The sequence below is a fragment of the Leopardus geoffroyi genome, chromosome E3, assembly GCF_018350155.1.
Source record: "Leopardus geoffroyi isolate Oge1 chromosome E3, O.geoffroyi_Oge1_pat1.0, whole genome shotgun sequence".
NCBI lineage: Eukaryota > Metazoa > Chordata > Mammalia > Carnivora > Felidae > Leopardus > Leopardus geoffroyi.
The window spans coordinates 33,146,063-33,402,270 of record NC_059340.1 but is presented as its reverse complement, the minus strand read 5'-3'; the positions used below and the strand labels follow the sequence as shown (position 1 = coordinate 33,402,270).

The 256,208-nt window shown below is 46.1% G+C and overlaps 2 protein-coding genes and 3 long non-coding RNA genes across 7 annotated transcripts; 4 read left to right on the top strand and 1 right to left on the bottom strand.

Annotated features, from left to right (window-relative positions):
- The first annotated feature begins 73,723 nt into the window (after positions 1–73,723).
- Positions 73,724–94,785, top strand: LOC123588878. The gene is made up of 3 exons (XR_006708053.1): positions 73,724–73,735; positions 74,953–74,961; positions 94,705–94,785. It is a non-coding gene; the product is annotated as an uncharacterized LOC123588878 (long non-coding RNA).
- An 18,360-nt stretch (positions 94,786–113,145) lies between these two features.
- Positions 113,146–173,947, top strand: ATF7IP2 (activating transcription factor 7 interacting protein 2). Of its 3 annotated transcripts, none has more exons than XM_045460349.1 (12): positions 113,146–113,238; positions 126,426–126,491; positions 127,359–128,206; positions 129,712–129,836; positions 134,314–134,448; positions 135,048–135,146; positions 137,257–137,411; positions 153,288–153,361; positions 154,491–154,552; positions 155,234–155,303; positions 172,230–172,315; positions 172,927–173,947. In XM_045460349.1, exons 3-12 carry the CDS (start codon positions 127,369–127,371, stop codon positions 173,338–173,340), a joined length of 2,058 nt encoding a protein of 685 aa, XP_045316305.1. In that variant the 5' UTR covers positions 113,146–113,238; positions 126,426–126,491; positions 127,359–127,368; the 3' UTR covers positions 173,341–173,947. The 3 variants fall into 3 exon arrangements, with proteins under 3 accessions (XP_045316305.1, XP_045316307.1, XP_045316308.1); XM_045460351.1 differs by lacking the exon at positions 113,146–113,238 and adding an exon at positions 113,297–113,580; XM_045460352.1 differs by lacking the exons at positions 113,146–113,238; positions 126,426–126,491; positions 127,359–128,206; ... (2 more) ...; positions 135,048–135,146; positions 153,288–153,361 and having other exon boundaries at positions 137,306–137,411.
- A 172-nt stretch (positions 173,948–174,119) lies between these two features.
- LOC123588936 lies at positions 174,120–175,073 on the top strand. The gene is made up of 2 exons (XR_006708076.1): positions 174,120–174,557; positions 174,795–175,073. It is a non-coding gene; the product is annotated as an uncharacterized LOC123588936 (long non-coding RNA).
- Positions 175,074–183,582: 8,509 nt separating this feature from the next.
- On the top strand, positions 183,583–186,298 carry LOC123589161. Its single transcript, XR_006708197.1, has 2 exons — positions 183,583–183,692; positions 185,564–186,298. It is a non-coding gene; the product is annotated as an uncharacterized LOC123589161 (long non-coding RNA).
- An 8,339-nt stretch (positions 186,299–194,637) lies between these two features.
- EMP2 (epithelial membrane protein 2) lies at positions 194,638–228,106 on the bottom strand. Its single transcript, XM_045462429.1, has 5 exons — positions 227,804–228,106; positions 204,007–204,145; positions 201,581–201,671; positions 199,329–199,475; positions 194,638–197,624 (listed from the first exon to the last, which is right to left on the bottom strand). Exons 2-5 carry the CDS (start codon positions 204,082–204,084, stop codon positions 197,437–197,439), a joined length of 504 nt encoding a protein of 167 aa, XP_045318385.1. The 5' UTR covers positions 204,085–204,145; positions 227,804–228,106; the 3' UTR covers positions 194,638–197,436.
- Between the last annotated feature and the right edge of the window lie 28,102 nt (positions 228,107–256,208).

Here is a 256,208-nt window from a genome sequence, read left to right as displayed (position 1 = left end):
CAACTACAGGTCTCTGACAGAGGAGAAGGATTTGCAGCGGACGCTCTCATGTCAAATGTTTTTAATAACGGCGATACTAATTGCTACCATTTTTAAAGCAGCCGCTCTGTCCCGGCTCCATGCTTTACATACACAGTTCCGCTTAACTCTGCTGCCAGTGTTAGTGTCCCCAGTTTTAGGGATGAGTAAAGTGAGGCTCAGACAGGTTAAGTTACTGGTCCAAGGTCACACCAAATAAAATCACAGAATCATGATTCAAAGCCAGGCCTCCTTGGCTTCTGAACTCTTCCTTCTAAAGCTGCCTCTCAAACAGTCCATTCACCTGTGTTTCTCAACGATAGATGGATGGATGGATGGATGGATGGATGGATGGATGGATGGAGATTGATAAGATAGAGATAGGTAAGTGGTAGGTAGATAGGCAGGCTAAGATGAATGGATCCATAGATAAATGATAGATGAGATAGATGGATAGACAGACAGATGGGTGATAAGGGAAAGAGAAAACTGGAAATACCTGTGATGAATGTAAGATACCTCTACCACCCACTTTTCTAGATGAGGCAGCTAAAGTGCCTAGAGGTTGAATAAAACTTGCTCTAAGTCACAGAGTCAGCTGAAATCAGAACTCATCTGTCTAGAATTCAATGACTATGTGTTGAGGGTCTCAACGTGTCAGGCACTAATGACAAGCCCGGCTCCCATGGAGCTTAAAGTGTGCTGAGTGGGCAGACTGAAACGAGTAATAACAGCAAAGGTGGGTCTGTGCTGCAATAGGGAGAACGTCTCTGGTCGTCCCGGGCGGGGGGCGGGCATCCTTGATGGGGAAGGATTTAGCCTGATGGTCTCTGGAAGGGCAAGTGTTGGGGAAGGAGAGAGGGGCTGGAGACAGGGGTCAGCTGAAGCATCCGCTGGTAGGACCAGGGGCAGTAGAGAAGACTTAGGTTAGCAGCCGGACCACATAGGACCGTAGGGACCATGCTTATGCCTTGGAACATTAGTCTGAAAGCACTGAAGCCTTACTGCAGTCTGCCAGCTGGAGGCTAACATGACCAGTTTGCATTCAAGAAAGATCCCCTGGGCTTCTGGGTGGCTGCACAGACAAGTTAGGAGGCCACTGGAGTCATCCAGGGGAGGCACGAAACTGGCTTAGAAAGGTTGGCAGCCATGGGGACAGAAGGAAGTGGGAAAGTTGGAAAACGTCTAGAGGAAGAAATGACAAGATTTGGTTAGATGTGGAATCAACGGTGACCAGATGGCCCAGACATCTGAGGAACTCCCTGCTTGGAATACAATGTTCTATTATTTGACCTTATTGACCTGATTTTTGGTTCAAAATCTATAGTCCCCTTAAACAGTTATTGGTAGGTATCCCAACCCCTAGATTGGTATTTATTCCTATTCTATTGCCAGCTTTTGTATGAGGGGACATCCTCTCTAGAGAGAGATCTTCTGAACACGTGTAAAAGCAATTCACCATGGGTGTGGCCCCACCATGATGACAGAATAATGTCCTTGGCCCAAGATGTTCACATCTTAGTGCCCAGAACCTGTAAATACGATACCTTAAATGGCAAAGGGATTTAGCAAAAGTAGTTAAGTAACAATCATGAGATGGTGAGATTATCCTGGATTATACAGGTGGACCCAGCGTAAAGCAAGGGTCCTTATAAGAGGAAGGCGGGAAGAAAATAGAGATGATGAAGGAAGCAGAGGTTGGAGTGATGGACTGTGAAGGTTGAGGAGGGGCCAGGAGCTGGGGAAACGCATGCAGGAAGGCTCCAGAAGCCAGGAAAGACCAGAAGACAGACTCTCCCTGGAGCCTCCAGAAAGAATACAGCCCAGCTGACCCCTTGACTTTAGCCTCCATAAGCCTCACTTTGGACTTCTGACCAGAACTGTCATGTCATAAATTAGTGTTGTTTTAAGCCGCTAAATCTGTGCTACTTTGCCACAGCGGCCATAGAAAAATAGTACAATGGGCTTCTTGGTTTAAAATAAAACTGCATTTCACAAAATAGCAAATACAAAGATATTTCGGGTCTGTATTACATTCATGCAAGGAGAGATGGAAAGGAGCAGCAGTGTGGGAGGAGATTCAGAAAGAAACACAGAGACACCATCACAAACAGAAACGAGAACAGAGTACAATAGATACCTACCGTTACGGGGACTGAACTGTGTTTCCCCAGAAGAAACATATTGAAGCCCTAACCCCCCAGTACCTGCTGACTGTGACCTTATTAGGAAACAGGGTCACTGAAAACACAATTAGTTACTGTTCAGTCTGATTGGAGTAGGATGGGCCCCTAAACCCATAGGACTGGTGTCCGCAGAAGAAGAGGGAAATTGGGCCACGGGCACACAGTGGGAGAAGGCCACGTGACGACAAAGGCAGAGACTGGAGGGATACAGCTGCGAACCAAGGAAGGCGAAAGATCGCCAGCCACCACCAGACGCTGGGAAGTCGGGAAAGGATCGCTACAGGTTTCAGAGGGAGCTCTGCAGACGCCTTCATCTCAAGACTTCCAGCCTCCAGAAACACACATGAGAGAACACACCTCTGTTGTCATCCTTTGGAAGGGTAGCCCTAGCGAACTAAAAACGCCTGCTTTCATGAAGCCCCATCTACGGGGTTCTAGGAAGGCTGTTACTAAGCACGTCGCATAGCTGCGGCTACAGGATGTATTTTTCAGGCCCCTCCAAAACTGAGGCTTATATAGTTTCGTGTTTCTGAAACTTCTTACCCCAAGTATTCATGTTTAATAGAGATTGTCTCCTTTTCTCTGTTTTTTCCTTTCCTTTTACCACCAGGGGCCACTCTTCAACTCGTGGTGCATCTCATAATCAAGAGCATTGTAGAATCAAGAAAATAAGAGGATACCCAGTAGACCTTAAGCAACATGAACGCGAGGGTACCTCTGCACCCCAGTACTTACAGCAAACACTGGCAGGTGGTGATCCTGTTTGATAAATAACTGTGTGTTGAAAGAGAGGCAAGAAGGGAGGTCAGGGAGAAGGGGGAGAGACAGAGTCTGGATGGTTTCCAAGGGACTGGAAGGAATTCAGATAAGGCCTGGCTGAGACCACAAGTAGAAATATCCCCCACCTGCATGTAATACTGGTTTCTTCCCTAAGTGCCACTAAGCTCTGTGACTCTGTAATTCTAAAAGAACAATTAATTTCCTATGGGGAACACCACGTGGTCCCATAAACTCCCTGAAGGGCTGGAGAAATCCTCAAAGCCATACCAGTGTGTGAAGAACTGTACCTGGAAGTTAGGGGAAATGACAAACCCCCCGGGGTTGGGGTTGGGGTTGGGGAGATGGCAGCTGGAAGAGTCTCAGAGGTGCATAAATCCTGGGGGATGTTCCCAGGGGACATGGCAGTACGTGCACAGGAATAGGGAGCTCAGCCCCCCAGATACAGGCTTGGCTCTGTCCCCAGCCCAGCGGAAGATGACAAAGATGACACCGGTTGGGACCCTCAAGGTCTTCAAGGGTTTGCAACTACAGCTGGGGCCATGCTGGTAACTTCACAGGGAAAGTAGGTCAAGTGTGAGACTGGTAGTCAGGGGTGACAATGGGAGCGTTAATGGCCCACAGCAGGGGTTCTCAACCTGGGACAACTGTGCCTCCCAGAGGGCACTTGGGAATGTATGGAAACATCTTTTGGTTGCAACAGCTTGGGAAGGAGGTGTTACCAGCATCCAGTGGGTCGAGGCGAGAAGTGCTGTTAATACCCTAGGATGCACAGAACAGCCCCTCTAGATGACAAAGAATTATCTGGCCCAAGATGTCAAATACTGCCAGCCTGGATAACCCTGGCCTCAGTCTACCAGCATTCAGATTTGTTTTGTTAAAAAAAAAACAAAAAAAAGGAGGTGTAGGGGATAGGCAGAAAGATAAAATAGGTGGGTGGGTGGGTGGGTGGAGAAAGAAAAAAAGAGAAGGAAAGAAAGAAAGAAAGAAAGAAAGAAAGAAAGAAAGAAAGAAAGAAAGAAAAAGAAAGACACAGATAACTTCAGTGCCGTTAGTCAACAGTTTGTAACTGGGACAGAGAGAACATCTCACATTCTACTTTGAGGACAAGCACATCCCAAGCAGGGTTACAAGACCTTGCCCAGGGAAGGTGTGCCCACTTACCAGGCTAACTCACAGCAAGTAACTGCTGGGGAGCAAGGGCACCTGGTTAAGTCATCACAGCCGCCCTCACTCTGTGGGCTCACCTCCATCTGCCTTGGTTGCATGTGGAAAGGACTCAGGGTCACAGAACCACCCAGAACGGTCCGCAGCTAGGCAGTGAGTTGGGAAGGAAACACACTCCCTAACGACTCCCCCAGCATGAGTCAGGTCCCCCTTTTAATGTGCCCCCACTCTTCTTAGGGTGCATTACACTCTTGCCTGGGTGTAATGCAGTAATATCCAGTATTATCATTTAAGGATTATTTCCAGCCACACCTTAAGCTCCATGATACTGGCACCTTCTGTGTCCTGCTCACTGCAGCATCCCCAGCAATGAGCAGCATGCTCATTAACTATTTGTTGAGTGAATACGTGACCACAGGTGATGACGACTGCATCCTGGGAACCAGATCCCAATGAACATAGCTCCGACAAAGGAGATGCCCAGAGGAGGGCTGTAATCAAGGCTGCCTACCGGTATCTGGGTCACCACATCGCCACCCACGGGGGTCACCTTTTCTTCTCTCTGCTAAGCTTCATCATCTGGTGCCTCAAAGCCAAGGGGCTCACTTGGAGTCACTTCTGTCCCCAGCCAAATCCAACCTAGGGAGGAGCATGGAAAACAGCGCTTGAGAACCCAAGTCGGAACGCTTGGGGCCACGTGAAAATCAGGGTCTGAAAAAATATAAGCGTAACTAAGACATGTGTGGACATGTTTGGCATCTTTATTTTCTTCCTAAGTACCAATTACTCATCCCGAACCCAAATGGCGGCAAGTTTCCTTCCCAGGAGGACAGATTGCAGACGCCAGAGGAGAGGGGTGGGTAGAGGAGGGTTGAGGAGGGCACAGGATGGGAAGACTGGACGCCGCCTTCGCCACAGACGGGGCGAGGGAGAGCGGCAGGAGTGGCTACCTTCCAGGACAGCTGCAGCCCCCCGCAAGGTTATCTGCGGCACAGGCTTGAAAGCGACGGGGCAATAAAAGTGAGTCATCGTCACCCAGCGAGAGCCAACTCAGCCGCCCGGGGCTCCGTGAAGCGTGTCCCCAGAGGCAAAGTTTCTCAAACGCCAGAAGGAGTTTTGCCTGAATAAAGGGCATAAAAATGTCCGTGCCCCTAAAGACCGGCTGCTGTGGATAGCCGGCGTGGCTGACTCCACCAGGGCGATCAGCTGACAAGCACCACCTGAAATGAGCCTCGTGCTGGAGACAGACAGTGTCATACCCTTTGGAGACATCTGTCCTCGGGCTCCTAACTTAGCTCCCTGGCTGCCTAGCTGTATGACCTTGGACAGGGACACCTCCTCTCTGATATTCACGTTCCGCACCCCTAAATGATCGCTAAAGTGCCCTTCGTACTCTGAAATTCATGCAACAGTTATGAATAGCTCTGTGTATTGTTCTTCCCAGGGTTGATGTGTGCACTTGAACCAGAAGTGTCTGCTCGCTCCAGTAGCCTATCGGTGAAAGTGACAGGTCCCAGAATCCAATGGTCCAGGTTCAAATCCTGGCCTCATTAGCGGGTACCTCCGTGACTTCAGGAAGATCACTCAACTCCTCTGAGTCTCCGTTTCTTCATGCTAAGGATAATATAACCAATGGAAGGGCAGGGAGTCTTCTCCCAAATCCCCATCTTTTGACTGGATTCCCCACGGTGCAACATCTTTGGGCTGAAATTTCTGGGCCCTAATGTTTGGGGCAGAAGCCAGAGCATCATGATAACCATGCCATTCGCTCCACAGATAACAGCTTGCAAGGCCCTTGGCCAACATGCTTTCTCTCTCTCATTACTCGGTGTTATTTTTCTTTGTATACCTATTACCACCCAGAATCATCTCCTTGTTTATTTACTCATTTGCTACCCATCTTCCTCCCGGGGATTTAAGCACCGTGAGATCATGGACTTTAGTGTAGTTCATGACTATGTTCCCAGCAACTAACATATCCCCTGGCACATAGCAGGTACTCGATCAACACCGACCATCGCATGAATGAAAAAATGAATGAATTGCCATTCACGGGCTGCTTCTCACATCAACCTTCACAAAGTCACTTTTCTCCATATTCCCACTTCGCAGATGAAGAAATGGAGCCCTGTGGGGTGGGAAGGACCCAACGTCACCAGGCAGGGACTGATACCCAGGTCTCCCTGACTCCAAATCCCACGCGTCAGCCCCTCCCAGCAAGGTGTTTACCCTTTAACAAGAATGTTTTGAGGAAGGCAACAGCACCAAAGAGGTTAGGGGTGCGAGCTTTGAGCCTGCCAGTCCCAGGTTCCCTCTTAGCGCTATAATAGATTCACTTGGTCAAGGGACTTAACCTGGGCCTCAGTCTCCCCATGTCCAACATGAGGATAATACTGGGAATGTGTTCTTTAGGCTGGGATTATCAGGAAGATTAAGCAAACTGTGCACCATGCGCATAGCAGGCCCTCAGTAAGTGTTAGCTCTTATGCGGTACTACTTCTAGAAGCTTGTGGAAAACCCCACCGGGCTCTTCTACTCCCCCCAAAGGCACGTGTGGCCCTGCGACAGCCCACACCAGTCTGCTGTCCACATCTGGCCGTGCACTCATGCCAGCCCCCCGGCCCCCAGCCTCCCCTGCACCCACCTGCATGCGTGTGGCACGCGTGGGCACCTGCGTTCCCGTCAGGCCCGCACCCGTGGGAGGAGAGCCCCACTGCCAAGGCTGACTCGGGAGAGCAAGCCTCACTGCCCCTCACTCCTTCATCCATTGCAATGTGGCCTCCTCCCCGGGCCGCCCCGGACCTGCCTGAGCCGGGGCCATAATGCCTCCCACTCGCCACATCCACCATCTTTTCCAGGGTCCTGCGTGTCTCCTGGGAACACTTAATTCCGATGACCACCACCTCACCACCACCTTATTCTCACCGCCTCCTCTCCCAACTTCTCTGACCCTGCACGCGCCGAATGTGCTGTCCCTTCCTGTCCAGATTCACTCACTCCCACACTCTTCCCTCTACTGAGGTTCCGCCCCGAGCTGCCAGGGCAAGGTGAAGAACAGGGCAGACCCTCGAACAGTATGCTTCCAGGGCAGGAGACGGCATCGACACCACCTGGGATCGAATCCCAGCTCTGCCAACCTGCTAGCTGTGTGTCTTTGGGCCGCGTGCTTGCTACCCTCCCTCGGGCTCAGTTACCCGCCCTGTAAAATGGGATCAATTGTGGGGGTTGCATGCATGCCTATAAAGGCTTTAGCATGGTGGGTTTCCATCGTCGCCCCACCTTAATCCATTTTCTACACAACAGCCAGGATGATGCTGAAACATAAATGAGGTTTTAGCAAGTGCTCACCTAAAATTCCTCCAAAGGCTTCCTGCTGCTGTAAGCATAAAATCCAGAGTCCTCGCTGGTGGCTTCCCCAGCCCCGGCAATCTTCGAACCTCATGGTGGGCCTCTCATCTTGGTTCAGAAAATTACAGCCACATGAGCTCATGCCTTCATCGTGATGAATGCAGTGCTGTTCCCTCTGCTGGGAATGCTGAGCTCTGCCTTCCCCACCCCTCCTTACCATCTCAGATCTCAGCTTCAATGCCACCTTCTTGGGGGCCCTTCTCTGACCACGAGGAAGCAGATACTGTCCGCCCTTGGGAGAGGACCCTGACTTCTCTACCTCTGGCAGGGACAGCAGGACCGACGCTGGAAGCCAGGGTGTCGCTGTTAGGTCGCTCAGCCCCGCCACGCTGCAGGTAAGAGGTGGCCCAGACGGGTCCAAGCCAGCACATCCACACCATCCTCTCCCCCACATTCTGTGCCCACAGCCTTCAGGCCAGCTCAAGCCCATGCACAAAAGCCCTGAAAGTCCACAAAGCCACGTTCCAATGCTTTGCCTTAGCCTGGCACTCAAAGCCCCCAGTGATAAATCCTCAAACCACCACTTCCGGGCTTTTCGAGTAACATCGATAGTGATAGAAAAGGTTTACAGAGCTCTACATTGGGGGCTGCACGCCTCCCTGAAACACGGATGGCACCTGCCCCCCACACGACAGCTACTCGATATAGATTCCATGAGGAAATTTTTACAATGTGCCAGGCATGTTATTTACACTGTATTTAATCTGCAAGATAAGCCTACAGGGTGAGGACAGTGAGGTTCAGAGATATGATCGCTTCCCTCCAGGAACCAAGCTGGGGCGGAAATCCAGGGCTGACCAAGCGGAGCGCTGGGCACTGAACCACTATGCTCCCAGCCGCAGCGCCCCCGCCCCCTGGCTACAGCTGAACCAGGCTACATTCCCTATCTCACACTATACCCCACATCCCCATGCCTTCCAACCTTTGCTCAAACGAAGCCTTTGCTTAGAATGTCCTCTCTGTTCCTGCATATACAGACTCTGTATGGCCTCTCTTGGAAACATCACGTCCATCAAGAATTCTTTCAGATCTGTCCCCAGCCGCTGTATCTTCCATCAAATCCCCAGGGGACTTCTTTCCAATGCTTGCTCGTGGAGTCACACGGTCATTCAACAAACATCACCTGAGCGCCTACTCTGGGCCAGGCCCATGCCAGGTGCTCGGCAGAAAGAGGTGGATGTCACAGTCCCCTGCATTCAAAGGCCTCACAGTCAAGTCGAGAAATCTGTCCATCCATTGATCCAACTACCCACCTATGCCTTCATTCAGCAAATACTGACTGAGCTCCTACTGTATGCCAGGCATTGCTCCAGGGGGTGGGTGAACAGCGGTGACAAAAGCGGTCACCGTGTCTGCCCTCAAGGAGCTTACATTTTGGTGGGAGAAACAGACGATAAATAATAACCCCCGTGTACAGAGGAACTCTTCTAAACACCCCACACCCCACGCTGACTTAATCCTTACAACCGCCTTATGCTATAGGTAGAGTTGGTGCAATTCAGTAACTTGACCAAATCATGTCGCTTGTGAAGGCCAAGTGGACTGAGATCCTAACCCAGGACCAAACAATCTAAGCTCTTAACCACCCGATACTCTTTCCCTGGTAATTACCCAAACAAACAAGGAACACGTCAAATGATAGAAGTGCTCTGCACAGAAACAACATAAAGTAATGGGAAGGAGACAGGCAAGGCTACGACGGGTAGCTTTATTTTTCCTTCTTCCTCTTCCCCTTCTTCTTCTTCTTCTTCTTTTATTTTTTAAACAAACCCTCCAGGACATTCTGTAGTCGGGCTTACAAGCCACAGGTCAAGGAACAGACAGATAGATGGACAGGGAGACTTACAAGTCAGAAAGTTGTAATTATGATTCCCAGGACTATGTCCAAGCAGCTAAAAGCGCAAAAGCCTTGCGATCCTCTCTCTCGGAAAACCCAAGAAGGCATCAAGGAGGAGGGGACTTTCGAGCCACATCTTACAGGGGGAGGAGTTTGCAAAGCAAAAGAGGAAGAAGGAGAGCCCCAGACAGACAGAGCAGCCTGCACCAAAGGTCGTGGGCTGTGGCAGTGCAGGATTGCAATAGGGAGCTGGGACTGCTTAGGAGCAAGGGCTGGGTGCAGGGGTATGCAGTGGCAAGGGAGGGGGCTGAGGCTGGAGCTGGGGCAGTGAGGGCCGGACGGGGGAAGAACTGTGGGGTCTCAGTAGGCTGGAATTTCTCCTGAGGTCGCCCGGAGGCACCATGGGTCAAGCTGGGGACCGGTTGGAGTAGCTTCCCTCCTCTGGGAAATGGCCCTGAGGGGGGCTGGTAGTGAGGTGTCTGTAGCAGGAGAGAGTTTATAAAGAAAGAAAAAGGCCTGACTGTGGGCTGTAAAGGCGATTTACAGCTCCCACAGAATGTCTTCTGGCTTGCATTACAATTAGTGTGCTCCCAACAAACAAGAGGCCGGGGGCCAGAGGGCTTTCCAGGGGAACTCTACCAAACATTTAAGGAAGACTTAACACCTATTTTTCTGAAGCTGGTCCAAAAAATAGAAATGGAAGGAAAACTTCCAAACTCCTTCTACGAGGCCAGCATCTACCTTGATTCCAAAACTTGACAAAGACCCCACTAAAAAGGAGAACGACAGACCGATTTGCCTGATGAACATGGATGTAAAAATTATCAACAAGATACAAGCCAACTGTACCCAACAATGCATTAAAAGAATTATTCATCATGATCAAGCAGGATTTATTCCTGGGATGCAGCGCTGGTTCAATATCTGCAAATTCATCAATGTGATACATCACATCAACAAAAGACAGGACAAGAAACACATGATCCTCTCAATAGATGCAAGAGAAAGCAAGAGTATTTTTGGCAAAATATAGCATCATTTCTTTTTTTTTTCCTGTGCTTGTTTTTTTTTTTTTTTTTTTTTTTTTTTTTTAAATCTCATATATCGTCAAGTTAGCTAACATACAGCATATACAGTGTGCTCTTGGCTTCTGGAGTAGATTCCCATGATTCATCACTTACATACAACACCCAGGGCTCATCCCAAGAGTGCCCTCCTCAATGCCCATCACCCATTTCCCCTCCCTCCTCCACCCATGAACCCTCACTTTGTTCTCTGTATTTAAGAGTTTCTTACATTTTGCCTCCCTCTCTGTTTGGAACTACTTTTCCCTCTCCCCTTCCCCCATCGTCTTCTGTTAAGTTTCTTAAACTCTATATATGAGTGAAAACATATAATATCTTTCTCTGACTTATTTCACTTAGCATAATACCCTCCAGTTCCATCCACGTTGTGACAAATGGCAAGATTTCATTCTTTCTCATTGCCAAGTAGTATTGCATTGTAGACATATACCACATCTTTTTTATCCATTCATCACTTGATGGACATTTGGGCTCTTTCCATAATTTGGATATTGTGGATAGTGCTGCTATAAACATTGGAGTACATGTGCCTCTACCAATCAGCACTGCTGTATCCTTTGGATAAATTCCTAATAGTGCAATTGCTTGGTCATAGGGTAGTTCTATTTTTAATGTTTTGAGGAACCTCCACACTGTTTTCCAGAGTGGCTGCACCAGTTTGCATTCCCACCAGCAGCGTAAGAGGGCTTCTCTTTCACTGCATCATCAACATCTGTTGTTGCCTGAGTTGTTAATTTTAGCCACTCTGACCAGTGTAAGGTGGTATCTCATTGTGATTTTGATTTGTATTTCTCTGATGATGAGTGGTGTTGAGCATCTTTTCATGAGTCTGTTGGCCATCTGGATGTGTTCTTTGGAAAAGTGTCTATTCATGTCTTCTGCCCATTTCTTCACTGGATTATTTGTTTTTTGGATGTTGAGTTTGGTAAATTCTTTATAGAATTTGAATACTAACCTTTATTTGATATGTCATTTGCAAATATCTTCTACCATTCCACCAGTGCCTTTCAGTTTTGATGATTGCTTCCTTCACTGTGCAGCAGCTTTTGATTGTGATGAGGTCCCAATAGTTCATTTTTGCTTTTGTTTCCCTTGCCTTCGGACACATATCAAATAAGAAGTTGCTGTACCTGAGGTCAAAGAGGTTGTTGCCTGTTTTCTCCTCTAGAGTTTTGATGGTTTCCTGACTCACATTTAGGTCTTCCATCCATTTTGAGTTTATTTTTGTGTTTGGTGTAAAAAAGTGGGGTAGGTTCATTATTTTGCATGTTGCTGTCCACTTTTCCCAGCACCATTTGCTAAAGAGATTGTCTTTTTTCCATTGTATACTCTTTCTTGCTTTTTCAAAGATGAGTTGGCCATACATTTGTGGGTCCAATTCTGGGTTCTCTATTCTATTCCATTGGTCTATGTGTCTGTTTTTGTGCCAATACCATACTGTCTTGATGATCACAGCTTTGTAGTAGAGGCTAAAATCTGGGATTGTGATGCCTCCTGCTTTGGTTTCCTTTTTCAACATTACTTTGGCTATTTAGGCTCTTTTGTGGCTCCATACAAATTTTAGGATTGTTTGTTCTAGCTCTGTGAAGAATGCCGGTGCAATTTTTATTGGGACTGCATTGAATGTGTAGATTGCTTTGGGTGGTATCGACTTTTTAACAATATTTGTTCTTCCAATCTATGAGCATGGAATGTTCTTCCATTTCTTTGTGTCTTCTTCAATTTCTTTCATAAGCTTTCTATAGTTTTCAGCATACAGATCTTTTACCTCTTTGGTTAGGTTTATTCCTAGGTATTTTATGGTTCTTGGTATAATTGTAAACAAGACTGATTCCTTGATTTCTCTTTCTGTTGCTTCATTATAGGTGTATAGAAACGTAACTGATTTCTGTACATTGATTTTTATATCCTGCAACTTTGCTGAATTCATAGATCAGTTCTAGTAGTTTTTTGGTGGAGTCTTTTGTAGAGGATCTTGTCATCTGCAAAAAGTGAAAGTTTGACTTCTTTTTTGCCAATTTGGATGCCTTTCGTTTCCTTTTGTTGGCTGATTGCTGATGCTAAGACTTCCAATACTATGTTAAACAACATTGATGAGAGTGGACACCCCTGTCGTGTTCCTGATCTCAGGGGGAAAGCTCTCAGTTTTTTCCCATTGAGGATGATATTAGCGGTGTGCCTTTCATGTATGGCTTTTATGATGTTAAGCTATGTTCCTTCTATGCCCACTTTCTTGAGGGTTTTTATTAAGAAACGATGCTGTATTTTGTCAAATGCTTTTTCTGCATCGATTGACAGGATCATATGGTTCTCCCCCTTTCTTGTATTGATGTGATGTATCACATTGACTGATTTCTGAATATTGAACCATCCCTGCAGCCCAGGAATGAATCCCACTTGATCATGGTGAAGAATTCTTTTAATATACTGTTGAATTTGATTTGCTAGTTATCTTGTTGAGAATTTTTACATCCAGGTTCATCATGGATATTGGCCTGAAATTCTTTTTAGTGGGGTCTCTGTCTGGTTTGGGAATTAAGGTAATTACAGCATTAATAAAACCCCTCAAGAAAGTAGGGATAGAAGAATCATACCTCAAGATCATAAAAGCCATATACAAAAGACCCACTGCTAACACCATCCTCAATGGAGAGAAACTGAAAGCTTTCCCACTGAGGTCAGGAACACAACAAGGATGTCCACTCTCACCACTGTTATTAAACACAGTATTGGAAGTTTTAGCCTCAGCAATCAGACAACAAAAGGAAATAAAAGGCAGTCAAATAGGCAAGGAGGAAGTCAAACTTACTCTTCACAAATGACATGATACTATGTGGAAAACCCAAAAGACTCCACCAAAAAACTGCTAGAACTGATCCACAAATTCAGCAAAGTCGTAGCATATAAAATCTATGTACAGAAATTGGTTGCATTTCTATACACCAATAATGAAGCAATAGAAAGAGAAATCAAGGAATCGATCCCATTTACAATTGTACCAAAAACCATAAAATACCTAGGAATAAACCTAACCAAAGAGGTGAAAACTTTATACACTGGAAACTATAGAAAGCTTATGAAAGAAATTGAAGAAAACACAAAAAAATGGAAAAACATTCCATGCTCATAGATTGGAAGAACAAATATTGTTATAATATCAATACTACCCAAAGCAACCTACATATTTAATGCAATCCCTACCAAAATAACACCAGCATTCTTCACAGAGCTAGAACAAACAATCCTAAAATTTGTTTGGAACCAGAAAAGACCCCAAATAGCCAAAGCAATCTTGAAAAAGAAAACCAAAGCAGGAGGTATCACAATCCTGGACTTCAAGCTATACTACAAAGCTGTAATCATCAAGACAGTATGGTACTGGCACAAAAACAGACACTCAGATCAATGGAACAGAATAGAGAACCCAGAAATGGACCCACAATCGTATGGCCAACTAATCTTTGACAAAGCAGGAAAGAATATCCAATGGAATAAAGAACAGTCTCTTCAGCAAGTGGTGCTGGGAAAACTGGACAGCGACATGCAGAAGAATGAACCTGGACCACTTTCTTACACCAGACACAAAAATAAACTCAAAATGGATGAAAGACCTAAATGTAAGACAGGAAGCCATCAAGATCCTTGAGGAGAAAGCAGGCAAAAACCTCTTTCTTTTTTTTAATGTTCATTTATTTTTGAGGGAGAGAAACAGAGTGTGAAGAGGGAAGAGGCGGACGGAGAGGGAGACACAGAATCTATAACCAGGCTCCAGGCTCTGAGCACAGAGCCCGATGCAGGGCTCGAACTCTGAATGGTGAGATCATGACATGAGCCGAAGGCGAATGCTTAACGAACTGAGCCACCCAGGCCACCTAGGCAACAACCTCTTTGACCTCGGCTGCAGCAACTTCTTAACTTGATTATGTCTCTGGAGGCAAGGGAAACAAAAGCAAAAATTAACTATTGGAACCTCATCACAATAAAAAGCTTCTGCACAGCAAAAGAAACAATCAGCCAAACTAAAAGGCAACCAACAGAATGGGAGAAGATATTTGGAAGTGACATATCAGATAAAGGGTTAGTATCCAAAATCTATAAAGAATTTATCAAACTCAACACCCAAAAAACAAATAATCCAGTGAAGACATGGGCAGAAGACATGAATAGACACTTTTCCAAAGAAGACATCCACATGCCCAACAGACACATGAAAAGATGCTCAACATCTTTTGGGAAATAGAAATCAAAACCACAATGAGATACCACCTCACACCTGTCAGAATGGCTAACATTAACAACTCAGGCAACAACAGATGTTGGTGAGGATGCGGAGAAAGAGGAAGCTCTTGCAGTGCTGGTGGGAATGCAAACTGGTGCAGCCGCTCTGGAAAACAGTGTGGAGGTTCCTCAAAAAATTAAAAATACAACTACCCTATGACCCAGCAATTACACTACTAGGAATTCATCCCAGGGATACAAGTGTGCTGTTTCAAAGGGACACATGCATCCCAATGTTTATAGCAGCACTATCAACAATAGCCAAAGTATGGAAAGAGCCCAAATGTCCATCGATGGATAAATGGATAAAGAAGATATGGTATATGTATACAATGGACAATTACTCGGCAATCAAAAAGAATGAAATCTTGAAATTTGCAACAATGTGGCTGGAACTAGAGTGTATTATGTTTAGCAAAATAAGTCAGTTAAGGAAAGACAAATATGTGGAATTTAAGATACAAAACAGATGAACATAAGAGAAGGAGAGCAAAAATAATATAAAAAAAGAGATGGAGACAAACCACAAGAGACTCTTAAATACAGAGAACACACTGAGGGTTGCGGGGCGGGCGGGGTTGGGGGGGGGGGTTGGGCTAAATGGGCAAGGGGCATTAAGGAGGGCACTTTTGGGATGAGCACTGGGTGTTGTATGTAAGTGATGAATCACTAAATTCTGTTCCTGAAATCATTGTTACACTATGTTAACTAACTTGGAAGTAAATTTAAAAAAGAGAGAAAGAGAGAATTAGTGTGTGCACCTATCACATCTCCCCACTAAATTGAGAGACTCAGGTGAACTAAAACCTGTGTAATGTGTTGGCTAACGCAGGGTTTCTCAGCCTCCTCACTAATGACATTTGAGGCTGCTAATTCTTTGTTGTGAGGACCGTCCTGTGCATTGTAGGATGTTCAGCAGCATCTGTGCCATACCCACTGGGCGCTGAGAGTAATCCTATCTCAACGAGTGACAAGCAAAAATGTCTCCACACATTGCCACCTGTCCCCCTGGGGACAAAATCACCCTCAGTTGAGAACCTCTGGGTTCAAGTAAAGGGCTGTGGGGCTCTACCCAATCCTGGCTCTGCCAGTGCCCGGCTGGGTGCCTTCAGCAGACTGATATCCCCATTTTACAGATGAGGAAACTGAAAGTCACTTCTCTGTGCTCTGTTCTCATCTATCAAGTAGGGACAATAAAGTCTTTATAGTCATTATAAGAATTACATACAGCAATTCATGTGACCTGTACAGGTGGTGAAGAGCAGCTACCTTGGGCATTATATTTTAAGGGAACAAGCACTTAGCCTAAGGCTGGACATACGTGAAATACTTAACAAATGTTAGCTACTGTCACTTCCATTATTATTTTCTTACTTACAACTGCTGTACCCCCCCACCCCCCGTCCCCTGGCACCTGGATGGGTCTCTTGCACATACTAGCCAAAAGAAGGTCAGTGGATTGGAATGAGAAGGGAGGCACCTATTTTCTAAGACATGACCTTGACCCTACTGGCACTGTCTCGTCATCCTTGAGCGCACTAAAATTTGGGGGTGGTTGTGGTACCCACGATGAAGGCACCACACCCCCAACCCAAGAATCTCCTAAAGGCACATTCCAAGGAACACTCAACTTGAGAGGTATTTCTCCTAGAAAGAGTTTCCAGGCCAGAAAATATAAGACCCCCCCCCCCACTCCTTTTTGAGCCAATGAGGCATGTTAGGTGAACAGAAGCCCTCAGAGGCCTAGATTCTAAGCTCTGGAAAAGCAGGGGCCAAGCCTAGCTCACCACAGTATCCCTGCTCCTTGAACGATGCTGAACAAAAGGGGCACTCAATGAGCATATGATCAATGAATACATGAATATTTACATGAGGGCACGTGTTCATTAAAGAAGCCAGTTTGGCTGCATCTAACGCAGTGCTCCCAAACTCTCTGGATCACCTCCCATGGACATTCCCTACAACTAGAGCCCCCCCACCCCACCCAGACACGCTGGAAAATGTGGCCCCGCCCCCCCGGGATGACAAAGCAAAGGTGACTGACTAGGAAGGCAGGAGTGCCCACAGTACACGTTTCTGGCTTCTATGGTTCGCAGGAAGTTCATCTGCACCCAAAATTAATTGAAAACATTTTCTTTTAGCCCCAAAAAGAGCCCACAGCGATTGAAAAGAAAACACACTCCTCGGGACTCTTGACCAAAGGGTTCCATGTTCTAAGAGAAGTGTGGCACTCCGTGTGCTGTGTTGTGTACAGTGACATGGCAAAGCAGGTGTCATCCACAGAGGGGACATCAACCTCACTCCTCACATCCACAGAAGCATCTGTCACAGCACAGGCCCTGGCCCCTACACCCCAAGAAACGAAGTTTTTCCCAAGGCCTGTTTCTACTCAATGGCAATGCTGTCCAACGGCACTTAGGGCAAAGATCAAGACACCCGCCTCTTGCAAACTCAGTTCCAGGTCCAGAGTTTTCAGGTAAATGTGTTTGGACAAATGCCCACCTTGTTTGCAGCTAAAATGTCCACCAAGATAAACAGTAAGCAAAACTAACCACTGCGGGAAGCGTGCACAACAGACATCCATCACTGGATGTCAGATTCTGTTCCAGAAGCTTCTCAAAGGCAAGCTCAGCGGACCCTCCCAGCACCCCTCTAAGGGTTGGGCGCTGGCATCATTTCCATTTGACAGAGGAGCCCATTGTAGCTCTGAGGGTAAAGTGACGGGGCCCAGGATGCATAGCCAATAAGGCGGGAGCTGGCATTTGCACCATGGTCAACGCCACACTATGCAGCCTCAGGAACTTGCACTAATCGCGGATGCTATTTTTTATTTTTAAGAAAAGTTTTAACACGCACTTCAGTGACCCATTTGTACCACGAATGCCTGGGTTAATTATCTGCTAGGAGTATGAAACGCATGGGGAGACAGAGTCCCTGTCTATCCCCAATATATACTAGATAGCTTCACTCCCCTTTGACCCAGACGACATACAAGTCAAGGTGTAGTTACCGTTTGGCGATAATAGGGAGTTACCAAATCTATCCCTTGCCTTCTTTCATGTTCCGTGTATGTTCCAAATAGGTTGAAAACAAACAGAAAACTTCTGGGATGCCAGCCCAACTTGCATAATTTTAACGAATCAATGCCCAAAGACATTCAAAACAGTAATATCCCCACCTCACACACTGCCCTTCCCCCAATCCACCCCAAAATCACTTGATCCCTTTGTAAACAGAGGCATAGTAACATTGCCTGTTGTACCTCATTTAAACCCTGGCTTAATCTAAAAAGCAGAGCACAGTCCCCATTCTATAGATGAAGAGACCAAGGGTCAGAGTGGTTGAATGTCTTGCCCAAAGTCACAACAGCTAGTAAAGGATAGTAAGGATAGTAAAGGTTCTAAACCAGGTCTCTGTTCCAAAAACTCTAGGTCCTGCTGACTTACGTAGTTTCAGGTAAATTCACCCAAAAAGCCCAGGAAAAAAGGTTGTTTGTTTGTTTGTTTGTTTTAGTCAAATGTCCTCACAAGGGCTTGAGGTACTGTAAATGTTATTGAACTTGAGGTTCTGTTGGCTGAGAACTGTGACCAATTATATAGCTCTTTCTCTGTTCTGAGCTATATCAGGCTTGGTGATGAGACCGGCAGATCAGCAAAGTGAACTTACTAGTAACTCTGAGGTGTAAGGCCAGGAATCTTATGGGGGAAGACAGAGGCCAGGCAATCAAACTTAACATGGGTGGGGCCCAATACCTTTAAAAATACATTAACAGTGGGGCACTGGGTGGCTCAATCGGTTAAGTGTCCAACTTTGGCTCCGGTCATGATCTCATGGCTTGTGAGTTCGAGCCCCGCATCAGGCTCTGCTCTGACAGCTCAGAGCCTGGAGGCTGCCTCGGGTTCTGCGTCTGTCTGTCTGTCTCTCTCTCTCTCTCTCTCTAAAATAAAATAAACATCAAAAAAAAAAATAAAACTACATTAATAGTAACACTTCTGATATCCTTCCTGTCAATGAGAATGTGATACATATATATAAAAAAAATGTATCATCTTTCCCACATTAATTCAGATCCAGTGGAGACGTGAAATCTCTCTGTGAGTTTCATTTATTTTGGGTACAGACACATTTTGTCATATTCAAACATAAAATCTCTGAGACTAATGCTTGCTCTCGAACAGCTAATAATGATGCATCCACTGATCCACTGCTATAAAAGCTATTTCCTGCTCTGGTTGAAATTTTCCCAAAATCTCTAGGTGGACCATTTCTTCTAGGGCTTTCACAAGGTTGCCGCTGTTTTCCAGGGCACACATCCCAAACTGTGGGAGTAAGAGGGAGGCTGGGGATGTGTCAATGCCAGACCTTCCATCTGAATATTTCAATCTGAATTTCAAACATATTTATTAGTTCAACAAACTGTTTCTGAGCAACCGTTTTGGGTAGAGAGCACGGTTCTGGCAGTGGGGCTAGCCGCAGGGAAAGGAGAGGATCAGGTCTGCCTCACGGAAGCTTACATCCTAAGGAGAAGGGGTGGGGTAAATAAATAAAACAAGCTAACCTCTGTAATGGGTAGAATTATGTCCCCCCCGCAAAAGATATGTTCCCGTTCGTAACACGGAGAACTTATGAATATGACCTTATTTCGATAGAAGGTCCTTGTTTATGTAATCAAGTTAAGATGAGGTCCTGCGGCTTTAGGACTGGCAATAAAGGCAATGACTTGTGTCCACGCAAGAGGCGGGAAATCTGGGTACAGACACACAGGGGACACGGCCGTGTGAAGACAGGGGCAGAGATTCGAGGGATGCAACTACAAACCAAGGAAGGCCAAGAATGTCTGGCAGCCGCCAGAAGCCACGCAGGAGAGAATCAAAGAAGGATCGTCCCCTGGAGCCTCCAGAGGGAGCACGGCCCAGCGGACACCTGGCCTTCAGACCTCTGGCCTCTGGAACTATGAGAGAATAAATTCCTGTGGTTTGAAGCCACTGTGTCTGTGGTACTTTGTGACAGTAACCCCGGGAAAGGGATGCAACACCTAACAAACGTGGTATCAGAGAGTGACAAACAGTGTGAAGAAAATGAGCAGGACAGGAGCCAAAGACTGACTGGGGAGGGGGCTACTTCTGACAGTGGACTTGGGCGAGGGGGGAGGGCACCAAGTTGGAATTGTCACATCGGTGCCACCCGAAGCAGAGGTCATCTGAGCTCCAGCTGCCCTGAAAAATACCATAGATCCGATGGCTTAAACCACTCTTCCGATGTGCTTCTCACTCTTCTGGAAGCCGGAAAAGTACCAGATCAAGGTGCCAGCGAGGTAGGTTGGACGTGGCCTCTCCTCTGGACTTGTAGGAGGGGAGCACACATTTGCTGTGTGCTCGCTGACCTCCTCTTTGTGCAAGTATGTAACCTTAACTACTTCCTTACCCCACACACAGCCACACTAGGGGTCAGGCCTTCGACATTTGGAGGGGAGGAGGTGGGGGCGGCCACATATACACAGTCCCTAACAGATCTCACCCAAAAGCAGGCTCTACTAAGACTGCACAAGATTCAGGGGACTCTGAGACGCAGGTGCACAAGCAGGAGTCTGAGACCCCCAGGCCCCGGATTCACAAACGCCCCGGCCAGAATTCACATACGTGGCCTCTAAGCGATGCAGGCAGGACAATTCTGTGACACAACATCTCCACATTATACGCCAATAATTACATGGTCGACAAGAAAGTTCTCCAAAAGGCCATTCATTCCGAGTAAACTCGACCAAGCCAAGTCTAGCCTGCTGAAAGCATTCCATTCCAAGAATAAGGCCCAGGACCGGCTACACAATGCCAGCCCCAGGGCAAAATGAAAAGGAGGGGCGCTCTGTTCAAAACTTATTGAAGAATTTCAAAGATGGTGACTACAGAACATTGAACCGGGGGGTCGGGAGAGGGGTTTCTAAGCACAGGGTCCTGTGTGACTGACAAGGTGGTGAATCCCACCAGGAGGAGTAAGAAGCTTGTTGGCTAGGAGGTCTGACCTGACCGTTTCTTTTATTATCTTCTCTCCCCTGGCTTCTTCAGGTCAAGGATGGTGGACCACAGGCCAGGGGTAAGGCTCCCTGAGTGAGCAGGCATTGGACCACAGCCTTCCGAGGGGGAGAAGAAAAATGAGAGGTCCCTAGGGCCTGGCGGAAGGACTTTGGTCCTAGTTCATGGTGATGAGGCCTCAGTGGCAGGCTTTGAACGCAGGGGTCACGTGATCTGACATTTCTGAACGCCCCCTAGCTGTTGTTGCGAAGAAGCAGCAAAATAAGGCATTCCTCCTGCTCCTCAAGGTTATAATCATAGGAGAAACAGCCAGAGCTGCCATTGTGACCTAACACAGCAAGTGACACGTGGTCGTGTTGAGGGGCTGACTTTTGAATCGTGCTTTTACCCTCGGGGCCGTTTCATGTCTGCCCCCCTCCCCAGTCAACCCTTAGCTCGATGAATAAATCTGTCTCTAGAGCCCAGCATTGCGTCTCACACACGCTAACACTCCGTAAATACTTGTTGAATGAAATAGTCCTTTTCAAGCCAAATGCTCGTGCTGTTGTCTTTGCTATCATTATTAATTATGCTAAAATACACATAACGTAAAATTTGGTATTTTAACCGTTTTTTAGTGGCATTAAAACACATTCACGTTGTCATCTCTGGAACTTTTTGTCAACCTGAACTGAAACTCTGTCCACATTAAAACCAACTCTCCCAGGGGCACCTGGGTGGCTCAGTCAGTTAGGTGTCCGACTTCGGCTCAGGTCATGATCTCGTGGTTCATGAGTTTGAGCCCCGCATCAGGCGCTGTGCTGACAGCTCAGAACCTGGAACCTGCTTCGGATTCTGTCTCTCCCTCTCTCTCTGCCCTCCCCCATCATACTTTGTGTGTGTATCTCTCTCTCAAAAATAAATAAACATGTTTAAAAATTAAAAAAAAAAAAAACCCACCTCCTATTATTCCCTCCCCTCCAGCCCCTGGTAATTACTGTCCTATATTCCGTCTTTATGAATTTGACTACTCTGAGTACCCCTATAAGTGGAATCACACAACACTTGTCCTCTTGTGCTGGCTTATTTGATCCAGCTTGGTATCTTCAAAGTTCATTCATGCTGTAGCACATATCAGAACTCCCTTCCTTTTTAAGGCTAACGATTCATGGTACGGATAGACCCCATTGTGTTGATCCATTCATCCATCGATGGACTTCGAGGTTGTTTCTACCTTTGGGCTACTGTAAATAATGCTGCTCAGATGGGTGGGCAACTATCTGTTTGAGGCCTTGCTTTGGATTCTTTTTGTGTATTTTTTTAATTACACTTTTTGGTTCGAAAAAATTTAAAACCTCAGAAAAATTGCAAAATATCACAGTGAAACCCAGGCACCCTGTACTTCTACACTTCATGTTAGGTTGGAAAACAAATCTTAATAGCTTTTCTCAGTCACCTGGATTCAATTGGGGGTGGAAAGGAGGTAGGTAAGAGGGAGGGTACTGATTGCTATTTGAAAACAAAAGGAAGTTTCTTTTCTTTTCTTTTCTTTTCTTTTAATGTTTATTTATTTGAGAGACAGAACGTGAGCAGGGGAAGGGCAGAGAGACAGGGAGACACAGAATCCAATGCAGGCTCCAGGCTCTGAGCTGTCAGCACAGAGCCTGACGCAGGTCTTGAACTCGTGATCTGTGAGATTGTGACCTGAGTGAAGTTGGTCGCCTAATGGACTGAGCCACCCAGGCGCCCCCAGGAAGTTTACTTTCTTGTGCAATGTTTAAATGAGAATGGCAGCCTCATGGGGGCAGGATGACTTTGGGGACGATACAGTTTCTCTGAGCCTTACTTTCCTGGACTGTAGAACGGGAATAACTCATAGAACCTAATTCACAGGATCATTATTAAAATGAACTGAGATGATCTCAAGTTCAAGCCCCGTGTCGGGCTCTGTGCTGACAGCTCAGAGCCTGGAGCCTGCTTCAGATTATTAGTCTCCCTCTCTCTCTGTCCCTCCCCTGTTTGTGCTCTGTCCCTCTCTGTCTCTTAAAAAAAATAAATAAATAAAACATTAAAAAAATTGTTTTCAAATGAACTGAGATGATACGGGTGCTGGTCTCACCCATTAGTGCCTAAATACCCATAAGTGTTAGCCATTCTGATCACTGAAATGATCAGCATTTCCATTTTCCACCCGATTTCACTCGACTGACCGCTCAGAGGAACTGTAACTTCCCAAGGTCGCTAGAGGCAGGCTGGGATTGGAACATAAGTTTGGACGGTGGAAGAAGGCTCCGAGAGATCTGAGTGGTTTGCTTTGGATCTTTCAACATACTCTTGACATTTAACCAAGAGGGAGCTTTATTCTTTCCTAAACTCTGTGTCCTTAACTCATATCTTGATGGGATCCGGACAGTCAAGCAGGACTAAAATAACACATTTACAAGAACAGAAATGCCAAGTGGGACATAGTTTCCCTTTAAATATGAGAATAGCCAAAATCAGTAAGTACTAATTCCCCCCTGCCTAGGAGCACGCATCCTGGAATCCTGGGCTTGTTTTTACTGAAGCAACAACTTCAGGAGGTTCCAGAAGTCATCCAAGGCCACCAAGAGTATAAAACACCTCTTGATAGCCACACTAATTAATCAGACTCACCAAAAGTGGCTGAGCAAATTAGATAGGATAAACAATTAAGCACACTGAGTTTTCATACTGAGAAACCACAAAGCCAAAATTGCTTCCTCTGGAGTTGATGATCCATAGTCATCACTGGGTATTCCTAATTAATCCAAAACCAACTCAGAGAAATTAGCAAGCTTCAACTGACAGATTTGGGCTCTTCCATAAAGGAATGTAACATCTGCATGTATATCTTGCTTGTAATTTTTAGTCACTAGGTAGGATTAGTGTTAGATTAGCTGTATGAATTCACATGAGTCTGATTTGACACGTCAACTCCTTGCGCTGACACAATTTTCTTAAGGAAATTTTCTCCAAGTGAAAATTACATAAAATTTTGAAACTGAAAGAAACTTTTCAAAAATTGAAATTGAGTTTTTAGAAACTGAAATTTTGGAAGTGGGAGGACAAGTTTGCACCCTTAAAATTCTGATCCGTATTGCCAAGTTGTCCTTCCTTCGGGGAGTCTTAGCCATTTTCAGTGACACCCAACAGAACATAAGCATCTCCCCTCCACACATCCCCACACACTGGCTCCAGGCTCAGTACAAACTTTGCCACTGTGATCGGTAAACAAAGGTATCTCACTTCTGCAGTAAGAATGATGGGATAGTCTAGGGAAGAGAAGTCAACAAAGTCTCCCCAAACTAGGATGCTACTTCTTTGGAGGGGCCAGAAGAGCAGATCGACTGCCAATCACCCACGCCCCTATATCTGCCTTCCCAAAGACCTAACCCTAGGCACCTGCCAACCACTGTCTCAGTTGTACCTACAAGCAGACTTTCAGGAAGAGCGGGAGCCTTTGGGCCAAGTGAGAGAGTCCCATGTGTACAGAGGCCAGAGCACTGAACTGGGGACAAGAGCCCCGGTTTTTGCTCTCTTGGGCGTGCCATTTCCCTTCTCTGGGATGCACAGTTCCAGGGGCTAGCGGTCGTATACTCCAATGAAATGGTTCAGATGAAATGAATTTCAGAGACAACTCTGCAAGTCTCCAGTTGTACAGAAGAGGAAACCAAAGCTCAGGGCATTTAAAGTTCATCTTTGATGAGTGATGAGTGATGGAGGTTCATTACTCAAACACTTGCGAGTAACTAACATATTCAGTGTCAGGCATTGTGCTAGAAGGGGACGGTGAGGGAAACTGTATAGGCTTGTTCCTGACCTCACAAAGCTCACAGTCTAGCGCTACAAAGGACCCCTGAACATAATTTGGGGTCAGGGACGACTTGGAAAATCTAACGAACCCTCTTCTCAAAAAAAAAAAAAAATTTAATTTAATTTAATTAAATAATCGTACATGCACAAACCCTCACATAAACACAATTCAGCCTATGCATTCTGGTAGATTCACTGCCTCTTGGAAGCCCATCCATGGATCCCTAATTTACAAACCATTCATTTATATGAAACACACTGTCACTGCACCGAGCCGTTTCATTTTGAATCTTTCCACCAACCCATCAAGTAGGAACTCACAGTCTCATTTTACAGAGGAAGAAACCAACACACGGCAGAGTCAGCAAACCCGCTCAGATAACACTGCAAGCTGGTGTTACATTAGTAATGTTCTTTGGGTGCAAGTAATGGAAATTTGCTCTGGCAAGCTCACGAAGAAAAGAAAGGAATGGAGAAGGTATCAGATAACTTGAAGAATCAAAACAAAGCTGTAGAATTGGGCTCAAAACCGTAAGAATCAGGGCCGCTGTGCAACTCTACATTGTTTCCCCAGACCTCTGTATTAGTCTTTTTGAAAAACAGGACGACAAAGTGGAGTTGCTTATGCTAAGCCTCAGATAACCAAATCGAGACTGAACTTAATCGCAGTATTGGCCTCTCCCAGAAATGGAATTTTAAACCAGTCAATCAGGAATCATCTGCTTGGCACTATTGAGGTCCTCCTCCTGACAGACCCCTGCCATCCGCCAAGGGAAAATGACCTTGCAATAACCAACCTGGTTCTTGCCTAGTACAATTTCCTTGTTCCTGCTCCCTTCTGCCTGCGACACTCTCATTTTGTACGGCTCCTCAGAACTCCTTTCTATCTGTTAGATGGGATGCTGCCTGATGCCAATCAATTTTTGCTCAAATAAACTCTTAAAATGTTTAGGGGCGCCTGGGTGGCGCAGTCGGTTAAGCGTCCGACTTCAGCCAGGTCACGATCTCGCGGTCCGTGAGTTCGAGCCCCGCGTCGGGCTCTGGGCTGATGGCTCAGAGCCTGGAGCCTGTTTCCGATTCTGTGTCTCCCTCTCTCTCTGCCCCTCCCCCGTTCATGCTCTGTCTCTCTCTGTCCCAAAAATAAATAAACGTTGAAAAAAAAAAAATTAAAAAAAAAAATGTTTAACATGCTTTATCTTTAAACACAGTCCTTAAGCAAACTGGAGTCAGGTTCCTCTGAACCCTCTTCTCAAGTAGGCATGAACCTTTGGGTTTCCTTGCTCATCACTACAGGGCCTCATTTGAGCGAAATTCCGCACCTTCCGCGTGTGATCAAATTCCTCGCCTGCCACCATCCCAGAGTGCTGTCTGCTCACCTGGGGCTGCCTTGGGCAAGAATCCCGTTAGGCCAGTATAGGAAGAATGACCCTACCTTCTTCCACCCATGCCTTGCTTTAAATCCCCACTTTTTGTGCTACATTAGGAGCTGAGCCAGGCTCTCTCCCCTGCTGCCACGAATCAAGTCCCTTGAATCAAGTCCTTGGTATTGTTCTTCACCAAGTGTCAGAATAACTTTTTTTGACACCATGGAGCAGATTCCTCTGGGGTGGGTGCCATGTACATGCGAGGCCAAGGGACGGCCTTCGCGTGGGGTCTGTGTGCTCTATGGGGAGGTACATCTGTGAAAGGCAAGTGGGACGCAGTGACTACAAACCAAGTAAGGAGGCCAAAAGTACCAACAAACTTACAGTAAAAATGGTACGTGTAGAACCATGGTTTGGGAGTAAACCCAATAAGGCTATCTCCGTCCTCCTTTTGAGATTCTCTGATTTTACCAAAAGTAAGGTTCGTTGGTAATTAGTCAATGTATCTAATTGATGCTTCTCTCCACCCTGAATTTGTAATTCAATTATCCTAATGATATGCCAGAAATTTTGAACCATCTCTGACCTGTGAGCACTCAGAAAGTAAATCTAAAGCCAAATGGATTGTTAGGCTGTGTCCCAGGCCTTGGATGAGTCATGAATGTGCAGATGTCATAGAAGGATGTAGTTCTGCCTTCCCAGCATCTATCCCTCCTTCTTCTGATAACAGCATCCTGATTTTCCCCTGCTCTGTACTCAAGAGGGAGTATAGGAACCAGGCAGAAATAACCAGCATTACTCCCAGGACTGAAAATATTTGGCAAATTATTGGGAAATGCATTTTTTTTTCTGGGTTTTCTAGACTCAGGCTAATGGGTGTTTATTTCATCATTTAAGCACCTAGATCCAGCCATGCCTGAAGCTTCATGAACCTTTCAATTAGGTCATTTGATGGTGTGTGTGTGTGTGTGTGTGTGTGTGTGTTTTAATATTAAGTCTATCACCTGGATACAAATACATATATACATATTTTATTAGCACACACACATACATGCATATATAAATATATATGTATATATAGGCTAATATAAAGGTGTTTTACCATGTCTAATCATGTAGTGATATCGATGATTTTAGTATGATAGTAAAGGCATTTTGTTTTCTTTTTTTAAATTGATCACATAATATAAAATACACCAAATAGAAGGAAAAACACAAGATAGCAAACACAAAGCCAGCTCGCTCTTTTCCTATTCCATCCCTGTCTATTTCCAGGCTCCTTTTTATAGGCACCCAATATTATTGATGCTGGGTTATCAACCACTCACAACTCCGAACCATGGGAATATACCACTGATTGTAAATAAACTAACAAAATTAAATAACTAACGACCCAAGACTTGAATGTATTTTTGTCACTGCAATGGTGTGCATTTTAAGAGGCGGCTTTAGAGGCTGGTTCAGTCTCTAGCACATGTGACTCTTGACCTCAGGGTCGTGAGTTCTAGCCCCACATTGGGTATGGAGCCTACTTAAAAAAGTGTGGGGGGAACCTTTTAAGAAAGGGCATTGTAAGGGCGCCTGGGTGGCTCAGTCGGTTAAGCATCCAACTTCAGCTCAGGTCATAGTCACACAGTTCACGAGTTTGAGCCCTGCATCTGGCTCTGTGCTAACAGCGTGGAGCCTGCTTCAGATCCTCTGTCTCTCTCTCCTTCTGTTCCTCCCCTGCTCACGTTCTCTCTCTCTCTCTCTCCCTCACAATAAATAAACATTTTTTAAAAGAAAAAAAACCAACATTATAAAAAAAAGAAAAGGGCAATGTATAACCTAATGGAATCAATTAACAATGGCGAAATTTCAGGTAAGGGTCTAATGCAATGGACTCAATGTTTACGTCCCCCTCTGATTTCATATGTTGAGATCCTAACACTCAATGTGATGGTATTAGGAGGTGGGGCCTCTGGGAGGTGACCAGATCACGAAGGTGGAGACCCCATGAATGGGGTCAGTGCCCTCATAAAAGGGACCCCAGAGGGCACCCTTGTTCCTCCCTGTCTGCGAGGACACAGCGAGGAGACGCCATCTGTGAGCCAGCAAGTGGGTTCCTGCCAGACACCGAATCTGCCAGCACCTTGATCTCACAGCCTCTAGAGCTGCGAGAAAGATGTTCCTTGTTTACACCACCCAGTCTGTGGTATCTTTGTTATCGTGGCCCAAAGACACAAAGGTATCTAAAGATTTACTGAGCACCTACCCTGTGCCAGACCGCATGCGTGATACGAGAATATACAGGTGTCTGCTCTCAGAGAACTCGCAGACAACTTCGGGCAGCAGCTAAGTAAGCAGACTGTTCCACACCGGAATGGTAAGGGTTAACACGATGCTGGGAAAACATTCCCTGGACGCCTCACCTCTGGAGGAGGGCGACAGCCACTGGGAGAAGCTTCCTCCAGCCCTGCACATTATGTCGAGCCCTGGCACGCACAGGGTGTTGGCTCCGTAGATATTAATTATGCAACGAAACAAGCTGATGTGAGACCTGGGTGTCTGGGGGCTGCTGGTTGGCCTCCTTTGCTGCCGCCCCTCCAGCTCTCTGAAGGGCACCCCGTCGGGCTGGGCAGTGTCTTCCTCGGCCTCAGAGGGGCTGCCAATCGGCTAGCTCTGTTTACTTGGCTGTCGTCCCCCTCCCAGTCATTAATGTCCTATTGTCAGGGCTGGAGGCTTTTGACTACCAGCAATTAGTCAGAGAGTTCTGCATAGGACAAACAAACAGGGAATTGTGTCAGAGCCAAACTCAGGAACCGGGCGTATGACTTTGAAGGCTTCAAGGGAGAAGGGCTGAGCCCTGGGCCTGGCTGCAGCTGCCCTAAAACGACTACAAGGGAAGCGGAGAAGGTGGAAACATGGGCCAGCAACCCCCTGATTATATTGATCAAAGTTAATGAGTTATGATGAAAAGGCACCTCCATGGGCCGGGAGGACCCAGTATGGATCCAACTGACAGCAGTTTTCACGTCCAAGAACAAATCCCACACATGAAAAACAGCATACGTGAATACTGCCAAGCAAAGGGAATAAATGGAGATGTAGGCAGGTCGGCAAAGGCTTAAGAGATGAACAGGAGGAAACACTCAAGGAATTGGATAGAAGCTAAGGGTGTGTAAGTGGGGGGGAGGGGCGGGCATGGTGGGGGGTGGGGCACGTGTTCACACATCGTGGCCTAGTCAGGGCAGAATTCCCCATTAGGGGACGCTTGGGTGGCACAGTCAGTTGAGCATCTGACTCTTGATTTTGGCTCAGGTCATGATCCCAAGAGTTGTGGGATCAAGCACCATATCAGTCTCTGCACTCGGCATGGAGCCTGCTTGGAATTCTCTCCCTCTCTCTCTCTCTCTCTCTCTCTCTCTGTTCCTCTGCCCCTCTCCTCCACTTGTACTCTCTCTCTCTAAAATAAAAAAAATTTTAATTTAAAAACAAAAAGATAAAGAAAAAATTCCCCACTAGGCACAGTGCTCACAATACCTAGAGCCCATGATACTTTTAAGTATCATGTTTTAATTTTACTCCATGGTCACCTCTGTGACTCAGCTGGTTAAGCGTCTGACTTTGGCTCAGGTCATGATCTCATGGTTCATGAGTTCAAGCCCTGCTTTAGGCTCTCTGCTGTCAGCACAGAACCTGATGTGGATTGTCTGTCTCTCTCTCTTTCCCTCCCTCCCCCACTGGTGCACGTGCAACTCTCTCTCTCTCTCTCAAAAATAAACATTTTTTAACTTAAAAAAAAATTTAATAATTTTACTTTAAAATCAGAAGAAAGAAATGAATATGGCAATAATTATTCCAGCTTGCATTTTATTCACGTTTATGCCACCAGAGCTGCAAAATATTTTATATATTTTTTAATTGTTAATGTTTCTTTCTTTATTTTGAAGGAGAGAGAGAGAGGGAGAGCCCGAGCAGGGGAGAGAGAGAATCCCAAGCAAGCTCCATGCTATCAGTGTGGAGCCCTACTCAGGGCTCGATCTCATGAACTGGGAGATCATGACCTGAACTGAGACCAAGAGTCAGGTGCTTAACCAAATGAGCCACCCAAGTGCCCCAATTTTATATATTTTATGGAGGAAAGGGCCTGTGACAGCAAAAGTGCCTAGAGCCCATAAAATCACAGACGGCCATGGCCCCCCAACCCCATCTAGAACAGCACACGTGCTGGCACTAAATAAACTGCTGAACGGATGAATGAACTGTCAGTGGTCCCCCTGACTGGAATGTGGGACAAGCATTAGATGGACACGAGCCGCAACTGTGGACGATCAAGACCTTGGTGAGGTGAGAGGTGAGTGAGAGGTGAGTGTCACTCAGAATGGAGTTTGGAAAAGCCCCCTCTGGCTGTTCTAGAAGAAGGTAGAGGCTGGAGGCAAGGCAACCGCTGCGGTAGAAGCAAGGAAGACACTCAAGGAGCAGGAGGCCCTTCCGGTTGGACATCACTCCTGGCCAGCGTTTCCCATAGCATGGCCACCAAAACCTCCGCCAGCACTTGGACACTCAGGGGCAGCAAGTTCCTGCGGCATCAGACAGACTCAGGTCATATGGTTAGGAAATCCCTCCCTTCTCGTTCATCTCCCAGTGCTGCCCATGACAGCACAGAAAAAGCCTGTTTGGTGGTAGTCTGTCTGTAGACCCCTCTCTAATCCTGGCTAACATCCCTTTGTGACAGTAAGAACAGGACCAATGTCTTCAGGGCCAAGTGTATCCTACTATTTGATAACCTTATTTTTGCATCCACTGTATTTATTTGCAAAGCTGTCTTCCGACAGCAAGCAATCTGGGATTTCCCATTCATCATAGGGATGTCAAGTCTCTTGTTGAAAGAATTGTCTAAGTAAATACAAAAGCAAGTTGATTAAAACTGACATTACGGGGGCACCTGAGTGGCTCAGTCGGTTAAACGTCCAACTTTGGCTCAGGTCATGATCTCACGGTTCATGAGTTCGAGCCCCGTATCGGGCTCTGTGCTGACAGCTCAGAGCCTGCAGCCTGCTTCAGATTCTGTGTCTCCCTTTCTCTCTCTGCCCCTCCCCCGCTCATGCTCTGTCTCTGTCTCAAAAATAAATAAAACCATTAAAAAATAAAAATTAAAATTAAATAAATTATGGAAAGTAAAAAAAAAAAAAAAAAAAAAAAAAAAGAACTATGAAGCCACCTGGGTGGCTCTTGATTTCTCAGGTCATGATCTCAAGGTTCGTGACTATGAGCCCCACATCAGGCTCCAAACTTTCGTGCAGAGCCTGCCTGGGATTCTCTCTCTCTCCCCCTCTCTAACTCCCTCCCATGTTCTCTCCCTCTCTCAAAATAAGTAAAATAAACTTAAAGAAAAAGACGTGTGAAGGGTCAGAGATTTTAGCCCTCTTACATGCTAACAAGTTAGCCAACCACAATTTAATGGATGTTGGTAAAAGACACGATACTCCTAGGTGAGAGAAAAAGAACAATTGTTACTCTCGGGAGTAGCCAGAGTATTAACATTTTTGGTACCAGTGTGCCCAATCCAAATTCTCACAGGGCAACACAAAGAGGGTCAAATAACAGCTGTACCCATAGTAGATAATATAGGGAGGGCTCTTGAACTTGGGGAACCTAAATCTTTTATAACAAGCAGTAAGCAAGCTGGCATTTTTGTTCCAGAGAGAGCACCATTATCTTAATTACATTAGACAGAAAGCACACCTGCCTTTTGACCTGAAGTCAACACCTCTATCTCCCAGAGCTGTTCACTACACAAACATCCCTGAAAAGTCCAGAATAAAAGGCAGTTAGTTCCTTGCTTCATATGGTGTAAACAAGAGGCAAATGGAGAACTGTCTTGCGATAGCCAGCAGCTGATACTTTACCATAGTTTGAACTGCCTTTCAAGGCTGGCCCCATGAGCACATTGGAGAGTTTACAGCCAGATACACATAGTTAACACTTACTGAAAATTTCCTGGGTCTTATGGGTGTGTTGTTTCCCTGCAATAGCTCTTTCGGGTAGATAGCATCCCCACGTTACAGATGAAGAAGCAAACGCTCAACTAAGCTGACTACATTGTCCGTGATCACCCAGTGAACAGTAGGAAGACTGGATGTGAACCCTGGTTGGTCTGACTTCATCCATCGGAACACCCATTAACCCAAATAAAGTTAGACAGCCAGGAACACTTGTACTTGTTTTTCACCCACTATACAATCTTGCACTGCATCTGCAAAGATGACACTGGTCCAGAGAAAGGCTTTGCCCCGTGCCAGCTGAGCCCTGGGCCAGCCCAGGTGGTGATCTAGGGGTGTGCAGCACCTCCTTGTGGACCTGGCTCCATGCAGGTCAAGGTTCCAGCAGAGCCATACTACTGTTAGCACCCCTGCAGCCAGGATGGCTCTTCATTGACTCGGGAGCAAGGAAAAGACTCAGGTGGGAACAGGGCACTAGGGTCAGGATTGGCGGGGCAGGCACACAAGCCGGGGTGCATGACTGCCTAGTGTCATAAATAAATGAGGCTGCCTCACTCAGTTAGAAAAATGCTTAAAGGAGGGAAGGAGGAAGATTAGTGATGATGATACTTCACTCAATCGCTACATACTAATTATGGTTGCTTGTTACCCTAATATCCATTTCTTTCCCTGGCAACATCAGCTCCACTTAACAGATGAAAATGTTGCTGCCCTGAAACAGACAGACCTGAGGTGATAGGGCAAGGTGGTGATAGATGAGGGGTGGAAACCAGGTCTCCCACCTCCCAACCTCAAGTTCTAATATGCGACACTATCTGCCTGAGCTACACTACCTGTCAGAGAGAGCCCTGAAAACAAATCACTGGTGGCAGGAAGCAACATCTACAAATCAAGAATAACAGTTTATATGGGATGCAACACCATCATTTCATCTCTCAGATGATCAATGCATCATCCCTTTTGGGTCCTGCTCGGCCCCACGGTGACTTCTGCAGCCTGTGCTGATTAAACTCAGGATTCACTAGCACACAGGCAAGAATCTGTATCTTCCAAGAAATATTAGGATCATAAACTATCACCAGGGAGCTGAATACCACGGCTCCACCAAGCTTGGGGCCTCCTTCCTGCCACCAGCAGACAGCCTAAACCCAGCGGAGCAAGGTTTACGGTCAGTACTTAAGGTGACCACCACCTGTAAACAGAATTCCCTTGAAGGCTCCACTTGGAGAGCACTATCCTGCACTATCTCTATTAGGCCCACTCCAGCCAGCGTTGCCTACTTCCAGTAAAGAGAGACATCACCATCTCCTTTGTTATGTGTTAGATGGTATGGATAAGCTACATTTAGGGGCCAGGTTGCACCTTAAAACTAAACTAACCCTTCGTATGCAGCAATCGGCTTATCTATTCAAGTTCTCACTCTACAAGAGCTGTGCTGGCCCTGACTGCCCAAGACACCCGTGGTCACATCTCCCCATGGCACGTCACCCCAGAGCACAGATCACAGATTGGAAGGTGGGATGCCCCACACTATTTTAAATTCCCTCCTTTCTTTTCTCCCTCCCTCTCCTCCTTGAGTGAGTATAGCTGAATTTACAGATGTTATTTGCATCGAGGATGTGACTTCACATTACTCAACAGAGTGCAGTCTTTGGAGCGGTCACCTCTGGGTTCAAATCCCAACTCTTCCACCTCCTAGCTGTGAAGCCTCAGAAAGGTGACCTTGCTCTGCTCTAAGCCTTAATTGCCTCATCTGTTAAGTGGGAATAACACTCGGGAATAATCTGTTAAGTGGGAATGATACAGGTTCCTATGAAGGTTAAAAATCATTTATGCGTTATCAGGTCCTTAGTGACGGAAGGGCATTACGGCGTAGCAAACTCTGTCCCACAGGCCAAATGCAGCCTGCAGCCCATTTTTATCGGAACATGCCCACATCTGTTTGTTTATACATTGTCTATGGCTACTTTCCTGCCACAATGGCAAGAAATGAGTAGTTGCAACACAAAAATGCATGGCCCACAAAGACTAAAAGCTTTACCATCTGGCTCTTTGAAGAAGAAGTCTGCTGACACCAGGCATAGCTCATTGCAATAATAATAACATTAAATTAATTGAACAAAGAGGCCTGGACGAAGTTGGTTCTAATACCTTGGCACCCTACATAAGCAACCCAAAACCTAAGCCAGGCAGTCAGAATCTGGATACCTGCTCAGCTGGATACCTAACCTGACCTAAAGGTCCCTTGTTATTCCACATAAGGAAGGTCACGCTGCGTTAACCAATCAGGGTTTCCCTAGGATGACTTCCTTCCTCCCGCTTACCTTGGCTATGAAAGCCTGTTGCTCTGTGCTGCTCTTCAGAGCTCCTTCCTATTTTCCAGAATGGATGCTTCCCGATTTGCTAAATAAAAGTCAACGGGATTCAAAAATTAAGTGTCTGTGGGATTTTAACAATAATAATTTTTTAATATTTATTTACTTTTGACGGGGGTGGGGCAGAGAGAGGGGGAGACAGAGGATCCGGAGCGGGCTCTGCACTGACAGCAGAGAGCCCGATGCGGGGCTCGAACTCAAGAACCGCAAGATCACCACCTGAGCGGACTCAGAGATCATGCATGACACTCAACCGACTGAGCCACCCAAGCACCCCGACAATAATTTGTTTTAATGTTTTCAAATCCAAAAGAATGTAAAGACCTTTTCTAGAAGGTCTAGTTGCTTTTGTAGGGGTTCAGAATATGTCCCCCTAAATACACCACTTTGCCATACTGATTATTCTGATTAAAGGTACTTCAGAAATAGCCAGAAAAACACTCTGAGCCTCCTATGCCCCCCTGAAAGCAGGACATAAACCACCCAAGTGAAAGGTACCCTCCCTGTCCCAGGCGGGGAGAAGGCATCTTTACTGATGAGGAAGCATAAGGCAAGCTGAGGGCAAAGTGCAAGCTAGCAAACCCTGTCCCCCAGGTGGGAGATGTGGGATGTTCCTCACGTACTCCTGGCTGCCCAGGAACAAAGGAGAGGACAGAAAATGATTAAACTCATACAGTCTCCATGGGTCTACCAATATCTTAGTAATTTTACAAAAAAAGAACAATCTGATGAATAGCCTAAAGTCTAGGAACTCCCTATGGTCTTAATGTTAATACTTTGCTAGAGGGAAAACAACCTCAGCTTGACAAAAGCTAGGCTTCCAGTAATCTAGAGTCTTCTTTAGCATATGGAAATGCCTTTAAGAAACTTCCTCTTGGGGCGCCTGGGTGGCTCAGTCGGTTAAGCGTCCAACTTTGGCACAGGTCATGATCTCACGGTTTGTGAGTTCGAGCCCCGCATCAGGTTCTGTGCTGACAGCTCAGATTCTGTGTCTCACCCTTCTCTCTGCCCCTCCCCTTCTCATACTCTGTCTCTCTCTGTCTCTCAAAAATAAATAAATGTTAAAAAAAAAAATTAAAAAAAAAAAAAAAAAGAAACTTCCTCTTGGGGCACCTGAGTGGCTCAATCTGGTTAAGCACTGGACTTTGGCTTAGGTTACGATCTCACAGCTTGGGAGTTCAAGCCCAGCATCAGGCTCTGTGCTGACAGCTCAAAGCCTGGAGACCTTTTCAGACTCTGTGTCTCCCTCTCTCCCTGCCCTTCCCCCACTTATGCTTTGTCTGTCTGTCTCTCTCTCTCTCTCTCAAAAATAAATAAATATTTTTTAAAAAGGAGAAGAAAAGAAACTTCCTCTTGACTTTCCCTCCCCCAGCTCCATAGTATGTAAGCAGTCACTCTTCCCAATCCCAGGGCAGCTCTTCCTGCCCATGGGTCCTGTCCTCATGCTTTAATAAAATCACCTTTTTGCACCAAAGACATCTTCAAGAATTCTTTCTTGGCCGTCGGCTTTGAACCCCCATCATTATCCCCAAAACCTCATCATTATCACCAGAGACAGAGAATTTAGGGCCAAAAAAACTGTATACAGAAACAAAACTTATTACTTCTTCACCACTGTACCACCCCTAGCCCGAACCCCTTTGTCTTGTCAATTCTTCACAAATTGTGTCTTTGCCTAAAAGCTATAAAAGCTTCCTGCTTTGGTCACTTCTTTGAGTCTTACATCTTTGTGGGGCTTCCGTTTCATTATAATGTAATTAAACTTCTTTTTCTCCTGTTAATCTGTCTTAATTATGGGGGAGGGGGTCTCAGACAAGAACCTAGAAAGGAACATTTTTTTCCCTCCCCTACACTTTCTCCAAATAGGGGAAAGTGAATGGAGCCCCTCCTCTGCCTCTTTCAGCTCTGTAAGCGAGGGGCTTCAAATCTTGCCTCTGTCACTCACTTGCTTGGAACTCTGGACCAAGATGTTCATTCTCTGTATAGCCTCCTTGCCTTAAAGTTACCTCAAGTCATCCCCCAGGCCCCCACCCTACCTGGCAGAGTCTTTCCAACAAGCACTCAACTCCCCAAACCCCTGGTCTTCGCTTGGGTAAGTTCTCAGTGTTTACATTGTGTCTGGCTTTGTAGAATAGACCTTCATGAAGGCAACCTGGGACCCCTGGGGGCAGAGACTGGGGGATAAGAGTCTCATTCCCAGTTTAAGGTGGAGTTTCTACACACGGGTCAGACCTCCCAGAAAGCCAGGAGTGGTCTCTTCCCAACACCTAGGCTTTATCATACTACTAGTCCCATCTTTCTTTTCTCCTGAGTCGCCTTGTGAAAGACCCCTGTTACCTGGGCTGGGGAGGGGCTGACTCAGGGAAAAAGGGAGGGGGCTGGGGAGGAAAAGGAGGGATGGAGCTTTCCACCTCAATCTGGGTCACACAACTCCTGGCACAGACAACAGAGACAACAGAGCACAGACAACAAAGTACAACAACATATTTGTACTTTGAGCCAGTCATGGCGCTAAGAGCCTTCACGGACTTGTCATCCCAGCTCCACTTTGAAATTGGCTCTGTTCTTATTCTTTTTCTTATGAATGAGGCCAAAGTGGTTAAATGACAAGTGTCTGATCACAGAGCTGCAGTGTCAGACCCAGTCCTCAAAACCAGGATGCCTGAGGCCAAACCTATACTCCATCAAAGCGTTAAGTCTCAAAAACAAAAAAGTTTTTAAATAATTCGCATTCAAACAGATATTACGCATGTGTCCAAGTCTTATTTGACTTATGTATGAGGGAAGCAAACTAATGACAAGACTACTGCACTGTGGGAAGTAGAAATGTTGGAAACACTTACAAAAAAAGAAAGAAAGAAAGTTAAGGTAGGATTGCTATTACCAAATTAGGACACAAAATCGGTTAATACCCTGTAGGGCAATGAAACTATAATTTTTGGGTTAATGATCCCTGTTAGACAGAAAAGAAACATTACCAACCCTTACTAATTTTACAGAACAGTAAGATGTCTGGGCACGAATCGACTGTGCACAGTGGCATTCCCTGAGGGTGTCAGCTAAGCTTTAGGAGGGCTCTTTAGATGTTCTGGCAGGCTGTGGTCATTTTTTTTTTTTTTTTTTTTTTTTTGCCTTATTTCCAAGTTTTAGATGGATCACCTTAGCAACTCTTAACCTCCATATTATTGTTGCTGCTGCTGTGGATGGTAACGGGGCCCTGCTCCTTGGTCCTCTCAATAAATCTCCACTATCCCTATCCCGGGCATTTCCTGTGGTCCCATTTCTCTACTGTTCCCAAGTCTGGTCAGGACCAAGATGTGGAACTATCTCACCAGGCAATAATCAAGTCTGACACTTGGTCAGGAGCCGGGGACATGAACTTCCTTCCAGCTTTCAAGGATGTGACTCAGAATGCAATCAGACAACAGGGAAACTTACGTACTGGGATCTTCACCCTTTCTGCTTTGGCCACTCCTGTATTTAAAATGACTTCTTCTCGCTGCCTGTCTCTATTAACCTCAGTTTTTGTTGGAAAGTCAAATGCCTCCAAGGAAAGTCATCGTGTTCAGAGGCAAATGAGCAGAAAATCTGCTACTGGCTAATTGGGAAATGTACCGTGAGCATAAAGTCTTCGGCTCAAAAGGGGCCCTCTGGTCTTGCCCTTGTTTTCTGAGGAGGAAACTAAAGATGAAATTAGGGGAGAAATGGCTCCGTTTCTCCCCTTGTTGAAGTTCACATTTTTTCCCTTAGAATTAACCTCCCAGAATAATTTTAACCATCACTCATGTGATATGAATTTAAAACATTCCTGAATTTAAACCTTAATCCTGATGTTGTGGGGGTCATCAAACACAATGGCCAAGAAAGAATTCTTGAGACACTGTATGGTGCAATTCAGTAAGTTTCTTTAAGTAGCTCGGGGACAGGACCCATGGGCAGAAAGAGCCGCACCTTTGCTGTGTGAAGCTGGTGGTTATATGCTTAGTGCTCAAGAGGGAGGGAACGTGCAGGGAATATTAGATCATAAATGTCTCCTTCAAATTTCTACTCATAAAACTACCTTGGCAACATTTCTCTGGTGCTTATCATCCAGTGTGATTTTAACTATCAGTGACATACACAGGCAGTCCTGAGACCCTTTAAGAGGATAGCAACCAGCACTTACTTATTTGATCCTCATCGAAACTATGCATGCTATCAGTCAGCCTTCCACACTAAAGGTGGACATTTTCTGCTTCTACCCCTCATCACTGGTATTCCTTCTGATTCAGAAGATGGACCTTTGGACATGGTAACATGGTAACATCTTGTAATAATGTTCACAGTAAGAACAGACACTCACCCATGAATAACAGAAACTCTACATTACAATGGCTTATGAGAGCAAACATGAAAGTGTATTTCTCTTTCCCCCCAAAAGGCAAGCAGCTTTGGTGGTTCTGCTTTGAAAAGCTGTCAGGAGCCTGGGAGCCTTTAATTTTATTGCGTTTTCATCTCTAAGGTGTTATCCTTGTTCCTGAGGCCCAAAGCCCACATTCCAATTGGCAGAAAGGAGAAAAATGACAAAAGGAAGATACACAGCTTACTTTATAAGGCATAACCTAGAAGCTATCCATGGCACTTCCTCTCACAACCTACTGGACAAAATGTAGTCACGTGGACATATCTTATCACAAAGGATCCTGGGAAATGTAGTTTTTATTCTGGGAAGCCTAACTAGCAACAACCTCGCAGACCTCTTAATAAAAAAGAGGGGGATGGCTTTTAGAGAACGGCAAGCAGTTTGTGCCATGGCTAGGTTGCTGAGTATTTGACAATTTCCAGACATGACTGATGATTTTATTGCTTTGCCAGGAGCTTCTTTAAGAGAAATTTACCCAAGACAAAGTTGTTAAATACTTGAAATTCTTTCCAGTGAATTATATAACAAATGAAAAAAGTGAGTTCTTTTTATGGATGTGTGTGTGTGTGTGTGTGTGTGTGTGTGTGTGTGTACATATATATTTATCTGCCCTGGAAATTTCTGAAAGGATACTCCAGAGGCTGTTAAAAATGGTTAACTTTGGAGAATAGAACAGGCTGTGAAGAGGAGGGAGGCTTTACATTTCATTTTATTCCCTTCTATGCTGTTAAAGACACTTACCATGTATAGGGGCTTTCTTTATAATAATGAGAACTAGTTAATGAAAGTAAGTGAGCTTCTGGCTTTGATTCAAAAGCATACAATTTAAAGTTGGGAAAAAAGGGATTCAGAGGAAACTCAACTCGAGATATACTATCAAATGGAGGGGGAGGGGGGAGCAGTTGATGATTCGTTTGACTACTATGATCCTGTTCGGGTTTTTAAATTAAATATAGGATATAAATATACATATGTAGATGTGAATATAGATAGACATCGCTACATTAAAAAAAAAAGAGTAACGAATTGGAGGAGTACATATGAAGTCGTGAACTGTGCTTATCTCTGGAGATTAACCGTGTGGAGGAGTTTACTTCCTCTTTTATTTATTTTTGTAATGACTTTATTATTATATTGGCTCATATTTTAATAAGCATGAAAAAAAACCACCAGAGATAAAAATGGAAAGATTCCAAGGAGGCTTTTTTTAATTCCTTCCACAACAGCTCTAGCATTTAGGCTTTCATTAAATAATTTCAATAAAGAAGAATTCATTCATTTATTACAGAAAAAAAGTATGAATTATGGCCCACAGGGCTCGGCCCTAGGGATACAAAGAGGAAATAAATCCAGAGGATTTCTGGAGGATAGTTCTGGAGCACCAAGTAGTCAAACGAGGGTAAGGATAGAAGAGGAGGTAGGCCAGGAGGAGGAGAGTCAAGAGAAGAGCAGCGTCAGGGCGGATCATGCCTGTCTTTTCATGGTTGTATCCCAGTTCCTAGACTAGAAGCTGGCACATAATAGGTGCTTAGTAAATATTTGTTGAACAAACGAGTAGCAGAGGAGGAAGAGATGGCAAATTATGTGATCTGCCAGATGGAAGGGTCATTCTGCCAGTGGTAGAAGGAAGAACCAGGGATAGGATAAATGAAGGCAGCAGGGATGGTCAGTTGGTGGCGGGCGGGGGGTGGGGGTGGGGGCAGGGAACACACAACTGGACGTCAGAGGAAAGGAACTGGAAGAGAGACAGGGTTAACCTCTAATTCTCAGGCTGCCCTTTCTTTTGTGACACCTTCCTCCTTGTGCCTTCCACTCACTGGTATTTTGCTACATAAATAACAGTGTTATGCTGGTATGGTGATTAGAAAATTAATGATAATTACAATCGCTTCCTTTGGTTCTCTTGCAATTAGTCTAGATAAGATATTTCATTGGGTATATACATTTTATTCAATTATAGTGAGCTAGCTTTGATGATGGAAAAATACAAAAGAGTTCACTGTTAATTATAACAGGATATTTACATAATTTCTAAGCAGTCCCAGATTTAGTTCATCCTTTTAGAGTGAACCTCAAAGGATGATTTTGAGTTTCCTTATATTTTTTTTTTACTTCAGCAATCTCTTTACAGTGAAACTGTGTTACCTTTATAGTAATACTTTGGAAAAAATTGACCAATAAAAGTAAAACAACTTTAGATTTTATTTCTTCTGTTCTAATCACTCCTAAAGTTTGGGGGGCATTGGGTATCACCTGCAAAGGGGAAAAAAAAGAATTTTCCAGGCTGCTAAAATGGAAAGTGACCACTTATCCCCTTCCCTGTACCAGAACATTTCCATTCACAACCATAAACCCAGAGGTTGTAAATCCTTTCTCTTATCTTTCAGTATGCCTGTAAATCTCTTTAAAGGTAAAAAAAAAAAAAAAAATCTCTTGACCATTTTACAACTCAGAAAAGTTTTTGGAAAGGTCTGGAATTCATCCCTTTTGAAATGTGAACTTCTGAGAAGGTAATGGTCCAGTCTCCCTGTCACTGTGGGTACTTTTCTCTCAGCTAGCAGGGAAGGAATGAGAAGTTTTACTGCAAATTTTCAACCCACTCAGGCAAGGAAGCCCAGCGTCTTCACCATCTATCTAAATAAAAGAGAAACTCATCGATCCCTCAATAAAAAATCGCACATAATCAATACCACTGGAAATGGATGGGATTCTCCACTCGACATCTAGAGGTTGGATCTTTCTAGCAAACCAGACAAGCTGTGCCCATGAGATTTCCTAAATCTGAACTGGAAACCAGGACTCTCAAACGGTAGTCTCAGCTCTACTGCTGATGAGAAGAGGGACTGCCTCTCAAAGGTCTTCAATTTCATCCCCCATAAAGGGGAAGTGGTAAATACTTTCCACTTAAATTACCATGAGATTCATTCAGCCTGAGCTGGGTAGTGCATCTGGTATCTTTTCCTCCCACTTTAAGGAGACAGTGGATTAAATCCTCAACCAACATTAATATCCCACAAGCCTCTGCCAAGAATTTGATTAATGTCTGCCCCAAAGTGCTACAGACAACCAATGCAAAAAGTGTACGTTGGCATGCCCCACCAACTCTAATGAATCCTCTCCCTCCTTTGGGTAATGTCTTTTTGAGCACTGTGGGCAAATAAGGGATTTACGACAAATAAGATGACGGTTTTCCTGTCTTGTCCAAAACCCTAGATGGTAATTAATAGCCAAATGACTCAAAAAGAAAAAAAATGAATGGGTGGTATCATCCAGGCGATGCCTACCAAGATGCCTACCAAGCCGGCACTTGGTGTTGAGTGGGCTGGTTAATGCTGTAATAAATATTCATCATGTTTCTGGGAAATTCAACCTAGGAGAAATACAAATTCAAACACACACACATACACACACACACAGTTTTTTAATTTATCTCTTATCTCAGTTTAATGGTCTTTGCAAATAAAGAGCATAATTTGGCAAAATGAATATATCCAATGCAAAGGATGAGGTAAGATGTATCTTAACCGACCAGGTGCTCTGGAACAGGGACCAGACCAGGCCTCGGATGTCACGGGACAGTGATATTTGGAATAATATCAAAGAAACCACAGGTCTATAAGATTCAGAGTTCATTAGGAGTGCCTGAGTGGTTCAGTTGGCTGAGTGCCCGACTTCAGCTCAGGCCATGATCTTGCGGTTCATGAGTTCGAGCCCCACGTCGGGCTTGCTGCTGTCACCCTGTCAGATCAGAGCCCGCTTCCGATCCTCTGTCCCCTCTCTCTGCCCGCCCCCCCCCCAACTTGTGCTCTCTTTCTCAAAAAATAAAACATTGTTTAAAATTTTTACAAAAAGATTCAGAGTTACTTAGCTTTGGTGAACATTCATACAGTCAGCAAATATTTGTTGAGCAGGGATCACTGCAAGATATGATGGTTAGTGCTGGAGCAAAGCCACACATGATCCCTGTCTTCAAGGAGCTCACTGTCAGATAAGGGAGACGGGCATTTATCAGACACCCAGACACATGTTTCATCTCCCATATACAGAACGAAAGGGTCTCAAGTAGGTGGTTTAAACCCAAGCAGAGAGCAGAGGAGTCTCTCCTGACAAAATGATGCTTAAGAAGGGTGAGAGCCGAAAGCAGAGAGGAAGCAAGAGGCCAGTGCCAAAGTCGTGGCCAGAGGGAGAGGGGCAAGTACACAGGACAGAAGGAGCTCATGCGTGGGCAGAGCAAAAAGAGCTGGAAGGAGGACAAGGACAGCTGATTTGCATGTTAAAAGAACTCTCAAAGGAGCTACCAAGCCCTGAAAAGACACAGAAGAACCTTAAATGCATATTACCAAGGGAAAGTAGCCAGTTTTGACCAGACTGAGGGGGAAGGGAGGGATGAGGAGATGGAGCACAGAAGATTTTCCAGGCAGTGAAACTATTCTGTGTGACCCCATAATGGTAGAGACATGTCACTATGCATTTGTCCAAACCCAGAGAACATACGACACCAAGAGTGAAGCCTAATGCAGACTATGGACTTTGGGGGATAATGACATGGCCATGCTGGTGTCAGAGGACAAGAATTCTTGCCCTCTCGCAGGTCCTTCTAGCTGGACTAAGAATCAAACTGACATGAGATGGATTAACAGGAGAAAATAAAATTCAATAGGACACATACGGGGAATCCACACAGACATGGAAATTCCAAAGACAGGCAGGCAACGTGAGGTACAGGCGTCATCCTGAACTGAGGAGAAAGGGGCAGGGGCTCTGGGATTTCAGAGGAAGGGAATGCACTTCCCAGGGAGATAAGAAGAGTGGATGTTCAGTAATGAGATGTTTGTCCTGCCATACAGATGGGTCACTCAGATAAAATTTATCTCTGGTAATAACCCTCATTCTGGGAAAGACTCCCAATCTAGATTCTTCTAGGTAGTTAAGAGAGAGGCAAAAGTTTCTCAAGTCTGTAGGGTCTTGATTGCCTCCAGATCAAAATAATCTGCACGCCAAAGTGGTAGCTGGGGGCAGGGGGCTGTCCTGAACTCCATCATAGGTTCATCAGTTATAAAAATGTGCCATTCTGATAGGGACGCTGATAACTCAGGAGTCTGTGCATGTATGGGGACAGGAAGCGATCAGGAAATATCTCTATCTTCTGCTCAATTTTGCTGTGAACCTAAAACCGCTCTTAAAAAAATAAGGTCTATTTTTTTAAAAATGCATCTCTAGCTTCATAATCAAGAACGGGACCAGTGGGAAATGTATGCAAAATCAAAGTTAGAAGGGTGTCTATAACAATCCAGGCAAGAGACGGCCAGGTCTTAGACCAGAAAGGTGGCAATGAAGACGGACAGAAGACAATTGATTAAAGGAGATATTTAGGAGAGGAAATCAATGGGACCGGGCGATGACTGGATGCGGAAGTTGGGGAGAAGCAGGGGGGCATCGGCAATGATGTGCTGGGGCCTGATTCAAACTGTCTCATGTGAGCCAATGGTTACATTTCTGGAAATGTTGCAAGCTGATCGTTCAACAGCCACTATTAGAAGTTATAAAATGGCAAAAATTATAGGTCATATTAAAAGAGAAAGATAACACTCAAAATGTATCACCTTCTAGTTACTTCAGCACATTTTACTATTATGTACAGCCTCGAGATTAGTTATGCCCGCAATAGCTACAGTATCTATGTGGCGGGAATGCTGTATCACGGGTAGCTACTGCAAATTGCTTCCCAATTCCGAGTTCCATGACACCATGTTGGTAGCTCGAAACTGGCCGTGGTAGGAATATTTATGCCACAAAAGTTGGCAAAGAACACACATCGAGGCTTTCTTTTCCCGAAAGAGCAAGTTGTTGAACATTTACTTGAAAACCACTGGTCAGGGAATAAAACAGTAACAAGGTTTTCTGCAAATCCTCAAGACAGGAAAATCATTATAAGGGTCTCTGTACTAGAAACGAGTTATTATTACGCATCATAATTATTCTACCACCAGACATTTACCAAGCCCTTTCCAAGTGCCAACGTTGTGTTCACTGCTCAACACGGGAGTCTTCTAGTCCTCACAGTAATCCTACGAGATCGGCGCTCTCGGTATCTCCGCTTTGCAGATGAGAAAACCGGGCTTCGAACAGGTTAAGTGATGTGCCAGAGGCAACGTGGAAAGGAAGGAGCAGAGCCAGGACCGCTGCCCAAGCCGATGTGCCTGGAGTCCTACTCATTCATTCTCTGAAGGGATTAGAACCAAATTCCATTCTGAGACATCTTGAAAATGGATCCAGCATCTCTTAATTCAGAGACCAGGTGAGCTCTAGAATCACCTACTTCCCTCCCCATCTATGTCTCTCTTCCTCTCTCCACTCCTTCCCCCATCTCCCTCCATTTCTGTCTCTCTCTGCCTCTCTGCCTACAAAACAGCTCACAGTTTCCTCACGGAGTAACTAAGAAATAAATGCTGGGGCGCCTGGGTGGCTCAGTCGGTTAAGCGTCCGACTTCAGCCAGGTCACGATCTCGCGGTCCGTGAGTTCGAGTCCCGTGTCAGGCTCTGGGCTGATGGCTCAGAGCCTGGAGCCTGTTTCCGATTCTGTGTCTCCCTCTCTCTCTGCCCCTCCCCTGTTCATGCTCTGTCTCTCTCTGTCCCAAAAATAAATAAACGTTGAAAAAAAAAATAAAAAAAAAATTGACAAATGAGGGGCACCTGGGTAGCTCAGTCGGCTGGGCGTCTGACTTCAGCCCTTGGGTCATGATCTCACAGTCCGTGAGTTTGAGCCCCATGTCAGGCTCCACGCTAACAGCTCAGAGCCTGGAGCCTGCTTGTGATTCTGTGTCTCCTCTCTCTCTCTCTCTCTCTGCCCCTCCCCTTCTTGTGCCCACTCTCTCTCTCTTTCTCTCTCTCTAAAATAAATAAACATTAAAAAAAAAACCTGACAAATGAATCACATTTTTTTTCCATGAAATGTGTATCTTTGCTAAATTTATCCCAGGAAAACAGGACTTGGCAGAAATAATGGTCTCAAAATGAAATCAATAGTAAGTTGTAAGCAGTATATGCAACATGGGGGGAAACAGATTAAATAAAATTCATTGCAAAACTTAAGTGGAAAAGAATCGATTCCCATGCTACTAATTTCAGCAAAATTAACAAATGAAAAGATTTAAGAAAAATTAAGACAAGCTTAATTGACACATGTAGATCACTGATCACAGAATTAAACTGGTTTAATAGAATTCACTTTGGATAATGCTTTCCCACTCACTGGCAATTCATCTGTGTTGATACCGTTCTAATAAAAACATGTGTATTCAAAACATCCTTTGCATCACACTGGTATGTGAGAGAGGGAACAAACATTTTCCATCTCCTGGGGCCAGTTCTACCCTGAACATCCTCGTTTGTTTTAGTTTCTTTCCTCCCAAAGTGTCCTGACCAACCCAGAAAACAATGAAGACCTTTGGGTTTCCTGTAAAGGGATGTTTCCACAGTCAATACTGAGGAGGAGTGACAAACCATCCTGAGGTCTTGGGAATTAACTCTGGTCCAAAGCACTTCTGAAAGTTGAAGATGAATAAAGATTTTGCCGCCATTTACAGCACCTGGCATATAGCAGCTGTTCAAAAACAGTATACGGATAGATGGGTGGATGGGCAAATGTATAGATTTACTGGGAGAACAACAACCCCTTAAGCACCCATTTTCTGTCTTGTCTCCTGGGTTTACAGTATAGTTACAAAAGCTAAGTATGGAGGCACCTGATCACCCAATCTAGCCAATAAAGTAGAGGTCCTAGAGATAGTAATGATCAAGTTAGCTAAAACGTCAAGGCTGCTGACACTCCAGACACCAAGAGAGTTTGAGGAAAAGTGGATTACTCACACGAGAACATCTGGGGAGAGCAGGGTAGGCACGGGCAGGTCCGGACTGGCAAGAGGGAGGCAGAGAGAGCAGGTGTGGCCTTTGAGGAGGCTAAGGGGTGAGGCTGGCAGAAAGTTCCTACGCACAGGCTAGAGATTGGTGAAGTCGGAATTTCCTACCAGCGCCAAAACAGGACCAGCATGGGGCCAAAGGAGAGAGGGAGGGCGAGGTCAAAAGACCACCACCAAGAACCGCAGTTGGGACTCTGTAATGTAACCAGGGCCCAAGAGTACAAGAGCACCTGCAGTCCCAAACACACCAGGCTCGGCCACCCACTCCTGACAAAATTCAAAGGCAGAGAGATGAGCGGAGGTGAAAACAAGGGGTTTACTGCAGGGAGGCCACCACTGGGAAGGCAGTGGACTAGCATCCCAAAGACTGTCTCCCAAGTGCTGACAGTACGTCTAGGTTTATGTGAGGACAATGTGGGACAAAGGCCGGTGCGTACATGCAGGTGGGCAGTGCAGGCCCGGCAGATTGTGGCCTTGGGGTCAATTCATCAGCATCTTGCTGGTGTCAGGGGGCAGGTGTCACCGCGACCAGGTAGTTTTAGCTCCTGTCCTGAATGTTTGCCCACCAGTCTTCTGCTTGAGTTCAGACATAAGCTGTAAAGAAGAACTTAATCAATTAGAAAGTACAGACGGAGGTCAGAGTGGAGGCAGCGGAAGTCCTCTCTCATTTTTACAATAACATATGCCCTAACCTATCACACTGGCTATCATGAAGATAAAAGGAGAGAAAGTAGGTAGCTTTGACTTTTTTAAGAAATTTTTTTTTCAGTTTATTCATTTTTGAGAGACGGAGACAAAGCTGGAGTGGAGGAGGGGTAGAGAGAGAGAGAGAGAGGGAGGGAGACACAGAATCCAAAGCAGGCTCCAGGCTCCAAGCTGCCAGAGCAGAGCCCAATGCGGGGCTCGAACTCACGAACCTCAAGATCATGACCTGAGCCGAAATTGGATGCTCAACAGACTCAGCCACCCAGGCGCCCCAAAAGGTTTTTAAAATGTTTTTTTGTTGTTGCTCAGAGAGCGAGTCTGAGCGGGGGAGGGGCAGAGAGCGAGGGAGACAGAGGATCCAGAGCAGGCTCCGTACTGGCAGCAGAGAGAACCATGCAGGGCTTAAACTCACGAACCGTGAGATTATGACCCGAGCCGAGGTCAGACACTCAACCGACCGAGCCACCCAGGCGCCCTGAAAATATTTTTTATTTCGTATTTGCGTGTGACTTGATCATTACCAAGAATGCCACAGATTAAGGGTCACCGATTTTTTCTGTAAAGGGCCAGACGGTAAATTTGTTAGGTTTTGTGAGCCACTCAGTCTCTGTCACAACTATTCAGCTCTCTTCCTGTAGTCCAAAAGCCACCTTGGATAATACCCAACACATGGGTGTGGCTGTGCTCCCCTTAACTAGGATGCATCAGGGAGTTCTCAAATAAGAGAGCTGAGTGTTGTGGCAGAAGGGAGAAGGGGAGGGGGAAAAAGCAGAGAAGGGATGTGTTTTGCAGACCCAAGAAACCAACAGTTCCAGCCAAGAAGATGCCCACCTAGGTGTCTCGCCTGAGAGCCTCTTAGGTGAGCCAGTTTGAGCCAGCCTGGAACTAAGGACCCACACAGAAGCCCCCCTGAGCTGACCCGAAGTGACCTTTAGCTCATCGCAATACTGAGATCTCCTGTGGGCAGTCTTCTGCCATTTTTTGAATGCACGATGCGTGCACTAGCATGTTGACACGCTAGGCGTGTGCCATTGAACCAACGGTGCCTCTCCAAGCTCCCTGCCCCCAACCCCTAACGCACTGAAGAAGGGATTCCTGTAACCCTACGGGGAGACAGTATTTTGAGAGCTATCGCTCTGTCTGCTTACTTGTCAAGTAATGAAAGCTCTTGGCTTTCAACACTTCCTTGGACTGTGTTCCATTTGACATATGTGAGGCGGCGAACCTCCTGAGTTCAGTTACGTTCGTTCAGAACAAGTCTCCCCAAAACGTGCCGCTGTGGCATGTGGACTACTTTGAGATGAAGGCGACCAAGACCCAGCAGTTTCTAGAAAAACTTTTACCTCGGCCTGCCTACAAGAATTTAGATAGAGGTCCTGGTCCAGAAAGAGAACTGTCACCAGAGATAACTACCAAAAATATGGACCAGGTGTGGTAAGTGGTGGGGGGGGGGGGGGTGCTCAGCAGGGCCCGGAGGTCAAAGGCCTCTCTGTGCCCCACTGCTTCTATATGGCCCAGCAAACATCTGTTTACCAAACATTTACTCTTCTTCACCTTCCTGTGAGTTGTCTCTCTCTCCTTTAAAGTCCCAGACCCTGACCCCTTCTGCTCAACTCTGGATGGCATAAAAGCCTCAAATGCCTGATGGTCTGTCTAGTCTTAAGGAACCCCAGAATTAAATTTGCTTTTCTCCTGTTAATTTGTCATATGTTAATTTGATTATTTGAACAAAGAATCAAGAAGGGTAGAGAAAAAATTGTTTCCTCCCCAACAAAATTTGATTGGTGGACACCGAAATCTGAATGTCATATAATTTTCACATGTCTTGAAATGGTATTCTTTTATTTTTTCAACCCTCAAAAAATGTAAGAAACATTCCTGGCTCCTAGGCCATACAAAAACAGGTAGTGTTGTTGAAATCAACAACACAAGAAACAGGTGAGGATGTAGAGAAAAAGGAACCCTCGGGCACTGCTGGTGGGAATGCAAGCTGGTGCGGCCACTGTTGAAAACAGTACGGAGGTTCCTCAAAACGTTCAAAAGAGAACTACCTTACAATCCAGCAATCGCACTACTGGGTATTTATCCAAAGGACACAAGAACACTAAGTCAAAGGGATATATACACCCCTATATGTATAGCCACATTATTTACAATAGCCAAGGTACAGAGGCAGCCCAAGTGCCCACTGACTGATGAATGGGTAAAGAAGATGTAGGTGTATATACATATGTGTGTGTGTGCGTGTGTGTGTGTGTGTGTGTGTATAATCGGATATTATCCAGTCACAAAAAAGAATGAAATCTTGTCATCTGCAATAACATGGTTGGAGCCAAAGAGTATAATGCTAACCAAAATAAGTCAGTCAGGAAGAGACAATTGCCATATGATTTCACTCATATGTGGAATTTAAGGAACAAAACAAAGAAGCAAAAGGGGGAAAAGAGAAAGAGAGAGAGAGACAAACCAAAAAACAGATTCTTAATTAGAGACGACAAATACGGTTACCAGAGGGGAAGTGGGGGGAAGGATGGCGGAAGTAGGTGATGGGGACTAAGGAGTGCACCTGTTGTGATGAGCACAGGGTGATGTATGGAAGTTTTGAATCACTTTACTGTATATCTGAAACCAATATCACTGTGTATGTTAACTACCTGAAATTAAAACAAATAAAAAAATAGATGAATTATAAAAGCCAAGGGTACAGCTGGTTTCAAATTAAAAAAAAAAAGCTCTGTAATTAAAAATATATATATTCTCTCCCCCTCTGCAATTTCCATTGATGGAGCATATTTCCCAGCTCCTTCGATGCTTCCTTTGGACAATGAGATGTCAGCAAACATGATGGATGTAAACAAAAATAGGGAACTGTGATTTATAATAAGAAATACATATTTTGGTCTTCATCCCCATTTCTGGCACAGAGCTCCTAAAACCCTTGGAATTTCCTAAGTGATTAGAGAAATGAAGCCTTCTTTTGTTATTCAAAACAAGTCCCTTTCAACCACACCGGAGTTTATGGAAATGAGGTGGCTTTCAGAAAGCTTCCAAGGAAGGGAGCCGGTTGCCAGGGGGATCAAGCAGATTATAAAGTTAGAACTTTCAGCCCCAACCCCACAACCTCCAGAGAGGGGGAGGTTGAACCAACGGCACGGTGCGATGGTGGGTGGAACTGCAGAGGCCAAGGGCAGGCCACTCCAAGATGAGTCACCTTGGCATGCAGACTGTTTTGACCTGAAAGCAACCAAGACCCTACAGGCTCAGGAGAAATTTTCTGTCCCTCCCTTAACTACACAGAAAAATCTAAACTAGGGGTCTTTCCCAGAATAACGGTTATTAACAGAGATAAATTTTATCCGAGTGACCCATCCGTATGGCAGGGCAAAGATCTAATTTCCCAAACATCTGCCCTTTGAATTGCCCTGGTAACTGCATTCCTTCCGGCTGAAATTGCAGACCCCCACCCTTTCTCTTTAGTTCAAGATTACCTATACACCTCATTCCGCCTGTCTTCGGAATTTCCATGTCTGTGTGGATTCCCCACACGTATGTTATTAAGCTTTATTTTCTCCTGTTATTCTGTCTCACGTCAACTTGATTCTTAGTCCAGCTAGAAGGACCTAGAAGGGGACAGGAAATTCTTGCTCCCCACAAATCCTTAAGCCTCGGGATCTAAGGCTATCTCCAGGCCGATAGTGTGAGAATCGAGTTAAATCTTTGGACCTCCAGTCAAGGTATGCTAGGAACTGGAGAACTGCTTGGTGGGACTGACAAAACACCCCAGAAAGGGTCCGAACGGCACTGGCACGGTTCTGCCGTCACCTGAGGGGGCTTCCCATGGGTAGCTGCTGACACTTGGCCTGGGCCCCGGGAGTGATGACACACGAAGCAGACCTAAGCCCAAGTGTCAGCCACAAGCCAGGCCCAGCTAGACCAGCCCCCCAGCCTGAAGCCCAGTCACCCAATCAAGTTCACCAACCCCTAGCCAGACCTGCAGATGCCTGAGAAACGAACACTTACTGCTAAGTGCCACTGAGACTCTGAAGCTGATTACTACTCGGGAAATGCTGACTGATACAGGCAACATCATCATTTGTAAACTATTATCTCTGCCAGGCATTCGTTTTATTATTGGGCATCACATAGATTGCTTTATCTCATTTTTTCTTAACTTTTTTAACGTTTTTATTTATTTTTGACAGAGAGACAGAGAGAGCGTGAGAGGGGCAGGGCAGGGCAGAGAGAGAGAGGGAGACACAGAATCCAAAGCAGGCTCCAGGTTCCAAGCCGTCAGCACAGAGCCCGACGCGGGGCTCAAACTCACGAACCGCGAGATCATGACCTGAGCCCACGTCAGACGCTTAACAGACTGAGCCTCCCAGGCGCCCCTACTTCATCTTATTGAATCTTCACTTCAAGAGACGAGTAGTATTATCTTCCCATGTTATAAATCAAGAAACTGAGGCTCAGAAGTTCCCAAGAGGCTTGAAGAACCAGGAGACGAACCCAGGTGTATGTGGCCCCAAAGCTACTGTCTTTTCTGTTATGGTCACAAACAGCAGCAGTGCTGCTCACCTGCAACCCACTTGCAGCCTCCCCTCGGAGGCTTTCTGCATCTGAAAAACCCAGGTAACAAACAGGGCAAACTCCAAGAGTTCCTTTGGGGACTAAGGAGAAAATGTCTATAAACCATTAATTGCGTCACGTGGCACACAGTAAGTGATAAACGGAGTCGCTGTTGTTATGCTGAAAATATTATCAATAGGAATATTGCGGTCTATAAGTATTGTCTACACTGCTTCCTCTCCCTGCAATATCCTTCCTCCTCCACATTCTTGAGGGGAATAACCCATTACTTGCCCTTCCAGTTTCAACTCCCCTGAGCTCTCCTGGCCTCCTGGACTGACCACCTCACAACTCTTTTTCCCCATTGCACTTGTAGGAGATTCTTCCCAACACGAACCAACTCTGACACCAACTTAGTGCAGAGGAATTCATTCCAATTCTGACACTAACTCCAGATCCCACGAGTTAAAAGGGCTCCATCCCAGAAGACTGCCCCCATTTCAGACGTTGAGTCACAAGCCCTGGGCCGCCTGTCCTTTGGACCAACCAGCTATAAATCAGAGCTTCCCAGGACTCCCTCCTCAGGTTTGATAATTTGGTAGAATGGCTCTCAGAACTCGGGAAAACACCTTATTTATGTTTACCAGTTGTGATAACGGATACAACTCACGCACAGCCAAGTGGAGGGGATGCACAGGGCAAGGTATGGGAGACGTATGCATAGAGCTCCCACGCCTTCTCTGGGTGTGTCACCTTCCTGGCATCTGGAAGTGTTCACCAGCCCGGAAGCTTCCTGAAATTCATTTTTCAAGAGCTTTTCTAGAGCTCAGACTCAGCTCAGCCTCCCCTCCCCAGGGTTTGGTGGGTGGGGTTCAAAGTCCCCATCTTCTAAACTGCTTGCTCTCTCTGGTGACCAGTCCCATCCTGAGGGGATCTAGGGGCCCCATCCTGAGGCAATCTAGGGGCCGCATCCTAAATTACATTATTAGCATAACCTCAGGTATGATGGCAAAGAGCTCCTTATAAATAACAGAACATTCTGATCACTCAGGAAAGTCCAAGGGTTTTAGGAATTCTGTGTCAGCAACCAGGAACAAAATCCAAATACTGTATATTTCTTATTCTTCCACCACATGGCTCTCTGTTTCTCTTACCCCTGGCTTTTGAATGCCCAAGGGATGAGTCTAGTCACTTGGAATTCCCACCGCTTGGCACACGGTTGAAATCAATACACAATTGCTGGTGTTATTAATCTTCCCATTATGGCTGTTCTTTTATTAGGAGTATAATGTCTACCTCATCATTCAGTGACATGAGCTCTGTGAAGTTATTCAGTAGAGGATTTAATGAGTATTGCTCAATACGTTTTCCATGGAAGTCCAGAGAAGGCTGGCTACCCACTGTCTGTCTTGGCCAAAGCACCCTAACTCTTTAGAACAGAACTCAGATTTCTTGACTCTGGAACACTGATTTCATCTCACCCTCAAAGACACCCAAAGAACCTTTCAGCATACTGGTGACTGAGACAAAAGAATTTCCAAGCCTAGAGACAGATCCCAACTCTGGCTTCCTGACTCCCTTTTTCATACCATCTTCCCAGGTCATCCTTTCCCCACGGCTGCATAAAATAGACGGAATCAAATGGACCCCATGATACCCACTGCTTCTCTCCACTAGGGCCGGGAGCAGCCCAGCTGTACAGCACCAGCTGAAGACAGACCGTGGTCAGAGGGCTAGGCTTCTCCTTCCTCCAAATGAACGAATGAATGAATGAATGACGTTTTTAAAAAAAAGTCACCCAAGTTCACAGAGAGCCTTTACAGTGACTTTAAAGTTGCAAGAGTAACTTTACAGTGAAAAACCTGACAAATACTACACCAGGGTCAGCATCAACAGTGATGAGTTGTGATGGGATGAAAAATGGCAGTAGGGCACCTGGCTGGCTCAGTCGGTAGAGTGTGCAGCTCTTTATCTCAGGGTTGTGAGTCTGAGCCCCATAGTGGGTGTGGCGATTACTTCCAAATGAAATCTTTTGGGGGCACCTGGGTGGCTCAGTCATGATCTCACGATTCGTGAGTTCAAGCCCAGCACCAGGCTCTGTGCTGACAGCTCCGAGCCTGGAGTCTGCTCTGGATTCTGTGTCTCCTTCTCTCTCTGCCCCTCCCCTGCTCGCGCTCTCTCTCTCTCTCTCTCTCTCAAAAATAAATAAACCTGGGGCGCCTGGGTGGTTAAGCGTCCGACTTCAGCTCAGGTCACGATCTCGCGGTCCGTGAGTTCGAGCCCCACATCGGGCTCTGGGCTGATGGCTCGGAGCCTGGAGCCTGCTTCTGATTCTGTGTCTCCCTCTCTCTCTGCCCCTGCACCGTTCATGCTCTGTCTCTCTCTGTCTCAAAAATAAATAAAACGTTAAAAAAAAAATTAAAAAATAAATAAATAAATAAACCTTATAAAATAAAAATAAATATAAAATTAAAAAAACAAAGAGAATCTAAGGAACTGTCACAGCCCAGAGAAGCCTAAAGAGACACGACAACCAGATATAATGTGGTATCTTGCATGGGTCCTGGAACAGAAAAGGGACATTAGGTAAAAACGAAGGAAATCTACATAAATTATGGACTCCAATGAATAATGCTGCATCAATACTGGTTCATTAATCAAAATAAATGTGTTACACTAACACAAGGTACTGACTGGGAAAATCGAGCAGAGGCGTAGAGGCAGCTTTTAGACAACAGGCTTGAGCAATGGAAACTTGATCAAGACAAAAGGGCCCACGGCGACCCCCTGGTTGAATACAAACAGGCCCATCCGAGGACCCCCTCAAAGTATCCATGAGCCCTAGGTGACCAATGGGCTCCTTACAACCAGGCACAGTTACCAGAAAGGGAAATTCCATAGTTGCCGTGCCTTCATGGGTAGGAAATCTGTCAAGAGCAGATTAAAAAAAGGGGAGGGGGAGGGGCAGCCAGATATCTGAGACTGGATACTCCCCTTGCATGCTTTTGGCTTCCGTAACCTTGCTTGCCACCCCCCACCCCCACCCCAGCATCCACCAACTGTCTGTGTAGCACAACCAGTAAATCCTCCCCCCCCCCACTGTTTTTTTCCTTGAGCCCCTGCAATCCCACCCATAAAAGGAGGCCAGCACCAGGGCTGGGGGCTCAGCCTGTGGAGGTGACTCCTTTCGGCCCCCACCGGTGCGAAATAAACAGTCTTTTCTGATTCCCTGAGTGCGCGTCGCTTGTCTCCTCCTGGACGTCGAGTATTTGCTGGAACATCCTCACCTTCTCCCTTTAAAAACAGTTCCCACCATTGTTTCATAGCAGACAGCCTCTCCTCTGCTGTCCTGCCCGCCCGCCCACTCCCCTGCAGCGTATTCAGTAAACTTCTATTCTCCGGTGAATCCTTTCGGGGGCCCACACCACCAGCTTCCTCCCAATCGTCGCCCCGCTTTTGGCGGAAGCCATCTGAACGAGAGAGAGACAGACACCACACAAGGTATATGTGCACCGTCTGTATTAGCCTCACAATTTTTCTTTAAATCTAAAACTATTCTTAAAATGTTAAGTTTATTTTTTAATGACTATTTTTTAAATCTCTCAAAAATACCATATCGATCTAAAATATTCCTTAAAATATTTGTATTCAAGAAGGAGCTTCAGAATAGACCACATGAATAAAATATAATAAAAGCTGCAGAGGAATTGATTTCTCTAGAGAGTAAGAAAATAATAGCCAGGACCTATTTTACGATACGAGGGATCAAAGAAAAGAACATGGCTAAGGAAGGGAAATTATTCTAACTGGTCTCCTCCTGCAGAAACCATAAATATAAAGATGAAATTGTGCTATGAATCTCTCTTTGAAAAAGAGGAGGTGATCAATAGCTTACATCTACTTTCACTGGCCTGCTGAAATGACACTCTTTCGAAAGGGGGAAAAATGAGCTGCCAATGAGAAATCATTCAGATGACTAAGAAAGACATTGCCTCAGTAACTTCTAAATGGAGTCTGTTAGCCCATGTATGTCGGTTTTTCTCCAGAAGATGGAGCTTTAATCTAAAGTATGGCTGCAAGACAAGTTGGCAAACAGAGCCCAGAATGATAAAGTTCAAAGAAAATGCATAAAAATGCAGTCTATATCAAGGAGGGTTTCAAAAGGGTTTTAAATCTCCTTGGAGATGAGTTCATTTGACCCGATTCTCCTACCCATTATAAACATCCATTGCTTCAACTGTTTTATCCAGGCAAAAGGGAACATTGCAGTGGAAGTCATAAAAATAATTACGTATCATCTTTTCCTATAGCATTTCTCTACCTTGAAGTCTAAAGGCTCAATATTAACTTGTTGTGCACTTTGTATGTTGAAGGAGGTGAATTTAAGTTCATTGTTATGGTAAACTTATGACACAGATACGCGTTTTCTCTAAAATATTCAGGTGTAACATTCACCTCTCATGCTTTATTCTAAAACAGATCAATCCGATGGAGCCCGCAGCTCAGTCACATTTTTCTCATTTCTACCCTCACAGATAACACCCTAGGGAAGAATTCTGACTAGCATATGTTATGGACTGAATGTTTACGTCCCCCCAAAATGCACAGGTTGAGATCCTAACCCCCAAGAGTATCGTACAGGAGACAGGGCATTTGGGAAGCGATTAGGCCATGAGGGTGGAACCCTTATAAATGAGGGTTCCTTATGAATGAGGGCCCTTATGAAAAGAGCCCCAGAGAGCTCCCTTCTCTCTTCTGCCATGTGAGGACACAGCCATCTATGAACAAGGAAGCAAGACCTCACCAGACACCTAATATGCCAGCATCTTCATCTTGGACTTCCCAGCCTCCTCCAGTCTGTGGCGCCTAGGAATTCCCAGTCTTTGGTATTCGATCATAGCAACCTGGACGAAGTAAGACACATAACTTTATTCACTTGCTCATTTGGATTTATTGTAGTGACTGACCAGGGGGATGGTCCCATGAGGAGCCAGGATGGTTCATGTGCCTGCCTGTCCCCACGTGTAGCCAGCAACGTGGGATAATGTGACTGGCTACTGCCCACCTTCTTTGAGGCCAAGGAATCTGAACAAAACTCATATTCTGTCAGTTGGGAAGAGGAGAAGGAAATAGATGTTTCCAAGCAATAAACAGTCTCCACCACATTCTACGTATCGGTTAGCAACTGCCCCACAACACACTACCCCAAAACCCAGTGACTTAAAACAACAGGCAGTCGCGTCTATACAGCTCAGCTGAGCGGTTCCGCTCATCTCAGCTGGGCACACACATACATCAGTTAGGTGGCTCTGCTGATCTAGGCTGGGCGCTCACATGATGGGAAGTGGGCTGGCAAGACTGAGGTACTCATTTCCCAACATGGTCTCATTCTCCAGCAGACTAACTTGGGCTCGTTCACATGACGGGATCAGGGTTCCAAGGGAAACGGTAAAAGCCAAAAGGCCCTCTTGAGACCTCGCTCCAAAACCAGCATTCCCTCAGTTCTGCTGGAGGCCATTGGCCAAATCAAGACATCGGACCAGCCCACACGGAAGGGTCAGAGAAAGTACTCTGCCTCTTGATGGGAGGGGCTGCAAAGTTACACTGTGAAGGGGAGTCAGAGAATGAGAGAAAGAATTACAGCTTTTTGTGCAATCAGTTCGCATAACTTTTTTCACATAACGTTTTTTATAGAGAGTAAACTTTGCATATGTTTATAACGCTACACCATATTTATAAGTGTAGATGGATCACAACTGAGACGAAAGACTGATAGTGCAAAGGGGAAGCGCACGATCCTGACAACCACCCACCACACACACACAAACACACATTTTATGTAATCTTATCATTTGGAACCCTGCATTTTGGTGGCGGTTTTACTGCATTTTTACACTGTGCACACACGGTCTATAAGGCCAGCCATCACCTCTCCAAGGATCGCAGATGAAGCAAAGCTAAATTTACTGTAGCCACTGGAATGAGGAAGGACATCATCTTGACAGGGTCTTTGTAGAACCTCAAAGTGGAGACATTAGCATCGGGGAGGAAACATTTTTTTCCTCTACCTTCTTAAGTTTTGATTTGGGGCCTGTGAATTGAACTAGCACAAGACAGATTAACAGGGGAAAAGCCACACGTCTGATCAACCTTTGCATGCATGGGCGTTCACAGAAAGAAGTGAAAACTCCAAGACGCAGTTAGACTCAGGGGCTTGTATACTCTTTTAACAAAGGAAAATGGGTTTGGGCTCCAAGGGACAATAAAATATGGGGGAATAACTATGAAATATATGGAGAAGACCAATGGGAAAACAGTTATCTTAGTAGGATCTGTTTCTACAAGTTCATCTTGCTGTAGACTCCCCGTCTATCATGATGAGAATTGCTTTTATCTCCCTGGTAGTGGGGGAAGGTGGAGAGGGAGGGTACCTTCCTCAAAGGAACATTCACACCTGCACTCAGTCAGTTTAGGGGAGGGCAGGGAACTTTTGCTACATCTGTTGATTTTTTCTTTATTGTATTTTTTAGTAATCTCTGTGTCCAACATGGGGCTCGAACTCACAACCCCGATACCAAGAGTCGTGCGCTCTACCAACTGAGCCAGCCAGGCGCCTCCATCTCCCTAGTCCATATCTCCATAGTCCTTACACCAAAGTGATATATTTGAGGGTGGCATACTCTGATCTCCTTCGTTAGCAAAGGGCATGTGTAGGATTTTAAAACCCCGGGCTGGGTGATTTCAGGGTGGGGTTTGCAAGGTAGGGAACCATCAAGGATAGGCATAGTTTAGGACAGAACTGCTCCGGGTAGGCAGACCCAGTGACTCGAAAGTTTTAAGGCAAATCCTAATGAGCAACAGATTTTCTCTGGTTTACAGTCTTTATCTCGCAAGAGCGGCTATTTCCTGGAATCAACAACTAAATGTTTTATGCCTGGTCTCTGTATTATTTAATATAAACATGGCAGAGTATTCCTGCTCCCGGTATGGTTTAATTCAAGGACAGGAAATTATGTCAGTTTCCATTCTCTCTACCTTCAACGTATTCTACTGAGCCCCTGCTTTTCTTGAACTCTGGCCGTCTCTGGGTAAAATATCCCATAACCTTACTTCTTAAAAGCATGAGATGATTTAGAACCGCACATAAAGTTTAAATTTGGGCAACACAGTCAACAAAGTACTGAAAAACTGAGCTTGGTTCCAAGTAGGGAATTAGTTGAAAGGCCGGATTTCACTATTTTTGCAAACAGGACATAGACTCCCACACGACCTCTTTTAAAAATCACTTTATCTTCAGAAAAGCCAATTCTCTCAACCAAGGTTCAAGTACATTTTTACAGTAACCCTGTAAAAAGCTCTGACATTGACAGATTCCAAAGAAAATGAGGCAAGATATAAAACTTAGAATACTACTCATTGAACATATGGCTAGACACTTTATTTAAAGGGAAAGACAAGGCGTTCAGAAAGGCTATAATTGGAAAATGACTTCATGTACTGCTCACAGGAGCAGGGAGCTTTGCTAGGACCCTGAATGTTTGAGATAATGGCCTCTGACATTTTGAAAAATGGCCACATTATACTACATCAATAAACATGAAAAGGCACACTCCATGAGCAGAAAACTGTGTAATGTGACATACTTTCTGTCATCTGTTGACAGAGTAGGATGATAGACTGTATTTTCTTTGTAGCTATGAGGCTCACTTCCCTTTGCAGGATGGACACCTGCAGTATGATTTGGTGAGTTCAGCCAATACCAAAACACGCTAAGGTGGGTAGAAACCAGCCTCCTTTGCTGATACAATCAGGAAGGTCTACTATTCCCACCCAGCTCCATTCCGTTCTTTAAGCAGCAATGAACACCATCTTTGACATGATAAATCATTATCTACAGAAGTCACACCCCTATTTACAAGACCCATTAGTGTTGCCTCCCTGGATTAGCCTAACCCCAAAAGCTGGTCCTCAGCAGTTCCACTTTGTGCCAGTCTCCCCAGAACCAGTTTTCCCATCACTGGAAGATGTTGTCTATCCCAGCGTAGCTATTCCTTCTGCTTGAAATGCACTCCCCCCAGATCCCTGCATGGCTGACTTCTACTATGCCCGAGGGTGGCAGGAAATCTCACCTTTACAGAAAGGCCTTCCCTGTCACCCTAGACACTGGAAGTCTTCCCCCAGCCCTTGCCTCTGTTTGTTTTCATCATTACCCCAAATTGGAAATATATTATGTATACATCCATTCACTAATTTATTGTCCTTCTCTCCTAATAAAACATGACTCCCATGAGAATGGGGACCCTGTCAGCCTTTTTCATTGAAGTATCCCCAGGGCCTGCCGCAACTAAACCCAACAGATATCTGGTGAATAAAATAGATGATAAAGGTCAAGCCAGCAAAGAAAAGGAGAAGAGAGAGAAAGAGAAGAGAGAAAGGGTTATCTGATCCCATGATTCGAGCACCTATATGCAGCTGTGCCCGGATACAGTGCCCCTAGGCTTTTTAATTACATGCGTCAAAAATTCTATACTTGTTGCTTAAGCCAGTCTGGCTTGTATTTCTGTCCTTTGCCACTGAAAAATCACTCTAAATATGTATTTTTGGTGGTGGTGGTGAATAGCCTTCAGTTTTAGTACCGTTCTATAGATTTTGCTTTTGAAATGGCCACTACTGAATCCCTATGTGCAAGCAAGTTTTTTGTCTGGTTACTGGGTCTGTCCACAGACACTCTCCAGAACTGGTTGTTGACGAAGGTCATAACTACAGATTTTTATTAATTCTGATTTTCTCCAGAGAAAAACAGCTATAGCCATAAACAGCTGGAGGTGGGGGGAAGGGGTGCACTCTGGGGAGGGAGAGAAATCTATGACCCTGTCAGCCGTGAAAACTCAAAAAGGAGTACAGAATCATTATAAAGTCCTTGGCTTTCCCCGTGACCTCAGACTTCAAAAACTGATTCGAAGGGGTTCCCCAGTTAGGTGCCTTCTCAGTCCCCACTTCTCTCAAGCTTCTGTCCTTAAAGCTGCAAGAGAGTGTAGTTATTCTACTCAGGGGCAGTTGCTTGGCACAGGGAAGATGGATAATGAGCCCTGCCTGTGAGGATAACAAAGCCGGCTGGCCTTGGGTGCAAGGGAGTGGAGCAGATAAAAGTCCCTGCAAAAGGAATAAGGAGCTGAAAAATATCACGGGTCTTTGGGAAAAGAGAGATCATTACAGAGCAAGACAAGTGAACACTCAGAGCCTGGGTTGGGAGGGAAACCAGGACTCCACCTCTCGGGCAGGGAGAGGTGCCCCGGGGGTGGGTGTGCTCCGGAAAGAGCAACTTGGGAAGAGAAGGGAAAGGGATAGGTCTGCAGCTGGCTCTGGGACCCCAGGAGCAGGGATGGGTCTTTTTATCCATCAGTTGAGAGACTGATAAAAAGGGTTTCACAATAACAAAACTAAGCCACACAGGGCTTACTGGGTGCCGGGTAGGATTTTAAGTGCTTTTCGTACATTTACCCATTGAACCCATCGAAGAAAACCCAGAGCTAGACAGCGAGGTGGCAAAAACCGATTTTACACAGTAACTATTACAACAGGGTGGAGAAGGAGGGGCTCAGTGTAAATCCAGGCTTGATTCCAAATACGACAAGAACGAGTAAGCGGCAGTTTGTAGCCCAGGAGCAGGGTGGAGGTCAGGGGGTGGAAATTTCCTGAGAGGAACCGTCAGGGGTCAGGGCGCATTCTGGCTACAGCGACCTCACAGGACTGTCACTGAAGGCAGGTCAGGGTGTGAGACACCAGCTGCGGACCAGCAGGGATGGCGAATGTTGTTGGGTACCGATGATGACGAGATATTGAGGTTGGGGATTCTGGGTCCACTGACGTACTTGACAGGATTCTTGCTAAAATTGGGTGAGGCACAGAAGAACACGGAAGTCCAAAGTGGAGGCACCTGGCTGCAAAGAGTCTGGAGGAGCTTGACTGAGGTCTGGTCAAGGAGAGCGTCTCTATCAACCCTTCGAACAACTCCCTGAGACAGACATTACTGTTCCTTCTACAAATGGCAACACTGGGGCACAGACAGGCCCGCTGGCCGTAGACTCAGCATTCCGTGCTCTGAAGCATATTTTACAGAGGGATTGAGGGGTGGGGGTTAATCTGCTGGGCACACAGCCAGTTTCTGCCCATCAGCAGTCCATGATCCTCTCCTTATACCTCAGTTCCAGTGGTGTAGACGATGCCCACCTTTTTGAAGTACCCCCCGCAAGGCCTCCCAAAGTGAAAACTGTGTATTCAAGTGGCGGGGATTGGGATACGCCGCCCCAAAACATGTCACTTTGGCATAAGGATTGAGCCGAAGGCATTTATGTTCCTGAAATCCCGTATCAACCCAAAAGCAGAGGCTCCCAAAAGAACTTACTTGTGCTGAGAACCCTCTCAACCATACCCAGACTGACACCATCACAAGACTATCCTATTTCCCAGTCAACCTTTATCTTTCCAAAAAGTCATTCGCTTTTCCATAAAAACTCTTTGTCCCCCTTTCCTTTGCCAAACTAATTTGGGAGCATAGACCCCCAAATCCCAACCACCCCTTTGAACTACTCACCCCTGGGTATTCCCTTGAGTATGTGCGATGCCTGTGCCAATAAACTTCTGTTAGATTTTTCTCTTGTTTGCGTTTTGCTTGTTTGTTGGTTAATTTTCTCTTAATTTGTCTTTTGTCAGTCTAATTCACAAGGACCCAGCTGGAGAATCAAAGATGGATAAAGGAAAAAGGTTTGTTGTTTTTTTTTTTTTGCCTTCCCCTGTAGAAGTCAGACTATCTTAAACGCTCCCTCCATGTTTGGTGGAAATTCATCCAGTCTTTTTTGCACAATGAAGCAACAAGTACTTTTGGAACCTGGTTTTCTCTCCACAGACCAGCACTCTCATGGCATGGCTACATTCCCTGATGTCTCAGCTCTGAGGTTTGGAGCCTAAAGGGTTGAGACAATAGGTTACACTGGGTAACGGTTTATTTCTTCAGCTTTTAATCCCAAGTGGTACCCAAATTTTACAAGGCCTTTGCATTTTAAACTGTCTTAGCAGAATTGATCTGGAGAACCGACCCAGTTATTTGCTCCTGTCTAACAAGACTCCACAAAACTTAGTGGCTTAAAACAGCAGTAATTATGATCTATCATGATCCTGGGAGATGACTAGGCCATTCTTTCAACTGGCCTCAACCAGGGTCACTCAGGTGGCTACATGCAGCGGGAGGGCCAACTGGCCTATGATGACCCCATCACGGCCCCACTCACCTATCTGCAATTGATGCTACCATTATCCAAGGCACCTTCATCCTCCTCCCCGTGGCCTCCATCACCAGGAACTCGCTAACAAGCTCCAAACCAGCCACAATAACCCACTTTTCTAGCCCAGCTTATAGGTCACCAGAAACAAAGGCCAAATGCCAGAAGCCATAAGCTCCAAAGATGCCCCCATGATCCAGTTTTCAACCAGTATGATCCAGTTCAGAAGCTGCTGACTTTCCAAATGACCTTGAGATCACTGCCATCTAACTGTAATCACAAAAAACATACCCACCAGGGCCATGACAGATCTGACTGCACCCATTTGAGGGAAGAAAAGAGGGGGCGCTCTGATTCTGAGAAGCCTCCTCCCCTATCCCTAGAAAACCCCAACATCAGCTTGCTTACCAGATCTTTAATTACCCTCACCCCATAAAACCCTGACCATGAGACCTAACTGCGGTGAAGGTGCCTTTGAAGCATAAGCTCTCCCTTCTCCATTCTCTGCCCACTGAATAAATTACCCCCTTGCCACCAAATACTGTTTGGTTTTGTTAGAAATAAGCCCACCGACCCAATCAAAGGAGGGATAGGGAGACTGGAAGCACAATGAAGCCAGGCTTTAATCAATGTTCTTGCAAGAGCAGGTGTCTGACAGACAGACTCAGGGCAGTTACAGCAGACAATTTATCTCCTAGCATGAAGTCCCTCCCCTGGCTCCTCATTGGCTGAGCACTACAGAGATGACAGCCTTACCCAGATGTCACCTATGCCCATGTAAGGCAAAACGTAGTCTGTTTGGAACAAATGTACACTTCATGAGGTGAGGTAGAGACTTTCGGCCCCTCCTCCCTTTGTTCTTGGGCACACGCTCATTGCAAAACCCACGAAAATAAGCCTGGGAAATGGAGAGGGGAAGAACCAGGAAGTGAAGCGTCTAAGGGTTTGGGGCTCCACTGCTGTACATATTTCCAATAGTCGTAGACCTATTGTTAATTAGACAACACAGCTTTTATTTGGTGCTTCTGAAAAAGGATCATCTCCTTTACTTCTCACAGTTTTTTGGGGAACAGACCCTACTGTAAGCTCCATGGGCTTCCTTACCTGGTAGTCTCGGGGCCGCGCTCGAAGAGAGCAAATGGAGAAGCTTCAAGCCCTGCTGAGGCCTAGGCTCAGAAGTTACACAACATCCCTTCCATCACATTCTACTGATCAAGGCAAGTCACGGGCCAGTCCCAACTCACAGGCAAGAGAAACAGACTCTGCCTTTAGATTCAAAGAGTGTCCTATTGCAAGTGTGTAGATACACACAGCCAGGGGAGGAACTGTTGCAACCATTCGTGCAAACTACCACAAATCACAGGCATGTGTACGGTACTGTGGGCTTCTTAACAAAAGGAACCAACAAAAGCAAAAGGGTTATTTGGCCATAAAAAAAGACGGAAATCCTGCCATTTGTGATAACACAGGTGAACCTCAAGGGTATTATGCGACGTGGTAAGTCAGAAAGAGAAGACCAATATACCGTAAGATCTCGCTTATACGTGGAATGTAAACCAAACCCCCCAAACCAACGTCATAGATACAGAGAACAATGGAGTGGCGGGTGCCAGAGGCAGACTGCGGGGAAGGGGGAGGTGAGAAATGGTGAAGGGGGTCAAAAGATACAAACTTCCGGTTACAAAATAAGTAACTCCTGGGGATGTGAGGTGCAGCATTTTGACTACAGTGAATAGTACTGCTTCGTATATTCTAAAATCACTAAAAAACTGGACCTTAGGGGCGCCTGGGTGGCGCAGTCGGTTAAGCGTCCGACTTCAGCCAGGTCACGATCTCGCGGTCCGTGAGTTCGAGCCCCGCGTCAGGCTCTGGGCTGAGGGCTCAGAGCCTGGAGCCTGTTTCCGATTCTGTGTCTCCCTCTCTCTCTGCCCCTCCCCCGTTCATGCTCTGTCTCTCTCTGTCCCAAAAATAAATAATCGTTGAAAAAAAAAAAATTTAAAAAAAAAAAAAAAAAAACTGGACCTTAAAAGTTCTCTTGGGGGTTGCCTGGGTGGCGCAGTCGGTTAAGTGTCCGACTTCAGCCAGGTCACGATCTCACGGTCCGGGAGTTCGAGCCCCGCGTCAGGCTCTGGGCTGATGGCTCAGAGCCTGGAGCCTGTTTCCGATTCTGTGTCTCCCTCTCTCTCTGCCCCTCCCCCGTTCATGCTCTGTCTCTCTCTGTCCCAAAAATAAATAAACGTTGAAAAAAAAAAAATTAAAAAAAAAAAAAAGTTCTCTTGGTAAGAAAAAACTATGTATGGTGACCATATGTTATCCAGATTTATTGTGGTGGTCATTTCACAAGGTATACAAATAGCGAATCATTAGGTTGCACACCTAAAACTAAGATAATGTTATGTGTCGATTACATACAATTTTTTAAAAAGCAAAAGGGACAATTTTATTTCTATTTTAAATTCTTTTCAAGTTTATTTATCTTTGAGAGAGAGAAAGAGCAAGTTGAGGAGGGGCAGAGAGAGAGAGAGAGAGAGAGAGAGAGAATATCTCAAGGGGGCTCCAGGCTGCCAGCATGGAACCCAGTATGTGGCTCCATCTCAGACCATGACCTGAGCTGAAACCAAGAATAGGAGGCTCAACTGACTGAACCACCCAGGTGCCCTAAAAGGGACAATTTTAATTTTCTCAGCACATTCCCCTTTCTATCCCCAGCTACTTCCCATATCCCGGCTTCCTAGATAAATATACCAGTGTGAAAATTAAAGCCTGTTGAACACAGAACACATAAAATATTTCCCCCAAGCAACTGTATTTGCAGCATTTTTCAACTCTTTTTTTTTTAAAGCTTATTTATTTATTTTGAAAGAGAGAATGAGCAGGGCAGGGGCAGAAAGAGAGGATGACAGAGCGTCTGAAGCAAGCTCTGTGCTGACAGCAAAGAGCCCAATGTGGGGCTCAAACTCACTAACCGTGAGATCATGACCCAAGCTGGATGCTTAGCCAACTGAGCCACCCAAGTGCCCCTTTCAACTCTTAATAGTACATCTGTGTACATGTGAATTTGAATAATAATTCCCTTCCCTCTTTGGCTTTTTTCTTGGTTTGTTTTTAGTGGTTGTCTTGTCGTTACATCAAATGCGATGGCTGTACCTGTTAGGGTCCTCTGAGTATCAAGCAACAGAGATCCATATCAATAGTCTTAAAAAATAAGCAGAATGGGGGCACCTGGCTGGCTCAGTCAATAAAGCATGTGATTCTCAACCTCAGGGTCGTAGCTCAAACCCCACGTTGGGGATAGAGTTTACTTAAAAAATAATACTAATGAAAATAATAATAAACAAAAAGAATGTATTGCCCACCAAAATCAGTAAGCCCAGTGAACAGAGCAAACTTTAGCTGAGACCTGGTAGTTCAGCCATAGCACCAATGACCTGATTCCTCTTGAACTATATTTTTTTTTAGATATTATTTATTTATTAAATTGAGTTCATACCAAAGAGAATTATGTTGCAAAATATATGTGCATTTTCTTTTGAGACCTGTGCTGCATACTTTCTTTTTTTAGGTTTATTTATTAATTTTTTTTAGTAATTTCTACACCCAACATGGGGCTCGAACTCACATCCCGAGATCAAGAGTTGCATGCTCTTCCAACTGAGCCAGCCAGGAGACCCTATTTTGAAGTATTTTTGTCTTCTCTACGACTGTCTTCAATGTAAGGCTATAGTGGCATTCACAACATGCGACCCCAAAATGTGCGGCTGTAGGGGCAGAAAATTTTTCATTTTACCCTTCTAGGTTCTTTGGAAAGTCTAACAATAAAATGACAGATTAACAGGAGAAAAACAGATTTAATTTTGGATGGCAGAGGCCCGTTAAAAATAGGAGACCCAAAGGCAGTCAGGCAATTGAGGCTTAAATGCCTTCCTAATCTAAGTGATGCAACAGGGGCCTGGGGCTTCACAAGAGAGGAGGATTCACAGGAAGATCAAAAGAGCAGATGTTTGATCATCAGGTTTAGTCGGATAAAAATTTATCGCTGGTAGTAGCTCTCTTTCTGAGCCAGACCCCCCTGATCTAAATTCCTGTGGGCAGTTAAGGAAGAGGTAAAAGTTTCTCTGGAGTCTCCTCGGTCTCGATGGCCCTTGGCTCAAGATCATCCACATGCTAAAGTGGCACACTTGAAGGTGGCATGTTTTACCCTCCTTCACCATTTTGGCGTATTGATTACCTTGAGCTGAAGGCACCTGAGAAGCCAGCAGACACCCAAAGAGCTTTCTGATGGCTCTTTCTACCTAAAAACAGGTCGTAAAGTTTCACACGGGAGAGGTGCTCACTCTTCCAGGAAGAGAAGAACATTCTTATCACAAAGACTAGGAGCCAATTCCAACACGGATCTGTACACACCAACCTGCTAACATAACCCTTGCCTTCCATCAGCTCCCCCCACATATTTCCTAGTCATGGTTCCACAGTTTACTGCCCCCAGCCCAAGCCCCTTGGTCTCTTGTCACATCCCCATGACTTACTGCTCCTTGCACACTTTTGGCTCCAATGGTTTCTTGGGGTCTTCATTTTTCTCTTCAAGACTCCCATGCACACATTAAAATATTACATAAAATACATAGGTTTTTCTCCTGTTAATCCATCTTATGCAAATATAATTCTTATACCCGACTACAGAACCTAAGAGGGTAGAGGGGAGTTTTTCCTCCCCTACATCTGCCTCCCCGTATGGTCAAAAAATGGCTGCCAGGAGATCCAGGGCTACAGATTTCATCCTGATTAGAAGAAGCCTCTTCCCCTGCATTTTCTTGGGAAAGGGAAGAAATCTTCTTCCCAGAATTCACCAGCAGCCAATTGCCTCGTGTAGGCCAAATCTGGTCCCATGGACATATAGATTCTTAAGACAATCACAAGTTTTGGGGGATGAAATGGTTCTTGACGATTGTATTAAACTGAGCGTGTACACCTGCCGAATCTGTAGCTAATTTTGTTCCAGGAAATCCAGTGGACAAATGCCAATGGAAGGAATGGGTGCTGGGCAGCAAGCAACAAGGTTCAGTTACAACAGCTTCACTTTTACAACTGTGAAGTTCTTTAGACTGTATCACTGCCTTCTGAAATACAGTGGGACAAAAAAAGCTTAACTGTTGGTAGAAAGCTTTGTAAAACTACTCCTGTTCCTATCACATGTGAATGATGGAGAAATGCTGTCCCTGTTTTACCATTTATTGCCTCTCATTTCCTCCTTAGAATAGGCAAATAATAAAACACAAGTCTATTTTTTTTTTTTTTTTTTTGCCTCTTAAGTCATCAAATGACCCAGCTAATCCTGTGCCCTTTTCCTCTCTTAAATCTGTCTTGATGCCATGTGGACAGGCTCTTTTTGCTGTTTTTCTTCTTAACTTATTTTGGGGAACAGCTCAGATCACTTTTCATTCATTAAAAAGGTGATATGGTACCTTGACTGGTCCTGGGATGCCAGGAATTCAGGATGAAGCAGAGAAATGATTTTATGGGTGTTATTGAGAAAACAGGAATTGGTGGCTGAAGGCACATGCACCAAGCCTGGAGGAGAACATAGAGACTGGATGGTAGCAGGTGTCTGCCCCCTCTCCCCTCCAGTGCTCATGGCCATGTGGAGCAGAACACCAACTTATCTGAGCCAGATAGGGGTCCAGATGAACCCTAGCCTCTGGGCTTACCAGCTCTGTGGCTGAGGATGCATTATCCTCCCCTTGATGTGTGCTCTTGGGCTGTGGTTCGAGTCTTACAGATACAGCCATTTGATAGGACATACCCCTTCAGCTCTATTCCACCACATCAGCATTCTGCCAGAATGTTCATTCTTTCCATGCTCAGCTTTAACCAGTTTCCATAACCCAAAGAGACCTTTTCCAAAGGAAGCCAACTTCCTCCCTAGGAGGCCAGTCTGTGGGGGAGCAGTCTCCGGGCAAGTTTATCCTTGCTTCTCAGTCTACATGATTTCAGAGGAGAGCTGCTGGGTGTCATATTCTATCCCACCAGCAGACTTCTTCCTGTACCTGTTGAGCCCATAAGGACTGTGGAGCCAGTGTCTGGCTTTGCTGTAGGAGACAATGAAAGATAATTAGAAGGACAAGTAGGAAAAGGAAGATCGTAACACCTGAAGTCCTCCCCAAAACTAGGGATCAAGGGATCCCAGAGCAGACAAGAGAAGAGTTTCCAGGCTGCCGATCAGGACCCCTTAGTAAGCCGTTCTACCTGTTTCTACATATAGGAGTCTCATTGCTCTACCTTGCTATCAGTGTTGACCTAAGCATAATACAGTTTGGTCAGGGTACAGTCCACCCCTTGGTTGGCCAACAGTGAATAGTAAGGAACAATTCTGTTGTCTAAGACCATTGTGAACCAAGACATCCAGAATGGCTTGCTTGGACCCTAAGACTTGAGCCACTTCACTGGCTACTTGCTCTAGCAGGGTAAGAGTTCCCATAGGGATGTCACCCGATAATTAACCTCCCCAACCCAGAGATAAAGCCCCACATGAAGTTGTAGTATCATGTATCATGTACAAAAACTGATACCAGGCCTGAGGATGCATCGTTGCAGGTCCCAGGAGGGAGTCCTAAAAAACTTGGAATGGTCACCCCAGAGTGATGATCAGATGCACTAAAGGCAGACTGGAGATGATTATTTGTCTGGATTCTTAGAACAGTCCAAGGACACATGTTCCATTCCAAGAAGTCAGAGCCATTTGTACTCACTGTCAGAGGTGTTTCTATTGGTGAGTATAAGCTCTGAGTGTAGTTGAATAAGAATAAATCTGTAGCTATGAGTGGGGAGCATGCAGGTCTGGAAAGAAGACAAGGTGTTCTGAAGGACCCACTAGGCCCTGGGACCTAGGTCCATTCTTGGTGTTTTCATTGGCAGGCATCAGGCAGGACAGCACAATAAAGTATGCCAAGCGGCCAGGAGAGCTGGAAGCAGACCTTGGGACAGTGGCCAACTTTCTCCCTCCACATCTGGTTCCAGACTGATATCCCACCTTAGAGACCAGCATACCTTCTCTCACATAATCAACACAGAAAGTCCTTTCTCTGACTTTAGATTAGGATGTACTCTCACGTACACCAGACAAAGTACTCAGTTTGTGTTTGGAGGCATGCCAAACAGAAACGGCTGCTTTTCACATACTAGAGCCACATTCTAGGCTACAAGATGTACACTGTGTGACAAGCATCATGTCAGAAGCGAGGCCTAGGAGAACAGCAGATTCCTGTATCCCATTCAAACTCAGGCTCGTTGGACACAGGTCATGGAGTGGAAACTGGGGTAGAATCCACTGAGAAAAAAAAACATTAAAGGCCTGATATATAAGGGAAGCCATTTTAGGTTTCTTTCAAAGTCAGCATGACTGCACATAAAGTTTGTTTAAACCAAAAGCCTGATTTATGGCCAGTCGGACATGCATTGTACATCTGCTTTGTAAATGAGGAGACTAAGGAAAACATCTTGTCCTTCAGATATCGATGAATGTCCCTATTCCTTGCATTCCATGACGTTAAAACTTGTGATTCCTGCCTACATGTTAATCTATAATCTTTTTGAACTTTTACAGTAATGTACTTCTGACGTATTGATCTATGATTCTTTATGCCAAAATTATACACACACACACACACACACACACACACACATACATACATAATCCCTGTAAAAACTGTTCCTTCTCTGGAGCACAGTCTTCCCTGTGAAGATCATGTTTCCCAGGGAGCTGTCCCAGCTGGGCTCAAATAAAACTCTGTATTTTCTTCTTATATTACAGTTCTTTCTGGTCGGTTTATGTAAACATGTCTTGGCATAATCAGCAGGGTATCGCAGAAACCCACGTGAGGCCATCTAAGGTCCTCTGGAACCCAGCACCTGGTACTGGCAAGGGCCCCCTGTACCCCTCCAGCTTCTCAGCAACCTTCGGGTGGATCAGTGAGTTCTCCTGATATTCAGACATCCTTATTTTAACTTGATGGTCTTGAGTTTTGTTGAGCTGTTTTTAGACTGATTTTGTTTGCACTGGTATAATTTTCTAGGTAGGAAATCTAGGGGAAAGAGGCTAATACTTGGGATGGCTAATTCATATCTGGCTTTCATTTGGCAATAAAACTTCAAAGGCTGGTCAGAAAATGAGAGATTGAATTATTTAGTTTCAAAGCTAAGGGACACTTGCTCCTTTCAGCCAAAGGGTATCCTCGGGCGACTGAGAACGTAGTGGAAGGGTCTGGGGTTATTCCTCAAGACAAGAAACAGTCCCATAGGGAACTGCATCTTCTTCACATAGTAAATAAAGTTTGGCTCATCCAGAGATGCACACATAAGGGTTTTTCATTGGGTACTCACTGCCCACAAGGTGGTTTTAGACTACAGGTGGAAGAAACTAAAACTCCTAAGAGAGTGTTCCACAGCCTTCTAGAAGTGACGCTCATAAACAACACACTTTAATCCACGACATTCTTCTCTTCTCCCAGGAGAATAACCCAGAGTTTATACCAAAACTAAAATCAAAAGAAGACAAGGAATCATGCTTCTAAAGCAGAACAGCTCCCAAACACACAACAGCCATCCAAAGAAACTCCAACAGGTTTTACATACAATACAAATGGAATTTCTACTTGCAAGTGTTTGACTAAATGATAACATTCAACAAAAGATAATCTAAGTGTTAGGTGGCCAAAATGGCCAAAATTTGATTTACCAAAAAAAGTTTTCTTGTATGTACAACTGGAAAAAGCCATCTATAAAATTAAACGAATAGAATAGGAAGCTTATTTATTTTTATTTTTTTTTCAATGTTTATTTATTTTTGAGACAGAGAGAGACAGAGCATGAACAGGGGAGGGGCAGAGACAGAAGGAGACACAGAATCTGAAACAAGCTGCAGGCTCTGAGTCACCGGTGAGCACAGAGCCCGACGCGGGGCTTGAACTCACGGACCGTGAGATCATGACCTGAGCCGAAGTCCCAAAGTCGGACGCTTAACCGACCAAGCCACCCAGGCGCCCCTAGGAAGCTTATTTTAATAGGTATTTAAAATGTGGCAATGATATCATTTGACAGGAAACTAATAAAAAAACCTTTAGAATCCATTGCTGAATTGGAGAAAGCTTCAGAAACAACTGCCAGTAGCCCTTTGCCCCCCTCAGCTCCTATATATCCCCTTCTTTCTGAACTCAAAGGATGGAGTCCCCAAAACTCAGGGGATAAATATGGAAGGACCAACAATTACTCTGGGCCTCTTTAAGGAAAAACCTGTGTCAGGGAGAAGTGAGTCAGCACTTCTTTATACCCCCTGGACAAGAACAGAGTTTAAATATTTAACTAAAGAGTTCCTGGACCCTTTCCAAGCTCCCACAGGCTTTGCTTGAGAATTCAGTTTAACTGTTAGGGCATATGACCTGGATATCCTGACCTATGCTGGCTTGAGCATATGCTTGCATCTGAGAGTAAAGCAAAGGAATGAATAAGGAAGGCAAAATGGAAAACACCGCTGGATTTCCCTAGATGTGAAGGCTTGAAAATTACAGAAGTGTCCATACGTTACACCACGCAATCCCTGAGATGTCCCCCCAAAATTCAACAATGTAAACAAAAGCACGGAGAAACCATTTTTCACTATTTTGAAAGACTCAAAAAAACACTTACACAATATTCTAGAAGGACTCCTGAGAGTTTTCAAAATCATCAGAGTGATCTTTGAAATTCAGCCTTTGTAGAAGGTCTAGATGAAGAACTGGCTTTATAAGTAAAGCAATCGGTCTTGAGATAGGGGACACTACCTCCCAATGTACTTGTTTCCCTTGTGGATCAACTTTCTAAGACTTTACACAATAAAGAAGAGGGGAAAACAGTGAACGTTATAAATCTACAATTATAAGAGCCTAATAATGGTCCTACTCAGATGCCTTTCCAAACACCCAATCAAAGGCTTGTGAAGACCATCTGGGGTACTAATTATAGACAACCTGGGCATTTTGAGTGAGACTGTTACAAATGCAAATGGGCCACTGAGCATAATAAACCTTAAAATAAAGAATAGAGATGCTCCAAGGGAACCGAGAGGGCATTTCCCTTCTTCCTCACTGACACTTTAGAAGACATCAACGTCACTACTGGGCGGGGGGGACTTCAAGGACCCTAAACATACACTGGGCTACCTTATTCTGTTCTCATCTCTACCTTCCCCCATTGCCCTTTCCCTTGGAGTAAAAATTCAGTTCAAATGGCAGAGGTAGCAAATCTGACAATTTGAGTATTTGAATCAGAACCACAAACTTTCCAGTTAGGAAATATTACTGGAAATTATGTCTTTTTGTTGGCCAATTATTCCCCAAATCATCTTACATGGCAAGGTTTTTTTTAGAAACATATAATGTTCGGGGCGCCTGGGTGGCGCAGTCGGTTAAGCGTCCGACTTCAGCCAGGTCACGATCTCGCGGTCCGTGAGTTCGAGCCCCGTGTCAGGCTCTGGGCTGATGGCTCAGAGCCTGGAGCCTGTTTCCGATTCTGTGTCTCCCTCTCTCTCTGCCCCTCCCCCGTTCATGCTCTGTCTCTCTCTGTCCCAAAAATAAATAAACATTGAAAAAATAAATAAATAAATAAATAAATAAATAAATAAATAATAAAAAAAAATAAAAAAAGAAACATATAATGTTCAAACATTTCTGAAAAGGGTAAAATGTTTTTAGACCTGGAAGACACTGATGAAGGGGCGCCTGAGTGGCTTAGTTGGTTACGTGTCCAACCTCGGCTCAGGTCATGATCTCACGGTTCATGAGTTAGAGCCCTGCATTGGGGCTGACAGTGCATAGCCATCTTGAGATTATCTCTCCTCCTCTCTCTCTGCCATGCACCACTTGTGTGCTCACACACACACACACTCTCTCTCTCAAAATAAATAAATAAACTAAACAAAAAAAAAGACACTGATGAAGACAGATGAAGACCACAATCTGGTTTCTGAAAACTTAATGGTTACAAAAACAAGTAGACCAACCGGAAGATAACCATTTGTTATTACAAATCCCCCACCCCCACCCCGCCGCCCCAAATTATGGTCCTCTTCTCGTTCTGACACTGAAAAATTAAATCAGTAACTCCTATTAAGGTGACTGATGATAACACTAAACTATTACCTAATGTTTGAGTATATATATTCAAATCATAACAAACATACCTCTGTAATACTCCTTGATTTATTTTGTAACCACAGTACTTTCCATCATAATGCTACTGCTATATGGGTACTATTCAGGCTTGGCAACTCAAATTGCTTGATGCTAACAAAAATTATACAAATATTGTACCAATTATACTAAATTTATACTATTATTGACTTCAAGGGCCAAATACTTTGGAAGATAGAGTAACAACCACTACAAGATATACTATCTATGGAAATGAACTGCCCAGAGAAATCATTACAGATAGTAACAGAAAATTTATTTACCATTTTAACCAATCAGCTCAAACAGATCACAAAGCACAAATAACTAGACACAGGAGGCAAACTGATACTCGAACTAATTCAAGATCATTAAAATACCTGTAACAGATTTTTTGGATTCTTCTCTTATCTAATTTTTTTAAGTTTATTTATTTATTGAGAGAGAGAGAGAAAGAAAGAGAAAGAGAGAGAGGGAGAGGGGCAGAGAGAAAGGAAGAGAGAGAGAATCCAAGCAGGCTCCATGCTGCCAGTGTGAGATCATGACCCGAGCCAAAATCAAGAGTCTGATGGTTAACTGACTGAGCCACCCAGGCGCCCCTTGTTTTTCTAATTCTGTAAATACTCCCTATTGGTTGCCTCAAATGTTATTAATTGGATTTTTATTGCTATTCCATATTTATGCTATAAATATGTTGCTGGGTGAACTGGGGCAACCCCAGGGCCCTGAGGCCTCCATCCAGCCCGTCCTAAATTTGTGACCAAAGGCTCTTGGTCCCCTCACAAGAAAGAGTTCAAGAATTCAAGGACAGACACAACACAGCAGAGGAACGACACAAGCAGGAAAATGTGAGTGCAGGCCTAGCAAGGGAGAGAGAGAGAGAGAGAAAGAGAGAGAGAAAGAGAGCGCGCAGGCACTCACAAGGGTTGGGTTTCTATCTTTTAGGAACAGTTGCTAAATAGGAGGTACAATATTCATTACTTAGGGGAGGACTTCTTGAAGCAGAGTTTAATACTCTTTCTTCCGTATCTGGTCACGAGTTTCTGGCTGCTTTGTCAGCCATCTTGGGCTTGTCTGGTTTGATCCGGCTTCTTGTGGCTTTGTTTTGGAGTGCTGCCAGGACAGGCCTCTGACTTTCCCAACAGGCCATGACTTCCTCTTTGGCCTCCAGGCACCCTGTGAGAATCTAACTAAGTGCCTCTACCAAAGGTTACAAAAATGCAAAGGCGGGGCCCCTGTGTGGCTCATTCGGTTAAGCATCTGACTTAGGTCACGATCTCACAGTTCTTCAGTTCAAGCCGTGCATCGGGCTCTGTGCTGATGGCTCAGAACCCGGAGCCTGCTTCAGATTCTGTGTCTTTCTCTCTCTCTGCCCTTCCCTCATTTGTACTCTGTCCCTCTTTCTCTCAAAAATAAACATTAAAAAAAAATTTTTTTTTTAATGCAAAGCAAAAGCTCGTCACAAAGCACACATTACGATGTTTGCTCGACAATCCAATTCCATTGAAAAAATATATATAGGGGCGCTTGGGTGACTCAGTCGGTTAAGCGTCTGACTTCGGCTCAGGTCATGAGCTCACAGTTCATGAGTTCGAACCCCACATCGGGCTCCATGTTGACAGGTCGGAGCCTGGAGCCTGCTTCAGATTCTGTGTCTCCCTCTCTCTCTGTTCCTCCCCTGCTTGCACTCTGCCTCTCTCTCTCTCAAAAATAAATAAACATTAAAAAAAATTAAAAAGAAAGAAAAAAAGTCCATATATATATATATATATATATATATATATATATATATATATATATATCTCAACTGTAATATTCCCCTGAAAGACCACACGGTTGATCCCCCCAAAGAAGACTCCTCGGTGACCTAAATCTGGGCGTGGAAGAAACAGCAAGATGGAGCCGCTCACATCAAGCAGTAACTTAGGTCCAGCAGTGGTGCAAGCAACCAAGGGCACTGGAGCGAAGACCAGATATCGCTGAAACCAGCACCAGCTGACAACACACTCACAACTGATGAGCAGCTGAACCAGAGGTCTGCAGTGCCCAAGACGGATCAAGTCGCTTTACAAAGGAGGATTTTTATAGCCAACTGTCAAACCTTCTAGACGCTGACTCTTTTCACGTATGACCACATCAAAAAGGCAACTGCCGCTGAAGGTTGTACCCAACTAATCTCTGCACATAAGAGAGCTCCTCTACTGCCTGAACATAGTCAGCAACAAGAGCTGAGAGCTGACCCAGACTGGACCAAGGCTTCATGTCAACTTCATGCTCACAGATAGACTTGGAGTTTGGTTCCTTAACTTCCCATCCCACCAAGCCCACCACCTCCCCGCAGCCCTCAGCCCCCTCCCCCACTCTATCTTATCTTGTTCATTGTGGGACTGATCTTGTGCTTTGCTGTGTATGACCCGTAAGAAGCCAAGTAAAAACACCCAAGGAAACATCACTGAATCTGGAATCCTGAACCTGCTTTATGATTATGGTGACCGTATGACTGAATAAAGCTGATGGTGTGGAAAGATACAATTTCACGTGTGTCTTCATAGCATGCTCAAGACACCTAGCATCAAGGAACATAACGAAACCAGGGCAAATAAGCAATCACCCTGACATCAAGGGACAAAATAATATGATCAATCAATTCTTTCTATCCAAAGAATTTATTTTCTATAATTTTTTTAATGTTCATTTATTGTCGAGAGACAGAGAGCACGAGCAGGGGAGGGACAGAGAGAGAGGGAGACACAGAATCCAAAGCAGGATCCAGGCTCTGAGCCGTCAGCAAAGAGCCCGACGTGGAGCTCAAACTCAAGAACTGTGAGATCATGACCTGACCTGAAGTCAGACCACTCAACCGACTGAGCCACCCGTGCGCCCCTCGAAAGACTTTTTTTAAAGTAATCTCTACGCCCAATGTGGGGCTCAAACTTTCGACCCCGAGATCAAGAAACGCATCCTCCACTGACTTGAGCCAGACAGGCACGCCTCTTTCAAAAGATTATTAATCAAAAGGGGGAAATGATGAGAGAAAAATTTTCGAAAGGCATGATACATATGGGAAGTCATTTTAGATTTCTTTCTAAGTCAGCATGACTGTATGTAACCTTTGTTTAAACTGAAAGCCTGATTTATGACCGGTCAAGCATGCATCGTACATCTGCTTCGTAAATGAGTAGCCTAAAGAAAACATCTTGCCCTTCAGATATCAATCAATGCCCCTACTCCTTGCATTCCACCACATTAAAACTCATGATTCCTGCCTACATGTTAATCTATGATCTTTTTGAGCTTTAACAAGAATGTACTTCTGACATATTGATTTATGGCTCTTTATGTAAAAAAAAACATATAACCCTGTAAAAAAGCGTTCCTTCTCTGGAGCACTGTCTTCCCTGTGAAGATCGTGTTTCCCCAGCAACTGTCCTATCCAGGCTCAAATAAAACTCTGTATTTTCTTCTTATATTAGAGTTCTTTCCAGTCAGTTTGCATCAATAAGTTGAGGGAGCATAAGGTAAGCTGAGGGCAAAGGGCAACCTAGCACACCCCCACCCCCACCAGGTGAGAGATGTGGGATGTTCCTCAGGCACTCCTGGCTGCCCAGGAACAAAGGAGAGGACAGAAAACAAACAGTTAAACTGCCAGGAGTCAAGACAGGTATCATTGATGAGGGAGCATGAGGTAGGCAGAGTGAGTACCCTCCACACCGACCCCCCAGGTGGGATCTGTGTGATATCCCTTGGATACTCCGAGCTACCCAAGAACAAAGGACAGGGGTTTAAGTGCTTGCTGTGGTGATGTGGGAAACTGAGGCAAATGAAAAATTAAATTCCCTTACTGCCTATAGCCTGACAAGTCCTTGAAACAGGCAGGGGGACCTTCCTCTAGGAGCTCAGCTGCCTCAATGATGACACTTGGCTAGGGGCAAAAGGGAAACTTGGCTTAACATTATCCTGACCCCCCAGGATCCCGTGAGTCTCCTTAAACACATAAAAAAATCTTTTGCAAACCTTATATCTTTAACCCCCAAGTGTATGTTGGCAATTATACTCCAAGCATATGGCCGCTGATATACATCTGAAGGGTATCATGACTGAGGTTTTATTAAACAGTAATAAATGACATTTTCCTAACAACAGCTAGCCCCTCAAGGTCTTGCAAACCTCGCTTCCAACATTCCATCGGGACGTGCACTGTCCCTACCCGCCTCCCAACCGGAATGTATATAACCACTCACTTTTCGCAACCCCTATGCGGCTCCTTCTGCCCACGGGTCCTGTCCCCATGCTTTAATAAAATTATTTTTTTGCACTGAAGAGTCTTCAGGAATTCCTTCTTGGTGGTCAGCTCCAAACCCCACTATCACCCCAAAACTCCATCAAATACATCCCAACGTGGAGGGGGTGAGAAAGTCTAAGAGAGCAAAGAGCGTTCCTAGACCCTCTTAGAGCAAGTCTCTGGCTGGATCTAAAAATTTACTCAGGAGAAGAGCAGACAAATCTATTTAAAGTCTGTTTTACATGACACAGCAGCCTTCATAAGGAAATGAGGACCCAAGGAAACAGACTTGAGGATCTTTATGCTGCACTTGAAGAAGAAGGGGCATCACGGAGGACAGGGACAGGTTCAGCAGCAGGAGAGTCCACTAATCTGAGGGAAACTTAGCAAGACCTGTTTGTTAGGATTTTTCTGTGTCCTCTTGACTTGCTCCTTTCCTCCAGGTAGAGGGAGGGGGTCTCTCACAGGAGAATTTTATGGGCTGTTTCAAGGAAGAAGGGCAGGAGGGAGAAGCTCAGAGTGATCTTTCCTGTTGCTGCCATTTTCTCGAACTCCTCCAGCTTAAGATAGTCAATACAAGAAGGGGCCGTATTTTAGGGGAGCACGTCCTGAACTGTGTCACAGGCAATCACCTCCTTTGTCTTTACTAAACAGAGAAAGTCGGATCGCCTCACCCTGCCTTCCCTGCTCTGTTCTCACCTTGGCTGGCCTCTGGTTTCCCAAGTCCTAATCAAGAAACTCACCCAAGTCAACTATTTACACAGAAAATTTACTGAAGGTGGAACTGAGGAGGGAATCCTAGATTTCACCAGTGCGCCTTGAGTCAAAACACAGCAACAATGATTGTCACAGCAAGTATTAATTGCGTTGTAAGACAAATAAGAAAAAAGTTGCCAGAATCTACTATATATGGTATATGTTTATATATATATATACATTTACAGAATACACGAATACATTCCTGTCAAGTTTTCCTAAAAATACAGAAATATGTAGAATTAGAAGATAACATGTCCTTTCCTTTCCTCCCTCCTCCACCCGTAGCCCTCCACCCCCACCTCTACTTCCCCCTTCAGAGGTGACTCTGACCTTTTTTATGCATATCAAGAAACAGAGGCCTAAGTGGTCTGACAGTTTGGGTGGAAGCCTCTGGCTTCCTGGGTCTTTTGCACCTCGAAGATGGTCTCTGCCCTCCAATCAAAGCCCTGCAGGGGGTGGGGAAGGCTGTACTGAAGGCTACGTATTTGTGTGAAGGTTTTTATTTATTTATAAGGAACTTGACCTGAAAGTCAGACCTTGCCAGACACAAACCCCAACACCTTAATCAATAAATCACAATCTGCGGTGGAGGCGGGGTCCGGTTAGGATTCTGGGATGTACAGGTGAACTGTGATGTATTAAAAGATACGAAGAGTACCTCTTCCCCTTCTTTATTGTCTACCCCCCTTCCCTCCCTTCTTTCTGGAAACCTTCTTCAGGGCCCATCGCACACATTCCAGAGACTTCAATTACCACCTTCATGATCATGACCCCCAGTAATCTAACCCTCCGGCCAAGAGCGATCCTGTTGTGTTTTAGCAAGAGTGGTGCTACCATCTACCCTGTCCTCCAAGCAGAAGACTGAGTGACCCTTCCATCCTGTTCCACGTCACCCAACCACATCGGCCGCCAAGTCCAGCGGCTTCTTCCTCCTTGGTAGCCCTTACATCCACAGCTTCCCGCCCAGCGGGCCCTACACACTGGTATGCCCTGGCCTGGATCAGGGTCACTGATGGGGCAGCTGGAGGTGAGGGGCAGCTTCCCAGGGCCTTCTCGTTTAGTTCGGGTAGAAGAATGAACACTGGAGGTCATCGTCCCCAGGCCCGGCCGGGCCTGCCAAGGAACAACCCATTGGCCTAGGCTCAAGCGATGGGCATCCTCCCTTATCGTTCGTAGGAACCCGGAGGAGGAACGCACCTCGCTCGCTTACAAGTAGTTAATCAGCACTACCCTAGAGATAGAATTACCACATCGACCTAATGAAATCTCTAACATATGGAACGAAGATACTTTTCAGATTCCAAGTCTCTTGAAATGGAACAGAGCTCCCTGGTAACAGGCGAAGCCGCACTAAGTTATCCAGTAACATCTGCTAGCCTGACCTCCTGGGCCTCCCATCAGCTGCGCCCAGTGTCTCAGGAGCACCACCACCCCCCCCCCAAAGTCGGCCTTTAAAATCCTCACTTGCAAGCCATCAGGGAGTTGGGACTTTTGAGCACTAGCTCGCCCTTCTCCTGGCGAGGTTAAGCTCGTATTTTGCATTTACTCATGTTAAAAAGAAAATCTCGGGCCCAAAATGTATGCTAGACCACGACACCAAACCAGGGTTTAACTAATCTTTTTTTTTTTTTAATTTTTTTTTTTTCAACGTTTATTCATTTTTGGGACAGAGAGAGAGACAGAGCATGAACGGGGGAGGGGCAGAGAGAGAGGGAGACACAGAATCGGAAACAGGCTCCAGGCTCTGAGCCATCAGCCGAGAGCCCGACGCGGGGCTCGAACTCACGGACCGCGAGATCGTGACCTGGCTGAAGTCGGACGCCTAACCGACTGCGCCACCCAGGCGCCCCTAACTAATCTTATTAAGCTTTCAGCCTCCCCTAGAAACGTAGTCGTGACCTGTCAGTAAGGAATTTTCTGGTCAGAAACAATAAGGTGATCTGTCACATGGGGCCTCCCCATGCCCCCAAAAACGCTGAGGTCATCAACCTACCACGAGAAGCTTTCGCCTCTAAAAGAAAGTTGACCTCCCCCAAAATAATCCTTTTTTTTTTTTTTTTTTTTCCTGTTTAGGACTTCCTTGTCTTGCCTTTTAAAACCTTTCCCCTTCTGGAGCCCTGTGGAGTTCTCTTCTACTTGTTAGATGGGATGCTGCCTAATTCAGGAACCGATTCATAAAGCCAATTAGATCCTTAAAATTTCCTTTGAAAATTTTGGTAAGACCCACTGGGGATGTTATGAAAATATGGTGTAAGTACCATTTCAAAAATTCCAAATTCTAAAATCAAAAATTCTGAATTGTGAAATACAGCTCACCTTGCGGATTTTGAGTAAGCGGGTATGAATCTGTACCAGATATTAGAATTGTTTGGGGCCAAGACAACTGCCATTTCTTTGGCTCCCACATCTGTGCTGGGCTCTGTGTGCTGGGCTCAGGCTTCAGCAGGGGGAGCTTGCCTCTGCTCCCCACCGCATGGACTCGGCTGGTGGGAACGGGGCCCGCCTGGCTCGTGCACCCGGCTGGCAGGTGGGGCTGACTGCTGGCGGGGACCTCAGCTGAGGCTGAGGGCAGGGGCCGAGGTGCCTTTTCACAGGAGCCTCTCCACCAAGCCTTCTCCACCAGCTGCACAGACTTCCTCAAGCATGGCATCTGGGTTTCAAGGAGAGCGTCCCAAGAACAGGAAGTAGAAGTTACCCATTTCTGTTGGCACAGCATCACTCTCACCTTGTTCTGGTGATCAAGTATCACATGGTATGTGTTGGCTGGCTGGTTCATATGAGCACACCCTGAATGCCCCTGTTAACCATTATGCTGAGAATGTACTGATCGCGTGTTCCCTCTGTATTCCCATCGAGCAGGATATGAAGAAAAACGTGTTGTTCAATATTCAAGGTCAGGACACCAGGGGTGGCCAACCCGGAGCATCTCCTTTCTAACAAAGAACGTTCTGCATGGCAGGCCTTGACCTCCTTGGAGCGCTGGCCTTGATCTCCGCGGAGCACTGCTCATGCAAGGAGGGAAAAGGCTTCAGATAGTTGCTGGGCTAGTTGTCACACTATAAAAGTCGGCTGCGTGCAGATCCCGGTAGAATGTTTTGTCAGTCTGCTGCTTCCGACCCCCTGTACGTAAGTTCCCCCCAAAAAACCAACATCTGGATCACCACTCTGGGTCATGGCTTTGGTCTTGCTGAGTCCTCACGCGTCCTTGGTTTAGAGTCTACAGGGATGGGGCCACAAAGTAGCCGTGGGTAACTAGTCACACAGATCTTAAGGGGAGGAGTGTCACAGAATTTTGAAACCTTGCTTTAAAAATTTTTTTTAATGTTAACTTTTGAGAGAGAGAGAGTGAGAGAGAGACAGAGTGTGAGCAGGGGAGGGGCAGAGACAGAAAGAGAGACACAGAATCTGAAGCAGGCTCCAGGCTCTGAGCTGTCAGCACAGAGCCCGACACAGGGCTCGACCCATGAACCAGAAGATCATGACCTGAGCCGAAGTTGGATGCTTACCCCCTGAGCCACCCAGGTGCCCCCCCCCCTTTTTTTAACGTTTATTTATTTTTGAGAAAGAGACAGAGTGTGAATGGGGGAGGGGCAGACATAGGGAGACAAAGAATCTGAAGCAGGATCCAGGCTCTGAGCTGTCAGCACAGAACCTGATGTGGGGCTTGAACCCATGAACCACGAGATCATGACCCGAGCTGAAGTCGGAGGTTTAACTGAGCCACCCAGGCGCCCCAAAACCTCGCTTTAAATGGCCACACCACCTCTACTGATTCTTCAAAGAGCAGCTCTGACATCGTCACGTTGCTGGCACTCTTCAAACAGTACACAACAGACCTCCTCAGTATTTACCTATGGTGTTCAGAGAATTTCCTTTTTGACATCAGCTTTAATGAGGTATAATTTACATATAATAACATTCCCCTATGGTAAAGCCTACAGTTTGATGGCTTTTGACAAATTATATACACCTGTATAATCACTACCAAGATCCAGATATACAATATTTCCATTACCTTAAACAGTCCTCTCGGGTCTTATTGATTTCTTAAAGAGCTCTGTTGAGGCTCTCTTTGTTTGCTTGTTTGTTTCTGGCTAGGAAAAGGGGAAGTGAGTGTCAAAGAAAACCTGATTAGAAACTACTCTTCTGAGATAAGGAAGCAGATGTAAGCATGTATTTGTCAGCTATGGCTAACCACAAAAGTTTGGTAGTTCCAAGCACTGCTATACTCTGCCTCAATAAGGAAGTTGGGTAGCGACCAGTGACAAAAGGAGCCCCACAGTAGCAGGATCCTCGCATAGAGAGACGAGATACTGGGGCTCTTCTTTCCAGGAAGCATGTTTATTTGTGCTGGCACAGGTTCAATGGGTTCGTACCCAAAAAACTGAGCCCTGAGCGCAGCGGGGTATAGTCTTTTATACAATTTCTACTTCAAGGTCTCCCATACACGGTAACACACAGACATCCAGTCTGACTGGGAGGTCTATGTTACAGAGTCGTGAGGAAGGTCACATACGTGCACATGGCCAGGTTGTCTTCGCTTGTCTTGAGGTTTTCATCACATTCCTTAGGGAGGGGCTCTACGACACCACCTCTATGAGCACAGTGCAAGTCAGATCTGACCTCCATCGAAGGTAATCCGATGGTTTTCCATTACCTTTAAAATGAAATGTAATCTTGCTCCAAACTATACCACTGTGATCTGCCCTATACAACTCATTATGCTTTGGTCACATGGCCTTCCTTCAGGTCCTCTAAATGCAGCACAGTCCTACCCCAGGGCCTTTGCATTAGTTGTTTCCCCTTCTTACCAATCAGATTTCTCTTTGAATGTCACCTCCTCAGGGAGGCTGTCCTTGAATTCCTGACCCAAAGACATTCCCTTGCGTATCAAGATATCAAAATTAAATCAAAGACTCTATATTTGTTTTTTTTTTATTTAAAAAAATTTTTTTTCAACGTTTATTTATTTTTGGGACAGAGAGAGACAGAGCATGAACGGGGGAGGGGCAGAGAGAGAGGGAGACACAGAATCAGAAACAGGCTCCAGGCTCTGAGCCATCAGCCCACAGCCCGACGCGGGGCTCGAACTCCCGGACCGCGAGATCGTGACCTGGCTGAAGTCGGACGCTTAACCGACTGCGCCACCCAGGCGCCCCCAAAGACTCTATATTTGAACAGGAACATAGAAAGATCTGGATTTCATGCTTTCTGTCTAGAGTACTTCCCTACTGTGTGTTTTGGCTGTGAGCTCTGTATCTTAGCACTAAGGATCCCTGGCGGCACTCTATTAGTGAAATTAAACTATGACACATCATGTGATTATAGCATTGATCAGACTATACTAATGTTATGAATTTACTTGTCCACCTTAACTTCTGACGGCAAATCCCTCGAGGACATGGACTGGTTCTTGCTCAGTGTAATCGTGACAAACCATAGATGCTCATTAAATATGTGTTGAGGGACTGAAGGAATAAATGAATAAAAACCCTATAATCCCAAATCACCAGTACAGTGTGTGAAGCCACTGTCACTGGATGACATTTGAACTACATCCTAACAAGAATCTTTGCAGTTCTCCTGGCCTCCTACTCTAGTGGCTGCACATAATATTTAATTTTATGTGTCAGATTGACTGGGCTAAGGGATGTCCTCATAGCTGGTAAGATATATATGTTTCTAGTTTCCCGATATCCTTTTTGTGGCCCCTTGTTCAGATATCTACAACATCATAATACCACCAAGCTCTTGTGCAAAGTGGTTGTGCCATTTTACACTCCCACCAGCAGTGTATAAGAACCCAGTTGCTACTGGGGTGCCTGGGTGGCTCTGTCGGTTGGGCGACTGACTTTGGCTCAGGTCATGATCTCACAGTTTGTGAGTTCGAGCCCGGCGTTGGGCTCAGTGCTGACAGCTCACAGCCTGGAACCTGCTTCGGATTCTGTGTCCCTCTCTCTCTCTGCCCCTCCCTCCCCCACTCGTGCTCGGTGTCTCTCTGCCTCTCAATAATAAATAAACATAAAAAAATTATTAAAAAAAAAAAGGAATCCAGTTGCTGCCTATCCTCACCAACACTTGGTGTGGTGAGTCTTTTAAATGTTTGCCATTTTATAGGGTGTACAATGGCATCTTATCATAGCTTTATGTGGCATTTCCAACTGTGTTGAGTGCCTGTACATGTTTTTATAGGTCACTCCTAGATGAAGAGTAAAAAGCTAACTTCAATCCAGAGGCAAAAACGAAACAAAACACACTAAAAAAAACAAGCTTTTGGGACAAAAAGGGAACTCTCATGAACTTTTGGTGGGAATGCAAAATGGTGCAGCCACTGTGGAAAACAGTATGGCAGTTCCTCAAAAAAATTAAATACAGAACTCCCATAAGACCCAGAAATTCCACTTCTGAGTATTTATCTGAAGAAAACAAAAACACTAATTTGAAAAGATAGATGCACATTTAGGTTCACTGCAGCACCGTTTACAATAGCCAAGATACGGAAACACCTGACGTGTACCCAGATGAATGGATAAAGAAGACGTGATATGTGTATATATAAAATGTAATATCACTAAGCCATAAAAAAGCACAAAATTTTGCCATTTGTGACAACATGGATGGACTTAGGAGGTATGATGTTAAGCGAAATAAGTGAGACAGAGAAAGACAAACACTGTATGACTTCACTTATATATGTAATCATCTAAGTAATCATCTAAAAAATAAAACAAAGAACACAAGAAAGAAACAGACTCATAGATATAGAGAACAATCCAGAAGTATAAAGAATAATCTGGTCATTGCCAGAGAGGAAAGGGGTACAAGGATGATCAAAACAAGGGAAGGGAGTTAAAAGGTACAAATGCCCAGATATAAAATAAGTAAAACACGTGAATATGATGTATGACATAAGAAATATAGTTAATAATCTATGACTTTGTACGACGACAGAAGGAAGCTAGATTTATAAGGTGATTACTTGGAAAACACACACACACACACACACACACACTAAAGAACACAACTTGTGCTGTGAAACCTCTAACCAATGGGTTGAAAGGCCACATGCCTCAGATGGGTAACTCTGCCTCCTCAGAAGTGTGTGGAACCCCTTCCTGCTCCCCAACTCTTAGAGATGACTACACAATTTCTACCACTCCTATAATACAGTACAGTGACAGTCCTGCCCCCAAGATGCCTAACAAAATGGAACCAGACATAGAGTGAACAACCCATCGTTCTTATCCGGCTGCTCTCGCTACCACATAGACCAAAACTCAGCAGCAACATCTAGTGTTCATCTCATTGATGTGGATACTGTGCAAGTATTTCACTTGGAAATATTTATAGAGTATAAGTGAAATCATTCTGTTATCTACATATTGTCATATTCCAAATATATTTCAGAAACTGCTATCTTTTCTTGAAAGAATCTTAAGTGCTAAGATTTTTTTCATGTGTGTCTTGCATTTAATCAGCTGAAGATGCCTGTGAATTCTTTTTTTTTTTTTTTAAGTTCACCTATTTATTTTGAGAGAGAGAGAGACAGCAAGCAGGGGAGGGGCAGAGAGAGAGAGGGAGAGAGAATCCCAAGCAGGCTCCTCACCACCTGTGTGGAGCCCGATGTGGGGCCTGAAATCACCAACCATGAGATCATGACCTGAGCTGAAATCGAGAGTTGGACGCATAACCAACCAAGCCACCCAGGAGCCCAAGATGCCTGTGAATACTTAAGAAAAATGTCAAACTTCTTCAAAGAAGTGGGTTTGACAAGATTAACAGAAGAGAGGATACTTCTGTTAGAGTTAAGTTACAAAAAGAGGAATGACAGTAAAGCAACTAAAACCAAAACAAAACAAGAATTGGAACAGATTGGATCTTGACAGGAACTCCATGCCTGTGAAATGATGCAAGTTTTGGACAAACACCACGTGAGGCAGGAACTTGTGACACACAGCAAACGGGCATGTGGCAAACTTGTGGAACTGAACTTGATACATGCCTCATCTGAATGGATGTTTTGAGAGCTATTATTTATTCCCGCCACAAGAACAGCACACGCTGAGTAGGAGGGCCCTGTTCAGTTTGGGTCCAAGGATGGAAAGACACGTCTAGGAGGAGCAGAGCCACCACTGACTTGCAACTGTTATGAACTGAACTGTGTCCCCCAAAAAGATAAGGCCTAGTCCCCAGCACCTGTGAATGGGGTCTTATTTTGAAAAGAGTCTCCATGGATGAAGGAACCTTGTAGGTCCTATATGTGTATACACAGAACTAAGCAAATGTTTTTGTGTGGTTAAGAGTATACAGTATGGCGGTGCCTGGCTGACTCAGTCAGAAAAGCATTGACTCTTGATCTTGGAGTCAAGAGTTCAAGTCCCACACTGGATGTAGAGACTAATAAGTTAAATAAATAAACTTAAAAAAGATTATATCATGCATTTTCACACACCATGATCATGAATATTTACAAATTCAAATATTTAGCAACTCAAAGTCCAAAAGCCATGAATATTTTGATAGCCAAGCGTATACTATACCAACTCAATCAGAGAAAAAAAGAAAGAAAGAAATCCTGCTTTTCTTGGTGTGATAGCTAATTTTATGTGTTAACCTGACTGGCAACGGGGTGCCCAGATTAAACATTTCTGGATGGTTACAAAATGAAATCCAATCAATCCATCAGTCCTACTCGTTCTGTTCTTCTGGAGTACTACTATTAACTACTACTAGTAGAAATTAATAATTCCCTGATACACTTGTAAACAAAAAAGTCATAAAAACCAAAACAAACAAACAAGCCGACAGGCCTCTATTCTCCAAAAAAAGGCATCCAAATGGCCAACGGAAATATGAAAAGATGCTCATCATCACTTATCATCAGGGAAGTGCAAATCAAAACTACAATGCGATATCACCTCACCACTGGAATGGCTAACATCAACGACACAAGAAACAACAGGTGTCGGCAAGGATGTGGACACAAAGGAACCCTCAGGCGCCACTGGTGGGAATGAAAACTGGTACAACCACAGAAGAAAACAGTATGGGGGTTCCTCAGAAAGTTAAAAATGGAATTACCCAATGATCCAGCAATTGCACTACTGGGTATTTACCCAAAGAATATGAAAACACTCATTTAGAGGCATACATGCAACTCTGTTTTTAGCAGCATCATTTATAATAGCCAAACTATGGAAGCAGTCCATGTGTCTGTTGATAGATAAATGGATAAAGAAGATGTAGTATATATGTTGAATGGAGTATTACTCGGCCGTAAAAAAGAATGAAATCTTGCCATCTGCAACAACGTGGATGGAGCTAGACAGTATAATGCTAAGCAAAATAAGTCAGTCAGAAAAAGACAGACACCATATGATTTTACTCATGTGTGGAATTTAAGAAACAAATGAGCAAAGGGGAAAAAGAGAGAGAGACAAATCAAGAGACAGACTCTTAACTCTAGAGAACAAACATGGTTACCACAAGGGAGGTGGGGGGAAGGATAAGTGAAATAGATGATGGGAATGAAGGAGGGCAACTGTCGTGATGAGCACATGGTGACGTATGGAAGTGCCGAATCACTGTATTGTGTACCTGTGGGGCGCCTGGGGGGCTCAGTCAGTTATGCTTCCGACTTCGGCTCAGGTCATGATCTCAGTTCGTGAGTTCAAGCCCCACGTCGGGCTCTGCACTGACAGCTCAGAGACTAGAGCCTGCTTTGAAATCTGTGTGTATGTGTGTGTTTGTGTGTGTGTGTGTGTGTGTGTGTGTCTCTTTCTGCCCCTCCCCCGCTCGTGCTCTGTCTCTCTCTCTCTCTCTCTCTCTCTCTCTCTTTCTCTCAAAAGTAAATCACATTAAAAAAAAATTTGGGGCGCCGGGGTGGCGCAGTCGGTTAAGCGTCCGACTTCAGCCAGGTCACGATCTCGCGGTCCGTGATTTCAAGCCCCGCGTCAGGCTCTGGGCTGATGGCTCAGAGCCTGGAGCCTGTTTCCGATTCTGTGTCTCCCTCTCTCTCTGCCCCTACCCCGTTCATGCTCTGTCTCTCTCTGTCCCAAAAATAAATAAACGTTGAAAAAAAAAAATTAAAAAAAAAAAAAATTAAACAGGGGCGCCTGGGTGGCTCAGTCGGTTAAGCGTCCGACTTCAGCTCAGGTCACGATCTCGCGGTCTGTGAGTTCGAGCCCCGCGTCGGGCTCTGGGCTGACAGCTCAGAGCCTGGAGCCTATTTCAGATTCTGTGTCTCCCTCTCTCTCTGCCCCTTCCCCACTCATGCTCTGTCTCTCTCTGTCTCAAAAATAAATAAACGTTAAAAAAAAAAAAAAAAGGAACGCTTCTAAAAAGAAAATTAAACAAAAAAAACTATAAACCTGAAACATTACAGGGTATGTTGACTACCTGGAATTTAAACAAACAAATAGATGAATCATGAAAGCGAAATCCTGGCACTCACTGCCTAGTGATGGCCTCACAATTCCACCTTCAAAATGCTTTTTTTCAAGTTTATTTTTATTTATCTTTGACAGAGAGAGAAAGCACAAGCAGGGGAGGGGCAGAGAGAGCGGGAGACCGAATCCTAAGCAGGCTCTGTGCTGTCAATGCAGAGCCCAACCCAGGGCTCAAACTCACTAACTGTGAGATCATGACCTGAGCTGAAATCAAGAGTCTGATGCTCAACCGACCCAGCCACCCTGGTGTCTCTCTAGGAATTATTTTTTAAAGATATTTACAAGTTGATTAATTCACTAGCTCTACTTTTTATCATACATTGTCACCTCAAGACATCCCAAATCTTTAAAGTTGCAAAATAAAGACTGGGGTGTGTCCTCAGTAGACACAGGCCCTTTATAAAAAGCACACATACAGAACTTCAGACATAATCCACAACTATCCTCCAGATGCGGAGACCGTAGCAAAGCATCCCTTTCTCTACCCTTCCTCTCTGACCAATTCCACCATGGCAGTGACTCAAGGACAGAAACCCCTCTAGCACCAGGGTGGGATTAACCAAAAATTCAGTTTACTAACTCCATTTTTGTCACACACTGGCAACTTCTTTAACATCTAGAAAGACGAGACATTGTAAAATTTGAACACGTTGATCTTTTCCATGTCCTGTATACATCGCAAGTCAGAACAGTATGCAGAGAACGCAAGGGGTGGTGGTTACGCTTGTCTAACTATCAACAGACTGGCATCCAGCTCCTGGCACCTTCTGCCCCTCCCTCTTCCCTGAACCGGCACGAACACAACGTGTTCTGCTCAGAGAGGTAGTTTGACCATTCCATTTCCAAAATACACGGTTCTCGTGTGGATTTTAACAATAGACGATTTATAAAATGCGTCATTTCACTACTCCTGTTTTTAACATACTCTGTGTCCTTCTAGCCACCTAGAAAAGCTACGTGTCTCAAATAAGGACTTAAGTTTGTCCACTATACACACAGTAGTGTTGAATACACTATACTCCTGTGACAATGGTTATATCTGAAGGTGACTTCTGATTAGGGACGTTAGTTATAGCCTGGAATCCTTCAACTCGCTCGATTCCTTTTCTCCAGAAACGACCCACTAAATGAGATGTGGTTTTACAATTTCACTCCCAAAGCCATTTTCAGAAGACAATCTTTCTACAGACTCCTAACAACACAAGGTGAATAAAACGTGTTAGATTACTAACTCCACTCCACTGTTGTCACTGCTGGGGAAATACAATTATGAACAAAATCTTCTCCGAACCCAAAAATCCTCTCTACAAAAGTCTTAGAGAAAGAAAACAGCTTTACGACTGAATGAGGATTAATCCAGAACGTGATACACATCACGGGCAAGCTGCTAAGAGACTGCAAACAAACAAACGAAATCGCTCTCTGTTCTATAGCCAAGGAGACACAGCCCGTGACTTAGATGTTCTCAAAATAAATGCGAACTATTCTCAAGTAAGAGGACCTGATACCACCCTTTGTCACACACACATCCTAGATTCACCTGGTAATTGAGGTGGCCATCTGTGTGTGCTAATTGGCTTTATCCAAAGGAAAAATAAACTTATTTTGAGCGCTTATGACAGAAGGGAGTTTTGCAACTTGGTAGGCGTCCGCTGAAGCTAGGTTTCTACCCTCCCACAGAAACTGGGAGCTGTGGTGTGACATCATAGAAAATATATATATTGGTCTCTGCTCCCAGTTTCTGGCACCGAGCTCCCAAAACCTTCTAGTTCCCTAAGTGATACGAGTATCTTTTGTTCTAATAATTGTCTTTAACCCTGTTCCTGACGCAGAGCTCCTAAAACCCTTGTAAATTCCTAAGCGACTACTAGTCGCACCTCTTGTTGTCCTGAGGCGACTCTGGGTGGTCTCCTGGATGGGTGGGGGCGGGACTAAGCCAAGATCAGAAGCTTCGAAGGTTCAGCCCTATGCCCTATCTTCCAGAGAGGGAAGAGGGGTGGAAATGGAATTAATCATTGATCATGCCTAAGGGAGGCAGCCTCCCTGAAATCCCAATAGTGGAGAGTTTAGGGAACTTCCAGGTTGGTGAACGTATCCATATACTGGGAGGGTAGTGCAACCCAACTTCCTGGGGGCAGCAGCTCCTCCACTTGGGACCCTCCCAGATCTCGCCCTATGTATATCTTCACCTAGCTATTCATCTGGATCCCTTCGCATACCCTTTTTAAAGTATTTTTTAAATTAAAAAAAAAAATTTCTTTCAATGATCTCTACACCTCACATGGGGCTTGAACTCAGGACTCCGAGATCAAGAATTGCATGCCATTCCAACTGAGCCAGGCAAGCACCCCTTATCATATCCTTTATTTAAAAAAAATTTTTTTTTAATGTTTATTTATTTTTGAGGGGGAGAGGCAGAGAGAAAGGGAGACACAGAATCTGAAGCGGGCTCCAGGCTCTGAGCTGTCAGCACAGCTGACAGGGCTTGAACCCACTAACCATGAGATCATGACCTAAGCTGAAGTCAGACACTTAACTAACTGAGCCATCCAGGCGCCCCAGTGGGATTTATCATGTCCTTTCATAAACTGGTAAACATAAGTACAGCAGTTTCCCCTTATCTGGAGGATATATGTTCCAAGACCCCAGTGAATGCCTGGGGACAGTACCAAACCCTAAATATACTATCCTTTTTCCTATATGTACACACTTCTGATAAAGTTTAATTTATATATCAGGTACAGTAAGAGATTAACAATAACTAATAATAAAATAGGACAATTATACCAATAAGAGCAATAAAAGTTATGTGCATATGGTCTCTCTCTCAAAGTATCTTAATGTACTATAGTGGCCTTTCTTCTTGGGATGATGTGAAATGATAAAATGCCTAAGTGATGTAAATGACTCTAGACAGTGATGCAGCCTTAGGCGACTACTGACCGTCTGATGACCTGTCAGAAGAAGGATCATCTGCTTCCCTCCTGTGGTTGACCACAGGTCACTGAAACTGCAAAAAGCGAAACCTTAGCTGAGGAGGGAATCTCTGAAAGTGTTTCCCTGAATTCTGCGATCTGTTCTGGCAAATGTCAGATCCCATGGGAGAGGAGGTCATGGGAACCTCCAATTTGCAGCCAAGTCACATGGAAGTCGTGGGCAATGTGGGAAACCTACCACTTGCAAATGGCATCTTAAGTCGGGGGTAGTGTCATTAAGGATTCTCGAGAATCCTTCACCTGCGAGATCTGATTCTAACTCTATGTAGACAGTGTCAGAATTGAGTTGAACTATAGGAATCTGGTGTTGCAGAATTCCTTGGTGTGGGGGGCAAAACCCCACTATTTAGTGACCAGAATGTTATAAGGGAAGCATTCTACACGAAAATAAAGGAGGACACAGGAGGAAGGAACACTGGAAGGTTTTCAGATACATAGGGGCTACCACCCTTGATGATTACATATCAGAGATGGTTGCCAAGCCCTTAAGGAAGGTATTCCTGGATGTATACATGGTACAGAAAAGTTAAATGGAATGTACAAGGGGCACCTGGGTGGCTCAGTCAGTTAAGAGTCCAACTCTTAGTTTTGGCTCAGGTCATGATCTCGTGGTTTATGAGTTCGAACCCCCACATTGGGCTCTATGCTGACAATGCAGAGCCTGCTTGGGATTCTGTCTCCCTCTCTCTGTTCCTCTCCTGCTTGCTCTCTCTGTCTCTCAAAAATAAACATTAAAAAAAAAACATTAAAGGGGCGCCTGGGTGGCGCAGTCGGTTAAGCGTCCGACTTCAGCCAGGTCACGATCTCGCGGTCCGGGAGTTTGAGCCCCGCGTCAGGCTCTGGGCTGATGGCTCGGAGCCTGGAGCCTGTTTCTGATTCTGTGTCTCCCTCTCTCTCTGCCCCTCCCCCGTTCATGCTCTGTCTCTCTGTCCCAAAAATAAATAAACGTTGAAAAAAAAAAATTAAAAAAAAAAAAAACATTAAAGTAATAAATAAATAAATAAATAAATAAATGGAATATACATAACACATTGGCAATGTGTTATAACATGAAATCTTCTAGAACATGCCAGTAAAACACCTCTTGCAATTTCTTCTCTCCCACTTCCCTCAATCCAATGAACAAGTACATAGAGTATAGTGTCCACAGAGGTGGTTTAACAATCCCATTTGCAAAGATAAAATTTCCCATCAATTTTTAAAAACTGTTTATTGTGGTAAAATATACACAACATAAAATATATCACTTAAACATTTTTAATTCTCCAGTCCAGTGGCATAAGGTGAATTCACCTTCTTGCGCAACCACCACCATCTGTCTCCAGAATTTTCTTCGTCCCAAACTGAAAACCTATACCCATTAAACGATAATTCCAATAGCACACCCCTCACACCCGATAACTACCATTCTATCTTCTGTCTCTATGAATGTGACTATACCAAGTACCTCATATAAGTGGGATTGTATAACATTCCCATCGATTTTTAAAATCTACTTATACAATGTTATTCTACTACTTCTAATTGTAGATCAAGCACTTCTAAACATCCAGAAAGACTAGGTATTTCAATAAAGACTTAATTATTCACTATATTTACAAAGTACTGTAAAATAAAACGTATACACATGGCAAGGATTATGATTGAGGTTGAAAAGGACAGCTTTAAATCCAAATGACAGCCCTGCCTTAGTTTAAAGCTAAGTTCTCTTTTCTGTTTATTAAAAAAATACAATTGCTGAGAAGTCAGTTTTGCTTGCTGTTTGCTACGAGCATTGTGAAACCTTTCCTGAATGTAACCCACTAAGTTGTAAAACTTCTTAAATATAGTAATAGAATAAGTGATTGTACATGAACTAACCGGCATTTTTCGCTTCTGTAAACCTGCTTGCTTAACACATCCCTCCCCTATGCTACTTGTCTCTGTCTATAAAAACGCTGTATCAACCCTGATCGGGGCCTCTTAGCGTCACCGGCAACGAGTGCGCAGAGGTCCAGGTTCGAACCTGCAATCAACGACCCTTGCCGCTTGGCTTCGACTTAGGACTCTGGTGGTCTTTTGTGGGAGGTTTCGGAACTTCAGGCATTACAAGGTATCTTCTAAATACGACCATTTGGGCCTTGACCATTCCTTCCTGACTTCCTTCTCTCTACCACAACCCAGTGGGCAAGCACAAGCTTAGAGGTGGTTGGACAAATTCATATCCAAAAGTCATTCATAGAAGACAGGCTTTCCTATGCTTTTCAACACAAACTGTACAGAATGCGCTGATTTTACTAACTCTACTGTCATACATTGGTAACCTCTTTACCATCCACAGACTAGATGGCACAAAATTAGGACTCACTTGTCTACCGTATGCACTATATACACAGCAAACAAGATGCCTATAACACACAAAAATGGTTTTGTCTGAAACTATCCAAATGCGGACACATTAGCATATTACCTTTTGAATTTCCTTCCCTCCCTCCTCCAAACTATGAAACAACTACAGACAGTAGCATACTACTCACAGAGTTGGTTTAGCAATTCACCTTCTAAAAGATATGTCCTAAGAATTTTAGCACAAAGATATGTACAGAGTGGTATTTCACGACTTCTACTTTAAGCATATCTCATTGGACGTTTCAAAACATCTGGATAGACTAGCTGTTCCAAATAAGGACTATACCCACTAGCGAGACAGCGGTGCTGAGTAAACTGCACACATAAGACACCCTTTATACTCTGAAAGTACCTTTTACATAGGAACTTCTGGCCTAGAACCCTTCCCTCTTCTCTCCCTCCCCACCGACCCAGTATGTGGAATGCGCTAGATGGATGGTTTGCACAAGCACACCCCGAATGCCCCTGTTAATCGCTATCTTGAGAACGTATGCATCCTGTGCTCCATCTATATTCCCATCAAACAGAATATGTAGAAGAACGTGTCATTCAGCATTCAAGGTCAGGGGCTCTGGGGGTGGCCAACCCAGACCATTTCCTTTATAAGAAAGAATGTCCAGATGGCAGGCCTTGATCTCCCTGGATCGCTGGCCACGCAAGGAGGGAAAAAGCTACTGATAACTTGCTGGCCATGTTATGCCCAGAATTCGTGATCCCCAAATACCGCCAGGGAGCCGAGTCCGATGTAAAAGCAAAAGAGCCTTTATTCGAGCTAGCTCGAGCTCAATCCCCTACCTGCACCGACGCAGCGGTGAGATACCGGGGAGAAAGGACGAGTTTCAAAAGGACAAAGTTTTTATTGGGGCCTAGGGGCAGTTGGTGAGGTAACGGCGGTGGCCTCAGCCGATTGGCTGGAGAAGGGTCCGAGTCCTGTTAGGCAGGTGAGTGGGAGGTTACTCAAGGGGAGGAGGTGTGGTCAAGGTGAAGGACACAGAATCGGCCGGCATAGGCCCGCCCTTTCAGCCAGTCGCTAGACTATAAAAGCTTGCCGCATGTAGATCCCAGTAGGGGGGATTTTGTTTTGTCCAGTCTGCCACTCCTGGATTCCCTGTACATAAGTTCCCCCAATAAACCTGCGTCTCCATTGATATCACCAGGTCATTTCTGAGGTCTAGCTGAGCCATCACCCACCCTTGGCTTAGAGTCCATTGGAGTGTGGCTCCAAGTGGGCTATGTTAGGATGTCCTTGGAACCACAGTAGAGGGGACGGCCATCTTGCCAGCGCAACCCAACAAAAAGTTGCCAGAACGAACTGGAGGTCAACCAATCACTGAGCGACAGCACGACCTGACGTGAAAAAGGCCCACCCGGACCTAAACCCAGAACCGCTGCAGCTTAAAAACCCCACCCCACCACACCTGGGGGCGACTTCCCTGACTCCTCTCTCTCTCTCTTCCTGAGTCACAGAACCTCGCCCGAGACCTTAGTTCCCAAATAAAGCCTTTGCTAAAATTTTTTAGCCTCTGACTCCTATCTTTACCCTGCCTTACACCTGACCCTAACAGGCTATACTGCTCAAATTCTCAGGAGACATTCTTTCCTAGGAATTTTAACACAAAGCATACAAAATGTATTAGTCTAACACCTATACCATAAACTGCCAACCTCTTTAACATCCACAAAGATGAGATGCTATGAGCTAGGACTCGGTTGTCCATTATATGCACTACATACACAGCAACGCAGAACGCAGAAGGTAACGTATAAACCAAAGGGATAGTGGTTAATCTTGCCTCTGTGTAAATACACTTAGGCCTTTGCTGCTCCTCTCTCCCCCACCAAACAAGTGCACAAACACAATGAGTACTCAGGGAAGTGATTTGGCCGTTCCAAAACAAACAAGCTGTATTTCTTATTGTTGACCTTAACAAAAAAAGCCAGGCAGTTATTTTAACCGGCAAAATGGGTTTACTTAGGAACAGAAAAGTGTAAGGGTTAAATTGTAGTGTAGGGCTAACCTATAGCTTGAGAGATACCAGCTTTGTGTTGACACTGTAGCTTGAGAAATAACAGCTTTGTTTTGACACTGAAGGTTAAAGAGATAACACCTTGCTTTACTCTTGTAAATTACGCTTCATACTCTTGTAAATTAGGCTTCACCAATTAAGGGAACAAAAGTTCAAAGAAAAGTGGCATCAGAGGCAGGGTCAAGGAGATCAGCTGGTTGCGACTTAACGGCAGAAAGTCTAAAATAATGACCCCCATCCGGGAACTGTTTCCACCTCATCTGGGAACTATTTCTTTGTTCTGTTCCCAGGTGATGATAAGACGATGTGGTCGACTATAAAAACTCTGTACCTGGGCTGTTCAGGACCGCACTCTGATCAAAAGTGTTGGTCCCGATTGGAAGGACTTGCCTCTCATTGCAATAAACTTTGTTGTGACTGTCACTGGTGCCCATAGCATTCTGTTTCAGGAGTCGTGTGGATGCAAAAAAAAGAATTGCAACCCAGGACATGCAAGCTATAGCAAAACTATAGACAAGTCTGACAAAACAAAAAAGAAAAAAAAGGAGAAGAAAAAAGGAGATGAACATCATCCTATGGAGAAGAAAAGGGAATTGGGAGAAGTTGTCCATCAGGGAGAACAGAGTTCCAGGTGATGACGGGTTCTCACTGGCTGGCTGGCAGGGGTATATTTCTTGCAGGATATGCAATTACATCCGGGGCCTCTGACAGTTCTTTCCTGTTGGCACTTCTTCCGCCGGGGTCTGTGATTGACAGTTCTTCCTGTAATTGACCCGGAGTGGCACTGAAGCCGGCATCCATCTTGTTAGTTCAGGTGAAGGAATGAACAGTAGCAGGGATACTGTCTAACCAAGGAACTTGGAGGCTTAGCAACAGCAGTGCTTGCTGAGGGTGCAAAGGAACACACGAGAATGCAACCCCACTAGCTTATGCACATACAAGTAGTTAATCAGCACTACCCTAACAATACGATCATCACATGGACCTAATGACCTAACAAACAAAGGTATTTTTCAGATTCCAAGCCTCCGGAGATGGAACAAAGCTCCCCGTGACCAGAGGAAGCAGCACCAGGAGTTGCTAAGTAACATCTGTTAACAGGACTTTACAGACCAATCAACATGGGCCTCAGGACATCTCTGCCCCAAACTGTGCCTTGTAAAAATCCTCACTTACTGGGGTACCTGGGTGGCTCAGTCGGCTAAGCGTCTGACTTCAGCTCAGGTCATGATCTCACGGTTCGTGAGTCCAAGCCCCGCATCAGGCTCTCTGCTGAAGGCTCGGAACCTGGAGCCGGCTTCGGATTCTGTGTTTCCCCCTCTGCCCCTCCCTCCCTCGCACTCTGTCTCTGTCACTCGAAAATCAACATTAAAAAATAGAAAATTAAAAAATCCTCACTTACTAACCATCAGGGATTCAGACACTACATCCCCATCCTTCTGGGTGCCCCACATCAATAAGTAGCCTTTCTTCATGGCCAAAGCTCAGTGTTAAGTTTTTGTTTTTGCTTTTGTTTTGGCTTCCTGTGCAGCAGGTGGAGGAACCTCCTTTTGTTCAGTTACAGCATGTGCTCCCTTTCTTGCCTCCTGACACCCTTTCAGTGAGGCCTCACTTTATTTTCATATTATAAATTTGAACAAAAAAATTTACAAAGTGAATTTTTATGTGACTATGATAGGGAAAGAGAGGGTTAAAGAGGTAGCGAGGGAAAGGTTAGGACTTGAGGGCCCCCCCCCCCCATGCAGAAGAAGGAAAACACATTATTTTAAAACAATGCTGGGAGCATGTGACCAGGAGAAAAACTCCCTCAGGCGTAAAGTGTTTCTCTTAAGAATGTAACAAACCACCTACTCCGCCCCCCCCCCCAGGTTCCCCTCAGGAATTTGACAAACAGACTAAAGTAAACCATAAAACTTATGTTGTTCGAGGGACAGTATGATCATGGTCCTCACAGTCCGAGCCCTCACACCACGGAATCAAGCGCATCAGGAATAAACTAGTCAGCACCTACAGTTATCAGGCCAACGAAAAACAGAACCTGGAAAGGAACAAAGGGGAAAGAGAGGGGAGGGAACGCGATGTCCTATAAAATGAGTTCCTCACCTACAGTCGGGGCTATTCACTTTGCAATGCCCTCTCTCTGCAAAGAAACCTTTTGTACTATTCTTGCTTTTATTTAAAATTTTTTTAATATAGGGGCGCCTGGGTGGCGCAGTCGGTTACTCGTCCGACTTCAGCCAGGTCACGATCTCGCGGTCCGTGAATTCGAGCCCCGCATCAGGCTCTGGGCTGATGGCTCAGAGCCTGGAGCCTGTTTCCGATTCTGTGTCTCCCTCTCTCTCTGCCCCTCCCCCGTTCATGCTCTGTCTCTCTCTGTCCCAAAAATAAATAAACGTTGAGAAATAAATAAATAAATAAATAAAATAAAATTTTTTTAATATATACTTATTTTTGAGAGACGGAGAGCAAGCCGGGGAGGGGCAGAGAGAGAGGGAGAGAGAAGTCTTGAAAAGAACAATCCAAATGACAGCCTTGCCTTAGTTTAAAGCTAAGTTCTCTCTTCCGCGTATTATGGATCTTTGATAAGAAATACAATTGCTGAGAAGTCTGTTTTGCTTGCTGTCTGCTATGAGCATTGTGAGACCTTTCCTGGATGTAACCCGCTGTGTAGTAGAATGGGTTGTAAACCTTCCTAAAAGAATGTAGTCTGATATGTAATGAAATGAGTAATTGTAGTAATTGTACATAAACTAACTGGCGTCCTTCGCTTCTGTAATCTTGCTTGCTTAACACATTCCTCCTCTTCCCCCTTTTTTCCTCCCACCACAAGTAACGGACAAAGCCTTCTCGCCGAAGGACAGACCAAGGGCGCCCAATCTGAAAATAACAAATGTCCTTACTTTAAAATTTACCAATCAGGACCCTCACTCACCTATGCTGTTTGTCCCTGTCTATAAAAACCCTATACCGACCCTGATCGAGGCCTCTTAGCGTCACCGGCAACGAGTGCGCAGAGGTCCAGGTTCGAACCTGCAATAAACGCCCCTTGCCGCTTGGCTTTGACTCACGACTCTGGTGGTCTTTTGTGGGAGGTTTTGGAACTTCGGGCATTACAGTCTCAAGTAGGCTCCACGCTGTCAGTGCAGAACCCTACGTGGGGCTCCAACTCCCGAACCACGAGCTCACGACCTGAGCCGAAACCAGGACTCGGGACGCGTAACTGACTAAGCCACCCAGGCACCCTGCTAATCTTGCTTTTTAATAAAATTCTTGCTGCCTGCTTACTTCCCTCCGAGTCTACCTCTTCATTCTCTGAAGCCACAGGAGACCACGAATCCCAGGTACCGAGGTAAAAGAATCCTGCAACACTACCACTGTTTTTATGTCGCACTTCTGAAAATCTAGACAGAAAATATTTCAAACAAAGTATTTAGCAGTGTCAACCCTAGGTCAGTGAGCAATCAAATGCACTGTACTAGAGCAATAGCTTTAATGTGACAATGTTGCTGCTCTGACATAGAAGCTTCTTCTCTTCCTCCTTGTGACCTTATCGCTCCATGACCTCTAAGCCAGGGTGCCAACGTGCACCTGTGTCACACCTGATGCTGCTTCTAGAGGTGGTCCAACAAGGACCAGATGTAGCAGATAGTTTCTTTCAAAAGGCTGGGGGGGCGGGGTGGACATGGAGGGGGGACCTTTTTTGTATTTCTTGCTTGAGCCAGCAGACCCACCCAAGGGTGGTGGCCCTCCCTACCCGCCTGGGGCCACGCCTTATTCTGCCACCTGAGGGCCACCAACGGTTCCAACCCTCATCACCCCCACGCTCTGTTCGCTTCCCTACGGAGGCCTCTGTGTGCGCTGTTGGGAAGGGGGTAGGGGCCGCTTCGTCTGACTGGGACCAAGCCATCAGCCCGGGCTCATGGGCCTCATCCAGGCGGCCAAGCTTGAGGCCCAGACCAGCCCTCTCGAGACTCTGCCCTGCGCTTCTGCTGTTGCCATTACGCGTGCGACACCACGAGCTCCGCTCAAACAAACGGCGGCCCCACGGCCCAACTGGAGCGGTGCGGCCTGTGGGGCTGGGCCAGCTGGGACCCCGGCCCTGGGGTAAGGGTCGGCCGCCGCCTGAGGCCTGGGCCAGGAAGTGGGCCGTGGGCCGCCATGGAAGGCCCAGGTCCCCAGGGGCAGGCTGCACGTCCCACCGCGCCGTGCGCCCCAAATCGGCACCTCGGTCGTTCCTTTCTTAACTGCAGCAGAGCAAACACGATCTGCTGAAGTTGGTACCACCAGACGACCTTGTGTTTCCACCCCACATTTTGGAGTTACTCTGAATCCGCAGGATCTGAGTCGGTGTACTGGGAGAGGAAAAGGAAGTGAAACTGGCATCCACGTGGACACTGCAGATGAAGGAATGGACACTAGAGGTCTCACCGTCCCAGGGCTGGGCTGGACCTGCCAAGGAACACGTAGGCCTAGGTTCACCAGATAGAAAGGCTCACTCATTCAAAGCAACATGCAGGAATGCAAGCCTACTAGCTGCGGCAGGTACAAATAGTTAATCGGCACTACCCTGAAGATATAATCACCAAATGTACCAGGTGAAATTTCTCCCCTAAAGAACAAAGACATTTTTCAGATTCCAAGTCTCTTGTGATGGAACAGACCTCCTTGTGACCAGACAAAGTGGCACCAGAAGTTATTAACATCTGCTAACAGGACTTCGGAGCCTCCGGGAGCGTCCACCTTCTCAGGAGACCCCCACCCCAAATTATGCCCTTAAAATCTCTCACCTGCAACCACGGAGATGTTTGGGACTTTTGAGCATTAGCCGCCACTCTCTTGGGTGGCACCGTACCAATATATAGCCTACCTTTCTTCACTGCAAAAGCTCAGTCGTCAATTTTTATTGGTTTACTGAAAGATGTGGGAAGGAACTCTCATTTGGTTCAGTTATAGGAATACTACTTTGCAATTGCTAGCTTTTTCTAGATGTTTGGGCTACTTTCGTTTTTTTTTTCTGTTACTTGCAAAACATCCCAACTGATAAAAGTGTGCTCCTTCTTCCTGGAACAACTTCCTTTTTAGAACAACTTCCCATCATTTGGCACTTACTGTCAAAATCTGATGTATAGATAGCATTTAACTGAACTTTTTTTTTCACTCCTAGGTCTCCAATTGCTAGAACTAAGAGGACAAGACTAAAAAGGTATTTATTATAGTAGAAAAAAAGGAGAGGGCATTATCCTATGTCCTCCAGTTAGTAATTGGTTAAATTACATCAACGTAATAGAAGACAGTGCACTTGTTAAGAAGAATGAGCTAGCTCTACACTGACACGGAAAGAGCTTCAAGAGATATATCTTGATTGATAAACAGAATGGTAAGATGAGCCCATTCATGCAATAACCAAAACTCTAGATTTGTATACGTTTATGTATAGAGTTGTGCGCATGTGCGTGTGTGTGTAAATGGGAAAATGTCTGGAAAGTCACGTTCTGAAGGTTAGAGTAGGGGTGTGGGTAAATTCAGTTGTGAACAGGGAATTTCAATTTTTATTGTATAGAATGCTATATGGCTTGCATTTCATAAGGATGACATATGGGGGCGCCTGGGTGGCTCAGTTGGTTGAGCATCGGACCTCAGCTCAGGTCATGATCTCATGGTGTGTGCGTTTGAGCCCTGCATGGGTCTCTGCTGACAGCTCAGAGTCTGGAGCCTGCTTCAGATTCTGTCTCCCTCTCTCTGCCCCTCCCCCACTCACACTCTGTGTCTCTCAAAAACATTAAAAAGAAAAAAAAAAAAGGATGCCTACGGATAGTGGCTGGGTACTTTTTAAAAATCAAAATCATGGGGCGCCTGGGTGGCTCAGTCGGTTAAGCGTCCGACTTCAGCTCAGGTCACGATCTCGCGGTCCGTGAGTTCGAGCCCCGCGTCGGGCTCTGGGCTGATGGCTCAGAGCCTGGAGCCTGTTTCCGATTCTGTGTCTCCCTCTCTCTCTGCCCCTCCCCCGTTCATGCTCTGTCTCTCTCTCTGTCTCAAAAATAAATAAACGTTAAAAAAAATTTAAAGAAAAGATTATAAAAAAATCGAAATCATTTAATGGACTTGTGGGGGTTTTAACATATGCCTACAACTTCTAGAACTTTCTTCCATGGATGAGGTAAAATTTCATTTCCCTCCTCATGAACATCAGATGTTCCAGGTTAACTTGTGCTTTCCTATGTATACCTGGACTCAGCTATTTCTCCAAGCTCTGGTTTCTTGCAGTGAGAAATAATATGCAGAATGAACACTGGGAAAGTCTGTTGCCCTTATATTGGTCACAGTTCCTTGGCTTTTCTGTGAGGAAAGTTAGAAATACATTATTTCTTCTGTTTGCAAAAGAAAACAGATTACAAATTCACAGTGTACAAACAGTTATTTGCATGAAGGTGCTTTCGTGATGTAGACGAACAGGCAGTTCCTTATTCTTTTTTCAATGATATTTTTAAAGTTTAGTTGCTAAGGACACACCATCAAATAATTTTTTCTTGTGGTAATGAATCTTCTATTTTAGTTGGAAAGACAGAAACAATTATCCTCTCTTTTTCTAATATAGTTACTTGTCTCTGAATCATTCAAATTAAATTGAGCTGTTGCATAACCAAAATTACTATCTTTTTTTGGTCTAGCTAAATATTTTTAAAATAATATTTTTGAGACAGAAAAGTAAAAAGAACAAAAGTATTCTATAATCCTGGCACTCAGAGAATTACTATTAATATTTTTAATAAAAATTACGCATATACATGATAAGCAGTACTTGTCAGAGTATTAACTACTTACAGATTAGAAGACTCAACCCTGTTAAAATGTCAATTCTCCCATATTTGTCTACGTATTCAATCAAAATTAAAATCACTACAGTTTTTTTTTACATAATGTAATAAGTGGATTCTATAATTTTCATGGAAATGAGAAGGACCCAGAATAGGCAAACAATTTTGAAAAAGAAAAACAAAGCTGGAGGATTTATACCCTCAAATTCAAGGCCTATTATAAAGCCATAGTAATCAAAACCATGGGATGTTGGCACGAGGATAAATACATAAATCCATAGAAACACATAGGGAGTCCAGAATTATATCCATATATATATATATATGGTCAATTGCTTTTTTTTTTAAGTTTATTTATTTATTTTGAGAGAGACCACATGCAAGCAGGGGAGGGGCAGAGAGAGAGAGAGAACCCCAGGCAGGCTCCACGCTGTCAGCACAGAACCCAATGCAGGGCTCAATCTCATGAACCACCAGATCATGACCTGACCCGAGATCAAGAGTCAGATGCTTAACTGACTTAACAACTGATTTTTTTTTTTTTAACGTTTATTTTTGAGAGCACGAGAGAGCGTGAGCGGGGGAAGGGCAAAGAGAGAGAAGGGGACAGAGGATCTGAAGCAGGCTCCATGGTGGCAGCAAAGAGCCCGATGCAGGGCTCGAACTCACTGAACCACGAAATCATGACCGGAGCCAAAGTCAGAGGCTTAACCGACTGAGCCACCCAGCCTCTCCTAAATGTTTTTTGATAAAGTTGCCAGAGTAATTCAAAGAGGGAAAGAAGTTTTTTCAGTAAATGTTATTGAAACAAGAAAAAATAGTATGAACAAAAAAATGAACCTTGATCCTAACTTCACACCATCTACAAAAATTAACTGAAAACTGATCTAGATCTAAGTATAAAAGCTATAGCTATAAAATATCTAAAAGAAAACACAGGACTGAATCTTTGAAACCTTGATTGCCAGGTTCAGCAAACCATAGACGACATCCCAAATCTGACCCACTACCCATTTTTTGTAGATAAAGTGTTTTTTCTTTAAATATGAAATTTATTGTCAAATTGGTTTCCATACAACACCCAGTGCTCATTCCAACAGATGCCCTCCTCAATACCGATCACCCACCCTCCCATTCCTCCCACCCCCCATCAACCCTCAGTTTGTTCTGTTTTTAAGAGTCTCTTATGTTTTGGCTCCCTCCCTCTCTAACCTGTTGTTTTTTTTTTTTCTTCCCCTCCCCCATGGTCTTCTGTTAAGTTTCTCAGGATCCACATAAGAGTGAAAACATATGGTATCTGTCTTTCTCTGTATGACTTATTTCACTTAGCATAACACTCTCCAGTTCCATCCACATTGCTACAAAAGGCCATATTTCATTCTTTCTCATTGCCACGTAGTATTCCATTGTGTATATAAACCACAATTTCTTTATCCATTCATCAGTTGATGGACAGTAAAGTTTAACTGGGACACAACCATGCTCATTCAATTATGTACTGCCTATAGCTGCTTTCACACCACAATAGCTGACTTGAGCAGTTCTAACAGAGACCATATGGCCCACAAAGCCTAAAATATTTACTTTCTAGCCCTTAGAAAAAACTTCTGCAGACGCCTGAAGTCAAGCATATATTTATTATATGACCTATAGCAGTTCCACTCCCAGGTAGGGGAAAAAAAAAAAAAAAAACATACTTCCTGAATGACTTGTACACAAATGTTCAGAGCAACTGTATTTATAATAAACAAAACTAGAAACAACCCGAATGCCCATCAGCAGGTAAATGGATAAACAAAATGGAGTTCATCCATAAAATAAAACGTTATTCCCTATTAAAACAGAAAGAAAAACACACAGCAACATGGATGAATCTCAAAAACATTATGCTAAACAAAAAACATAAAAGAGGATATACTGTATAAATACATTTATATGAAATTATAGAAGAGGTGCAACTAATATATTTTGATCAAAAGCAAATGAGGAGTTTCCTGGAACTGGGGTCAGAGTTTGGGGATGACTGCAACGGGTACAAGGGAATTTGGGGGAAGGAAGTGATCTTGGCTGAGGTGGTGGTTACATTTCTCAGAACTCATTGTAACTTGGAATGTGTGTATTTTATGTAATTTTTTTTTTTTAATGTTGATTTACTTATTTTGAGAGAGAGACAGGTGGGGGAGAGGCAGAGAGAGCAGGAGAGAGAGAAAATCCCAAGCTGGCTCTAGGCTCAGCATGGAGCCCAATGTGGGGCTTGATCTCAAGCCTGCAAGAACATGACCTGAGCTGAAATCAAGAGTCACATGCTCAACCAATGGAGCCACTCAGGCACCCTCATAAAGTTGATTTTAAAAGTAGGGGCGCCTGGGTGGCGCAGTCGGTTAAGCGTCCGACTTCAGCCAGGTCACGATCTCGCGGTCCGTGAGTTCAAGCCCCGCATCGGGCTCTGGGCTGATGGCTCAGAGCCTGGAGCCTGTTTCCGATTCTGTGTCTCCCTCTCTCTCTGCCCCTCCCCCGTTCATGCTCTGTCTCTCTCTGTCCCCAAAATAAATAAACGTTGAAAAAAAAAAAATTTTTTTTTTAAATTAAAAAAAATAAATAAATAAAAGTAAAAAAAAGTGAATGAATCAAATTTGAACTCATACGATAGAAACAAATAGTAAAGCAAAGTCTCACTGTAGTACAACACTTGTAATAATCTATGCAGAAACGGACCTCAGGTCTAAAGCCTATTTCTGATATAAGCACCTCAGAGATTAACCTTTGATCCCTTCAAGTAAATGGTCAGGAATGTGCTGAGTTGGTTTGTGCTAGTGACCAACTGACAACCATAAAATAACATAAGTGTTTTGAGTTGTTTGAAGATCAAAGACTTAGGAGAAGCAAATGGTAAATAGGCAGATATATAAGTATGTCTTCCTTCTAGGGAGGGCCATAAGGAGAGGGGAAAAGAAAAGCCTTAAAGAATCCCCGTTCTAGTTGGGCCTGATCATCAACAGCCACACTACCACTGAGGAAGCCCAGGGAACCAACACTTGGTTATCTTTGCCTGTTTGCATAGTTATCACCCTGTAAATGTTTCCATAAACTTTGTCATCAAAGACACCTTACATTCTGTAGCACTATCTATGGACATCTTTTAATCACATGACTACCCTCAACTGTGATACCCATGTGTCCTGAATCCCAAAACCAAGACCTTTGACAATAATGGAATAATTTCAGAATTGGCAGGCTCAGTGCATCCTAAACATATATTTTGGTATATAGTGTTTTCATTTTTACTCAAAGCATATTCTGATTTCTCTTGTGATTTCTTCTTCAACCTATTGGTTGTTTAAGAACATGTTGGTTAAGTTCCACATGTGTTTTCTGGTTTTCCTTCTGTTTCTGATTTCTAGTTTTATTTTATTGTGTCCCGAGGAGATACCTTGTGTGATTTCAATCTTTTTAAACGTTCGTGAGTTTTGTATTGTGGCCTAACATCTGCTCTTTCATGGAGAACTGTTCCACGTGCACTTGGGAATGTTTATTTTGCTGTTTTAGTACGGGATATCCTTCAGTGGTCTGTTAGGTCTGGTTGGTTTATATTGTTGTTCAAGTCCTCTATTTCCTTACTGATATTCTTTCCGTTGTTCTATTCACTGTTAAAAGTGGGGTAGTAAACACTCCGAGGATTGTTGTAGAATTATCTATTTGTCCCTCAGTACTGGTCATTTTTGCTTCATGTATTTTTTAGCTCTGTTGTGAGGTGTGAATAGGTTTATGACTATTGTATGTCTTGATACATTGACCTTTTTTTTTTTTTAATTTTTTTTTTCAACGTTTATTTATTTTTGGGACAGAGAGAGACAGAGCATGAACGGGGGAGGGGCAGAGAGAGAGGGAGACACAGAATCGGAAACAGGCTCCAGGCTCTGAGCCATCAGCCCAGAGCCCAACGCGGGGCTCGAACTCACGGACCACGAGATCGTGACCTGGCTGAAGTCGGACGCTTAACCGACTGCGCCACCCAGGCGCCCCATACATTGACCTTTTATCAATATATGTAATGCCCGAAGTTCCTAAACCTCCCACAAAAGACCACCAGAGTCGTGAGTCAAAGCCAAGCGGCAAGGGGCGTTTATTGCAGGTTCGAACCTGGACCTCTGCGCACTCGTTGCCGGTGACGCTAAGAGGCCTCGATCAGGGTCGGTATAGGGTTTTTATAGACAGGGACAAACAGCATAGGTGAGTGAGGGTCCTGATTGGTAAATTTTAAAGTAAGGACATTTGTTATTTTCAGACTGGGCGTCCTTGGTCTGTCCTTCGGCGAGAAGGCTTTGTCCGTTACTTGTGGTGGGAGGAGAAAAAAGGGGGCAGGGGAGGAATGTGTTAAGCAAGCAAGATTACAGAAGCGAAGGACGCCAGTTAGTTTATGTACAATTACTACAATTACTCGTTTCATTACATATCAGACTACATTCATTTAGGAAGGTTACTACAACCCATTTTACTACACAGCGGGTTACATCCAGGAAAGGTCTCACAATGCTCATAGCAAACAGCAAGCAAAACAGACTTCTCAGCAATTGTATTTCTTATCAAAGATCCATAATACGCGGAAAAGAGAACCTAGCTTTAAACTAAGGTAGGGCTGTCATTTGGATTGTTTCTTTCATATATAATGTCCTTCTATGTCTCTTGCAATAGTTTTGGACTATAAATCTATTTTGTCTGAAATTATTACAGCCACCTCACTTCTCTTTAGGTTACTGTTTGCATGCAGTATCTATTTTTATCTATTTTCAACCTACTTGCCTTTAGATCTCAGCTGAGTTGTGTACAGAAGGCATATAGTGGGACCATGGTTCTTGCTGTTGGTTTTTAATCTATTTTGTCAATCTAACACTACTTTTGAAGAAAGTTGAATCCATTTACATTTAAAATAGTTACTGATAAGGAAAATCTTAATGCTCTCAATTTGCTACTTTTTTTCTTGTTATTATTCAATTTTTCCATTACATCCTTCTTTGGTGTTTACGTGACTTTTTTTTTTTTTTTATGGTGTACCATTTTTATTCCATTCTCATTTCTTTTGCTGTGAAAATTTTAAAAGTTCTTTTCTTGCTGGTTACCCTAAGGGATTACAATTAGACTCTTCAACCTATTACAACCTATTTTGTATTTATACCACCTTAACTTCAATAGCATACAGAAACTTTGCTCTTATACAGCTCCTTCCCTCCCCCTGTATGTATACACAAATTTCACTTTTACACATTGACTTTAAAGTCAACTGATTTGTAGCTGTCATTAAATTTACAAAATATATTCACAGCAACATCTAGAATAGTATTTGACCAAACAACTGGGCACAGAGCCTTGCCAAGTTGACATATAAAATATACCCATCATGATAATCATAGTAAAAATACATATATTCAAGATAATAATAAATTGCTTAACTTCAGAGTTATTTTTCACAGTTGACAGTGCTGAGTGCTACATATAATCCTGACTTCTTATGTTGTAAAGTACTTTGGGGCTGCTAAAACTCCCCAATACATAAAGTAGTGACAATGTGTATGGGTTTTTTTTTTTTAAGATTTTTTAAAAGTAATCTCTACACCCAACATAGGACTTGAAGCCACAGTCCTGAAATCAAGAGTTGCAGTTTCTCAGGGTGGCTGCATGGCTCAGTCAGTTGAGTGTCCAACTCTTGATTTCAGCTCAGGTCATGATCTCATGGTTTACGAGTTCAAGCCCGGAGCAGGCTCCATGTTGACAGGGCTGAGCAGACTTGGGGTCTCTCTCTCTCCCTCTCCCCTCTCTAAATAAATTAATTTAAAAAATGGTTGCAGCCTGTTCTATGATGGAACCAGCCAGACACCCCAGGGTGTACGTTTCTTTGTTTTTAATGTTTATTTTCATTTATTGTGAGACAGAGCAAGCCAGGGAGGGGCAGAGAGAGAAGGAGACAGAGAATCCCTAGGAGGCTCTGTGCTCAGCATGGAGCCCAACCCTGAGATCAATCTCACAACTATGAGATCATGACCTGAGCCAAAGTGAAGAGTCAGGCACTCAACCAACTGAACCACCCAGGTGCCCCCCAATGTTTTCAAGGTAGGAATGTGGATGACAGGAAAAAGGCAGAATAAACTGGCTTTTTGGTACTGCCCATTTGGTGACCACATAAAGAGCCCTTTGGAAAAAATAATAATAAACATTTATTGAGCACTCGCTGTGTGTTAAATGCTCTCTTAAGCACTTTAAATGGATTTTTAATCCATGTAATTTAATCCATGCAATAATTCTAAAAGGTTACTTTCTTTTTCTTAGAGGTTACTTTTTTTTTTTTTTGGTAGAGAAAAAGAGGTTTCTTTTTTTTTTTTTTTTTTTTTTTTTGTACAGAGAAAGAGAGAGAATGCAAGTAGCGGAGAAGGGCAGAGGGAGAGAGGGAGAGAGAGAAAATCCCAAGCAAGTTCCATTCCATGCTCAGCACGGAGCCCAACATGGGGGTGGATCCCATGACACTGTGATCATGACCTAAACCAAAATCAAGAGTCAGATGCTCAACCAACTGAGCCACCCAGGCAACCCTAAGACATCATTTTGTACTATGTTTCTTGTATTACAGGTAATTTCATTTCACAGATGAGGAAACTGAGTCATGGAGAAGTCTACTGATTAGCGTACAATCATGAAAATAGAAAGCACTCCAGATGTTTCAAGCATAACGGTATTTGGTACATTGAATAGGTACTTTAAAAGACTTTGGAAGGGCTAGAGGAGTTACTGTCACGTTAGTTTTCACTTGTGTCACCGCTTCTGTGATCCAGAGCGTAGGGAAGTTGTTGCTGCTGGAAAAGTTCAGAAAAACCACTGTTGATTGTCCCAGCTGCCTTATGTCACTGCAGGGACTGGCTGTGAAGAGAGCCAAAGCCAAAGTGAAAAAACACAGAATGATAATTCGTGTTTCTTCTACTTTCCAAATCTCAGGACGTGCATCCACTGGGCAAAATGTAAATGAATCCAGAACGCTGGCCATAGGTTACCTAGGAAATGTAGCTCCCAGGATTCCAGCCCTGCCTTTGAGATTGCTGAGAGGGGTATGAGAATGCTAGTATTTATTTTCTGTTGTTGCCATAACCAATTACTACAAACTTAGGGGCTTAAAACAACACTCACTTATTGTGTCATAGTTTTAGAAGTCAGAAGTTCAGTGGGCTCACCAGTAGAGCATGCACCTCTTGATCTTGAGGTCATGAATTCGAGCCCCATGTTGGGCATAGAGCTTACTTTAAAAAAAAAAATGGGGGACGCCTGGATTGCTTAGTCAGTTAAGCGTCCGGCTTCGGCTCAGGTCATGATCTCCCGGTCCGTGAGTTTGAGGTCTGCATCAGGCTCTGTGCTGACAGTTCGGAGCCTGGAGCCTGTTTCAGATTCTGTGGTCTCTCTCTTTGACCCTCCCCCGTTCACGCTCTGTCTCTCTCTGTCTCAAAAATAAATAAACGTTAAAAAAAAATTTTTTTTTTTAAATGGCACACGATATACTATTTCCCTAAATGGACATATTTCTTTCTTTTTTTTTTTTTTGTTTGGTAAATGTTTTTAATGTTTTATTTATATCTGAAGGAGAGAGATACAGAGCCTAAGTGGGGAGGGGAGAGAGAGGGAGACACAGAATCCCAAGCAGGCTCCAGGCTCTGAGCTGTCAGCACAGAGCCAGAGATGCAAGATCACGACCCGAGCTGAAGTCGGATGCTCAACCCACTGAGCCACCCAGACGCCCCATGGACACGATATTTCTAAAGGCTACTTATTCACTGTTGACTGAATTAGGTCCATATTCCTTATCTGGCTCCAATTCACTTGCCTCCTACACCCTCTCTTTCTCTCAGCAACCCTATGTACACGCTTCAATTATGTGAAAAATTGTTTTCCAAAACGTGGGGCGCTTGGGTGCCTCAGTCAGTTGAGCCACCAACTTTGGCTCAGGTCATGATCTCACCTTTTATAAGTTAAGCCCCACATCAGGCTCTGTCAGGGTAGCCTCTCTGTCTCCCTCTCTCTGCCACTCCCCACCCCCATTCTCAATCTCTCTCAAAAAATTATTTTCCAAAACAAAACATAAAATCTTGTGCAAAGATCGGTGTTATTTTACATTTTTGCCAATTTCCTTAATGTCTGACTTAAGACAGTTGGATTCTTGTATCTGTTTCTGCATTTAACCTGTTGCAACATAACACGACACTTTCCTAGAAGTTTCTGGAAAACCGAAACGTCTGAGACCAACAGAAATGTCAATACTATTTTTATAACAGAATAGACACCCACCCCCTGGGCCAGATTTTTGGGAACCCACTGGGGTCAAAGTGTATCATTCCGCTCATGACCCAGGCTTCCAGAACTTCCGTCCTTGCCTCATTTTCCCCGTAGCCAGTAGCTACTACACGGCAAGCAGTTGTCCCCTCGGCGATGAGAGACGCGTCATGGAAAAACTGACGATTACACTCCCTGCGCCGAGCACAGAGAGGACACTCAGAACTGACGAACACACAGCAGTCACAAACAGAGCCATCATCTGCCCGGAGAAATCTAACGCAGCCCAGGGTGACAGGGTGCCGGGATAATTCAGGAAACTCAAGAAAACACAAGTGGGCCATGTCTTCTCCCCTGGGTGGCAAAATTTAAGGAGTCGTCCAAAAACTCCTTCATCCAAAGAAATGAAGCTTTAAAGGCAACATTTTGAAGATTCCAATCGGTTTTTATAAAAAGTTTCACGAGTCACGTCTCTCGGAAAACTACCGCGTCGCGCGAATCACCCAGAACGACCGCCCGCCCGGACGCAGGGCGCCGCCACCGGACCGGTGAGCACCACGGCCCGACGCGAACCAGCGCTCCGGCCCAGAGGCACCCCGCCGCCGACTTCCACTTCCCTGCCACCGCCCCCTCTCGCCCCGTCCACTCCACCCGGGCGCCCCTGATTGGCCGGGCCACGGCACGCTCGCGCTGCCATTGGCCCGGAGTCCGGCGGGGGCGGGCGCGGGCAGACTTACCCCCGAGGTCCGCGCGGGAGAGTTATTGTGCGCGGCGGTTACTGTTCCTTGAACTCCTGTTGAGGAAAGCGGCCGGTGGGGAGCGGCCGGAGGTACGTTGGGACCGGGCGGGAGCCACGCGCGAGCGGCGGTTGGCCGGGTCGGCGGTTGCGCGGCGCCGCGCGCCTGAGTGTCGGCGCAGGAGCCCGGGGACGCCTTGCGAGCAGGGCGGCAGCGGCGGCGGGGCCGAGCGAGAGGCCCCCGCGGAGTGGCCGGGGCTCCGACGGGGTCGGGAGGACGCCCGCAACGGGCGAGAGCACGCGTCCGCGGCGCTTCCCCGGCGGGCGGCGCGGGAGGCGACAGCGGTGTGCGCTCGGCGGCTGAGGCGCCCCGCGTGGGTGGGAGTGGCGGCTGCGGAGGGGCACCGCGTCGGCCTCGGGGTTTTATCCTTCCGAGTAAGTACGGGGTCGAGGCCCGGCCGGACTACTTTAGCGGCCGCAGGGGAAGGCCGTCCCCGGCGCTCGGCCTGGCGCCGGGCGCGGCTCCCCAGGCGGCGGGGAGACTGCCGTCGAGACGTGGCGTTGGGAAGTGAGCCCGGGGACGGAGGGAGCCCCTGCGAGCCTGGGGCCTGGCGCGCACACGTGTTTTGGACACCTGTTGAGCTTAGCGGCGCTAGGGATCCTGCAGCCGAATCTTCGCGGAGATGGGTCTCCCTCCCACGCAGGCGCTCTGGCTTTTAGGAGCGCTTACAAATGTATATGTACATATTTTCGTATCAGAGACCGTTTTCTTCTTCGTGCCGCCGCCTGACCTCTCTCTCCCCCATTTTGGCCAAGTTCAAGGATGTGCACGGTAGAGAGAGGAGGCGGTTAGTTTGCCTTGCCTCTCGGACCCCAGCCTGGCTGTACTTGGAAAACTTGACTTCGCCGACTTGTGCACGTGACTGTTGAAGACGACGCTTCTGACGTTAGGAGCCGGCACCTGTTGTTGGCTCTGGGACAGGCTAGTCTGTGCTGCCCTGAAGACTTCTGTGTGGCCAAGATCTAGAAAGAGAAGCGGACCGAATAACTCCAACCCCGTGGAAGTAAAACGTTGGAAGAATTTGCGTCCTGTCCACGTACAGAGTCTGTTAACTCCAGGTTGGGATTTAATAAGGCTTTTCGTGACAATCCTGTCACGCGTTTATTTGTAGCCAGCAAACGGACCAGCAGCCTACTTACTTGCAAAACAAACGGTGAAAAACAGTCAAGGTCAAGATAATTTATGTCACAGGAGAGCTATTGAAAATGCAGAAATGCAGCCTCTGAATCAAGGATTGATGACCCTGAATTCATCTTTTGTGAAGTATGCCTTGGTCGTGTGTCCTTCACTTCGGTTTTCAGAGATGCTGAGTGTGACGCTAATCAAATTAATCTGCCTATCTCAACTTTATCTGCAGATTTGCACAGACCACACCCTAAGATTAACTTCTGCCTCAACAGAAATGCAGGAACAGTGTCTTATTGGAAACGATTTGTGTCTTTTAAGAACTGGTGTGTCTAAGTACATCTTGAATTTTCTGCTCTGTTTACCTTATTGACTTGTACATACCTCAGCTTTCAGCCCACTGTTATCTCCTTACTAGTTAGTATCTTGAATTCTGGTGTGAAAATTCTTGTGGATATCATGTAATTCTATCATCGTGGGTGTGGGAAGATTTATTTCATTTCATGTAATCAGATTTTAAGTAATACATTGGATAGTTGTTAGTAATAAAAACAAACTTTATAACTTCAAATGTTCAAGTGTTCTCATTGAGATATTAAATATAAAAAAGAACTGTATTCTGTTTTATTCTGTCTCCTATTCTTACATCATTTAAATACTCTTTTCTCTGAGTTTTTTTTTTTTTTCAATGTTTATTTATTTTGGGGACAGAGAGAGACAGAGCATGAACGGGGGAGGGGCAGAGAGAGAGGGAGACACAGAATCGGAAACAGGCTCCAGGCTCTGAGCCATCAACCCAGAGCCTGACGCGGGGCTCGAACTCACGGACCGCGAGATCGTGACCTGGCTGAAGTCGGACGCTTAACCGACTGTGCCACCCAGGCGCCCCTTCTCTGAGTTTTAATTAAACCTTGACCCATACCTTTATTTTTATTATTTTTTTTAATGTTTATTTTTGAGACAGAGACACAGCATGAGCAGGGAAGGGGCAGAGAGAGAGGGAGACACAGAATGTGAAGCAGGCTCCAGGCTCTGAGCTGTCAGCACAGAGCCTGACGTGGGGCTCGAACCCACAAACTGTGAGATCCTGACCCGAGCCGAAGTCGGACACTCAACCGAGTGAGCCACCCAGGCGCCCCAACCCATACCTTTAAAATGCATTACTGTAGACTCCAGTAGCTTCTTGCCCTTCAGCTTTACCAGTCTGAGTGGGAAAGAAAAGATTGTAGTCCGGCAATATTTGGAGAGAACTAACTATGACTCTCTGGGTAGGGGAGATGATCAGATTAGTTTGAATTTTTGAATTCCTGATAAAATTTCTTGGGATACAGGGATGTTCATAGACTGATCTTACTAAATTGACCACTAATTATGTAGATGTACTACATGTATCTGGTAAATGTAGACACTCTACTGTATATAGTGCTGCTGATAAGAAGTAGCTTATGAGCTCCCAATGGCAAAAATTGCTGAGGCCTGTTTGGGTGCTTAAAGAAAGGGTAACCCTGGTTGACTTTCTGGATTAATTTTTAGAAGTATACATTTAAGCAGCATTTTTTAAAGCTATATGAAAGCTACCTTCCTGAGGATATAAAAGTAAATAAGATACACCTCTGCCCTCAAAGCTCATAACTAAAAATATATGTAATGGCATCTTCAGATAAGAAAGTTGTTATCTTGGGAGAAGGCTTTTTAAATTTTTTTTCTGACAGAGCAAGCCCGAGTGGGGGAGGGGCAGAGAGAGGGAGACAGAGAATCCCAAGCAGGCTCTGTGCTCTCAGTGCACAGCCTAACACAGGGCTTGAACTCCTGAACCATTAGATCATGACCTGAGAGGAAACCTAGAGTTTGATGCTTAACCGACTGAGCTACCCAAGTGCCCCAAGGGAAGGCATTTTTGAAGATGTGATCTTTAAACATGACATTACAGGTGCCTGAGTGGCTCAGTAGGCTAAGCATTTAACTCTTGGTTTGGGCTCAGGGCATGATCTCATGGCTCATGAGTTCCAGCCCCACATGAGGCTCCATGCTGACAGTGATGATCTATTGGTTGTATAGAAAATACTTGTCTATAACAATGTATTGGGTTAGCTACAGATGTGATTTTAAGAAAAAGATGTGTAGGGTGTAGAAAACAGCTAAATCTCATTTGTAAATATATAGGAATTGATAATTACTAGAATTTGTAACTCAGGAGATAACTAGTGTAAAGATATTTAAAAATACTGAAATAAAAATGGGTTGTTAAATTGATTAAAATTGATTGCCACCGGGCATTAAGGAGTGCCGACAAGCAACTACATTTCATTATGAGCACTTTATAACTGTTTGATTTTAGGGCATTACATTGATGAAAGTTTTTAAAATAAAAGTAAAATTCTGCTAGAACTTAGAAAGTGGCTGGTGCAGCTGGTCCATGGACCACACTTAGAGTAGTAATTAGTTCATGCTCATTATCAGATAATCACCTGTCACAAATTGATCAAGTTTTGTCAATTTGTTGACCATTGTATAGCCCTGAAGATAACCCTGTCCATAATTCCTAATCTGATTTGTACTTGTGATACAAGATTTCCTTGAATCTTAAGATCCTAAGATTAAATTCTGGCTTTGAACTATGTTTCCCTGAACAAATTACATAACCTAGCTCAGGTTGGTTGGTTTCTAAGTTTTACTTTTAGTAAAGGGAAGGTAAATATTTGGTTCAGTGGATTTAAAAAAAAATACAATTGACATTTATTTACTGTTGATAATGTATTAAGATACTTTTGCAGCAAGAAGCATTGCAAGAGATTTTGTAATGAAAACCAATCCATCACCAGGAATATAGAAAATAAATCAGTATGTACTTAACAGCTTCAAACTATATAAAGAAAACAATGATTAAATCAAAAGAAGTGCACAAATCCAGTGTTTTTAATAGCTGGAAGGTTGTGAACAGTACAACTAAGAACATCTGAACTAGTTGGCACTTACATATAACAACATTGTACTCAACAGTGTTAGAATACAGGTTCTGCTCAAGTATATATGGAGCTTTTGGAAAAAGTGACAATGAAGCTAGCCTCAACAAATACCATTTGGAAGACAGTCATTTTGGAAGATATTCTCTGACTCTGGTGCAATTAAGCTAACTTTCAACAAAAATATAAATAGGGAATCTGCAGTTGCATGGAAATTAATGTTTCGAAATCATCCACATATCCTAGAAGAAATTCTAATGACAATTGGAAATATTTTGAACCAAATGATAAAATTGAGAGTGGGTTTATCAAAATGTATGGGACTCAACTGAAGCAGAACTAGAGAAAAATTTTATAGCTTTAGATGCAAAAAGTGAAGAGGGGAAAGCAGCTGAAAATGAAAGATCTGAGTTTTTTTCTCAAGCTGGAAAAAGAGCAACAAATCATGCCTGAAGAAAATAGAATTATGCCAACAGGAAATGAACACTACATACAATAGAGGGTCAACAAAGCCAAAAGTCAGTGCTTTGTAAGTATTGATTCAATAGATAGAATTCCAGTAAAAATGATGAAGGGGGGAAAAAACCCCACATCACTAATATCAAGAATAAAAAGAGCTTCAGTGAAGCCTGACTGGCTACAAGGGCAAGGAAGGAGCAGTGGCAGCAACAACAGCAGACAGAGGCCCAGTGCTAGACAGCCAAGGACCAGAATGACTTCATCCTGCCGGACCACTGGGCCAGGCTTGCAGGAAAACCAACTTCTAGGGCCCATGGGTACCAATATCCTCTGACTTCACTCACTACCCTGACATCTGCCCAGATGAGCTAAGAAGCTAGTGTGGGTGGTAAGACAGCTAGAGACTGAACATGGCCTGAGCCGCTACCCACTCATCTTAAGAAAGGAAAAGGAAAAAAAAAATACTACAAATCTTACGGATGTTACAAATATAATTAGAGAAAATTATGAAGAACTTGATAAATTTGAAATTCTGTTGAAAGGGGAAAAACCACTAAAAGTAACAAAAAGATGTAGAAAATATGAATGGTCCTGTGTCTCTTTTTAAAAATTCAACTATAATTGAAAACCTTTATTACTAAGTTAACTCCAAGCCCAGGTGGCATTATGGTGAATTATTTCTAACATTTAAGGAAGAAGTAATAACCATTTGCAAACACAAACTCTTCAGAAAATAGAAAAGACTTTCAATTTTCTTTTTTATTTTTTTTTATTTTTTTTCAACGTTTATTTTTATTTTTGGGACAGAGAGAGACAGAGCATGAACAGGGGAGGGTCAGAGAGAGGGAGACACAGAATCGGAAACAGGCTCCAGGCTCTGAGCCATCAGCTCAGAGCCTGACGCGGGGCTCGAACTCACGGACCGTGAGATCGTGACCTGGCTGAAGTTGGACGCTTAACCGACTGCGCCACCCAGGCGCCCCAAGACTTTCAATTTTCTTGATGTGAGACCTGTAAAACAAAATGTAAAATGTAGACATAAATCGAATTGTCAATATTAATGTCAGATATTAATGGATTAAACAATTAATGGATTAAACAGATTTTCACACTGGAGGGAAAACCACATCCAACTATATGCTGTCTACAGGGGACACTTTAGATTGAAACCTACAAATCTGTTGAAAATGAAAGGATAGAAAAAGATCTATCATGCAAAGAGCAACCTTAAGAAAGAGTGGTTATACTGATTTCAGACAAAACAGATTTTAGAACAAAAGATGCTACTAGAAGAGAGATGTTTTATAAAAAAAAGGACCAGTCCATCAGGAATTTATAACAATCATATACATACACCTAATAACAGTACCAAAATCTATGAAGCAGATATTGACAAGAATTGAAGGAAGAAATAGACAATTCAAAAAGAATGGTTGGAGACCAGTACTGCCCTTTCTTAATGTACAGAAAACTAGGCAGGAGACCGTAAGATTTGAATAATGCTATGAACCAACTAGACCGAAGAGATGTCTTGCGAACACTCAACAAGATAACAGCAGAATATGTTCTTCTGATGTATGTAGAACATTCTCCAGTGTAGACACACTATGCCATAAAACAAACGTCAGCAAATTTAAGAGGATTGAAGTCAATGAAGTAGATTGATAACAGTGGAATAAAATTAGTATTTAATGCCAAGAAGAAACTTGAGCAATTCACAACTATGTGAAAATTAAACACCTCCTACTAAATAACCAGTGGATAAAAGATGAACTCAAGGAAAAACAGAAAATACTTTGAAATGAATGAAAATGATATGCCAAAACTTTGGAGTGAAATTAAAGCAATCATTAGAAGAAAATTTTGTAGTGATGTATGCCTGTATTGAAACATACCTCAAGTCAATAACCTAACTTTAATACAAAAAGAAGAGCAAACTAAACCTAAGTCAGCAGAATGGAGGAAATAATGAGTGTGGTGGAAATTGATAAAATAAAAAATAGAGAAAATCAAGGAAACCAAAAGTTGTTTTTCCAAAAGGTCAAAAAGATTGACAAACTTTTACCTAGACTGACCATGAAAGAGACTCAAATAATTGAAATCAGGAATGAAGGAGGGAGGCTTACTACTGACCTTTCAGAAGTTAAAAAAAATAAATAAGAGAATAGAACAACTCACTTGTATACCAGCCAATTAAGTAGTTGAAACAGACAAATTGCTAGAGACACAAATGAACAAACCTGACTCAGGAAGAAATAGAAAACCTGAACAGACCTATAACAAGTAAAGGGATTGAATTAGAAGGCAAAGAAGAGCCCAGTCACAAATGGGTTTATTGTTGAGTTCTACAGGACATTTAAAAATACCAATTTTTAATAAATTCTTTTAAGAAATATGGGGCGCCTGGGTGGCGCAGTCGGTTAAGCGTCCGACTTCAGCCAGGTCACGATCTCGCGGTCCGTGAGTTCGAGCCCCGCGTCAGGCTCTGGGCTGATGGCTCAGAGCCTGGAGCCTGTTTCCGATTCTGTGTCTCCCTCTCTCTCTGCCCCTCCCCCATTCATGCTCTGTCTCTCTCTGTCCCAAAAATAAATAAAAACGTTGAAAAAAAATTAAAAAAAAAAAAATACAAGAGGAAGGAACACTTCCCTAATTCTGTGAGGCCAGTATTCCTCTGATAACAAAATCAGACAAAGACACCACAAGAAAACTACAGAACAATATCTCTTATGAATATAAATGCAAAAATCATCAACAAAACACTAAAAAATTCAATCCAGCAACACAGAAAAGATTATACACCATGACCAAGTGGGATTTATCCCAGGAGTGCAAGGTTGGTTTCACATCCAAAAATACAATAATGTAATGTATCAGTGGAATAGAGAACAAAGCCATATGATTATGTTAATAGATGATGAAACATTCTCTGACAAAATCCAATGCTCCTCTATGACAAAAACACTCAACAAAGTAAAGATAGTTGGGAAATTCCTTATCCTGATAAAGATTATCTGTTAAAAATACACAGCTAACATCATACAAAAATGGTTACAGAGTAAAGGTTATCCCCTGAGTCCAAATAAAATGAGGATGTCTGTTCTCACCACTTCTGTTCTACATTATACTGGAGTTTCTAGTTAGGATAGGCAAGAAAATGAAATAAAAGGCATCATGACTAGGAAGGAAGAAATAAAACTACTGACATATGACAGGATCTTATTTGTGGAAAATTCTAAAGAAGCCTCAAAAAACTAGAGATAAAAACAAGGTCAACAATGTTGCAGGCAAGATCAATATACAATATTCTGTTGAATTTCCATGTACTTGCAACGAACAATACAGAAATGAAATTAAGAAAAATACTTTCAATTAAATAGCATCAAAAAGAAGTACAAAGCTCTAAAAACTATGAAATGCTTTTGAAAGAAATTAAAGATCTAAAAATGGAAAGACTTCCATGTTCATGGATCAGAATGTTTGGTAGAATTGAGGTAGCAATATTCCCTAAATTGATCTATAGGTTGAACACAACCCCTATCAAAATCCAGTAGGCTTCTTTGCAGAAATTGTTAATCTGGTCCTGAAATTCATATACACAGTCAAGGAACTCAGTCCAAACAATCCCCCTGCCCCCACCACACCAAATCAAACAAAGTTGAGGACTCACATCCTAAATTTAAAACTTAGCAGAAACCTACAGTAATTGAGACTCTGTGGTACTGGCATAAGGACAGACCTATATGTCAATGGGATAAAATTGAGAACCTTTATTTATTTATTTTTTTTTTAATTTTTTTTTTCAACGTTTATTTTATTTTTGGGGGGACAGAGAGAGACAGAGCATGAACGGGGGAGGGGCAGAGAGAGAGGGAGACACAGAATCAGAAACAGGCCCCAGGCTCTGAGCCATCAGCCCAGAGCCCGACGCGGGGCTCGAACTCACGGACCGCGAGATCGTGATCTGGCTGAAGTCGGACGCTTAACTGACTGCGCCACCCAGGCGCCCCGAAATGAATTGGTTTTTGACAAGAGCGCCAAAACAATTCAGTGGGGGAAAGAATGGCCTTTTCAAATGGTGCTGGAACAGATGTCCACATGCAAAAGAATAAATGGACCCCCTTGATACTATATATAAATTAAAATGGATTTCAAGAAATAAAGCTATAAAATTTTTAAACAACAGTAAATAGTCATGACCCTGGATTAAGCAGTGATTCCTTAGATATGACACCAAAAGCACAAGCAACAAATAAAAAAGTAAAGTGGACATTATCAAAATTAAAAACTTGAGGTTTTCAAAGCATATCAAGAAATTGAAAAGACACCTACAGAGTGTGAGAAGTTTTCAAATCATATGTGAAAAGATACTGAAATCTAGAATATACAAAGAGCTCTTATAAGTTAATAATAAGGCAAATAACCCAATTTTAAAGTGGAAAATGAGCTGAATGAACAAGATAAACGTGGCCAGTAAGCAGCATTAGCAACCATCAGGGAAATGAAAATGAGGTATCACATCACCCTCACCAAGATGAGTATACTAGGAAAGAGATCATAGTGAGGGTTGAGGAAGTGATCCTAAAACGAGATCTATCATTCACTCCTGGTGTAAATGTAAATTTGTCTAGATGCTTTGGAAAACAGCCTTTCTCAGAAGGTTAAATATGGAGTTAGAGTATATCGCAGCAATTCCGATGGATATATACCCAAGAGAAATGAAAACAAGTTCACGCAAAAACTGACACATGCGTGTTTATAGCAGTTTATTCATAATAGCCAAGTTTGGCTCTGCACCAGAATGTAAATATCCAAAATTATTCTTGAAAGTATATATAACATTAAAGTAGGGTAAAATCCGGGATGTAAAATTTAAATACTTTTTAAATACTCTCTATACCCAAAGTTGGGCTCAAACTTCAACCCAGAGATAAGAGTCACATGCTCTTCCAACTGAGCCAGCCAGGCTCCCCTTGGATATTTGTTTTAATAATGTATATTCAAATAGTGTTTCATTTTGTATTTCAGTGGTTACTGAAACATTGGCTGAAATGCTTTTGGAAAACTTTTAAATATACTAAAATCCATGGAATTGGAAAGCATGTGTAGACCTTAAAAAAAGAACAAAAAATAAAAAGGACATTTTCATAGTGAAGCATAATATCGAGATCACAAATAACAGAAAGGAAAACGTAACAGCAAAAATCTGTGAAAATCAGAGAGGCATAACACCAATATAAATTAAAGCTTTAATGGCATTTATATTACATGTAATTTGATTAAATTATATTGAAAGATTCATTAGACTAAAATCAGTAAGTTTTACAAGAGACATCTAAAATTGATGGGATGGGGGCGCCTGGGTGGCGCAGTCGGTTAAGCGTCCGACTTCAGCCAGGTCACGATCTCGCGGTCCGTGAGTTCGAGCCCCGCGTCGGGCTCTGGGCTGATGGCTCAGAGCCTGGAGCCTGTTTCCGATTCTGTGTCTCCCTCTCTCTCTGCCCCTCCCCTGTTCTTGCTCTGTCTCTCTCCCAAAAATAAATAAAAAAACGTTGAAAAAAAAAATTAAAATTGATGGGATGAACAACAGTATGTTCAGAAGGAGTTACATCATCAGATAAATAAAAGAGACGTTATGTTTTTAAAGTTAAAAATTAACAGGATACTGTCCAACAATTAATTATACACCTGAGGGAAAAACGAATTTGGATTCCTTCCTTCCAGTACATTCTAAAATCAGTTCTAGATGGATTAAAGACTTAAATTACAAAAGACAGGTCTTTAAAACTTGAGGTAATATAGATGACTTCTCTTTTCCATCCTTATGCTGCAGAACAGTACCATGATTCCAGTGATGTGTCAAATGTGGTTTATTTGACAGCAAAGGATCGAAGCACAGGATTCAAGGTTGAAGAGTGTCATGAGCTCTGGTGATGGGAGGGATCCCCCAATTACAATTTTTTAAGTTTTAATCTACCAGTAATAAACTTCACTAAACCTCTCTACAACATGTAAACTGTAGTTTACCTTTTAGGTAGTTACCGGTACTTAAATTCCCTGAGCCCTTTACTGGCAGTGTTACTTATTTCTCCCTAAGCATACTGATACAGAAGTGATTTGTCTCTCTTTAGTGCCCTAAGTTTTATCAACGAGCAAGTTGCAGTTAATGACCCATTTTCTCATGTTTATAAACTTTAAAAATAATTCTGAGCAAGTATTTCTATTATATACTCACGCAGGTCTGCATTTATATCATATACTTTTATAGTTAACGCAGCCACGCTACAGGTCCATGTCCCGAGATAACCTATTCGGAAGAAGGCTTCTGTACCTCCAGTGGGCCTTATTATTTCATACAGTACCATGGGGGTGGGAAAGGATTTCTCAAGGGAGATTAAACTTTAGCCATAAAAGAAAAAAAGAAAGAAATTTGTCAATATAAAAATTAGGAAGATCCAAGATACTTGTAACTCATTCAACAAATGGTTGACAAAGGATTATTATTCATAATCTATTAAGTTTTCTTAATATGTAAATAAGAAAAAACAACCCAGGGCGCCTGAATGGCTCAGTCGGTTAAGCATCCCGACTCTTAGTTTCTGCTCAGGTAATTATTTCGGAGGAGTTTGAGCCCCAGTTTAGGCTCTGTGGGGACAGCATGGAGCCTGCTTGGAATCCTCTCTCTGCCCCTCCCCCACTCACGCTGTCCCTGTCTCAAAAAATATAAATAAGCTTTAGAAAAAACCCAGTCAAAAAAAAAATTAAGATATAACCAGGAATTTTGCAGATAAAGAAAGCTATATAGCCAGTCAACATGAGAAGATGCTAGTAATTAGGGAAATGCAAATAAAGACAGTTGGGATATATATCTATATCCAGGTAGATTGATAAAAATTAAGTCTGGCAATACCAAAGGCTTGAGGGGATGTGGATAGTGGTAACTCTCATATATCGCCCGTAGAGATGTAGATTGGTATACCTGCTTTGGAAAATAATTTTGTCTATCTTGAAAAGTTGAACATTTGTATATCTTACCTGCTACCCAACAGATCCACTCAAAAAATTTATATAGATATGCCCCCTTGAAACAAGTATTCGTCAGAAAAAGAAAACTGGAAGTGACTCAGATATCTTCATAGAGAAGTAAATAAACAAGTTTTGTTATATTGACCCAATCGGTCATTATAATGCCATTAAAATGTATGAATTATTGCTATATACAGTTGTGTGGATGAGTCTGGGATATTCATGAAGGAACAAGGGTTAGAAAACTATAAGTTACTCTAAAGCAAAATTAAACTATACTGTTTACACATGACATTTACAATGAAACTAACTTACAAAGGGCAATAGAAGTATAAACTCAAAACTTAGGATATAGAATTATCTCAGAATGGGTACCAGGGAGGAGACATGGTATAGGGAAACTTAAGTAAATGAAAGTTACTGGTAGTACTTGATTGAATGAGTGGTGGGTGGTTCAAAGGTATTCAGTATTTTTTAAGTAATCCCTGCACCCAGGGTGGGGCTTAAACTCACAACCCCGAGATCAACAGTCACATGCTCTTCTGACTGAGCCAGCCAGGCACCCCAAAAATATTCAGTACTTTCAAATTGTTGTATTTCATAATTAATGGATATTACATGCCTTTTGGATGCATCATATGGAGGGGTATATTTCCCCCAGAGTTTTCAGGGCTTTTCACTATTTTTGGCCTTCTCTAAAGGCCATGAGAAAGGACCATGGCAGTGAATTCACATGGTTGGAAGTTTTTGTAAGATTTAAAAAAATAAGATGCTGTAATCATTTAAGACTACTGTCCCTCTTCATCTTCATTTCCCCTTACCTCTGTGTCACCTGGCAGTAGAACAGCTTCAGGCAGATTGTGATTAAGGATATCCTTAGTGTGGGTTTAATAGAATACATTTGTGGTTCATAGTCACTTTTGAGTGTAGGTAATTATTGCCTGTTGGCCCGATCGTGATGGGAATGTGGTCTTCAGTGCCTAGCACCTGAAATATGTGAGGAGTAAAGAAGCCACAAATTGAAATTTATGAAGCCAGAAGGTAGTCAGGAAGACTTTCCAGTTACCTTATGTTTAAAAATGTAAGTAGAGGATATAGCTCTCATGGATTTCCAATCAAAAGAACTTCTCTCTTTGTTAAAAAAAAATAACATAGCATGTTCAATTAAAACTTCACCATAGGGGCGCATGGACGGCTTAGTCGGTTAAGTGTCTGACTTCAGCTGAGGTCATGATCTCACAGTTTGTGGGTTCAAGACCCATGTCGGACTCTATGCTGACAGCTCAGAGCCTGGAGCCTGCTTCAGATTCTGTGTTTCCCTCTCTCTGCCCATCCCCTGCTTGTGTTCTCTCTCTAAAGTAAATAAACATTAAAAAAAAAAAAAAATTAACCATGCTGGAAGAAAGCCTTGGTTTGATCATTCTTTCTATGGGAAATACTGCAAAAATTATGTTCACAAAGAGGCAGATATTCAGTCATAGAGGCAAAACAGGATCCTATATTGTATCAGGCCCTTGATTAATGAAAGTATGCTATTTTTTCTGGATTTTGTGATGTTTATTTATACATGACAGGTTTTTTTTTTTAATTTGAATTTGTTCTGATTTTTTTTTTCTTGCTATTAAATAACTATACACCTCAACCTTCAGGTCTCACAAATCCTGGAACTGTTCCTGATCATATGAAATAGTGAATAAAAAGGATAAAAGCTTCAGGTAAGAATATAGTTACAAATGACAAAATTACTTAGGTAGTTTTGACTGTGTCATTTGTTCCTTAAAAAGTCTTAGATTCTTTCAGTTTAATAATTTCTCTATAGTTTGCTAGATAACTGGTCTACCATGCCCATATATATTATATATATCTATATTCTTTTGCTTTTATTACGCCTTTGATTGTCACTTGGCAGAGTTCTTTCCTTTAAACCATTTACCTACCTGCAGTTTAGATCAGACTTGATATAGATACTGAGAAACACGAAGATATTTTTCTCTCTTATGTAGATTTTTCTTAAATTATGAGAAATTATTATTATAAAACCTAAATTGGCTTTCTTGTTTGAACTGGCATCACGTTGTGTATCTTTAGCATTTATTTTATACTCCTACTGGGAATTACTCCCGCAGTACCATTTATTTTGGAAATTTGAACATTAGGAAGGCTTTAAGAAGGTGCCATTATATGGAGAAAATCCAAAATTCTTTGCAAAACATTGAGTTTTGTTTTTATGAAGAAATGCAATTCAGTCTTTAGATTATGTAAAGTATGGCCTGTTTGGATTGTTGACACCAGACTTTAATGGTTACAGCAGTGAGGTAATACCACAAAAAGTGGCCAGATAAAATTATCAGACTTAGTATCAAGTAGAGGCTTACTGGCAATATGAAGTCTGAGTTTTACATAGTTTAGATTTATAGAATAAAGTTAAAATTACTTGTACATTTTAATGACAGATGGAAATTGATGTAATTTTCAAGAAAATTACCTGACTCTTCAGAGATAGTCTGAACCTAATTTTAGTACTGCAAATAAATAAGCTTTTGTCTGTTAGAAGTACTTAAATATGGTATTTTAAATTCTAGGATATAAAAGATGGTAAGTCCAGACAGAAGTAAGCGGAAGATACTAAAAGCCAAAAAAACAATGCCTGCAAGTTGCCGGAAGCAAGTAGAAATCCTGAATAAGTCAAAGAATGTCGAAGCACTGAAAACAGCAAGTGGGAATAATATGTCAAGTGGTAATCAGAATTCAAATACCAGTGTCGTAAGTAGCATATATGGACAGTCTGAAAATGCTGCTTCCTTGCTGGACTCTAATAAAAATTCAGTATGCTCGGTGAAAAGTAAAGTTTTGTCTCAGAATGTAATGAAACCATTAGAAACTGTTGATTCAGAAACAAGATCAGAATACACTCAAGAACAAGTTGTGTGCCCTTCCCAAAAGCCAAGTAAAACAATAGAATCTTCTGGGAAACCCTTTACACAAGAGACAAAAGATTCACAAAACACTTCTAAAAATCATTTTGAATGTCAGACAGATGTAACAAGGTCCTATTTTGAACAACGTGAAGAGGATTGTGATCTGAAATCCATTTGTTGTCCGTCCAGTTTATGCAGCGGTATGATTCCAATACCAAAATCTACAGTAAACACCTTGAATGATAAGAGAATCGACAAGATCGTTTCCCATTTAGAAACGAACTCCATTTCCAAGTCACATGATAAAAGACAAAGTGACATTTTAAGTTCAGATACCCATTTTGTGCCTTTTGATAAAATACCTAAGTTGGTGAATTCAGTCATCTCCAGTAACTGTCCTGCTGACATGTTGAAAAGTGAAGAATCCTGTAGAACCGGTCATTCCAGCATTTCAGATTGTGACAATGCAGACTCAACGTGGCCATCAGCACTAGACACAGATAGTAATAACAGTAAGTGCATACTTAAGCATCTTTTGGAGAAATGAGTCATTTTCCTTTTGGGGGATTTTTTTTAGCCTCAGATGTAGAAACAGTAGACTACATATAGTCAAGAGAAAGAGTAAATAATGATAATAATTGTTTTAGAGTATCTTGTTTCTGAACCATTTAGGGTGAGGAGGGGGAAATAGTATTCTCCATATCCAAAGGAAAATAAATTCTGGCAAAGAAGGAATCAGTCACTTTCCCTTAAGAGTACCAAAAAATCTGGGGCGCCTGGGTGGCACAGTCGGTTAAGCGTCCGACTTCAGCCAGGTCACGATCTCGCGGTCCGTGAGTTCGAGCCCCGCATCAGGCTCTGGGCTGATGGCTCAGAGCCTGGAGCCTGTTTCCGATTCTGTGTCTCCCTCTCTCTCTGCCCCTCCCCCATTCATGCTCTGTCTCTCTCTGTCCCAAAAATAAATAAACGTTGAAAAAAAATTTTTTTTTAAAAAACAAAACAAAAAAAAAGAGCACCAAAAAATCAAAAGGTGGTTTAAGGCAGTTGTTTGGTTTATTTCATCTACATCTCTTTTTTTTTTTTTTTAATTTTTTTAATGTTTATTTGAGAGACAGCACGAGTGGGGTAGGGGCAGAGGGAGAAAGAGAGACACAGAATCCGAAGCAGGCTCCAGGCTCCAAGTTGTCAGCACAGAGCCCAACATGGGGCTTGAACTCATGAACTGTGAGATCATGACCTGAGTTGAAGTTGGATGCTCATTTGACTGAGCCACCCAGGCACCCCTACATCTTTTCTTATTTTGAAGATTTATTTGTTAGGTTAATAAGGAGGCTAGTTGAAAGAGTGTGTTTTTTTAATCATTGGTGAACTCATTTCTTTCCATAGAATTGACCTGGAAATCATATGCCAAGTATAAGCTGATAGGTAATAAGGGCATATACACATGAGCATATACATGTGTGTGCATAGAGTGACAGAGAAACGTCAAATAATTAACCAGTGATGTTCTAGAGCTACCAAATCAAATAGCAAAAGTAAATTTCGTTAGAAGTAGAATGTTTTTGTAGGTTAATGAAATACAAGAAAAAACCGATTTCGTAGGAGAAATTTTGTGTTCTTGTCTAGGCTTCATAGTGATGATTAAACAAGATGGATTTAAAATTAAAAATAATGATAGTATCACGTATGAAAATAGGTCAGACTGCCTAAGTAACTTTATAAAAATACCATAAGACCACTTAAGTAACTAGAGGATTAAATGCTATAATTCAGTTTTTGTTGGTGTTAAATAGGCACTAAATAAGGTTGAAGGGAAAGTGCATCTGAGACCAGAACCCTACCTAAAAACCTAAGACAATCATTTTTTGGGGGGGATTAGTTTGTCGGAAGTTTTTATACAATTACATTTGCTAAAAAAATGCTGCCTTGGTCACATTTTGGTCACTAGATTAGAGAATTCCCCTGTTTCTTTCCTTAGAAGGAATGTTTTTACCTCTGATCTTTCCATTTCCCCAAGGCCATAATCAAAAGAAGAGGATGTTTTCAGAAAAAAAAGAACATGTTAAGCGCATGAAAACTTCAGAGCAAATTGATGAAAATATTTGTGTAGCTCTGGAAAAGCAAACAGCATTGCAGGAACAGGTAAAATATCAGCGCATATATATTTGCTTCAGAAACTTCTGATTAATAAAAAATGGTAAAAGTTACTTGATCTCCACAATGATGTATAGAACAGGTGACTTTCACTTGGTGCAAAGGTGGTATGTGAAAACGGAGTCAACAGATGGAGGTATCAGGGAAAAGATCATTGTTTACTTTACCATCTCTAATTAATCGAACATAGCCCTATGCAGAGCAATCTGGAGAATCACATGGAGGTAGAGTGCTGTAGTAGAAAGAGAATGGCCTTTTTAGTCATATTACATTTAAATTTCCTTGAAAGACACTGCATGACCTTAAGCTTTGCTGGATCTCTTTTGTCCTGGTCATGGGGTTCTCTGATCTGCAGCTACAGCTGTTGGTATATACCTTGTCACAATTGACCACTTCATAGACTCTGACAACCCAGAAGTCTCCATCATAAAGTCCAGTTGCATTCAGTTTTACTTGCCCTGATTTCCAGGTTTACACAGAAATGTTGCATTGTCTGACCATTTGCTGTATAGCAGCATCAAGTGCACGTTTTGCTTTCATTTTTGCCCATTTTATTTCATTGTACTACAGTTTCCTACGTCTGATCAATTCTGAGTTTAAGTGTAATGAGCTTTAATTTTAATAAAAAAGGTCCTCATTACAGGACCTATTATAACAATCATATTTTACTGTTTTACTACCACTGGAATTGTTCACCCAAAAGTCATTATGTGGTAGATTAATGTCTGTCAACTATAATGGACCACAAAGCCCCAAGCCAAACTATCCTGCTGTTTCAGGAACAAAAACACTACTGTTTTCTAAAAGAGACCATTACAGTTATATGGTTATGTATTATATGAATATATATTCACATAATAAATAAATGGAAACCTTATTGAAAGACTCATGCAGAACCAGCATGAAAGCCAATCAGCATTTTTTCCCTTTCCTCCTAGTTTTTTCTTCCAGGAAGACCAAAGGAAACTCTAATATGTACATAACTCTATTATTTGCAGGAGGGGGGTAGCAAAATTATGGTAAGCATAGATCTAGCTTACGAAAAAGGTTGCGGATTCCAGCTGTGTCTTACTTCGGTGATTAGTAGCTGAATTTAGAAAGTTCTTTTTTTTTTTTTAATGGGTTTTTTTTGTTTTTGTTTTTGTTTTGAGAGAGAGTAGGAGGGACAGAGACAGAGGCAGACACAGAATCCGAAGCAGGCTTCAGACCCTAAGCTGTCAGCACAGAGCCTGACACGGGGGTTCGAACTCAAGAGGTGTGAGAACGTGACCTCAGCCGAAGTCGGACATTCAACTGACTGAGCCACCCAGGTGCCCCTAGAAATAAGTTCTGATAGGGACATATAAAGACAAAATTTAATCTTTGTATCATTTTGGTTTCACTGGCAGGGGAAGATTACAATTTTCATTCATTATTGTTATCTGTCTCACAAAATACTTGGTCTGAGTTGACACAGAAAATGGTCCTTCCAAGTGAGGTTTAAGGAATGCAGTCTATTTTGTTTTGTCAGCCCTCCCGCCAAAAGTTTTCTTGCACATTCTTCGGAAATATCTTGGGTTTCAACTAATTACTATCTTTTTACCTATCTCTAAACAGCTAGCTTTCCACCCCTTGATATTTTAATTCCTGTTCAAACAGTTAACTCTCTAAACCATACCTATTTATTTTTCTTGTTTGATTCCCAGTAGAATAGGTCCTACCGTTCTGACATCGTTCTTCCCTGAGAGAGTCCCAGAGCTGTTGACTCTTCTCTCTTGAGATTCTGTAAGGATCTTGGCCTCACTGATTTCAATTAAATTATTGAAGTGGAGGGCTTTTTCTTCTAAAGTCCAAGTTATTCATCTCTACCCATAGATAAGTGGAGTTCCTCATCCTAGGAAGTTGGGGCAGATTGGAAATGCATAATTGCCAGTCTTTCTCCAAGCTCTAGGCTACTTTGACTGCCATCTGCAAATTGTACCTAGGATTTGCATCTAATACCATAATTTTGGACACATTACCATCAGCACAAGACATTTATGAGGTATTTGGTGGAGGTTATTACATCTTCCTTGTTCTTCAGGAACATCACCACTAAATGAGAAGAAATGTCCGCTCTAACCAAGAGTAATCACCCGTAGGTGGGCAGTTAGTCCTTTTAAATAACCAAGTTTTAAGAGTAGGCCTCCATCTGAATCACCAGGAATACTTGCTTGGTTAAATTGTGGTTTTTACTGGGCTCACTAATAGTTGAAGACTGTTGTTTGAGGCTCCTTTTTTCTCACACTTACCTGAGAATTACTCGTGGTGCCTGTTAATTATACATCTTTCCAGGCCTTTTTCCAGGAAGTTCTGGTTGGTGAATTCAGGGTAGGGCCTAGGAATTTGTGATGTTACAAATGTCTCATAATGGTTCTTCGTCACCAGGGAAGGTTCGCAAATACTGTGTGGCCTCCACTTGTTAGCAAAACGCTATTTCCATATTCAAAACATTTAGATAGTTTCTCCAAGATTCATCTCAGTATGAGCTTTACATATTGACCCCAGCCATTGAACTGGCAAGTATGCAGTAACCCATAAAAACCACACATGGGTAACAGGTAACACCCGACAGTAAAAAATAGTATGTTTTTCTGAGCACTTATTTATATAATATACTTATTTTGAGCACTTACTAGTTTAATCAAATACTTAAAAGTTTGAAAGTGAAAATGACAGTCGTGCCTAATATTGAGAAAACCACTGAAGAAATGTTAAGCGTTACAGAAAAAATCAAGTAGATGATAATGTTGAAGAGTAAGAACAGTTGGAAATGTGAAGGAAAAACCTTAGGAATAATCAAATAAAATTGCTGAATATGAGAAATCATCCAGGTGATATCAGTATTAAAGAGTTAACATAGAGGGGCGCCTGGGTGGCGCAGTCGGTTAAGCGTCCGACTTCAGCCAGGTCATGATCTCGTGGTCCTTGAGTTCGAGCCCCGCGTCGGGCTCTGGGCTGACAGCTCAGAGCCTGGAGCCTGTTTCCGATTCTGTGTCTCCCTCTCTCTCTGACCCTCCCCCGTTCATGCTCTGTCTCTCTCTGTCCCAAAAATAAATAAACGTTGAAAAAAAAAAAAATTAAAAAAAAAAAAAGTTAACATAGAAGCTTTGTGTTCCAATTTCAGACACCAAGAAACAAGAATTTATGGGGAAAAATACAAATATTACCAATAAATACCTTAAGTGTATCATGACAGGTTTTCTTATTAAGAGAGACTACTTACTGTGTTAGGACAGTGGCTTACAGGAGGTTACAGGTTCAAAAAGGTACAATGGATGTTTCTGAATATATGGCTCGACAGAGCTTTTCATAGCCGTGGGCATTGAGATTAATTATACTCCCTGAAAATAGGCCAGCCTGTTTTCTAAAAAACAGTCAGACAATGAAATACATTAATGTTTCGTGTGATAGCTACTACAGACTGTTAGGATAGCATGTTTTATGCCAAACGGCATTAGTCACTACCTAATTGTTCTGGCCTCTTTCAGTTTTAACAATAGGAAAGTCACCCCCTAAAAAAACCTATGCAAGTAAAGTGGATTATGTTGCATATTTATTTCCTTTATGCCAATTCACTATTTTCTATTTTATGGAGCTCTTTCACATATTAACCTTTCGTATTATAAAAATCCTACGAGGATCATTTGTTCAGCATTGTATTGTCTACCCCTATGTGGACAAAGAAAATGAAGCCGAGAGATATTGTGACTTCCCAAAGGTCATGTAGCTTGTTAATGACTGGGCCAAGGCTCAGACTTCCATAATCTGCTTCAGATTTACTACAGACCAACCAGCCATGTTCATTGGGCTCTGGTTTTCAGATAGGTAGAGATCCTTTTTATGGAATACAGGTTTCAGTTATGCTTATTAAAAAATATAAATGGGGGGGCGCCTGGGTGGCTCAGTCGGTTAAGCGTCCGACTTCGGCTCAGGTCACGATCTCACAGTTTGTGGGTTCGAGCCCCGTGTCAGGCTCTGGGCTGACCGCTCGGAGCCTGGAGCCCGCTTGGGATTCTGTGTCTCCCTCTCTCTCGCCCCTCCCCTGCTCACGCTCTCTTGCTCTGTCTCTCAAAAATGAATAAACGTTAAAAAAATATATATATATGTATATAAATGGGATATAGGCTTTTACCTTTCCTTTAATATATATTATGGAATTCAGCTGAAACTACAAGAAACTAAAATTAGCACTGGGAGACGACATTTAATTTTTTCTAACATCTCCATAGGTGGTGTGTCTTGCTGAATTTGATATTCGAACTTCTATAAAACTTACTCATACAGTCATATACATAGAAACATAAAAATATGAAAAAAAAGTATATTTTATTGGTTACAGTAAATCCAAAAAAGAGTAAAGATGTTTTGAAGGGGTAGAAAATAAAATTGTTTTTCAACTTGAAACATGGGGTGTTTGGGTTTTTTTTTTTTTTTTTAATTCTAGGTCAAACATTTGATTCGACAGGAGATCTATAGTGTAAATTACAAACTATTTGATAACAAACTGAAAGAACTGACCGAACGCATTGGGAGGACACAGTGCAGGAATAAACATGAAGCAGTAGCTGATGAACTCTTCGTAAGTTTCTAATTTCATCTGATTTAATTTGGAAGTGGAATGTAGTGATATTTTACCTGTTAGGGAACGGAAACAATAAAGCAGACCCAAGTCTGATCCTTGACCACAAGCATTATGTACTATACCAGAGGCGATAGAATCTATTAGCAATATTGGCCCTTGTGAGATACTTTTAGAAATATTATTCTGTGCTATTCTGTTGTCAGTAATTCTGTGTCGATTGACCTAATACATAGGCAGTTTTTTTTTTTTTTTTAATTCAAAACATAATTCTGTATTAGAGCTCATACAGCCTGTTTCAAACTGTCTTGGGGGTTTTGTTTGGTTCTGCTTTTCTAAGGTTACTTGCTGATTGGTGTTTGTACCGACATTAGTGTTACTGTGGCTCAGTTAGAAGTTTGGGGTTTTTATCTTCCATTCTTAAATGGTATATCAGCATCAAACATGATTTAAATCTTTGCTTATATAAGAATTTCTCATTTACTTGGGTGGCTACCTAAGTGTTAGAAGACTATTTTGGCAAATACATAGTTTTCCCTTCATCTCTATACATTATTTAGTACTCTGGTTTCATATTTGTTTTTCTCTTTTTCTTCTAGGCAAAAATATCCAAACTTCAAAGACGCATTAAAACAGTACTGCAAACTCGAAAGAATTGCTTGGAACCAAATGTATTAACCAATAACACAGCCTGTAAGGTTGGTATAAACATATCGGAGTTTTAATTACCTTACTGACCCACATTACAGGTAGTTGGATTTTAAGAAAGGAAATGTCGGCTTTAAAGACAATACATTTGTTTTTGGAATGTTCCTATGATGCTGTCTCTGGAGAAGATAGTCTGCAGAGTATCCTCCAAATGCCACTTAAATTTCTTTCATCAAGTGAGTGGAGAGGTAAAAAATAAAGTAAAATAAAGTGAGTAGAGAGATGATTTGTGATTACCTAGACTGCTCCCACCCCCACCATTTTATCATGATAAAGAATTTAAAACACACAGTACAGCAAAGTTGAAAAAATTTAACAGTGAACACTTGTATACACGGCATCTAAATTCTACCTTTACTATTTTTATGTGTTGATTTTTGTCATATATCTGTCAATCCATTCATCTCCTAAGCCATCTTTATATTTGGTGCATTCTTAAATACTAACATGTTTTGTAGCAGAATATATTTCCAAAATATTTCAGCAAGGGTATCATTGGAGTTTGGCATCTGTTTATATTTTTTATATAAAATTTGAATCTAATCTTCAATGTACGTTCACTGAGTTTTTTTCTTGTAGTGTCTTTATTTTCTTTGGTATCGTATTTATGGTAGCTAGCCTCAGTAAATGAATTGGGAAGCATTCCTACCCCTGTTTCCTGGAAGTTTGTGGTAAAATTTTTGTTACTGCCTTAAATGTTTGATAGAATCCATCTCTGAAGACTCTCTGGGCGAGAGCTTTTTTTTATAGGGAGACTTTTTCTCGAAATGCAACTCTTTAATAGGTACGGGGCAATTCACATTTTTCTCTTTGATCTCGTGTCAGTTTTGTAAGTTACCTTCACAAGGAATGTGACCATTTTATCTATGTTGTTGAATGTGTTGACAAATGATTGACCAAATTTTCTTGTCCCTTTTTTTTTTTTTTTAATATTTTTTTTATGTTTATTTCTTTTTGAGAGAGAGAGAGATAGAGCATGAGCAGGGAAGGGGCAGAGAGAGAGAGGGAGACACAGAACCCGAAGCAGGCTCCAGGCCCTGAGCTGTCAGCACAGAGGCTGACATGGGGCTTGAACCCACAAAACAGTGAGATCATGCCCTGAGCCAAAATCAGGAGTTTGATGCTTAACCCACCTACCCACCCAGGGGCCCCAACTAACACAGATATTTTAAGTACTGCAAGTTCTCAGGGCACCTGGGTAGCTCAGTCGACTTAAGTGTCCAACTCCAGCTCAGGTCATGATCTCACGGCTTGTGAGTTTGAGCCCCACATCAAACTCTGCGCTGTCAGCAAGTTCTCTCTCTCTCTGTCCTTCTCTCTCCCCCACCCTCAAAATAAATAAACTTAAAAACAAAAATACTGTAAGTTCTCAACCAAAGCATGTACTAAGTACTTCAGCTTCCAAGTTTTAAACAAAACTCACCAACTGGAAGAACAAGTTGGAAATTTGATTTATTTCTGGTTTTCACTTATTATTAGAAGTATAATGAAAGTAAAAATTTGCTTATTAAAGTTTAATGTTTCGGGGCGCCTGGGTGGCGCAGTCGGTTAAGCGTCCGACTTCAGCCAGGTCACGATCTCGCGGTCCGTGAGTTCGAGCCCCGCGTCGGGCTCTGGGCTGATGGCTCAGAGCCTGGAGCCTGTTTCCGAGTCTGTGTCTCCCTCTCTCTCTGCCCCTCCCCCATTCATGCTCTGTCTCTCTCTGTCCCCAAAAAAATAAATAAACGTTGAAAAAAAAAATTAAAAAAAAAAAAAAAAAGTTTAATGTTTCTGAGTTTCTATAACATAGTCTGATAGGAATAAAATGTTGTATAAGTACTTAGGTATTTATTTTTCTTTTCCACGCAAGCTAACAAGTTCATTTGTTACTATCATTTTTATTTCCTAGAAGTATTTTTAAAATTCATTTTGGCAGAGACACTGCAATCATTGTCATTAGCCATCGAAATACGTATAACTTAACATATGTTTTGCCATATGTATTCGGGAATATCTTGAGAACATTTTCCAGGTGAAAGTTTACCTAGTAGTTGTGTGTGGAAGAATACAAGTGGTAACGCTCCACTCCCTTTCAGTGCTTTCCCCTCACCCAATTAACAGGTTACAAATTCAGAGACGAATTTGGATAAGAGCCCAGAGTCAGTCAGTAGTCCAGATAAAAGAAAGACTTCGGTGAACTCTGAATCTGCTAACCCTTCACAGAATGCGAGTGAAAAGATTAATTTATCAAGGAAACATGATGCTGTTTCTGAAAGGTAGGCATTTCTATAAAAATGCATACTTAACTAAGTAGATGCTTGTAAACCTATGTTTCTCAAGCGTGAAACAGCTTAAATGTTCACATTCATTCTTGTCTGTTGTGAAGGAATGGAATTGGTTATCCAGGACTTTTATCATTGTTGTTTTACATGGTGGTTTTTACTAAATATGGGCACCTGAATGGCTCAGTCGGTAGAACATGTGACTTTTGATCGCTGGGTAGTGGGTTCAAGCTCCACATTGGGAGTAGGGTTTACTTAAAAAGAAAAACAGTACTAAGTCAAGTTTAGAATTGACCAGGGGATTGGGTTTTCCATTATACTGTGTTCCAGCTTTGGTATGGGGACCAGAGTGGTCACTTGATCACTCCTGTGGTTTTTGTTCTACACACGGAAAAGTCAAGGTCCTGTGAAACAGTGGCTTACAAAAATTACAGAGAAGACTAAGGCCAGGAAAGTAAGAGTGGGGAAGAAGTGCCTGAAATTATTAGTTTCTTAGAGGTTGAAAGCAGTGTCATGGCAACTTCAAATTAAAGTGAACAGACTAACTTCCTTGTCTAAAAAAAGCATCCAAGGGGAGCCTGGGTGGCTCAGTCAGTTAAGCATCCGACTTCAGCTCAGGTCATGATCTCACAGTTCATGAGTTCGAGCCCCGCATTGGGCTCTGTACTGACAGCTCAGAGCCTGGATCCTGCTTTGGATTCCGTGTCTCTCTCTCTCTCTCTCTCTCTCTCTCTCTGTCTCTCTGTCTCCCTCTCTCTCTCTCTCTCTCTCTGCCTGCCCTGCTCATGCTCTGTCTCTATCTCTCAAAAATGAATAAACTTAAAAAAAAAAAAGCATCCAAGACCTGGAACCCCTGATCTAGTCTAAAAGATTTGGGGCTGGTAGGGAAGAAATCATTAGGTTTAACAAAGAAACACGATTACTGATTCCAGCCTAGATAGATGATGGGGGGAGGGGCATTTTAGTGAATTCTTTTCTTTGGTGATTTTGAACAGTTTTGGAGCTTTATAATACTATTTATTTATTCTTAACATTAACTCCTTAAAATGTCCTCAGGTTTTACTTTTATATGTTAAATTATACTCCAGCTTTTAAAAAGAGAAAAATATATAACCAAAAATAAATAAAGGATGGCCATTATTTGAAGAACAACACTCTTTCTCCAGAGAACTGCGCATACCCAAGGAGGCAGCAAAAGGAGGAGAAGCATCCCAAATCTACACCATTTGCAGTAGATTCTTGGTATTTGGGAATTTACATGCAGTTTTGACTCCTCGGAAGAAACCCTAACATTCCTAATATTCCTAATATTCATTTTAGTTTTGAGCCAGGAAGCTCCTATGAAGAAAGCATTTATTTAGTTTATGAAGGCAGGAGTCCCATTTCATCGAGTCTTTTTTTCTTTCCAATTTTTTAAAAATTATTTTGAGAGAGAGAGTGTGAGCAGGGTAGGGGCAGAGAGAGAGAGAGAGCAAGAGAGAGGATCCTAAGCAGGCTCTGCACAGTCAGTGCACAGAGCCGCACACGGGGCTAGAACCCACGAAACTGCCAGATCATGACCTGAGCCGACATCGCCTCTTAATCGACTGAGCCACCCAGGCGTCCCTGTTGTTACTACCTCTTAATGTGTGTGCTGAAACTCATCAAGTGACTAAAAAGAAAAATAAAATGCTAGTGATAGAAGTTGAAAAGTGAAGACCCCATGAAAATAGCATTTTGTAGACCAATATGGCAAATTTGTCAGTGGCTTTATCTGATAAGAACAATCTACCTTATGCTCTGTCATGAAGAATCTGCCATTTATGGAACTTGTCCTAGGCAGCCATGCTAACAAGTGTGTATAACTTGACCTGGATGGATGGGTTCAGTGGTGAGTTTTAAAAACACCGAAGAAAGAAACAACACCGGTGTTAAACTCTTCCAAAGAATAAAAAAAGAGGAAATACTTGAGTTGATTTCATGAGACTAGATACTACAATCTAGCACAATTCTGATACAAAGTCAATTTTAACATTTTACAGAAATGGAAACCTACAGTCCACTTTTACCCACAAAACAGATACAGATATCCTAAACAAGACACTAGTAAGCCGAGTCCAATAATCTATAAAAGTTGAGTTTGTCACAGCAATGCTGCCAGGTTGGTTCAACAATAAAATCAGCGAATGTAATTTGCCAGGAAAAGAATCATTGTTAACTCACAATAGAGGTCGGATTTGACAAAATACCTGTTGATGATTAAAAACCAAATTCCTGGCAAACTTGGAATAGGGAGGTAACATCCTTAATCTGATAAAGAATATCTACAAAAGCCCTAAAACAGATCTGATGGTGAAATATTGGAAGCATTTCCTTTAAGATATAGAAGGATGCCTGCGGTCATCACTTTAACCTTCTACTGGATCTCTTGGCTAATGGAAGAAAAAGAAGTCAAAATATAGAGGGTTTAAAAAGAAGGAAGAAATATTATTGCTATCCTTGGATGATTAGGGTAGGATTATAATGTAGGCAATGCAACATAACTTACAGATACATTATTAGGATTACTAAGAGGTTAGCAACATTGCCAATCTCAAATGTGTAAGAAATCAGTTATATTCCTGTATACCTGATACAAACAATTAGGGAATTATAAGATATTTTTTAAAGATACCACACCAGTACAGTAGCACCAAATACAGCCATTAGCTAAGCTAGGAATACATTCAATAAGACATGTAATAACTGAAGAAAATGAACAAAACTTCCAGAGATTTTAAGAAAAATTCACTGGAGAAATGTACTATGTTTATGGGTTGCCCAATGCAGTATTTATAGAATGTTCTCACTTTTGTTCAAATTAATTTATGGAGTGCAATTCCAATCAGTTCCTCAGTGTGTAATTTTGTGGAACTTGACAAGATGATTTGATTTCTAAAATGTGTGCGTAAATGCAGTAGATTAAGAAACCCAAGATGTCCATCAACCAGAGAAACACAAAGGAAGGAGTTTGCCATCAGATGTCAGGACACTACTAAACTGCAGTAATGAGGATAATGTGATATGAGTGATAGACAAATGGAGAATCCGGAAACCTATGCATATATATATATCATATATATGTCATATATATATATATATCATATATATATATCAGTGATGGAGAATGTATGGCACATCATCTGGGACATGAGGGACTTAGTAAATAGTGCAGTTACTTTGCTACTCTTGTTGAGGGAAATATGAAAGAAACTGGATCCCTATATCAGACTATACATAAAAATCAATCTCATGTGGATTAGGAACTAAATAACGAAAGGAGAATTATAAAGCTTTTAGAAGGTAATATAGAATGTCTCCATGAACTTCAGATAAGGAAAGAGTTCTTAAGACACAAACACCTTTGCAATAAGCGAAAAAATTGATCACATTAAATCTTTTTTTTTTTTTTGGATTTACCACATTCAAATTGGAAACTTCTTCTCTCAAGGCACTATAATTTTAGTGAGAAGAGAAGCCATCAAGGTGAAGAAGACATATGCAGCACATAAAACCTATTGAGGACTAGTACCCAGAGTATATATATAAAAGAGTTTCAGTGAGTAAAAGCCAGATAATACAAAAGGAAAATGGGCAAAAGACTTGTATGTGTATTTCACAAAAGAGGAATTCCAAATGGCCAATAAACATATGAAAAGGTGCTCATTTTCATTAGTAATCAGGGAAATGCAAATTAAAGCCACAATGAGCTGTCATTTCATATCAGGTAAGGAAAAGTAAAACATTGAAAAATCCAACAACACCAGATGTATTGGAGAGGCTTTGAAATAAAGGGAACTGGGGCGCCTGGGTGGCGCAGTCGGTTAGGCGTCCGACTTCAGCCAGGTCACGATCTCGCGGTCCGTGAGTTCAAGCCCCGCGTCAGGCTCTGGGCTGATGGCTCAGAGCCTGGAGCCTGTTTCCGATTCTGTGTCTCCCTCTCTCTCTGCCCCTCCGCCGTTCATGCTCTGTCTCTCTCTGTCCCAAAAATGAATAAACGTTGAAAAAAAAAAATTAAAAAAAAAAAAAAAGAAATAAAGGGAACTGACTCTGTTTAAAATTTTGTTGTTAGAAGAGCAAATTGGTATAATGCTTTAGAAAAAATTTGGCATTATCTAGGAATATTGAAGATCTGACCATCATTTGACCTCACATTCCTATCCTTTGAAACATGCCCTTTAAATGTGCAATAGGATATATGCAGAGGAACATTTATTAGCATTTTCCATAATAGTCAAAAACAAGAAGGAAAAAAAAGCCCATCTACACTTGAAGTGAATAAATTACAGTAAATCCGCACAGTGGAATTCTGTATGTTAGTGGAAACGGAGGAACTGCAGTCACATGCAACTGAGTTACTCCCGTAAAAACATTGAATGGTTCGGTTCTGTTCAAATGAATTTGAAAAATAGCCAGAAAAATAGAAGTACATTATGTCGGAATTCAAGGCTAGATGGTGAATGTAAAGAATAAAACAAAGAAATTAGCACTACAAATGCTATTTATGGAGGAGATTTATAATACAGGATAGAGGCACGTGGGTTTCTGAAATGCTGATCATATAAAATATATTTACCTGAGCGGTGGTTACATGGGTGCTAGCTTTTTAATTATTAAATTGAACATGTGTTTTAAACCCAATTTGAAAATAGTTGCCTATTTATTAGAAAATCTAGATTTATCCTTAATGTAATCTTACTGAAATAGGTGGGTTCCGAACTACAGTCTTTCTTCTGTTCTCTGTCATTCCATCTATTTTATGCTCCTTCTCCCTTGTCTGTGTCTGTGTGCTGGTCGCTATTTTAGCCTTTTGAATCAATCTTGTTTTCCTCTTTCCCCATTACCTTGCTAATTACACATCTTCATTGTTCTTTTAGAAATTGCCCTAAAGATCAGCTTTGGATCCTTGACTCTAGTAATCAGAATCTCCTATGAATTGCTACCTCTGCCATTTTGTAGGCAGTGCTTGACCTTAGAACCCTGTAACTCCATTTACTGCTCTCACTCCATCTTCTGTGTTTTCACACATTTTCATTTTACATTACAATTGACACTCGAATAATGCGGCATCGACCCCACGCACAAAACTTCACACATAACTTTTGACTCCCCAAAAATGTTAACTACTAATAGGCTACTGTTAACTGGAAGCCTTACTTAAAATAAACAATTAAACATTTTGTATGTAGTATATATTATATACTGTATTTTTACAGTACTGCCATCTAGAGAAAAAATATTAAAAATCCTAAGAGAAAATACACTTGGGGTACTGTATGTTATTGATCAAAAAAATTTCCACCTGTAAGTGGACATGCACAGTTCAAACCTTTGTTGTTCAAAGTCCTCTGTATTTTAAATCTCACAAGACAGTATCACTGTTGTTTCTTTTTAATGTTTTTTATTTATTTTTGAGACAGAGAGAGGCAGAGCAGGAGCAGGGGAGGGGCAGAGAGAGAGGGAGACACAGAATCTCAAGCAGGCTCCAGGCTCTGAGCTGTCAGCACAGAGCCCGACATGGGGCTCGAACTCATGGACTGTGAGATCATGCCCTGAGCGGAAGTCAGATGCTTCACCGACTGAGCCACCCAGGTGCCTGGTATCACTGCTTTGTTACAGTCATTACTCAGAGTTAACCCACATATTTACCACTCCTGTTGCTCTTCATTTCTTCCTGTATTTCTGTCTTTTGATCTGTGGTAATTTTCCGTCTGCCTGAAGAACTTTGTTCTTTGTTATTTCTTTTTTTAGTTTTGCTCAAGATAAATTTTGTCAGGTTTTTTTGGTTTGGAAACAATGCCATTCTGTCTTTTTTTTTTTTTTTTAAGTTTATTTATTTGAGAGAGAGAGAGAGAGAGACAGAGCGCCAGTGGGGGAGGAGCTGAGAGGGAGAAAGAGAGAGAATCCCAAGCAGACTCCACATAGCGCAGAGCCCGATGTGGGGCTCGAACTCGTGAATTATGAGATCAAGACCTGAGCAGAAATCAGATGCTTATCTGACTGAGCCACCTGGGTGCCCTCATTTTGTCTATATTTTTAAAGACTATTTTAACATAGGTGTTGACTTGTAGGTAGTTATTTGCTTTCAGAACTTTCAAGATGTCTTTACCTCTGACTTCTATCATCTCTGTTGAAAAGTTAGCTTCAGTCTGATTGTTGTTTCTTCAAAGATCGTGTCTGTATTTCTGCTTTTAAGATATCCTACTTACCTTTGGTTTTCATTAGTGCACTATGATGCTAGTTGTGGGGGCTTGGGTTTAGTGTTTGTTTGGTTTTTAATTTATCTCGATTGGGACTCACCATTTTCATGAATCTGCTTTTATGTCTTCCACTATATTTGGAAAAATCTTGGCCATTGTCTCTTCAGATATTCCTTCGGCACCATTCCATCTCTTCTCCCCTCCGGTATTTCAATTACTTGCTTCTCTGTAGCCGCCATGTCTTCTGTTTTCCAGGCTTCAGTCTGGATATTTCCTATTGACCTATTTTCCAGTTTATTAATCCTCTCTTCAGCTGGAGCCTGCTTGGATTCCCTCTATCCCTCTCTCTGTGCTCCTCTCCCACTTGTGCTCTCTCTCAAAAATAAATAAATAAACAAACAAACAAACATAAAAAAAAAAAAAGAAAAACCAGCCATCACTGGTATCAGTAGAACAGTTTTATAAAAGTCACATGTCTCTGAATGGTCATGGGATTCCAATCTTCAGTGTGCAGATACACAGATTAGCTTCTCAGGGTAAGTATTAACAGTTTATATACACACACAAACAGACACACTTTTCTACATGCATATATATACATACACATTTATATAAATAATTTTTAAAAATTAAGTTAATTGACATAATGCCCACTGAAAACTACACAAGATAAATGTATAGCTTGGCAAATGTATAGCTTAGAAAATAAAAACATTTTGTAACTATCTCTTGGGTCAAACCAGTGCCATCCATTCTGCCTCATGCCTCACTCCTAATCACCAATCCTACTCCTACCGGAGCGACCTAAGTAACACTATCTGAACTTTTAACCTAAGTTTTTGGTTGGTTCTCACCTTTATAGAAATGGAGTCAGACTCAGGGAACACTTTGGTGTCTTGCCTCTTTTGTCCAACATTATATGTTGTGAGGCTCATCCATGCTCCGCTAAGCAGCAATGATGTGTTCATTCTCTTTTCTGTATAATGTTCATCATATGAATATACCTCAGTTTACTTATTCGTGGGCACCTGGTTTGTTTGCAGATTGGGGAAATTATGAGTAGTGCTGTTATGAACATTCCTTTATATGTGTTTTGGTGAATGTACATACACACATTTCTGTTGCCTGGAAATGGAATTGGTAGGTCCTAGAGTATATATGTACTTTCAGGTTTAATAGATATTACCAAACACTTTACCAGGGAAATCATACCAAAGCTGTATTTCCATTAGAAAGGATAATGAGGTGGTTGTTCTCCCATATCCTTGCCATCACTTGATATTCTCTTTTTTGCTTCTCCACACTGGTATGTTGATGACACCACGTATTGGTTTTGAATTTATATTTCCTTCTAATAATGTAGTGAAGTACAATGTTATGGTTGTGAGCCATTCTAATACCTTTTATGAAGTTTCTCTAAGACTTTTGCATGTTTTCCCTTTGAGTTGCCTGTCTTACGTTTTTTGTCAGATACGTTTACAATGAATACCTTTTTCTAGTCCCAAGTCCTTCCACTTTCTTAATAGTGTCTTTATATGAATTGACTTGTTAGTTTCAGTGTAGTCTTTTTTTTCCATAGTTTCTTTCCTGATGAATGTTCCATCTGGCTTTAACTATGTCTCTGTTTTTTGTCACTATTCTTAAAAGTATTAATTATAGTTTTTTTAATGGCCTTGTGTTAAAACTCCAGCATCCACATCATCTGTGTAACTGTTGCTATTGCTGTTCTGTCAGTTTCTGGTCATTTGATTCTGTTTTTCGGCACACTTGATAATTTCTGAAAAATTGGTGAGGCTCTGGAATGATATACTGTACACAAGGTTCATTCTGTCCTCTGGCAGAGTAGGGCCTGGTCACCGAAGCTCCTCAGAGAATGGTATAAATTTAGGCTTGTTGTGAACGTGGCAAGGTTCCTTCTACCTTTCGTTCACCCTGGCTCTTAAGACATAGCCCTCTGTTTTGTTTTGTTTTGTATGGAACAAACATATGTGAAACTTAAACAAAACAAAACAAAACAAAACAAAACAAAACAAAACAAAAAACCTAGCCTTCCATGGATTCCTGGCTGAAAGCTTGGAGCATTCACTAGGTCCCTCCACTTTAGTGGGTCTCAAATTGCAATCTTTACCGCCCCAGCCCAGTGAAAAAGCCAAAAATTCCACTCTTTTAAAGTCTTCTGCTTGGTTTCTTAGACTCCTAAAATAGCACTGTACTGTATTTGGGTTGCCTAGGTGGCTCAGTTGGAGGAGCATGTGACTTATAGTTTTCAAGCCCCAACATGGGGATAGAGATTACCTAAATAAATAAACTTAAAAAAAAAATAATAGAAATACTTTACAAATGTTAAATGAAGAATTTTGAGATTGATAAAGAGATTTTGACTCTGGTGTAATGAACATCTGAAAAGAATTGTTTATGGTTAAGCAACAAAATAAATATAGTTATCAATCTTTCAACCATATGATCACTATCACTAGTAGAAAGAAATACATACAAAACAGTTTTGTTAGAGACCAAAAGTGGATAGAAGATTAAAATGTTCTTGATCAAATTTCGATCTAAACATTTGTTTTTATTTACTGAACTTAGAAATGATGGCTATTAGACTCTCTTATTGATAAATTTGGGGGGAAATTATTGAATTAAATCTGCTTTAAAATGTGCATTTAAACCAGTTGATTTCACAAAACTAAAGGGAGCATGTAGGAAATGTTCACTTCTGTCCATGAAGTATTAATTACTACAGGAATTGTTCTTTGGTTGTCAACAAATAGAAAACCAAACTAAAAAAGAAAAAGAATTGTGTTCAGAAATGTTCGACAGGGAGCATAAGACTGTGTTCCCTGGGGAAAGGGAAGCACCTGAAATGCACCCTACAGTGTTCAAGCTTACTGCCCAGAGGCATTTCGCAGGTTGAAAGACAGGGGCAGGAAGAGCCCAAACAGCCTACAGGTCTTGCTACATTTATTTATTTATTTTTACATGTTTATTGTCTATTTTGAGAGAGAGAGAGAGAGAGAGAGCAGGGGAGGGACAGAGGGGGAGAGAGAAAGCATCCCAAGCAGGTTCCATGCTGTCAGCACAGAGCCCCACATGGGGTTCAGTTCACAGATTGTGAGATCATGACCTGAGCTGAAACCAAGAAGCCAATGTTTAACCTACTGAGCCACCCAGGTGCACCTGAGATCTTGCTACATTTAGATCAGAGACTTGGAAGTCTGAGTTGGCTAGAATTGTGAGGCAGAACAGTGATGAAAAGAAACTGTGTAAAGATAGAGGTCTGATGACTTGCAAAGGGACCCTCTTGAGTTATTGTTTGAATACAGATCTTTACGTGCAAAGGATGAAACTTCAAGAGGCTGGGAAAAGAACCATTGAAAAGAAGAAGACCAAACATTTATTGGGTATTGTACAGGGTAGGAACATTTTGCTTTCCCTCTGGCTACAATGAAGAAACGTAAAGTATGAACACCAGGTAGAGTCTTTAGGTGGGCATGCTATAGTGGGGCTGGCTTCATCCTCAAAACTGCAGTGGACCCACTCCCAAAAAACTGAAAGGACACCAAGGATGAAACTAATCCTGAGTATTTAACTGCATGCCGGAATCAAGTCCAGCATTCTTTGAAAGAATGAAATGTCATCCATCACTCAACAGTGTAAAGTTTACAATGTCTGGCACCTTCACCAGGGATGCAAAGTAGCCAAAAATATAACTCATAGCAAGGAGAAAACTGAAATGATAGAAGCAGACCTGGAAACAGTATGTTTGATGGACAACCACAACATGAAACAGCTATTAACCTGTATAGCGTTCATGTCCTACGATAGAAAGGAAGATGGCGGATGTAAAAAACAACAACAAAAACACCCAAGTTGAACTTCTAGAGGTGAAAAACACAGTAACTGCAGAGTACACTGATTAGGATTAAGAACAGAAGAGATAATTACTCATTTAAAAAACAGTGGAATAGTACTAGAAACTGTTCAAACAAAAGCATGGGGAGGTAAAAGACTAAAAAAGAAAAAAATGAACAGAGCATCAGAGACCTTTGGAACAGTATCAAGCAGTCATGTGTGTGTGTGTGTGTGTGTGTGTATAATATATATATATATATATATAATATATATATATATATATTATATATATATAATATATACATAATATATGTATTATATATATATATATATATATAATTTATTGTGTGAGAGAGAAAGAGGGTGTATGCAAGCGGGGAGAGGGGCAGAGAGAGGAGACAGAGAATCCCACGCAGGCTCCGCACCGTCAGCACAGCGCCCTATACAGGGCTCAATCCCAGGAACCTGAAAGATCATGACTTGAGCTGAAATCAAGAGTTGGACACTCAACCGAATGAGCCATCCAGGCGCCCCAGTGACAAGATCTTAAAGGCAGCCAGAGAGAAAAGACTCATTACATAGAAAGGAACAAAAAAAAAATAAGATAAGGAGACTTCTTGCTGTGCACTATGCAAACTAGAAGGCATTTCTAAAGCATTGGAATGAGGACATCTCTAACGCATTGAAAGAAAAATGACCCATTAAAATTTTTACACTCCTGTGAAAATACCTTTCAGACACGTAGGGGGAAACAGACATTTTCCCACTAAAAAAAGGTGAATATAGGGGGGTGGAGAATATATCAGCAGACCTGCACTGCAAGAAATGTTAAAGGAAGTTCTGTAGGCAGAAGGAAAACAAAACCAGATGGAAATATGAATCTATGCAAAGGTAAAGAGATGCAGAGTGCTGGATATTGTAAATATGTGGGTAACGTAAAGTACTTTTCTGTGTTTCCATATAGGGTATATATGCGTGTATATAGTATACTGTTCCTATTACGTGGTGTGTGTGTGTGTATGTATATGTGTGTGTATACATAAGTCCTCTTTAATACAGTGTTTCTGCATACAGGCCACAGACAGTTGGAATTTCAAATTTAAAATCCATCCTACTTACAATAACGTTCTTTGACATATACATAGGGCTAAGATTACTAAAATATCTGTAAGACCTAATTTCAAAACTACAAAGTAGATGTCAGGTTTGTGATCCAGCATGCAGGGAGTCGTCACTCCTTTCTAACGACAAGTAAAAAGCTGAACAAATTGAAAAAATCAACAGCTCTTCTTAGAACCACTAGAGAAGAAGTAAGGTCACAGAGCAACGTCCCCCTCCCCCCCCCAATGGAGAGGACAACAGGCAGAAATATTGATCACGACATCCAGGAACTAGAGCAGAAGACTCCATGGGAACCAGTCCCAGGGTAGGAAAACCTAAACTGTAATTGCTGGAGGCTCAGTGTAGACAAATCAAGAGTTAGCAACTCCAGGTGGGGCTTTGCCAGGGCCTTACGGTGAATACTGGAGAAAAATCCCCTCGTGCTTATAGAGGCGGATGGTGAAAGGAAGCTTCTAAAATACACCAGAGCACTCTGTTCTTGACAAGGCCTGTCCTAGAGAGAAACTGTTACCAGAAGTTAACCTACCTGGGGGAAAGGAAATGTCCAGTTCCTGCTCCCTCTGGCCTTCCATCTGGAGGAAGTAAATACCCAACTCCACCTGCTCCAGCCATCCTGTCCCGCCTGAAGGGTGTCGGGGACTGAGAAGCACTGGTGAAGTGAAGTCCACACTCCAAGGGCACAGGCTTACTTAAAAGCTGAGAGCTAATCACAGGACCAGTAGAAGCTTCCCCTCCCTGCCCCGTCTTATTAATGCATTGCCAACTTCCTTTTTATCATAGTTCCTTTCACCCAGTATATCATGTCCCCCTTTCAACAACAACAAAATATCACAAGACACACTAAAAGGCAAGAAACACGATTTGAAGAGACCTAAACAAGCATCAGAAGCAGAGTCAGAAATGTTCAAACTATCCAACTAGGAGTTTTGAAAAATTACCACTTTGCTAAGGGCTTTAATGAAAAAAAAGGTAGAAAAAGATGCAAGAACAGGTAGATAATGGAAGCAGAGAACTGGAAATTTTATGAAAAAGAAGTGCTGGAGATCAAAACAGCAACAAGAATGCCTTTGATGGGCTTATTAGAATAGACATCCCTGAGGAAAGCTTCACCCAGCTTGAGAATGACAATAGAAGCTTGAAAACAGAAAAGCAAAGAGAAAAAGACAACAACAGAAATCTCCAAGAAGTTGGGACAACTATAAACGAAGGCACATAAGCATAATGGGAACACCAGAAGGATAGAAAAGGGGAGGAGGCTGATGGAAGGAGTAAAAGTAATATTTCAAGCAATCATGATGAAGAATTTCTCCCAAATTAATGTTAGATACCAAGTCAAAGAACCAGCAATCTCAGAAAACACCAAGCAGGATAAATACAAAAAAAAAAAAAAAAAAAACAACATCTACATTTGGGCATACGATTTTTAAAATTCCGAAAATCAAAGATAAAATCTTGAAACAAGCCAGAGGAAAAAAACACCTTACCCATAGTTGAGCAAAGATAAGCATTACCTCCAACTTCTCCTTAGAAATTATGTAAGCACAAAGAGGGTGGAGTGAAATGTTGAGAGAACAAAAAACCACCAACTTAAAATTCTGTACTCTGTGACATTCTCCTTCAGAATCAAAGGAGAAATACAGACTTTCTCAGACAAACAAAAGTTTAGTGTGCTTGTTGCCTGTAGACCTGCCTTGCAAGAAATGTTAAAAATTCTTTACAGAGAAGGAAAATAAATCAGAAAAGCAGATCTACAGAAAGAAAAGAAGATTGTCAGAGACGTAATAAGCAAAGGTAGAGCGCAAGCTTTTATTCATCTTATTAAGTGATTTGACAAGAGTTTGTTGGAAACAATGGCAACAGTGTATTTATGTATGTGTGTGTTTGTTTAAATGAAATGAATGATAGCAATGATACAAGGAAAAGGCAGGAGAGATTAGGAATATTTTGTTGTTGGGAGGTACTTGCCCTACTTGTGAAGCAGCATAGTGTTATTTGCCAGTAGTCTTGGATTCGTTGTAAACATATAGACTCTAAGGGAACCATCTAAAAAAGAAGTATAACTGATAGGCTAAGAAAGGAGAGAAAATAGAATCATATAAAATGTAATTTTATTCGTCACTGCCAAAACTTGGAAGCAACCAAGGTGTCCTTCATTATGTAAATAAACCGATACATTCAAGACAATGGAATATTACACGATACTCAAGAAGAAATGAGCTCTCCAGCTATGAAAAGATCCAGAAAAAACTTAAATGCATATTGCTAAATGAAAGAAGTCAATTTGAGAAGGCTGTATATACTGTGATGCTAACTACATGACATTCTAGAAGAGACCAAACTATGGAGACACGAAAAGGATCAAATACCACCAGGGAGTTAGGAGAAAAGAAGAGGTGAAGCACAGGGGCTTTTAGGGCAGTGAAACTACCGTCTGTGGTTCTATAATGGTGGATGTATATCATTTTACATTTGTCAAAACTCATGGAATATTCACCACGAAGAGTGAAACCAATTGTAGAGTGTGGACTTTGACAGTGATAATGATGTGTCAATATAGGTTCATCATCTGTAACAAGCATACCACCGTGATACAGGATTTTGATGGGGAAGTTGTGGGTGGGAGATTGGTTAGGGACAAGAAGTACATGGGAACTCTCTGGACCTTCCACTTAATTTTGCTATAAACCTAAAGCTGCTCTTAAAAAACTCATCTGTTAGTTTTTAAAAGTACAAGAAATTGCTGCAATTAAAGGAGACCTAAATGTAGGGTGAGATACGTCATGTTTACAAATCAGAAAATTCATTATTAATGTCACTTCACCCAAATTGTTCTATATGTTTAGTGGAGTCTCAATCAAAATCCTGGTGGCCTTTTTTTTTTTTTTTTTTTTTTATAGATAGTAACAAGCTGATTGAAACTTACATAAAGTACAAAAGATCTAGAAGATGAAAGCAGTGTTAGAAGAACAAAGTTGAAAGACATGCACTACCTAAGTTTAAGACTTTTATAAAGTTGGGGCACTTAGGTGGCACAGTCAGTTAAGTGTCCGACTTTGGCTCGGGTCATGATCTCGCTGTCTGTGAGTTCGAGCCCCGCATCGGGCTCTGGGCTGACAGCTCAGAGCCCGGAGCCTGCTTCAGATTCTGTGTCTCCCTCTCTCTCTGCCCCTCCCCCACTCACCCTCTGTCTCTCTCCCTCTCTCAAAAATAAACAAACATTAAAAAACAAGACTTTTATAAAGTTATAGTCATTAAGACAGCACTTATGTGGTGGTGTTTAGGATAGACCTACAAATCGGTGGACAGGTTAGAGAATATGCATATGATCCAGTGGTTTTCAACAAAAATTCCCAAGGTAATTTGTTGGAAAAAAAGATAGTCTTTTCAACAACTGTTGCAGGAATAACCAGAGGAGAAAAGTGAACCTGCTCTCTTAGCTTACACCATATACAAAAATAATTTGAAATGGATCATAGACCTAAATACAAAAGCTCAAATTTAAAACATCTATAAGTAAGTGGTGTAGGGGCACCTGGGTGGTTCAGTCAGTTAAGCATCTGACTTTGGCTCTGGTGAGGATCTCACGGTTTGTGAGTTTGAGCCCCGCATTGGGCTCTATGCTGACAGCTTGGAGCCTGGAGCCTGCTTTGGATTCTCTGTCTCCCTCTCTTTGCCCCTCCCCTGCTCACACTCTGTCTCTCTCAAATAAACATTAATTTTTTTTTTAAGTTAGAAAGTGGTGTAACTCTGTACATAGACAATTCATCTAACAATTTTATGGGCTTAATGAAATTTTTGTCAAGATTTTCTTAAAGATTCTGATTTTAAATATCAAACTCACGAAAGTAGTAGGGGCACCTAGGTGGCTCAGTCGGTTGAGTGTCTGACTCTTGATCTCAGCTCAGGTCTTGATCTCAGGGTTGTGAGTTTAAGGCCTGTGGGAACCCATGCCCAGGGTGGAGCCTACTTTAAAAAAAAGAAAAGAAGGAATTATGTTTAGGCCTCTCTTATTTCAGGGCACCTGGATGGCTCAGTGGGTTAAGCATCCAACTCTTGATTTCAGCTCGTGGTTCATGAGATTGAGCTCTTTGCTGACAGCCCAGAGCCTGCTTGGGATTCTCTCTCCCTCGCTCTCTCCTCCTCCCCCATTCTCTCTCTCTCTCTCTCTCTCTCTTCCTTCCTCTCTCTCAAATAAATAAACTTTAAAAAATAATATAAACTCATGAAAGGAGTCTGGGTCAAATGGGAGCTGAAGACAATCTTCTGACTCAGGATATTCTGTAACCACAATCAATCATTTACCAACTTCGTTTAGTTTAGTAAATGTATGGTAACTATTTCTACTATAGTGATACAATGTAGAATCGTGGCAGAACTAATTTGTTATAGCTTTGTTTGTTATAGTCCTGTATCTGGAAGAGTCTAAGTGTCTTAATGGGTTTCTTTCAGTTGTACTTTTAATTTTCATGAAGGCAAGTATACATGTTAGAGTGACTTGTATGTGTTGAACACTTATGTATATTGTATACTTATCATCTCTCTCCCTCTGCCCACAATTGTTAGATTAAAACGTGTCAGTTATGAAATGTTAAGTCAGAATTCTAACCACTGATTGCATGTTTCAGCCTAATCATGTTTAGTTTATTTTTGTTTTTAATTTTCTTTATCATTTTAGTAACAATGATGATGTTATGTTGATTTCTGTGGAAAGTCCTAATTTGACAGCTCCAATTACATCAAATCCAACAGGTATCTGAAGTTGATTAAAATATCATCTATCAAATTAGAAAACTTAAATCAGTTTTTTTCTAATAGAGAATTGAATATTATCTTTCAATAAATAAATATTTTAATTCTGGTTCCAAAAGTGTTTTAATTTATGTCTGCGGTTAATAATATCTGAATAAGTAAACGATTCCTTGATATAACTGAGGTTTCTTTTTAAACTCGTGTTTATCAATTTATGGCCTTTTGTTTGTTTATTGTGTTTAATGGCTTTTTGAGTTTTAAAACTACTTACCCTTTCGTATACATTATTTTTCCATGTTTGCTCTGGTCTGTGTTGGGGGAACAGATTTGTTTTTTGTTTGTCTTTTTGTTTTGTCTTTTAAGTTACCTTACAGTCCACTTAATATTTAAAGTCTGGCTGTTGTTTTGCATCTTTGATGTTTTAACTTTTAGTTTCTGTGAGAATACTTTGTTGTTCTTTAGAGTTTCTGTCTTATTTCACTTACGTAAAAATCTTTAACCTAAGATTTCTAAAGTTCGTCTCTTTTAAAATGGCTTTCTTGTTGGCCTAGAAGTTCTCATTCAAAATTATCCATTTCCTTTTCACGTTTTACTATTTTAGAGTATTTGCATCTTGATTTCAGAAAGCTTTGCCTCCACTTATGTATCTCCTGAATTGCCCCCAGGGTTTGGACTGTTAAGATTGTGAATCAGATAGTTACAAGGGATATTAAGCATTGATCTGAGATTTTCTACTGGTTCTGGATAGAATGCTCTTCAGCCCTCTCCAGTAGTCTAGTTTAGAAATACTGTGAATAAAAAATGTGCACCTTTCCAAGTCTTTCCTCAAATGCTGTATTAATTTACAGATGGATTTTCAAAAAAGAGTCACTAATACAGTTGTAAAGTCACAGAAGAACAAAATCTTTTGAACGAAAATTAGATTTTTTGTTTGTTTGCACTGTTCCTTGGTCTTTGGAATAGGTATGTCCACTGAATTACTTTTTGTGGCTATGTACCCATACTTGTTAAATGGTTAATTAGGATCCTCATTATTGTGTTTTAGCATTTGTATATATTACAAAGTTCATAAATATTTAATTGCTTAATAAACTTGTCAAATGTTGGTATTTTAATAATTGTCTTTCAGACACTGGAAAACCTACATCAGGAAATTCTAACAGTCCACCAAATGCTGAAGCAGAAGTTCAGGTAGGTAATAAATATTGTTTCTGAGTGCTGTTTATTTGAATATGTTAGTTCTGTGAACTTGAGTGTTGCTACATGTTGGATGACTTAGTTTTGTTATTCGTTCTTTGGGAGATTCATTCTCTGTGAAATTAATGTCTGACTAGTTGGCATACCCATGGTCCAGTCTAGCTTAAACATTAAAAACCAAATAGGGCACTTGAGTGGCTCAGTTGATTACACATTCAACTTTGGCTCAGGTTGTGATCTCACAGTTCATGAGTTCAAGCCCTGCATTGGGATCAGGCTCTCTGCTGTCAGCACAAAGCCCACATCAGATCCTCTGTCTCCTTCTGTCTCTGCCCCTCCTATTCTCATGCACCCAGGCACAGGCACTCTTCTCTGTCAAAAATAAACATTAAGAGAGAGAAAAAATTAAAAAAAAAATAAAAGCAAACACTTAATGATAAACATATTTCAAAACCATACTTACTTACCAAATTAACTCAGACTCTGCTTAGTCATATTGTGAAAAACCACGTAGAATTTCCTGAGCTGCTCTCTCACAGTAGAATTAAATTAAGCCTTAAGGACTTACAGGATGTTCTATCTTCTAAATGGTAATTTAAAATTTGTGTTTTATTTTTTAAAAAATATGTTCTGTTATGGAGGCAAAATCTTGTTTCTTTAACAACAACTTTTCAGGCCACAGAGAAAAAGAAATTTGATTCTGTGATTGATCTGACAAAAGAAGCCCGATCAAACTGCAACGCAGGTAAAGGAGTTGTCTTTCCTTCTTAAGTACGATGGAAGCTAACAATTCAGAAAGCATTTGACACATTTATAAAGTTTGTTTCAGTGTGTTAGTATACGTGTGTGTGGTTCTGTGCAGTTTTAGCATGTAGAGATTCATGTGATGGTCACCACAATCCAATCACACAACCATCTGTGGGTGTTCTGTGATGATATGCGTGTATCTTTTTGAGATTGGCTTCTTTTCCTTACTTAGCATAATTCCCTCAGAGGGTCACCAGAGTTGTGTATCAGTAGTATTCCCTTTTGCTGCTGAGTAATATTCTGTGGTATAGATGTATAAAATAGTTTGTATTCACTCGCTGAAAGACATTGGGTTGTTTGGGGCTATTATGAATCTCTTCTCTGGTACACACCTTTTTTTCTTTATAACAATAGCACTGTGAGAGGAAGCTTGGGCATAGCATGAAAGGGAAGAGGAACAGCGCCCTCTTTCTCAGATTTAAAGAGAAAGAACTAAAATATAGTCATCTGGGACTAGTAATGAGTTATAGAGTTTCAGCCCTTAATAACTGGACTTGAATGGTTTTGAAAGTCTTGATAAACTCTTGAAATATTACTTATTAGCATTAGTAAAATTGTGTAATATTTAAAAATGGAGATTAGCATAGGAAATATATAGCCTAACTCCTTCTCCCCTTTCAACTGTGGACCCAAACAAAGGTTGGAACCATTGAAATCTCCAGGTACTTCATGATAGAATTAAGAAACCCTTCAATTTCCAGTTTAGTGATGAAAATTAGAAATATAAATCTGAAAATGAATTGGAATCTATAATAATCAGTTGGTTAATTCAGATTACAAATTGTTTCTAAACTACATGGTACAGTGCCGTAGACTCTAAGTCTAAAGTTCTCTCTTGACCAGCAAGAGAGCGGACACAGGATTAAAAGCGAGAGATGGCTAATATCTGGGAAAAGACAAGAGCCCCGATTAAGGGTCCTTGCTCCGTTTTTATTAGGATCAGAAGGCTTACAAACATGGTAATGGACGTGCACAAAGAGGCAATGAAACTGTGAACAGTAACTCATGGACGTGAGGGAAAGGGGGTCTTGAAGGGGTTTAGGGGTTTGGGTTAATAACAAAACAAAATCCTGACACCAGGCAGATGGGTAGATGGTTGTTAAGGGCAGACAGGAGGCCCCGTGTCTGTTTATCTTGGCTAGCCTAGAGGATAAGACAGATAGAGCACATAACCTCAGGGTTAACAAGACACCTTTCTTTTGTTAATCAGCTCCCCTCTGGGCAGCTTCACCCACAGCACCGAGGTCTGTAGCCCTATTTACCTGTTTACCTAATTTGGTCCTTCCTTCCTGTGAAAGCAGCTTTCTTCTATAGTACTAAATTGGGCAGCCCTTTTGCCCTGAATACCTTATCTTGCTTACCTCATATACCTTTGTATTGGGGGCCTTTGCCCCCTCCTCTATTCTGGGGACCTTTGCCCCCCTTCTCTATCCTTATTCACCTAATCTTGTTTACCCATACTTGGGTGTGAGCATCCTATGGCTTTGTAATTCTTTCTGCCTTGCAGGCCCAGGGAGTCCCTCAGCTTATTCCCCAAAGTACAGGATTTGAGACACAATAAAATAAAAAGTAGGAACACAGATTCGTCACTGCTTAAGAAGATAAATCTGACCTCTAACTTGGGGGGCTTTAGTCTGAAATCTAGCAGTTGGACAGAGAGATCATGCTAATTCATGCTGCTGACCCATGATAACATGAGTCTGTTTATCTTGTAGAATATCCAGTTCTCAATAAAAGTTCGTTTCTCAGGTCAAACCTAGACTGTCTCCTGTATTCCCAGTCTTGATGAATGGTATCACCAGCTCACTCCATTTTCCAAGCTAGACAGTTTTCCTAGACAAAAGGAAACACTGTTGACGCTTAGATCTGCCTCGTTCCACGGTCTCGTCACTTTTCAAGCCCATCACTTCTGTCTCCTGGAAAGCCAACCGGTCTGGTCCATGTATTTTCTTATTTCAGAATTCCATCACCTGTAGCCTGGTCTTCTGTCAACCTAGTAACTAATGTTTCTGCCCTAAATTTAGTGCTTCTGGTGACTCTTGCAAGCGGTCACTGAAATACTGCTTCCTGTGTACACACCTGTGTACGATAAAATCGAAACTCCTTAGCACGACAGAAGCCTCAATGACGTAGACCCTGCAAACCTTTCGAGCTTATGCTCTACACATCCCTTAGCTGTGCCTTAATCGCCTCTCAACAGGTAGCGCTGCTTCTCTCCTCACCACCTCCACGTGTGTGGTTCCCTTTGTTGGGACGCCTCTCCCCTCTGGGCCTCCCTAGGCTTGTGTCATGTCCCCTCTCTTCATCCTTTCATATTCAGTTTAGACACTTTGGCTACACTGTTCCTTCCGGGTTCTCCTTACCATTGGTATTTAGCGCACGCCCATATTCTAGCTTGATCACATCGTCCTGTAATCATTTCTTTCCATATGTCTTCCGGAAAGCACTGGAACTTCCTTTCTACAGCATCCGTGTCTTTATTAATCTGTAAGTTCCCATCCTTTTAGCACAATGTTTATCACATAGTTTACTTTCCCACCAAAATGTTCAATTAGTGCGGCAGATTTTCCACTAAAGAGATTTAAAAGAAATATAATCTTTGCACACTGTGAATGGGAGTGTGAATCTTTCTGGACGACATTTTTATCAATATCAGAAACTTAACAAATATGGAAGCCTTTTGACCCCCAAATTCTTTGAAAATGTTCATCACAGTGCTATTTGTGATAAAACCTTGGAAGCCCTTAAATTCCTAGAAATATAGGATTGATTGCACACATTTATATGGTACAGCAGTATTCAGCCATTAAAAATAATGCTGCAGTGGGGCGCCTGGGTGGCACAGTCGGTTAAGCGTCTGACTTCAGCCAGGTCACGATCTCGCGGTCCGTGAGTTCAAGGCCCGCGTCAGGCTCTGGGCTGATGGCTCAGAGCCTGGAGCCTGTTTCCGATTCTGTGTCTCCCTCTCTCTCTGCCCCTCCCCCATTCATGCTCTGTCTCTCTCTGTCCCAAAAATAAATAAACGTTGAAAAAAAAAAATAATAATGCTGTAGAAGAAGTACATGTGTTGATGAAAACGTGTTAGTAATATAACAAGAGAAAAAAGTTATAAATGTATATATAGAGAGTAGTGATGTGAGTAAATGATCCCAGACTTCCCTTTTCTGCCATAAACAAACTAAACTAAACAAGATGTAATTTTTAAAAACCTTTTCAGATATTGCAGGATAGGAACTACAACCCCTGAGAGAAGGCAATGAATGAGCTGAGCTGTACAGATTGTCCCAACTCCCTTCCTAGACTGTGGTACACGGTAGGAGCTCCCAAGCAGAGAATGTCTGTCTTGCTGAGGTGAGGAGACAGAGACTGGCCTCCAGAGAGGCTAAGGCAGCTGGAGAGAAGGGGAAGACTATAGTATCAGAATCGGGAAGCCACTCAGAGAAAGAGCCCCAGGAGGTTAGCATAGAATGCTCTTGAGGCCTTACTGAAGTATTAAGCCACACATGGGTAGAGTGAAACTCAATACATCTGGGCAAAGAATGACCAAAGAGCTTTATGCTCACAGGTAGGAAATGTTTCCATTTTGACCAGCTATAGTGGCAGGGTCTTCTGAATATCTGGGTGTAAACTCATCTTAGAGCAAAGGCAACTGTAGCCTTACCCTAATAAAATCTAAAAACAAACTTCGAAACGATCAAGCTGAACTACATGTAACTTGATGGCTTACCACACAAAGCTCACTGTGTTCTGTTTAAAATGAGAGAGAATGGAATTCGACATATAGCCATTTACATTTTATAATATCCATTATCCAATTTAAAAGTCACTAGAGATACAAAGATAAAAAAAAAAAAGTGGAATCCAGGGGCGCCTGGGTGGCTCAGTCGGTTAAACGTCCGACTTCGGCTCAGGTCATGATATCATGGTCTGTGAGTTCAAGCCCCACGTCAGGCCCTGTGCTGAGAGCTCAGAGCCTGGAGCCTGCCTCAGATTATGTGTCTCCCTCTCTCTCTGCCCCTCCCCCGCTCATGCTCCGTCCCTCTCTCAAAAATGAATAAATGTTAAAAAAAATTTTTTTGGGGGGCGCCTGGGTGGCGCAGTCGGTTAAGCGTCCGACTTCAGCCAGGTCACGATCTCGCGGTCTGTGGGTTCGAGCCCCGCATCGGGCTCTGGGCTGATGGCTCAGAGCCTGGAGCCTGTTTCCGATTCTGTGTCTCCCTCTCTCTCTGCCCCTCCCCCGTTCATGCTCTGTCTCTCTCTGTCCCAAAAATGAATAAACGTTGAAAAAAAAATTAAAAAAAAAAAAAAAATTTTTTTTTAAAAATGGAATCCATAACCAAGAGAAAAATCAATCTATTTGAAACAAACTTAGAAATGACAGAGATGACAAAATTAACAGACAGGGACTTTGAAAGATGTGATATAAATATGCTCAAACTGGGGCACCTGACTCTTGATCTGGAGTTTGAGCTCCAAATTGGGGTAGAGATTACATAAAAAATTTACATTGAAAAAAGAAAAAAGAAATATGCTCAAAGATAAGAAGTACACAGGAACATAATAAGAGAAAGAAAATATATAAAATAGAACCAAATTAGAAAACAAAATTCAGTGACTGGAAAAAAACAGCCTATTAAACACAGAAGAAGGAAAACAAATTGGTAAATTGGAAGAAATAGTACCTGACCAAATAGCTTAGAAAGAAACTATCCAAATTAAAGGAAGATTAAAAAGAGAAAAGAAAAAGCCTGGGGAAAAAAGGAGTAAGAGTTTTTTAATGAGCTGTGGGATAATACCAAGTGGACCTACAAACATGTATGGTCAGAAGTTTTCTAAATTTAATGAAAAGCACAAACCCACATAATTAAGAACTTCAGGAAATTCCAAGGAGGATAAATACAAAGAAAACCATATCAAGGTACCTCATAATCAATTCCTGAAAACCAGGGATAAAGAGAAAAAAATCTTAAAAGCAATCAGAAAAAAAACAAAAATTGTTTTTAAGAAAAAATAAATGTATCATAAAATATAGAGAGAAGAACGAATAATTCAGTTTTCTCATTTGGAACTGTGCAAACCAAAAGACAGTCAAATGACATCATTAAAAGGCCGGGGGGAAAAATCCTTACCAAGTATATCTTTCAAAAGTGAAAGCAAAATTGAGACTTTTTTAGATAGGAACGTGTGGGTGGTTCAGTCAGTTAAGGATTCGACTCTTGGTTTCAGCTCAGGTTCATGCATTCTCATGGTTCGTGAATTCGAGCCTCACATTGGGCTCTGTGCTACTGGTGGAGACGAGCCTGCTTCAGACTCCCTCTCGCTCTGCTTCTCCCCCCTCCCACACACATGCTCTTTCTCTCTCAAAATATATATATAAAAAGACTTTTTAAGATAAAATTTGTTGCCAGTAAACCTCCATTATTAAAAATAAAGGAAGTTCTGGGAGGGGTAGAGGTCCCTAAACTTGCCTCCTCTCTTGAACACAGCTAGATAAATACCAAATCATTCTGAATACCCAGGAAATTGATCCGAGGCCTGACCGAGGAAAACTGCACAACTGAAAGTAGAAAAACAGCCATATTGTGGAAGGGGAGCTGCAGAGACTTGATTTAGGGGAGAAAAGAGCTGTGGGTGCTGCGAACGGAAGGGAGCCCTGATCACAGAGAAGGGAGCAACAGAGAGAGAGAGAGAGAGAGAACACCTGCAGCGGATTGCACAAGAAGAAAATCTTCCTCGAAACCATCAACCGGGAAAAGAAGAAAGGCCGACTGCTGCAAGTTATTACAAGCAGTGGAGCGCAGAGTCTCAAGTTTTAGAGGTCTACGCCATCGCTGTGGCCGTGCCTGGTGGGCTTAGCAGGTGGGGAAGGAGGGTGGAGACCTGGGAGCAGGCACTGTGGTCTGAGGATCCCTTGGGTGGCACAGGAAGAAACAGTTCCCCTGCTTGGAGTATGTGTGGGAGTGGTGGCATGGCCTCTCCGGGGACAAAAAGAACGGGTGGTGCCAGCCTTGTTCTGCAGTTTACAGTGAACTCCGAACCGCCGTGCAGTTCTGCGACTGCTCTTCTGGGACAGACTAGCAAAAGGCAAAAGCAAGGCAAGACCCTCCCCCAGAGGATCAGCGGGGGTCTGCGTCTTGGAGTTTGGAGTTTTGAAACCCAGGCACGCACCCAACATAGAACACAGCAGTACCGTGCTGCCTGGCAGGTGGACAACTCAGACACAGGCAGGGTGAAGGCAGGGATTTGGCAGCATTGGGGCACACAAGAAAGGTGATGATTCACACTTCTCTGAGGGCGTCCTGAAGGGTGGAGGGCACAAACTCCCAGCTCCTAGGAGGAGAGAGCAAGGCAGTGCCATCCCCACCCCCTCACCCTCTACCCCTCAGTCCCCCCACCTCTACCCATCAGCACGGACCGACTTCAATGAGCAAAACAGTGCATCCAGTGGAGGCTAGAGCCGCTTACACCAAGCAAGCACCCCCCCCCCCCCGCAGATGCGCCTCCATTAGGGTAAGTTCACCTGAGAATCAGCATAGCAGGCTCCACCCCCGGGAGGCCAGCACAGACACCCCCCCCCCCCCACCTCATGCACAAAGTCACTGATCTTAGACTGCTGCAAAGCTTTGGCTCTAGGGGAAACTGGACCTAGCTTCCTTTTTTTGTTTTGTTTTTTGGATCTAACTTATTTTAACAAGCAGACCAAAGCACACCCAGGATTTACCTTCTTTTTTTTTTTAATTTATTTTTAAATATTGCTTTATTTATTTATTTATTTATTTATGGATCTACTTCTTTTACAAGCACACCAAAACACACTTAGGATCTAGCTTTTTTTTTTTTTTTTTTACCCCCGTAATAGCCATTATTCTCAAGAGTAGGAATACAACAGACTTTGCTAACAATCACACACACAGACCAGTGACCCAGACAAAATGACAAGACGGAGGAATTCAGTAATCACAAGGATACTAGCTGGGCTTGAGAAAAGCATAGAAGACACTTAGAGAATCCATTACTGCAGAGATCAAAGAACAAAACACTAGTCAAAGGCCAAAATAAAAAATGCTGTAATTGAGATGCAAACCCAGATGGATGCAGTGACACTGAGGACGGATGAAGCAGAGGAACAAATGAGTGATACAGAAGATAAAATTATGAAAAATAATGAAGCAGAAAAAAAGAGGGAAAAAATGTATTGGATCATAATTGTACATTTCGAGAACTCAGCAACTCCTTAAATGTGTAAACTTTTGTATCATAGGAGTCCCAGAAGAAGAAGAGAAAGAAAAAGGAGGAGAGGGTTTATTTAAGCAGATTATAGCTGAAAACTTCCCTAATAAGGAAACAGACTTCAAAATCCAAGAAGCACAGAGAACTGCCATTAAATTCAGCAAAAGCTGGCCATCATCAAGGCATATCGTAGTCAAATTCACAAAATACATAGACAAGGAAAGAATCCTGAAAGTAGCAAGGGGGAAAATGTCCTTAACCTATAAGAGAAAATAAATCAGGTTCACATCAGATCTGTCCACAGAAACTTGGCAGGTCAGAAAGGAGTGGAATGATTTGTTCAACATGCTGAACGGGGAAAATGTGCAGTCAGGCTGCATATCCAGCAAGGCTATCATTCAGAATAGAAGGAGAGAGAGTTTCCTGTGCAAGTAAAAACTAAAGGAATTCATGACCACTAAAACAGCCCTGCAAGAAATATTAAAGGGGCAGACTCTGAGTGGGGAAGGGAAAAAAGACCAAAAGGAACAGAGAACATCACCAGAAACACCAACTTTACAGATAACACAATGGCACTAAATTCCTATGTTTTCAGTACTACTCTGAATGTAAATTGACTAAATGTTCCAATCAAAAGACATAGAGTATCAGAATGGATAAATAAAACAAGTCTCGTATATGCTGCCTACAAGAGACTCATTTTATTTATTTTTTTAATATGAAATTTATTGTTTAATTGGTTTCCATACAACACCCAGTGCTAATCCCAACAGGTGACTTCCTCAATGCCCATCACCCACCCTCCCCTCCCCTCCCTCCCAGCCCCCATCAAACCTCAGTTTATTCTCCGTTTTTATGAGTCTCTTATGGTTTGGCTGTCTCCCTCTCTAACTTTTTTTTTCCTTCCCCTTCCCCATGGTCTTCTGTGAAGTTTCTCAGGATCCACATAAGAGTGAAAACATATGGTATCTGTCTTTCTCTGTATGACTTATTTCACTTAGCATAACACTCTCCATTTCCATCCTTGTTGTGACAAAAGGCCATATTTCATTCTTTCTCATTGCCAAGTAGTATTCCATTGTGTATATAAACCACGATTTCTTTATCCACTCATCAGTTGATGGACATTTAGGCCCTTTCCATAATTTGGCTATTGTTGAAAGTGCTGCTATAAACATTGGGATACAAGTGCCCCTATGCATCAGCACTCCCGTATCCCTTGGGTAAATTCCTAGCAGTGCTATTGCTGGTCATAGGGTAGACCTATTTTTAATTTTTTGAGGAACCTCCACACTGTGGACTGGCATGAGGTGGTATCTCAGTGTGGTTTTGATTTGTATTTCCCTGATGAGGAGTGACGTTGAGCACTTTTCATGTGCCTGTTGGCCATCTGGATGTCTTCTTTGGAAAAGTGTCTGTTCATGTCTTCTGCCCATTTCCTCACTGGATTATTTGTTTTTCGGGTGTGGAGTTTGGTGAATTCTTTATGGATTTTGGGTACTAGCCCTTTGTCTGATATGTCATTTGCAGATATTTTTTCCCATTCCATTGGTTGCCTTTTAGTTTTGTTGATTGTTTCCTTTGCAGTGCAGAAGCTTTGTATCTTCATGAGGTCCCAATAGTTCATTTTTGCTTTTAACTCCCTTGCCTTTGGAGATGTGTCAAGTAAGAAATTGCTGCAGCTGAGGTCAGAGAGGTTTTTTCCTCCTTTCTCCTCTAGGGTTTTGATGGTTTCCTGAAGAGACTCATTTTAGACCTAAACACATGTGCAGACTGAAAGTAAAGGAATGGAGAACCATCTATCATGGCTAATGGATGCCAAAATAAAGCCAGAGTAGGCATACTTATATCAGAATTACTAAATTTTAAACCAAAGACTTAAGAAAAGATGAAGAAGGGCATTATATCATAATTAAGGGGTCTGTCCATCAAGGCGATCTAACAGTTGTGGGTCATCTGGGTGGCTTAGTCATTTGACCATCCGACTCAATTTCAGCTCTGATCATAATCCCAGGCTCCACGTTAGTCTCTGCGTTGAGCATGGATCCTGCTTAAGATTCTCCCTCCCTCCCTTTCTTTCTCTCTCTCTCTCTCTCTCTCCCTCCCTTCCTCCCCTGCCCCTCTCCCCCATTCACACGTGTGTGGTCTCTCTAAAATAAATAATAAACTACATGAAAAAATAAATACAATAAATTAAAAACAAAATCTAACAACTGTAAATATTTATGTCCCCAAGTGGAAGCCCCCAAATATACAAATCCATTAATAACAAACATAAAGAAACTCACAGATAATAACACAATAGTAGTATGGGACTTCAACAACCCACTTTCACAGCAATGGACAAATCATCTAAACGGAAAATCAAAGAAACAGTGGCTTTGATTGGCACATTGGGCCAGATGGACTTAACAGATTTATTCAGAACATTTCATCCTAAAGTGGCAGAATACACATACTTTTCAAGCGCATATAGAATATTCTCCAGAATAGATCACATACTTTTCAAGTGCATATAGAATATTCTCCAGAATAGATCACAAATCAGCCCTCAACAAGCACAAAGAGACTGAGATCATGCATGCGTATTTTCAGACCACAGTGCTATGAAACTTGAAGTCAACCACAACAAAAAATTTGGAAAGACCACAATACATGGAGATTAAAGAATATCCTACTAAAGAATAAATGGGTTGGGGCACCTGGGTGGCTCAGTTGGTTAAGCATCCAACTCTTGATTTCAGTTCAGGTCATGATCTCATGGTTTGTGAGTTCGAGGCCCACATCAGGCTCTGTGCTGATAGCACAGAGCCTGCTTGGGACTCTCCCTCTTTCTCTGTCCCTCTCCCACTCGTGCTTGAAAATTAAAGCACAACCGTGCAAAACTTTTGGGATGCAGCAAAGGCTCTGCTAAGAGGGAAGAATATTGCAATACAGGCTTACCTGAAGAAGCAAGAAAAGTCAAATATGCCACCTAACCTTAAGGAGCTAGAAAAGGAACAGCAAATAAAGTGAGCAGGAGAAGGAGAAAACAAGGATTAGAGCAGAAATAAATGATATAGAAACAAACAAACAGATCAGTGAAACTAAGCTGGCTCTTTGAAAGAATAAAATTGATAAACTCCTAGCCAAACTTACCAAAAAGAAAAGAGAAAAGATCCAAATAAAATTAGAAATGAAAGAGATCACCGCAAATACAGAAATACAAAAAAAAATTTAAGAAAATATTATGAAAAATTGCCAAAAAAAACAGGGCAATGTGTAAGAAATTGACAAATTCCTAGAAACATACACACTACCAAAACTGAAACAGGAAGAAATAGAAAATTTAAGCAGGCCCATAGCCAGCAAAGAAATTGGATCTGTAATTAAAAATCTCCCAACAAACAAAAGTTCAGGGACAGATGGCTTCCCAGGGGAATTCTAACAGACATTTAAGGAAGAGTTATTAATATAATATCCCAAGACCAAAGACCCCACCTAAAAGGAGAATTACAGGCCAATATCCCTGATGAACATGGACCCAGAAATTCTCAACAAGATGCTAGCAGATTGAATCCAACAGTACATTAAAAGAATTATTCACCACAACCAAGTGGGATTTGTTCCTAGGTTGCAGGGGTGGTTCAATGTTCACAAACCAATCAGTGTGATAATACCACATTAATAAAAGGATAAGAACCATATGACTGTCTCAATAAATGCAGAAAAAGCATTTGACAAAATACAGCATCCATTCTTAATAAAAACCCTCAACAAAGTAGGTATAGATGGAACATACCTCAACATCATAAAAGCCATATACAAAAGATTCACAGCCAATATCCTCAGTGGGGAAAAATAAGGTTTTTCCTCTGCAGTCAGGAACAAGACAGGGATATCCACTCTCACCATTATCATTTAACATAGTACTGGAAGTCTTAGCCTCAGACAACAAAAAGAAATAAAAGGCATCCAAATCAGCAAGGAAGAAGTCAGAGTTCTGCTATCTGCAGACATGATACTTACTGTGGAAAACCTGAAAGACTCCAACAGAAAAATTGCTAGAACTAATACATGAATTCAGCAAAGTTGAAGGATATAAAATCGATGTACTTCTGTACATCTCTGTACTTCTGTTGCATCTCTATACACCAGTAATGAAGCAGCAGAAAAAGAAACCAAGGAATCGACCCCATTTACAGTTGCACCAAAACCAGTAAGATACCTAGGAATAAACCTAACCAAAGAGGTAAAAGGTCTGTACTCTGAAAACCAAAGAGCACTTACAAAATAAACTTAGGAGGACACAATGAAATGGGGGGGAAAATCCATGCTTATGGACTGGAAGAACCAAATTGTTAAAATATCTACATGATCTAAAGCAATCTACACATTTAATGCAATCCCTGTCAAAATACCACCAGCATTCTTCACAGAGATAGAACAAACAATCCTAAAATTTGTATGGAACCACAAAAGACCCTGAACAGCCAAAGCAATCTTGAATAATAAAGGCAAAGGTAGAGACATCACGATTCCAGACTTCGAGCTATATTACAAAGCTGTAGTCATCAAGACAATACGGTACTGGCACAAACAGAGACACATAGATCAGTGGAACATTTCAATGGAGAATTGAAAACTCAGAAATGGACCCACACCTATATGATTAACTAATCTTTACCAAAGCAGGAAAGAATAGCCAATGGGAAAAAAACCATCTCTTCAACAAATGGTGTTGGGAAAATTGGACCACTTTCTTATACCATGCACAAAAATAAATTCAAAATGGATGAACGACCTAAATGTGAGACAGGAAAGCATCAAAATCCTAGAGGAAAACACAGGTAGCAACCTCTGTGACCTCTGCCGTAGCAACTTCTTACTAGACACATCGCCAGAGGCGAGGAAAACAAAAGTAAAAATAAACTATTGGGACTTCATCAAGATAAAAGACTACTGCACAGCAAAGAAGACAATCAACAAAACTAAAAGGCAGCGTAAGGAATGGGAGAAGATATTTGCAAATGACATATCTGATACAGGGTTAGTATCCAAAATCTATAAAGAACTTAAACACCCCAAAAATAACCCAGTTAAGAAACGGGCAGAAGACATGAATAGACAGTTTTCCAAAGAAGACATCCAGATGGCTAACAGACACCTGCAAAGATGCTCAACATCACTCATCATCAGAGAAACACAAATCAAAACCACACTGAGAAACTACCTCACACCTGTCAGAATGGCTAATATTTAACAACACAGGAAACAACAGATGTTGGTGAAGATATGGAGAAAGGGGAACCCTCTTAACACTGTTGGTGGGAATGCAAATTGGTGCAGCCACTCTGGAAAACAATATGGAGGCTCCTCAACAATTTTAAAATGGAACTACCATACAATCCAATTGCACTACTAAGTATTTATCCAAAAGATATAAAAATACAGGTTCTAAGGGGTGCATGCACCCTGATGTTTATTAGCAGCATTGTCAACAATAGCCAAACTATGGAAAGAGCCTAAGTGTCCCATCAATTGAAGAATGGATTAAAGGTGTTTGTGTATGTATGTGTACGATAATACACATACATACACACACCCAGACACAATGGATTATTACTCAGCCACCAGAAAGAATTAAATCTTATAATTGGTAACAGCAGGGAAGGAGCTAGAGTATATTATGCTAAGTGAAATAAGTCAGTCAGGGAAAGTCAAATACCATATGATTTCACTCATGTGGAATTTAGGAAAGAAAACCGATGAACGTATGGGAAGGGAAAAGAGAGAGAGGGAAGCAAACCATAAGAGACTCTTAATGATTGAGAACAAACTAAGGGTTGATGGGGGGGGGGGGGTGGGAGATGGGGGATGGGCATGAAGGAGGGTATTTGTAATGACGAGCACTGGGTGTTACGTGTAAACGATGAATCACTAAATTCTACCCCTAAAGCCAGTATTACGCTATGTTAAGCAACTAGAATTTAAATAAAAATTTGCAGAAAAAAAAAAATAAAGGAAGTTCTTCTAGCAAAATGAAAATGATAGCAGATGGAAAGTGTTGTATGTGAAAGAATGTAATACCATGTTGTAGAGTTTATAATATATGTAGAAGTTAATATATGACAATAGTGGTGCATAAGACAGGAATGGATGTATGCTTTTGTGAGGGTCTTAACGTTTTATTAGTAGGTTACTTGAAAACAGACTAAGTTATTGAAGATACATATGGTAATGCCTAGAGCAGTAATTTTTTTAAGTGCAAGTATAGCTAATAGACCATAGTGAGGATAAAATGGAATTTTTAAATAATCTAAGAGAAGCCACAAAAAATGCAAAGGGCAAACGAAACTAATGGAGAACAGAAGGCAAGATGGTAGAGTTAAACCCAGCCATACTGATAATTAGAGTAAGTGTTAGTGGTCTAAATACTACATTCACAAGCAGACCTTGTTGGACTGGATAAGAAAACAAGATCCAACTATAAGATAATTATCTGATGCCCTTCAGATACAAATACATGGAGAGGTTAAAAGGATGGAGGGAGACAGGTATGCAAAAGCATACAGACGCTAGTCGTGAGAAAGCTGGGGTGACGGTATTACCATCAAATGGACTTGAGAACAAGGAATATTACCAGGGGTAAAGAAGACTATCTCTAATGATAAAGCAGTCATTTCAACAGGAAGACCTGGGAAACCTACATGTGTATGTACTTAATCACAGCATTTCAGAATTCCTGATGCAAAAACTTATAGGATTGAGATGACAAATAGAAAAATAAGCCATTAGAATTAGAGGTTCCATGACTCCATTCTCAGCAATTGACAGGGTATGTAGAAACCTGAGCAACACTACCAACCCAGCTTAAGCTAACTGACATTTGTAGAACGCTCAACTCAACCATGGCAGAATATACCTTCTCTTTAAGTGCATATGAAACATGCGATAGGATAGATTGTGTTCTGGACCATAAAACTAGTCCCAGTATATTTAAAAGGACTGTAGTCCTACAGGGTATGTTCTTTGACACGGCAGAATTAAATTCACGATCAGTAACAGGGATCGCTGGAAAATCCCTAGGTATTTGCAGACCAAACACGTTTCTAAATAACCCAGGAGTCAAAGCAGTCAGAAGGGAAATTTGAAAATGTTTTCAACAGAATGAAAATTGGAACAGCAAAATCTGAGGGAAGCAGATAGAGCAGTGCTGGGAGGGAAGTTACTAGCATTAAATGTTTATATTAGAAAAAATGGAAAGTCAAAAATGAGCGATCTGAAGAGCTTCTCCCTTAAGATGCTTGGGAGAAAAAGAGCCAATTAAACGCCAACAAACGGATGACACTTCACTGTAGAAGCTGTAGGGATGGTCGACTGGCACGAGAGAACATCCTCGACATCGTTACTCACCAGGCCAATGCAGACTGGAATGAGATGCCACAACATGGCTACAAAGGAGAACAACTGAAAATACACAGAGTGTGGGCACGGATGTGGAACAGCCTAGAATTCCCAGGCCGTAGCGGTAGGGATGTACAATGGTAAAACCACTTTCGAAGTGATTTGGCGGTTCATTATGTCAGCTGCACCCCTACCATGTGACCGCGTTATTCTAATCTTAGGTATTGATTGACCCAAGAGAAATGAAAACCCACATCCACAAAGACTTGACACGTATGTTTGTGGCCACTTTATGCATGTAGCCCCAAACTAGAAACAGTGCAAATGTCCATCAGTGGATAAATGGAGAAACAGGTTGCAGCATATCTATAATAACAGCTAAATGCTACTCAACAGTAAATATGAACAAAATGTTGGGGTGTCTGTCTGGCTCCGTCGGCGGTGCACGTGGCTCTTGATCACAGGGTTGTGAGTTCAAACCCCACTTAAGGAGCTTATTTTAAAAAAAATAGGGGCACCTGGGTGGCTCAGTTGGTTGAGCCTCCGACTTCGGCTCAGGTCATGATCTCACAGTTCGTGGGTTTGAGCCCCGCCATCAGGCTCTGTGCTGACCCGCTTGCTCAGAGCCTGGACCCTGCTTCGGATTCTGTGTCTCCATCTCTCTCTGCCCCTCCCTGGCTCATGCTTTGTCTCACTCTGTTTCTCAAAAATAAATAAATGTAAAAAAAAATTTTTTAAATAAGCAAAATATTATTATATACAACTACATGGATACAACTTCAGAACATTGTCCTGGGCCAACTAAAACCTTCTGTCTCTCCCTTAGGCTCACATTTTCTCTGTTGTACCCTTTTCTTCCCTTCACCAGCTCTCTTCTGTTCTCCTTTTTCTCCCTTTTCCCTCCCCTCCCCCTTACCACAGTCCACAATTTATGGTTGACCCTGGGTAATGTGGGGGATAGGGACACCAGCCTCCACACAGCTGAACATCTGTGGGGTGACTCACTCAGTTAAGCGTCTAACTTTGGCTCAGGTCATGACCTCATGGTTTGTGAGTTCGAGCCCCACATCAGGCTCTCTGCTGTCGGCACGGAACCTGCTTCGGATCCTCTGTATCCCCCTCTCTCTGCCTCTCCCTCTCTCTCTTTCTCAAAAGTAAATAAACATTAAACATTTTTATCAAAAAAAAAAAAGAAAAAATCTGCCTAGGGGCACCGAGGTGGCTCAGTCAGTTGTACATCCAACTCTTGATTTTGGCTCAGGTCATAATCTCACAGTTCGAGAGTTCAAAGGCCCGAATCAGGCTCTGCGCTGGCAGTGTGGAGCCTGCTTGAGATTCTCTGTCTCCCACTCTCTGCCCCTCCCCCATTCACACTTGCTCTCTTGCTCTCTCAAAATAAATAAACTAAAAAAAAAAAAAGAAAAAAGTAAAGAAAATCTGCATATGACTGTTGGCTCCCCAGAATGTAACTACTAACAACCCACTGTTGACTGGAAACCTTACTGATAACAGTCAACACCTGTTTGTGTGTTCTATGTCGTATATACTGTTTTCTTACAATACAGTAAGCTAGAGAAAAAATGGCTTGACAGTTACAAGGGAGAGAAAATATTTGTACAGGACTGTACTACATTTAATGAAAAACAGCAACGTCTAGGTGGACCGAGCCTGTGTTGTTCAAGGGTCAGTGGTATATCCGATGCCCTCTAGGCTGAAGCAGCCTCCGCAGCAGAGTCCTATAACCTCCAGGCTGCCTAATACTTCATTTGAATTCCTAGGACTTGTGTGTGTCACATATTTATACAGGATTGCAGATGGCTCTGTTTGCAGATATCCTGTTGGCCTGAGAGAGCCCAAGCCACCTATAAGAGCCCTGAGCCAGGAGCACTCTCCTGTGTGTAGTTTTTCCTACTTCCAGCTTACATAGTGACTTCAGTGTTTAAGGGGAGAATTCTTGTCCCATTTGAAGGAAAGTTCGCTGTATTTAGCACCTTTGGGTCTTGAATTTTTATCAAAAGTTTGTCATCTTATTTCACAGTTTTGTAACTTTAGTTCACATTTAATTATTATTAAATAATATGAATATTATGTCATCTTTTGTTGTCTGAAGGTTCCTAATACTTGGAGTATATGTTTTAACAGTATAATTGTGATACAGAAAGTTAAGGTAGACGTAACTAGCTTTGCTTAAAGGCTATGGAATTGATTGTTGCAGATAAATTTTACTTCTTATACCTTGTGTTCACAGAAAGTTCAGTATCCACCCTGGAGTCACCCGCAAAAGCGGTTTCAACCTCAAAAGAGACAACCCCAGTGGCACAAAATGCAGCCCAGGTACTGATGGGAGATGCTCTATAAGGGATGCTCCTTCCAGATTGAGGGGAAGTACCCATTTACCTAGGCAGACACGTTTGGGTCCCCTTGCAGCTTGTGCTTTTGAAACTGTGCTGTTGTACATCTCCTTATGTATGCAGTCAAAATAATGGAGTCTTCCAGAAGCTATAAAAGTTAAAGCAAATACAAATGTGTGTGTGTGTGTGTGTGTGTGGGTGTGTGTGTGTGTACAAAAGATTTTTAAGAGCAGTCGCCATTGTTGATGACAGTGGAGAGAAATGGGTGTTCATGTACAGTCACACCATTCACGTAAACTAGCACAGCGTTTGGGAACACAAGTTGGAAATGAGCTGGAATATTGATCCAGAATGTCTGGGACCTCACCGTTCTGGATTAGTGACGCTGCAGAGTGTGCAAATCATAATGCCAAAAGCAGCTTATGCTTAAAAAGACCGGCCCTAGCCCCACATAGTCTTGAAGCATCCTTTTGTCCTGAGGATTTGGAGAAACAGACAGAAAACTGGGAAGTAGATTTAGAACTGCAGTCGCGCGCGTGTAAATTACCAGAGCCCGCCGAGCCAGCTCGCTAAACTTTCTAAATGTGTTTTTAGGCTCCTGAGTCCTTTGAGTACCTGCCGCCTCTCCCAGAACCACCACCACTGCTGCCCGAACTCGTAGACAAAATCCGAGACACGCTTCCCCCGCAGAAGCCTGAGCTCAAAGTGAAGCGGGTGCTGAGACCCAGGGGCATCGCGCTGACTTGGAACATCGCTAAAATCAACCCCAAGTGTGCCCCTGTGGAAAGCTATCACCTCTTTCTCTGCCATGACGACCCTAGTAATAAGTTTATTTGGAAGAAAATCGGAGAAATTAAAGCTTTACCACTCCCAATGGCCTGTACTCTATCTCAATTTTTAGCTTCCAACAAATACTATTTTACCGTCCAGTCAAAAGACATTTTTGGACGATATGGACCATTTTGTGATATAAAATCTATCCCTGGGTTTTCTGAAAATCTCACCTAAAAGTCTTTGGTGATTATTTATTGTATCGCACTGTTTTGTTTTTTCATTTTTGCGTTGTTGGTTTACAGTGTTCCTCTAACACTATTTGCCAGGGGCCAGTTCAGATTGTGAACCCTTTGAACAGGGACAGGCCTCGTCCTTATGTTGTAAGTGATGTCTCGTTTCATGAATTTCTGATTTGCATTCAGTAAGTACTCCCAGAAGATATGTTCTAAAACATACGCTTCCCTGGACTCACGTCACTTCGGCTGTGCTGTGTACATAACCTCTGGGACTATGGAGGTGCTGCTGTTCTATCTCCAAAGCCCCAGGATACGAGCAGCCACTTGCGCCTTTGGAAATCAGCGTTCGGTGCCCTGCTTTTGTGGTCAGTGTAGGTACAAGAAAAATCAGCTCTCTGCTGAGGAAGGGTCATCCCTGGGGTGCTCACCAAGATTTTACGAAAATAAATGTCTTCTCCTTCTGTTCAAATCCTAAGGGCTAGTCATTTGCCCTCTCCCTGTGTTTTTCTTTTCGGCCCTGTCAGTCATCTGGGGAAAGAGCCCGGAGGTTTTCCCTAAATTTGTTTGTATATTTCGATATCTATAATAAAATTAGTTACACGTTGTGTGCTGTGTATACAAAACACAGAGTATCTCTGATAAGAGCAGTATCCAACCCTCTACTTCAGCTCCAGAAAATGGAGTTGTCTGCCTGAGGTTCAAAGCTTTCCTTTGCTGACTCCTCAGTGCTACTCTCTGTTCATTTGCTGGCTGCCGTCATACTCGGAGAGAGGACGTAACCCTAGGGGGCCCCAAGAGATGCGGCCCGTGAACTCCTCTGAGGGGCACTAAAGTGAGGCGGCAGCCAGCACAAGCTCCCCAGGAAACCGTGAGCAGACTGGATACGTGTACTTCAGGGCCCAGTGGGGTGGTGAGAAAAGGAACACCAACTCTTAGCGTAAAGAATCGTCTGTTCGAGAGGCGTCCTTTCCTGGTTTGTAGTGAAAGCTCAGTCCTCTGAGCTGTGAGATTTCAAAAATTGAACGAGGAATGGTTTTCCTTGGCATTTTGTGAATATCTTCACATCTCCAGTCATAAATAAAGCTATTATTTTACGGTCTCCTGTGTCTTTATCTCCTAAGACATTTCTACTGGAAGAGCCCGATTCTGGCCTTTCTGTGTTGTAACAGCTTGTGCTATGTCCTGCACCTGTGACAACTACTACATTAAAAAGAGGTCTGGGGCGCCTGGGTGGCGCAGTCGGTTAAGCGTCCGACTTCAGCCAGGTCACGATCTCGCGGTCCGTGAGTTCGAGCCCCGCGTCGGGCTCTGGGCTGATGGCTCAGAGCCTGGAGCCTGTTTCCGATTCTGTGTCTCCCTCTCTCTCTGCCCCTCCCCCGTTCACGCTCTGTCTCTCTCTGTCCCCCAAAAAATAAATAAACGTTGAAAAAAAATAAAATAAAATAAAAAGAGGTCATACGCTGTCCAGGGCCTGGCATTTGAGGAAGTGTTTTTAGAGGGTCTTGCATGCACTGTTGTGTCTTTGGCTGCTCTATCTTGCTACTCGTGGTGGGGAGTTGGACCTTCCGCCTCATGTGCTTTGATTCGTTTGCTGAAGTAACGCTGGGAAAAAGGAGAAGCGGGGGCCCAGGGAGAAGGGAAGAAACCTATCCCAAACGAAGAAATGACAGGGGCGGAAAGAAAGACCAGGCAGAGAATCAAAGAAACCATAGGCTTAATCCAGAAAGAGGAAAATAAGAAGGAGACACAGAAAAGGTGTAAAAAGAATAGGGTAAAAATGCCTGATTAAATGACCAGAGGAGAGGGAAAAAATACATATTTTACATATAATAAGAATGGATCAAAAATCAAATCAGAAGCTCTAAGGCTGATTCCAAGGGGGGAAGAAAGAAGAGAGTAGAAAGGTAAGGGAGAAGAGAAGGAAAGGAAAGAAAAAAAACAGAATAACATAAAAAACCACGAGACAGTTATCTGTTGGTGCCTGGGACCCGTGACTGTGCCGTGTCTGGTTCGGTCAGTGTCAATCTCACCCCGGTAGATAAGCAGTTACCACGTACGGAGGGGCAGGGTTTGGTGTAAGAGGGGGCCCACGTCCCCTGGGGGCCTCTGTCCTGGTCCCTGAAGCCCCACCCCTGGGTGAAAGGAAAATGACACCCCAGTCTCCTCCCTGAACTGGGTGTCTCAAAGCAAGCTATTCAGGCCATCCTCACAGAGCCACCCAGGTGGGTGGCTTGTCCTGTTCCACAGTCCCCCATGCCTCCCAGGTACTCCACTAGGATTCAAAACCCGGTATCTTCAAGGATCCCATTGTGTGCAGGTGTGGTTCTGGAATAGCACCGCTCCACCCAGCCACAAAGGGCCTCTGGCTGACACCTGCAGGGGCTTCTGTCCTTGGTGGGGGGCAATACACTCTCTTCCCACAGCACTCCAGGGAGGAGACTGCTTTCTCCCAGTGCACCCCCAAGATCACTGGCTCCCCTCCTTCCCAGGACACACACACACAGCTGGCTCCAGTCCCAGACAAAGTCATACACCCCTGAAAACTCTGACCTAAACTCCTAAGGCTGTTTGCAAAGTAGAAACAGGCTCACTTCATATTTTTAATTCCCTGGCCAGTGGTCGGGAGAGGGTATTCTCTTATCCGAATATAATCCCACACTTCCGCAGCCTCTCGTTCTCTTCCTTTTGTCTCTCCACCGAAGGGGATCCCCCCACCCTGTGTCTACACAGCCCATTTCATCTCCCCCAATTCACAAACATACACCTCTGTCCCGCCATGTGTCTCTGTACACCTGTGATTTTTCTGTCCCTCTGCAGACTGGATTCCTGGTATTCCAAGTGTTCTGACCTCAATACCGCTGTGTTTGAGGGATGAGGGAAATTTGGGTCCCCCTACTTCTCCGCCATCTTGACTCCTCCTGGAAAAGCCAGATTCTGAACTGAATTTGATGAGCTGAGCTTCCCTCTGTGAGGTCCCGTTTCAGGCTCAGAGCAATGGAGTGGGGCGGGGCGGGTGGGGGGGCATCCCTCAGCACAGGACGAGGGCTCCACTTAGGGGAGGACTGCACCCTTCGGCTGACGCGGGGTAGACATTCATGTGCTAAGCCAAGCTCCAAGAGTTGACACCACGGACAAGATTGTGGTGGGCATTCACCGAAGTGAAACACATCCCCAGCCAGCAAATCTTCTGGAATGTTGGTGAGTACACAAGCTTAAGCAAGAGTTTCACAATAACAGGATGAAGGAGGAAGGCCGATAGCAAGCATCTTAGAGTTGGTGGCTCAAAAATCATTAATGGCTTTTGCCTTTTGGAAAGTGCAGGGGCAAAATTCTCAGCTGTTACCCTATCGGTGACACCAGAAGAGAGCCAGCTGAAGGAGATCACGTGTGAAATGCCCCAATTTTAGGCAGAAAGGGGGACAGCAAAGAGGTCTTCCCATGTCTCCCATTTCTCAGCAGCCTTCAGCTCACCATGATCCTTACGCCAGAACGGCTTATTTTTTGAGGGGTGGCCTATTTGGGTTTCCTTCAAGGTGGATAAAAAATCAAGTTGCATCTCTCCCCTGACAAAAATCTCATGAGGCCAAAAGGTAGGAACTGACTGAATTGGATTTCAGGGATTTTTTTTTTTAAGTCCAATTTTACTCCACCCTCTGGATGTATGGTAATGGGTAATATGTATAAGTGTCAGTCAATCTCTGAGTGTTTGTCACGTCACCTTCCTTAAAGGTTACAGGAAGTTGAACAAACTAAGGCTGATACCGATGGACACACCTATAGATACTGTTACCAATCACAGGGGCAAGGACACATCTGGAAGTTCTTTTTCTTTCTTTGATGGAGGAAATAATGTCTGATGTGTGAAGATAATAGTTCTGCACCCAAGATTTATTTATTGATTCCCCTGGATTTGGGGGCATATAGTGCATGCAGTTGGTAAAGTTTGATAGAATGGATTTAAGCCACGGTAACACAGGAGGCAGGTAATACTTGATTTTTGCACCATAGAGTGTTAACTCTTTGCATTCAAGGAAATACTCCATTTTGGGGAGTACCTAATGGTAAGAGAATTCTGGAATGTCCAAAGTGCCTTGAAGAAAGGGTACAGACATAGCACAGGGGGTGAAAACCACATGTGATGGGCATTACTGGGGGTCATAGGGTATGTTCAGGACTACCTGCAAATTAACCTGATCACTGCCACGGCTTGAGCCAGCTCCCTTTGGGCGAATTATGCATCTCACTCCATGAAAAGGAAATCTTCCCAGGGACCTGGGTGGCTCAGTCAGTCTTGATTTCGGCTCAGATCGTGATCTCACAGTTTGTGGGATCAAGGCCCACATCAGGCTCTGCAATGACGTGAGGAGTCTGCTTGAGATTCTCTCTCTCTCCTCTCTCTCCGCCCCTCCCCCTTCACACACATACTCTCTTTCAAAAAAGATAAACTTTATATAGATATAACAAAGAAGAAGAAAAAGAAATTGTCCCATAAGCTGGAGTCACCCATCTCCTGCTCACAGACTGGGACCCACAAGTGGCAAGCAGAGACACTTGGGTAGTTCAGCAGTAGGGTTTGGGATCTTGTTTCAGTCCACATGGGCTCTGTATAAAACCAATTTGGTAGAGTTATGAGCAGGAGTTATTCCTCTGAGCAAACTAGAGGCCAAGCTTGGGTAGGCTGGGCTATAGCCCAAGACAAAGGAGAATTTCTTAGCAGTTTTGGCAAGAGGTTTATGACATAGTAAAGGTTTGGGACACAAAGCTCAGCCAACCCAAAACTGTTTTCACTGATTCGTTAAATTTCCCCAGTGAAATATTCATGTATTCATTCACCAAGGAATTATCGAACATCTGCCAGGTGCCAGACCTCAGGCCCGGGGCTGACATGGAGAACAAGAGTAGATACTGCCCCTGCCCTTTCGGAAGTGGCCTGAGGACATTAACGAGTAAGAAATGAACACGCAAGATTTCCCTAGAGCGCTGGCAATGTGATCCATGAGGAACATGAGCAGGGAGATACAGTGGGGCATGGCGGGGAGACAGGCCGGTCCTGGAGACCGTCTGCTGGGAAGGCTTGTGCCAGTCGAGGGGTTTAACTCAGGAAAGTTCTCTGGAGGTAGAGGATTGCGTGGAAGAGGGAAATCCCATGGGCCAACGAAATGCAGTGCGTGATTCTTAGTGGATTGTGGATTTAGAAAAGCAGCTCTAAAGGACATCATTTGGACAACCAGCAAAGTCCCAACTATATAGACTGTGCAGACAACAGTGCTGTGTCTGCGTTAAATGATGGACATTTAACCCCATGCCTTGATGTCTGCAACTAACCCACAAATGGTTCATAAAATAATCACACACACACACACACACACACACACACACACACACACACACATCACATCACAGCAAATACGACCACAGAGTGTTAGTAGTTGGTGAATCTAAGTGGAAAGTGTATGGGCGTCATGTCATTCTTAGATTTCTGTAGGCTGAAGCTTTTCAAAATAAAAAGTTGGGGGACAAAACAGTGGCTTGCGGATTCTTTCAGGCCACGGAGAGTCTGGAAATCCCGATTTGGCCGTGCTCGCCAGGTTAAGAGCGCAGGGAAGCACATGTGTAAGAGGCAGGTGGTTTAGGATGACCTGTGCTTCTGCAGGGGCCAGGCCCTGGACAGCAGACCCGCATGCTGCCTGGTCTCCCGCAGTGCGGCCTTGCCCCTCCCCCCACCTAGCGGACCCATCTGTTTCTCCACCGCCTGGATTCTGGGCAGGTCGATGACAGCTTTGACCGATGGAACACAGTGGGAGCGATGCTGAGCCAGCTCTCAGAGCTGGCTCTGGTTCCTCCCCCTTGGAAACCAGCCACCGTCTAAAAAAGTGCATCTACCCTGAGACCACCATGCTGCATGAAGACCCTGGAGGACAAGACGTCACAGGGTGGCAGCAACCAGGGAGGACCAAGGTGGCAGACCCATGGGTGAGGAGGGCCTCTTTGAAGCAGATCCTGGGTTTCAATCGCCTCAGTGGAAGCCATGTGGACCAAAGAGCCTAGCTGAGCCCCATTCAAATTCCTGACCCACAAAACTAAGCAAAACTCAAGTTACTCTAAGCCTCTAAGTGTGAGGCTTATGAGGCAGCAACAGCACCCAGGACACTGTTAGAGACTGGTAGCCCGTGTTAAGAAGTTGGGTCGTGCAATAGCACTGCTAGGAATTTACCCGAGGGATACAGGAGTACTGATGCATAGGGGCCCTTGTACCCCAATGTTTATAGCAGCACTCTCAACAATAGCCAAATTGTGGAAAAAGCCTAAATGTCCATCAACTGATGAATGGAAAAACAAATTGTGGTTTATATACACAATGGAATACTACGTGACAATGATAAAGAATGAAATATGGCCCTTTGTAGCAACGTGGATGGAACTGGAGAGTGTGATGCTAAGTGAAATAAGCCATACAGAGAAAGACAGATACCATATGTTTTCACTCTTATGTGGATCCTGAGAAACTTAACAGAAACCCATGGGGGAGGGGAAGGAAAAATAAAAAAAAGGTTAGAGTGAGAGAGAGAGCCAAAGCATAAGAGACTCTTAGAAACTGAGAACAAGGGGCGCCTGGGTGGCGCAGTCGGTTGAGCGTCCGACTTCAGCCAGGTCACGATCTCGCAGCCCGTGAGTTCGAGCCCCGCGTCGGGCTCTGGGCTGATGGCTCAGAGCCTGGAGCCTGCTTCCGATTCTGTGTCTCCCTCTCTCTCTCTGCCCCTCCCCCGTTCATGCTCCGTCTCTCTCTGTCCCAAAAATAAATAAACGTTGAAAAAAAAATTTAAAAAAAAAACAACTGAGAACAAACTGAGGGTTGATGGGGGGTGGGAGGGAGGGGAAGGTGGGTGATGGGTATTGAGGAGGGCACCTTTTGGGGTGAGCACTGGGTGTTGTATGGAAACCAATTTGACAATAAATTTCATATATTGAAAAAAGAAAGAAAAAGAAGTTGGGTCATTATTGTAAATAATGCTGCTATAAACAGGGCACATATATCCCTTTGAATTAGTGTTTTTGTATTTGGGGGTAAATACCCAGCAGCACGATTACTGGATCATAGAGTAGTTCTATTTTTAACTTGTAACTTAGCATACTATAGCAGCCTTACTTACAAGAGCCAAACCATGGAAACAGCCCAAGTGGCCATCGAGTGATGAATGGATAAAGAAGATGTGAAATATATATATATATATATATATATATATATATATATATATATATATATATATATATATATATATATATATAATGGAATACTGCTCAGCCATAAAAAGGAATGAAACCTTGCCTTTTGCAATGACATGGATGGAGCTAGAAAGTATAAGGCTAAGCGAAATCAATCAGTCAGAGAAAGACAAACACCATATGATTTCACTCAGGTGCAGTTGAAGAAACAAAACAAATGAGCAAAGGGGGAAAAAAGAGAGACAAGCCAAGAAACAGACTCTTTGTTATTGAGGGCAAACATGGTTACCAAAGGGGAAAGAGCGGGGACTTGGATGAAACAGGGGTTGAGAATTAAGGCATACACCTGCCGTGATGAGTGTGATGCATGGAAGTGAATCACTTTTCTGTACACCTGAAACTAATATAGCACTGAATGTTAACTCTACTGGAATTAAAATGAAAGCTTAGAAAAGAGAAAGAGGTTGGGTTGTTGTCTTGGGAGTTATGGAGAGCCAGTGAAGATTTCAATCAAGATGTTAACATGATCAGAAGAGGTTGCAATCACTCTGGTTGCCACGTAGAAAATAAGCTGGAGACTGGGGTGAGGGTGGTGGGTAGACCAGAGAACGAGGGTGACTAATTACAAATCTATTGCAATGGTCAGAACAAGATGACAGCAGCCGGGCTGGGAAGTGATGTGGACAGAAGCCGTGGAAGTGATGTCCGGGGGTAGGGGAATCAAGAATGAATACTTTCCAGGGAATCTTCAATGAATATACCAGGCAGACCCCAGCATCCAGTTACTCTGCCCCAAGGCTACTAAGAAGCACAGAATAAATGTGCACACCCTTCTTCCTCCAGGAAAAATAACATGGCAGAGGAAAATGTAGAATGGCCATAAAACGAATCATTGGAATCATTTCTCTTCTTTGGGGAATATCTGATTTTAAAAAAGAACAACTTTTATCAGACCAAACCAAACCAAATTATTTTGATTAATACTCGAGAATTTAATTGAATATAGAGATGTATATATCCCAGGTCAATGGCCAGATGTTGAGGGCAGTGGAATTTCGCGTTTCGCCTCCTACATTTAATGCCCCAAATTTCATCTCTGAGGCTTGATTACAATGTGGGGAAATGGCCACCAGGTGGCACTATGCCTCTTCTCCGCCTTTCTGAAACTGAAATGAAACCTTTTTGTCCTTTGCGCGTTGAAACCAAATGTCACAATGCTACTAAATAATATATTTGAAATACGGTGTCAGTGTGGCAAGTCTTTTAGCTATTACCTAGATACAACACGGTCCATTTCTCCCAGGCCTCCACATTGATTCTGAAGGGGTTCAGAATAAGTCTCCCCAAAATGTGGACTATTGACATGTGGACTGTTTTGAGCGGAAGGCATTCAAGACCCAGCAGACTCAAGAAAAACTTTTACCTCTTCCTTAAACTACCTAAAAGAATTTAGATAGGGGGCCTGGCCCAGAAAGAGAGCTATTACCAAGAGGTCACTTGTTAATCTGAATGACATATCTGTATGGCAAGAAGAACCTCTCATTACCGAACACGTGCTTTTCTGCTGCTGTGAGTTGAGTCACCCTCCCCCACTGTGGAGCCCCAGGCCCCTGTCTCATTCCTCAGCTCAAGATGAAACGTAAGCCTCCATTTCCCAGCTTGCCCTTGGGTCTCGTGGTCCCTGTGGCACTCTGCTGTGTACTAATTAAATCTGTTTCTCTTGTTAATCCGTCCTAGGTTAGTTTGATTATTAGACGGGTCACAAAAAGCCAAGAAGGGCAGAGAAAAAAAAAAAATGTTTCTTTTCTAACACTTCTCCGTCGATTCAGATTCTGACCTTGATTCACACAATGTAACCGGAATGACCACAGACGCCCGCTGGCTTTCCTAACGAGTCAAAAGCCCTTCCCTGACGGCGTTCCCATTTCAGAATTCCGCCTGCACTTAGAAAGCACAGCCCTTATGGGTGGATTTTATCACCCTTCCTCCTCTCTTCCTTTTTCCACCCTTTCGTCAAATTGGAGTCGAGTGAGGTAGATCAAAATTCATTACTTTCAGCTGCAAACCTAACCCAAGTAGAAGACTGGTCTCCATGAGCCACTTTCTCTATGTCGTCTGCCAGAAAAGCCTCAGGCTCTCCTGGTGGACTCCATTGCCCGTGATCGTCCCTGCCTCCACTCCTTTCCGCGTGGAAAGCCGAAGCTTTCCAGAATACTGCAGCATCATGGAGACGTAGGTAAGGAGAGACCTTTCGAGGAGGCAAGCCGACCAGAACTTCAGGAGCAGGGGGTTTATGAGAGGCACCTAAGATGGTCCACGCAATCGTGGTGTAGATTAGGGAAGGCCCAGAAAGAAGGCAAAGATAAGAAGCACCTGCTAGATGGAATAAACGCCAGGGTTGGGGATCCTCGAGGAGCCCAGGAGATTGCACTGGCTTGGGTCACACGCCACAAAACGCCCGCTTGACCTGCCCACCAGGTTGCCCACAGGGAGGGGGAGATGGCTCTCCAAGAGGAATTTGGGGTGTTGTTACCAAAGCAAAGGGGGACTGAATATCAGCCAGTCAAAAAAAAAAAAAAAAAAAGCAATAAATATCCGCATGGATAGGTATTTCAAACATGAGTGGACCATGGGTAGGAGGTGAGATTTCCTTTCTTTTTTCAATTTATCAGTTTTGGTGGGACTACACTGAGGTCAGGTCACTGCATTTCCAAACCGCCTTGGAGGTCCACTTGGCGTTTCATGACGCTCAATGAGACAGCGGACAACCAGCAGAGGGGAAAGGAAGTTCGGGAGGGCAGCGCAATCACGCCTCCGAATTCGGGCTGTCTGGGTTGGTGGGCAAGGCTAAACCTCCTGTGAAACATTCCCAGTTGCCATCCACCCACCTCTCCGGATCTGGATCCCTGAGAGCCTGTCAAAGCGGCAGGTTCCCAGGCCCCGCCCCTGGAGGGACGGACTCCAACAGTCTAGGGCGTGGCCACGAACCCGCAGGTCCGCCTGCTCCCCAGGGGACCCCAAGGCCGTGGGTCTGTGGACGCTTCACGAAACCCTTTTCTCCCACCCGCAGCTATGCAGACCTTTCCACGTACAATGAGAGAGAAAATCGGCCAACCTCGAAACCAGGTGAGCCTCTGGCACCAACTGGCCATTGTTTTTGCCACGTTTTGCCCCGTCTTGCCCACGGGGCCTCTCTGCCTCCGTTGCCAGAAAACAAGCCGAGCAAGACGGAGGCTGAGAGGGAACGCTGAGTCATCACCCTTTCACAGGTAGTCTGGTTACTGTGTCAACTCACCAGGGGGTGGGGAGGCAGGAGCCGGCAGGCCACACCTTGCTCCCAGCAGGCAACTCCGAGGTCTGCGGTTCACGCTGAAGGCTCCAGATCCCTGCTTGGAATTCCCAGCAGCCTGCTGCTCCCATTAACCCCCTTAAAAGGCCTCCCACCACCTGCCGTTCCACAGGCTGGCTCCAAGCTTTCCTGCTCTCCCTGGCACCTCTCCTCCCAGAAGGTCCGTCTCCACCGTCAGCTCAGCCACCACCTCCTCCAGGAAGCCCCTCCTGATTCAGTCCTGCTGTTTCTGGGCTCTGCTCACTCTGGAGCCTTCCGTACTTCCTCGAACAACCCATCGCCTACCACTGTTTTTTGTTTTTTGTTTTTTTTTATTGTAAACATAAGACACATAACAGGAGATCTACCTTCTTAAAGTTTTGAGGGTATGCCATCATTTGCCACAAGCACTATGGCGTACAGATCTCTAGAACTTTTGCAAGCTGCACGGCCGAACCTCCGTATCCACTGAACCCCAGCCCCGCATCCCCCTTCCCCCAGCCACTGGCAGCTGTCACTGTACTTTCTGTTCCTATGCGTGTGACTGCTTGAGGCACCTCAAGGGATATCAACAGGTGGTAACAAACTAGATGCCCATCGACAAGTGAATGGAGAGGGACAACATGGTATCTACATACCAGGGAATATTATTCAGGCATAAAGAAGAAGGAAATCCGGTCACATGCTACATCATGGATGAACCTGGAGGACAGTGTGCTAAGTGAAATACGCCAGTCACAGAAGGTCAAATACCGCACGGGCCTGACTGTTACTTGATTGCACCTGACTTATGACACACACCAGAGACAGGTTCTCAGCCCCGGGCTACATGTTAGAATCACCTGGAGAGTTTTAACTTCCACACCCGGGCTGCTCCCCAGGCCAATAAATGACCGCCTCTGCGGGATCGAGGCTTCCGAAGCTTCCCAAGTGGTGCTGGCATGTGGCAAGAACCCAGGATTTGGAGTAGGAAAATCTAATTTCTAGCCTGGGCTCTACCACTTTACTTGACAGGTGGCCTTGGCCCAGTGACTCGACAAGAACAATTCGAGATTAATAGCCCTCTCTGAGCACCGTCTGTATGCTTCCTGCGCTTGCTGCAACAGCCAGTTTCGTTTTCCAGGAAGCAGAGGCCCAGAGAAATCAAGCAGTTTGCCACGGTCAGCCAGCAAGGAGAATGCTGGGACTAGAGGCTCGGCAGGGTCATTAGCCCCCACGAGGCATGTCTCGTTGGTCCCAGTGAGATATTTCGGTGTGATCCAGGAATCACAGCTTATTCTGAAAAGGTCTGGGCTGGGGGTCTTTCGGGATCCTTTTTTTCTGGACCAAAGTCCACCCATCCCAGGCTGCCATAGGATGACAGAGGATGACAAACAGGAAAAGCGGGCTTCCGGAAAAAGCAAACCCAAGCTTAGCTAAGAGGATAGAGGCATGGTGGGCCGCCTGTTAACCCTCCTCTCCCCTTCCCTCCCGGATGAGGCAGCAGCATGTCCAACTTCTTCTGGCCCCCAAAAATCTGTTATTTAAAGTAAACCTGTGCCAAGGTCGAGCCACACAAACCTCTCCTTCCTCGCATGCATGCGAGGCCCCGGGGAAACTGCACCGTCGCCCTTCCACAAACACAAAGAAGCAGTCGCTTCCCGGCTCCTCCTGTCTCTGTTTATTCCAGCTGATGACAAATATTGAGCAAACGTACGGCTTAGACTCCGGGACCGGGAACGTCCTGTGCTGTTCTCCCATGTGTTCCGACACGTGCCAAGGGCCACAGCCGGGTCCTCTGTCGTCGGCTCTGCCCTGTTCTCTTGCAGTGATGCGAGCTGCGTGGGGCCCAGCCACCCTCACGGCAAATTTTCAGCAGTGCCCTTGCAGCCTTCCGGGGTCACCAGTCACCGTATTTCCCGGTGTATGAAACTCTATGGCGGTGGTTCCCAACTGAGGGCAATTTTGGCAACGTCTGAAGACCTTTTACCTTGACGCAATTTGGTGTGTGTGGAGGGGGCGGGGGGGGGGGGGGGGGAGTGTCTCCTGGCATCCAATGGGTGGATTAGACAGGGATGCTGTTACATACCTGACACACAGAGGACAGCCCCCACGACAGAGAATTATCTGGTCCCAAATGTCCATCGCGCCAAAGCTGAGCAACTTTGGTCTACACCACGGAGCTCTTGGGAGGACAAATTTTGAAAGAAAACATTCGCAAGGACTTCTCATGATAGAGTTATTTAAAATGACTTCGAAGGGGGCTGGCACTGAAAATATACTCTTTTCTCACGTGAGAAGAGTCATTCTATAGTGACACCCGGTTGTAACCTGCAGATCTGTGTTCGTGGGGCAATATTCTAAGTACCAGCATCACGTGGCTAAAAAGGAATAAATGGAGCTAATGAAAAGAGGACCATAGCAATGTTCTGGCGGTAGAGATTTCACTGTAGAGTAATGAGGAACAACTCACATTAGCCCTTATCAGCTGTGTTGGATTTGGCTAAAGTGGATATGAAAGACCCTACCTGCTAAGGGTGCTTTATTGCTATGTTGTATTGCCACACGCCGCCACTAGGGGGTGGTAGTATCACCAGCTCTTTCACTTTCTGGCCGCTTGGCCTGCCCAAGTTCATAAAGCAAATACATTGGAAGCAGGACACTTTTTCGATACGCACTGTTTTGGAGGGAGGCATAGAGACTGGCATACATGTCCCAGTGTTCATCTCCAAATGCAAAATTAAAACTCATCTGACTCCGGTACTTAGGTCTGATCCCTTAAAATGATGACATGCAAACTTGAAAAACCTGGGAGTCCTAAAATTCAGATCCTGGGACAGGTCCTTAGAGATTTAACAGGTCTAGAGTCTGCATTTTCACGAGCATTTCCCGAATGGTGTGTGCTCTAAAAGGTTCAGTTGCTACACACACACACACACACACACACACACACACACCCCATTGTCTACTTTATGCCCCTAAATGGAAGTCGGCACTAACAGATGACACGAATGGCCTCAATACTTTGCTCCCTCCCGCCTTCATCTTCTCACCCCCGTCCTCTGTAAAGTGACAGTGTGGTCCTCCCAAATGAAGGAGGGAGTTGTTTCCTCTCCCTGGAACCTGGGTAAGACTTGTAACCTGCTTGGCTAACAAAAGGCAGCAGAAGTGGTATCCCAATTCCGAGCCCAAGAGAACGTATGTTTCCAATTGGTCTCCTCCATCTGTGCCATCATCGTGAGTCTATACCCGAGTCATTTCGAAACGGGATGAGAGACACCTGTCGAACAAAGTTATGCTTGTCATACAGCAGTAGCTAAGTCATCCGCTCCCATCTCGCAAGCGTCCACCGTCCATCAAAGGAGGTGGTTTTTTAAAAATGTTTATCTATTTTTGAGAGAGAGAGAGAGAGAGAGAGAGAGAGAGAATGAGCGGGGGAGGGGCAGAGACAGAGGGAGACAGAATCCGAAGCAGGCTCCGGGCTCCGAGCTGTCAGCACAGAGTCCCCAAACTGCAAGATCACGATCTGAGCCCAAGTCAGACGCTTAACCGACGGAGCCACCCAGGCGCCCCAAAGGAGGTGGCCTTGGGGAGACGAGAGACCAAAGGAAATGGCTTTGGCTCCTTGCTGTGCTTCCCTGTTCTTCTCGTTGCTTCTCCACCGATAAAAGTCAGTGCATGGTGTTTGCCTCCTCTGCCTGATGGGCTGCCACGGAATCAAACGAAATGACACAGTTCCCGTGACCGTGCTCCGTAAACCAGAGTTCCGGGTGTCTCCGCAAGCGCTCAGGGTCCCCCGCTCGGTGCCAAGCCCGGTACGTGCGCCATCTCACGGGACCCCACAACCCAGCCGGCTCTGCTGCTCGGCCCTGTCTGCCCTCAGCTCTCCTAGCGCGGGTCTCAGCTTCAGCGGTCAGGCCTCACCTACCCCGAGTTGCTGTCTTCGTGACACACGGCTTCCTTCACAGATTGTATCCCAATGTGTAATTTGTATCTGTCTCGCGTGTCTGTTTCTCCCCACTACAACGTCAGCTCCTTTCAGTCTGGTACGTCCCGTGTCTCCGTGCCCAGCCCAGTGTGTGGTACACAGTAGGTGCTCAACGCATGTTGGCCGGGTGGGGGACCAGGTGGACCAAGCATTACTCCCATTTTGCAGAACAGGACACGAGGTTCACAGGGTCTAAGCTGCTTGCAGAAGCCTCTTAGCAACTAACTGCCGAGTCGGATTGGAACCCGGGCCTGTCTGGTTCTGAGGCCCGTGTGTTTTGCGTGACCTGGTCTTGCCTCCCAGGGAGGGTCTAGTTGGCCGCAGAAGTTCTGGGCCATGACCTTGGGGTGGGAGCAAGAAATGCAGTGATCAGGGGCGCCTGGGTGGCGCAGTCGGTTAAGCATCCGACTTCAGCCAGGTCACGATCTCGCGGTCCGTGAGTTCGAGCCCCGCGTCAGGCTCTGGGCTGATGGCTCAGAGCCTGGAGCCTGTTTCCGATTCTGTGTCTCCCTCTCTCTCTGCCCCTCCCCCGTTCATGCTCTGTCTCTCTCTGTCCCAAAAATAAATAAACGTTGAAAAAAAAAAAATTTAAGAAATGCAGTGATCAGAAAAGGTGAACCAAAGCCCCTACCCTACGGGAGAGGAGTTAGGAACCTCAGCTCCTTAAAGCCCGACATGCTCTGTAATTAGCACACTGCAGACACCTGGCAGAGATGCGGCTCCTGCCGGCCACCTGTGCGGGATTGCGCAACGCCTTCCTGGGTCACTGCGGTGCCAGAAGCTCGAGCGGGGATTGTGGTCAGAGGGGAGTTGAGAGTATGGGGCATGGCAGGCTTCCTCGGAGGCTGGAAGCTTCCGATCACACACCCAGGCGTGGCTAAACAAAAACACACGTTTCTAATCTCCTGTTGGATTGGGATGTCTGATGCGGCCAGCTTGAAAGAGGAAACCCAGCTCAGAAAGAGCAGACTCAGGAAATCCGATAGGATCGGAGCGTACGTGTGAATTCCCTTGCACCAGCAAAGATCTTAGTGTATGCTTTTTTATATTATCATGACGAGGCAAACACCCGCAGTGGTACCCAACTCATTTAGGTGGTACCTAGAATCACATCACATAGGAGGAAGTTCCTGTCTCCTCCGTTCTCTTGTTAGCTTTCTGATTATGTCAAGCAGCTACGGACCTGATAATTTTTTAACACCTATACGTCGGTTACTAGCCTCCTTTATTCCTTAGGAAACAGCAGTGTTCAGGCTCAAAACTTCTGCCAGATAACAGTTTGCACTGCACTCAACAGCATTCTTGTTTTTAATTTAATCATATCTATGTCACTTAGGACAGCCGGGGGTGATTTTCAACTTACCTTAGAGTTTCCTTTTGAATAAATGTATTCACATAAAAACTAGTTGCTTTAAAGAAAAACGTTCAGCAAGTAACAGTCCAGGCCGTATATGCCTATGAGCAAGGAGCATGTGGCCGAGGAGAGACGGGTGAATAAAGTTTGGGAAGCACGAGCTTAGCTGTGGATAAATAGGGAACTGGATCCTGATAGGATGTAGCAGGCATTTGCTCTTGGGTTTTGACTGCCCAGCCTTTGAACTTCCTTCCTTTGTTGGGGAATTTCCTTCCTTCTGAGTTTTGGTGGCTCGCAGACCTTACCTCCCACTATAGATATGGAAAATGCCTGTTGTTTCCCAGCTGCCCTTGCGGCGAGGGTGTGGTCACCTGACACAGTCTTTGCCCATCGATCAGAGGCACCGTGCCAGGCTCTGAATCCAAAGGAGTAGGGATAGCACAGATAGATGCTTTCCGGTGGAGCAGCGGGCTTCCTAAGGTCAGGTTCTCGGTGCAAAGCACCAGCTTGTGGTGACAGCAGTGGTTTCCTTACCAGACGGTTCTATGGAAGAATCGGAGGCAATCACGGGGATGTGACTGCATACATCCAAGCCTGTGCTTCACCGATTTGCTTTCATTGGCAAGCTTCTCTGTAAAGGGCCAGATAGCAACTGTTTCAGGCTTAGCGGTCAGTATGGTCTCTTTGGCAACCACTCATCCCTGCCTGTTAAAGCAGGCACGAACAATGATGCGTAAGTCAGTGGGCGTGGCTGTGTGCCAGCGCTATCCTGTTTGCAAAATCAGGCGGTGGACTGGGCTGGGCCGGGACCAAACGTTTAACCCTGTTTTACACCAACCATGTACCTGTGGATGCTGTCGGACCAGCAAGAGTTGTCGAAACCTATCAGGCTGTTACAATGTTCAGCTTCCTAGAGCCGTCGCGAAGCTCCTTCAAGAAAAAGTCTATCGAGGGGCACCTGCGTGGCTCAGTCGGTTAAGCGATCATGATCAGATCATGATCAGATCAGATCATGATCTCAGAGTTTCTGGGTTTGGGCCCCACATCGATTGGGCTCTCTGCTGGCAGCACAGAGCCCGCTTGAGATTCGGACTCCCTTTCTCTCTGCCTCTCTCCCTCCCACCACTATTTCTCAAAATAAATTTAAAACATAAACAAAACGTAAGAAAAGAAAAAGCCTTGAGCCAGAGATGGTTCACCGGATGGCAAGAGTGGAAGAAAACACGGCTTTCCTGAGATTCTTTCTGTCTGAAGCCTGCAATCCAAACTGACGGGGGAATCCGGTGATTCAGGGATGCGCAGTGACGGACGATTCAAAGTCTAACCCGGGAAGCGGCACACTTTGCCTGCAAAGGGGCAGACAGTAAATTGTTTCCGTGTTCCAGGCCACACAAGGTCTTTGCTGCATATACTTCTTGACATGTTTTTTTTTACAACTCTCCAAAAACGACAAAGCATTCTTAGCTCTTGGGCCACAAAAAAGCAGGCCTTTGGCCAGGAAGCCAGTGGTCTGTTAAGCCCTGCTCGAAACGACGGATCAGTGGTGTGGAGGCGGAAAGCCAAGCGCAATGGAGGAGATGACGAGAAAAGATACCCCAGATCCTAGCTTTTTCCACCAGACAAAGAGACAAGACCAGGGACATAGCTTGGATTATGAAAGCTTGAAGTTACTGCCTCAAGAGACTGAGGGATGGGACCAGGAGACAGGACTTCTCAGGCTCAGAGATGAGGCCCACTTCGTGAAAGATCGTCAGGCGGAACCACCCAGCTCCAGGATTCCTGTCAAAATTTGTGATGATAAAAGCTTGTTGTGTAGAAACAAGCCAAGAGCCAGGGAAGATGTCTGGCTGGCTTGGCCTTGCACGGCCAAAGGAACCCCATCTATGATTGTCTCCGCCCGAGGCTCTTCTGAGACACCAGGCCTCATGCCCACGGGAAGGAGGTAGGGGCCCTCCTCCCCACTGCCCATCTTGGATACACTCTTGGATACAGCTTGTGCCACTGAGTGGAATCAAAGGCCATGGGTTGACCAACCACTGATGTCGCTCCCCATCAGGGAAGTTCTCGGTATTCGCAACGGACCGTGACCCTTAGGTCACCGGGCATCAACTCTCTTTCTACTGATCCATTTTCCAAAGGGCATCACTTATTACAGAACAGGTCTTCCCCCATTACGTAGTGGGTACGTTGGGCGTATATGACTTAGCCTTTAGTCACAGGAGCCACGTGCGGACCTGATAAAGAGGATGATAAACATCACCAAGGGGCACCTGGGTGGCTCAGTTGGTTAAGCATCTGACTTGGGCTCAGCTCATGACCTCGTGGCTCGTGAGTTCGAGCCCCGCGTCGGGTGAGCATGAGACCGGCTTTGGTAAACACGGCTTTGGGTGAGCCCCGCTTCTCTCTCTCTCCCTCTCTCTGCCCCTCGCTCATTTGCACCCTCTCTCTCTCAAATAAATAAAGTCACCAAACAACCCTGGAGCTGGAAGTACTAACTGGTTTTGGCTTCAGGGCGTGTACCTCTTGGGAAGGGGTTAGTACATCCCATGAATCTTAAAAAGTCTTTTGAAGTTGTGCATGGACGTTGGGCAGCGAAGGGATGGACCGGGGCAGACACTGTTCCTCGCCTCTTCCTTTCTCTTTTCTGAGAGTGTGGTTCATAAGTATATCCCTCACTGAAGGAATGTGATCCCCAGCTAAGAGGTCAATACTAAGCGTGGTAATTTAATCCCCCCGCCGGTGTTTGGGTGTTTGGGTGAAGCATGAAAAGTGGAATCCTCGGGCCAGTGACATCGGGAGGAGTTTGCCAAAGGGCTCCGGGAAAACTCGTCTTGTTCCTCAAAAGAGACGTGGAGGAAGTTCCCTTCTTGTCTGATCAGACCAGAGGATGGCATATATTTTCTGTAACGGGCCAGACAGTACTAGAGCCAGGCACGTTCTGCAACAACTGTGCCACTGTAGTGTGGACGTCAATGTAGCGTGAAGGCAGCTGGCACCATAATTGAACAAATGGGCACGGCTGGCTTCCAATAAAACCTTACTTGTGGACACTGAAATGCGAATCACATGTAATTTTCACGTACCGTCAAGTATTCCTCTTTGCACTTAAAATAATTGTTTTTTAATGTGTACTTATTTTTGAGAGAGAGACAGAGCATGAGCAGGGGAGGGGCAGAGAGAGAGGGAGACACAGAATCCGAAGCAGGCTCCAGCCCTGAGCTGTCAGTACAGAGCCCGACGCGGGGCTCGAACCCACGAACTGTGAGATCATGCCCTGAGCTGAAGTCGGACGCTCAACCGACTGAGCCACCCAGGCACCACCCCCCCCCCCCCCCCGCTTCTTTTTAATTGGGACTAAGTCTACACCAGGGCAGGGACTAAGTTTATCATAATGTACCTGGCAACCAGCACAATGCTTATGCCATAATACATACACAAATACTTGGTGAAATAATATTTACAATATCCTCGTGATGAATTGAGTCCTTTGTCATAAATATTAATGCACCCAAGATCGGAGCACCTAAATAAATAAAGCAATGTTAACAGGTCCCAAGGGAAGAACAGACAGCAATACAGTAATAGATTTCAGTGCCCCACCTTTGGGAATGGATAGATCATCCAGGCAGAAAATCAATAAGGAAACATTGGATTTGAACTACACTTTACACCAAATGGGCCAGACAGACATCTCCAGAACATTCCCTCCAACAGCAGCAGAATACACATTCTTCTGAAGCACACATGAGCATTCTCCAGGATAAATTGTGGGAGGCCACAGATATTTGGTGAATGAATGAATGACAAGCTTTCTTCCAAATGGAAGAAATACGTAAAACTGAGCTCTCTGGGGTGACCACCAGCTACCTGCCACACGGACCAAAAACCAAATGAAACCAACAAACAAAAACCCTAGACGCACAAAGAATACAGATAGAAACCCCTGGAGGTTTTAGTTTGCAACGCCCGTGTCGAGACAAGGGGATGTAGATTCCCCAGATAGATTGTTACTACTACTTTTGGCATTCCTTAGGTAAAAATTCAAGATCTCTCTCTCTCTTCATCTATCATCTATCTCTTTATCTGCCTGTCAATCTATCCATCTATCATCTACCCATCTGTGTTTTGATCTACCCATGTATCTACCTGCCTACCCATCTACTTATCTACCAATGTATCTACACTTTCTTTCTTTCTTTCTGGCTGAACTTTCATTTTTTAGCAGAGTATGCTCAAAAGATCTTTCATCATAATCCAGCCCTTTAACTTTTTTTTAATGTTTATTTTGAGAGAGAGAGAGAGACAGAACACAAATCAGGGAGGGGCAGAAAGAGAGGGAGAGTCACAGAATCCGAAGCAGGCTCCAGGCTCTGAGCTGTAGGCACAGAGCCCGACGCGGGGATTCAACTCACAAACCATGAAATCAAGACCTGAGTCAAAGTCCAACGCTTAACTGACTGAGCCACCCAGGCCCCCCTTGACCAAACCCTTTAAAGCAGAAGCATTTATTAAGCAAACTGGAGAACAGGACTGGCTGCATAATTTTCGGAGACCGTTGCAAACAGAAATAGTCGGGCTGTTTGCTCAAATATCATTACGAATTTTAAGATGGCATTAGCGAGCGGATCGCTAACCAAGTGTGGGGCCTTCCAGCACGGGGTCCCAGAAGAAGCATGTTATTTCTTCCGGGAAACAGATTCCGTTGCAGGCAAAGGGGGGGTGGTGGAAATTGTCCTGTGGCGAACTGTCAGATATCAATGGCTCGCTGTAAACACTGCCCAGGATTATCTTGCCGGGAAATGAAATGGCGCCCCCGCCACTCAAAACGGCAGCCTTCTCCGCTAGATGGTTGGCACGGTTGGGAACATTCGAGTCTGTTGTTCTGGGCAGTTTGCTTCCAAACTTTATTTGTCATGTACAGTTTCAGATTATATAAAATATAGGAAATAGACTACTTTAAAGACACATTAAGTAGAAAGGATCTAACTACCTTAAAGTCCCATTTTGTCCCCAAGCCAAGATTCAAATTCAGCCCCTAAGCCTTTCTGTAACACTGCCCCCCAAAACCACTGTCCCTCAATACACAGAACTGTCTAACCTACTGTATAGTAAGTAGCCTTTCAACTATAAGCAAGTCAATCTCTCGTCCAGGCAGACTTTAAAGGAAGCCACAACTCCTATCTTCCAGTTACTGTGCTGAGTGCGTCTACGTATAGGCTCGGGGGCAGGTCTTCCTTAGCGGCAAGTACAGAGCGTCCTAGGATTTGAGTTCTGTTGAAGAACGAATGCACCCAGGCACACAACTACAGCAGAGAGTATGTGGGGGGCGGCGTCGGGGCGGGGGAAGGCCCCCAACTTTCCTGCGTTCATCAACGAACACATACATCCACTCCGACCAACAAATCAATCCTCCAAACTCATCTGAACAGAGACCCAAAGGAATTTTAATGCAAATAACAAAACAAGTTAATCTGTCTCCATCCATAGCCCCTCCACGAAAGAATTACAGTACTTTATAAAAATGTCCTAAAATGCGCAAACTACACTCCCTTCAAATACAGTTGTTACGAGTCATGTGTTTGGTCCTAGTCGTTGCTTCCTGGATGTCTCAGCTAAGTTTCTTCATTGGGGTTGTCCTTGAATCACTGACCCTAAGTGCCGAGTGAGGGCTGGTTCTGTCTAGGGCGAAGAAGGTTGGGCATTTTCTTCCTCCTGCTACCACCTTACTTTTCCGATGCACGTCACACATCACACCACGCGGGGGAGGAAGCACCTCTCATGTTTCACAAAACCGGGGCATCACAGATGGATGTGGACACCAAACGTGCTCCACAGGAGGGGTGACCAGCCAGGAAAATCCACGGGGTCATTTCAGACACTCATGTACCCCTCAAATTTGGGGAGGGAAACTCACACCCTGCCTGGGGAGCCGGCTTTCCAGATTTGGGGCTCTAAGACTTTTGTTTGTTTCCACTGTGGCTGCTAGAAAATTCTAGAAAAGCCCCCTGGGTAGAAAGCCCCGGGGCACGCAGACCCACCTTCCTCCTTGAGGCTCATGTAGCATCTTGCAAACCCCGGGAGGTATGGCCCACACTCTCACAATGGGTTTTCCATGGAAGCAAGAGGTGACAGTTTTTCCCCGTGTCTGTCCCTTTGTCGCTGTGCTGGTGGCCTCTCCACGAGGAGGGAGTTCCTACCTCAAATGACTTTGCTCGCCCTGTGTTTTGAGAGCCCCACACAGTGCCCGGCACGTAGTAAGCATTTAGTGCGCTGTTGAAAATGAACGAAGAAACGAGTGAGTGGGTGGAGAGAAAAGCCCATCCTGCACTGGCATCCGTGGTGGCCCTAAGACCACGTCTGGGCATCTTCCCAGCTCCACGGGAACCAGGCTATGACAAGTCATCGCTCCACTTAGCAGAAGGTCAAAGTGCCAGCACGGAGACACGGCAGATGGGTCCCACACGGGGCCCCAGGCCCATGTCCCCGGCGGCATGCCCAAAATCCAAGAGGGTACAGACCGTGAGGGGCGAAGAACTTCTTACGGGAGGCACTTCCCGGGGTCACCTGCCACTCACCGTGCTTTCACCCCAGAGACAAACTCCCCACGGCCCTATTCTGCAGGAGAGCCTCGGAAGCACCTGGCAGGCTGGTCCCCCGGACCCTACCAAAGCACGTTCCCCAGGCGGCACCGTGCACACCGACGTTTGGGAGCCACGGCAATCCGGAAGCTGGTCACGGCTGCCTTTGCAGGCGGGACCCTGGGACCCTCCACAAAAGTGTCCTTGGGGTGTAACGAGACACCAGCGCCCGACAAAGGCACTCTGTGTGGCAGACCAGAGTGACATTTCTGCCGATTTAAGTGCCTCCGGGAGCATTTGAAAATAGGCAGGCATACAGCAGGCTCCCCCCTACCCAAGGGCCTCTCTCTCTTGAACCGGGGTTGTGTTCTCTGCGGCCTTCGTCATAGTTCGTGATTAGTTTTCCTAAGTAGTTTTTAATCTGCCTCTTCCAGTGGACGCTGAGCCCCTGAGAAGACTGTCCCCACTCGGCGGGCCCTGGGCCTGACATGTACCAAGCATTCCATGATTTATGCTGCTGAATGAATGAACGGCGGGTGGGCCCGCTGAGGCTCTAGAAATGGGGGTTAGCGGAGGCTGGCCGGCCTCGGAAGGCAGGACAGGCTTTCCTACTTACAGGAGGAAGAAGGCAGCACCTTTAGGCCATCGGGCTGTCTGGACACTGGCTTGGGCACAGTTGGGACGATGACTCACATGTGAGCTGCTGTGGAAGAGACAAGAGCTAACAGAGGCCGGTGGCGGCCAGCACCTCACCACAAGATCTGTACGTCTCGTGACGAGGCGGCTATGCTCACCCGGCCCTGGGGCTGTGGTCCTCGGCTTCAACACGAGGAGCTTGTTAGGAATGCAGGTTGCCAGGCCCTGTCCCTGAAGACACTGATTCTGTAGGTCCGGGGAGGGGCCCCGGCAGTCTGCACCTTACTAGGTTGCCGGGGGTCACACGCTGAGATTCTCCGCCTTAGGGTGAGCCTCAGCCCGACCCCCCTTAAAGTTCACCTTCCCTAAGGCAAGCACCTGACATCGTCAGCAAACGTGGGTGGAACTTTCTGGACCCAGCCCCTCACAGGACCATTGGGCTCTGGTCTGGATACAGACAGAACAGCAGGGAATACACATCTGTTTCTCGCATAGAACTTGGCTAAACATCTGAGGAGACTCGATCCCTCACCCGGACCCCCCCCTCACCCCACCTCCAACACCAGCACAGACAGAATGGGGAGGGGAGGCCGAGGGGAGGGGGGTGCTCGGCGAGGCTCCAGCCTGGGGGGGAGGACGTCCCCCGAGACCTGGCGTTCTTGGTCTCTCGTCACATCACATCACAGCACATCGCCACGGTCTAGAAACATCCCACTGAACATGTTTGGATTTGAGCATGGCTGGATTTTTGGCTTTGTCGTCTCGCGACTTTTGGACGGGCAGGAGTTCTGGGTTCCGGCCTTCATCGTCTATGCTCTCTCTGATCTCAAGAATGCAAAAACTCTTCTCTCTCTCTCTCTCTCTCTCTTTTTTTTTTTTTTTGGCTTTTAAAGGAAACGATATGTTTGCTAGAAAAACCACACGCACACACACAATTGATTATATACAAAACGGTTATCTGAATGTGGATTCTGTACTGCAGTAAACGCCACGTAGCTCTGGGTGTCCTATTTGCGCTTCCTCAATATCAGGTACATGAGGCCGCTGATGAAGGTGAAAGCAAAGGCCACCCACGCCAGGATGAAGGAGTAGCCATATCTGCCGTCCGCGGTCAGCGAATACAGTTGCGCGTTGTTCTTGTGGATGTCTTCACGCCGGTCGGTGTAAATGGAAGCTGCTATCATAACGCACAGGCCTGTCCAAAGAAAGCAAATAAACAGATCACGGACCACTGACACGGCGCGCACCAGCCCCCCGCGGGGACCGCGGCTGGAGAAGACGACGCACGTAAGCTTCGATGACTGGGGAGTAGTTACTTTTGGTCTTTTGGAAAGATCACAGCTGATGTTTTGCGACAGAATATTGTCGCCTACCCCGTGAACGTTTGACTTCGCACTTGTTGCTAGCCGGACCCGATTTTGTTCGGGCGGCCATCGGCACGGCCCGGAGGGTGAGTCAGAACCCGTGTAAGCCGGGCGTCAGCCAGACAGCGAAGAGTTTAGGGTTCGTATGCCACTTACGATCTCTGTCGCAACTACTCAGCTTGGCCGCGGGAGCGTGGATGCAGCCACACTGTGCAAGTGAGTGGCCGGGGCTACGTTCCAGTAGAACGTTATTTAAAAAAATTTTTTTTAACGTTTATTTATTTTTGAGACAGGGAGAGACAGAGTATGAACGGGGGAGGGTCAGAGAGAGGGAGACACAGAATCCGAAACAGGCTCCACGCTGCCAGCACAGAGCCCGACGTGGGGCTCGAACTCACGGACCGCGAGATCGTGACCTGAGCCGAAGTCGGCCGCTCAACCGACTGAGCCACCCAGGCGCCCCTCGAATGTTATTTATAAAAACAGGCAGCGAGGGGCGCCTGGGTGGCTCAGTCGGCTGGGTGGCCGACTTCGGCTCAGGTCACGATCTCGCTGCTCGTGAGTTCGAGCCCCGCGTCGGGCTCTGTGCTGACAGCTCAGAGCCTGGAGTCTGTTTCAGATTCTGGGTCTCCCTCTCTCTCTGCCTCTCCCCCCGCTCACACGCTCTCTCTTTCTCTCTCAAAAATGAATGAGCATTTAAAAAAGATTAAAAAAGAAAAAAACAGGCAGTGAGCCAGATTTGGCCCGTGGACCACCGTTTGCCAACCATCTCTCCCTCCCCTCCCCCACCCAGCAGTCCTGTTCCTGTTTACTTGCTATACTTTATGGATCATATGTGCCCCAGTTCTGGCCACAGAAAAAGCCTTCAGTGAAAAATAGCACTCCCTGCAAAGAGGCAGATAGGGAGGAGAACGTGTCTTCTGTTGCTGTACTCTCCCCTGTTACTGCTTTAGATATTGTGAGGTTAGGATGAGTGTCTGGAGCTGCAGCAGCCTTTTGGGGGCCATGAGGAAGTCATCACTGACACTCTGAAGATGAAAAGCATCAAAGAACCGAGTGGAAGCTCTTGATGCTGCTGAGCTGCCAGGCCAACGATGGCTCCTTCCACCTTCAAGCTCTTTGTCACATAAAAAAAGTAAAGGTCTTTGTGGCTGAAGCCCTTGTTTATTGGATTTCTCTCTTATGAAGCCAAAAGCCATCCTGACCGAATCACCAGCACACACAGACATTAGTGGCATCTTCCCTGGGGGAACCTTTGCCTCTCCCCTCGGTATCAAGACAGCACGTTCTAGACGCCAACTCCTACTTTTCCTACAGATCCCAGCTCAGACTTCATGTCCTGGGGACGCCTGCCCTGACCCTCCAACTAAATCCCAGACTCTGACGTATAGAAGGCTCCTCCGCAGCGTGGCGGCCGGCTTCTCCTTTCTAAGACCTCACCTGCCGCCGCTCCTGGCTCCTCGTCACGGTGCAGTAGGGAGGGGAGCTCCCGGGAGGGGAGCGCTTTATTCCAGGAAGCCCGTCGCTCTACTTACACGACATAAGCTGGATGATGGAGGTTAACACGAACCTCTCTCCCTGCTTGAGGCGAAAGAGCTGGAGCACGAAGATCAGGAAGGCGATGCAGCAGAGAATGGTGGACAGGATCATGGTGGCCTGGACCGCCTGCACCGTGGAATAATCTGCGGGGAGGGGGCGAGAGAGCGTGACCGAGGACCGCAGACCCCGGGGCCACAGTGACAGTGACAGCTCCCGAGTGAGGACGACAGGAGGTAAACGGACATTTGCACACTACGAGCACAAGGGCGGCCAGGTGTCCTCCCAGCATCCCCTCCCCCTCAGTGTCCATCTGTGCACTGGAGCACATGATCCCCGACGTCCTCATCTGGAAAACGGAGCAAGAACCACCTGTTGTGTTTTTCCCCTTGGTCTGGGTATTGCCCCGAGATGCACGCCTCGTGGTTGGGGAATTTGTGTTTGAAGGACAAACCCTCAGGTTCCAACCTGGCAGGTTCTGGTTCGAGAGGTCAGGATGCACGGGCCAGGATTACAGGCCTCCAGAGGGATTCTTGGGGACGTGGGGCTCACGGGCCCAAGGGACCTTCAGAAAGTGCTCTGAGAACTGACTACTGAATACCCCCTCACTATAAGGGAATCAGCCTTATGACCGCTACTTAGGAGAAGAGAAAGGGAGGGTTCTCGGATCAGCCTTGGAGAGCCAGGCTCGGCAGAAGGAAGTCCCAGCAGAGAGAAGAGCTGGGCTTGGATGGAGGGCATCGCACGGAAGGACACAGCGGGAGCTGCGCGCTGCCAGTGTAGACAAGGGGTCAAGGGCACAGGCTGGAGCCACCTGCGTGGTTCCCAGCTTCCCCCCCCCCCGCCCCCCGCCTTCAGGCAGGGCAAGCAGAAGGAATCCATCCATGTAAGGATTTTAGGGGGCGCTGCAAGCAAGAGTCCCGCATAAGGGCTGAACGTCATCACCAGGACGCAGCTAACACGGGTGAGGGGACGGTGGCCAAAGTTGCACGGGAAAACCTAACAACAAACCTTCTTCTTTTTCCCCAATTTTGCCTGAAACTGACTGGAGGAAAGCATAATTTGTAAGTACTTTTTTTTTTTTTTTTTTTTTTAAGTTTATTTCCTTCGAGAGAAAGAACAAGTTGGGGAAGGGCAGAGAGAGAAGGAGACAGAGGAACCCAAGCAAGCTCCATGCCGATGGCAAAGAGCCCGTGGCCGGGCTTGAACCCATAAACTGTGAGATCAGGGCCTGAGCTGAAGTCGGATGCTTAACTGACGGAGCCACCCGGGCGCCCCAACTTGGAAGTATCTAATGAAATGCTTAGAGCAGTGGCTCACGGTCCCTCCAGGCTGTACATCAGGAGTGCCATCCACAGAGCACCCAGGCCCTCACCCCATTCCTCGCGGTGAGGAAAGAAGCCCGCCCCCCGCCCCCCGCCCGCGAATACACACTGTACGGGTCCATTTGTATCAAGTCCCAACAGGCAGAGGGAACTCTAGTGACACAAGTCAGAAGTGGTTGCCCTCGGGACGGGGCTGGCGGGAAACGAGTGGAAAGGGGCCCAAGGGAACTTTCTAGGGTGATGGGAAAGTTCTCTCTCTTGCACGGGCGTATATAGCATTGGGAAAACTCTTTGAACTGAGCCCTTAAGAAGTATGCAGTTTCTGATTCGTAAATTACAGCTCCATGAAGCATAAAAATCCAGGGGGCACCTGGGTGGCTCAGTTGGTTGAGCGTCTGACTTCGGCTCAGGTCACGATCTCACGGTTCGGGGTGAACCAGGGATGGTGCCATTTGGGGCTGCTGTGGGCTGACTATGCCTCCTCCAAACTCCTCTATTGAAATCCTAACCCCCGATGGGATGGCGTTCGGACGTGGGACCTCTAGGAGGGAATCGGGCCGTGAGGGCAGAGCCCTCGTGAGCAGGATGCCCTCCTGAAGACATCCGGCAGCTTGCTGGGCTCTGGGCTCTCTGCCCTCCGCCTTGTGAGGACAGGGGAGAAGGTGGCTGTGCCCAAACCGGGAAAAGTGGCCTGACACCTCGCGAGAAACAGAAGCTCTGATGGGCCAAGAACCGGGGCGGCAGAGGGGGAGCGGCTTAGCTGGTTTCTGCACACCCCTCCTGTTTCTGGCCTGCACGGAGCACTGGGCCAGCCCCTTCCAAGTACCCCGAGAGCGCAGGAGGGGGTATGAAAGCAGCGAACAGGGGAGCCCTCCGTCTGAGCGTTCCTTTCTCGCTCGGTGTTTCTGTATCAGCTTCGCACTCACCCTTATAGCTGGCATCGATTTCTGTACAATTTGTGTTGTTGACGCACACTCTCCAGACGTCTGCAAAAAACTCTTCTCCTACCCACCAGGCCTGGAACACAAAGCAGAAACACAGGGGAGGGCGGTCGGTTAATCACGAAAGCATTGACTTCTACCCAGGTGCGAGGCACAACGGGAAATAAATATTCGGGACGGGACCAGTGCTTCTCAGTCTGCAGGGTGCATGTGGGGCCCCTGGGAATCGGGTTAAAATGCAGATTCTGGGGGCGCCTGAGTGACTCAGTGGGTTGAGTGTCTGACTTCGGCTCAGGTCATGATCTCACGGTTCGTGGGTTCCAGCCCCACGTCGGGCTCCGTGCTGACAGCTCAGAGCCTGGCACCTGCTTCGGATTCTGGGTCTCCCTCTCTCTGTGTCTCACACTCTGTCTCTCTCGAAAAAATAAGTAAACATTTAAAAAAAATTAGAAAACTGCAGATTCTGATTTGAGAGGTCTGGGGTGGGGCTGGGATTCTGCATGTCCGACAGGTTCCCAAGCGAGGTCCGGGCTGTTGGGCTGCTTTTCAGCAGTGAATGAGGCTCATGTGGCAATCACAAGAGCTCATAGTGGCAAATCCACACGAACTATAGGTGCGACTTCAGGGGGCAGCCAGAAAGGCTGAAATGCAGGGGCAAAGGCTGTTGTGGAGGAGACGGGCAGGCCAAATTCTGCTTTCGGTCCAAATGCTTTCTTCCTCTCTGTGCCTTCTACAGCTCCCCGCCCCCACTGGGCCCTTCTTCTGTCTTCTATCCATCCAAAGACTGGAATCCCCCCTCTCCTATCTGTCCAGTCATCAAACGTTCACCGAGCTCCCATGTGCCAGCTACATACCAAGAGTAATTCCTAACTCATAATGAACACCGTGACTTACCAACTGGCCAAAAAAAGCCTGTCCGTGTCTTCTTGGTAAGTGCCAGGGCACTACAAATACCCACGGTGCCCCAAAGGACTAGCTGGTGCTGTGGCTGAGGGCTCTTGTGCCCCTCATGTCTGTCTATCCCTCTCATGACGTCTGCGACCCTTTCAAGATCTCAAAGGGGAAGTTGCAAAGCACAGAGAAAGGGGATTCTAAAAGAACACTCGCTACCATTTATGTCACAGAGGCCCAAACCCTTTAAGCCACAGCATCACTGTGATCTCTGCCCTGGCCCCGCAGAGCAACTCCTCGAGACCCTTCTGGAACCCAGACTGATCACTGCAATCACCTCCCTTCCAGGATCCAGGGTCAGGAAGGGCTCCAATCCCGGTCCCGCCACTGACTGCAGGTGAGCTGAGCACAGGTGTCCAACTGCCCGGAGGCCCAGCTCCCTCATCATAAAACCGTGTCAGAAGAGGACCCGTCTCGTAGGCTTGAGGTGAGGACCAAATGGGTAGGTGCATGTATAAGGGCCTAGCGCAGGACCTGGCCAGGGTGAGCGCTAAGGGGCAGGCGGTGTGATAATCTAGGTTCCTATATGATGATCAATCAACAGGAGTCCTCGATGTCGGCAGCATCGGTGGCCACGCGGAAGGCGCACCCGTGGCTTGCTGAGCTGTGTTTCTGACTCTAAATGCTTCTGAGTTTGAAACGATCAGGATTGAAGCCAGGCCCGTGGGGCTAAGTGTGGGCCAGGAGGACCTCTGGTACCAAGCTTCATTTCCTGCTAGGAGACCTATTAGTCTTTACCGATGGGTGGTTTCTCAAATGCATCCCTGCTATACGGCCGCAGGCTGGATATGAAAGTAAGAGTTCAATGTTTCCGGGAGCACGGGCAGCAGGAAAGTTCCAAGCATGAGCCCTGCCAGGGAAGGCATAACTGGGGGGTCTAGCAACAGGGTTCCTGACGTGTAAGGTGTTAAAGGCAGGAGGGGCAGAAATCACCTGGGATGGGTCACCTGGGGGGTCTAGGGCAGTGGGCCTCCACTGAGGGTGGTTTTGCCCGCCTGGGGACACTTGGCAATGTCCGAGGACGTTTTTGGTTGTCACAAAATAGCATCTAGTGGGTGGAGACCAAAGATACTGCTAAGTACCCTACATGACACAGGACGGCCCCACAGCAAAGAATGGTCCGGCCCCGGAATGGCACAGTGTGGAGGTTAAGAAATTTACCCAGAGGAGGGATGAATTCAAGTGAATTCAAGGAAAGAGCTTCCTACATCCAAGGCATCACACCAGGCATGTGGGGGGATCAGGGACAACAAGATCCAGGGGCCTGTGCACCCAGACCTAACCATGAGATGCTCTGAACCTCCACACTTGGCCGAGTCCCGAGGCCTGAGCTGAGAGGGGCATGTCTCACGGGGGAGGACAAGCCCGTATCCTAATCGCCTTGGGCAAGTTCTCAATCCTGCGTCTACAGACTGTAGGATCTGGGGGCTCTGGGACGGTCGGAAAGAAAGGGAACTTACATTGTCAATGGTGGCGATGAACAGCAACGCTGCAGAGGTGATGTGGAAGACGATGATGAAAGCCAGGAGCACCAACATTTTCACAGGGCACGGTGGGGCGAGGGATTGCGTTTAAAGTCCAGAGAAAGAGAGGGAGATGCTAAAGGGGGCGAGAGAGAGAGAGAAATACATGTGTCAGTGGCAGAGCAAAATTAAGCAAAAAATAGGCAGTTTTTAGTGGGGGTGTTAGCAAATCAAAAACAGCTCTTCTCAGGGTGCCTGGCTGGCTCACTAGGTTAAGTGTCTGCCTTCGGCTCAGGTCGTGATCTCGTGGTTTGTGAGTTTGAGCCCTGCGTCGGGCTCTGTGCTGACCGCTCAGAGCCCAGAGCCTGCTTCGGATTCTGTGTCTCCCTCTCTCTCTGCCCCTCCCCTGCCTGTGCTCTCTCTCTCTCTCTCTCTCAAGAATAAATAAACATTAAAAAGTTAAAAAAAAAAAAAAACCAAACCCAGCTCTTCTCTCATCTTTCCTTCCCTGTATAGGCTTAAGTCTGGCATGAGGAGCTGCTCCGTGTTGCATCCAAATGCCAAATATCCCTTGTGGAGGAAGTCGGGTGAGGACCGATTAAAATCGCTAATTCAGAAAAGCGCGCACCTCTTCAAAGCAGCACACTATGGGCGCCGGGGCAGGAACGAGCGGCTCTATGTGTGCCAAAATGCTGTTCCCTGATCCCCCACCCACCAGGCAATGGTGGCAATGCCCTGGGAGGCTCACAGCTCCCAGGAAGCTGGAGGTCTGAGTATTCATGATCACAGCAATGGTGCTTAACAGAGCCAAAGTGATCCCAACGCGAACACATTTCCTAACGATCTGACCATTTATAAAATTAATCCCCACTCAAACACCCCTCCTCCTAACATCCATCCCTATGTGAACATCTAACCACAAAATGGAAACAGGGTGGATGGTAGACAGCTGCGACGGATTCGTTTTCCTCTGGGCCTGACAGGACTACATTTCCCAGCCTCCCCTGCAGTTAGGTTGGAGCTTTATGACTAACTCTGGCCAATGGGCTGTAAGCAACCCTGGTGCGCATTTCCGGGCTGAAGAGGCGGTGTGCGTCCTCCCACATCCCTCCCCCATGAAGTGGCCGGGATGGTGCAGGCACCGCTCCTTGAAGCCTCACGCTCTGGACAGACACTGTGATTGACGAAGGAGCCCTTGGATGTTAAACCACTGAGATCTCAGGCTAAACTTTCTACTCTGGCTGGACAGTCTGCATACTCCGCCATAGGAAGCGACAGCAAAGTGAAATCGGAACTCTTGCCGAAGAGCTAGGGTTGTAGCAAGTGGATAACAGTGATGCTGGAGAGCTGCTCAAAAGCACCAAAAGCATTCGCACCAGGGGGCTTGTCTCTTCTGACCATGCTCTCTCACTCACGGGACTCATCATTCCCTCATGGGGGGCAGAGGCTCGTGGGCTCACACGGGGGGACTCCCCAAGACCTAGGACTCCCTAACAATGAGCCAGGAGCCGCGGCTCCAGAGTTGGGTCTGCGCGGTCCCCGCGGCGATTGTGCGCATCATCGCTCGGGAAGAATCCGTGAACCAGCTCAGAAATTCTTCCAATTCTTGTTAAAAGGACAAATACTCCTTTGTTTACGCCTGCATCATTTTGAGCTGCCATCGTAGGCTGCCTCCAAACAGATGTGTTTCTGACCCTTACCAAAAAGCCAACCTAATCAGGCAGGGCCATAAATGCCAGGGGATAATGGACTTAATATATTATCCAGTTCAGATGACACAAAAGCATATGGACACATAACTAAAACTTTCCAGAAGAGGGGAGAAAGGCTCTAACTCTGGTTTCTCCGAAGCGTGGAATTCAAATGCTATAGGGGCATGGTTTGGGTTGATACGTTCATTGAGAGGGCATTAAATAACACTGAACCACGAAGTAAGAAAGTCCCCACTCCAATCCTTCTGAGTCCACCAAGGAAAAAGAGCCAGTTTGGTGTTAGCCTGTCTCAAACACTTGCCATTTTTTAAATAAAAACAATAAGCAGAACTTTGGGTAGATCAGAGAGTGTAGCCAGAATTCAAGAATTTAAAAGGTTCTTTTCATAAGTAACACTACTTACAGTAGTAAAATGAAATATCCTTTTAAAACAAATTTGAAGTTTTTTAAAAAAAAGTTTATTTTGAGAGAGAGGGAGAGAGAGAGAGAGAGAGAAGCAGAGAGGGAGAGAGAGAGAACCTCAAGCAGGCTCCGCACCATCAGCATGGAGCCTGAGGCAGGGTTTTATCCCATGGGCTGTGAGATGGTGACCTGAGCCCATCCCCAGAGTCAGAAGCTTAACTGACTGAGCCACCCAGGCGCCCCAAAACAAATCTGAAGTTTCAAAAGTGAATCACGTAAGAAAAATATTATGTAAATAAAAGGATGGGAGGTCTTCAGTGTTAGCAAAAAGCCTGAGGGTGGTTCCAGGACGCCTAATGTCTGGAAGGCACTGCTTTAACACTTGGGAGTGAGTTCGGTTGGAATTCCAGACATTATGAAGGAGCTCCCGCAGAGAAGACGCTAAGTTTTTACAAAATGTCTTGAGTCCAGTGTAAGACAAAGATCTAGCGGCAAACAAGGGTGGCTACAGATTGGTTTGAACTGTTAGGTGTCCAGGAAAATTAGGGAATAGAGAAGTAAATGCAACCTTAGTGCTCCCCCACGATGATGTCTGGATCTCCCATAAAAGCAAAATGGGACAAAAAGAACTTGTGGACCTGACACACGGCAAGTGACCTCACCACAGGCTTTGGAAGCAACCATTCGTAAGTAGGAGAGATCCCAGGAACCTTTAAAGAAGGGCCCTTCACTCCTGCACCTTTACGTCAAGGCTCCCTTTACCACTATCTCTGAGGCCAGGCTCCTACTTCCTCTCCTTCAGGGAACCCCTCTTCCCATTTTCCTCTGTGTCCTTCCAGAAATAGTTACGTGGGAACACTTATTCCACACTGTTCTGGTTTCCGTGTGGAGGGAGTTGCACCTGGGTGACACTTCCGGCCTCCTGCTCCGCCCCTCACCTGCTCTTCCGCTCCTGATTGGAGGGGGCATCCAGCGCCCACCTTCCGGATTGGTGGAGCTCAGGGCGCGCTGCGCGGTGCTTTGCTCTTCTGCACACCTCCTCCCTACCCAGGGGAGCGGGAGTGTCTGCTCCCCTCGAGCCCCACTTTCCCTTCACCGAGAGGGGAGCTGGGTGTGGAGTCGGGAGTCCATTCTCCAGCCTAGTTTCCCCACCACTAATCATTCTCATGGGGCGCGCAGGATTCCACCTCGTCGTTGGCATGGCCGCCTGGTGTTGGGCTGTGTGGCTGAAGCCAGTGTGCTCAACCGGTTCCCTGCTGATGGCCATTCAGGTCCTTTCCGGACGCCCTGCTATTTCACGCCGGACTGCCCAGGGATATCCTTACACTTATTTCCTTTTCTTTTTAATATTTTATTTTTAAGCGATCTCTACACCCGGCGTGGGGCTCGCACTCACAACCCTGAGATGCAGGGGTGCAGTCTCCACCAACGGAGCCAGCCGGGCGCCCCCTTACGCTGCTCTCCGCGGAGTCCTAGAAGTGGGGGTGCTGCGTCAAAGGGTACGTGCAGGTAGTGGATTTTACTGCTAATTTTTTTTGCTCAGTTGACCATACTGGACCCTTAGTGCTGTGCCATACTCCATCTTCAAAGTTGACCTACTGGACCCACAGCTGTGCAGAGTCCCGTGTGGGCGCAGAAGCCTCGATGCCACGTCTTTGACTTATTACCACCCTTAGTTCCCCGGGGAGTGTAATGCTGGCCAGCACAGACCAGCCTCTGGCATCCCCTGGGCCCTCCCTTCCCAGCGGTGCTCTCCTCGTGACACGCACCCATCTTTCACCCCAGCACGCGGTCTCCGTGCACCCTCTCTGGAGATACTGAAGGACAGACAAACCCCCTGGGGCCGGGGGCTGCGTGAAGGCCAGCCCACCAAACCCAAGGTGGCACCGAATTTATCCCTGCCATTCACAGAGATTTATTTTCCCTCCAAAAAATGCCCTACTGAAGGCCGATGCCTCTTGCTTTCCCTATTCTTGCGGCCTTCAGTGCTCGACCGGGCTGGCCTGGTCTCATTTTTCTGGAGGAGAGTTCCCTGGAGGACACCCTCCTTTCCACCCTCAGCTGGCTCTCCCTCGCATTGTCTAGGTCTCAATTCCCACAGCCCATCCTCAGAGAAGCTCCCAGATCACCCTATGAGCACCTACGCCCCCTCTGGTACTGTCTATCCTGTCCCCCGGTTCATTTTCTTCCGAGGGCTTTCACAGCCTCAGGGTACCTCATTTTGTTCACTTGTTTATTATCTATCTATCTATCATCTATCTGTTTATGGCTGTGCCCGGTGCAGGGAAAGCTATCTGCTATCATTTGTAGTTCTAACAATGCGTAACTATGAATGTTCTCAGAAAACTCAAAGCCCTGATCACCCAGAGGCAGGAACCGAGGCCAGGAACGGAGGCCACGGCTTGTTCCGATCCCACAGGGAAGCAGGAGCAAGGTCAGGTCTGGAGGGTGTCCTGGCCCCCACTCCAGGTGCCCTTGTGAGCTCCGTGGGAGACCCCTGGGAGGACGGGGGACAGGTTTCCAATGTCCACAAGCATTTTCCAGTAGCCTCTGCCACGTGCCAGCATGGCTTTCACCAGGCAGGAGGGCAGGCCACGGCGTACTTCCCTTTGGCGGATTCTCCAGCCACTGAGCGGGACGCTCCGAAAGGTGGGAGGCTGTACGGGTGAGCTTTTCAAGTCCCAGTCTAGAAACCAAAGTCTTAGCACTTGCAGAACTTCTCAAAAAATATGTTTTGATCTATATAATACAGGTGATGACAAGGAAAAAACACACACACACACAAAAGATAATAGGATCAAAGGCGTGTGATGAAAAACCACAGCCTCTGCCCTGCCCTGCTCCCGGTCTCCGGAAGCAATCACTTTTAACCCCTTCAGCTGTGTTTTTCCCCAGGGTTCCATGTTTCCATACGCACTTCTTTTTTTTTTTTTTTTTTTTAATTTTTTTTTTCAACGTTTATTTATTTTTGGGACAGAGAGAGACAGAGCATGAACGGGGGAGGGGCAGAGAGAGAGGGAGACCCAGAATCGGAAACAGGCTCCAGGCTCTGAGCCATCAGCCCAGAGCCCGACGCGGGGCTCGAACTCACGGACCGCGAGATCGTGACCTGGCTGAAGTCGGACGCTTAACCGACTGCGCCACCCAGGCGCCCCTCCATACGCACTTCTATTTCCTGATTCACCTACTGTATTTGTTTTTTGGGATTTTTTAAAGATTTTAGTTTTTAAGTAATCTCTGCACCCAACCTGGGGGCTTGAACTCACCGGCCCCGAGATAAGAGTCTCGGGCTCCACGGACCGAGTCAAGCCAGGAGCCTCCCCGCCTGATTCATCTACTGTAAACATCGGCTTCCTGCCCAGGGGAGAGTCTCTTTACCACCGTCGCCCCCCACCTGCCCACTCTCTCCGTCTCCATACAGTCTTGCCATACGCCAATCATCGACCTTGACCTTTTGACCACGTAGCTGTTGTCAACTACAGAGCCAAACAGTGTGCTTTGATGGCATTTTTTTTCCCTTGAAGAACCCTTCTTTTCCTTGGCGTTACTAGTTGCCTCTTCCAGCCCTCGGGGGCTCTGTCTGTTGTCTTTAGTTCTCGCCAAATGTTTACCATTCCGAGTCTTCTATTGCAGAACACTGTTACAGTTACGAGCCCGTGGTGAGACGTCCCTCGTGGGGTATTCGACCCAGCCAGGCCCTCTCTCCCAGCCCCGGCCTCCTCTGCCCTCTGCCAGCTGCTGTTGCCACATGACAAGAAAGACGGGCATTCTTCAGGGAGGACTAGCGAACTTGCCCCTGACCGCGACAGCGCACAGGAATGCACGCGTGCCCCCAAGACAGGGAGGAGGCCCAGCAGGTCCCCGGGGAGAGGGTGCGCCGAGGGGTCACCCACGTGATTCTTCATGATTAAAGGTCGAGCTGCAGTTTACACGGCGTGTCTTGTGTCGGACCTTCATGTCAGCCCTGTGAAGCCGGCAGGGCAAGGTATCATTATCCCCACTTTACAGATGAAAGACTGAGGCTCACAAAGGCTGCAGGTGATTTGCCAAAGTTGGGCAGAGCTGGGACTCCAACCCCCTATTTTCCACCTTGGGCTCCAGGACATTTTCTGCTGCCCTCCTCCCCGCTCACGTGGTTAGGGCCTAATGGAAATCACACGGCAGCCTAGTTAACATCAGGTGACAGGGCTCAGGAAGCGTCAAGCCATCCCTGCATCCTTGACCTTTGGTGGGACTTCCTTCAATCTTTGCAGCAGGCAGGAGGGATCTGGGGAGGCAGCATGTCTCTGCACAGGCCCATTAGCTACGGCTGGGATAGGACGGGGCTTATGAGAGAGGGTCTGATTAAGAAATACGTTCTAGGGGCGCGTGGGTGGCTCAGTCAGTTCAGCGTCTGACTCTTGATTTCAGCTCAGGTCACAAACCCAAGGTCATGGGATCGAGCTCCACCTTGGGCTCAGCACTGACAGTGTGGAGCCTGCTTGGGATTCTCTCTCCCTGTCTCTCTGCTCCTCCCCTGTGTGCTTGCTCTCTCTCTCTCTCTCTCTCTCTCTCTCAAAATAAATAAATAAAACTTAAAAAAAAAAAAACAGTAATACACTTTAGGGGCGCCTGGATGGCTCAATTGGTTAAGCGTCCGACTTCGGCTCAGGTCATGATCTCGCCATTCCTCAGTTCCAGCCCTGGGTGGGGCTCTGTGGCGACAGCTTGGAGCCTGGAGCCTGCTTTGGATTCTAGGTCTCCGTCCTCTCTGCCCCTCCCCCACTCATGCTCTGTCCCTCTCTCTCCCAAAAATAAACATAAAAAAAAAAAAAGTGTTTCTGGCATTTTTGATCCTATTGGCTCACTCACTGGCCCCACTGAATCGAACGCTGTCTTTATTGATCTACTTGGAGACTGGTCTGGATTTTGGATAAGGCTTCTCGTTGATCACTAAAAACACTCACCCAGACACTACACGGACTCAGTCCTGTTTTCAAAATGTATCCCAATGCACCCCCTTTCCACCCAGAAACTCGGGTGGGTCCCACAGACACTCTACAGCCTTGACTTTGGTGCACGGTAGGAACCACGCGAAAGCATCTCCAGATTGACGGCCTAAATGCTCTCTGTGCTATAAAATACCCACCAAAATAATCACATAAAATAACAGACAACCCAGGGTATTAGAACTGCAGAGTCAAAAGAATTATTTGCAAGAGAAAGAATCAGTAACCGGGGTAGGAAGAGCAGCAAATGGCTTTCGGGGGTGCCAGCATCCTCCAGGCGTCAGAACCAGAGCCGGTGCGGGGGAGGGGGCGGGCTATGGAGATTCCGGGCACACAAAGGAGGAGGACTGGCGGCTCAGGGAGTTTGAAGTTCTGATGGCGGACGGGATGAGGGACGGCGCTCCCAGAAATGCCCAGCCAGACCTCAGACAACAAACAGGACACACCAAGGACTGGTAGCTCCTCACTGGCTCTTTAGTAGAGATGCTGTCCTGCTTTTGCCTTGGTCGGATGTTTGCTTGAAGTGTGTGTGTGTGTGTGTGTGTGTGTGTGTGTGTGTGTTCACGCACTGCACGTCTAACCCTGGGTGGGGACAAAGTCCTGCTGGTGACTCACCGGCCCTCCCTCTGCCAGAAGCACCATTTGGCTTGCCGCTGATGCTGGGACATCACCACAAGGCCTTACAGGTGAAAAGAAGGTTAAGGTCCCTCCTCTCCTCCCCTTCCTAGAGAGACACACCCACTCCCCACCCCTGCGGCCCCTAAAAGGAAGCGGCTTTGGCATGGGCTCCCTTACGTGCTGGGGAGCAAGAGAGAGAGCCTGCCAGCTTCCCGCGGGGACAGGGCGCGCTGCTGAGACGACCACTCAGCCCACCCCCGGAGTCCTTCCTACAATTTAAACCAAGGCCGGTTCTCAGCCTGAGTTGGCGCCGTTCCAGGAACTGTGGGCAGGAGGTCAGCCCTGAGGTGTGGAGCTTTTCAAAACAGACCTGGGCTGCTTGGCGTCTGGAGGTCCGGGGCGGTGGGCTGGGGAGGGGGGGGGGGGTTCCCTCGGCCCCGAAGTGTTCCACCCACAGCCCAGGCTGGACAGGCCCAGGACGCTCTGGGCACTGAACCCCGGGGGACGCTGTGCCGTCACAGGGGCTCCGAGGCCCGCGCCGGAGCTGGCGGGCCGGCTGGCTGGAGCCCAGGCCCCTCCCAGCACCCGCGGCACTCGGAGGGGACGGTGGCTTTGGCCGCCGTTTGCAGGAAGGCAGAGGTCAGCTCGGCCTCCCGCCCTGGTATCTGGACGCCAGCCACACTGGAATATCCAGGCGTCCGAGATGCCCTGACGCTGGCAGAAGCCCCTTTGCCCTGGGCGGCCCGGCTTTGCTCTCTCCGCGGCTGGGGCCTCCGGGCACGGAGCCAGCCCTGGGCTTGGGGCAGACACGGCCACACACGGGACACAGGGATTCGGCGGTGCTCCAGGGCAGAAGCCGCCGAGGACGATCCTGCCTGCACAGGCCTGAGTCTCTCAGTCTGACGTCAACAATGGTGGCAGGCGACATTCGGTGCCTACCGTGTGCTAGGCACTGTTCTGGGCTCTCACTCATTCGTCACAAAACACCATGACGTAGGTGCTACAATTAGCCTCCTTTTAGAGGCGAAGGAAAGGCTCAGAGAAGTGAAGCGACGTCCCCAGGGTCACACAGCCAGTAAAGGCTGGGTCTGGGACTTGAACCCAGGCAACCCAGCACTAGCGAAACTACAACGTTGCCCACCCTAAATCTGAATTTCCTTTTCCTTTTGTCAGGGAGGTGACAGCCCCGTCACACGGATGGGCAAGGGCTAGGATCCCCTTTGCTGGCTAGAAGTCAAAATGAGAGGATTTGTTCATACCATCAAATTAGCAGATAGCAGAAGCAGGCTCAGAGTCTAGCCTACTGCTCACTGCTTTGATTTACTTGTTTTTTAAAATAATTGTTTTAATCTTTATTTATTTTCCAGAGAGAGACAGAGCAAAAGAAGGGGAAGGGGCAGAGAGAGAGGGAGACACAGAATCTCAAACAGGCTCCAGGCTCTGAGCTCTCAGGACAGAGCCTGACATGGGACTCGAACTCCGACACTTAACTGACTGAGCCACCCAGGCGTCCCCTGCTCCTGAGTAAATGGGCATTTACTGAGCGCCCCCCATAAACCAGGCCCTGGTGATACACAAATGAGTAAGGCAGGAAGTGAGGAAGACTGTTTTTTTTTTTACTTTTTTTTTAATGTTTATTTTTTGAAAGAGAGACAGAGACAGAGCATGAGCAGGGGAGGGGCAGAGAGAGGGAGACACAGAATCCGAAGCAGGCTCCAGGTTCCGAGCTGTCAGCACAGAGCCCGACGCAGGGCTCGAACTTGCGAACCGCGAGATCATGACCTGAGTCCAAGTCGGACGCTTAAGGGACTGAGCCACCCAGGCGCCCCTTAAGGAGGAAAGTACCAAGATCTGCCTCTGGAAGTCAGAGGGTGGGTCAGAAGCAGGCCAAGGGCTGACACCTTTGGGATAGATCCCTGGTGGGGAACAAGGGTCTGGACCGAGGCAGCAACAGGCCAGTGAGCACCAGCTGAGGCTGGAGGCACCAGCGAGAACTTGTCAGAAGCAGAGTCACCAGGCCTGGCACCGGCTGAGGGGTTGGGGGCCCCCAGCTTGAGCATGCTGATGCACGCGGGTCAGAGCGGGAGGAGCACGTTTGTAGGGCGAGGGCAACGGCCCAGCACGTTTAGCCAAGTCTGGGAATGATGTGGACACGTGGCCGGGCGGTGGGAACACGGGTGGGACCTTCACTCAGGAGAGAACAGGAGCACCAAGCAGAACCCGCCGGTGTGGTGGGTGGGCAGGTGGGACACGGAGCCCACGTGGAGAAAGCACTGGGCCAGGAGAGGGGACGGAGGAGGAGGGGGCGGTGAGCACAGGGTGGGGAGAAAACCAAGAGCGGACGGTGGGACCCAGAAACAGAGGCTGAGAGACGAGACCTTAGAAAAGAAGGCGTCAGGGCGCCTGGGTGGCTCAGTCGGTTAAACGTCCGACTTCAGCTCAGGTCATGATCTCGCGGTTCATGGGTTCGAGCCCCGCGTCGGGCTCTGTGCTGACGGTTCAGAGCCTGGAGCCTGCTTCGGATTCTCTGTCTCCCTCTCTCTCTGCCCCTTCCCTGCTCACGCTCTCGCTCTCTCTCAAAAATAAAATAGACGTTGGGGCGCCTGGGTGGCTCAGTCGGTTAAGCGTCCGACTTCGGCTCAGGTCATGATCTCACAGTCCGTGAGTTCGAGCCCCGCGTCAGGCTCTGTGCTGGCAGCTCAGAGCCCGGAGCCTGTTTCAGATTCTGTGTCTCCCTCTCTCTCTGCCCCTCCCCCATTCATGCTCTGTCTCTCTCTGTCTCAAAAATAAATAAACATTAAAAAAAAAAAAATTAAAAAAAAAAAATAAAATAGACGTTAAAAAAAAGAAGAGACAGGCAAACTTGCTGGGGACAATCTTAGTGACGTACGTTACAGCCCTTCTTTATCCTTCTCCCACGGCACCTGCCGCGGCCTGATGCCACAATGCACCTGTTTACCTGGACGTTCTCACTCTCCTCCGTGACGGCGTCAGGGACCCTCTGTGTGGTGCGGACGGCCCTCCCAGCACTTAGAACAGTGCCTGCTTTGTCGATGGTGCTCAGTAACGGAGGGAATGACTGAACGAGACAGAGTTCAAGGAGCTGAACAGCTAAGAAAAAGAAACGGACCTAGACTTTTCTTTTCAAGTTTGCTAACAGAAGGAAGAAGAAATATTTATCAAGGGCCTGGAGCCCCTTCCCAAAGATAAAACCCCGGGCCTAGATGGCTTCCCTCGTGAATTCTGCCAAACACCCAAGAAAGGATAACACCGACCGAATGAAACCAAAGAAGAGGGAACCCGCCCCCCCCACCTCCGACATCCCCCCCCCACACACACACACACACTCATCCTTGGAGGCCTGAATTACCCCGATTCCAAAACCAGGCAAGACATCACAAGAATATAAAAAGGCAGACCAACATCCCTCATGTTCAGAAGCACACACGATTTTAACAAAATTTTTGCAACTCGTCTCCTCCCTTTAAGAGGTGGAATCTATTTCCCCACCCACTGAACCCTGGCTGCCCCCTGTGATTTCTTCTATCAAGAAAAGGCAGTGGAAGGGACGCAGTGCCAGTGCGGAGCGGGGGCCTCCCGAGACCTCACGCACTTCCTCTCTCTCTCTCTGCTCAGCTACCACATGAACAAGCTGGAGGGCAGGAGACTGCACGGGGCAGAGATCAGCCTTTCCGGCAAAGACCACGCTCGACCAGCCAGCCCCCAGCTGACCACAGACCCAAGAGAGAGCCCAGCTGAGCCGAGCCCAGCCCACACCACCCACCTGCAGAATCACGAACTAAACCCGGTACAACCTTGGATTGCGAGGCACGTGTTCGGCGAGTGTTCCGCAAGACAAGCAAACGTTTCTAATAAATTTCAACTTGATAAACGAGCCAACGTTCCCGAAATTCGCCTTGGTACGCGAGCGCTTTGGACGACAAGCACGTTTCCGCAACGATCTGCGCTCATGAAGCGAGGTTTCCCCGTAAACAGTTTCCGTTTTATGCCACTACGTTTCAGAGTGGTTTGTTACACAGCAGAAGCTAACTGCTACAGTGGAAACACTGCTTTATCAGATTCGGTCCTCAAGGGGCAGAGGCAATGTCTCGCTCATCATATCCCCAGAGCTCAAGGTTGCGCGGCAATTATTTGCTGAACGTCTGCTGGCTCGGGCAGCTTTCGCAGAAGACCTAGTAACTGTCATCCTGCCCATGACTGCTGCCTGAGCCCCTCAATTAAAGATCTCACCGCCGGCTGCTGGCATCCAAGGAGCTCCTTGGCATTATGCCAGCCAGCAGACCCACACCCCAGCCCAGAGAGGGCTGCTGGTGTCCCTGCAGGCGTTCAGCATGTCAGCGTGGCAGGGAGGTGGAACCGGATTAGGCAGCCGGGGCCGAAGCCGGCGTCAGATTCGGGGCGTCACCCCATCCTCACAGCCATTAGGCTGGGGACTGTTTTTGCCTTCACAGAACACTCTGTACTAGTGACTTTCAAGTAATCCCCGGGAGATCGGAGGCATTCACGTTAACAGCCCGTCACCTTTCCTAAGCGACAAGAGCTGGCATTTCTGTATACGTATTGTGCCGCCAAGTCAGGGACCAGGAATCACTTCCTACAACGTAGCCTGGCCGAGGAGCCCCCAGGCCAGGAAAGCCGGGCCCGCACCTCCAGGGGAGTTAACACGGGGAGGTGGACGGAGGGGAGAAGATGAACAGGAGGTAATGGGGGCAAAATATGCAAGAAAACAGCGCCAGGCTGACTGGACTGGAGCCTAGCAGTGTAACCCCTCTGTGCCTCAGTTTCCCCACTGGTAAAACGGGGATGACGGTGGCACACCTACCTTCTAGGACTTCTAGGAGATACTACAGCACGAGTGCTTAGAGCAGCGGCTGGGACGCACGCCAGCAACCACGACCATTATCATGGGCAAGGAGCTTCTCAGAACCACCGCCCCCAGGCCAGCCCTTCCCACAGAGCTCTCGTCCTGTCCGCTGCCACCACTCTCCGGTGGGACCCTCCACATGGAAAGCAACCACTAGCACGGTCTCCTGGGGGGGAAAGAAGTCAAAAATGGCAACGGGCAGCTCAGGGAACGTGGAGCATGAGGGGCTGTTTCGGGCACCGACCCCACTATGCTTACGTCGCTTTCCCCTGGGCACCACCTTCGGAATTTCAGGTGGGTCCCGTCATTCCCTTGGTACTAGTGAGTTCCTCACTTTCTAAGCTTACATCTTTATAAAAAAACTTTTTTTTAATGTTTGTTTATTTCTGAGACAACGCGAGAGACAGAGTGCAGGCAGCGGAGGGCAGAGGGAGACACAGAATCTGAAGCGGGCTCCAGGCTCCGAGCTGTCAGCCCAGAGCCCGATGCGCGGCTCGAACCCATGAACTGTGAGATCATGACCTGAGCCGAAGTCGGCCGCTCCACCGACTGAGCCACTCAGGCGCCCCTAAGCTTACATCTTTATAAAAGGAAGCCTTGTACCAGGACTCAAATGGAAAGTCGGCGTTGCCTGCCATTAACCAAGGGTGTTGGGAAAAAGAAATACAATGGAAACAAAACAATGTTACTAGATGCCAGCTAGAAACCGGGGCCGCTGAAAGCCAGGTCCCAAGCCAACTTGCTGTCTCCTTGCTGAAACAGGATGTCACAAGTGTTTGTGAAGTTTGAAGGCATATTCGCACAAAACTGAGACTTTCTCCTTGGAAGGCTGGAAGGGAATGATTTAAAAGGGATTCTGTTTTATATAATGCTATGTGTCTTGCCTCCCCTAAAGCAGCTGTGATCCTTAGCTGTGTCAACTTGGTTGAGCCACCGTATTTCTGTGAGGGTGTTTTGGGGTGTGATTAACATTTACATTGGTGGGTTTCGAGAAGAGCAGATTATCCTCTCTAATGTGGGTGGGCCTCATCCAATCAGGCAAAGGCATGACTGGAACAAGGCTGACCTTCTCCAAGCAAGAAGGAATTCAGCCAGTAGATGGCCTTCGGACTTGAACTACAGCATCTCCTCTCCCTGGGTCTCCAGCCTGCCAGCCCACCCTGCAGACTTTGGACCCACCAGCCTCCATAACTACGTAAGCCAATTCCTTAAAATAAATCTCGCTCTATATATACACATCCTGTTGGTTCTGCTTCTTGGAGAACTCTAACCCAGCATCTCTGCATTGGGGTTCCCAGCCCATACAGATTCGCTAACTTGAGAGTTGGCAAGTCACGCCCCTTAACTGGGGGGGGGGGGGGATGGGGACAAACGACAGGAAGAGATTCCCTCTGTGAAACACTCAAGACCAGTGATTATCGGGCCCTACATTCCAGAACAAGGTTTTCCCAACTTCCATTGCCATCACCTTCTCGAGTACCACTCTGGGAATCGACTTCATCCTGGTCTTTAAATAAACCCACTCGCTAACAGAAATACACGTAGTTTTAAAAGAAATCTTCTGGCTCCCTGGCAGTGGAAAATCAGCATCACTTGCTACAAATAGAGATTGATTATGAAAACAAACGCCCCCCCACCCCCGCCAAAGTCCCCGAGTTCTGGCTCAGTGCCGTTGTCTGTCCGAGGGCTACACCAAAGACGCGCACCGTCTGAAGAAGGAAAGCGAGGTTGGAAAGGCATGAAACGTGTCAGCACCAACTAAGATTTTTCCCTCGATGGAATCAGGATTGTTGAAAGAGGATCGAAAAGGGAACCACCTCTCACAGAGTGATTTCGCGCCATTGAACGTGTCCAGCGCCTTCGAAAGTCACGGCAGCGTCGTGCAGAAAACAGCACCTTGCACTGATTCCAACTCTACCCTCGGCAGGTGCCCGCACAGCATGCACACCCCTCTTCCTTCCAGACCCCCCCACCGCCCACTCACTTGGGTCAGCGGGTCCCAGAACCTTTGGTGGGTCCTCCCTTAGACCCAGAGGCCCCAGCCCCCAGGAACCTGCTCGAGACCCGTAGGGACCTCACGAGCAGAGGCCTCCAAGGAGCCAGAAACAAGGACAGGACTGGGGGTTGGATTAAAACCTGGGTTAGGGTTAGGGTTACCTGGAGCCTTCGAACCCTGCTGGTGGGAACAGAAGAAGGTACAGCCACTTTGGAAAACAGGCTGGCGGCTCTTCGAGCAATTAAACACGGTTACCATCCGAGCCAGCAACTCCACGCCGAGGGATACACCCAACAGACACGGGAACACGGGTCCAAGTAGGTACCTGAATGTCCACCGCAGTGTTACTCACCACGGCCAAGAGGTGGAGGCAGCCCCTGTGTCCAGCAACTCGTGAACGGATGAACACAAGCGGTGACACCCATATGACAGAATATTATTCGGCCCTGAAAAGGGAGAAAGCACTAACACGTGCCACAACAGGGAAGAACCACGAAGACGTGCTGTGAGGGAAAAGAAGCCAGACGCAAAAGGCCACGCGGCGCACGATCCCATTTGCACGGACTGTCCAGAACAGGCAAGTGTGCAGAGATGGCTGAGCTCACTGGGGGCCGGTAACCCACCACCCCTGACGGCCCGAGGCCACTCCAGAGCCCTGTGCAGGCCCTGAGGCGGAAGGGAGGGTGAGTGGAGACTGGAAGCATCTCCAAGAAGAGGGCCTCCAGACGATCCGTGTCCTCCTTCCGCTTGGGAAGTCCCACCCAGCCTCTGGGTGCAGGGAGAGGAATATTCCAAGGCTCATCAGCTCTAGCCTGGAAAACCGTTGGGAGAGCCCCAGGGCCCCACCTGGGAGATGGCGGCAGGACCTCAGCCAGGGTCGTGGACACAGCTGGGCAGGTGCCCCGGGGTGTGGTCCATAGACCCAGGGGGCAGGAGCACGACTTCCCGGCTGTCTCCAGAGGGGTGAGGGGGTCCTCGAAATTGCCCAGAAAAGGAGGAGCTTGTGTTAGCAGCCAACACTCGTGGCATCTGGGGGCGGGCGGGGGATGGGGTGGGCATATCACGGAGTGAAGGGAAACAGTGACAGAGACAACACTATTATCATTTCTGCCCTGTCTCTGTATGCCCCCCGGGGCCACACGTGATCCATAACCGTCTTTAAAACACATGAGCTTGAGTCAATTCGTTTTTAAGCGTGTATCACTCCATCAAAGGAAAAGCCGTGTCCCGGGCCAAGCGATGGACATTTTAGTAACGCAAATTTTAAATAAATATGAGCATATCAATAGAAACTGCCTCCTAACACCCGTGGGTGTGCAGACCGCACTCTAGGCGTGGCGGCAACGAAGCCTCTTTCGGGCTCTGCCCTAGAAGAATGTGACCCCGTGTCACTCTGACACAAATGGACGCTGACCGTGCCATCCGGGGCCTGACGCAGCTCCAGGCGGAGCCCGCCACGGGAGGGACAGGGAACGGCTAGCTGTCCCGGCCCCAGTTATCTCTCCCACCCCACCCCCGAGTCTCTCCCCTCCCTTCTCACCCCCTGCAGCCTCCGGCTGGCTCCTCACCCACCCCTGGGATCCTCCTCTGGGGCGGGCTGGGAAGCATGGAGCCCCAAGACTCCAGGGTGACTCCCTCTCTCAGCACTTCACAGGACAGAGGGACCCCGAGCACCTGCTACTGCACGCTGAGCTGGGTGCTGGATGCCGGAGGCACCCCCGTGACCTCACCAGATGGGTCCCCGCAGCCACCAGCCCTGGCCTTCGGCAAAGACCAGCAGAAAGAATGGATAGCTTTAAAATTTTTTTTTCAACGTTTATTTATTTTTGGGACAGAGAGAGACAGAGCATGAACGGGGGAGGGGCAGAGAGAGAGAGGGAGACACAGAATCGGAAAGAGGCTCCAGGCTCTGAGCCATCAGCCCAGAGCCTGACGCGGGGCTCGAACTCACGGACCGCGAGATCGTGACCTGGCTGAAGTCGGACGCTTAACCGACGGCGCCACCCAGGCACCCCAAGAATGGATAGCTTTAGACTGCACGTTCCTGGCCAAAGCGGGATTCCCAGAATGCCATTCCACACACACCTAAAACAGAATCAAGACGGCCTGGGGGAGGGGCGGGTCTGTCCTCCGTGAGACAGGCTGGGAGGCAGCAAGCTCACGGCCGGGGGGGGGGGGGGGCCAGGCCTGCCCAGATGGCCGACTTCGGAGGAAGAATGCCAGCCTCCGGGACACCCACCAAAACATGTGCTAACAAAGGAACTTTCCTGGCTCGACAGGCCGGGATTATTCCAAGAGGAGGACGCAGATGTCTGTTTTCACAACGACGGACGTGGCGGGATACATCAAATGCAGCAGGGTCTGTGGGTCCACAAGACCTGGATTCAAATCCAAAACACAGCCACTGTGTGGTTTTCAGCAAAAATGTTAAGACTCCACTTTTCCATCTACTAACGGGAATTCTAACAGTCCCTACCCTCACGGGGCGGTTGTTTCGTGTTTTTAATATTTATTACTGTTTACTTTACTGTTTCTTTATTTACTGTTTACTCATTTTTTAGAGAGGGGGAGAGAGAGCGCACGCGTGTATAAGCGGGGGAGGGGCAGAAGAGAGAGGGGGACAGAGGATCCGAAGCGGGTTCTGTGCTGACAGCAGGAAGCCCAATGTGGGACTCGAAGTCACGGACCACGAGATCATGACCCGAGCCGAAGTCAGATGCTCAAATGAGCGAGCCACCCAGGTGCCCCTAAGGTTCCGTTTTTAAGCAATCTCTACACCCAACGTGGGACGCGAACCCACAGCCCTGAGATCAAGAGTTGCAGGCTCCACCGAGGGAGCCAGCCAGGCATCCCGGGTTGGTGTCCATTTTAATTTTTTTTTTTTAACGTTTATTTATTTTTGGGACAGAGAGAGACAGAGCATGAATGGGGGAGGGGCAGAGAGAGAGGGAGACACAGAATCGGAAGCAGGCTCCAGGCTCTGAGCTGTCAGCCCAGAGCCCGACGCGGGGCTCGACCTCACGAACCGTGAGATCATGACCGGAGCTGAAGTTGGACACTTAACCGACTGAGCTACCCAGGCGCCCCTAAGCCACCCAGGCGCCCCGGTGTTCATTTTAAATGAGATAAAGGATACAAAGCCTGTGGCCCAGGAAACTGCTCTGCACCTTACAAATGCTAGAACAACAGCAATGGTAATTATTATTATTGCCACGGACAATGGCGCCAGAATGCAAGCCATTTTCTACTCCCCTCAGATAACCAACCTAAAACACGGCTCCAGCCCCGGCTCCTTACGGGTCTCTGAATTCTCTTCAAAGCTCCCATTCCCCAAGGCCTCCTGGATACCCTTCGGGGGTTCTCATAATGGCCCTACTGGGGCCACTATATTCACTGTCGCCCCATTGTGTTAACAGCACCCAGACAGGAAACCCCTTACACCCACGAGGCGTCCACGGTGGGATGTTCCGAAGGGAACGCTCCCCGGGGGGCTGGATGGCCCCCCCATTACCCTGGCCCCGGGGTTACCGGAACTTACGGAACTTCAGGTACAGAGGAAGCGCGTGAATACATGCTCTCTGGTACAGACTAGGCTGGGGTTCCTGTGTCCATTCCTTCCATTGCTGTTCCTTTCCCTCCCCTCTCTCCAGAGGCAGCCACCAGACCTATTTTGATGTGTCCTTCCAGACACTCTTCCTTATGTCCACACGATACATACGAGGCCACAGGAAACGCCACTAGTCCTTGTTGGTTTTCATACAAAAAGAGTATTTCCTCACCGATCGCTTTGCTATAACAATGCCTTACGGATCTTTCTCCACAGGGACACACAGATGAATCTCGTTCCTTTTAACCTCTGTAAACTGTCCTGTTAACGACCGATGGATATTTAGGTTGCTTCTAGGTTACTTCCTCTTTTCCCCCCTCTCTCTCTCCTCTCTCTCTCTCTCTCTGCCTTTTCCACTGCAACAAGGCTGTGTGAACATCATCACGCCCGCCTCCCTAGCCAGGTTCTTGGGGATCTGGAGGAAAGCCCCTCCACCTGGCCCCTCTCTCCCCGTCCCGCTCCGTGCCCTCCCTGAACGGCAGGTGACCTGCATCCCGCTCACACACCCAGGACCATCGCTGCTTGGGGAAATCTTAGGGACTCTGCTGAGCCCATCTCCAGTTCCCACGAGGCTTAAGGAAACCCTTTGCCCACCACAACCACTGGCTTCCCCGACACCACATCTCTCTCTCCATCCCGGTCCCGCCACAAGCATCCTTGGACAAGGCTGCAGCTTCCTTGGAAGACAGCGAAATCCCTCTCTGCCTGTAGCAGCTCTCTGCAGAGTTGCTAAATCGTACCCAGCAAGATGAAAGGGGGCCAGCCAGCCGCTCCCTCGCCCTTCCCTCGGTTCAAGCAAGCCACTCCTATCTACACCGACACACAACTCCTCCCATCCTCAGAGCAATGTCGGAGGTCATCCGGGCAGCACAAGGACCCTCATTAAAGGGAGAGACTCCCTGGGAAGGTGAGTGGCTGCGAGGTCTGAGGCCAAACACACGCATCTTTCTGCGGAAGCGAAGCTGGGGCGGAGAGCTCACAGATACTCCAGGATCGGAGTGGCGTCATCCGAAGTGTGAACTGCGTATCCATCCCGGTCACGGTGATGCCAATTCCCAAACGGCAGTCACTCCAGGGCTAAGCTTTTTGCCCTGGATCAGCCGGGCTTATTCACGACACCCTTCGATTATTTTTTAAAAAACGTGTTAAAGTTGAAAGCATCAACTGTAGTTTCACTCTACCAAACGGTATATCTGTGAACCGGTCTGGGTGCCGTTGATGTGAAACCCCAACTGACAAAAAGACATGATTACTCTTTCTTGGTTCACGTTCAGCTTGCAGAACTTCAAAAAATATCTCGCGTGCCGCCAGTGACGACACAATGTGAGAAGCATTCATGAGAACAAGACGAACGAGACGACTTTGAGTCGTATTTATTGACGGCATTTGCCAGATAAATCTGTGATCAGAAGTGTCAGAACCAGAAACGTTCCAAGTGACTTCTCTACGGGGAAGCGATCTGCAGTGAGGGACTTAACTTCTCCGTCCCCACATCCCACACGGTGATAGGGAGTTTACACCCGTACTTCTCAAGATAATCTCCATGCCAAATGTCGCCCCCGGCGACCCCTCCTCCAGCTCACCACCTAGGAATGCTAGGAAGCTTCTAGAAGCTGAGGTCATCCAACCTGTCCACAGAGGGCAGGAATTGGGGCAATCTCTACGCCCTCACTTCCCTTTTAGATCAAAAGCAGCTCCACTTCCCAAGGACAGTGGGGGCTGTAGGAATTCAGTTATTCACGTTAACAACTTACTCATTAGGCACAGCAGATACCTCTTGAACAAAACCAACAGTGTCTTAAGATGGGAAGGAGGGAGGGACTCATATAGCTGGCTCTCCTTCAGCCCCTCCTTCTCCCTACATCCTGCCCCAGGACGGGCGAACATCCCCCAGAGCCCAACGGCTGGGCCCGAGAGTGACCCAAGGCCCAGCGGGAAGTGACGTACTGCCTGGGCATAGTGTCTTGTCCACCTTTCTCCCATCAGTACATGAGCACGGAAAACTCAGCATCCCAGGTGGATGGCACATGCCGTAAGGGACCCTGATCCTGGGGACCTGGCCTGGAACCCCCAAGACGGCTCCGATGCCACTGAGCTCCTGGGCAGTGCACCCTTAGACCCAGATCTGCTCCTGATTCTGCTGACAACCTGCCGGGTGACCTGGGGCAAGTCAGGGTGTCCCTAGTTGTCAAACTGGGATTTTCTAAGGTTCTCACGCCCTTGAAATTTCCCCATCTTAGCCCCTGGCTGCCCTGAATGCAGACAGCTCTCGCCCCTCCCAGGCCCTTGCCCAAGGCTCAGCTGCCTGGAAGAACCCAAGTGGCTGGAACAGAGCTACGCTAGCTCTGCGTCACAGGCACCACCACCAGCCCCCACCCTGGGTATCCGGTTACTAGCCCAGCACTCTCGCTGGGTAGCAGTTCTGCCTCTGATATTTTTAGACTCCGCCCCCCCCCCCCTTGGCCTGTCCCTAACGAGAGCCAGATGCATCTGGGGAGGATTCCACTCTGCACTCTGGGTAACTCCTGCAGGGCCTTGGGTAACTCCATCACGCCTGGGGCAAGAAAGGGGAGCCTCTGCTTCCCCCCACCCCCACCCCAACCCCTATTCTTCCCCAGACAAGCTGAAGCCAAGTCCAAGAGTCAGGCCTCCGGTCCGTCTAAGGTGTCAGGTGCCTCCTTTCCCCACTCCAGCTGCCACTACCAAGTGCCTGCTCTCCTAAGCGGACGTCCAGGGCTGATTCTCCCGCCTAGAAGCCCGGCACCAACCTTCACCTGCCTCTTCTCCAAGGACTCTGCTCCAGTGCCTGGGACCCCACCCTACCTTTGGGGCATGGCAGCCGCCACCCCTGCTCTGTGTCAGAGCCCCACTTGTCCACAGAGCTGGGCAGCGGCCACATGTTACAAAACACACACACACACACACACACACACACACACACACACACACACACACACTTATCTGCCCTCCCAGGGAGGGTGGTTGGATTCTTCCTCCCAAACGACTCATCAACCAGCCAGCAATCCAATGGCCGTCCCATCTGGCCTTGCAAAAGCACTTCTATATTTTTGTCTCGACAGACTTCCCCTCCTGGTCACGTCTGACCGAGTCTACTGCGACAGAGAGCTGGCCTCTGCTGTGCCCCCATCAACCAGGAAGGCCGCAGAGGGGCAGGACAGTCCCCAGGGGACGAAAACTTGGCCAGTTGAGTCAACCTATGAATCACTTGTGGCTGTAAAACGGAGAGTCTGAACGCACACGCACGTGGTTTCGGCTCCTGCCTGGAATGTACGTGCGAGGCTGAGAAAGGAAATCTAGGTGAAACGTTTGCTTCCATGGCAGGAAGACAGCGCCTTGTGAAGCCAGGGAGGGGTGACTGAATGGACGTGCCCTGTATTTACAGTTAGATGCCACGGAGCCCCGTTTGCCAGACAGGGTGTCACTTTGCTGGGTGGGCGGTGTAGCCACAGCCCCCGAGCCTCCCCACCAGGCTGGCCACCTCCGTGGCTTCCACCCCAGACACCAGTCCCCAGATTTCAGGTGAGTCTCAGTGTCCCCACTTTAGGGACACAGCAGGCTCCAGGCTACATGGCCCGCTCTCCAACTCCCACTCCTCAATTCCTGGCCCTCAATTCCTGGCGGGGGCAGATCCCAAATCCCTCAGTGGGAAAACAGGTTAGGCGTCTTCCTGCCACCCCCATGCCCCTCCCTCGGCTCTGGGCCTGGCATCTGCCAAGGCCCCCCTGGGCATCTGGGCCCTGTTTTTCCCAGAAGGGTCTCCCCACCCCCCCACCTCCCCGCCCCATTCCAGGAAACCCACCGGGGCATTTCCAGGTGGATAAGGGGAGGGCTTGGGGAGAGGGAGGTTCAAAGTCTGGCTCTGGGCACTCACTAGCTCAGTGCTCTTGAGAAATTGACTTAACGTCTCCCACCTGGCTCTCCCCACCTGCCACCTGGGAGCTGGGATGGACGCAGCTGTGTGAAGCTTCCAGAAGGGGAGAGCGTGGGCGCGCTGAATGCTGCACAGGCGTTCCACAAACACTCCATTAGCTTCAGTTCCCATCCCGGTCCCTCCCGCAGTCCTAGGGGGACCCGGGCTCCTGTCTCTTCCTCAGCCTCACTTCTACTTCCTTGTACCGAGGCCAAATTCTGGGAGAGGTGGCTTGCAATGGTCAGCAGCCTCTGAGACTCCACTAATTCAGACGGAAGTACAGAGGTGGCTGGAGACTTTTTTTTTTTTAATGGTGGTAAAAATACATACAATCGACCATCGATCATTTAAGCACTTGTAACTGTAGAATTCAGTGACATTAAATACACCCCAAATGTCATGCAATCATCACCACTGTCTATACCCCAAATGTTTTCACCCTCCCCAACATAAAACTAACCCATTAAGCGATAACTCCCCACCCGGCCCCAGTCCCTGGCAACCTGTACTTTCTGTTTCTGCCCTATGAATCTGCCCCTTCAAGGTGCCTTTCGACAGTGGGATCATACAAGATTGGGGCTGCAGCCTTCCCAAGCCCCTCACCCTTCCTCTGCCTGTCACTTTTCAGGCTTGCCTCTCCATTATAGATACCGCTAAATTACAAGATCACCCCTGAGCCAATCCCACTCCCCACTCCACACACACACACACACACACACACACACACACTCTCTCTCTCTCTCTCTCTCTCTCTCTCTCTCTCGGGAGTTTGGAAGGAGGCAGGGTGACTTTCCCCAAACCTGATACCGGGCTGTCCGCCTTGTTCCAAAAATAAGGGGTGGCTTCTGCGGCCTGGAAGGAGGGCTTTGTTCTGCGGGGTATCCCTCATGTCCAGATACCCTCAACCGGCTCCCATTTATGATGTCCCCATGTGAGCCCCAAATCAGGGCCTCCTTGGGGTGTGTTTAGGACCCTGGATTTGGAGAGTGTATAGTCCCTCTATACTCGAGCTCCAGCCTCCCCTTTCTCTGGAACCCATGGGTGGGGCCCCCAAAGACCCCCACCCCAACCAGAATGAGAAGGGAGAAGCGGCTTCCCAGCGGCGCCTCCAGGCTCCTCCAAGGAAGTTGCTCCTCGTCGCTGGGGGGCGCAACGGAGCCGCCGCCGAGGGGGTACCCACTGACCCGGCCTGGGCGCAGCCCGGCCCGCCGCTCGGTAAGATGGGGGACGGCGCGCCGAGGTGCCCGGGACCTTCCCGCTACAAACGGCTGCGCCAGACTCCGAGAGCCCCGGGAGTGCAGTCGGCGGGGGCGAGGGGAGCCGCCCTGACTCCTCCCCGAACTTTTCCCGCCCGCCTCGGCGCAAAAGGCGCAGGAAGCGGTCCGGGGGTGGGGAGGTGGAATTCGGGGTGCGGGGCGAACTCGGCGCACGGGGAAGGTCCGCGCCCTGGTCCCCTGGCGGAGGACCGGGGCGGGGGGGGGCGGGTTTCGGTACGGATGGGCCTCGGCACCTCCCTGCCCCCCACCAACGGCGGGACTCCCTCGGTCCCGTGCGCGCAGGGGCGCGCGGCCGGCTCCCGGGGCGCACGCTGCCCGGAGCCCCCCCGACGTGGCCCTGCGCCCCGCGCGCGCTTCCCGGGCGCGAGCCCCACTCACCGGGCGCAGGCGGCTGGACCGACGGACGGGCTGGGGCGCGAGGCGAGGCCGCCGGGCTGTTTTGAAGCTCTGGGCTGGGACTGCGCGCCCTCCCTCCTCCCTCGCGGTGGCGCGGAGCCTCCTCCCCGCGTCCCCTCCTTCCCGGATCCCGCCTCCCGGGGCGTGATGTCAGGGGCCCGGAGAGCGGAGTGGGAGGGCCGGCGGCAGGCGGGTGGGGGGACGCCGGAGGGAAAGGCTGCGGCCCGGGGAGCGCCCCCGGCCCCCGGCCGTCCCCGGGCGCAACTCGGGCCAAGTTTGGGGCGGAGTCTGCCGCGCAGTTCGGGGAAAGAGGGAGAATCGCGCCGCTACGGGCAGCCAGGAGTCCCTCCGCCGCGCTCGCCCGGACGGGTTTCCACTCCCTCCCCTCTCCGGTCCCTCTGCCCCCCTTTTCTCCTCCAACCTTCCCGTAAGGGTTCAGAACGAGGGATCTGGAATCCGACTTCCTGCTGGAGAACCCCTTCTCAGGCCCACTTCTCAACTTTGTGATCCTGTCCTTCCTACACCTTTCCTGCCTCGGTTTCCTCTTCTGGAAAGGGGAGTCACAATGGGACCTGTAGGGTTGTTGGAAGACCTGAAAGTGGTGATACACGCGGGCCCAGTGCCTGGCACAGAGTTAGTGCTCAGTGAATATGAACGGTTGTTATTTTTATTCTCCGACCTTGGTGGGAGGGGGCAGGGCAACCGGGAACCAAGTCTTAGGATTCCCTCCGAGCCCCCCCCCCACTTGCTGCTTCCCCCCACTGCACACACACCCTTGCACAAACCACCACCCACATCCTTTGAACCCACAGCGCTGGAATTTATGATCCCTAGAAGTGACAGCAGAAGACAAGGAACAGCCAGCCTCAGTTTCCCCATCTGGAAACTGAGAGGACTAATGTGTTCTGGAGGTTCTTGGGGAGTTGGAAGAGGCCAGAGGTACCCAAGCCCCATGTGAGGAGTGGGGGGGGGGGCATTTAGTAGGGCCACAACATAACAGTATATTTTAAGCTTTTAATTTAACAGGTTCATATTATTTGCATGCACCCCAAAATACAAGGCAGTAGACCGCGTTACGGAAAAGAGAATTAGAAACACTTTTAGGAAATACCAATCTATTCACTGGCTGATGGGGCCAGAATGCCATGTTTAAACTGACTGATGCCAGTCTTTTTTCAATCCTGCTGGGGAGCTCTGCAAGGGGAGAGCCTCCCTGAATGGAAATTAGAGATCCTTAGGAGATCTGAGAGCCCCTCTGAAGGGCCACGCCCCACCCCCAAGGTCCTGAGGTTCCCCAGTTGCTCCAGTGCCTGACCTGTCATCTCTCTTTGAATTTTGGAATTTAATGCTGCTCAAGACCACTATCCGCTAAGCAGAAGGTTTTCTGTAGGGCGAGAGAAGAGGCAGGAAGGTGTTCATTTGAACTGAGGCCCTGCCTTAAAGGGAAGGAGAGTGGGGTCTGGCTGCAGCCGAGGAGGGCCAGGTGGGGCCCAGCCACCAGCAGGGACGTTGGCATTTGCTGTCCCATGGCCACTTGGAGGACACAGGAAACCCAGGAGGCTCTCCCAGAATGGACAGTCCAGGTGGGTTTCTGCTTCAACATTCCCTTCAATATAACCCCAGAGCCCTGCAAAAGAAGTTGCCCTCGTTTTCTCCATAAAGAGACTGAGGGTCAGATTAGCTACCTAAGTAACTTGCTCAAAGGCCTCAAGTGACACATGGAACGTGGATTTGAAATCAGACCGACTGCAGCAAAACCACTCTCCTGTTCCTACCACGTCACTATTTACCAAATGCTAACCATGGCCAAGCTGTCACTACATGCCCCCTGGACTAGTATTCACTTATTTTTTTCCTTTAAATCAACTCTGTTTATTTAACTATATTTATTTTAAAAGGAAGCCCTATAGCATCACGGTAAACAGGAAACAGTGCCATTCAGCAAACATAGATGAGAGACTTATAAACACTACCCAATCCCCCACCCCCACCCCAGTGTCAGTATATTCTAGCCAGATCCTGTTGCCTGAAAGAACCACGAACCTGAAGTTGGGGATCGACCAGCCAGCCTGGGAGGTATTAGGGACACGTTAGCACAGAAGGAGACTCTCCTTCTTGTCGTCAGAACCACTGCAAGATCACCAGGAAAGAGAAACTCCTTCTCACTGTGTGATTCAAACTCACTCTCACTCTAGGCAGTGCCTCCTCCCGAATCACCTAAATCACCTCCACTGTGCCTGCTGGTGGGGCGTGCCTCACCCCGGGAAGCACCTGGCCAGACACCAAAGAGCCTTTCCAGGACCCAGAGAAAGGAGGGGATCCACTGTTCCTCTCTATTGTTCCCGAACCCCGCTCCAGAGCCCCACCTACCCGCCCATTCACCTGCTGCCTATGCCTCCTAGTTTGGTTTCTTTAAATACAGTCCTATCTCTCCGCTAAAACTGGAGGCAGAAACCTACCTTTACTCACCCGTATTCACACTCCTGGTGTTTCCATAATAAGCTGGAAACCTCAAAATGGTGTGGGGGGAAAATAAGAATGTGTTCGATTGAGTTCTGGGTCCCAAATCTTCACCTGCTATAGAGCAGTGTGCATCCACACTCCAGCCTTGTGGCCAGAAGAGTGTACATCCCTCCCCCCGCCCCTGCTCCTCTGTTGACCTTGAGGCGGGCCACTGGCAGGCTTTGGTCAATGAGATATTAGCAGGCAGGGCACACGCAAAGGCTGGGAACGCGCTTGGCCAGTAAGGCTTACCCTCGTGTGCTTTTGCCATTTCCGTAAGCAGAAGACACCTCCAGTAGCCCGCGGTTTCCAGAAAAATTAAAGACGTGGGGAGCAGAGCTACCCTAGGTGACCTACAGAACTCCCATCTGGGACACAGAGCTGTTCCAGCCAAGCTGCAGACGCGTGAATGAGAAATGCATGTCTGCTGTGGCACCTATGAGGCATCCTGGCTGATTGCTTCACAGCAGGAACAGGTTGACAAAAGGCCAGGGTGGGGGTCAGGGGTGAGGAGCACAGGGTACTGAGAACTCTGGCCCCTCTTGTGTGGCCTTGCTGGCTTGAACGTTTTAAGGTTCTGCCCGTTGCTCGTAACCTGCTTCTGTTGACTCTTTTCTGTTCTTAGAAGGAATGACAAGGGGTGTCCATGCCCCGGGGCGAATGTGATCCCCAACCGTCAGGCAGTAGCAGAACTTGGAGTTGTAGCAGGATAGGTAACGGAGACGAGGCGGGCTTTGGTCAAGAAGGGTGGAGACCCTAAAAGAAAATATCTAAATCCATAAAGTCCGGATGGGAACAGATGAGATGGGAAGGTGATTCGGCCAATGAACCCCCCCCCCCCCTTTTGCTTGGTGGGTCAGTTGAATCTTGACAGGTGTCGCAGAGGCTTTTCTCACTTCCAATCAATAGCCATGTCCTTTGCAAGCAAACTGGTGGACAGGCTGCTAGGCTGCCGCCCTTTCTCCATGTGACCCTACCTCCTGGGGCTCACACCCTCGTGTGATCCCCTCCCCTTGAGAGTGGGCTGGACGCATGACTGGGTTTTCATGAACAGAATAAGGCAAAAATGATGGATGTCACTTCTGTGATTAGGTTACAAGCACTGTGACTTCTGTCCGGCCAGCAGACTGTCTGTGGCCTCTAGGTTAGCGTGCTTTTTTTTTTTTTTTTTTTTTTTTTTTCATAAAGTAACTGCCATGTTAGAGAGATCCACAGGAAAAAGCCAAAACAAAACAAAAAACAAAACAGAACAACAACAACAACAAGGGAAACTCTGGCCAACAGCCAGCCAGGATCTGAGGCCTTCCGTTCACCAGCCCTTGAGGACCAGAGTAATGCCAAAAACCATGTGTGTTTAGAAGCCGATCCTTCCCCGGGTGAACCTCCAGATGAGACCCTGGATCTGGCCACCATCTTGACTTGTGGGAAGTCCTGGGGCAAAGGACTCAGTTAAGCCTTGTCCAGATCCCTGACCCGCGGAAACTCTAAATGAATGTGGGTGTGCTAATTGTGGGGGTACTTGGTTATGCAGGGATAGATAACGAACACACTAAGAATCAGCATCCGCTGACTCGGATTTGGAGGGATGGGTTCTAGCTGCAGTCTTTGTATCAGTCAGGATAGGCTGGGTGACGCCATGGTAACAAATGATCCCACAATCTCTGTGGCCGGCAACACAGGTAATTGCTGTATCTTGCTCGTATTATACGTCCGTTACGGGTTGACTGTGACCACGTGTTCGTATCATCTTTGCTTCACAATGCAGGCTGATGGAGCAGCCTCGATGTGGACCGTCGCTGGTCTCAGGGAGGTGGGGAGATAAGGGAATGAAGTTCACACCGGCTATTAAAAGCTTCTGCGCGCTCACATTTCGTGGGCAAAGCAAGTCACGAAGCCAAGCAGCAAAAAATCTCCCGCTGGCCATGTTATCCTGGCAAATCGCTTCATCTCTCAGGGTCCAACTCTATCTTTGACCTTGGCTTACAGCTCTAGATGCCTCTGCAGGGAGGAATACAGCCAGCACATGCAAAGACCTCACAAGCAACATTTTCTCTCAGCTGCTTTTCCAGATGTGGAGCAGGATTGTTGGACGAGAGCTGCCCAGGAAAAATTCCAAGTATGAAAGCTATAGGAAACTAATGTTGGGTCAACCCCCCCGCCCCACTAACCAAATGCCCTGCCATCAGCACTTTAGGCAAGGCTCAGCCGGCTGCCCATCTGCCATAAGAGAGACAGCTACGAAAGCCCTTACTGCCTGCCGGATGAACGGCCAAAAGACCTGAATTCCTGGAGTGGGATCTGAGAAATACATTCTCTGGAGAGACCATTTCCTCCTGTCGCCCACCTCCACAGACTGGGTGGGGGCGGGATGGAGGCAATGGTTTCCAGCAGAGAAGAACCCTCCCCCCGACCGCCTCGCATCCTCCAGTTACAGCTTGGAGCTCTGGATCTCATCATTTTTCCCTGTCGTGAAGCATCCTGCAAATATAAGAAGGATCCACAATACAAATCTCGTCCATTGGACCTATGACACAGAGGTTCAACTGTCACTGAAGTCCACGGCCGCAGAATCTCCAGGCCCCCGTAGATACGGCCCCTAACCACGTTGTAAGGGGCTTTCGGGTCTCTTGAAGACATCACAGACCTAAGGGGTTGTGTCTGGGTTTTTCCCATCATAGACATGTTTGGCACTGAGCCCCGAAACATCTGGCTGCTTGACTAAAGCTCCCGGGTTTTATCAGGAGGTTCGGCCCCGTGGGGACGGAGCTTGTGAGCCCTCTCACATTTGAATTACCCTAAAATACGGTCAGAAAGAGTGACAGGAAGCAGGGCAGTATGCTCTCCACCACCAGGATCATTACCACCCAAGTATCTGGAGCCCAGGTAGGCCCAGGGGACGTCCTTAGCAAGTCCCAGAAGAAAGTCCTCTGGCGTCTCCCAGCGTGGCAAGGCGGGCAGAGGTCCCGTGTCCTGGCCCGTCCTGAAAAGACAGAGTACAGTTTAACCCCGAAAAGGCAGAGGGGAAGAAAAAAGTCCCCGTTGTTAACAGTGTCCAGGGTGAGCTCTCATTTTCCTGGGATCTTTTTTTAAAATTTTTTTTTTCAACGTTTATTTATTTTTTTGGGGGGGGACAGAGAGAGACAGAGCATGAAGGGGGGAGGGGCAGAGAGACAGGGAGACACAGAATCGGAAACAGGCTCCAGGCTCTGAGCCATCAGCCCAGAGCCCGACGCGGGGCTCGAACTCACGGACCGCGAGATCGTGACCTGGCTGAAGTCGGACGCTTAACCGACTGCGCCACCCAGGCGCCCCATCATTTTCCTGGGATCTTAAGCAGAGTCGAAAATATTATTTCTTTGTGCTTTTCTAAATATTTTTAATTTTTCAAAAAAAAAAAAAAACAAACCTCCTTGCCTTCCTTCCTTTCTGCCAAACAATAGCTCACAGAAATAATATATTTCCAATCATTCACTTAAAGTATACTTGATGTGTGTGTGGGGGGGGGGCGGCGCCTGGGTGGCTCAGTCGCTTAAAGGCCTGGCTTCGGTTCACAGTTCGTGGGTTCGAGCCCCACGTCGGGCTCTGTGCTGACCGCTCAGAGCCTGGAGACTGCTTTGGATTCTGTGTCTCCCTCTCTCTCTGCCCCTGCCCCACTCACACTCTGTCTCTCTCTCTCTCAAAACTAAATAAACGATAAGGCTGATGTCTCCGACCTCACAGTACTTTGCAAGTCGCACACTAAGTGTCCTTCAGAAAAACGAATAAAAAAAAGTGTACCTGGTGTGAACGTCCCACGTGCCACACACTGCTTGAGGCACTGGGAGTCCAGCAGTGAACAAGCAGGTCGAAAAATGCTTGCTCTCAGGGGCACCCGGCTGGCTCAGTTGGTGGAGTGCGTGACTCTCGATCTCGGGGTTGTGGGTTCAAATCCCCCATTGGGTATGGAGATTACTTTAAAAAAATAAAACCTTACAGGGCGCCTGGGTGGCGCAGTCGGTTAAGCGTCCGACTTCAGCCAGGTCACGATCTCGCGGTCCGTGAGTTCGAGCCCCGCGTCAGGCTCTGGGCTGATGGCTCAGAGCCTGGAGCCTGTTTCCGATTCTGTGTCTCCCTCTCTCTCTGCCCCTCCCCCGTTCATGCTCTGTCTCTCTCTGTCCCAAAAATAAATAAAAAAAAAAATAAAACCTTTAAAAACAAAACCGTTTATCTCATGGAACTTACTAATCAACACTGTTCCTTCATTACCCTGCTTGACACTGACATGGGTTTTGTTTTGTATTTCTTCCTAGGATTCCTCGGTATCTTGGGGGGGGGGGCAGGGGGGAGTTGTCTCTTACACTGTAAGCGCATGGAAACATTCCCCTAAGCTGAGTGACCCCTGGCCCGGCCAGGGAATCCCAGTCTGAGGACTCAGGCCAGACTCCCAAATGCCTATGAACTTTGGGTGTGGGGAAGGGAAGATGTCTTCTGTTTCCGGGGGAAGACACACACACACACACACACACACACACACACACACACACACCGCTCATGGTGCCCCAGTTCCAAATTCAAACGATGACAACTTGGGAGGAGGAGGCCTAGAAATTCTTGTCCATTCCTATGCTTCTGGGCAGGATCTGGGCCATTGAGGCTCTTGATCCTGAAGTCCCTACACCTGAACAGTCTGGGAATTCTCTCCTTCTGTGGGACTAAAATCCTCTGGACACAGCCCGTCTCCGTTTCCTCTTGTTCGTTCCTCCCTCTGCAGGACATCCCCCGAGCTCTGGTGGCCCCGCATAGGCAGCCTCGCCCGCCACACTCCGCCCTCTGCCTCCAGCAGCCAGCACAGAGTAGGAGCTCAGTGAGGGGCTTTTCGCCCCGTAACACTGTTTACGATCTGTAATGGTATTTTTTCATTCTTGTCTGTGAACTTTCTCCCTCTTCGTCTTCATTCTCCAATAGGACGTAAGCTCCTTGAGAGCAGAGGCCACGTCTATCTTGCTCAGGTCCTTTTCGCCAGCATCTGACACAGGGTGGGTGATGGGTCAGGGTGCCTGCTAGTCTTTTCAGCGCCTTTATGAAAATTTGAAAAAGCTTCCTCTTCCAAACGAATGAGTTAGAAAAAGGCTTCCTGCGGCACCTGGGTGGCTCAGTAGGTTGGGCGGCCGACTTCGGCTCAGGTCATGCATGATCTCACGGCCCGTGAGTCCGAGCCCCGGGTCAGCTCTGTGCGGACAGCTCAGAGCCCGGAGCCTGCTTCAGATGCTGTGTCTCCCTCCCTCTCTCCGCCCCTCCCCTGCTCACGCTCTGTCTCTCTCTCTGTCTGTCTCTCTCTCTCAAAAATAAATAAACATTAAAGAAAAAAATTTTTTTAAAGAAAAAGGCTTCCTTTCAGCGCAGACAGCATGGCACAAAGATGTCACCTTTGTGCAAAGGAAAAATGAAATGCCCTGTTCTCCAAGCAGACACAACCCCACACCAGGCATGTGGCTTGCAGGACTGTCTGTAGGCTGGATTTTACCCTCTGCCTCTCAGCTACGAACTCTTGTGTCACGCACAAACGATGCGACAAGACAGGAGCACTGGAATCAATAAATATTTGATGACTCAATTAATAAAATTCAAATTCTTGGGGATAGACGGTAGCTTTAAAACATGCCTGCAAATTCTGACACTCAGCCCATTGAGAGCTTGGGCTCACTGACCGGCGTCCAGTTGACCCGCTGAAGATGCTGGAAGCGATGCCGGATCACTTTCAAGGATGGGTCACAAGTAGCCACGAAGGATCTGCCGGGTTCTCTGGAGCCAGGTGCTGGGAGCACAGTGACGAGCAGAAATAAGTAAGGCTCCGGTCCTTACGGAGCTTCCAGTCGGGTGGGGTCGCTCCCACAGGGACGGCCAGATAGCTCATCGTCCAAAGTAAGACACTTTCGAGAGCAGAGGGGGTGCTATTAATAAATGCAGTGGGACAATAAATGGCAAATCAGAACTGTCCCCGGGAAACGGGGGCGCACAATTACCCGAACAAAATGAATTAATGAACCAAGGTGTCGCTCTACTAAATGCGAATATCCGCCTGGAAAGCACGCTGTAAAGGAAGAGGTTAGCCGGTGCTCCGAGAGCCTGCAGGGAGGGGAGCTGACCCAGGCTGAGATGTCAGGGAGGGCTTCCCTGAGGAAGGGGCCTGAGACCTGAAGGACATCGAGGAGTTGGCTTGGCAAAAGAGAAGGGAGAGAGCCCCAAGTCGAGGAAGCAGCAAGTTCAAAGACACCGTGGCTGGGTAGGAGGGTGACCGACCAATAGCTCAACGAGTAAACGAGTCATTTTTCTTCAATACAGCGGCGTGAAACCAAAACACAGACACGCGGCACCATGGTCTGACGGGCTGCTGTGCGGAGAAGGTTAAGGGGGGGCAGAGTGGGCTCAGGCAGAGAAATTACAAGGTGAAAAATGATAGGAGCACGGAATGCAAGGCTGCGCTCACACCCTAGAAAGGCACCGGGTTTGGGAGAATAAGCCACAGGGGACTCAGACGTCCCTTCAGAGAAATGTGTAAAGAAAACAATATTATAGAGAAGGCTGAAGAATGTGGGGCTCGGACGAAACAACCAAGCATTCAGGGCATGGTTTGGTCCATTGGGAGTGTTTGCCAGCACAGACGCGTCTCAAAGATGGGCTGGCCTTGGGGACCGGCTGGCTGGATTCAGGTAATAAGGAAGGGCTCGCCGGGTAGCTTCTGTGCGGGCTGCACTTTGATGGCAGTTTCACTGGCAAGAGGCGCATCAAAGGGGCAGGGTGGTTCCTGGGGCACCTAGTCACATATAAAGCCTTGTGTATTTACTCTACTCTCTAGCTTCCAAAGGGGTTTGAGGCAGCTCATGATGAAAGATACGCACGCAATAGAGCTGACACAAAAGGAAATAAAAAAAACTACGTAGACTGAGGAGGAAGCAAATATAGGAGCCCAGAGACCTTGAAAGGTAAAAGCACATATGAATCATCTGGGGAGCCCGTGAACCATGCAAATTCCTGGGCCCCGCTTCCAAAGGCCGGGGGTGGAGCCTGTCTGCGTGTTTTACAAGCTCTCTTTTCCCATTCCCCAACTGCAAAGTGACTCTGATGCCAGTGGTGTGTGGACCACATTTTTCGAAATACTGTCTTAGTCCTTTAGCCATATATGGTCACGGTCATTGAGCGTCCAACTTAACACCGGATCTCCTGACACCCTAGGCATGTGGGGAGTGGACATGTTGGCTGGTGGAGGGCCACCATACCTTCCCACAGATGTGGGCCCCTGGGAAGCACCAGAAGTTCAACTGAACTACCTTGTCCTGTGGTTGTATCTTTCTGTATTCGGAGAGGCCTTTGGGTGAGTCCACGGGTGCGGTGGAGACCAGACATTGTCACCAAGGTGATGGGGAATGTCCGCCTCTGGAACAGCCAGGCCAGGTCTGTTAAGCTGCTGGATGTTCATGATGAGATTTCATCGAGAAGGAGGACAGGCTGGTGAGGCATGGGTTCCCTTTTCCAGCCCTGGAACAGCCTATCACCCTGCTGGGAGAGATCCAGGGTGGGACTGTCTTTCTTTAGGTCCCCAACGTCTCCACAGATGGGCTCATGTGAGCTGGACACCTCTGAAAGCCTGGTGTGCCCACTCTCAGCTAAGCTTTTGGAGCTTCATTAGTTCTGGGCTCCTTGAAATGTCTCCTGCTGCTTTACTAACCATTTCTTGGGTTTGAATAGCCCCTTCCTTGCTTCTGAAACACTGGAAACCTCCCCTCGGGTGTTGAGCAATGAGAAAGGAGACAGGGGGTGGTGGGGTGGACAACTGATGAGGACAGATTTTACCTAGGACATGGCTACTTAAGGCACGATCCACGGACCGGCAGCAACAAGATCCCATGAGAAGCCTTGAACAATGCATACTCTCAGGCCCTACCCACTTAATGAATCAGAATCTACATTTTAACGAAATGTCCAGGTGAACCCTCTGCATGTTGAAGTTCAGAAGCATTGCTATCCTAGCTCTTCATCCAACAACTACTTTTTGAGGGCCTGGCACCACGCCCAGTGCCGAGAGGTGAATGAAACACACAGGTGAATGAAAATGACACGGTCCCTGACCCAGTGGAGGGTGCAATTTGGTGAGGGAGCCATGAGATAAATAAGAAACAAACAGTCATATAATTATACGTTGTGGCAACTGCCATTAGGAAGTAAAGAAATACCAGTGATCACAGTATAAAAAAGGTTAGAAGATAAACAACAGACTTGGGAGAGAGAGTTATAGCAGACAGGGTAGTCAGATGGATCAGAGAAGAGAAGGACACTCTGAAGAGGTATCTTTTAAGCTTGGAAGGTGGCTGGTCCTGGAGGAGGAGTTGGAAGATTCTAGAATGGATGCCCACGCCCTGTCCAGGATCGCTCAGTGAGTTGCAATCTGGAGCGTCAGAGCTCAGGTTGTAAGATCCCTGAAGGAGAAGGCACTGATTGTGCCTCGGGACTGGGTCATCCCTTCCCTATGCAGCCCGAGGGTCCTCAACTCACCAACATGTGGCATGGCGCCCCAAAGCCTATGTTGAAGCTCTCCAGGCTTACTCTTCTCCGGGAGTATAAAAGTCTATTAGACACCAGTGCAATGGCTTGCAAAATTATTCCAGCGTCTCCTTCATGCAGAATCCCAGATTTGGGAGCCAGGCCACTGACAAATGAACCTTTGGTAAAGATTAAGGAAGGAGATTTCTTCCCCCCCGAAATGGCCTCTAAAAGTCCCCGCTTCCAGGGGGACTAACCAGATGGCTCTGGTGCCTGGCGGGGACCCACGGCATCTGTTGGGATGTGCATATGCGCCCAGCTCCTCGGGCACCCTCCCTCCCTGGCAGCGCCATCATCTGGAAGCTTGTTAGAACTGCAGCATGTCAGGCCCTCCCCGGACCTGCTGCCTCAGAACCTGCGTTGAACACGATCCCCAGAAGGTGCGCGTGCCCGTAACACTGAGGAGCCTTGAGCTGCCCTGTGAGGTCACTGAGGGGTGGGTCCACGTGCTGAGATCTCCGAGGATGGCTTCCAGCGGTCAAGTCCAAGCAGATCAGCAGAGCCAAGCGTTGGCCCGAGGAATCTCAAGATGCTCAGCAGTAACGCGGAAGTCTAGGAGAGTCGACCGCTGGGCATCATGGGCCCATGGGCTGTCATGGACCCAGGCTGGTCCCAACTGGTCAGGTGGCAGGTTTACCTCCCCCAAAGCAAGAAGCATACACCCTGGCGGTCCAGGAGATGGTCTGAGGCAATCCATGGGCATGGAATTCGTACCATTCAATTATGGCAGGTAACAATGCTATTCTCTTCCCCAGTCCTGTTCAGTCTCTTTGATGAGCACAAGGAGAAAGTCTCAGTTGGGTGCTAGGATGCTCCAGCACCCATGGACGGAGCGTGGCCATTACATCCAGGCTCCGCCCCTCCGTGTGTGGCCTCCGTGTGAGGCCACAGCCAAGTACCACAGACTGTGTCGCTTGCACACCAGAAATTGACTGTCTCCCAGTTCTGGAAGCTGGAGGTCCGAGATCAAGGTGTCGGTAGGACTGGCTTCTTCTGAGGCCGCTCTCTTTGGCGTGTAGACGGTTATCTTCTCCCAGCGTCCTGACATCACCTTCCCTCTGTGTGTCTGTGTCCCCACCTCCTCTTATGAGAATGTCAGTGTAAGCATATTGGATTACAACCCACCCCAGCAACCTTGTTTTAGCTGAGTTACCTCTCTAAAGAGCCTGTCCCCGAATAGAGTCACGTTCTGAGGTGCTGGGGGTTAACGACTACAACATGCAAATGGCGGTGGGGGGGCAGCCACAATCCAGCCCGTATCAACTTCCCGAGTTGTGTAACTTCCACAGATCTCTCAACCTCTCTGTGGCTCGGTTTGCCTCGATGATAAACGGGGTGATGGCACCCACCTCACAGGGCCATAGAGTTTCACAAATTAGCAGAGATGAAAAGCTTCAAACAGCACTTGGCACCAAGAAAGCCCCACAAGGGCAACAGGCGTTCATTATAATGCATGGCATAGAGTTGGTGCTCAATAATTATCTGCTGCATTGAAGATGGAATGATACCCTTCTAAGGAAAGAAGGTCACAACTCAGAAGTTTGGTTAGAAGGGGGAGGAATGGGGGGGGGCGGCGACACTGGCAAAGGGGATTAAGAGGTACAAACTTCCAGTTATAAAATAAGTCATGGGGTGTAATGTACAGAAGACGGAATACAGTCAATAACATTGTAATAAGGCGACAGGTGGTAACCAGACTTACTTGGGGATCAGTTCACAACGTATACAAATATTGAAGCGCTATGATGTACACCTGAAACGAACAGGGTTTTTCATGCCAATTATACTTCAAGAAAAAGTCAAAACAAACAAAAAAAGCACTTTGGTTAGGCAAGAGCACCTAAGTAGAAATGAAAACTACTTTTTTGCTTTCATTATGTTTATTTTCTCCAGTGCACTTCCTCTCACAGGTAGGGAGTCTGGTTTTCAATCTATAGCAGTGATACAGTTTCCCTTTTAAGTAAGTCTACTTAACTCAAAAACACAAGTGGAAGGGCTCAGTCGGTTAAGCGTCCGACTCTTGATCTGGGCTCAGGTCACGATCTCCCAGCTCGTTGAGATCGAGCCCCACATCAGGGTCTGCACCAACAGTGTGGAGCCTGCTTGGGATTCTCTCTCTCCCTCTCTCCCTGCCTCTCCCCTGCTTGTGGGTGCGTGCTCTCTCTCTGTCTCAAAATAAATAAACTTAAAAAAAAACCAGAAGTTGGTGTTTTGTTTTGTTTTGTTTTGTTTTACAAAGCAAAATCAAGGGTCAGCAAACTTTTTCTGCAAAGGGCCAGGTAGTAGATGTTTTCAGCTCCGGGATCACAGACCTCACAGCATTTCTGACAGGAGTTCAAAGCTCTGAAGCCAATCCCAGATGAATGGGTGTGGCTGTGCTTCAAATAAAACTATTCACCAAAGCTGATGTGGGACTGCGTTTGGCCCCCAGACAGAGTTTAATGAGCTCTTAAATAACAGCACAGGCAGGAGGTGCAGAAATGGTGGTGATGATCGTGATACGGAGATGACCGAATTTAGGAAAACTTGTTCTGGAATAAACCTAGGTAATTAAGAACAAGGACTCAGAGGAAGAGAGGGCGAATCTTGGGGCCTCTTCTCCCATGTAGCCCCCAGACCATTTTTCCTGGCACATCTTTTGATCCTGTCTCTGTGCAACCCACACACAGGATGTTGCAGGATCCCCAAAGCCATGTTTTAGGAGTCTTTCTGGTCACCTGAAGCTTTCCTCTTTGCAGTTGTGTGACTGGCCGCCCATTCAACACACCCAGGGCTGGATGCTAGTGCACTCCGGAGGGGTAGGAGAACCCAGGAAGTCCCGCTCGGGCCAAACTCCTTCCGTCTTCCCTCCCAGCCGCACCCTGGGCTTTGCAGAGAAAGTTCATCCGGCTTCTCAAGCTGTCACTGGTTAATATGCAAACATTCTTAAATGGGGAACTTCATTAAGCCATTAAGGTCATTATCCCATTAGCCACCATCAGCCATTAACACCTTAGCTAGAGCCATTATCAACCAGCGGTCCAAAATGATAGAATTTGGACAGGAGGGGTCCATAGGGGTGGAGCCCATTCCCAAATTTCCTAGACAAAGTAAAGCTTAGCTAGGAGAAAAAGCAAGAGTTAATGGGTGCCAGACGCCCATTACTTTGTACTTTGTACTTTGTACTCCTCTTCATGCTTAATTTATTGAGCTTGTACTAAGTGCTAAGCACTTTCCTTGTCCTGGCTCACTTAACCCTCACAACACCATGAGGAAGTGGGTACTGTGATCCCCATGTTACAGATGAGGAAACTGAGGCTCAGACAGGTTAACTAAATAGGTGGCAGAGGTCTTTGCGGCTCCAAACTCTTAATGACCACACTCACCCCTCTTAGCGCCCCCACTGAGGTTTCTCTCCTCACTGCCTCTTCGTTTATCTGCTTATCTCGAGCCGATCTCTATGCTCCGGCTACTCCATTCCAGCCCGAATGCTTCCTCCTCGCCCTCCACCAGATGAGGCACCCTCAGGAAGCCCTGTTCAAGTGGCCATGGCATCCTTCCAGGAGCCAGGGACTCTCTGGGTCTCTTGTGTTGATGGTCCCAGACCAGAGTCTGTGCTCACGAGCCGGAGAGCCATCGGGAGACCAGCTGTCTCCCCAGAGTGCCTCTCCATCTCCAGATTGGGGGTATCACGGTTCACCGGCTGGCACCCTCACCAGCCCACACCCAGACTCACCCAACCAGTCAGACCACACCACCCACGTGCCAGCCGGATCTGTGTGGACGGGCGTGTGGCAGGACCCAGCTCGTCTGCCTCGTCTCCTCCCTTCTTCCCACCCCCAGGTTCTTCTCCACATGAGAATGTTTTCTGTTTCTCCCAGAGAAGAGAGGCAAAGGCTTCTTTCTTCCCAGAAGCTTGGGGAGAGGAAAAGGGGAGGCCTAAGGCCAGGGACTCCCTGCTCCTGGGTAGCTTGGCTCACGATTGTGCAAAGTGACCCCAAAGTCCAAGTACGCCATTTGGAGGTGGTTGGGGCATTTCCTGCTTTCTCAGGGAAGGAAGACCAGGTTGAGTGAGTTCTGATATGGCCTCCTCTCCCCTCACCGGCCCTCAGCTTTCCCCTCTGGAAACAGGACAACGAATTCCCTCATGAACTCGTTGAAGGATCCCCTATGAGGATTCCCTGGGGTTAGACTTTTTTTTTTTAATTTTTTTTTTTCAACGTTTATTTATTTTTGGGACAGAGAGAGACAGAGCATGAACGGGGGAGGAGCAGAGAGAGAGGGAGACACAGAATCGGAAACAGGCTCCAGGCTCTGAGCCATCAGCCCAGAGCCCGACGCGGGGCTCGAACTCACGGACCGCGAGATCGTGACCTGGCTGAATCCCTGGGGTTAGACTTAACCCACGACCACATTCATTCCTTATTCCTTGAGCCCCAACCAAGTGGCCCGGGGCTTTGCCAAGCTCGGGGAGGTAAGACTCCCAGAGAAGGGCTCTCACAGGGTTTCTATCCAGCGAGGGAAGGCAGACAGAAGTAAACCAACAAGTCAGCAAAATAACCTGAGCCATCATTGTGCGCCATAAAGAAGGTCCAACAGGAGGATATGGGAGACCCCGGCCAGTGGGGTAGGGCAGGGGTTCAGCTGGGTGATCTGGGAAGGGCTCTCCGAGGACACCTTTGGCGGAGGCTGAAATGACAAGAGGAAGCCAGCAGGGGGAAGGAAGGTCTGGAATGGGATGTTCCTAGCGGAGGGAACAGCAAGTCCAAATGCCCTGGGGTGAGGAGCGAGCCCTGAGGAGTAAAAAAGTGACGTGGTAGCTGTCACTGTGGTGCGTGATGGAGAAAGTGGTAGCAAATGGTCAGAGGCGTCGGCAGGGGATTCTAAGGACTGCGAGTACAGCAGGGGGCTCCGGGTAGGGACGCGCACACCCTGGGAGGAGTCTGGAAGTGGGCACTGCCTTCCTCCTCCCCTCCTGCCCCCCCCCCGCCCCCACCAGCTGAAACTCCAGTCTGGAGAGGGGATTTGATTGGCTTAGGTTGGGTCACGTGCCCAGCAGTGGCCAGGGCAGGGCAAGGCACCTTGCCGGACGGCCACCTCCCTGCTCCAGTTCTGCCGGTTCAGATGGCCAAGGGGGAGTTCCCAAAGGAGAATGGGGTGCTGCCATCAGGGCCAAGGGCCGACGCCCTGCAGGCAGAAACTCTGGGTGTGCACTCTACGCCACCCCCAAGTTCTGACCTAGACCCTCATGCCTTCCCCTGCTGTCTGAGCCCCACTCGCTATCACCACCCCGCCCCCATGCTGGGGTTTGTGTGACACTTCTGGCTGATACCCATTTGTCACTTATAGAAATGCCCACCTCCTTTGTACCTTGGAAACGGGGAAACTGAGTCTGGAGTGGCAGGAAGCAGTTTGCCCCGTCATGGGATTCTGCTGCTTCTTTGAGGGTTTTCGGGAGAATCCCTTGCTCCCCTCCCCACCCCCCTGCCCTCTGCAGCCTTATTATGGCCATGTGGGGGTGGCCACAATAGAATGGAATGGATTTCCCCGGCCTGTGCAACCAATCCAGCTAAGCAGTTTGCATCACGCCTCCTGTTTCCCCATAGACAGTACAGCATAGGGGGCTGGCTACGCCTGGGTTTGACCAGCTGGGTGACCTTGACCAGGTCGCTAACTTCTCTGTGCCTTTATTGTCTCACCTGTAAAATGCGAACACAACTTAGTAGTGTTCAACGACCTCACAGCACTGTTGAGAGATTGAGCTTAAGCCCTTAGAACAGCCCTTGGCATGTAGTGCATTTGGGACGGTGACGTGTGCATTTCTACGAACACCTACGGTACCTTGCACGCACTACGTGCTTGGAGACGATGTCGATTTCTTTTGTTCATTTATTCAGCCAAAGGTTACTGAGCGTTTTCCAGGCCCAAGAACTCACAGCAAAAAGGCCAGACAAGGTCCCTGCCCTCAAGGAGTTTACTTTCTAGGAGTAGAGAGAGACCACAAAGAAAGAAAGAAAAACTAAGTTAAAAAATAAGACATTTTTCATAGTGATGTGTTGGGAAGAAATAAAAAAAAGGGTGACCTAGACAGTAATGGGGGGTAGGTATTTTAGGCAGGGTGATCTGGGACTGAAGGGTAACAGGTAAAACAGAAGAATGACCACCGGTGGGAAGAGTACTTCATATAGAGGGGATTAATAGCAAGTCCAAAGGCCCTGGGGTAGGAAGGATCCGAGTGAGGAAAAGGAGGCTGTTGTGAGTGGGAAGAGTGGGGGGAAGAAGAAATCAGAGAGGCAGGGGCCACAGTAAGCAGCTTTCACGGGCTGTGGTAGGAGTCTGGATTTATCCGCCGCACAGCAGGAAGCCCACGAACAGTTTAAACCCGGGAGTTATGGATCCAACCCCTGTTTTCCCAAGGACGCTCTGGTCGCTCTGGGGAAAACAAATGGAAGCGGCAAGATCGGAAGGGGGGAGGTCAGCTGTGAGGCTCTCAGTTGTGAGAAATGGTGAGAACAGAGACCCACCCTTAGGTCCCTACAGACCATAGACACAGCCACCCGGGAGCATGGCCCACCAGCCAGAAGCCTGGGCCTTGTCTGCAAGGCAGCATCATTCCAAGAGGGACGGAGGACTCCCTGTATATCGTGGGTGCTCCCGGCAGACTGCTAGAGCTGAGCCTTCCTGCCTGGAACTCTCCTGCGGGATCGGCCTCTGGTCAGGTCAGCCAGTCCAGCCGGGGCCCCATCCTCTGCCCCTTCCCGCCTCCGGGGAGAGCCCAGGGCACAAATCCGGCCCTGTCCACCCTGCACTGTGCTCTGATAACCTCCCCGAAGGGGAAGCCAGTTGTTTGGAAGGAAATGGTGCAGAATGAGGCAGTGGCCACGCTGAAAACAGGGCCGGGGCCTGTTTGCAGGGCCGAGCTGGGAACCTGAGGGCGGGGATCCCAGCGGTGAGAAACTGGGGGGCCTTCCCGGGAAGGCGGAGGTCAGATTCACCTAGGCACCTGCTCCACCTGGCCTGGGTGGGGGGTCGGGAGGCTTCCGAGGACATTTACCACCCTTCGAGGAGCGCCGTGCTAAGCAATGAGACGGCTCTTAATCCTCAGTCCTGGGAAGTGGGCTCAGGAGAAAGACCACGATCGCTTGGAGGGGTCCCTGGAGCTGACCCAGAATGCAGGCTTCCCTTCCCTGTCCCTGCTTCCTTCTTCAATCTGGCCTTCTCTTGTCCCCATCCCACCCAGTGTGATGGGGGGAGGACAGGAAGGGGCAGTTGCAATCTTGTGTCTGCACGCTGCCAACCCCTGGAGAGATTTTAAAAGGGAGCCGACCTCCATCCAATTCAGTTAGGCTCTGGGGTGGGGCTGGGCACGGACTAGTCTTTTGGGGGAAAAAAAAAAAAAAGGAAAACAACTCCCCAAGGGATCCTAATGTGCAGCCAAGGTTGAGAACCTCTCAGCTTTGGAAAGTTTTGATTCTGTGCTTTTCAAGCCTGACGGATCTGCCCAATCTCCATGGCAGGTTTTTTTTTTTTTTTTTTCAACGTTTATTTATTTTGGGGACAGAGAGAGACAGAGCATGAACGGGGGAGGGGCAGAGAGAGAGGGAGACACAGAATCGGAAACAGGCTCCAGGCTCTGAGCCATCAGCCCAGAGCCTGACGCGGGGCTCGAACTCCCGGACCGCGAGATCGTGACCTGGCTGAAGTCGGACGCTTAGCCGACTGCGCCACCCAGGCGCCCCTCCATGGCAGGTTTTTTAAATAAACCCATGTCTGGGCCCCAACCCGGACCAATTAGGCCGGGATCACAGAGCACAGGGTGCAGACACTAGATTTTTCAAAACAATTTTTTAATGTTTATTTATTTTTGAGAGAGAGAGCGAGAGAGAGAGTGCGAGCAGGGGAGGGGAAGAGAGAGAGGGAGACACAGAATCGGAAGCAGGCTCCAGGCTCCGAGCTGCCAGCAAAGAGCCCAATGCGGGACTCGAACCCACAAAGTATAACATTGTGACCCGAGCCAAAGTTGGACGCTCAACTGACTGAGACACCCAGGTGCCACAAGACGCTATATTTTTTAAAAGCTACCCCAGGCGGTTCCAAAGGGCAGTCAGAGTAGAGAACCTGTGGTACAGTCCAATCTCCCAGGTGAACAGATGGGGAGACTGAGGCCCGAACAAAGGTGGCTGGCCCAAGGTCACATGGCCAGCTAGCGGCAAAGGCAGAGCTCAAAACCAGGACTCCGACTTCCCAGGTTAGTTAGGTGGTGCGCCCTCACAGGGGACATCTTGGAGGAGGTCTGTGTGGACCACCCGGGACCCGCTGCTTGCCCAGGGAGGCAGCACTGAAAGAACGGCCCCCAGGGAGGGGATGTGGGAGACTCTGTGACAATGGTGAGCTCTGTGGCTCTCTTACCTCATGCGGCAATTTACTTTGAGCTCATTAAAAGGACCATTTAGCCTAACCTCATCACGAGAGCCCTTTAAAAGCAAGAAGGGGGGCGCCTGGGTGGCGCAGTCGGTTAAGCGTCCGACTTCAGCCAGGTCACGATCTCGCGGTCCGTGAGTTCGAGCCCCGCGTCAGGCTCTGGGCTGATGGCTCAGAGCCTGGAGCCTGTTTCCGATTCTGTCTCTCCCTCTCTCTGCCCCTCCCCCGTTCATGCTCTGTCTCTCTCTGTCCCAAAAATAAATAAACGTTGAAAAAAAAAAAAAAAAGCAAGAAGGCTTCCCTGGCCGGCGGCAGAAGAGGAAATGGGAGACAGACGGGCACTGAGCGCTCCCTTTGCCGGTGCAGGCTTGGAGACGGGGCCACGTGGGAAGGAGCAGAGAGTGTCCACAGCCAGGTCCTCCTCCAGATAAGTCAACACCTTGATTTCAGACCCCCAAGGCCCAGAGCAGGGGACCCAGCCCTGTCATACCTGGACTTCTGACCTATAGAACTGGCAAGCTAATGAATGAATGTTGCTTATTGCTACGAGGTTTGTGGGCATTTGTGGGCTTTTAAATTTTTTTTTAATTTCTTTAAGAGAGAGAGAGAGAGAGAGAGAATGCACACGAGCAGGGGAGGGGCAGAGAGAGAGCGAGAGAGAATCCCAAGCAGACTCCGCGCTGTCAGCACAGAGCCTGAAGGGAGGCTCGATCCCATGAACTGTGAGATCACGACCTGAGCCGAAATCAAGAGTCGGATGCTTAACTGACGGAGCCACCGAGGCGTCCCTGTGGGAAACCAAGAGACTCACTACACCTGAAGAAGGAGTTGCGGAGGCCTGACCCCACCCCCCAAACTAGACTTTCCCCAGAGCACCTAGAAAGGAGGGAAATTCCAAGAAGAGAGACTGAGACCAAGTTGGAGAGGCCCACTGCCAGAGAGGCCAGGCTGGAAGATCGGCCAAGGGGACGGGTACCAACAGGTGGGCAAGGAGCTCGGCCAGGGCCCCCCGCCGAAACATGCCAGGGCGCCCCCCCCCCCGCCGCCCCTCCCCCGGTTCCAGCGCATCTCAGAACTCGTGTGGGCATGTGGCATGAAGTAAGACTGATAGCACGCCGTGATCTCCAGGCGGGAGGGGAAGGCGTGGGCGCGGGGGTTGGGACACTGGCGAAGGACCAGTATCATTCCATAGACCCTACCCCACGTCTGGCGCAAGATCTGGGGCCCCTACGGGCACGACCTCGCCTCCTCCTGCACTTGCAAGGTGGAGCAGCGGGGCCCCTCCGGGGTGCGAGCGAGCAGACAAGCGAGGCCAACCTTGAACTTGGGCAGGGCAGAGCCCCCTGCAAGAAGTTTCTGCTTCCTCCTCTCTTTGATCTTTCTTTGAGGGTTTCTAGGATGACTTCCTGTACCTCATTAAGCTGTCTGAAATCCCACCACCTTTCCCCCATTTAACATCCTGCACCCCCCAGGCCACCCCATCCACTCCCGTCCCATCATCCTGTCTCGTTCCCCCCCCACCCCCCCCCCCCCGCCGAAATCACCCTCCCACCACCTGAAATCATCTGCTTTGTCATCTGGGGCTTCAGCATCTCCCACCGGCCAGGAGATCATCCGCTCAAGGCAGGCGGGCGCCCGGTCAGGCTGGTCCCTCATGTAGCACTCCGGGCAAATCCTGGGACTGAATGACAGAGGCAGAAGGAGACCCCTGTGGGGCTTCGCACGGAGGGGAAGGAGATTCTGGTAGAGAGGAGACATTCTTTCCTAGCCATCCCCTCCAGGATGTCTCTTCTGCAACCCTGCCCCCAGGCGCCTGAGATTCAGCTGACAGGTGCCTGCGTCCCCCAGACTTCCGCCAGGCCAGGCCTACTCCCTGTCCCTCAGGGAAGCTCTGGAAGTTTCCTGATGCTCCCAGGGACCCGAGCTCAGAGAGACAAAAGGAAGGAGGGTGAGGCATGCAGTCCTAAGCTCTCAGGGGAAGCTTTCCTGCTCTGTGATTCCCAGGGCTTGGTGCTTACCAAGCCATTTGCAGGGAAGGGCCAGTTTGCTCGTTTCCATGGCCCATCCATCACATGCCGGTTCCATAACCTACAATGGAAACAACAGAGCCCGCCACGCGTCTGCAAAAGCAGCGGCAACGAGTAACAGCTACCCGGATTTGTAAAGCTGCCCTCCCCGTGTGGCGCTCGGCTCTTTGTGGGCCGGGAGCAGTTGGTGAGGTTTGCAGATGGACCGCGCTTTGGACGACGGCAGGGGTGGGTGGGCGGGTGGGCGCTGGGCTGCTACGAGGCCCCAGACACCCGCCCAGAGGCTGGGAACAGCGTGACGGGGGAACCGGTGAGGGGACACCCTCATGTACACACAGTCTGTGACCGGGACCGGAAGGAGCCAGGGCAGGAAGTAGGAGAAAACCCTGGGAGGCGGGGCAGGGCGGGGTGGGGGGAGGGGGGAGGATGGAAGGATCACCCCCTGACCCCAACCCAGACTCCATCTCCGAGGCCCTTCCCCAATTCAGGGGAAGCTTCTGCAGGGGAGGGAGTGCATTTGCCATGCTCGTATTTGTCACCACCCTTTGTCCTGCAGTCCTTAAACTTCTCTCGAGTTGTTTGTCTTGTACCTTCTGGCTCGGATTCCAGTCCTGGAGGAATGCATACTAACTAGCGACAGGAAAGCAGCCCCGTGTCTCTAGGCCCAGCCTGGGGACAGACGGCTTCATTCTGCCGGCGTCGGGCCCCGCTGACAGGGTGGGGTGGCAATACCTTCCTGCCTGGTGTGCAGGGACATGGCAGCTGGAATTGCCCCGCCCAGCCCCTCCCCGGGCTCTCAAGGAGCCCCAAGACGCAGAGGAGAGGTGACCTCGAAACTCTCCCCGCTCCTTCCAGAAGGGGCCGGCCCCGCACCCTGCGGGCTGGCCGCCAGGATTTCTGGGCAGGGAGCTCAGGAATGCCTCTCCCCCCACACCTCGCACACAGTAGGCACTCGGGGTATTTGCCCATGCCCTATAGCCGGGCCCGGATGGAACCCGGCCCCACCTGGCGTCACCTCCGAGCCTCGGCCCGCGGTGGCTGCATTGTTCCAATTCCTCCTGGTTTGGAATGTCTCTGTTTACCATCAATGTCAACCCGACTCTAGAACATTCAGCTCTGAGAGGTCTGCTGGGGTCTGAGGGGGAACAGCTCGGCACAGGGACCCACTCCGGCAGGGCACAGCCGGGGTGGGTGTCGGCCGGTGGGAGTCCCGTGGGTCCTTGCTGGTCATCGGCCCTGGCTCCCCAGCCCCTTTGCTCTCCTGGTGCTTTTCTTCAGCAGGATACACAGAACGACAGCTCCTCCTCCAAAGGGCCACCTCCTCCTTCCGTGTCTTGAATCACACAGGTGTCTCCACCGCACATGACCTCTCCCACTTCAGCCTGTCCAAACCCTCCAGTCCGTGGGAGACCTCAGGTCCTCCAGCTAGCCTAGTGGATGTGCAGCCAACCTCCACCGGTTCTCACTGTGTTGCCTCGGGCAAGTTACTCAACCTCTCTGAGCCTCCGTTTTCTCGCTTGTAAAGCGCAATTTCTCGCCTTTGTGGCTGCCTTCCTCTCCGCATGGCCTTTGGTCTCTGGGGAAGTGCCCGTGGTAGGAGCCCACTCAAATTTGCAGCCCCCGTGTATCCAGGACTGAGCACTAGACCATGAATAGATCAGACGTCCGTGGGAATGGGAGGGGGGGTTTAGTGAACTGTGGCATCGCCTTCGCTTTCGGTGAACTTGGGGTCAGAGGCAGCTGAGTCTTTGGGAACGGCAGTGGCCGGGCTCGTGTGTCCGCAGGAGCTCGGGAGCTAGGGCAGTTGACTGTCAAAGTGTCCCCCGCGGTAAGTATTACCTGTCGCTGTCTGCTATACAAACCTCGCTTGTCTCCCCAACCCTTCTACCTAATATTGTTTTTTCATAAAAACCTTTCCTGCTCACATTAGCCAGAGCGGATTCTGTCACCTGCAAGCAAGACCTTACATGAATTCACGGGGGGCGATAATAACGTCTACCTCCAGGGGCAAGCGTGGAGATTAAGTACTCGCACAGCCTTGGCGGGAAATCAGGAGGAAGCCAGTTCAGCAAGGTGACTACGTGCCTTGTATCTGGGGTGCCAGCTTCACGGTTTGGGGGACAGTGTGCTCTGCCTGTGTCCCACAGCACGCCTGCGTTACAGGCCGGCTGTCCCGCCCTCCCTGGGGGTGCTGTAGTCAAAAGGCCCCCATTCTCTGCGTCCAGCATTGAGACAAGACCTGTTTCCTGGAGAGGCCAGGGCTCCCGTAGCTGGGAGCAGTCCCCATCCCCACGGGGAGTTTGGTGGTAACTGAGAGGCACTGAGGTTCCTGACCCAGGGGCGCGTCCCCAGGCCTAGGAACTGCCGTCTGGAGTAGACCAGGGACCCCAGGGTTCTAGCTAGTTAAGGGACTTGGCCAGCCCTTACATGTGGTTCCCTCGCCCACGGTCGCTTCCCATGGGAGGCTTAGTGGGGGCATGACTTAGAACCTCTGCCTTGCAGCCCCGAAACTAGTGTCCCCCAAACTTCCACTCGTGGGGAACTGTCCCCCCCCCCACCTGCCACAGCCACTCGGGAGCAGGGCGGGCCCCTCGGGCATCCTGGAGCGACCTGCTGGTCACTGAAAGAAGTGTCAGGGGTCATGCCCATGATGTTGCTTGTCCCCACCTGCCTGGTCACCTTGAAGACCACCTATGCCCTACCCGCGCAGGTCCCTGTGCCGAGCTGACCAGTGTCCCCCCAAAATCCATGTCTATCCGGAGCCTCAGAACGAAACCTTGTTAGAAGTAGGGTCTCTGCAGATGGCATCAGTTGGTAACTGAGAAGAGTGCACGCGGGGTTAGAGTAGGCCCTGGTGCCCCTGTAAGAAAAGGGAACTTTGGATACGCATGCGGGGGAGAAGGCCATGGGGTGGCGAGAGCCGTTGGGGTGATGCAGGGTGCGCCAAGGGACGCCAAGGATGGCCAGCCGCCAGCACAGGCTGGGAACAGACCCCCTAGAGTGTCAGCACAGCCGACACCTTCCTATCTGACTCCCGGCCTCCAGAACGGGAGAGAATGCACCGTTGCCTCTCCGGCCATCCCGCCGTGGTAACTTGGGAAGCAGCTCGAGGAGACTCACACAATTCCTTCTTTTACACATGGGTTACGGACGGCACGGAGGGGCCAGGGGAGAGGGACCGTGCGTGGCATTCTTCTGACTTGGGCTCCGTAGGGAGTGAAGATAAGCCACCCATCCCTTCCTCCCCGGGATGCTCGTAACTTAAGGATGACTCGGATACAGTTGGGACATTTTGCACAAAGGATTTGGATTGGATTTGGATTCCTTCTGGGAAGGAAGCAATCAAAATGCGGTCCAATACAGATAAAACAGCAGCCATGTATATAATTTTATATTTTCTCATAGCCACATTAAAAATGATGAGATTAGGGGCGCCTGGGTGGCTCAGTCAGTTGAGCATCTAACTCTGGCTCAGGTCATGATCTCACGGTTCGTGAGTTTGAGGCCCACATCGGGCTCTCTGCTGTCGGTACAGAGCCTGCTTCGGATCCTCTGTATCCCCCTCTCTCTGCCTCTCTCTCTTTCTCTCTCTCTCTCAAAATAAATAAACTTCAAAAGAACGGTGAGATTAAATTTAATAATGTATTTTCTTTAACCTCATAGATGCCAAACATCATCACGGCAGCATGTTTTCGAGATACGACATACCAAAAAGATATTTTACATCTTTTTGTTTTTTTAAACAGTCTTCAAATTCACACCAGCCACGTTTCAGGTGCTCAGGGGCCACCTCTGGCTCGTGGCTCCCATATGGGACAATGCAGACCAATTCCTTGCTGCGGGATGTAGTGTGTTTTGTCTGGCAGCGAATGGGACAGTTCCGTTTCCACGCTTGTCTGTGTGATCGCCCCAGCGGCCGGTGGGGCGGGCCGGGCCGGTAAGTCTGACTGCTTATCTGCAAGCCTTTGTAAGTGATCTCCACAGATCCCTTCCCCTAAAACCCGACCCCGCCTCCCCCCAAGTCTGTTTCATCCAAACCTGCACGACAAGCAGGGAAACAGGTTCCACACGGATCTGGACCTGGCACCTTCAGCTGCACGTGGGACGTAGGGCAGGTAGGGAGGGGAGGGATGGAGGAGTCCCTAAGCTTCAGGCCCTGAAATGCAGGTGCGTGAGCCTGGAAGAAAAGCCCCATGTACAGTCTGGGTGTCAGAAGATGTTACACTGAGTCCGTTGGAGACAGATTCGTCCACGGTCACCCAAGACCAAGGATAAAAACTGAGCCTCTAGGGGCACCTGGGCGGCTCAGTCAGTTAAGCACCGACTTCGGCTCGGGTCACGATCTCACAGTTTGCAGGTTCCAGCCCCATGTGGGGCTCTGTGCTGACAGCTCAGAGCCTGGAGCCTGCTTCAGATTCTGTGTCTCCCTCTCTCTGCCCCTCCCCTGCTCATGCTCTGTCTCTCTCTCTCCCTCTCTCTGTCTCTCTCTCAAAAATAAATAAACATTAATAAAGAAAAAAAAACTAAAAACCCTGAGCCTCCTGACTCCCAGGCCAGGGCTGTTTGCTAGAGTGCCACCCAGTTATTCTGAGTGGCCAGAGACTAAAGCAATGTTTCTCCAAGCATGGTCCCAGGACCATGCTGCGGCCTCTCTCACCGTGGTGGTGCCCTGCGTGAGTGCCCTAGCCACTTCGTGCCTCAGTTTCCCCATGTATAAAACAGAGATCATGATGGTCCCCACCTCATAGGGTTGCCATTAAGATGAAGTGAATTAATTTGGGGACGTGTTCATGGAGTAAGCACTCGGTAAGTAGCCGCTCTATTATTGTTGTTACCAGTAGCCAAAGCAGCTCGGAGTGGGGACATTCTGTGTCACGGGACATGCCCAATTTAGCTCACTCTGAGTCCCTCTGGAGGCTCAGCCAGTGGAGACCCTCCTGACCCACCACCAGTGTGTGGGGAGCGCAGGAAGGCACATCCAGTCCCTGTGAAGACGGAGATAACATGCTCCTTTGGGGACGCTGGGACACCGCCGCCTTCCCAGACTCTATGCTGAAAAGCTGACTTTGCAAACAGAGATGCTGAACGGTTCAGGGTGGTCCCGGCTCAACAGTGGACGGAGAGGGGTTCCTGGCTTCCCAGACGAAGGGGAAGAAAGGGCTGTGAGCGAGTGAGAGGCGTGGCTGGGACAGACAGCTGGCACGGGAGGCGGTGGGTGTGATAGCTCAGGCTCTGGGCCAGCCCACCCCCCACCCCAAGGTGAACTCGCTCCGTACATCTGCTCCCTTGCTTGACATCACTCCTTAACTATTAGAGCGCTCAGACAAAGTCCACCATCCTTAGCACTCAGGACCTTCCCGGGCTGCCCCTTCCTCTCTCTTGCCACCTCTATCCCCTGGCTTTGAACTTGACGCAGGAGCTCCCTTCCTAAGACACCCTCTGTCACATACATCAGTTTGCACCTGCTGTTTCTTTCCTCTGCTCAGGAAGCTCTTCCCCAACTCGTCTCACCTGGCTAGGATTCTTGTTCTCCTGACATCACCTCCTCCAGGAAGCCTTCCTAGACCTCCCCACTGGGGTCAACACTCTTCTACGAGGAGGAGGCAATTTCTGTTCACTTGGCCATTCCCCCTCTCTAGGCTGTCAGCATCGTAGGGGGTACGTTGGGGTAGAGCTGAAGAGCCCCGGACTCCATTCCCTACCCCCACCCCCCAACCTTGACTGTAAACAAAGATTATCTGACACCCTCTGTCATGGGCCAGGCCTGTGAGGGATACGGGGGAAGAGGCCTCCCTGCCTCCGAGGGGTGTTACGAGAGCCTAACGTACCCCTGTCCCAAATTCGTATGCGCAAGTTCTAAGCCTCATCACCTCACACTGTGACCGGATTTGGAGACAGGGACTTTGAAGAGGAGATTAAGTGAAAATGAGGTCATGTGAGAGGGTCCTAATCCAAGGTGACTGGTGTCCTTACAGGAGAGGAGAGCCGGGGGCACCTGGGTGGCTCTGTCGGTTAAGCATCTGACTTCAGCTCAGGTCATGATCTCACAGTTTGTGGCTTCGAGCCCCGCATCGGGCTCTGTGCTGACAGCTCGGAGCCCGGAGCCTGCTTCGGATTCTGTGTCTCCCTCTCTCTCTGCCCCTCCCCCGCTCATGCTCTGTCTCTCTCTCTCTCAAAAATAAATAAATATTAAAAAAAAAAAGAAGAAGAAGAAGAGATCCGGCAGAGAAGGGAGACATGGGGACACAGGGAGAAGACAGGTGTCTGCGAGCCAAGGAGAGAGGCCTCAGAAGAAACCAACCCTGTTCCTACCTTGATCCTGGACTCCCAGCCTCCAAACTGTGAGAAAATAAATTTCTGCTGCCCAGAATTTAATTATTAAAAATAAGTGGAAGTTACCCAGTCCGTGGTACTTGGTTGTGGCAAAGCGTTGGACGAAGCTCATAGTTCCCCATTTCTGCCTTCGTAAAACAGCCAATGGTGATCCCCATCCCCTGAGGCGGCGGAGGATTGAATTAGTGAAACGCATGTCAAGCGGGACGGACACCGACCGATGCTAGCTGCTGTCTATCATTATTGCCTTTGTCAATGTCATCCAGCTGGGACAGACAAGACTCAGCACGAGAAACAAGATGTCACGGACTCAGTCGGTTAAGCGTGAGACTGTTGATTTCAGTTCAGGGCGTGATCTCACAGTTCGTGAGTTCGAGCCCTGCGTCGGGCTCTGGGCTGACAGCATAGAGATTCTCTCTCCCTCTCTTTCTGCCCCTCTCCTGCTTGTTCTCTCTCTCCCTCTCTCTCAAAATAAATAAACTTAAAACAAATTTTTTTTAATCAAAAAAAAAAAAAATGAAAAGAGGATGCCACAGATAGGAGCTGAG

What these genes read in the sequence shown, in the direction of transcription:
- ATF7IP2 (XM_045460349.1), top strand. Translation starts at nt 127,369, where the DNA reads ATGGTAAGTCCAGACAGAAGTAAGCGGAAGATACTAAAAGCCAAAAAA. An exon ending in AATTACATCAAATCCAACAG is followed by an intron (nt 153,362 to 154,490) that starts GTATCTGAAGTT and finishes ATTGTCTTTCAG; the next exon opens with ACACTGGAAAACCTACATCA. An exon ending in TGGCACAAAATGCAGCCCAG is followed by an intron (nt 172,316 to 172,926) that starts GTACTGATGGGA and finishes ATGTGTTTTTAG; the next exon opens with GCTCCTGAGTCCTTTGAGTA.
- EMP2 (XM_045462429.1), bottom strand. Translation starts at nt 204,084, where the DNA reads ATGTTGGTGCTCCTGGCTTTCATCATCGTCTTCCACATCACCTCTGCA. An exon ending in TCATCGCCACCATTGACAAT is followed by an intron (nt 201,672 to 204,006) that starts GTAAGTTCCCTT and finishes TTTGTGTTCCAG; the next exon opens with GCCTGGTGGGTAGGAGAAGA. An exon ending in AATCGATGCCAGCTATAAGG is followed by an intron (nt 199,476 to 201,580) that starts GTGAGTGCGAAG and finishes CCCTCCCCGCAG; the next exon opens with ATTATTCCACGGTGCAGGCG.